Here is a 206544-nt window from a genome sequence, read left to right as displayed (position 1 = left end):
CGTGCCGCCCCGAGGCCCAGTGCCCAGACGCGGGCACAGAAGCCCTTTGTTCCTGCCTGGGCGGGGCTCCTCCCCTGCTCTGCGGCCCCGCCCCCCCAGCCTCACACCCCGGGGTGCAGCCAGGGCCGGGGTGCCCACAGTGGCCATTCCGAGGCCCCGCGGGCACAAGTGAAGCTAATTACCCTCGCCTGGCGGCCTCTGCCCTGTGAGCTGGGGTGGCCCCAGGGCCCTACCGCCTGAACTTCGCGGAGAACAAACAACTCCCGCCCAGGGAGAGGTCTCCCTGCTGAAGCGACAGCCAAGCACCGGGTGGCATGGCCCCCCCCGGCCCTGGGCAGCCCCCCCTTCTCAGCCGGGCAGCAGCAGGCGCCCCTCCCTCTCCCCCACTGTCCGGAGGGCCGGGCTGCAGCAGGGAGGGTCCCGGCGGGAACGAGGTGGGCACAGTGCGGGTCTGTGTGGGGCCAGCGGTCCAGGTGCCGACAGAGGGACCGTGTTCCTGCTCGCAGGAAAACAGCCTCCCTGTGTCTGTCAGCACAGACCCGGCCTCAGAGCAGAGCCTGGAGCCAGCAAGTCTGCCCGCGGCAGCCGCACGGAGCTGACCACCGGCCCGCTGTGGCCTGGGCAGCCCTGCCCGGGGGGCTGTCCTAGGAGTCCTGCCAACGGGTGGGGGCCCCGAGGACCGAAGAAGCCAGTGCCTTGGCTTGGGTGCCACCCCCCAGGACCACAGCAGGGCCCTGCCACCCCTCCTGCTGTACCCAGAACCCCTGCCCGGTGGCTCCTCCCTGGGCCCTCAGGCCAGCTGTGCCCCCCAGGCCCCCCACGACCCTTGAGAGCCACACAATGCTCAGGCCTTGGGGCACATGGGGACACTTCAGGGGACCCCAGGTCCAGGCACTGGGCCCTCTGACCAAAGACCCCCTCCCAGATCTACTCCCACAGCCTCCACCCGCGAGTCCGCAGACAGCTTCAGAGCCAACCCCGAGGCCCGCGGCCTCCTGAGACTGCATCCCTCCTCCACCCAAAGCCCTCCGTGGCTCCCCTGCCTCACCGAGCACACGCTGGGGTCACCATGTCCCCCCTCCAGCACCTGCTGCGCCGACACCCACAAGCCCGCACCCCCTCAGGGCCCGCAGCACCAACACAGGCCTGCATGAAACGCCTGAAGAAGGGCCCGAACTCCGCATCTGCCCTGCCCGCCACTGCCCTCTCTCGGCACCTGCCGTTTCCTGCTTGACACGGGAGACACTTCAGGATCTGGGGATGCAGGGACACAGGACGTCAGCCTCCCTCCCGCGGCCCTCTGGGGCTGGGGACGCTGCACGGCTGTGTCCAGGCGGCCGGGGCCATTCGCCCCTCCTCGCTCTGCCCCACCGAGTCCTCTCCCTGGGGAGCAGGGGCTGCTGGGTGAGGTCCTCCCAGGCGGCCAGAAACCTGCGGCAGAAGCCAGGCGGGTCAGGCTTAAGTCGACATGCTGGCAATGCTGCCCTCAGCTCCTGAACCCAATGGCGGGGGCACAGCCCACATGCGCCAGCCTTGGCTGGACCGTGGGGCATGGGCATCTTCTCGTTTGCTGAGAGGGTCCTCACTCAGATCAGAGACCCGCAGGGCAGCTGCTGTGCCCCCCTCCCCCTGGGGCTCCCGGGACGGCCCTGTGCCCCGTAGTCCCAGGCTGCTGCGGGGTGAATTCAAGAATGTTACAGGTTGCTACAAGTGGCGCAGGTGGGACTACTCCCGCCCTCCACCGCATGTTCCTGTAACTTCCAGAACTCTCCCCGTCTCTGGGGCGATGGCTCTTTCCATTCCTGATGCTTACTCTGGGCTTTTCTTTCTTCTCTCCTCGTCAATCTCAAAGCACCGACACTGGGTTTTCTAGGCAGCTTTCCTGTTCGCAGCTCACAGATGCACATGCTTCCTTCACAGTCCAGGTGGAGCTCTTTACCATCTTGGCCTGAAAACTTCCATTTCTTTCTCTTCCTCCTCCTGATCTCTAAGGAATGCAGCTGAAGAGCTCCAGTTGCGCCTACACTCTGCCAGATGCTGTGATCCTTGCCTGTGAATTCTAGAAATGTTGATTTCCCCTTTAGCTCATCAAAACAGAGGTGGGGATTTTAATTTCCAGATGAATGGATTTGGGCCTACCTTTCGTTTATCTTCAGTTTTATTGCATGCTTTGCCACCCCCATGTGCCCTGAGGATTGACGTCCCTTTTAGAAGCAAACAGTCTCCTGGGAAGGACAGCCTCTCCAGCCCTGAGGCAGCTGCTTGTCCTTCTCTGCTGAGAAGTTCCCTGGGTCCATTCCCCATGCTGACCTCTCTGCCCTGTATCCACACAGTATAAAGATGCTTTCACTCTCAGGGATGCGGTTTCAAAGCCACTGAGTAAAGTGGAGCTGACATATCAGCAATCAACCTTTAAACTCCTGACGTAATTGATGAAACTAACAAGCCTCCATCTAGCTTGACTGACAGAGAAAGAAAATGCAAATAACTAAAGTCAAAATAAAGTGGAGGCATTACTTTTTATGGAAATAAAAAGGATTACAATAGTACTATGAGCAATAGCATGCCAAAAAATTAGATCACATCAAAGAAATGGACAAAATCCTAGAAACATATAAACTGCCAAAAGTGACACACAAAGAAATAGAAAATTGTAAAAGATCTGTAACAGGTAAAGAGACTGCATCAGTAATCAAAAACCTCCCAATTAAAAAAAAAAAATGCTGGACAAGATGGCTTCACTCGGTCAAGAGTTTAAAAGAGAATTAACACCAATCCTTCCCAAACTTTCAAAAAATTAGAAAAGAGAACAATTCTAACTCATTTCGAGGCCAGCTTTACACTAATAACAAAGTCAAAGACCCCAATATCCCTTATGAATTTTGCATCCATAAGCAAAAATCCTCAACAAAATACCAGCAAAATAACTGCATGATATGAGAATTATATGCCATGATTTAATGGAACTGCTTTAAAAAAAATCAGTCATTGCAGTATATCACATCAACAGAATACTACAGGCAGGGGGAGGGTGGAGTATCAGGGACAGCACATAGTCCTCTCAACTATACGGGAAAAGCATTTAACAAAGTCCAACAACCTTTCATGAGAAGAGCCACTCAGAAAACTTCCTTAACATAAAAAGGTAGTTAGCAAAAACCCACAGCCAACATCACACTCGATAGTGAAAGAGTGAAAACCTTCCCCCGAAGATCTGAAATAAGTGGAGGATGCCCATTGTCATCAATACCACTTACTGAAGTTCCAACCCAGAGGAATTAGTCAAAAAAATAAAAGGCTTTAAATTAGAAGACCTCTACTGAGAAGTGATGTGATCCTATAGATAGACAATTCCAATGATCCAACAAAACAAAATGAAAAACACCCACTAGAGCTAATAAATGAACTCACCAAAGTTTCAGGGTACAGAATCAACACAAAAAAATCAGATATGCTTCTATACACCAGCAATGAGCAATCTGAAAAAGAAACTAAGGAAACAATTTCATTTACAATGGCATCCAAAAAAAAATATCTACTAAAATACTTAACCAAGGAGGTGAAAGACCTATACACTAAAAACTATGTAACACCGCTGGGAAAATTCTAAAGGAGACCTCTATCAGTGGAAAGGCAGATATCCACATCTGTAAACTGGGTGACAACAGTCTTAAGATGACAGTACTACCCAAAGCAGTCTACGGAGCCAATGAAATCTCTATCAAAATTCCAATAGCCTTAGCCTATAGAAATTGAAAAGCCAACACTCAAATTCACATGGAATTGCAAAGCACCCCAAACAACAATCTTATAAAAGAAAGGATAGGGGCACCTGGATGACTTAGCCAGTTGAGCGTCTGCCTTCAGCTTAGGTCATGATCCTGGGGTCCTGGGATCGAGCCCCACGTTGGGCTCCCTATTCAGTGGGGAGACTGCTGCTCTCTCTCCCTCTGCTTCTCCCCCTGGCTTGTACTCTCTCTCCGTCAAATAAATAAATAAAATCTTAAAAAAAAAAGAGAGAGAGAGAGAGAGAGGATTCACATCTTCTGATTTGAAAACTTACTACAAAGCTATAGTCATCAAAACAGTGTGGTCCTGGCATAATAACATAACATGGACCAGAGGAATAGAATGGAAACCTAATAAACCCTCACAGATAAGGTCAAAAGATTGACAAGGATGCCAAGACCATTCAGTGGCAAAATGGTGATGGGAAAGCAGGATCTAAGCACTAAAGAATGGAGATGGCCCCTTGCCTCACACCATATTCAAAAATTAATTCAAAATGGATGAAAGAGCTGAAACTATTAAAAGTCCCAGAAACATGGATCTAACAAATGGATTCTTAGGACACCAGCAGCAGGAGCAACAAAAGGAAAACCAGATAAATTGGACACAACATGGGCAGCCCTGGTGGCGCAGCGATTTGGTGCCACCTGCAGCCCGGGGTGTGATCCTGGAGACCCGGGATCGAGTCCCACGTCGGGCTCCCTGCATGGAGCCTGCTTCTCCCTCTGCCTGTGTCTCTGCCTCTCTCTCTCTCTCTCCCTCTGACTATCATAAATAAATAAATTTAAAAAAAATAAATTGGACACAACAAAACTTAAAAGTCTTGTGCGTCTAAGGCCATTATCAGTAAAGTAAAAAGTCCACAGAGTGGGAGAAAATGTAGGTTATATAACTGGTAAGAGACTAGTAACCAAGATATGCAGGGAACTCTTACAGCTGAGCAGCAAAAAAGACCAACCCCAATTCAAAAGAGCTCATCAGCCATTTCTCCAAAGACAACATAGAAGTAGCCAAAAAGTACAAGAAAGGGGACTCAACATCCTTAGTCACTATAAAATGCATGTGAAAACCACAATGAGATACTACTTCACACAGGATGGCTGTGATTTTTAATAAACAACCAGCATTGGCAAGGATGTGGACAGACTGGAGCCTCTGTCCATTACAGATGGGAATGTAAATGGTACAGCTGCTGTGGAAACAGTCTGGCAGCTCCTCAGAAAGTTAAATGGAACAATAACCAAAGACCCAGCAACTCCTGGGTCGGGTACACATACGCAGCAGAAATGAAAATGGACTCAAACAGATACTTGTACATGAATGTTTGTGGCAGCACGATTTACAACAGCCAAAAGGTAAAAATGACTCAAATGCCCACCAACAGATGAGTACATAAACAAAATATGGTCTCTCCATACAATGGAATAGTTTTCAACAGTAAAAAGAAAATACTGACACCTGCTACAACGTGGATAAACTTTCGAAGTATTACACTTACGCTCCGTGAAATAAACCAGACACAAAAGATCACCTATCATATGGTTCTATTTGTATGAAATATCTAGGGCAGCCCAGGTGGCTCAGTGGTTTAGCGCCACCTTCAACCCAGGGCCTGATTCTGGAGACCCAGGATCGAGTCCCACATCAGGCTCCCTGCATGGAGCCTGCTTCTGTCTCTGCCTCTCTGTCTCTGTCTCTCTCATGAATAAATAAAATCTTTTAAAAATATACCTATAACAGGTAAGTCTGTAGAGACCGAAAGAACTGGGATTGATAGAGGCTGGGGTGAAGGAGAAGAGGGACAGAATCATGGGTAGTGTGGTTCCTTTTGAGGGGATGAAACTAGAACTAGACAGAGATGGTGATTACACAACACTGATACACTAAGTGCCACCAACTGTTCCCTTTACGACAGTTAGCTCTGTGGTAATGTCTTTTAAAATAAGACAAAAACCAGGGCCCCTGGGTGGCTCAGGGATTGAGCATCTGCCTTTGGCTCAGGGTGTGACCCCAGGGTCCTGGGATCGAGTCCCGCATCGGGCTCCCTGCATGGAGCCTGCTTCTCCCTCTGCCTGTGTCTCTACCTCTCTCTATGTGTCTCTCATGGATAAATAAAATCTTAAAAATAATATAAATAAAACAAAAACCAATAAAAGCCTTTTAAGTGTCCCAAGACCTGGACCTCCCTGTCTCGAAGCCAGGAGACTTCACACTGCTAAGACCTACTGGGACTGCGGGGGAAGCCAAGCAGATAAAGCACTCATCCCTTTTGTGTTAAGTGCATAGGGCTAGATTCTCTTAAGGCCAATACATAAAGCGATGCTTAGCCAGTGGGATAGAAAGTATCCAGAGGCAGCATATGACCATACATGAACTCTCTTAACTGATGATCTAGGAAAGACAGTTACAGATATGCAGCTACCAATTAGTCACAGAAAATCTGAGTAAATAAAGGCAGCCATGGTTACACAATACATAAAACTTTTGCCATCTAGGTGGCTTTCTGCCAAGGCTGTCTTCCCCGCCTTTACCTGGGATCAGCTCAATACCTAGCATAGATGGGGTGTGTGGGCACACTGGGACTCCACTGGGACTGACCTGGCTGGGTGGGTAGCAGGCTGCAGGAAAGCAGCACCTTGTCCTGATGACATGGGGACTCCCAACAAAGATCTTTGTATAAAACCAGAACCCTTTCAGAGCCAGAACATTTTAGAACAAAACCTGTGAAACCCTACCTGGTTTTTTGAAAATACCAGTGAAATGGATAAACCTCTAGCTACAACAGTCAAGGATAAAGAAGAGAAAACGCAGATTATGAATATCAAGAATGAAAGCAGAGTCATCACTACAGATCCTACAGACTGTGAAAGGGAAATAATATTATCAACTGTATTCTAATGAATTTGGCATCATAGAGGAAATGAAAACAATTCTATGGAACATATAAATTACTAAAACTGACTCACGTAGAAAGAGAAAACCCAAGTAGCCCCATAACAATGAAAGAAATTGAATTCATGATTTAAAACCTCACAAAGAAAATTTCAGGCTAAAAAGACTTCACTGGTGTGTTCTAGCCAACATTTAATGGAGAAATATTATCCTAAACAAACATTCATATGCTGCTGGTCAGAATATAAAAAAGTACAACTGCTCTGGATAAGTTTGGCAATTCTGAAAACACTAAACACATTTACAACCCAGCCAAGGATCTACCCAAAAGAAATGAGAAAACAGACCTGTGAGCAATGCTTTTAGCAGATTCATTCAGACTGGCCAAAAATGAGGAAATAGCCCAGGGGCCCGGCAGCAGTAGGAATCCATGGTGTTGTATCCACACAACAAATAATCCTTGGCAATAGATGTTAATGATACACATAACAACACACCTGAACCTCAAAAACATGCTAAGCTAATGAATCCAGACACAAAAGAATATACACCAAATGATGCCATTTATACGGAACTCTAAAGAGCAAAAGAAGTCTCAACTGCAGTGACAGAAAATAGGTCAGTGGTTACATTACCTGGGGCCGTGTTGGGGAGGGGTTGACTGGGACGTAGAACAAGGGAATATTTGGAGGGCCGGAAACACTCTATATCTCAATTGCATGGTAGGTACCCTGGTGTACACACTTGTCAAAAAACCATCAAGATACACACTTAAAGTAGCTGCATTCTATTTTATATAAATTGCAACGGACTCTCCAAATAAAGCTCTGTTTTGTAGGTTTTTTTTAACTTCCATGATCTAAATACTCCCACTGCATCTTATTTTTAAAGCGGCCAACATATCATCACTCAGCAGAGTTGAAAAGGGAGGGATACACATGGTCAGCTCTTGCATGCTAGCATTAAGCCACCACCTGCATGCTACCACCTGTACCTCAATTGAGTTGATTTTGAAAACCAAAGATGACAAGGAAACCCTGAACTCTGCCTAGAACGGGCTAAGATAAAGAACGCGGGCAATGCCAGTGCTGAAGGCGTACAGCAACCAAAATGCTGGCACATCTGGGACCCAGCAGCCCCTCCCTCGGTGTGTACACAACAGACACACGGACAGACAGCCTCCAAGAGACCTACAGTTAAGGTAGGTCTGCTTGTAAGAGACAAAAATTGCCAAAACTCATCACCAAGAGTAAAACGGACAGGATACTTTACAGCAAAAAGAATTGACGATTTACAACCATGACAGATGGAGTGAATGTCACAGGTGTGCTGCTGAGCAAGAGGGGCACATGCGCTGGGGCACAGACTGCGTGGCTAACTCTCACAGACGTGCAGGACAACACTGGGGGCTACGCTGGGCCAGGCTTATGATGCGGATGGACACCAGGAGCCACAAGGGTCTGGCAACGTTCCAGTTCTTGGCTTAATGGTCATTACACTGATAATCAGTTTGTGAAAAGTGTTTTGAGAGGACATATTTTGTGGACTTTTTTGTATAAGTTCCAATTCATGATTAAAATATTTCCAACAGAAAAATACATTTTCATGGTCAAGCATGAGAGCCCACTTTGTTTCTGGTACGTTTATCATAAAGAGCACTGAGCTGCTTGTACTGCCACAGACACAGAAGTGTAAGCAAAACGGATGTCTGCATCCACCGTGCGTCCTGAGGTACTTATGTCCCCCCATCCTCATGTGTGTCTTTAAAAAAAATTTTTTTTAAGATTTTATTTATTCATGAGAGACACACAGAGAGAGGGAGAGAGAGGCAGAGACACAGGCAGAGGAAGAAGCAGGCTCCCTGCAGGGAGCCCGACGTGGGACTCGGGACTCGATCCCAGGACCCCGGGATCACAACCTGAGCTGAAGGCAGACGCTCAAACACTGAGCCACCTAGGTGTCCCTTCTTGTGGGTCTTGACTATGCTTTTCCTTTGCTTATCACCATCTCTCTCCACCCTCCGTTTTCTACTCTTTACAAGTGTTTTGTCTTTTTTTTTTTTTTTTTTGTCTTCTTTTTAAGCTGTCATGGGACCTATCGCAGCCCAGGGAGGGACTGGGAAAGCCCCACAGGCCCCCTCTCTCCACACAGGGTACCCGGTTGGTGCCCTGGTTCTCCTGTGAGGGTGAACCTAAAGTCAGCCTGAAACCAGAGGGACACGTGCAAACTTGACAAAGGCTCACGCAACAGAGAAGACGGCAGGCGGCCCCATTCCCGCCTACGTCTACCTGTGAGGACACCTTGGTTTAGGGCTAAAAGCCAGGAAAGCTGTGATGGGCAAAGCCAATGAAACAAGATGATGCCTCCTGTCTAGAGGCAAATGATGCCTTTATCCTCAGGGAGGGTCACTGGCTCTGGCAGGCGCTGCACCTGGGCCGTGGAGGGCACTCGGCGCCAGCCCTGCAGCTGCAGGCCTTTCTGTGGCGGGCACACATTTGCATCTCAATAACCCCTGATTAATATTTAAGGAGCCAGCTGTCTGTGCCACATGGAAAAGGGGGGAAAAAAACCGCCTTGTTCCTTTAAGGGGTGGGCTCAAGGCTCTTCATCAAGTGGCCTTCATCTCCCTACTGGGTCTTCACACTCACACAATTCTTCTCCATGAAAAAATATGAAGCGCCATTAGCGAGTTATCAGGGGCCGACTGTGTCCCCATCAATGCCCCTCAGTCCATTGTGGCCGTCGTGCAGCTGCAGGGCTGGCGCGGAGCAAGCTGCCAAGCTGGGCTCTGTCCCTCTGTCTGTCCGTTGTCCCTGGGCACCATGTCCAGCGTGGCCTATCACTACCCCATCGAACGGAAGTGGACAGCATGTTCAGAGCTCAGGCACTGACCGGGGGGTCGAGCCAGCCAACCCAGGGGCCCGCAGGCCCGACTGCTGTCCCCCGATGCCTGCAGTCACGGTGCAGAGTCCTCCTCTTGCTGGCTACCGCCCCAAGTAGGGTCTTGGCTCACAAGTCCGCCCCAGAGGCCTCTGCTGTGGGTCTCTGGGCAGGTGTCAGCTGTAGTAAGTTGATCAGGGTCCCCCAAAACACATGTCCACCCAGAACCTCAGAGTCTGCAGACGTAATTAGCTAAGAGGAGGTCATGCTGGAGGAGGGTGAGCCCTGAATCCAATGTCTGGTGTCCTTGTAGTAAGAGGAACTAGAGGCACACGGAGACCACGGGACTCCAGGCCCCCAGAAACCTACACACAGCAGTGGAGGCAGCGACTCGGTGCAGGAGCCCCACGTACCCAGAATGGCCCTCACAGCCACACTCCCCTTCCAACCTATGGGGCAGGGGCCAGTTGCCTCCTGGGACAGCAGCCCCACCAAGGCCAGTGAGGCCAACAGTTGTCCTAAGACTGCCTCCCCAAGCCTCATCTGGCGCCTTGACCCCACCTGCCCCTGGGAGTCCTGGGTCCCCTCCAAGCCCTTAGCACCCAGCCAAGAACCACCTAAGACTCTTCACCCCCACCCTCAAAACACACAAATGCCAGGGGATCCGTGGGGGGCTCAGCGGTTTAACACCAACTTCAGCCCAGGGCATGACCTGGGGGTCCTGGGATTGAGTCCCGCATCGGGCTCCCTGCACGGAGCCTGCTTCTCCCTCTGCCTGTGTCTCTCATGAATAAATAAATAAAATCTAAAAAAAAAAATGCCTGGATCACTGAGTTCCTGGGGGCCTCAGCTGGGCATTCATAAGGCCTCCCCTGGGGAGGGCGAGGATCCCAGGCCCTCCACTCCCACTGCTTCCCCCACCTGGGAGCAGGTCTAGACAGAGTCCCTCTTCCTCAGAGTTCTTCCACAGATTCCTCCCCAGACAGCATGGCTAGGTCCCCCAGACCCACACACAGCCCCAGGGGGGCCCACCTGGCACAAAGAGGAGGGGCCGTGGGCAGCACCCACATCCCTCATGGCAGGTCCAGGCTAAGGGGCACTGAGACTGTCCGACTCGCTCTGCCCTGGCCAGAAGAAAGCATGCCCCAGGTCTGGCACTGCACACCCACCTGCCTGAGAGGGGACCTGCCCACCCCACCCCCAACACTGTTCCTGCCCCTTGATTCCTATAGGGTCCCTGACTTTCTGAAACTCCCCAGCTTCCACCTTTCACCTGCAAGGAGCAGAAGAGTTCACCTCATCTGGTCCCTTCCTTGCCACTGGGGTTCAGAGGCAGGGCCTGGGCAGCCCCACTGTCACCAGCACTCGGGGTTTCCACAGGGCAAAGACACAGGATAGGCTACACTGGCCGTGGATTCTTCCCAAACCTCCAAGAAAGCCTCTGGTTTCCAAGTGTGGGATTTGGCAGTGCTGATCAGAGCGGTGGACTGACCTATTCATGGATTTTCCTGAGGACAGACACCCCACTCCCTAGGGACAGAAAGTGAGGAACAAGGGATCCCTGGGTGGCTCAGCAGTTTAGCAACTGCCTTTGGCCCAGGGCATGATCCTGGGGTCCCGGGGTCGAGTCCCACATCGAGCTCCCTGCATGGAGCTTCTCCCTCTGCCTGTGTCTCTGCCTCTCTCTCTCTCTCTCTCTCTCTCTCTCTCTCTGTCTCTCATGAGTGAATGAATGAGTGAATGAATGAATAAATGAATAAATAAATAAAGTCTCTAAAAAAAAAAGAAAAAGTGAAGAACACTCAGAGAGGGCAAAGGCACTAACGAGGGCCCACACGCACACAGTGCACAGTCGTAGATGTGACACAACCACACACCCCCATGTGCATAGAAACACAAGTATGCAGCAGCACATACGACAGCACATGCCAGCATCACAATTTTATAAATTACGTGAATGGCTAGATATTCCAGAACTAGCAGTGACCACCCAGACTGACCTTCCGCTCTGTGGGCCTGCCGGGGGTGGCCGTGCCCTGGCCTGCACAGAGCACCCAGGCCCAAGGGCATTTGTCCCAACAGACAGCCTCGAAGCAGGAGCCGCGTGCCCAAGGCATCAGCTCCCCTTTCCTCCTACAGGAAGGAACATAAGCCCCCCACAAGCTTAGAATGTCAAGGGAGGAGCTCTCTCTGAGCTCAGATGCCCCTTCCAACATCCCAGGGGTGGGGTATCCACAGCCAGCCCACGGCCCCCACTGCACCCAGCCTACTGGCTCATTCCACATTCACTGGTGTCACAGGATCTTGGCTGATGGGATACAAAGCAGAACACCCCGTATCGCCCCTGAGTGCTGGGGTGGGCAGCAGCTCTGGGGGCCTCCAGGCAGCTCTGCCCTCTGACCCCACAGAGCACCACACGGTAGGATTCCTTTCCTTTGCTGCTAGGCCCAGTGGAGGGCCCCTGGGGGGGCTCCATGCCTTCCTGGCACTGGCTCTTCCCCAACCCAGCCATCCCCTAAGGGCCAGGGCAAGAGCACTGCCAGAGAGGGACAGCCCAGTGGAACACAGGAAGAGGAGGACACCCGGGGGGCTCAGTGGTTTAGCACCGCCTTCGGCCCAGGGCATGACCCCGGGGTCCCGGGACTGAGTCCCACGTCGGACTCCCTGCGTGGAGCCTACTTCTCCCTCTGCCTGTGTCTCTGCCTCTCTCTCTCTCTGTCTCTTATGAATAAATAAATAAAACCTTTAAAAAAAATGACATAGGAAGATACCAGGTCCCTGGACTCAGGGGGACCCACCTTTCTGGGGAGAGGGTCAGTGGCTCAGGTTCCAAGAGCAGCTTCTCTCAGGAGTAAGACCTAATTGGGAGTGGTCTCCCAGGAACAAGCTGGCAGGGAGGCAGGGCAGTGAGGAAACCCAGGACACAGCGGCCACTCCAGCTGTGAGGGGACAAGCCTAGGGGACAAGAGGAAAACCCCACGTAGAGGAGTGAGGCCCCAGAGCCTATTGGAGAGCAGGCACCCCGCTGGGCTGGCCACACGAGGCTGGACTCTGATCCCAGACAACAAAGTGCCCATGTCTGCTCTGTGGCTACCGGGAGGACGTGAGCTGGGCCCCCAGGGCAGCATCCACCCCAGGCCCAGACCTGGACACCAGGGTGCTCAGGAGTCCCCAAACAAGGTGGGAGCTCTGAGTTTGGGTCCCTCCCTGAGAGGCTCCCGGGGACCCCACCACCAAACCAGGCACAGCCCCTGTCACTCCCACAAGAATAAGAAAAGAGCCCTGAAGATGAGAGCTTGGCTGACACACATGCGCACACACGTGGTCCTCGCCTGCCTATGGGGCTGCGACACCCCTCCACACACGGTGAGGGTGGGAGCTGAGAAGACTACAGGAGTCTCCTGACTCGATGATCTGAAGGACGGGTGGGTCCAAGGATGGGTGATCCAAGGACGGGTGGGTCACTCTGTGGGCTTGGAGGCCTGCGTGCCCCACCTCCTCAGGGCCCATGGGTCCAGATCAGGGCCAGGGAGATGTACCCCTGCCCTGATGTCAGGGGCTGTGCCAGGGAGCAGCCCGCGCTGCCAGTGACGCACCCTGGTAGGCTGAGTAGCAGACTCCAAAATGATGCATCCACACCTAAGCCCCAGAACCTAGGGATGTGACCTTACTTGGACTGCTCTGATGACATCTTCGTCTCAGACTTCCGGCCTCCAAAACTGTGAGAAAATAAGTTTCCATCGTTTCCAGCCACCAGTTTGTGGTAAATTGTTATGGAAGCCACAGGACAATGACACAGCCATGAGGTGGGTGTAACGGAGGCAGCCCCATCACCCCACACCTCCTGTGACTTCTCTGGTCAGCCCTGGGAGTACAGCTGCCCCTCAGCCTCATCAGGACTCACCCTTGACCTCAGGCTACACAAGATACACCCAAAGTAAGAAGCAGAAATGCCTCCCTTTGATTAATTTAGATGAAAGAGACCAATTCCTCAAATCCATAGAACACCAAACTCACTTAACGGATATTGGATGGTCCCATATCTATTAAAGACACTCAATTTGCAGTTAAAGTATGAAGGAGAAACGTCCAGGCCCAGATAGTTTAACTGGTGAAGTCTGCCTAACATTTAAAGAAGTAACACCGTGATCCCTGGGTGGCTCAGCGGTTGAGTGTCTGCCTTCAGCCCAGGGCATGATCATGGGGTCCCAGGATCGAGTCCTGCATCGGGCCCCCCGCATGGAGCCTGCTTCTCCCTCTGTGTCTCTCATGAATAAATAGATAAAATATTTTTAAAAAAATAAAATAGGGGATCCCTGGGTGGCTCAGCGGTTGAGCATCTGCCTTCAGCCCAGGGTGTGATCCTAGAGTCCCGGGATCGAGTCCTACATGGCACTCCCTGCATGGAGCCTGCTTCTCCCTCTGCCTGTGTCTCTGCCTCTCTCTTTCTCTGTGCCTCTCGTGAAAAATAAATAAATTAAATAAATAAATAAATAAATAAATAAATAAATAAATAAATAAAAAAATAAAGAAGTAACATCCATTCTAACTAACAGCTTCTAAAAAATACAAAAGGAGAGAACATTTCCCAATTCATTTTATCAAGTCAGCATTACTCTGAGATCCAAACCAGGAAAGACAACACAAGTAAACTACAGACTAACATCCCTCATGAACACAGAAACATCCTTAGCAACATACTAGCAAGTGCACCAGCCGTGTACACAGGTACACAGAATCGGACACTGTGGGGCGCCTGGGTGGCACCATCCGTGTCTGAATTTTGGGTTCGGCTCAGGTCTGATCTCTGGGTCATGATACTGTGCCCTATGTCAGGCTCCACGCTCAGCTGGGCATCTGCCTGAGATCCTCTCTCCTTGCTGCCTCTCCCTATGCCCCTCCCCACCCCACACTCATCCACACTTTCTTTCTCTAAAATAAATAATCTAAAAAAAAAAAAAAAAAAAAAAAAAGATCACACACTGTTACCAATGACCAAGAGGGGTTCATCACTGAAACACAAGGCTGGTTTGAAATTAGAAAATCAACTAAGAGACTAAGGAAGAAAAAATATATGATCCTATCAACAGATGCAAAAAAACACTAGACAAATTCAGTACCTATTCACACTAAAAAATTTTTTAATTCTCATCATATTAAGAGAAGTGAACCTGCAGCGCACAGGAGGAAGAGATGGTGCTTCCCAGGGGTCTGGCCCAAGGCAAGGATGCCTGCCTGCCACTGCCCTCTAGGCGCGAGCGGGCAGGGAGGGGACAAAGGGGGCATTACAGTGAGTGAAAGAAACCAGATCAATGAGGCCGTGTACTGACTGATGCCACTTGTGCAGTTTCAGGACAGGTGGGACCCCTCTGGATGGACAGACTGGCAAAAGCATGAGGGGCTTGCAGGGCGATGGGGTGGGGCACAGGTTACTGATAGGCCCTTCGTCAGAACCCACAAATTGTAGTAAGATGTGTGCATCTTGTGATCACAATTTGATGGTTTCACCACCAGAAGAGTTGGGGACCTCAGCGTGTCTGTGGCTTCAGTCTCCCCATCAGTACGTAAGCCACGGCCCAGGTACCTCTAAGCCCCTGAGGATCCGACACAGCCCAGCCCCTCACCCACGACTTAACTACATCTGCAAAAATCCCATTCCCAAACAAGGTTGTGCTCAGAGGTTCTGGGGACACATCTCTGGCCCACAACGACCTGTGAACCCAGCCTGCCGCAGCAAGGCACCACCAGCCTCGGCACATTCACGCAGCCCGATATGCACCTCCCAGGCCAGTCCCTGGCAACCCCGCTCCCACACCCCAGCATTCTTGACAGCCCACGCGGGGTGCTCACACAGGATTGGAGGGGAAGAGCCTCTGACCTCTGTTTCTGCACTCAAAGATCCCCTGGCGGGCCTCCCCACCCCGAGTTTGCTAACACCCTGGTCCAGTGTCAGCCCGGCTGAGGCATGCCCACCTCTGCCCTCCTGGCAGCTCTCAGCCTGAGGGGCCCCAGAGGGATGACTCCACATCAGCAGGACTTGTAGGGACCATCAGTGACGGCTGGAGGGGCGGGAGGCTGCTGCCTGCCTTGCTGCTTTGTGGCTGAAAGGGTCTAGGCCAAGCTGCCTCCCCATGAGTCCACCGACACACACTGTGATGCCTTGTGGTAACTCTCGTCTCTGGGAAAAACGAGAATTTACCAGGCTTTGCCCCTCCCTCATAGGACTGACAGGCTCCGGGCGTGGCCTCACCAGGGACTGGCACCCAGGCCTGCAGGCAGCACAGAAGTCAGAGCCGGGGCCTGCGCTGGGTCCTCCTGCTGCTCCCAGCTCAGGCTGACAGCCTTAAACACTCAGCAGGATCACAGTGGAGCCACCTGGGCCTGGGCTTTCCTCTGTGGGAAGTTGTTAAAGTATGAGTTTAGTCTCTGTGTTTCTTACAAATGTATTCAGAGTGTCTATTTCTTCTGGAAGCAGTTCTGGTGGTTTATGTCTTTCTAGGGATTAATTTATGCATCTCGCCAAGTAACATGTTGGTATATGGTTTTAACTTATCCCCTTGTGACCTTCTTCATGTTGACAGTGACGCAGCCTCCAGGACTCACAGAGACTCACAGGAGCTGCTGCTTCGTAACTTTATAGCAGAAAGATCAGGATGTCCTCCCCGACATGTTACGTGGGCATTTCTGCTACATGCTCTCAAGTTAGACATGACATGCCATTCCTAATTCTTGAATGCTTTTTATCATGAAGTGTTGAAAGTTAAATACTTTTTCAGCATTAACTCATAAATAAATTGAACGGATTTTCAGATATGAAATTACATTATTGAATCCCTGAAATAACAACCTAATAACAACATGTGTACTCATAAATACCTATTTCTAAATTATAAATATTCAGGGATCCCTGAGTGGCGCAGCGGTTTGGCGCCTGCCTTTGGCCCAGGGCGCGATCCTGGAGACCCGGGATCGAATCCCATGTCAGGCTCCCGGTGCATGGAGCCTGCTTCTCCCTCTGCCTGTGTCTCTGCCTCTCTCTCTGTGTGACTATCATAAATAAATAAAAATTGAAAAAAAATTATAAATATTCATAAATGCAAGTAAAATTCACTTTATTACCAACAATATTCTAATTTTCTGTAGCTTTGCTTACCTTTGCTCTACTTGTTCAGTGTCTTGGAGGATCGTGTTCAAGTCCCCACAGACATCCCCACCTCTGCCCCCAAAGTAACCTGTCACCTCTGGGGCCAGGTCGTACAACCAGAGCCAGCAGTGACAGCTGTTAGCATCTTGTCCGAGAGTCTCCAGACACTGCTTCAAATACCAGGGTGCTTGCCACTGGTGGCATCTCCCCTTGGGGCTGCCGCTTCAAGAAAGCTGGCAACATGCTTTAAACCTACAAACTCGGATGGAACTGGAGGGGATTATGCTGAGTGAAGTCAGTCAGAGAAGGACCATCATCACATGGTGTCACTCATACGGGGAATACAAGAAATAGCGAAAGGGGTTATAAGGGAAGGAGGGGAACTGAGTGGGAAAAATTAGAGAGGGAGACAAACCACAGGAGACTCTGAACTCTAGGAAACGAACAAGGGGTCGTGGAAGGGGAGGTGGGTGGGGGTGGGGTGACTGGGTCACGGGCTGAGGGCACCTGATGGGATGAGCACCGACTATTAGACTATATGTTGGCAAATCGAACTCCAATTTTTAAAAATGGAAAGAAAAAAAAACACCCTACCAACTCTAAGTCATCTCCACAGGCTTTGCTTTGAACATATTTATTCATTTCCTTATTTGTAGTCGGCTTGTTTGGTTCAGGTTTTTTTGGTGTGGGGTCCTCCTTTGTTTTTAATCATCAAAATAGTCTGTGTTAGGGTGAGAATTTTGGGAAGCCCGGGAAAGGCAGAGGAATTACATCTGACTCTAAGCAAAAGCCACGGACATATCGTGTCCAGTTAGTGGGGCCAGAGCAGCCCCGGTCCTCAAACCGCAACCGCAGCATTCTGGGCGGGGACAACCTGGCCCTCGGTCCCCACACAAGTGCATTTTCAAGGTGCCACTTAGCTTTTGATGCTGAGAAAAGACAAAGCGCAAAAACATGGAAAACCACACAGCTTGTCTTCCTGCTGCATCTCCTGGTGGGCTCAGCGGGCGGAGGAACCTGCCGGGTCGCGCCTCTGTTTCCAACCATGACTCACACATCGTCGGCCCTGAAGCCGGGGCGCGCCCTCCCGGGGTGCGGGAGGCGGTGCACGCAGCCAGGACCCAGGGCCCACCCAGGGCCGTACCACTCACGGCAACAGGGACCCTGGTGCCCGGGGTCTGTGCCCGTCGAGCGGCTCCAAGACGGGAAGAGGACGAGGCCCAGCGCAACCACCGCCCTGCGGCCCCCACGGGGTCCCTGGGGACCGCCGCACCCACCTGGGCCGCCCGGCTCACCCCGCCCAGCCTCCGCACCCGGCCCGGCCCCCAGCACACCCACCCGGCCCGGCCAGCCCCCGGGCGCGCCCCCCCCGCCCGCCCCCAGCCCTCGGGGCGGACCGAACCCGCGCGGCACGTCCCCCCCCCTCCCCGCCTGTCCCGGTCCGACCCGGGGCGGCCGCGCCTGCGCACCAGCGCCTCCCCCGGCTCCGCCGTGGCCCCCGCTCCCCCCGCCGCACACGCGGCGCCCAGCCCACAGCCAGCGAGCCCCGCGCTGGGCTCCCGCGGCCGCCAAGGCAGGACAGCCCTGCAGGCGGCGGTGGGCGCGGCCCCTCCGGGAGCCGACGGGCAGGGCGAGGCAGGGCTCCGGTCGTCGTGCCGCCTTCCGAGGATGTTGTCAGTGTGAACGCCCAGGTGACGTGGCCGAACCGACGGCTGCACGGGAGAAGGAGGCCGCCCCCCAGGAGCCGCGTCCCCGGAGACACCCGCCCCAGGAGACACCCCCCGGAGACGCCCCACCAGGAGCCGCCCCCACAAGCGGCCGAGGCCCCGGGGAGCCGCAGAGCCTCCCGACGGGACGCGCTGGACAGCGAGCGGGGCAGGGCCGCCCACCTCCGGCCACCCCCGGGAGGCCCGCAGACGGAGCCCATGCACGGGAGGAGGGCACCGGACCCCGCGGACCAGCTCCCAGGCACCCCGGCTACTTCTCCACTGGGAAACCCAGGGATGCTACAGTGACCTTCCAGGAGAGACGGCGGCTTCTCCCCAGAGGTGCACAGGGACCTCGGGCAGAATGACGCCCACTCCTGATGAACACGGAAACAGTGGGACGCCTGGCGGTCCAGCGGTCGTGGCTGACTTCAGCCCAGGGCATGACCCCAGGGTCCCGGGATCGAGTCCCTCATCGGGCTCCCTGCGTGGAACCTGCGTCTCCCTCCTGTGTCTCTGCCTCACTCTCTGGGTCTCTCAGGAAACAATCAATAAATAAATCTTAACAAATAATAATAAAACGGAAAGAGTAAAGACAGTAGGAATTGATTGCTGCTTTCTTGGCACAGTGACATGGATATGCCTTTTGGTACACCTATGCCTAACTGAAGAAGCAGATGTGGGCGTCCTCGGGGGCAGGATGGCAGCCATGCCTGCTCCCCCCACTGCCCATGAAACCGGCACCAGAGGCCTCAACCACTGCGGTCCAACTGGGGAGCGCATTGGGGCTACAAGAATGGAGCCCACAGGGGCTGACTCCATTTGCAAAGGTACACTTTTGTACCTGGAAATCCCGTGGAGACTTTTCGTGATGATGGGATGTTCCACATCCTCAGCATCCGCAACCAGCCCAGCACCTGTGGCCACTAAGCACTGGAAATGGGGTACACATGGCTGAGGAGTGAGCATTTCATTTCATCTTCTCTACACTCAAACCCAGCCTCACGTCGTGCCTCCCAAACAGGCAGCACGCACAGCCCCAGACCATCGACAGGGAGATCACAGACTCAAATAATAAAGGACCTCGGTAAGGCTAAATACAACGCACAGAAGCCAAGAGTCCTCATATCCGCACAAAATCCCCAGTGGGAGGATGGAATAGCCGAGAAACCCCATCAATGGACACCGAGATGGTAAAATGCCCGGCAGTGACCCGAGGGAGCAGTGTGCAGGGTCATTATCGGGCCAGGTAACAGATTGCAGAGTAGAGGCGGTACCTCACTGTGTCAGCACTAACAGCCCCCCACAGGTGCAGCACAAGACCCTGGTTTTCGAGAACACGCCCTGAAAGAGTCCGCTCTGCAGCTTTAGGTCTGAAGCAAACATGGTAAAATGTTCACGGTTGGGCAACCTGGCAGAAAAGAACACAGGGAATCGTATTGTTTCTGCAACTTTTCTCTAAACATGAGATTATTTCAAAATAAAAAGAATTTAATTACAAATGCCCACCCTGGGACCAGGTGCTTCCCTGGCAGGAACTGATGTCATGCTTGGTCTGTGAGAGTGACTTCTGTGACAACAAGCTTTGCTCTTTCTGGCCTTGGTGATCACGTCCTGAAAGTCACCTGACCGCTGAGAAGCGACGCCCACGACGGAGAGCCAGGCAGCTCCAGACACAACAGATGCTGAGCGATCCCCAAGGGGTGAAAGAGGGGAGCAGATGGTGCATGTGGAGAGCAAACCTGTGTGCACAGGCCTCTGCACGCACAGTGTCCTGGGGATGCCCAGCCTCGTGAGCCCTGAGGTTAGGAAAAGCCATGTTTCTGTGCATGTCTCTAAAAATTATTATTTAAATTTTTAAAATTTTTATTTATTTATGATAGTCACACAGAGAGAGAGAGAGGCAGAGACACAGGAGAGGGAGAAGCAGGCTCTATGCACCGGGAGCCCGACATGGGACTCGATCTCGGGTCCCCAGGATTGCACCCCGGGCCAAAGGCAGGCGCTAAACCGCTGTACCACCCAGGGTTTCCCCTCTAAAAATTATTCTTAAAACTATAAATGGTTTTCAATACTGTCAAATACAAGAGGGTACAGCTGGGACCCTGCAGTAGATTGAACTGTCCCACAAACTGATATGCCTCAGTCCTGAACCCCAGGATCAGAGAATGAGGCCTTATCTGGAAATAGGGCCATTGCAGGTGTGATTGATAAGAGGGAGGTCAGTTACCTGGAGTCAGTGAGTCTGACCCCAACAAGAGTGTCCTTACCAGAGGAGAGATGCCATGTGACCCCGGAGTCAGAGATGGGGTGATGCATCCACCATCCAAGGGACGCCAAGGAATGCCAGTACCACCAGAGGCTGGGAGAGGCTGTGCCCAGAAGTAGCACGGCCCTGTGACACCTCAGTTTGAGCCCTGAGTTGGTGGCTTTGTTAAGGAAGCCCTAGGAAAGTAATAAGACCATGAAAACAAACAGAAGTGCCTGAGTCCAAGGTGGGCCCAGCATCCAGAACATGCCACGGGCCGGGGACACCCCTCCTCCATCCTCTGTCCCCATCCCTGTTACAGGATGCTGAATGGCTCCCACCTGCTGTAGCTAGAAACCACCTCTGGCTCATTCGGTGCAAATGTGGATTCTTCCCCATGCTAATCAGAACATGCGGGAGGCCCTGGAAAGCTCAGAGACGCTACAGATGTGGATCTGCCACCTGCAGCAGCACTGGGGGCCGGGAGGAGGTCTGGTGACCTCCAGAGAGGACAGGGACAAGCACAGTGGCAGGCATTCCCGTGGCCGCACTGGAGCTGGAGGAGCCGTGTCAGCCTGAGGATCTCACAGGTGCCCAGCAGACCGCTGCTTCTGCTCCCTACACGTGCACACGTGCCACACCCGTGAGCACACGCACACGCGTGCCCCAGCTGCAAGGCTCACCAGGCACCACTGCACCTTCACACGCATGACCTGACTCCAAGAGGACAGTCAGTGTCCCCAGCATCCACCCTGAGGGGACATGGGGTGGATGCGCCCGTACCTAGAGGTGGTGGTGGAGCTGGGGTCCCTTCCGTCTCCCTGCTGGCCCTGAGCAGAGGCCAGGTGGCTCGTTGTGCCCTGCCCAGAATGAGCCCTGCCCAGAGCAGGGAGGGATGGGATGAGGCAGGCTCCTCCCTGGGGACTAGCACCCCCACAGGCACGGCGTGTGGATTCGTGCGGGGGAGACAGGAACCACAGGCTCAGACAAAAAACCCGAAGGAGCCCAGGGACACGGTGGATCTGGCGCATCAGCAAACTCACGGCTCCGATGCGAGTGGTGGTACGGACGCGCCCGCGTGCGGGTGTGCGCCCAGTCATTCTCAATCCTGCATCCGCCAGAGACACCAGGACAGAGGGCAGGGGCAGAGGGTCTCAGCACCTGTGTCCCCGAAGGCAAGGAAGGACACCGAGCACCGGCCCCATACAGGCTCCCACCGGTCGCGGCCCCAGCAGCGGAACCGTGAAAACAAGAGGAAATCACATGAATCAATGAAGAGTTTGACAAGAAACAGGGCACTGACAGTTCCCGGGCTGCGAGGGAGACGGGCCTGGAGGACTGCCTGCTGACAGCCGCACATGGGAAGCAGGCCCTCCTCAGGGGACGTGCCCCTGCCACCTATAGCGAGGTGCTGTCGGACAGACTCAAGCTGGGGGACCCACCAGGCAGTCCAGCTCATGCACGCGTGTCGACCTGTTCCCTGAGAGCCCACCCCATGCTGCACCCCAGCTCGCACAGGCCCCCGCCCCGTGGTGGCTCGTGGGTGTTCAATAGCTAATCCCCTTCCCAAAAGGCCTGGACTGATGACCTGAGGTTCCAGGTGAGGGTCCTGACCCAGAGGAAAGGCCCCCCAGTGACTTCCCTGCTCCGGGCAACAGCCTTGCCCTCGGAGAGATCTGCATGTGGCAGCAGGTGCGCCAGCCTGCGCGGCTCTGGCGGGTAACCCGCCCAGGGTGCTCGGCCGCGGGGGGCTCCGGACGGACACTGCCGCTCCCCCTCGCCCGCAGCACACCCTCCACTCCACCAGCTAAGATGGGCACCGGGCACAGCGTGTGTCCGACGGCACCCGACAGGAGCCCCGAGCCCCGGCCCCTCCCTGCAGCCCGAGGGGTGGACAAGGAAGCCGGCCGCCACGAGGGGAGGCCTCCCCAAAGCCCGTCCTCCGGCACTGTGGCCCAAGCTGATGAGGGAACGTGGCTCTGGGGCCCACATGTGCGGGCGCAGCCAGGCCGCCGCTCTGAGGGGACGTGCCCCAGCCCCATCCTGCCCTCACCCCAGAGCCGCCTGGCGAGATCCACACTCGCTTCTTTTCTTTGTGTGTATTTTCTCTGGAGCCCAACCGACCGGGGACTTTTCTGCATTCTCTTTGAGATAAAAATCAAAAGCAAATCTTTAAAGGCCATCTCCAAAAACCACAGAATGGCTGGAATTAAATAAACATAAAGCTTGTAGTTTTCCTCTCAGGAATTTCCTGCTTATCTGAAACGCAGAGTCAGCAGCGCTGGGAGCCCAGGCGGAGGCTCCCGGGGCCCCTCAGCCCGGGGGCCGGGGCCAGGCCTGCAGGTGACGCCCTGCCCTCGCGTGCACGGGGTGGGGGCACAGCCAGACCTGCGGGCCTAGCACAGGTGCATGCGTGTAACTTCCCACTTGAGCCCAAGTTCGCCAAGGCGGGCCTGCCACCCACACGGTACGGGCTGCACAGCGTCCCCCACAAGCTCCCGTCCACGGGTGAGAGGCCCTTACACCCGCAGGCGGAGACTGGGCCCCACGCACAGGGCACAGGAGGCAACAGGGCGGCCGGGCCACAGGCTTGGGCACAGGGACGTCCAGCACCGTCAGGCCCCTGGTGACACGGGGATGAGAGGCGGATCAGGAGCGGTGAGGCCGTGCACTCAGGACCGGCCCGTTGCACAAGAGGCCCCACACCTCCTCCTCCTCCCACCCAAGAATGCCCCCACGTCAGAAAGGCGGCCGCGACACTTCCCACGCGGCTTTTTCCTGACATTGACGGACTCTCCGGCTCTCTGGACGCCCCGCCTCGGGTCCTGCAAGTGAACTCAGTTCAGACACTCACCGCTGGCTGCGGGGACCCAGAGACATCCTCCACTTCAGGAGCCACAGTACCGGGTCCGCAGGTTACCCACACTGGGGCCCCAACTGGCTTCAAAGTTTGGGGTATGCTTGTAAAGGATATGACTCAGGAACAGCGGATGGGGGCAGCCCGGGTGGCTCAGCGGTTTGGCGCCACCTGCAGCCTGGGGTGTGATCCTGGAGACCTGGATCGAGTCCCACATCGGGCTCCCTGCATGGAGCCTGCTTCTCCCTCTGCTTGTGTCTCTGCTTCTCTCTCTCTCTCTCTACGAATAAATAAAATCTTTAAAAAAAAAAAAAAAAAAGGAACAGCAGATGGAAGAGACCCACAGGGTGAGGGGTGGGGAAGGGGCACAAGCTTCCAGGCCCTGCAGAGTAGCGCCCCCTCCTGCCCAGTAGCCTCCCAGGAACTCACCCCCCCGCCCCCGCACCTCTATGTGTTCACCTGCCTGGAGGCTCCCAAACCCAGGACTTGAGGGGTTTTTATGGCATCTTGCTACAGAAGCGGATTGATTAAGTCGATGGCGGTTGGAGATTAATCCTCATCGCTTTGCTCCTCCACTGAAGTCAGGGGTTGGGACCAAAAGGTCCAGCCCTCTGATCAGTAGCGCCCACCTCAGCAGCACACAGAAGACACTCACCCTCCACGGGTGCCAGCGTTGGGGGCACGAAGACCAGCAGTCTACTCTTTATTATCCCACGGACACCTTCTGACAAACCTCATGCTGTTTTGAAAGCCGAGTACACGAACACCTCTTTTAATCTGTAAGTGGAGGGCTGCGCCCCCACGAGCCTGTGCACAGACATGCGTTCTGGCAGCTCGTGGACAGCAGGCGCCGGCTCCCCCGCAGCCTCCTGGCCTCCTGGAGGGCAGACCACCCTTGTCCTACAGAGGGGCTCCCAGGACAAGACCCTGGGAACCACACACCCCCCACAGGCCCTCACCCTCACTAAAGTGCCCCGTGGCCGGCAGTCCCACCCTTGGGCGGGCGCCCGGGCACAGCATCCACTCCTGTCCACGTGACAACTTGTGCACAAATGTCCACCCACAGAGGACGGGTGAACAGGACGTGGACCATCCACAGGATGGAATACCACCCAGCCTCAAAAAGGAAGGAAATTCTGACATGAGCTCCAACGTGGAGGTCCTGCTTGGGGCAAGAAGCCATCACGGGAAAATACTGTGGCTCCTCTCAGGGAGGTCCCTGGACGAGTCAAATCCACAGACACAGGAGGTGGACAGTGCGCGCCACGGGCGCGGGACGCAGTGCCAAGCAATACAGAGTTCCATTTGGGGATGGCGACGTGTTGTGGGCCTACAGAGGTGGTGTGGGTGGTGAACACCCCAAAAGCCACTAAGCTATTCCCCTTAGAGCCGTCATTTTGTGCCACGTGAATGTTAGCTGGATGAAGACGCCGGTGGCCCCTCTGCAAGGCTGAGCGGCCCTGTCCCCGGCGGCCAGGCAGCGCGCTGTCCCTGCCCTCCTCCACCTGATTCCACGAAGCCCTCCCGCACTTCCTCGACTCAGACCACACTGCACGGCTGTGTGGCCTCCGGCCTTCCCTCCCCCCCAACGGCACACCCATTCAACCCCCAACATGATCACCACCCACGTAAGGGGCCAAGAGGATGAGCCCAAGGTGGCCCAACACAGATGTGCCCACAGGCCCCCACTTACACCTGCCTCAGGTGAGCCCGGGGGACGGGGGGTGGGGGTTGGGAGTCACCAGCCACTTCAGGTGGAAACAGGCCTCAGGGGCCTCAGGGGTCCAAGTCCCGACAAGCCCCCCGCCCCCCTGCAGGGGCCTGAGAAATGAGTTCTGGACCCATCTTACCATAAAAATCTTGGTGTTTAAATACACTCGTATGCAAGCCTCTTTCAGCCAAGACTCGAGCAAATGATCAGCCTCCATTCCCTGATGCCTGTCGTGTGCATCTCAGCACAATGAACCAAACTGGCTGCTCCAGGGCCCGAAGCCTGGGGGCAGCTCCGAGAGGCTAGCTGGACATGGGGGCGAGCGGGGGACTGCCAGCACCGCAAGGACCTCAGGTGGGATGCAGCACACTCGGGTCTGGAAACAACACAGGGATTTTTCCAAGCGACCGAAGGGGCTGTGCCAGAGGACTCAGAGTCCTTCCTGAAGGGTGGCCTCACCTCACCCTTGGCACAGACCCTGCAAAAGTAGAGGTGGGTGCTCAGACTCAGCCCCGCATCACAGCAGCATGACCACAAAAGGCGGAGGCCAGCCACGCGTCCACCCACAGTGGAGTGAATACAGCACACCACCCGCACACAGGACTCCGCTCACGTGAGACACCCAGAGCACACAAGTCCACAGACACACAGAAACCACTGCTGGGTTCGGAGTCTCTTGTGGGGCGGGTGATGGGAAGGTTCTGGAGCTAGATGGAGGTGGTGGTTGCACGACACTGCCAATGTGCTAAATGCCACTGAATTGCTGAATTTTAAGTGGTTAATTTTATGTGCATTTCATCTCATTTTTAAAAAAAGAAAAGAAACTGTAAAGAAGCAATTCATCTTGAATCCTGGAAAAGTGGCAGCAGGGACAGTTGGGGGTGGAGAGGGGCTGGTATGTCTGACATCCATTCTGCAGGCACTGTCCGAAGCTCCCACAGAGATTTCACACCCTGTGGGAACAGCATTCTCAGGACATGTGACTGATACAGACGTCAGGACAGGGAACATCACTTCCCTGCCCCTCCAGCAGCCAACAGGGCCCCACTGCCCAGGGGTCAGCTGGAAACCAGCCTGTCCTGAGAGGATGTGTGTGTGCGTGCATACACCGTGCACTGTTCCATTCCTGTCTGCATGCACATACAGATATGTGTGTGTGCGTGTCTGCAGGTGTGTCTGTGTGATGGTGTGTGTGTATGCATGTACACCTGTCCCAAGAAGGTGGCCTGTGGCCTGGCTTCCTCCAAAAGAAGTATCATGTGAGCTACAGATTCAACTTTTTTTTTTAAAGATTTTATTTAAGTAATCTCTATGCCGGGGATGCCTAGGTGGCTCAGTGGTTAAGTCTGCCTTTGGCTCAGGTCATCATCTCAGGGTCCTGGGATCGAGTCCCACATCGAGTTCCCTGCAGGGAGCCTGCTTCTCCCTCTGCCTGTGTCTCTGCCTCTCTCTCTGTCTCTCGTGAATAAATAAATAAAATCTTAAAAAAAAAAAGTAATCTCTATGCCCAACAAGCAGCTGGCCCTCAGAACCCCTCAAGAGCCACATACTCCTCCAACTGAGCTAAACCAGTACCTTTCAATTTTAAGTTTCCTAGTAACTGCCCATATTTGAAAAGTAAAAGGAAACAAAATTAATGATAGATTTAACCAGACCTATCTAAACCATTGCCACTTCACCAGTAATGAGGATAGGAAGTTACTAATCCGCTGTCTCGTTACCTGTGCTAAGTCTTCCTGTTAGCAGTGTTTCACACTCAAAGGACCTCACTCCAGGCCAGCCACACTCCCGGGGCACAGTGGCCACGGTGTCCAGCAGCACCACAGTGTGCAGTCCAGCTCCTTGTCACCCAGTGACAAACAATGAACAAAACCACTGTGGCCACCCCCAGCCCAGTGGGCAGCAGAATGGCTGCTAGAATGGCCACCGTAACTGGACGTTGGCTCTCGGCTCTGGTCCAGAGCCCAAGACGCAGTAAGAGGGCCATATCTCACCTGCCGAGTTCCCTGTTCCAGGCCCCTCTCCCCCTGGGTCTCCTCCAGGTCCTCTGAATCCACAGTCCCAAAAATGTTCCAAGGGATTTAGGTAATGTCGTCTTGAGATGGCATCAGGAAACCAATAAAACTGTCCATTGAACTGCTTTCAGCTGCCCAGGGAGACCGTTGGGGCAGCAGTAAAAATCAGGGGAGGAGTGGAAGGAAATCCCTTCCAGGGAGTTGTAATGTGTGTCTGTAAGGCCGAGCTGGCACCACAGAAAGAAGAGGCCCAGAGAGACGGAGGAGGGTTTCATCCCTGGGAAAGCCACTTTGTGGATGACTGGCCCTCTGACCACGGCGTGACCCTGACCACAGGCTCCCGCCACACTCGCGGGGACCGACTGCGTCAGGCACCCGGGGGAAGGCGACTGTCGCCAGCTGCATTCGGTGCCCAGGCTGTTCTGCCACAGGCGGCTCCCCGCCCCCACGCCCTGTAATGCCCTCTCCCACGTGCTCAATTTAAGTCTGGGGACGTGTAGGCTGAGGCTGTCCAAAATGCACTCAAGGCCTCTGCTGAATTCCACAAAGAATTTAATAAGAAACCAACCCCCGGGGGCCAGCGCATCTGCAACCCGTGACCACCTCAGTGGTCTATCCCCGGATGTTTTCCGACCATGAGCTATCAGCTCCGCTGGACGGCGCGACATCCTAGTTTCCGTGCAGAATAATCTTTCCTTTCCTGCAGGCAAGAAACAATCGCTGTTCTTAAAATTCGCTGTCCACGCATGGTAACAGATGATAGCAGACTATCAGAACCTGGTTTTGCTAAAAAGTGGCTGTTGGGAGACAAACCCAGTTCTATTTAGGTGGATGAGACAGCAGGTTAGCTTTGCCAAGAGCAAGGACTTGGAGAGAAGACACAAGACGTGAGGAACCAGATGAACTTCTTTGTGAGGAGAATACTCTCATCAGTTTGCAGCTATAAACTTCTAGCAAGCTTTACTGACGAGAAGAGAGAAACCACACACACGCACACCCAACGCAGAGCCCAAGGACCAAGCTGTTCCGGATCGGATGGAGCAGATGCAGAATCGCATTTGAAACTAAAGCAGGGAGGCTCGATGGGACGCCTGTGGGGCTCAGGGCCTGACCCTGGACACCCGGAATCAAGTCCACATCGGGCTCCCTGTAGGGAGCCTGCTTCTCCCTCGGCCTGTGTCTCTGCCTCTCTCTCTCTGTGTCTCTCATGAATAAATAAATAAAATATTTTTAAAAATAAATAAATAAAATAAATAAAAATGTTTTAAACAGGGAACCTCGGGATCCCTGGGTGGCGCAGCGGTTTGGCGCCTGCCTTTGGCCCAGGGCGCGATCCTGGAGACCTGGGATCGAATCCCACGTCGGGCTCCCGGTGCATGGAGCCTGCTTCTCCTTCTGCCTATGTCTCTGCCTCTCTCTCTCTCTCTCTGTGTGACTATCATAAATAAATAAAAATTAAAAAAAAATAAACAGGGAACCTCGAGGAAGCCACAGTGCATCCCTGTCTTCGTGAATCTACCCCTGGGCACCTACCACCCAGGAACCAAGAGATAACAGTAAAGATCTCAGATAAGAACAGACGGGTGAGGGGTGGGTGGTGGGGAACCAAGACGCATCTAATTTTACCTGGCATCTTTCCAACAATAAAATCTAATCCATCATTTTCTCCAGTTGAAAGCTCTTAATGAAAATGTAATGTGACTAAAATTTGGAATTCTCCAGGGACTCTGCTGGGATGGGCTCTGACACCACGTGAAGCTCCCTCCAGCACAGCCCCCCCTGGGACAGGCCGTGTGCGAAGCCTCTGGGCCATGATGTGGCTCCTGACCACTGCGTCCCTGAAAATGAAGCCAGGCTCATGTTCCCGCCTCCCAGCCTACTCTTGTCCCGGGGAGAGGGGGTGGTTCCTCCGAGCCTTTCTGAGACCCTGAGAAGGAGCAGGAAGGGCGAAAAGAGAAAGGCTGTCCTGGGATCCCTGGGTGGCGCAGTGGTTTAGCGCCTGCCTTTGGCCCAGGGCGTGATCCTGGAGACCCGGGATCGAATCCCACATCGGGCTCCTGGTGCATGGAGCCTGCTTCTCCCTCTGCCTATGTCTCTGCCTCTCTCTCTGTGTGACTATCATAAATAAATAAAAATTAAAAAAAAAAAAAAAAGAAAGGCTGTCCTCAACCCTGCCCCTCAGCCCCTCCCCCCCCGCACCCCCCCCCTCCCCGACACACAGCCAGGTAGTTTTGCTCTTTCCTGCCATGCAACCATCACAGTATCTAGGGTCAGACTTCCCCGTCACCCCAAAATGAAACCACCTGCGTTCAGTGGTCTCTCCTGACCCCCTCCCCAGACCCTGGCAGTCACTGATCTTTCCTCTCCACAGATTTGCCTGTTCTGAGTGTCTCCCATCAGTGCACAACTACGATACGTGGCCCTCTGTGTTTGGATCATCTCATTGGGCATAATGTTCTCAAGGTTCCCCACGTTGTGGTGTGGACCAGCGCATCATCTCTTTCTACAGGCAAATAATATTCCACCAGTGGACAGACCACACTTTGCTTATCCATCTACCTGTAGACATTGTTGTTTCCACCTTTTGGCTACTATGAATAGACCAAACCCGATGTACAAGGATCTGTTCGAGCCCCTGTTCTCATTTCCCTGGGGTGTATACCCAGGAGTGTGTGCTGAGCACTCCAGTCCATCTACCTCCTTACCGACACTTGTTATTTTGCATTTCGTTTTGTTATAATCACCGTGGTGGGTGTGAGGTGGTGCCTCAGGGTAGTACTGATCTACAGCTGGCTAGGCATCCTTTCACCGGCCTGCTGGCCATCTGTGTAACTTATTTGAGGAAATGTCTGTTAAGCCCTTGGTGCATTTGTTAAAATGGGTGGTAGTTGTTTCTGCTCATCTTTATCGAGCCCCTGAATGTACAGGGTTCTGGGCAGGGCCTGGGTGCAGGTGGGTCCCCCAACACTTGGGGTAAGGCTCGCAGAACCCTCTAGAACAGCCTGCCCTGGAGAATGACAGGCTGTGCCAGGCACAGCAGCCTTTGGTCAATCCTGGAAACAGGCAGGAGGGGCCGCCTCAGTCTTCTGATGTTCTCCTGGGTGTTCCTTTGTTAAGGATCTTCCATCAAAGGACTTTATCATCAGTATATTTTATTTTCTCCAGGAAGAAATAAATCTCAATTATCATAGAACTTGTATAAGCAACAACCCAGAGGCTAGGCTGACATCCTGAACCAGAGTAATGTCACTAACCAAACCATCCAAACAGAAGCCTACTGTAACCTGAAATCCTTGGAAAGTGTTTAAGAACCTAACTTCGGGGCTCCTAGATGGCTTAGCTGGTTAAGTATCTGCCTTCGGATCGGGTCATGATCTTAGGGTCCTGGGATTGATTCCTGCATCCAGCTCCCTGCTCAGCAAGAAGTCTGCTTCTCCCTCTCTCTCTGCCCCTCCCCTGCTTATGCTCTCTCTATCTCACTCATTCTCTCTCTCAAATAAATAAAATCTAAAAAAAATAAAAACACTTCACCCTCATGCAAAGGGAAAAATGCTTTATGCTTCAGACAGACAGTACGTAGCGATACCAGATGTCACCATTATGCTTAAAATAGCGACAAATACCAAACACAAAAGATGCCTTCTACCACTTGAAGGCTGTGCCACCAGCTCTACTCCCTGCACAGTGGGCTCTACGTTTTTTCAGTTCTCTGCCTATGATAAATACACAGTTTGGACTCATTTCCACAAAAGCAGGGTGCACATAACCCTCAACAGACATGCTCTCAGCACACGAGACTCGAAGAGCCACATTACAGCACTTTGCATTTTAAATTTCTGACATTCTAAAGTGTCTCTCCCTGAAACACCAGCATAACTTAAAAGGAGCTACCCAAAATAGAGAAACCACATTTTTCTGTATCTCCGTGAAAATATGGGCATGACTATGCATACCTGTGAGTTCCAAATGATAAACATCCCAGCCATGTGAGCACACCTCTGCCCAGGCAGGTAGGAGAGCAGGGGTGAGGCTTCCCAAGGTACAAATGGCTGCTCCTACACAGCACTGTCCCACTCCCAGTCCTCCTGCTGCTGGAAGCTCGCTGGAGCTGGTGAGCCCCTGGAGTCTCTACTGGCCCAGGCAATGAGGGGCTCCCAATATTCTCTGAGCACCAAGGAGTTGACAAGCGTGGGGTAGAGTAGTGACATGTGTCAAATCTCCCTTTCATTTCTTACACAGGACATCTTGAATTTAAATTAAAACCGATTTAAACCAAACACAAGGGCAGCCCTGGTGGCGCAGTGGTTTAGCGCCGCCTGCAGCCTGAGGTGTGATCCTGGAGATCCGGGATCGAGTCCCAGGTCGGGTTCCCTGCATGGAGCCTGCTTCTCCCTCTGCCTGTGTCTCTGCCTCTCTCTCTCTCTTTGTGTGTCTCTATGAATAAATAGATAAAATCTTAAAAAAAAAAAAAAAAGGTAGTAAACCAAACACAAGAAAAAACTAAAAAAATTTTTTTTTAGTTTTCCAATAGCCAATAGCCACTCAAGGCCATGAAGAGCTGCCCACTCTGTGGAAGTGCACAACCTGGCCTGCTGCCCAGGCCTCCACCTGCCTTCAACTGGGGCCCCTTTTCTTATCTCCCCAACAGGGTGATGTCTGACTAGGAGATGATGAGCAATCTTGATTTTTTTCACTCATTCTGCTGAGTTTTGTGAGCACAATGTCCCACATAAGGGGAAAACAGGCTGATGGAGGGTGGAGGGGTCCTTGGTCCCAGCACCAACCCCCACATCCCTTTCACCCCCATTCCCTCACCCCACCTGTATGTCTGGCCAAGTTAGGGAGCCTCTGTGAAGAAGGCTGCAAGAGTGCCTCTTATGTTCTGTGAGTGGGGCCTGTCAATTCACCTGACAAACAAATTAACAGAAGAAAAAAGTTTAGTTATGTGTATGTGGCCGCCAAGAAAAGTAGTTGGCCCAGCAGTTTCAATTAGATATTTATATACATAACTTAGTAGGGAAAAGGATGAGGAAAGAAAGATCTTTTTTTTAAGGTTTATTTATTTGAAAAAAATTATTTATTTGAGATGGGGCAGAGGAAGAGGGAGAGGGACAAGCAGACCCCCTGCTAAGCATGGAGCCGGACATAGGGTCCAATCAGGACATGACCTGTGCCAAAATCAAGAGTCGCATGCTTAACCAACTGAGCCACTCAGGTGTCCTGAGAAAAATCCATTTTAAAAGAAAGACAAATCGCCTTCTTTAGGAAAGACAAATGTGTTCCAGGAAAATAACTGAGATATAAGGAAGTATGTGATAATATTTGTCTACACAGGTAAAAGTGGCCTCTGTCTCTTTCAGGGCCATAAAGCCACCCCGGAGAAGGGATTTAGGATAGGTGTTATCCGTGCTACTCCCTTTGAGAGTAGACCCACCCTAAAGAAGGAATCTAAGGCAGCCTTACTTCCCAGAAGTTGCTTCCTGTATTCAGACAAGGAAACTCCAACAAGAATTCCTTCTACATCTGCTGATTCTCAATTGTTTTCAGCTCAGAATAATCATCATGCCAAACCGGTATATTCTGGAGTGGCGCGTCCTGCTCACCTTAACCACGATGCAATCACCTCAGCGCCCAGCTGTAACCAAGCCCTCCTGAGCCAATGGGAGTCACCATCGTGTGAGCTCCCTCTGTTTTTTCCTCTAAGACCAGGCCCAGCAGATCTTTTAAGAGCCACTTGATCTCCCAAGTGAGGGTGTTTAGAACACCCAGTGAAGGAGGAACTAGAAGAGTGTGGCCCCCAGGGCAGCAGACAAGAGGGACTATATTGGGTTCTTACCCCAGGAAGCCACTGACAGAGCTTGGGAAGGGCGTGGGCTGTATATGTCAAAGCCTCCCTGTTCTCCTGGCCAGGACACAGACTCACTGTCCTGGCTGTGTAAGGAAGTGAAGGTCAGAACACCTTTGGGGGAGCCTGGGAGGCTCAATCGTTTAAGCATCTGTCTTTGGCTCAGGTCTTGATATCGATACTCGGTTGGGCTCCCTGCTCAGTATCTGCTTCTCCCTCTGCCTCTGCCCCTCCACCCTGCTCCTTCTCTCTCTCTCTCTCTCAAATAAATCACTAAAAGTCTTAAAAAAGAAGCCGAATATCCTCTGATGGAAACCATTCAGCCAATTGCTTCCTGGAGCCCTGGTTACACAATGATCCCGAACGGCTTACATAAGCAGCTGCTTATGCCTGCGGCCCTTCCCCTTCACCTGCAGCACCCACCTCTCCACAGTTTACCCTTTCAGCAAAACCATGGTTGTGTTCAGGGCGCCTAATAAATTACTATGACAATAACAAAAGTCAAAGTGCCCGTCCCAACACATCAGAGTTTCTTCCACTTGGAGTAAGAGGAATTCTTCTTCCCTTCCAAAAATAAAAACAAAAACAGGCACAAGTGTTCTTAACTGCCTTCAAGAGACATGTGCTTGGAAATATCTGCAACCTAAAGGTTTTGTCAATTCATAGAAAAATGCACTGGGGCACCAAAAAGGACCAAGCAGTGAGCCTTTTTATAATTTGCATCATCATTTAATTTACTTAAGTGTGCACACATCTTGTTGGTTTGTAAGTGAAGCCCACTACTGTATTCCTGATATGTGTTCCTTCTGTAATTTGAGAAAAATGACTCTAAGGAGATGAAATTCAAGGTTATTACACTACAGTCTGACGTGTGTTTCACAGCCAAAGTCAGGTGGTTGTAAAGAATGGAGCTAGAGGGCACCCCTAGTTTAGCGCCGCCTGCAGCCCGGGGTGTCATCCTGGAGACGTGGGATCAAGTCCCATGTCGGGCTCCCTGCATGGAGCCTGCTTCTCCCTCTGCCTGTGTCTCTGCTCCCCTCCCCGCCTCTATGAATAAATAAATTTTTAAAATCTTTTAAAAAGGGGGGCGGGGCAGCCCCAGTGGCATAGCGGTTTAGGGCCGCCTACAGCCCAGGGCTGGGCGTGGGGCCTGCAGGGCACACGCGACTGTCACGGGACTGCTCACACCACTCTTCACACCCTTCTGCAGAACGGGCACAGGACGTGTCCCAGAGGCCAACCGATGCGACACTGGGAGGAAGCAGAAGCAGGGACTAGGCGGCTCTCCCCTCAAGGGGTTGGTATGAGGGCCCCCCCACCCCCCGGGGTGGAGAGGGCTCAGCGGGTGAGCCTGGGCCTCCGGCCTGCGTGTGACAGCGGGGTTCCAGGATCGAGTCCCACGTCGGGCCCCGTCCATGGAGCCTGCTTCTCCCTCCTCCTGTGTCTCTGCCTCTCTCTCTCTCTCTATCATAAATAAGTAACAAACAAATACATAAATAAATCTTTTAAAAAGTATATTAAAAAGGGGCGGGGGGACCGTATAAGCGAAAGACGACGCATCCGGGGTTGTTTGAACACAGCGCCACGTTTCCGTGAGAGGGTAAGAGGGACTGGTTAGGGCGGCGGGCCTGTCTTGTTGGGCTTAAGGGAAAACCTCCGGGGGCACATACGTGTGTTTCCACTTCCGACACGGAAAATACCCTTCACCTCGGGCGCGACAGGAGGTCGAAGCCCGGGGAGCCGAGCCTGGGCCCGGGCGTCCTCACGTGCGCATGGGGCTCCACCTAGCGGCGAGCAGGGCAAGGCACACGGGGGGGGGCCTCCGGGGCTTTCCCCTCAGGTCCCCAATGTCTCCCCTTCAGCGTCTCCCCCTCAGCGTCTCCCCCTCAGGGCCCCCGGTCTCCTCAGTGACTCTCCCGTCAGCCCCCCCGCCCCCCCAGCGCCGTGTCCCCCCTGCGTTCCCTGGGCCTGCACGCTCGGGCCTCCCCACACCCGCCGTGGAGACTGCGTCCCTACTAGAGGCCTGTTCCGCGTATCTCAGCAGGCCGCACGCCTGCTGGGGAGTGTTTGAGGTCTCGGCCCCGAGGTGAGCCAGCGTTCCAGGGGGGACCGAGGGGTAACAGGCGGCCGGCTTGTTTTCCAGCGTGACTCGGTGCAAGGACCCCAGGCGACGTCCCAGTGGCCAGGAGCTCTGGGCCGTGGTGGGGGAGCGCGTGGTGGCGGGAGCGCAGGTGAGTGAGCAGGTGTGGCTTGAAGACCGAATGGGGCCTGGGGGGGCAGGGAAGCAGCTGCGCTGTGCCCCCCGAAGCCTGGCGCCCCTGGTGAGCCCCGGGCGCCTCCAGCCTCCACCGTGCTAGCCCGCCGAGGCCCCACCTCTCGTGCCCTGACCCTGTTCTCGTGCATTCCTTCCTTGCGCGGCCCGGGAGGGCTGCGGGTGTGCAGGTGGCAGTCCGCGTGCCCTCGTGATCCTGGAGACCCGGGATCGAGTCCCGCATCGGGCTCCCTGCATGGAGCCTGCTTCCCCCTCTGCCTGTGTCTCTGCCTCTGTGTGTGTGTGTGTGTGTGTGTGTGTGTGTGCCTCTATGAATAAAAAAAAAAGAATGGAGCTAGAACTAGTTCTGAGAGATGGGCATCAGAATCCTCAGGCTGTGTCCTAGCAGCAGCAGCTTCAGGACAAGGAATTCGCGTTAGGGAGGCAGCGCCGGGCGGCCACGCGACACCCCAGCTCCCTCTGCCCGCGCTACCCGCGGACCCGCCGCGCCGACGCCACCGCCCGGCTCCGGGACTGCAACGCCACCGCGACCTACCGCGAGACCCCGCCCAGTCGCTGCGGACACCCCGCCCCTTCCGGCGCTCACCCGGAAGTGGCCTCCCAAGACGGAAGTGCGCGAGTGGAGGGAGAGTCGGCGCCCGGGCGGGTCCCGTGCCCCGCGTCCCTCAGCGCCCTCGGGTGAGAGCGGGGGCCGCCGGGGCGTGTGCGGCCGCCGCGGCGACAGCCTCCAGCCCGCGGGACGTGCGCTCAGGTTCGTGGCCGGCGGTCCGAGCTGGGGCAGGTGAGGGTCGCGGGGAGCGACGCAGGGGGCGGGGGGGACGGACAGACAGACGCGGACGCGAGCCCGGCTCTCGGCCCCGCTGTAGCGAGCGTTTGCCTCCTGTGAAGGGCCGTGCTGACCGCGCGGCGACTCGCGGGGACGGCAGCGTCCCGGGGGCTCCGCGCGGCCTCACCCGGGACGAGAAGCTGCGGAGCTGGACGGGCCGGAGGCTCCTGCTCCGGACACAGCGCCCGGGATGCTGGCGGCGCCCCGCGGCCCGGCCCGGCCCGTACTCCGAGACCAGGAGACCGCCCGCACCACGTCCCCCAGCCCTGGGCCCGAGGGGGAGCGGCCTCCGCGGGGGCCTCGCAGGCCATGGCGGGAATCTACGGGCACCCTGGACGCGTCGCAGAGCACCAGGCGCCTGTGCCCCTTCCCCGCCCTGGGAACTGCGCACACGGCCAGCCCCTGCACGTCTGAGGGGCTGGCCTGAGCTGCCCCCACGCGCCCCGGGACTCCCACGTGTGACCGCTCCTCTCCGCACACACCCCCCGCACCAGCCTGTCCGGGCTCTAGCCCCATCGCCATCCCCGACACGTGGCGGCCTCGGCGCCTCAGGTGTGCGCAGCCCAACGTCCCGCGGGAGCACAAGAAAAGGCCTCGCTGCCCCCAGGCCCCCCTCCAGCGTGGACAGCTGCGTGGGGCGCTCCCCACCGCCCCCCCCCCCCATGGACATCATTTCTGCCCCGTCTCTGTGTCCGGCCGCTCTCCACGTGCTGCTCAGGGAGCTGCCCTGGCCCTCACACATCCTCCTGGGGGAACACTCAGTGCCGTCCCCCAGCAGAGGATGAGCTGTCCACCGGGTCAGGGGCCACACACAACACAGGGGCCTTCCTACCACCCCAACGCGGTGTGCATGTCCTGCATCCACATGCCAGTGGTGCCGCCACCCCTGCCGAGTGGAACCAGGGTCAGCTCAGCAGGCACTGCAGGATGCCAAGCCCTCAGAGCAGCCTGTGCCCCTACGAGCCCGATGCCCAGACGGCCTCGTGGTCCAATGCTTACATCACCTCCCTTTGTGGTGCGTGTGCCTTGGGGTGTGGTCCCGTAGACTCCCTACTGACGTGCTGGGACCCCCAAGTGGCATGAGGCTCATGAAGCAGTGACCCCACGCGGCCTGAGGGTGTAGCCAGACCAGAATTGGCTGTGTGCTGAAGTGTCCTGAGCTTGCACAGGTGGCAGACCTAGGCCCGACTATGTGCAGGCTGTGGTGCCCGTCTCCGCACTTGGGGACCACACGGACAGGCCACTGGCACCATCCAGTCCTGTCTGGTAGCAGGAAGCCTAAGGCAATAAAGCACAGTTGTGCCTCACCAGAGATGAGACATTCAGCGCAGGATGACCCCTTCCAAGGACTTGTCCCGCTGGACTGGCCATGGCCACTGGCCCTGGGAGGGGGAAATGGGGGGGGTGAGGGAGGCCAGCACTGAGCTACCCCTTCTTCACAGGTGACCAGGCAAAGTTGCTCTACCTTTTTTTTTTTTTTTTTTTTTTTTTAAATTTATTCCTGAGAGAGACAAAGTGGCAGAGACACAGGCAGAGGGAGAAGCAGGCTCCATGCAGGAGCCCGATGCGGGACTCGATCCCAGGTCTCCAGGATCACACCCTGGGCTGAGCCACCCAGGGATCCCTGCTCTACCTTTCTTGTCTCAAGGTAAGCATCTGCCCGAGGGAGGCAGCTCTGCCAGCCAGGGGGCTGCTGGGAAAGGGGACAGTAGGCAGCCTGCAAACAGGAGTCAGAAAGCCCATGACACGACCGGCCTCACCTGCACCTTCCATGCATCACAGGCTCCCTCCACAGACCTTCATGAGATGGGGCCCCTGTAACTTCGAAGGTTCATATGTTTTAGAAACCTCAAGTCCCTCTGGCTGGTGTTGGGAGCTGCTTTATGGGTCTCACCTTCCCTGAGACCTCAAGCCCCCGGGCCAGGTGCCCAGAGGGGCCTGGCATTGTTCACTGGCCACAGAGCTGGGACAAGGAGCTGAGTGGCCCAGCGCGGCCTCCCTGACATTGCCTTAAGAGGTCTTGCAGGCCGGAGCTGCCCTCCCGCCCAGGCTGCCCTAGAATCGCGTCTTACGTTAATTGCACACGTCAGCCTAAGAGCGCTTGGGTTATTTTTGAGTCGTTTTCAACCTCCCAAAGATTATGGAAAAACACTCTCATTTTTTTTATGAGCTCTGATTAACAAGAGAAATAAAAGATTTCTTTTCTGGTTTTCCAGGCCTGGTATTTGCCCGCCAGACCATGCAGGGGCAGGAAACGAGTCAGTGTGTTCCCGTGGGGCTACCTGGCTGTGGTCACCATACCTGTTGAGAGCCCTCGGGCTGTGTCTGTGGCCTGGGGGTGCAGTGGGTCTGACCCCCCAGCAGTCACGCAGAGCTGCAGTCTTGCCTCCGGCCTCTCTGGGCTGTGTCCTGCTCTCAGGTGGCCCTGGGTGGCCAGCGTGCCATTCAGAAGCCTTTGCCAGCTCAGAGTGGTGGGGGGGGCAGTGTGCTGGGGCCTTCCCCCCTCCTCCTGAGCCCTCTTCATGGCCCCCCACACACACTGGGTGTTTATTCTCTTGAGCACTGAAATCAGCACTACTGGGGGAGGTCCTGCCACGGTCCCATTGTGCCCACCACGGCCCCCAGAGGCCTAGCCCGCACTGCCCGCCTGCCCACTTGGCAGGAGCCCAGCAGCGGGGCCCGGAGCGGCTGTTTCTAGGCCACGATGAGCATGTTGGGTCCCACCAGCAGCCCAGATAGTGGAGCTAATTTCAGCACGGCATCTAGTCTCTGTGGACTGGCTCTGGGCATCTGTAAGGTGGCATCCCCTGGAGGATATGCTGTCACTGCCCCCCACCCCATCCAGCGTCCCAGGAAGGTGAGAAACCTGGGTCCTCAGGCCCTGGACAACAGTTGTGCACCAGCAGGGGTGCCACACAGCCTTGTGGCCTCCATCACGGGGGGATGTGATCAGCTCAGGGCCACTTCTGAGCCTGGAGAGGCCACGCAGTGGCAGGTGTGGCCGGCGCCCAGAGACCAGAGAGCACACAGCCACAGGAGACACGCAGGACCCCGCACCCCACGCAGCCACCACTGTCCTGACAGTGCGCCCTACCGCCCAGCTGCCTTCAGGTGTCCCCGCGGTGCACGTCTACACTGGCCTCCCTGTGACAGTGGTGCAGCATTCAAACCACTTGCAGGGCAGGGCCTGGGAGCAGACCCTAGTCACACCTGATGGGTGACCCAGGTCATGCCAGGGCCTCTTCCGGGGGGCCCTCCAGATGCTGTCGGACCAAAGCCTGGTCCCGGGGCCCAGTTCTGCCTGTGTGGTCTGAAGAGAAGGCCGCCGGGTCGGGCTGGCCCGGGTCTCAGCCCAAACCTTGGCCAGTCCCAAGGGCCAACGTGCGCCCTGCCCTAGGCTGCCGCCCCGTGTGCACAGCAGCCCCGGCGGCTAGAGCGACAGTGTTCCAGGCTGGAGTGAGGCCAGCACCGCTGGCCATCTGCCCTGGGGATGACGGCAGTGCCCTGGGCTCTAAGCCCCCTGCCCCCATAAATCCATAATAAAAATAATCCCTCACTTTCCTGATGTGCCCCAGTTCCAGAAGTGCCTCCTGATGCGTCATCGTGTCAACGCGTGAGATGGGCCAGGGAGGCACAGCTGACCCCATTTCACAGAATCGCATCAGGGAGGGCTCAGGGGCCCAAAGGGGCAGGGGGCACCCCGTCCTGCCTCCCAGATGAAGACAGGATGACTGTTCGCAGGCCCCCAGCCCAGAGGAGGTGGCCAGAGCTCCTGCCAAAGGCCTGGTCCGGACCTCTACCGGGATCGAGGTTGAGTAGCTGGGCGCTGCTGCCCCCTGCGGCCGCCGTTGCTGCCCAGGGCCCCCCTGCCCAGGATGCAGCCTGGTGCCTGCGTCACCTGATGGCCCCAAGGGCACAGTTCCCCCGAGAGTTGGGCAGTGGGGCCTGCCACACACACCCAGGGCATCGTGTCTGAGGACAAGGGGATGTGGCCCCATCGCTGATGGCACCTACCCTAAGGGCTGCGAGGGCAGAGCGAGTGTCCCACGCTAGGTCCCATCACGGGCCGGCTGAGGAGCCAGGCAGATATGTGACAGGTGCACACTGAGGGAGGACACCCCCCTCCCCAGAGCCCCCGGAGTTGCTCACCCTGGGCTTGGGCACCCCTGAGCACCCCCTGGGCCTGCACAGGTCAAGTCTGTTCCCTCGGGGTGAACGGAAACGTGGATGTGCCCCCAGGGCAGCTTCCCGGTCGGCCTGCCGCTGGCCTGCGAGTGGGGGGCAGGGCCAGGTCACCTGGGGGCGACTCAGCTCCGGGGGAGGGCCGCCCGAGGCCGTCAGTGGGCACTGCCCATCCGTGGGCACTGCCGAGGCTCGTGCCTGCCGTCCACCGGCCGACGACCCCAGCCTGCCGGGGCCTGGAAGCCTTTGGTGCCCGGCCACGGACTCCGCACTGTCCACCTGGCGTGTGGCCCCCACAGGCGCCGGCAGGTCCGGGATAGGCCCGGGGGTGGGGGTGGGGGAGGGGGCGGTGCCGGCGGCCCCAGGTGGCAGGAGTGGGCGGGGCCCCGCCGGGCTGTGCGGGGCACGGCCGCTCCCGCTCACTTGGCCCGGCCGCGCTCCCCATCATCGGCCCTCGGCCCTCGGCGGCACCCTCCGAGGTAGGTCTGAGCGGGGCCCCTGCGCGGAGCGGGGCGGAGCAGGGCGCAGCAGGACGGCGGCGCCTCCCGGGGCCGGCCGGTGCCGCCGCACTGAGCCGCCCGAGCGCCCCCGCCCGTCGGTCCTGCGGCCCCGAGCCCCGGCAGCCCCTCGCGCTGCGGGCGGGCGGAGGGAAGCCGCGTCCTGCCGTGCGCGCCGCCCGCAGTGCCGCCGAGCGCCGTGGCGTGGCCGGGGGCGTCGCGGGGCGCGCGGGACGGGCGGCCGGCTCGGCGGCGCGGCGCGCAGGTAGGGCGGGCAGGGCGGGCGCCCCGGGAGAGACCGCCCCGAGGCCGCCGGCTGGGAGGGGGGCGCCAGCCCCGGGGGCTGCGGGTGGGGACCACCGCCCGGCCCCTCCGGCTGCCCCTCCAGAGGCCGACTCTGTGCCCCCGCGGCTCCCCCGCCCGACTCAGTGTGGCTGCTCGTCCCCAGCCGGCCAGGGCCGACCCCCATCGCCCCCAACACGGAGATCTTCCAGCCTGGAGGCCCCTCCGCAGGCTGATGCAGGCAGGGCCACCGCCGTGACCCCCGCCCACCCTCCCACCCTCCCAAGGGCCAGGAAGCCAATCCCCTGGCTCTCAGCCCCCAGAGATGGGAGCAGGGTCCCGGGGCCAGAGAGGGACCATCCCCTGGGCCCCTGGCGGGGGGGGGGGGGGGGGGGGGGGGGGGTCCCGCTCTGCCGGGTTGGTACACAGTAGAAAGCGGAGCAGGCAGCGTGTGTAAGGTGCCGGCGGTGACAGCAGGCAGGATGCTGCAGCCACTGAGTCCCAGACCCGCTGTGCAGCCTGTGACCCCAAGACCCTCAGCACCGACTCCCCCCCAGCTCCTTGGGTCAAGATGCAAATCGCAGCCAAATCCTCCCAGACCCAAAATGAACTTCCTTCGGGGAGGCTTCCCCTTGCAAAGCAGGGAAGGCAGGCGGAGACCTGCTCCACCCCTCACGTGAGGGTCTGGGTTGCTCCCTCTGCAACCCGGAGCGGGAAGTGGGCCTGGCAGTTGGAGGGTGGGCTCTGGGACCCCATCTGTGCTGGGTGCCTGGTCCCACTATCGCCGAAACGCTGCCCCTTCTCTCCAAGAGACCAGGCGGAGGTAAGGGGGGCTGGGAGGTGAGGATGCTCAGCGAATAGAGGCGTGCTCAGAGTAGAAAGTTTTCTCTGCAGTTAATGAGCCCCATGGGGGTCCAGGAGCAGGCACATGAGGCCTCATTACCGTGGCCTCAGCTTCAGGCCCTGCACCCTGTGGACAATGTGGTTGCCTACATGGAGCCTGGGAAAGGGCTGGTACAGCCGTGGGGACCTCCCAAGCACTACACTGGGAGTCAGCGTGCAAGGGTGGGCTCCTTCCCTTCCTGGTGGGGAGGGAGCACCGAGGGGATGACGGCAGGCTGGCAGCCCCCTGGCTGTTGCTCGCTCCTGTATCCTGCAGCCCCAGGCTGGCCACTTCCGAAGCTCCCGACGCCATGGAGGAGTGGGACGTGCCCCAGATGAAAAAAGAGGTGGAGAGCCTCAAATACCAGCTGGCCTTCAAGAGGGAGATGTCGTCGAAGACCATCCCTGAGTAAGTCCCCAGGACCCCACCCGGCCCAGCACCCGCTGATCCTGATCTGCACTTCATTTCCCTGCCCCATATGTATTTATTTGCATGCGTCAGCCCACACCCCTGCATCCACCTGCTCACCTCAGCATCCCCAACCACAGGCTTCTCAAGTGGATAGAGGATGGGATCCCCAAGGACCCGTTCCTGAACCCCGACCTGATGAAGAACAACCCATGGGTAGAGAAGGGCAAGTGCGCCATCCTGTGAGGCCCCCACACCCCGCCCCCAGATTCTCGTTTCTGTAGGGAGGACAACTCTGTAAACGTGTGACTTTTATAAAGACTTTTTGAGAGTGTTTGTGATTTTGTACATCTTCTGATGGAGAAAAAGCAACACAGCATCGGGTGTGGGCCCTGGGGCATCTCATATGGATCTGCAGCCCCCTGCACGGGCTAAGGTGTCCAGCGTGGGCCCCCGGCTGTCCAGCAGGCGTCACGGAGCTGGGTGTAGACCCGGGCTGTGCAGCAGGCTTCCCGGAGCCGGGCGTAGACCCGGGCTGTCCAGCAGGCCTCACGGAGCCGGGTGTAGACCCGGGCTGTCCAGCAGGCGTCACAGAGCTGGGTGTAGACCCGGGCCGTCCAGCAGACCTTAAGGAGCTGGGTGCAGCCCCGGCTACAGCAGGTCCCTGATGGGCACTCTGCGCCGCACAGCATTGGAGACGCCTTCCTTGAAGCGAAACCAGACGTCGCTCCTGCCCACTGCTCTGCCTATGCGCCACTCAGCCACGTCTGTCTCGGGGGCCACAGCTCCTGCGGAAGCCACATCATTGCTCCTCCACCTCGCCCTGGCCCCTCCAGCCCTTCCCGCCCCCACGCACCTGCACTCAGGGGGGCCGCTCTCTTCGTGACCACACGACCGAAGAAATCCCTCTCGGGCTAAAGGAGGCAGGTGGGTCAGGCTCTCAGGGACAGACCCCTGGCGGACACTTCCACTATGGCAGGAGGGCTGAGAGGCCACAACCCAGGGAGGAGCCAATGGCCCCAGGCCGTGGGAGCAGATGCCCACCTCCCCTTCCCGGGGGCCAGGATCCCTTTGATCCCCCACCACCCACAGCAGCATCTTCCTACCATAGCCGGGCCCAGGGTGGAAGGTAGGAGCAGGCCCCCTTTTGACCAGATGAGAAATGGGCCCAGTGGGACCCCCACCCCTGGCTGAGCAGCAGGCACGTGGCAGGCCCCCAGGGCTGAGAACCAGCCCTGCCCCTCACACCTGTTCCTCCAGAGCTGCTTTCTTCAGGATGCGCTCCAGCCGCTGCTCCAGCCACTGCTCCTCTTGGCTGTGTGAGGTGGGTGGCTGTGCCTCTTTCTCCCCAGCACCGCCCAGTGGAGCCGTGGCCCCTGGGGGCCCCTGTCCACCTGCAGAAGCAAGGTGTGGTGAGAACATCCCAGGCAGGGTCACTCCAGGGACAACAGCCCTGCCCTTCTAAGCCTGGCTCTGGCCCAGAGCCCAGGGGTAGGCTTACCTGCGGCCATCCCCAACCCGGGGCAAGGCCTCTGCCCGCCGCATTTTCTCCATTTCAATCTCGTGGGCAATGAGCTGCTTAGCCTGGTAGGTGAGGGGTTTGCGGGCGGGCAGCTCAGGAAAGCGACAGACCTCCTCCCACGTTCCTGGTCTCAGAGTAGAGACGTGTCCGGTCAACAGGCACAGGCAGGGGCTACCTCCCACACCAGTCCCAGATGCCAAAAACTAAGAGCTGCAGCGTGGGGCTCGTCCTGGCAATATGATGCCTCAGCCCCAGAACAGCAGGGTATCACCCACCCCAAGCCTCAGTTTCCCCAACTGCCTACAGGCATTAGAAGGGAACCGCCCCAGGGCTGCAAGATAAAGAAATGAGACAATATGGCAAGATCTAGGCTCAAGGCTGGAGTACCTGGAACTGTCACCGTTACTGCCTCCTTGCAAATGGCCCAAGGGGGCTGAGCACTGGCCCTCTTGTTGGTTGGGCAGCATGGCCCCAGGGAACATCTCAGAATGGGCCAGCAGAGCCCTGAGGGCAGCTCCCGGAGAGACATGGAAGCAGTGAGAGCCATGCCACAATTGTATTGGGGCAAGAGCGGAGCTGGAACTGAGCAGAGTTGGAACCGCCCCCTACCACTGCCCCACAGACAGGAAAAGTGAGACTCACACCTCGCTGAGACTGCACCTTGAGATTCCTGCCCCAGTGACCGCCATAGCACCTGGCACCCAGCCCCTGGCACCCACCCCAGGTGCTGCGGACTCACGGCTCGAGCCTGTAGATGTACTGCCCATCGGGCCGGCGCTCCTGGCGGTAGGTTAGGCTGTAGGCAAGCATGGTGCCCACGAGGCTGGCCAGCTGCTGCTTCTCACGAGTGCTGTACAGCTGCGTGCTCACCTATGGGCAGGGGGCAGTGGGCAGGGACGCTGAGCGTGGTCAGGGCCCAGCCCCACCAGCAGCCACACCCCCCACTCTGGACAAAGCACTCACAGGGCGCAGCTTGGGTGCAAGGATGTCCAGAATCAGGCAGAGGGCATCCAGGATGAGAGCCTGAGGCGTGGCCCGGCTGCGGGTGGCAGGTGCAATGCCCGCCACAAGTGTGTGGATGAGGTTCTGTGTCCGGCTCGTCCGGCTCTGGGCCTAGGATGCAGGGTGGATTGGGCCTCGGTAACCCAGGGTCCCTGGGCCAGACTCTAGGCCCCAGGCAGGGGGCAGGGGCACACCTCCTGCTGGCTGCTGGGGAACGCAATCCTCGGCACGTGGCTAGAGGCAAAGAGCAGGTGGAAGGCTGCCGGCAGGAAGGGCAGGTAGCGCAGCAGCTGGAAGCTCTGGCCGTGGTGGGCGGTGCAGGTCAGCAGGTCATCAAAGGCCAGCCAGTCGAGGGCCGTGCACACGGTCCCCAGGCTGGAATCCCGCAGCCGCAGGCGCAGGAAGTTGTCAAAAAGGCCCTGGGGGTAAGCAGGTGGGTGGGCCTCTGAACCCCCGGCCTCAGTGCAGCCCACTGTATAAGCACCCCCCATGGGACCCTCCACCTCCCACCTGCCCTGCCAAGTCCAGGGTCTGGGGCAGCAGCGAACAGCAGCACGGGACCCTGAGGCCCCAAAAGAGGAGCCAGGAAGGCCCAGCCTGCTGCCCCCACTGTTGGCCACAACCCAGATGCAGGAAACACCCTCACGCCGCCCCCACCACCTCAAGGAGCCCACAGGCTCCAGTACCCACCCCCTCCCCGAAGGAAGTCCTGTGGGCCAGAGCTGAGGCCAGAGCCCCTGCTCCTGTGCCACGTGAGGTTCCCTTGCCCTCGGGGCACAGCACACCCCTCCCCGTAGAGCTTTCCGGATTTATGCAGATCTCCAACCACTAATCCAAAGCTGCTTAGTCAGGGACATGGCTTAGACCAGGCTTCCCGGGCGTGGGGGCATCTCTGCCACCTGCTCAAGCCAAAACCTCACCCTGCCAGCTCCACCCCACGTTCCCGTTCCCACAGCTCACGTCCAGAACGGGAACGCTCCCGAGCTCTGACTCGGGCCGTGCCACCCACCCCCCATCGCTGCCAGCTCACCCCGGCCATCCCACCAGGCACCAGCTACTTCCTGTCCCCGGCCCGTCCCGGCTTGCCGTCACCTCTGACAGGTCTCCCTGACGCACCGTGTCCGCCACCCTCGCTCATCCCTCTCCTTGACATCACTGCAAGCGCCTCCTATTCTCTGGGACACACACACGGCCAGATGCTAGCCTACCAACACCCCCAAAAATGTCTCATTGGGGATGCAACGAGATTACCTGCACCACCTTCTCGTGCTCGCCTGCGGACGCAGCCACGTGCAGGATGCGGTGGAGGCGCTGCGCAGCCGTGGTCAGAGGCGCCTCGGCAGCACGGGGCCCTGGGCCCAAGTGCCCATCGCCGAGCAGGAGCATGTGTGGGGCAGAGGAGGGGTCTTGGGCCCAGCGCTGCCTGCAGAGGGGTGCCAAGGCTGCAAGGGCACCCCGCCTCTTCATCGCCCTCGCTCCCCAGAGCGGCCCAGGTGTTTGTACACCGATGAAGCTCTGTGGGTCCCCAGAAGGGGATGGAGGGGGAGGCCGAGCACCCCCAGGCCCGCGTGCTTACCTCTGGGCCCGGGGCAGCTGGAAAATCTCCTGCCACACGGAGAAAAGCCCCTTGCGCTGGTCCTTGAGCCCGACCCGCGTAGTCTGCACGGCCCGCACACTCAGCTCCCGCCGGCCCCGCCCGTGAAGGAACTGGACACAGGGTGGTGGGAGCTGGTGAGAGGAGGCCTCCCCCGCCTCACCCGGCCGCGGCCCCCCGCCCACTGGCCCACCTGCAGCGTGTTGATGCAGGCACGGATATCGTTGTCGGTCTTCTCACACAGAGCTGCCAGCGCACCTGGGTCAGCCTGCATGCCCTGCCGTAGGGAAATCTGCAGGGAGGGGCAGGGGGGTGGGCAGATGCTCCCCGGGAAACCTACCCCGAGGCCCCCTCTTCCTAGAACACGGGAGAACCGCAGCTACAGATCCCCGCGGACCCGCCTGGGTCCCTGCTGGAACCTCCTACTGCCAAAGAGCAAACCGGTGCAGTCATGTCCCAGGGCCGGCTGGAGGCTGGGGGAGGCAGAGGGGGCCAGGGCCGGGACAGGGGGCGCGTCCCCCCAGCCTGTAGTCGGCCACGCAGCCCCTCATCGTGTCCACCCCCAGCCCTCACCAACCTCCTGCAGCCGTTGCGTGAGTCTCGAGGACAGTATGGGTGGGAAGTGGAGCAGGAAGGCCTGCTGTCTCAGCTGTCTCAGGGACGGCACAAACCTGCAGGAGTATGGGCGCGCACCAGGGTGGGTGCCACAGCCCAGCGGGCGGAGGTGGCCAGGCAGAGCTGGCGGTACACCCTCCCAGGGCCCTCCACCCTCCTGGGGAGCCCCCCCGCACTCCGCCCTGTGCAAAGCCCTGCTCCACCCCACTCACTGGTCATTGCAGATGCAGATGATGGGCCTCATCAGGAGCCCCCCGTCGGCCCGGTGCCGCCGTCCCCCACTAGTGGGAACGCCCGGACCCCCTGACTCTGCATCCTGTGGGCCCTTGCGGTCCAGGACGTTCAGAAGAACGTTGATGGCAGCCTAGGGAATGCCAGGAGGATGCAGTAAGCCCTAGCCAGTTGCCCACCCACCTGCCCACCCACTGGGGCATCCAGGAGGCCCACCACGGGCGCTCCGTCGATCTCATCGATGACCAAACAGTTGGGCTTCCCGCCAGCACCCAGCACCGACTCCATCTGCGTGGCCGCCTCGATGCACGTGCGGAAAGCCTCAGGGCTGCGGTCATCACTGGAAGCAGTGGGGGGGCGGGGGGGAGCCGTCAAGGCAGCGTGGCCTTGGCCACAGCTGCAACCAGGGTCCCCGATGAGAGCCTCCCAGGGCAAAGCCGCTACGCCTACACCTCAAGGCTGCCCTGAGACACAGCGGCAACCCCAGCCGTGAGAAAGCAACTCCGTTCCAACCACTGGGGTCTTAGGGTGCAGTCAGGACAGATGGGGGCCCTGGAGACTGGCCTCCTCGCCCCTCACCTTGCGTTCATCTCCACCACGCTGTACCCAGCGTGCCGTGCAATCACGTGAGCCAGGGTGGTCTTGCCAAGCCCCGGGGGCCCACACAGCAGCGCCACCTGAAGCCACAACAAAGGAGATGCGGATACGCTACCCCCTGTGCCCAGGGGAGCCCCCCCAACGCCCAACCGCCAGGCTGAAGCCTGCTACTTGGGGGGGGGGGGGGGGGGAACGTACGCCCACCCCCTGCGGTGACCGCACAAGAACAGACTCCAGCAGGCTCGCGCTCCACCGCCGATGCAACAGAGCGAGAGGAAGTCCCACAGGGGACAAGCAACTCGGCCATCACTGGGACAACAGAGCCCAAGAGACCACCGTCACCATGAGCATTCAAAGGAGAACCAGGGTCCTCTAGACAGCACAGGCTTCACATAAGCCATTAAACAGACTCAGATTCCAACTCGCGTCACCGACAGTCCACGCCAACACCCTGATGCTACAACGCCCGTGGGGGGGGGGGGGATAAACATGCCTCGTGGCCCCAGGAAGCTGCAAAGGTGCCGACGGCCGAGAGAGCATCGCCCCTGGGCTCACACGTGTGGGGAGCAGCCAAGCAGGACTCACCTTCTGTCGGGGCCGCCGGCTCGGGTCCAGGTCAGCCTCTAGCATGTCCTCCAGCACCTGCTCGTGGCTCTTCCATTTGCTGGAGGTTGTGGCCTCCTTGCCACCTCGGGCCAGGTCCATGCTGGGCCTTGGCTTCCTAGCAGGCCTCTCTCGGCCGAACACCACTGGGTCCCACAGTTTTAGCCACTTGAGGAGGCAGCGGTTAGTGAACTACAGAAAGGGAAGCACAGCCTGGAGGAACCGCCAGCACCAGGGACACCCTGCCCTTCACATCCACCCATCAGGAGCCCCAAAAACACACAAAGACGCTGAAACTAAGTGACAGGTGACCAGTGCCTGGCCACCCAACCCGTGACCGACAGAGTGAGGCTCATAGCAGACCTCCACCCCTACAACTCTGACCCCCTCAGGAGCCCCCAGCACCCCCAGGGGCATCCCTGCACCAGCTTCTATGACAGCAGGAAAGGACAGAGAAGCTCCAGGCACGGGTGGGGGATCCCCAGTCCATGTCCCCGGCCACGCAGTGCTGACCTCAGCTTCCCCACCCATTCCTCTAACGGGCAAATCAAAACCATCTCCCCCCACCCCAAGGCCTGTGAGCTGACGACACAAGGATTAGCTGAATTCCACACTGTTCATCTTTGGAAACAAAAAAGCCAGTCACATTTGAACGACAAGGTCTCACGTCGTCACTGAGCAGCTCCGTGTAGTACTGGGGTGCGAACTCGTCCACCCAGAGGCAGTGCTGGGAGCCATCCGGGCTGTTGGCCAGCTCTTCCTCAGGGGCCCCCAGGGGCTGGACCTCTTCCTCCACCTCCTCCGACCTGAGGCTGGAGAACATCATGCCTGAGCCGCCGGGCCTCTGGAGGGACTGCACAGCCCCCCGATACAGGCCACAGAAGGGGAAGGGGTCACCGTCTCACCTGCGAAGTGTATCCGAGAGCTGATGGGCCTCCTGCAGCAGCTGCTGCCTCCGCTGTGCAAAACCAGAGGGTGGCATCAGGAAGGCTCCAGCGTGCAGGCACCCTAGAGCCACCCTCCCACTCCCAGCAAGCCCCACCTCGCTGTCGACCTGCTCCTTCAGGGAGGCAAAGGACACACCCAACAGATCCAGCCGGCCCTGGCCTCGCCACCAGGTGTCACGGAAAGGTGTCTGCCGAGAAGGGAGTGCAGCAATCATCACCTGCCAGAACGTAACCCCCCACTGACCCCCTCCGGACAGCGCTGCAGGACCCAGAAGGGCATCCTCCAGCACAAACACACCAGCCGCAAGACGGGCCTGTCCCTAAGCAAGCATTCCAAGGAGAAAAGCCTTCTGGGTGGGAGCATCTGGAAGGAAGAAAGAAAAGCAATAGAACGAAAGAGAAGAAGCCAGGGAGGAGGTGAGAGGGGGACGGGCTGGTGAGTGTCCGGAGGGTCCGCAGGGTCCAGGCCCGTCAGGACAGCACGCGCCCACCTGCACCCCTGTGCCCACGGGGTCCGCGCGCAGGACCAGAAAGGCCCGGGAGCCCGCCGTGGAGGTCACGCTGACGTAGTCCTCCAGGACAGGGGGCCGCCTCAGGACAGGATTTCGGGCCGCCCCGGGGGCCCGCAGGAGGCCGCCGTCAGCAGCAGCGTCCGAGGGCCTGGGAAGGGACAGGAGGGGTCGTCTTGAGGGCCCAGACGCCTCCCAGGGCCCCGGCCCCGGCCCCATCCGGAACCCGGCAAGCCACACACCCCTCGGGCCACAGCTCAGGGGGGACCTCGGGGCTCGGCGGGGGGGTGATGTCCCCAGCGGGGGAGTCAGGACCCGGCGGCTCCTCCGGCTCCTCCGGCCTGAAGTTCAGCTCCCTGACGACCTGCAGCCGTGGCCGCTTGACCCTGGGGGCTGGGGAGGCAGACGTCAGGCGCCCAGGCCGAATGTCCCCACCCCGGTCGTGGTGGGTGGCCCTCCTCCGCAGCCGCGCCCCGCCCGCGCCCCGGGCCCTGCGCACGTACTGGGGGGCAGAGCCGCGTCCCCCGGCGAGGGCGCCGCCAGCCGCCTCACCCCCGCGCCGCCGCGGCTCCCCGGGCATCCACCTGCGGGGGGGCGGGCGGCGGCCCCTCCGGCCTCGGCGTCCTCGGGCGTCAGCCCGGCCCGGCCCGCCGCGGCCCAGCGCTCCCTGCGGGGTGACCCGGCCGCCAACCCTGCCAGGACAGACAACCGCGGCTCAGCGCGCCCCGCGCACGGGGCCCCGCTCGCCCCCTCCCCCGGGCAGCCCCCCGGCCTGCGCCCACCTTCCAGCTCGGCCAGCACCTCCAGCTCGGCCGCGAACCGGTCGTGGAAGTCGTCCTCCGCCCCGCCCGGCCCCAGCTCGCGCTCTCCCATGGCGCCAGCTCCCGCCGCACTCGCAGTGCGCTCCGAACCTCCCGCGCCGCCGTCGCCGCGCCCGCCCCCGGCGTCCCGGCGCCGCCAACCCCCGGCCGGCGTCCCGGCGCCACTCGCCATTGGCCCACGAGAGAGCGCGGCGGAGGCGGGGCTGCGCGCGCAGCTGGGGCGGGCCCGGGCCGGGCGCCGCGGACGCTCGCCATTGGCCCGCTCGGCCGTCCGTCCGCGGCGGGGGCGGGGCGGGGGCGGGGCTGCGCGCGCAGCTGGGGCGGGCCCGAGCCGTGCGGCGCCGCGGACGTTCGCCATTGGCCCGCTCGGCCGTCCGTCCGCGGCGGGGGGCGTGGCGTGGGCGGGGCTGCGCGCTCTGGCCGGGCCCAGCGAGGCGCGGCTCCGGGGTCGCGGGGGGCGCGGGGGTGCGGGGGTGGGTGCTGGAGCCAGGGCCGGGGGCTGCCTGGAGGGGCCCGGGCAGCACTGCCCAGCTGCAGGTCGGTCCCGGCGTGGGCCGGGCGCGGGGCCGCGTGTCCCGGATCCAGGGCGTGGGTGGGACGGCCACTCGGGATGGGGGTGCAGCGGGGCGCGGGCCGTGCGCCTGGCTGGCTTCCCACCAGCGCCCCGGGGACCCCCGTGCACACACGCGCTCCGCGTTGCAGGCCCCCGCCATGGAGCCGGGCCGGGTAGAGAACCTGTCCGTGGTGTACCAGAGCCGGGACTTCCTGGTGGTGAACAAGCACTGGGACCTGCGCATCGACAGCAGGATGTGGCGCGAGACTCCCACCCTCCAGAAGCAGCTGCGCCACCACTTCCCGGAGTTAGCGGATCCTGACACCTACTACGGCTTCAGGTACTGGGAGCTTACGTGGGGGGCAGTGGACACCCCCAGGCGCTCCAGCCCTGATCGCCCGCCCCGTGCCAGGTTCTGCCACCAGCTGGACTTCTCCACCAGCGGGGCGCTCTGTGTGGCCTTGAACAAGGCGGCAGCGGGCAGCGCGTACAAGTGCTTCAAGGAGCGGCGTGTCACCAAGGCCTATCTGGCTCTGGTAAGGCCTGACCAGGCCCCGAGGCGGGGGATTCCGACTCTCAGCCACCACGGCAGGCCGAATGTCCCCACCCCGGTCGTGGTGGGTGGCCCTGAGAGCAGCCTGTGACTCTGCCCAGCAGGTGCGGGGACACGTGCAGGAGAGCCGGATGACCATCAACTATGCCATCGGCAGGAACAGCACAGAGGGTCGGGCTCACACCATGTGCATTGAGGGCACAGAGGGTACGGAGGGCAGAAAGGTGGGATCGCCGGGCACATGGCACCCAGAGAGGACCCTGAGTGAGCTGGGCTGGGGAGGATTGGGCCTGGCGCTGGTCCAGCCGCGCTCACGCTTTGTCTTCTGCTCGCAGGCTGTGAGAACCCCAAACCGAGCCTGACAGAGCTGGTAGTCCTGGAACACGGGCTGTATGCAGGCGATCCCGTCTCCAAAGTGCTGCTGCAGCCACTCACAGGTGCGCCAGGGACAGGGCGGGAAGCTTTCCAGGCCCCCTGCCGTCTGCTAATGGTGCCCCCCCACATGGTGAACACCTTGCGCCGGCATCTCTTCACTCCGGGTACAGTGGCATCTTTGTCACACACGAGAGGAAGTGGTGGCACAGGGGCACAGCAGCCTGCTTGGGGCCACTCCGCTGTTTGCACCCCACGTCCTGCAGCCTCTTGCCCCACACACGGCCTTGCTATCTTTGATGTGAGGGTAGCGGGACAGCTCGCAAGGCTTCTGCAGCATTCCCGGCTCTGCCTCTCCTGGCAGTGACCTTGGAGTTGACTCCTCTTTGCATCTCTGGCGTTCTTGTTTGTAACAGGGAACAGGAGATCTGCTCTTTCTAAGGGTTTTGTGGGGCTTTGAGAGGGCAACAGGGAGTAGGGTTATGGGGTGATGTGAGCGGGTGAGGGTGGGCATGGGATGGCACTCCCACCCTACTGGTCCCATCTCCCCCACAGGCCGGACGCACCAGCTGCGTGTGCATTGCAGTGCCCTCAGCCATCCTGTCGTGGGGGACCTGACCTATGGGCAGGCGTCGGACCAAGAAGACCAGCCCTTCCGCATGATGTTGCACGCCTTTTATCTGCGTATCCCCACCCACAGCGAGTGTGTGGAAGCCTGCACACCAGATCCCTTCGTGCCAGCACTCGATGCCTGCTGGAGCCCCCACACCCTGGTGCAGTCACTGGACCAGCTCGTCCAGGTCCTGAGGGCTGCTCCTGATCCTGATCCCACAGAAGGGTGCCCTGTGCCTTGCAGCACTCCCACACCCCCCAGCAAGCCCCCTGAGACAGAGGCGCAACAGGCCTCCTGCCTGCAGTGGCTGTCAGAGTGGACACTGGAGCCTGACCACTGAGGGCAGCAGGCTGAGTGGGAGTGGCAGACTGGGACCCCTATGGGGATGGGGGCTGCAGGGGAGAACCCTAGGCCCATCCTGAGGCGGGGGTGTCCCTGCGTATGTGACCTCCTGGTGGATGGGGCCTGAGGACCCAGCTACGGCAACCAGGCCTGGAGAGAGGCGGACGAGGCCAGCAGGGGGAGCCAGGCCACCATGATTGTAGAGGATGGAACCTCTCTCTAAGCACACCTGCTTCCCCCTCTGGGGGAAACAGAGACCTGCCTTCCTGACTCCAAAGCTTCATCCCTAGGGGCTTGTTTTGTAGATTTGCCCAGGGTCACCCTGTAACAGACAGAGCCGACACTTGGGCCAGCATCAGGTTGGGGTCCTCTTGGCTCCTGGCTGGGCCTCAGAGCACCCTGCTCCTCATTGCTCTTCTTGGACCTTCTGTGTTGGTCAGCCTGCCCTGGCTGGGTCGTCTCCACCTGCGGACCCTGACTGATCCTGCCCAGCCGGTACTGCCTCGTGCCTTTGCTTTACCCGGCTCCACTGTGGGCTTCCTCTCCATCCACACGCAACTGGGGGGGGCGGGTCTGAGCCACACTCCTTGGTCTTCTCACGGTGCCTGGGCAGCCACGGCCTCAGACTTCAGCTTGGGAGCTAGGCTGGCCAGCCCCCATTTCTTCCATCCCCAAACCACACCCACATCAGCCTAGGTGTAGCTGAGCTCTGAGGACCCCGAATAAATACTCAGTGACTGACGTTTTGAGTGACTATGAATCCGTCTGATACGAAGCTTTGGGGGGCCCCAGAACCCTGCCTTTTCCCTGCACCGGGCAGATCTCCACCCTAGGTCCCCCAGCAGGACCCAGGATGGACTCTGTGGTCCTGGCTGCTGACCTGTCCTTGCCCTGCCACGCAGCGAGCACCCTGCGGCCCTATGTGGATGTGGGGCTCTGGGTGAAGGACTGGCACTGGATCAGCCTCTTCCTAGATCCCTAGTTCTCCTAGCCAGAGCCTTGCAACACCCATCTGCTCTCAGCAGGGCCCTTCCCTAGGGGAGCTGACACCATATTCTCCTTAGGGCTCTCCAGCATGAGAACACCGGCTGCCCTGCAGAGTGGGCCCTCCTGGCTCGGGTGGGCACTGGGGGAGAGCAGAGGGCAGGTGTGGCCAGCCGTAGAACACTGGTCTGGACCCTTTGGCCCGGTGGGGCCCATGGGCTGGGCCAGTAGAGCACGCAACGTAGGAGCTGGAGGGCTGGACAGACACACCGGTAGCTCTCAAGGCAGGGAGACAGGATGGGGAGGTGCACAAGGACGGGTACCCCCTGGGGAATGTGTGTTGCCCCTCCCCCAGCCCTGCTGCTTCCCCCTCTTAGGTATCCTTGGCCCCTTGAGGCACCCAGGACCCAGAGAGTCACCCACAGGCCAGATCCAGGCCTTGCTCCTACGGGTTGGCTATTTCCCACGTGGGGGCCCTCAGGCTGAGGCTGCAGAGCCAGGACACAGCTATACAGACTGTCTGTCCCCCAGCTGTGGGTGGGCCAGGTTTGGAGTGGGAATCAGGGCCTCCTGGACAGGGACAGCAAGGAGAGTTTCCTCAGGTGAGGGTGGCCAGACAGGTGCTGTGGGCAGGGGAAAGTGTGGGGCAGCCCCGCGACAGGCAAGTTCCTGGGGCCCGTGTGCTGCTGGAAGGCCAGGAGCACGTGGAGCCCCACGCAGTGCAGCCAAACTTCCGTGGGGCTGTCCAGTCCCCAGCTGGTCCCTCCGGCTCAGCGCGTCTGCTTGGCCCTGAGGCGGGCTCTTTGGGGCACGTGCAGACCTCCTGGCGGTGCTGGTGGCGGTTGTCCGGTAGCTAAGCCAGTATCATGGGGTTCCACAGCCCAGGCCCCCCCAGCCCTGCGGAGCGGGAGTTGCATCCCCTCCAGGAGGGGATGAGTCCCGGGTCCCCCTCGGCACCCTGCCCCGCCTACCCCAGCTGGGGCACCTCCCACCAGGCCTCAGAGGCCCCACCTGGTGGAGCTGCCCCGCCCTGGCCCCAGGGCATGTGTGGCAGGGCTCTTTGTCACTGAGGTCACTTGCTTGGGGCCAGCGTGTCCCCCCACACGGTACACACGTGTACAGACACACGTGCTCACAGGGCAAAAAACGCCACACGTGTCACTGCACCCAGGTCCCAGGTCCCACACTGGATCCCCGTGCGCTGAACGTCCCTGCTGCAGGGAACGCATGCACCAGACGTGCACATAGCCGTGGGTGCTCCTGGACACACACGTGTGCACAAGAACACCAGCACGCATGCAAAGGCACATACAGTCCTCGGGGTGCAGACTCGCTCCCCGGTGGGAAGGGGTGTGCGCTGGGCAGCTGCCAACCGTGAGCTCAGCCTCCCGCTCCCCCAGGGCCGGAGAGCAGGTGTGCTCTCTGCTGTGCTTGGGGCCCCCAGGGGTGCACATGGCAGCCTCACCTGACGCAGCCCTGGGCCCTCCCCTACACATCTGCCTAGCAGGCATCACTGCGGGATCGGGTGCCCGGGCAGTCTGGGTGTTGGGTGAGGCATGGAGGTGAGCAGGAACCTAGGTGGCACCCCCCGGCACCACCACTGTGCCCCAGTGCTCAGCTGTAGGGGCTGACAGTCAGACTGGGGTCACTGATGTCTGAAGCACCTGGTACCTGGCCTACACCCCCTGCATTCGACAGCCACCTCGGGGCACAGGGGCACAGGGGCAGCCCTCCTACAGCAGATGGTCTCCACACTCAGGTGAGAAGCGACGGCTGGGGCAGGGCCTCGGCTCTGTGGCGGTCTCCCGGTGGCCCTGGGTGGGTAACTGAGCTTCTCCAAGCTTCCGCTTCGTCCCCCGCATAGGACTGATGGTAACTGCCCGGGGCCAGGCAGCATCTAGAGACCCCAGGACCCCACAGGACACCCTTCAGGTCACAGTTAAGGCCGCCAGTTGGAGACGGGCAGGGCTGCTTGCTACAGGGGAGGGGCTGTGGTGCAGCTTGTGGCTGAGGGCACTGTCTGGATGGGTGTCCGAGGCCCCAGGAGGGAAAGAGAGCTTTGGGGACAGGTTTGAGAGCCCCCAAGCCTCTACTCGTACCCACCTGCAGAGACTTACTGAGACCCCCGCCCTCCCCTGTAGCTGTCAACAGATCTGTTTATTGGAGACACCTAAGCCTGCAGGTCCCAGGAGCCCGGCCTGTGATAAGATAGGCCCCTCCTCGTGCCACTCCCTCCAGTTCCAGAGACGCACTCTTTGTGGGGTTTGCACCCCTCCCCAAAGACACAGACACGCGGTGGTAGGGCACCCATCCTATACGACCCTGGACTGCACCTCCCTGTCTGCGCCCCATGCCAAAGAGGGCAGGGGAAGGTGAGGGGGTGGGTCTCATCACCTTCTCTTCTCCAGCTTGTCCTGGACCCACGGCCCGTGACCCCACACCTTCGTGCCAGGACAAGCAGTGCTCACCGCACAGCCATGGGCCCCAGAGCAGGTGAGACGGCCCTCACAAGGGGGTACCTCGGACGCTCCGGGGTATGGTTCCCACGGCTAGACTCCCCTAGGGTGGCAGGACCATCTGTGGTGGTAGGCCTACCCTAGGACACAGGGGACCCCGGGCAGATCTTGAGGGATGGGCCTGGGGGGCCGGCAGCTGCTCACGGCCTGTTCCGTTGCAGGTGCCCAGGTGAGCCCAGGCCTCGCCGTCCTCGTGTGGCTCACCGCGCATTGCTGTTGTCCCCAGGCCCAGGGCCTCTCCGAGGGAGGGCTGGATGCCAGCAGGGCCGACCCCTGGGCCATGTGAGTGCCAGCCCGTCCTGCCACTCCAACAACCAGGTCACGTTTCCGCAGCTGATCCTCTGGCAGGCAGGGGTAGGGGGTACATCTCCAGGTTCTGCACTCCATGGCCCGGGCATAGTGGAGGCGGGGCTGCATGCCCGAGATGGCCCAGGGCAACCAGTGTCCTGCATCAGAGTCACAGCCAGGGGGCCAGGAGCGGGTCCCCCAGGCCATCGCAGCCCCTCACCACGTGCACTGCTCCTGGCCTGGCAGGCAATTACTCGGCGTCCTGGGTCCTCTGGGCCTCCTTCCTCTGCCCGGGGCTTGGCTGTTCTCCCGGCCCCGACACTCAGGCATCTCCAAGCACCGTTCAGGTCCTGAATGTGGGCTCAGCCCCCCTTCCCTTCCCGGGGTTAGAGAGAGCTGCCGAGCCGTCAATCTGTGGGCGATGGGTGTGGGCTGGGGATAGCAGGGGCCCAGGCCGGCGCACACAGGACGCCCTCCCCGTGCACACTGTGAGGAGCCCCCGGCTGGAAGCCAGTGCGGCTGTGGTGGCCCAGCAGGTGCCCAGGCCATGTCGCCTACAAGCCCTCGGCCGTCGCTGGGACAGTGGAGCCTGCCCGAGCTCAGAGCCCGCCAGGACTAGGCCAGGGCCATGGTGAAGCGTGCCCGCAGCTTGGGGCTGCACCTGCCGCATGAGGGCCCAGGCTGCCGTGGGCCGAGGCGCCGCTGGCCAGGCTTCCTGGGTCTCGCTCCCTCCGCGCTGGGGGTGCTGACGTCCCTACTGCATGCCTCACTCTGCCGCCCCTCACCACCTGCCTCCTTCCTGCTAGCGCCAACACCTCCTCCCTCTTGCACAACTTCTGGTGCCAGCCGGCCAGCCAGCTGCCCCGGGACCAGCTTTCCGATCTCATCAGGGGGATGGCAACACAGCAGGCACTTCTCAGAGCCTGGCAGGTGTGTGGCTGTGGCTGTGGCTGGTGGGGGCAGGGGGTGCTGAGGGCAGGGGCAGACAGGCAGGGGAAGAGACAGGTCGGAAGGAAGGGCGTCCCCAGCTACGGGCAGAGGGTCAGCCGGGGGCCCACGGGGCCAGGATGGGGAGCGAGCCCACCGGAGTGCCGGGGCCATGCCCGAGACCCTGGCAACCTCGCAAGCACCTGAGATGCGTCTCTTCGGGGAACCCCGACGTGCCAGGAGGTCTAGCCATCTTACATTGAGTTTTCCTTCCCACGGGTGACTCTCTGGTGCTGCCTACATGGGGCCGTTTCCAGGACCTCTCAGCCAATTACCCACCTTCTGTCTGGTTCTAGTGAGGGCTTGTCCACCAGGCCTGCGCTGGGCACTTCCTGCCTCCCTGGGGCGGGCCCTCTGGGCTGTGTGTGGATCTTCCAGCCCACTGGCCTCTCCCTTGCCACCTGAGTCCACTCGACCCTCAGCAGACCCAAGCACTGCCTGCCCCTGAGCTTAAAGCTGCAAAAACAAAAAAGCTACTATTTTGTCTCATTATAAAGTTAGTATGAAATTAGTAATAAATCTGGAACGACCCCAAAGTCAATCAAGTGAGACAAGAAGTCCAGGCGGGAGGTGGCATCAGGATAAAGGACTCTGAAAAAAAAAAAAAGGATAAAGGACTCTTAGCCGCTGTAGTGCAGTGGGGGCCGGGGTGGGGGCAGAAGGCCTGGAGACCTAGCGGGGGGTGTCAGGCTGCCCTTGACGCTCCCTGAGACTAGTTCTGATGCGGAAGTTGACAGGGAGAGGACACGTCGGGCGGGTGACAGAGCCCAGGCGGCGGGAAGGGCCCCACACGGGGTGCAAGGGGAACGGGGCAGAAAGGAGGGCCCGGAAGCCCCAGGTGGGCAAGCGAGCGACACGCCTCTGCCCTGCCCAGCTCAGCTGCCTGGCCAACCTGGTCACTCTGCGCGGCCTCCAGGACGACTTTGAGCTCCACCCCCCGGACCTGCTGCTCTTCTATGAGTGAGTGCCTGCCCCCCACCCCACCTCGAATTCAGGCAGCAGAGGCTGAGCTCCCCAGGGACACGTGGGCCATCCCAGAGGACCCTCGGGTGGCCTCCACCCTCCCACCCACCAACCTGCCTGCAGCCTGACTCAGGTGAGGGAAGCCAGGTGCCGGGCCTTCATCCACCGCGCCGTCCAGGGGGACACGGAGCTGCTAGTCAACCTGCCAGACCAGAGGGCCGCCCTGCGACACATGGCCTTGGCCTGCCTGGTAGGCACTGTGGGCACACCGGGACAGGACAGGCGGACAGGTGGTGGGGCCAGGCCGGTGCTGACCCGCTGTCTGGCAGGGGGGGCCCCGGCTGCGGCTCAGCGCCTCTGACCTGCTGCTCCTCGGGGTCCTGGTGTGTGACATGGACGCGTCCAGCATCGAGGCTGCAGACCCCCGTGTGCTGGAGAACTTGCAGCGCTGCCGCGGGCTCACTACCACCCAGCAAGCCGCCCTCAACACGCTGCTAGCCAGTGGCACGACCGTGCTTGGGTAGGCCAGGCCCAGTACCCTCCGCCCAGACACCTGGGGTGGGAGGGCCTCGGCTGAGCAGGAGGTGTCCCCCGCAGGGCAGGCGCTGGAAACCGGGTGCTCAGGGAGGGGCGGGCAGCCTCCAGAGGCTGGGCTCTGCTCCTGACCCCGTCACGGTGCTCCCTTACCACACACCAGGCCTCCTGGTTCCTGGGACCTAGAGGGGCTGCAGGCTCTGGGACCCCTGGCCACCTACATCAGCCCCAGCCTGTGGATGCAGGTGCAGGAGGTAGGACAGTCTCCCGTGGGGGATGGTCGAGCTGGCTGTGGACAAGGGCAGGGGCATCCACCGACCCTCCACCAGCCTGTCCAGGCCTGGGGGTAGGACGTACCAGCGTCCCTGGGTTTCTGTCTGTGGGACAGGAGGAGGAACCAGGTGGTCCCTGGCAGCCCCTCCCCAGGGTATGGAGTCTCCATGCCTGCCTCGCCAGGCTGTGGGCCTGGACTTCTTCAGGGGCATGGTGGCCACGTACCGAGCTGGGCAGCTCAGCCAGCGCGATGCCAGGCGCTTCGTCACTGGCTTCCTCGAGGCCAAGGCCGAGTCGGTGTCCTCTCGGCCCAAGAGGGGCACAGGTGAGTGTGGCCACTGTGGCCTGGGGATGCTGTCCCTCCCCTTGATCTGGGCTCCCAACCCAACACACAGTCCCACTGCTGCTGGACCTCCTGGGTATAGCCCAGGGCTTCGCATCCAGCCTGGGGTTGGGGGCGTGGTTGGAGGCCACCGAGCTGAACCACAGGTCAAGGTCAGGTTTGACTCTATATGGTCTAGGCCAAGTTCTTGGCTAGAGGTCAAGTTCAGAGAGAGTCAAAGGTAGGTTAAGGTTGGGGGGGGCAAAGTCAGCAAAGGTCAGCTCAAACCCCCAACCCCCCCCACCACAGGGAGACCCTGCCTCCGTGGAGACATCACGGCGGCCACGCTGCATGACAACCTGTTTCTAGTGCGCTATGACTGCTTGCAGCTGGATTCCTGCCTGGGCAGCCGCGTGCTCACAGCCAACCTGGATCCCCTGCTGCAGCACCCCCTGCCAGCCGAGTGCCAGCGCGTCGTCAAGGCCAAGCTGGCTCGGGTGCGCTGCTGACCAGCTACGGGAGGAGGTGGGGGGCATGGGCAGCATGGCCTGACCCTCACACCCCCCAGGTCTACCCACACGGTGTCCCCGAGGAGCAGCTGCGACTCATCACCTCGCTGGTCTACCTCTACTCCCGCTCAGAGATTGGCCAGTGGAACATCACATCCAGGGACACGGTTGTGGCCCTGCTGGCCTCGGACGTGGCCCTGGAGAACCAGACTGAGGTGAGGGCCACGCGCGGGGCGGGTGCGGGGGGAAGGGGAAGGGAGGTGCTGCCCCAGCCCCGCCGACCTGCGCCCTGCCTCCAGGCTGTCCTACAGAAGTACCTGGACCACAACGGCACCATCACCGGCGCCCTGCTCGTGGCCATCGGGGGCTGGCGCCTCTGCTGGATGAGTCCCCGGCAGATCCAGGCCATCAGGCCCTCGGAGTTCCGGTGAGCCTACCGGGGAGGGGGCACTCAGCCTCCGGTGGCTGCACAAGCGAGGACCACCAACCAGGTGGTTTACAATGAGAGAAACTTCCCTTGTGATCTGGAGGTCCTAGGGCCAACTCCCCCTGGAGCCTGAGGGGGGTGTCCATCCTGCACGTGCCGCTGCTGAGCCCCTTGGCCTTCCTGGGCAGGTGGGCGCATCCCCTCAGCCTCTGCCTGCCTCTCAGCGCCTGCGTGCTGGTTTCCTTGTCACATGGCCTTTGACTGGGATGGTTTGACTGGGAGGCTAATTCAGCGTGAGGCCGTTAGATCCCGTCCACAAGTAGTGTGGCTCTGTTCTCCATCGAGGTTACGTTCTGAGGTCTTGGGGGACACTGTTCAGCACAGCAGACGGAGCCAGAGGAAAGCTGTGATGGGGAAGGGGGGCACGGGGTCCCAGCCCGAGCAGCAGCCTCTCTGTCCCACAGGCAGGCTGGGGCCTTGGACATCTCCTCCTGCCCTCAGAGCCGCAAAGACGTGCTCTACACCAAGGCCCGCGAGGCCTTTGGCGGCGCCAGGAGCACAGCGGCCTACTACCGCCTCATGCGTCCCTACCTGGGTGAGTCCCCGGCCTGGCCCAGCCCCGAGTGAGGGCGCTATGACCCCGAGAGCCCCGGCCCCGAGTGAGGGTGCTGTGACCCCGGGAGCCCCCGGACCCAAGTGAGAGTGCTGTGACCCTGGGACCCCCCAGCCCCGAGTGAGGGCACTGTGACCCCGGGAGCCCTGGCCCAGCTCCTGCAAGGGCGCTGTGACCCCGAGAGCCCCTCCCCGAGTGAGGGCGCTATGACCACGGGAGCCCCCGGCCCCGAGTGAGAGCACTGTGACCCCAATAGCCCTGGCTCAGCTCCTGCGAGGGCGCTGTGACCCCGGGAGCCCCCGGCCCTGAGTGAGGGTGCTGTGACCCCAGGAGCCCCCGCCCCTCTCGGCTCACCACGGCTGGCCCCCAGGCGGCGCCCCTGTGGAGGAGCTCCGGCACCTGGTCCAGGCCAACGTCTCCATGGACATCGACACCTTCACCACGCTGAACCCCCGAGTGCTGCAGGTGGGCCCCGCAGCTGCCCGGTCGGGGATGGGGCAGAGGAGGCCTCTGGCACAGTCTGCCCGCCCCGTGCACCCCCAGGGCGGAGGTGTGCAGACTGCAAGAACCCCAGATCCCATCTGCCAGGCTTCGCCCCTGCGCCCATTCCTGAGTTAAGTACCACCCTGCGGGGTCTGCCCTTGATCCCAGAGCTGGCCTCTGCAGGCCCCTCTGGACCTGCCCCCATGGCCCCCTGCCTCTTCTCACAGAACCTGAGTGTGGGCAATGTGACAACACTGCTGGGCCAGAACGTGGGGGACCTGCGGAAGGCGCGCAGCCACCCGACCATCAGCTCCTGGCTCCGCAGCTTGAACACGTCGGCCCTAGGAGAGCTGGGCCTGGACACGGATCCCGCCAGCCCCCCCGGCCCCGCCCGCCCCACCACCGGGACCCCCAGCACCACACCTGGGGTGCCCTACCCAGCCCCCACCTCGGGCCAGCCCTGGAATGACGCCCCTGCCTCCGGTATGCCCCGCCCCAGCCCCTCCCTCCACTCTGGTGGGCCTGCCCCGTCTGCCCAGGGCCACGGAGGACCCCGGTTTCTCATCGCACAACCTCATACTTTTGCCTCCTTGGGTGACGTCTGGGGGACATTGGCCTCACTCTTCCCTGGTTGTTGAGTTAATGAAGGACAAAATCACCTCCCCCAATACCTGCTGAGCACCAGGGAGGGCGGGGAGCTGTGAGATCCGTGTCAGGGCCCAGAGGAGCAGCCTCCATGGTGGCCCCACTGGCCTTCCCCACCCATGGGATGACGAGGGCGTGGAGCCCAGAGTGAGGGGCTGTGCAGGCCCCGGAGGCTGCCAGCTGGGACTGACCGGCACTCCATCCGTGTTCCACCTGCAGGCAGCCCACCAGCCCACCGGGTGTACCTGCCACTCGCCGTGGCCCTGCCCTTGGGCCTCCTGTGGCTGCTGCACTTGGGCTCCCCAGGCCCCAGCCAGGATTCCTTGTGGGGCTCCTGCACCAAGGCCTCCGAAGATGGCACTGCCCCAGCACCGCATGCAGGGAAACTGAGGCTGAGGCTGAGGGTGGAGCTGGACACCCATCCAGTCCGAGCTGCAGGCTCCGGGCCCAGAGGACCTGGCCACGGCCCACATCCTAGGGACTTGTGGGGCTGGTCCCTACTCACACCCAGCTCCCAGGACACGGAGTTGGAATGAGGACCTGCCCATGCACTCCCCAGCCCTGAACAGTTGACAGCGATGCTGCCCAGCCCCTGGCCTCCCTCAGGATAAAGAACTGGCATGGGGGGGGGGGGGAGTGGGCCTTGCTGATTGATTTGAATAAAAGATGAGGTGATCTTCCAGCCTGGGTCCCTTTGCCCTGAGCCCAAGGAGGGGCAGAGACCCTCTTAGTGGGGAATAGGACTTCTGTCTGCCATCTCCTGGGGTCTGTCACCAGAAGCCACCCTGAGTGCTGGCTTGGCCTCGGAGGGAAGGCCCTGGGAATGGAAACAGTGGTAAGAGGGCCCCGAGGGCCACCCCCCTGCCTGGAGTCAGGCCCCTGGACCCTCATCTCCACGTGAGGATAGGAGGGGCCACCGCTCAGGAAGCACATCCACCAGGTGACACAGTCGGGCCTTCCCACCCGCCCTCAGAACACCACAGGGCATCTCTGCGGGGAAGGATGGTGGCCTTTTATTGAACTCCAGTCCCCTTGGGGTGGCCAGGGAGCCTCGCAGCAGGAGAGGTCCAGCGTCCAGAGCAGTGGGCTCACTTCGGGATCAAACCCAGGAGCAGAGCCAGGATGGCGGTGAACACTGGTCCGGGTCGGAGGAGGCGGGCGCCCCCTGAGAGGGCCTCTGTGCAGAGACAGTGACTCAGGCGCCATGCCTGGCTCTGCCCCAGCTCCACCCAGCCAGCCACCCAGCCCACCTCGGAAGCTGAGGTCCATGACCAGATAGCCGTTGGGGATGCCACCGCGGAGCCCCAGGCCCAGACGGTCCAGGTCATCCTGCCGCTGCCGTAAGATCCAGTCCCGCACGGGGCTGTTCCCCTGCTCCGCCTTCAGGCCCGCCAGGTTTGCACCCAAAAGGTTTTGCACCTCGGCAACAGTCAGCGGCTGCCGGAGTCCCCACGTGGCCGTCAGGGCCGCCCATCCTCCCCCAGAAGGTCTGCCGTGTCCACACCTCCCGGGGCTTCCCGGGCCCAAGCACCCTGCCTGAGCCCCCCAGACTTTGTAGCAGACCCTGGCCGGGGCAGCCCCGTGTGGCCCCGCCCCTTTACGACCGCACCGTCCTGCGGCCCCGCCCCTCTGCGTGGCCCCACCCCTATGGCCCCGCCCCATTACATGTGGCCCCGCCCCTTACGGCCGCGCTGTCTTGCGGCCCCACCCCTTACGGTTGGGCTGTCCTGCGGCCCCCGCCTCTGGCCCCGCCCCCCTCTGTGTGGCCCCGCCCCTCTCGGTGTGGTCCCGTCCTGTTCTCTGTGGCCCCGCCCCTCTCCGTGTGGCCCCGCCCCGCAGCCGTACCAGCACCGCCTCCCTCTGCAGGGTCTTGAACGTGGCTGTGTCCATGCTTACGTTCTGCTGACTGAGAGCCCGCAGGTCCTCGGTGCGGGCCCCACCTGCCCGCGGGGAGAGGGGCACCAAGCGTGACACCTCACAACAGGCCCCAGTCTAACCCTCTGAGCACAGGCTGCTGCAAGAAGCCCACTTCTTCGGAATTCCTGGGCCCGGGAACCCGGGTGACCGCCTGACCCTCTGGGTGGGTGGAGAGGTGTGGGTGGCCGAGGAAGCACCTGAGTGGGACTCAGAACTCATCGGGTGTCAACCTACACACACTTGTAAGGGCAGAGGCCGTGTGGAGCCCCTGTCATGGCGACAGCAGCTGCCGGGTGGGGTAAGAGCCAGGCCCGGCCATCCTGCCCCCAGGTGTTCTCCCTGGCTCACCCAGGTAGGGCTTGATCCTCTCAAAGTATTCAGACCCGCTCAGGTTCTGGAAGGCAGTGCGGGCCTTGGGGTAGAGGACATCCATCTGTGGTGGGCGGCATGCATCCAGGTCCTGGGCCCTGGCCACCCTGGAGGGCCAGCATGGGGCCGGGCAGTGAGCTTGGGTGGGCCACAGCACACCCACCATGCCCGGCAGGCCCCTGGGACTCACCAAATAACACTGTGCTGCACAGAGCCCAGCTGCTCAGGACTGAGGACACACAGGTACGTGGGACTGAAGGTGGCCAGTACGTCCAGGGTGGCCTTGTCCAGTTGGCCCCCTCCCGCCACGTAGCAGGCAATCAGGGCAGCCACCTGTGGAAGGAGGCCACGGAGGCGTCCTGGGCCAGGGAGAAATGCATCCCCTGGGGTCTGCACAACCCCACACCACCTGCTCCCTCCAGGTAGGTTGTCACCTGAGCATCCACTTTGTGCCCTTTGCTGACTTTAAGAAGAGATTTCACTGTTTCCAGGGATGTCACGTTCCACTTGTGGATGTCCTCAGGGGTGATCTCGAAGAAGAAGTACCCCAGGTGCTGGATCAGGGACTCAGGGTACCCCTGTGGGTAGAGCTGCCCCGGGAGGTGACTGTGAGGGCCGCAGCCACTCCTTGGGAACCTGGCGAAACTGTGGCCCAGCGGGCAGACATGAGCCCATCACCAACTACCTGGTCCAGTTTTCGCTTAAAAACATCAAGCTGCTGGTAGGTGAAGGGCACCATGTTCACCCGGTCCATCTGAGCCTCCAGCAGGGCCCCGTCCACACAAGCCTCCAGCTCCCACTCCTCATAGAAGACAAGGTTTTCATCCACCACGTGGGCCTTCTGCCCTGGGGGGCAGACCTTCTCTGCAGGAGCAGGCGGGGGGTTGTGGACTGGCCTTCTCTTGTCTCCTCCTCCCAAACCTTGCCGAGACCCTGGATAATGCATGACTCCCTCCAGCCCTCAGTTCACACATCAGCAAAACGGGGTGATTCTGTGTACTCTCCGAGGTTGTCATGCAGCCAGGAAGGGCCAGAGATGTACGAGCAGGTGGGAGCCCATGCCACAATCCCCACGCCCAGGTGTCCTGACAGCCCAGGGGGCAGGGTGTCCTGCTTACTCTGTGTGTCCCGCCGGTCCCTCGAGAGGATGACAGTGAGCTCAGGCCACTGCCAGGTCAGGTCCCGGGAGGTGCCTTGCAGCCATGGGGTCATGACACCCTGAGGGCAGAGTGGCGCTGTGGCTGAGCCATGCATGCATGAGCCATGCATGCATGACCCCTCACCCAGGGTCAGACACCTTCCTCTGTCCCCAGAGGGACCTTACCAGTCTTGAGTCTGCAGCCTGGGCCCTGGAAGGTAACACCCACCCTGCAGGGGAAGGTGCACAGGCTTGAGGGGATGGCCAAGGACTCCTGGGTGTACCTGCCACAGGCCTCCACTCTGGGTAGGAAGGAGGCACAGCTGCCCCCCCCACCCCACCTCAACACCTTACAACCTACCCCAGGGAGCCCAAGCCGCCTCCTAAGACCTCGCTGCTCAGGGCAATGGAAGCTCATTCCATGGACACTGTCCCTTGGGCCTGAGCCCCCGTCACTGCCCTGGCTCAGCTTCCAGTACCACAGGGTATGGCGGCCCAGCAGGGGCACAGGACACAGGCAGCTCTGGGGGCAGAGACACGGCTGACAGCCTACCGGGACTCAGGGCACCTGCCAGGGGCGGGGGTATGAGGCAGGCAGTCTTTCTGAAGAACCTCAGCTGCCCTCTGATGCTCTCTGAACCCCAGCACTTTGCGACAGCCCACCCCGTCACTCACCAAGGCTGAGGAGCAGGAGCAGGAGGCTGCCACGTGTGGAGGTCCAACGGGACCCCAGGGGAGGCTGAGCAGTCTGCAGGGCCATTGTCTGCGGGAAAGAGCCACTCTGATACTGCCACCACTGGGGCAGGACCCCCACCCTGGCCCCCCACCCCCCTTGCCCTGGGCCAGTGCAGGGCCTTATGGGTCTGGAGGGGTCTCAGAGCCCCAGATCAAACCTCCTCAGGCCCCTGCGGGTGGCGTCTGTGCGGCCTCCAGCCCTGCTCCCAGGGCCAGGGCCAACAAGTCTGCCTGGCTGGCCTTCCCCCTCCAGGTCTGAGTCAGCCGGCCCCCAGCTGTGAGAGGCCAACTGGTGGCTCGTATCCCTCCCCTCTGGCCGCAGGGCAGGGCAGGGCAGGGTGAGGTGAGAGAATTTGGGCCGAGAAGGCAGGGCCACCTCTGGCTCACGCTGACCTCAGTTCCCCCATTTACACCAGGGCTGGGGACAGGGCTGGGTGACCCGCCTGCTCCACTGCCTAGGGTGTGGCCGATCTCTCCTTCCCGTCCTGCCCCACCCATGGCCCAGGTGGACTAGGCCGGCGGGACCCACCTGGCTCCCGGCCTCCCGGAACAGAGGCCTCAGCAGGTGCAACACCCTTTCCTACCTGCCAGGCCCTTGAGTGCGGCAGCGGGTGGGCAGGGTTCCGGGAAGACCCTCCCACCGTGCCTTTCTGGAGTGGAGCTGGGGAGGCCTTGCGGCCCCTGTTGGGTGGAGAAGTGGGTGGGGAGCCACTCGCGGGGAACACTGATCGGGGCCTGCGGGAGACCAAGCCACCTCTCCACTCACCCCTCCCAGGGAGGCTGCCCTGGGCTGGGCAGAGCCCACGCACCCCCTAAGCCTCCGCCCAAGGTTGCGTCAGCCTCACCCAGGCTCAGAAATGGAGGGGGGGCGCGTTCATGCTTCAACAGCCCTTTTCAGCCTGGCTAAGAGCCTAGCCCCAGGGAGTGCCCAGGGAGCGGCCCTCCCCCTGCAGGCTCCAGAACAGGTGGGAGAAAACCCGACCCCCAGATCAGGAAATGGGCAGCGGAGCAAGGCCCCCAGCCCTTGGATGGATGAGGGTGGTGCCCCCACCACCGTTCACCTCAGGTGGGGGCGTCCTGGGAGCCTCTGCAGGCCACCACGGCCCCGGGATCTGCACCCTTCGCACCCCCACCCCCCAGGAAGGCCGGGTTGGGGCCACAGAGGCAGGTCAGCCATCAGGGCACAGCCCCCACAGTGACCTGCACTTGCCCTGCACTTTCAAGCCCGTTCCCGCCAGCCTGGAGCGCGCATGTTTGCGTATGAAATGCAAACAGTCCAAACCCGCGCTGTCTCCTGGGTCAAGCTGCGGTCATACTTCCTTTTCGGCTTCGTTTCTTAAGTGCCGGTTTAGTGGGTCCCAGCAGGGGCAGAGTGGGGGCGGTGTCCGGGACCCCACCCGCTCCCCAAGTCGTCCACGACCGACCGGCATCCTCCTGGTCACCTGCTATTCAGGGACCGCCTGCACACGGGCTGAGCTCCTGCTGCGTGCTGGTCACTGCTCAGATACCGGCACACGCTGGGCAGGGAAGATTCAGGCCCTGTCCAGGGCCCTGGGGGTGCGGCCTGGCCACAGAGACGCCGGCCTTGCCCTGCCCTTCGGTCCCTGTCCTGCTACCACCTGGGGTCTCGGCATGCAGTAGGAGGCAGAGGTGGCTGCGTCTACAACAAAGCAATGGCAGGTCCTTTCCACAGCCTGAGGGTCCTGAGCTCATCACATCTGGCCAGCGGTGACCACGTGCTGCCCCATCCGTCCCTCCCCCCTGCAATTCTCCCACCCCAGCCCAACCTCCCAAGGTCTGGTCCTCAAGTGTTGGAAAATGAAGTCAGACCACATTCACAAGCTCAGGCCTCTCCGAGAGAGTGGGCAGGGGAGCCGATTCCAGGCTTGGGGTCTTGGCTACACGGTCACTTAGCCTCAAGCACAGACGTGCTCTGCAGCCGGCCCAGAGCTGACCTCGAGGGCACTGCTGTCTGAGCAGAGCCGGGGTGACAGTGCGGGGCTGTCTCCACACTCCCCAGGTGCAGTGAGGACCTGGGTAGGGGGAATCTCAGGGGGTAGGGGTGGGGGTTTCTGGGGTGGCCAGGGTCCCTCCCAGGTGGCTCCCACTACCAGCCTTGGCTAATCCCTGCTCCCACTGAGACCCTGGCTAGGAGTGCTAGGAGTGAAGATGGACGTGACCCCACCCTCACCCCCCCAGGCATGCCCACACAGGTGATGCAGACTCCTTGTCCCCAACCCACGCAGAGGTGGCAACCCAGGTGGCTCAGCAGTTTGGCGCTGCCTTCAACCCAGGGTGTGATCCTGGAGACCGCGATCGAGTCCCGCATCGGGCTCCCTGCATGGGGCCTGCTTCTCCCTCTGCCTGTGTCTCTGCCTCTCTCTCTCTGTGTCTCTCATGAATAAACAAATAAAATTATTTATTTATTTATTTATTTATTTATTTATTTATTTATTTATTTATTTTAGTCACCCAGAGAGAGAGAGAGAGAGAGGCAGAGACACAGGCAGAGGGAGAAGCAGGCTCCATGCAGCGAGCCTGACGTGGGATTCGACCCCGGGTCTCCAGGATCGTGCCCTGGGCCAAAGGCAGGTGCCAAACCGCTGCGCCACCCAGGGATCCCAACAAATAAAATTCTTAAAAAAAAAAAAAACCCATGCAGAGGAGACCGTGGTCAGTCCCTTGTGACCTGGACACTGGACTGGGTCCCAGGAGATGCCTGGGAATCTCCCCTGGTGGCCCTGGCCTGGTGCCTGTTGATCCACCAAACCTGAGCCCATGTGCTTGGTTTCCTCAGCTTAGTGGGGAGGTGGCCCCGAGGCCAGCAGCCCTCAGGTGGGCCAAGGGACACATACGGGCCTCGGCAGGCTGCAAGAATGTGCGGGCGGCGGCTGTGCTCGGAGCCACCAGGAGGAGGGCCCTGGCGGAGGGCTGCTGCAGCCTGGCCTTCCCCGGGGCACAGGAGCAGGTGCGTCCGAGCTGGGGCCTGGCTCCACAGGGTCTCCCTCCCCGTTTCCCAGGCCATGGCTCGGTGGGGGGCGCAGCCAGTCCCGCAGAGTGGGGTGAAGTGTCCCAGCGAGGCGGGGCAGGCTCTCTGCAGGCCGCCCAGCAGCCTGGGGTCAGTGGTCAGCGGGCGGGGGGCGCTCAGCCGGGGCTCCTGGAGCGCGGGCCAGGCTCAGGGCACCGCGGTCCCAGCCTCGCAGCCCAGGGCAGGGTTTGCCGCAAGCCCGCGCTTGGCAGGAGGCAAATGCAGGCGAGAGCCAGCTCCGCGAGCTCGGGCACTGCCTGCCGATGTGGGGCCCGCGGGGACCTGGCCGGCCACTGACAGGAGGCGGAGGCCACTCTGCCTGGGCTGTGGCCGGGGGCCCGGAGGTCAGACGACGCGCGCCTCTGGCCTGGCCGGCTACCAGCGCCCGCACACCAACACCGGCCTCGGCCCGCAGCGCTCATGGTCCAGCCAGAAGCCAGCATCCCCGGTGGCCCCCGCGTTCCCACCAACCAGCCCCTCCAATAATTTCGTGAACCCGAATTCCCTGTGGAGAGTCTGTGTTGTCGTCACATCCCTGCCAAGGCCCATTTGCTGATTTGTGGGTACACGGCTGCCTGTGTCCAATCCTCTTCTACGAGCTGGGCTTTCCGGTATATGCAGCCAAACCCAATGCCGATTAAAACAGAACTCAGGAGACCCCCGGGGGCTCAATCGGTTAAGCACCTACCTTTGGCTCAGGTCATGATCCTGAGGTCCTAGGATTGAGCCTCACGTCGGGCTCCCTGTTCCGCAGGGCGTCTGCTTCTCCCTCTCCCTCTGCTGATCCCTCTACTTGTGCTCTCTCTCTCTCTCTCTGTCAAACAAATAAATAATATTTAAAAAAATAAAAATAAATAAAAATAAAAAAAAATAAAACAATTCAGCAAGGCTCCCCAGTACAAGAAATCAACTTCCAGAAGTCAGTAGAGGAGTAAGTGCTTTAAAAAAAAGAAAAGAAGAGAAAGAAAAGAAAAGAAAAGAAAAGAAAAGAAAAGAAAAGAAAAGAAAAGCCAACCTACAGATAGCAACCAAAACAAAATGAAAAAATCCCCTGCAGGTTCTGAAGAACAAACGAAAATGGGCAGATTTTCATGGGGAATTGACCCTCAGGGAGGAGGGCAGCAGGGAGATTTCCCTGTGTGTGTGGTGCAGCTTTCCCCTGAAGACACGAGGCTGGCGAGGCTGCGGCGGTGCGTGTGCTGAGGCTCCAGCAGAGATCCCAGCTCCTCTCTGGCTGAAGGACGAAGGAGCCCAGGATAAGCAGACACCAGAGAATGAATAGACAATTCTGGAAGGGAGAGACCAGAGGAGGGGACCGCAAATTCTGTCTAAACTCTACCCAAGGCTCTTCAGACTCCTGAATCGTGCATGTGTGGGGCATCCTGGAAACAGCTCGGCTGAAGAGGAAGTATGGGCTGAGACTGGCGTCTGCCCACCTCAGGCTTTGCGGGGCCCCAGCTCCAGCCTGACCAGGTTCACTGGCACCAAAATGAAAGCACTCACAGTCTTCATAGGAATATAACAGAATGTAGAGTCCCTACAACCTGATGGTCATGCGTTCACGATAAAATCCAAGATGGTGTCATCTATACTTCACTTAAGAAAAAAATCCAAACTACTTGTCAGAGAGAGAGCCAGGAAATGGTGACCCAACCTCACAGGAGAAGAATCCCCTGAAGCCAATGTCAAGATGAGTCAGTTATTAGAATTATCAGACAAGGTTTTTTCCTAAGATTTTAAGTACTGTCCACACCCAGTGTGGGCCTTGAACTCACAACCCAAGATCAAGAGTCACAACAGCCTACCACCACCGACTGAAGCTACCTGGTGCTCCACAAGGGTTTTTTTTAAGATTTATTCATGAGAGACACAGAGAGAGAGAGAGAGAGACAGAGAGAGAGAGAGAGAGAGATACAGGCAGAGGGAGAAGCAGGCTCCATGCAGGGAGCATGACGCGGGACTCAATCCCGGGTCCCCAGGATCATGCCCTGGGCTGAAGGCAGGCGCTAAACCACTGAGCCACCCAGGGATCCCCCCCAGACAAGGGTTTTAAAATGATGATTATAGCTGTACTCAACTGGGTAATGGAAAGTAGGCTCTCATGAATGGAGATGTAGGAAATACATGACCAAATTAGAAGTTTTATTTTTTTTTTTAAATTATTTTTATTTATTTATGATAGTCACAGAGAGAGAGAGAGAGAGGCAGAGACACAGGCAGAGGGAGAAGCAGGCTCCATACACCGGGAGCCCGACGTGGGATTCGATTCCGGGTCTCCAGGATCGCTCCCTGGGCCAAAGGCAGCCGCTAAACCGCTGCGCCACCCATGAATCCCCAAATTAGAAGTTTTAGAAATGAAAAGCACACATTCTGGAATTTTAAAGTCCACAGGATGGGCTTAATAACAAGATTCATGGGCAGCCCGGGTGATGCAGCCGTTTAGTGCCGCCTGCAGCTCAGGGTATGATACTCGATACCCAGGATCGAAGCCCACGTCAGGCTCCCTGCATGGAGCCTGCTTTTCCCTCTGCCTGTGTCTCTGCCTCTCTCTCTCTCTCTCTCTCTCTCTCTCTGTGTGTATGTCTCTCATGAATAAATAAATAAAATCTTTAAAAAAAATAACAGGATTCATTACTTCCAATTGAGAGTCAGGTGGGAGCTCCTCAACTTCATAGTTCAATGGATTCTGAGGTATGGAAATTTCTTTTGTGAGTGCATTGAGGAGCTGTGGTCTGAGCTCAAAGCATACACCCGTTGCAGATGTGCACGGGGAGCCCACGTCTTGCTTCGGCTCTGACAGCACAGGAGGGTATAAATCACGTCACTTGCAGGTCAGGTAACAATTGTTGCTGAAATGATGGTGACACCTTATAGGTCTTAAATATAAGTGCTTCTCTCCCTTGTAATGTTTGGGTTGAAATCATTAGGAGACATCAAGTCTGAAGGAAAAGTAAAATCCTAGAGCAATTGGGTGTGTGAGCATCAAGGTGATAGGAGGAGCTTCACAGTGAGTATACCAGCAGATACGGAACCGTACGCCTCAGACAGGTACGCTGTGTGCTGTGGGCAGTACAGCTCAGGAAAGCTGGGTTTAAGACATAGGCCCAAGGCAAGAATATGCAATGGGAAGAGGACGTGCTCTCCCGCCAATGGTGTCGGGAAAACTGGGCAGCCACATGCAGAAGAATGAAACTGGAGCACTTTCTTACACCATATGCAAAAATAAACTCAAAGTGGATGAAAGACCTAAATGTGAGACCTGAAACCATAAAAATCCTAGAGGCAGCAACTTACCTGGCATCAGCTGTAGCAGCATGTTTCTAGATATGTCTCCTAATGGAAAGAAAACAAAAGCAAAACTAAACTATTGGGACTACATCAGAATAAAAAGCTTCTGCACAGTGAAGGAAACAATCAACAAAACTAAAATACAGCCCATGGGGATGAGAGAAGATATTCGCAAATTACATATTTGATAAAGGGTTACTATCCAAAATAGATAAATAACTTACCAAACTCAGTACCCCCAAAATGAATAATCCAATTAAAAAGTAGGCAGGCGGCACCTAGGCGGCTCAGTTGGTTAAGCACCTGCCTTCAGCCCAGGTCATGATCCTGGGGTCCTGGTATCAAACTATCAAACCCCATGTCGGGATTTCTGCTCAGGGGGGAGCCAGCTTCTCCCTCTCCTTTTCCTTATGCTCCCCTCTGCTTGTATTTTCTCTGTGTGTGTGTGTGTGTCAAATAAATAACAAATCTTGAAAAAACAAAACAGCAAACTAATTTCCATTTTAAAAAATGTTTAAATAAAAAGTGGGATGGAGACTCCAACAGACAATATTCCAAAGACATACAAATGGCTAACAGACACCAGAAAAGATGCTCATCATCCCTCATCATCAGGGAAATACAAATCAAAACTACAATGAGATATCACCTCACACCTGTCAGAACGGCTAAAATCAACAATACAAGAAACAACAGGTTTGACGAGGAGGAGGAGGAAAAGGAACCCTCGTGCACTGTTGGTGGGGATGCAAACTGGTGCGGCCACTCTGGGGGACAGTATGGAGGCTCCTCAAAAAGTTAAAAAAAATAACTGCCTTATGATTCAGCAAATTGCACTGCTGAGTATTCACCCAAAGAATACAAGAACACTAATTCAAAGGGATACATGCACGCCGATGTTTACTGCAGCATTATTTACAATAGTGAAACTAGGGAAGCAGCCCAAGTGTCCATCAGCAGATGAATGGGTAAGGAACAGGTGGGCTATGTCCATATACAAGGGAATATTACTGAGCCATAATAAAGAATGAGATCAGGGGATCCCTGGGTGGCTCAGCAGTTTAGTGCCCGCCTTTGGCCCAGGACGCGATCCTGGAGTCCCAGGATCGAGTCCCTTGTCGGGCTCCTGGCATGGAGCCTGCTTCTCCCTCCTCCTGTGTCTCTGCCTCTCTCTCTCTATCATCAATAAATAAATCCTAAAAAAAAAAAAGAATGAGATCTTGCTGTTTGCTACAAACGGGTGGAGCTAGAGAGTATAATGTCAAGTGAAATAAGTCAGAGAAAGACAAATACTATATGACTTCACTCCTACGCAGAATTTAAGAAACAAAGCAAATGAACAAAGGGAAAAAAGAGAGACAAGCCAAGAAACAGACTCTTGAGCAGAAGCAGATGGTCACCAGCGGGGAGGAGGGTGGGAGGAAGGGTTAGGTAGGTGATGGGGATTAAGGAGTGCACTTGTAATGAGCTCAGAGTGATGGATAGAATTGCTGACTCACTATATTGTGGAGCCCCCCCAAGTGGCTCTGTCAGTTAAGCATCTGCCTTTGGCTCAGGGCGTGATCCCAGGGTCCTGGGATTGAGCCCCACATTGGGCTCCCTGCTCAGCTCAGAGCCTGCCCCTCCCCCTGCTCATGCTCTCTTTCGCTCTGAAATAAAAAATAAGTAATTCTTTAAAAACTTAATTATTTATTTTATATGTTTTATTATAAATAATAATTTAATTATTTATTTAACAAACCATAAGTAATTCCTTTAAGATTTTAAAGAAAGATAAAACAAAGGGACTGACAACGTCAAATGTTGGCAGAGACAACTGGAACTCTCGTACATCACTGGTACCTGTTAATACGGTCACTCTTGTTTGGCATTTTCTTAAGAATTTAAACATACACCTGACTATGCAACTTAGTCATTTTTCCTCTTCCTCCTCCTCCCTCTCTCCTCTCTCTCTTGAAAAAAAATAAATAAATAAACAGCATAACCACTGTTGACAAGGATATGGAGAAATGGTTACCTGTGCATCGCCGGTGAGAACATTCAATGGAGCAGCCACTGTGGAAACCAGCCTGGCAGCTCCTGAAAAACTTAAACACAGACTTACTACGTGACCCAGCAACTTAAGATACACCCATAAGATTTAAAAATGGACCTCAAGGGGATCCCTGGGTGGCTCAGCAGTTGAGCGTCTGCCTTTTGACTTGAGGCGTGATCCTGGAGTCCCGGGATCGAGTCCCACATCGGGCTCCCTGCATGGAGCCTGCTTCTCCCTCTGCCTGTGTCTCTGCCTCTCTCTGTGTGTGTCTCTCATGAATAAATAAATAAAATCTTAAAAAAAAATGGGACCTCGAGCAGATCCTTGTGCTCCCCACAGCACATTAGCCGCAGGAGCCAAACAGTGGACACAACTCAAGGGCCTGCTGACAGAGGACTAGACCAACAAAAAAATGGGGTGTGTCCGTGCCACAGAATGGGAGTCAGGCATGAAGGGAATGGGGCTACAGGCCACGACGTGGGCGAGCCTCGGGAACATGATGCTCAGCAGAAGCAGCCAGACGTGGGAGGATGCATTTTCCATGTTTTCCACGTCCAGTGACACCGGGTGACTTGGTCTCTTCAACATCTAACACCTGATTTGGGCTCAGGTCATGATCCGTGGGTCATGGGATCAAGCCCCACGTCGGGCCCTGCCCTGAGTGGAGAGTCTGCGTGTCTCTCTCCTCTGTCTCCCCACCCAGCTTGTGTACGTATTCATATCCATGCAGTGTCCAGGTTAGGGAAACCCACAGGCAGGAAGCATAATGGAAGCTACCGGGGGCTGCAGGTGGAAAGGGGAATTACTGTTTAAAGAGGGCAGAGTCGGGGCCCCCAGGGAGGCTCGGTGGCTGAGGTCTGCCCTCGGCTCAGGGTGTGATCCCGGGGTCCTGGGATCGAAGCCCACGTCAGGCTCCCTGCAGGGAGCCTGCTTCTCCCTCTGCCTGTGTCTCTGCCTCTGTGTGTCTCAAGAATAAATAAAATCTTTGAAAAAAATTTCAAGAAAGGAAGAAAGAGAGAGAGAAAGAGAAGGGGTGTCTGGCTGGCTCAGTCAGAAGAACATGGGACTCTTGATTTTGGGATCCCGAGTCTGAGCCCCGTGTTGGGCATAGAGATTACTTAAATAAATAATAAAGAAAGAGAATAAATAAACCCATGACCTGAGAAGAGGAGGCAAGCGCCTAGACACTAAGAGCCGCAGCGCCTAAGTCAGGCAGAAAGACTGGGGCAGGTGCAGACTTCACAGGTGCACGGCGCTGGGGAACGAGGCGCATGCGTGAGGAAGAAAGGGGGAGGGGCCCCTGGGTGGCTCAGCCTCAGGCAGTTAAGCGTGTGCCTTACCAGGCTGATTTCTGGAGACTCTGGGGAGGCGGCCTTCCTTGCCTGGCCACAGCCCCCCCCCCCCTCGCGCCATCACTGAATGCTAGGCCACTAACCCCCCTCCTGGCCTCTGTGACTCCGGCCCCACCTCACTAACTGCCCCCAGCTGGAGCCCAAGTGCACCCCCCAAACACACAGCCCAACAGGGCCAGGGATGGGGCTGCTTCATTCAGGGGTGAGAAACACAGGCCAGTTCTGGGGGGGCCAGTGGCGTGGGCCAGGTCAGGGGGTGTGGTGGACCAGGTGCCGGGGTGGGGGTGGGGGGTGGGGCATGGTGGGTCAAGCCCCAAGGTGGGGGGATAGTCAGGTCCCGGGGTCAGGATCAAGTTTGACCTGAGTGTACACCTGCCACTGCCACCCCAAGCCCTGGGCTCTGAGACCCAGTGGAGCCTGTGTGTCCCCCCATCAGCCCGCTGCTGCTGGGGTGGCCTGCTGGGCACCAGACCCTCCCTTTGATCATCATTGCTCCCCCAGCAGGACTATCCAGGATGCTGCCTTCATGCCCTCTCAGAGGAGCAGAGGCAGCTCATGCACAGCTAGATGGGGGACCCAGCACACCCCCGACACGGCACAGATGCACCCTGGCTTGTTTCCCAGATGCCTTGGTGTCTGTGAGCTGCTGTCCTGAGTCGGGGGCTGAAGGGGAGATGGCACTGCTGATCAGTGACCCCTACTCCTCAAGCCTGGCTGCCGAGTGTTGCCCCAGCCACCTCCTGTGCCACCTGGGACCTGGCCTCCAGGGACAGCGCAGCCAGGACCTCACATTCTCATCCAGGCCCACCTGCCAGCCGTGGCAAGTGCCATCCTAGCCCAGATCCCAGCGGGTGTCTCCTGCAACGCCTTCCAGCCACTACAGGAAGAGGTGGGAGTGGGCAGCCCTATGGCTGGACTGGGGAGGGGAGCCTGGCCGGTGACCCCACCCGCGTGGCCGACCCGGAGCGAAGGGCTGCAGCAGTGCCTCCCAGCTGCTCCTGGAGGCGGCACCCTACAGCCACCGCAGCATCTGCAGACCCCACATGATGTGCAAGGCATGCAGGAGGGAGATCGAACATGTGGGGCCGCCCTCACTGACTCCCCCCCCCAGCATAGGTTGGGGTCCTGGGGCAGCAGCCAAGAGCCGTGGCTGGGCCTGCTGGCCTCCTCCACACGGATCTGAATCACCCCAGGCACCCTCTGCTCCTACATGTCCCACGTGCCCCAGGACAAACTCCAGCTGTGGCTGGATGCGCACCTGGGAAATGTCTTTCCAACTCCGCACCTGCTGTGTGGGGGCTTGAGACAGTGGCATGAGCTCGAGGACAGTGCAGCACAGCCAGGCAGGGTGCTTTGGGGTGGGACAGGTGGCTCACTGAGGGCCAGGCTGACGGGCAGTGCCCAGGCCCGGGTCCGGGTCCTAGATAGGCTCTGGTTAGAGCGCCCAGCTAGCCGCCTTCTTCATGGCCTCAGGCACCACCACCCAGGAGTAGGACGTGGACTGGATCCTGGACCAGCTCTCCCGTGGAGCCCCCTTGGTGAGCTCAGGACTGGCCGGTGGCCCCCATGTGGCAGGTGTTCTGCGCATGGTCTGAAGCCTGCGCAGCCAGGGCCCCTGGGGTGACTTGCCCCTCCCTCCCACCCTCAGACTTGACCTGTGCCCTGCTTGGCACCACAACCCTTCATGGCTGGTCACTTCTCAAGAACCTGCCATACCTACAAGGACCTCACTGCACTTCAGGATAGCTTCCAGGGCTGGGTGACAAACCTTTGGTAGGGCTGGCCCACGTGGCCATCAGAGGGTGACACTGCTTCCTCACTGTTCCCTGGCTCTTAGCACACGCCCGCCTCCCAGCACCCCTGCAGTCAGGATGGCCTCTGGGAGCAGTGGCCCAGATTGGGGTCCCAAAGGTCCCAGGGCGCGTGGGCAGTCAGGGCTGCCCAGGGTGGAGGTGGCCCCAGGTCAGAAGGGGAACCGACGCAGAGATGGAGAGACCAGCCTGGACCTCCGGGAATTGCGGACTGCAGCTCTCCCGGGTCAGAGCCAGGGAGGCATGTCATCCCAGACGCGGGTGGAGTGAACCCCCGTGGGGTCTTCTGTTTTGCAGAGTGGCTCCCTGCCCCACGTCTCTACCAAGGCAGCTGGCTCCTTCCTCCCAGGCCCCCAGCATGAGGAAGACCTCATGTCCTACAGAGCGTGGGGCACCCTGTCCCCTCACCTACTCCTGACTCTACAGCCCAAGGGAGGGGAATTGGAGGCTGTCCTCCAAGGAGACTGTGGGGGCAGGAGGGAAGGGGGCCCGGTGGGAGGTGTCTTCTGAAGAGGGCCCATGACCTCACCAGCTGGAACCTCTCCAGGCTCGGCTCTGGGGCCCAGTGCTCAGGGTGACCCTCCCACAGGCAGCAGGCCAGGCTGGGTTCCGGGTCTTGTCTTGGGTGCTGCCCTGGGCGATCCCCGCCCCAGCTCCGTGGAGCACCTTGCAGGGTCCTTCCGGGGCTGCGGGCGCTGGCTGACAGGTGGCAGCATCAGAGGGGCCACACCCAGGGCCTCGGGGGTCCAGGGAGCCTGGGAGGCAGGAGGCAGCTCAGACACGGCAGCAGGGCAGGGATGACACCGTGTCCCCAGAAAGGATTTGGGACATGGGCAGAGGATCACATGCTGCTGGGCGTCAGTGGGCCAGACACGCACGTGGACACGTGGTGACCCTCAACCCCAGGGAGGTCTGGGGGAGCGGCCCTTTCGGCGTCCTCGCAGGGCAGGGGTGGGGGGCAGCATCGGGGCCCCGCGAGCCCCCAGGGGATCCTGGCCTGCCCTGCCTGCTGCGCGCCCTCCCCGGAACCCCCCCCCCCGCCCCGGTCCCCCAGGAGCAGGTTGCAGGCCTCTCATTAGCGGCTAATTGCTGCCCGTAGCCTCCCGAGGCTGCCACCGGCTCACACCTGTTGACAAGCCGTGGGGCCGCGGCGGGAGGCGCTAATGATGCGCTCATTGCCCTTGGTGGTTTCCTGCAGCAAATACAGGGTGGCCCGGCTCAGCCCAGGGAGCGCTCGGCTTTCCGGGGAGCCAGGCTGCACCTGCACTGGCCGGGGGACTCAGACGGGGCACCCGGATCCCACACCAGAACCTGCTTGTTCTCCCTGGATGCTGAGAACAAGGGGCACGGGGGGCACCGCGCGTGGGCCCCTCCCCACCGTCCCTCCAGAGCCGCAGCCTCACAGGGTGGAAGGGGTGAGCGGCTGTGCCCACACTCCCCCAGACAGGGGAGGACCCCCATGACCCACAGGGACCTAGGCTGATTTACCCAGAAACTCCCGAGCGTGCAGACCCTCACCTGGCAGGGACACCCCCAGCTGGCCACCCACACTTTACGAAAAGCACGGGAGCACATTCAGGAGGCTGGACATTCTTGTTGGGGCGTGAGGCCGGCCTTGCCCTTCACAACTCACCCTGAACGGCCAACTAGTGACCTTCCTCCCAGGCAGGGGTCCTGCTGCAGCCGGAAGCCCCTCCCGTGCCCGTCCCTGGTCTGATAGTGGGCCCCCGGGCCGCTCCTGCACACATCCTTCCTCCTACACCCGGCGGGGCAGGGGGAGCAAGCCCCACTTCTACTTCCCAACGTTTTGCAGATGCCTTGATATACCACACAGCAACACTGGACGATGTAGTAAATGTTTTGAAATCACATGTTTAAGATTTTTTTTTTAATTTTTTATTGATTTAAGCAATTTCCACACCCAGCACGGGCTCGAACTCATGACTCCAAGATCAAGAATTGCAGGCTCTTCCACCGGAACCAGAACAGGAGCCCCTGAGCATTTTTTTGAAGGACAAAACGCCTTTTACTTTTCCCGACCCTGGATCCTTGCTGCCTGCCTGCAAGACACCTGCTGGCCCAAGCCTGGCTGTCGGACAGGCTAGCCCGTGTGGTCCTTCCCAGCCCCGCACCTGGGCCAGCGCAGTCCACACAGTCCACAGACCTGGGGAGACGTATCCCATACGCAGCTGACCCTGAGGGTCCCACAAAAACTTGGACATGAGGGGGACGCCGGGATGGCTCAGCAGCTGAGCGTCTGCCTTCGGCTCATGGCGTGATCCCGGGGTCCTGCGATCGAGTCCCCCAGCAGGCTCCCTGCAGGGAGCCTGCCTCCCCCTCTGTGTCTCCCATGAATAAAAAAATCTTAAAAAAAACATCTTGGACATGAGGGCTGTGGTGGGTTGAATGGTGCCCTCCAAATAATGTGTCCCCCAACCCTGTAAATGAAACCTCATGTGGAAATAGGGTCCTTGCAGATGTCATCAAGGACGTCAGGACGAGATCATGCTGGTAGGAGTCTGGGCCCTGAATCCAGTGACAGGAAAGAGGAGGAGACACGCGGGAGCCCTGCGACGGAGCAGCAGAGGGCTGCCCGGGACCACCAGCAGCCGCACCAGGCAGGAAGGGGCCCCGGAAGGGCCTGCCGACACCGTGGCCTCGGCCTTGTGGCCTCAGCAGCTCTGAGAGGATAAACCTCTATGGTCGTAAACCCCAGCTGCCATCCCCCGTTGCAGCAGCACTGGACACGGACACAGGGCCGGCCCCTCCCACGGCAACACTGACGGCCGCCTGCATGCGGGGGCAGCTGCGTGCACCTTGGTGGAACCGTGCCCGCGCCCACCCGGAGCTCCGGTGGCCAGCCTTGGGCAAAGGGGGTCCTGTGGGCACACCCGGAGCGGACACCCAGGTCCACGTCTGTCCCAGTGCAAGGAGCAGGGCGCCCACGCCCCATCGCGGCATCCTGGCGGTGGCCCAGGCTGGCCACGGGCCCCGTTTCCCCCCGCGTGTAAACCCTGGCATTGCACACGGGAAACGTACGGTAAATACTCACTAATGATGATGATGAAACAACCTGCAGGTGTGAGAGCAGGTGCGTAGAGGAGGCAGGTACGGGGTTGTCTCCAGGGCCCTCGTGTGTACGTGTGTGATGCCAGGACCTCCAGTCAGAGTTCCTGACCCAGACACTGTCTCCGGGGACGGAGGCCCTGAGGCTTCGAAACTGGGTGGACCTGGGCGCACGCACTGTCCCCACTCTTGGGGTCACCTTGGGGCAGCGGATTTATGGAGATTCAGACTCATGTACCATACCATCCACCCACTAAAAGGTGCAATTCAGTAGTTTTTGATACACAATTTATACGTTACATTATTATATACACAAAAGAATGCGCCATAGGACCTGTGTAAGCGCACGACTCGCAGGCATTCGTTGCCTTCAGTGTGGCGCAACCACTCCTGCTATTTCCAACACTTTCCATCGTGGCACAGTGAAGCTTCCTGCACCGCCCCTGGCAACCTTGAAGCTACTTAGCATCTCCGTGGAGTTCCAGGTTCTGCGCACGGCCTAGGAACGGAACCCTACAACATGTGGCTTCTCTCACTGAGCATCAGGTCCTCAGGGGTCAGCCCCATGGCAGCAGGTGTCAGTGCCTCGGCCTGCTCTGCAGCTGCGCGACGATCGTTGTATGCCTGGACCACAACTGGCCTACCCACCCAGCTGCTGACGACACTTGGGCTGTTCCCACCTGTCATCCACCTGGTTTGCTTCTACAGACTTGGGTTCCAGGGGAAGGAGAGTGAAGCCCGCCCTGCAGGGACGCGGCCCCGCACGGCCCTGCCAGCCTCCGCCAGAGCCCCTCCCGGGGAAATCATCGCTGTCATTCCCATCCGAACGGCCCTCATCCTGCCCCCATCTCCATGGCACCTGCTACTCTTCTCACTTTTATTTTGTAAACTGCTCGGGGGCATTTCAGTGAAGCGGGTTGTTTCGTGCTCGCCTACTTCTAAGAACCGCTTGTGCTCGTTCAGACCTCGGGCATCCTGTCTGAGACCTCGGTCAAGCATTGTGAGGACTGGGATGGCTGGGGCCGGGAAGCCCCCACCCCAGGGCCGCTGCTGATCAGGCAAGGCCTGCGGGGCCGCACACCTGGCCGGCAGGTGAGCCCCGGGGCAGGACGCGTCACGGGTCCGCGCGGCGCCGGGAAGGTGGCCGGCTCGTCCGCGGGGCTGCACCCGCCGGCAGGGGGCGCGCGCCCTGCTCCAGGAGCCCGGCCGAGGGGCCAGGCGCGCATGCGCTGCGCGGGGCGCTTTCCGGCAGCGTGGCGGAACAAGCCGGCCGTTTCGCGGCCTTTGACGACCTCCGCGCCCCGCGCCCGGCGGCAGGCTTGGCGCCATGGCGTCGCCCTTCAGCGGGGCGCTGCAGCTGACGGACCTGGATGACTTCATCGGGCCGTCTCAGGTGCGCCGGGAGGGGGACCCAGAGAGCCCCGCCGCGTACCCGGCGCTCCTGGGGGAGAGGGGGGCCGAGGCCGCCGGGGGGTCGGGCTCGTGACGCTGCCCGCGCGGGGGACGTGGGGGGGCTGTGCGGGCGGGGGGAGGGCGGAGGGGTCGAGGAGGGGGGAGGCGGGAGGGTAGGGGGGTGGGGACAAGGGGAGGGGGGTCGGGAGGAGGGGGGAGGCAAGGGGGGCTCAGGTCCCGGCGCGGGCAGGCGCCGACCTCCAGCCAGAGATGCGCACGCAGCCCCTGGGCGTCCTGAGAACGATGAGGTCCAGGTGAGGTCAGAGCCCGGGGCGCGCGGGTGGCTGCTGTCCCCGCTGTCCCCGTCCCCGTGCGACTGAGCCGCGGTGAGCGCCCCGGTGCCCCCAGCGCCCCGACTGCTGTCTCCTCCCGGAGCAGGACTGCATCAAGCCCGTGAAGGTGGACAGGCGGCCCGGAAGCGGGGTGGCCAAGATCCACATCGAGGACGACGGGAGTTACTTCCAGGTCAGTCCGGTAAGTTCCAGCCCAGGTGACGAAAAGCGCGATTTTGCTGCTCTTTCCAGTGATGAGCACGAGGATCGTGGGGCCTTCCGCAGTGGTCGGATTCCCTGAAGGCCAGGAGGATGTTGCTCGTAGTGACGCTGCTCCTTAGGTGGTTACAGCGTAACTAGATCCTGGCCTAGTCGGCTATGAGGACTCCCAAGAATGGCCGTGCCATCCTGGGGACCACAGGCATGGGTGCACCTGGCACGGGAACTCCTCCAGGCAGGGGAGGAGCCTCCAGTGGCACATGGCAGGGCTGGGGGGACGGGGATCAGGCATTCACAGGGAGTGAGCAGGCCCCCTGCTCAGGCCAGGAGAGTGACCCTGCAGCACACCGCAGCTCCTGCCCAAGCTAGCACAGCCCAGGGGAATGCCACCTTGGTGTGGGGTGGGGTCCACCTATGAAGGGGTCCAGGAGAGGTGCGGCCGTGCTGTCCCAAGCAGCAGTGGTTGATTTGGAAAGAAGTTGGGAAGCTTATTCTCTTGGCACGAGATCAAAGCCTGAGTCTTTAGGCTCATCTAACTCGAAAGTTAGGGTACTTTCAGTCCTGAGCTCAAATTGGGGTTTTGGTGTGAAGCGTAGCCCTGATGAGCTGGGCTGGAAGGGAGACCCCGTCTCCTCAGCCCCTGGGTCCCATTCTGGGCCCCTGCAGCTCGCCTGGCCCTGGCTCACACTCTTCTGAGCGTATAGGGAAGTACAGGGGCTCAGCTGGGTCGCTGGCACCTGGGGAAGTGGCAGGGGGTCAGCCAGGACGCCGACGCCCACACCAGGTTCTGCATCTGTTTGCCATCTGGCTGTTGCCGCCCGTGTGTCTGTCCCCCCTGGGGCTACTGCTCTTCACTGAGCAGAGCGCCACCTCTCTCTGCCCTCTCTGCCTTCATCTCAGCCTTGCCTTTCTCATCCTGCTGTTGGCCTCCGGCCTTTGACGTTTTCCCGTCTTCACAGCTGCACGAGTGCAGACTAGGAACCTCTGTGCGTGAGTGCAGACAAGTCACCTGCTTCTTTGCAGGTTTAACACCCACGTTCCACCCCTGACAGGCTACAGGCCTCATTAATATGATTCTGATGTGCCAGCTGATCCTGTACCAAAGATAGAATTTGATGGAGCTAATTAAGTCTAGAATATGTATAGAACGTACATATTTCTGTAACAGATATTTAATCTTTAAAAATCCCGTAGCGGGATCCCTGGGTGGCGCAGCGGTTTGGCGCCTGCCTTTGGCCCGGGGCGTGATCCTGGAGACCCGGGATCGAATCCCACGTCGGGCTCCCGGTGCATGGAGCCTGCTTCTCCCTCTGCCTGTGTCTCTGCCTCTCTCTCTCTCTCTCTCTCTCTGTGACTATCATGAATAAATAAATAAAATCTTAAAAAAAAAAATAAAAATAAAAATCCCGTAGCTTTCAAAGCCAGCCAACTTCCATGTTGGTTGTCGGAGTTGTGAGCCAGAGAATAAAGGTTTCCTGTAGGTTCTGTCATTGTGAGAGCTCATGTCCTTGTGGCTGCAGGATGGAGGTACCCAGAGGCTGGAGAAGGCAAAGATCTCGCTGGATGACTGCCTGGCGTGCAGTGGCTGTGTCACCTCGGCGGAGACCGTGCTCATCACTCAGCAAAGCCACGAGGAGCTGCGGAAGGTCCTAGATGCCAACAAGGTAAGTGGTGGGCAGTCTCGGAGACTTCTTTAACTTGACATCAACCCCTGTATCCTTAGCTGTTGCCTTCAAGGGCAGCTAATCTCCAGGTGACTCCCACATTTTTAAAGTGTCATCAACGGTATCTCAGTACTTCAGTGCTACACTAAAGTGTTGGGCCCTCCACGTGCCTAAACATGACACGTCCTGACGGAGGTAGGGCACGCTGTCTCCAGCACCAGATCATGGGGACTCCGTGTGAAACACACCAAGTGAGCACGTGCCCCTTGCTTTGCAGACGGCAGCCCCGGGGCAGCAGAGGCTGGTTGTGGTTTCTGTCTCGCCCCAATCCAGAGCTTCGCTGGCTGCAAGATTTCAGCTGAGCCCTACGGACACTGCCAGGAAGCTGACCGCATTCTTCAAGAAGATTGGTAGGCACCAAACGTCGTGTGAGTGCTGTAGCTCAGCGTGGGGGGGTCCCGTGAGGGGGCTCCTCAGGCCTCCGAGTCCCTGAATCCAGACACTCCAGACTGTTCGGAGTTGACTTCAGCCCGAAGTTTCGGTTTGACAAACGGGAGCTGTGCCTTAGCGGGGAGCCCCCTGAGTCCTCTCTGTGCTCTCCCAACCTGGAACTCACCCACTCCTCTCATTGGTTTTACATGATCATCATCGAGGCCCGTTTCCCAGGTCCCCGTCAGGTTGTAGCTCAGATCCACTTTGGGTGACTTCTGTGCGTCAGAAGCTGGGCTGGGAGGTCGTGGGCTGGGCAGTCGTGGGCTGGGCACTGCAAAGGGTGTGGCTTGGTCCTGGGCTGTCACCGTGGGCGCAGCTGGGGCCATCCCACCGTCCTTCGTGGGGGTGAGGTGGTGCTTGCCTTGCAGGGGTGCACTATGTGTTTGATACCGCCTTTTCGAGGAACTTCAGTCTCCTGGAGAGCCAGCGCGAGTTTGTGCAGCGGTTCCGAGAACAGACCAACTCCACGCAGGCCTTGCCTGTGCTCACGTCCGCCTGCCCAGGTGTGTCCACGCTGCAGGCCGTGGGTAACAGGAATGCTCGATGCGGCAGCGTAGGCTTCTGGTCTCCTCGGCAGGGGGAGCCACCTTGAGAGTCCCTAGCTCCCCAGACCGTGATCTCACAGATGCCAGCGGCCAGTGAGTGACAGCAGAGCAGGGGCGGTCTGGGACCGTAGCCCCTTGTACGAGTAGCTCCACCCCAAGAGCATCATGTCACTCACTGGCTGGTGAGACGGCCCTTTTGTTCCCTGTGTCGACCGCAGGCTGGATCTGCTATGCTGAGAAGACACACGGGAACTTCCTCATCCCTTACCTCAGCACTGCCCGGTCCCCACAGCAGGTCATGGGCTCCCTGGTCAAGGACTTCTTTGCCCAGCAGCAGGTAACAGGAATGTTCCATCTGTGAACCATTCACTGCCATTGTCCTGAAAGATGAGCCAAGATCTACAATGTCCACAGGCCCCTACAAAGAAGCTCACTCACGTCCTGGCCGCTGGCCGGCTGTGTCACCCCCACCTCACCTGATGGGGGCCCCCTTTTACTGCTGGGTCAGGCAGCGATTCCACATTTCCACATTTCTCGGCAGCATTTGACCCCCGACAGGATCTACCATGTGACGGTAATGCCGTGCTATGACAAAAAGCTGGAAGCTTCCAGACCAGACTTTTTCAACCAGGAGCACCAGACGCGTGACGTGGATTGTGTCGTCACCACAGGTGTGGGTCCTGCTGCCCTGAGTCCAGGGCATGGATGGCGTTGCCTGGGTTCTGCCCACAGGCCCCGGCTGAAGCTGCCATCCCCTGTGCACGAGGCACCCCCCGCCCTCTCCTCGGAGCCAGGTCCTACTTCACAGCTTCACAGCTTTACAGCTGTTCCATGATCTTGGCGACCTGTGATCAATGGGCTCCCCTCACCCCCCGCACTACCTGAGTGTTTGCCCTAAAACAGTCTGCGTGGGAGGTGTGCCAAGATTCTTGTCAACTGCTCTGACTCACGTGGGTCTCCCCATTTCTGAGTTGAGCAGCCTCAGAGAGTCTCCCAGGTACTTAAAATACAGAGAAATAAACGCTCAGGAGCCCGGACAGCAGTGGGGAAAGGTTTCCTGCATGAATGTGGCCCTGTCCACCTGTGGGGAGCCGTGACCACACTGCCACGGGCACACCTCGGGGATGGGCCTGCCCACCCCCCACCGTGCTACCGTGAGGGTGGGCTGCAGGTCTGGGGAGCAGGCTGGCTCTTCTGAGAGTCTTCAGAAGTAGAGTCCTTCCTCGCCTCTGTGGCCAGGCTCGTCCTCCACCCTTAGGCCAGGAGGTGGGCGTTTGGGTGTCCAGAGCCAAAGCACAGGTTGCAGACGATGTGAGTTTCCTCAGTGTTTTTTTGGTGGAGATCTCAGCTGAAGAGCGTCTGTGCTGGGGTCTTGTTGTAGGAGAAGTGTTCAAGTTGCTGGAGGAAGAAGGGGTGTCACTCTCAGAACTGGAGCCAGCCCCCCTGGACAGCCTGTAAGTCAGCATCTCCTGCGGCAGAGGGGAGCATGTAGTCTGGCGTCAAGGTGCTCGTGACGTTGGTGGGGGGTTGCAGGTGTCCTGGAAAGCAGCAGAAGTGAGAACATGGGGTAGGCCCCGTCCCCTTCCTCTCCCCTGCCATGGCTTCCTTCTGGGTGATTCCATGTCTGCCCTGTGACTTGTCCACAGAGGTGGTCAAGTTCACGAGATGGCCAGTGGCCACCTAACTGATGGTCATCGAGCTAACCCCAACTTGACATAGGTCTGAGCTCCTCAAACAGGTTACTTGACAGCAGGACAGTCATCCTCCCACCTGAGCTACCTCCTGACACCCAGAAACCCCCAGGTCCTGGACTCTTTTCCCTCAAGTGTGAGAGACAAAGGTTATCCGAAACCTCCATGGACAGTAGCCCTGCTGCCACCTGAGGCCGTGCCTTGCTCCCCAGGTGTAGCAGCATGTCTGCCCAAGAACCCAGCAGCCATCGGGGTGGGGGCTCCGGGGGTTACCTGGAGCACGTGTTCCAGCATGCAGCCCGGGAGCTCTTTGGAATCCACGTGGATGAGGTCACCTACAGACCCCTGAGGTCAGTGGGAAGGGCTGGCACTTGGGGACAGGGCAGCCCATCAGGTTCCCTCGCTGAGCTGGGCTTGGAGGACAGCAGGTTGGGTTTGATGAAGACCCAGGGCACCAGGTAGGAGCTGAGCCCTCCTGTCTGGCGAGAACTCTCCAGAGCTCTGCCTCCCCATCACAGAGGTCAGTGTCCCTTTGCACCCCCCAGTGGTCTATGGGCTGTGGTGGCAAGGTGGTGCGCCTGGCACAGGGGATGTCCCGACACAACACCCCGCCCCGGGGCCATCCTCGGGAGGCAGGGGGCTCCCATCCTAAAGATGAGGAAATTTAGCAGAAGTGAGCTTTCCACCCTCTCCTTCCTCACTATCCACCGAAGAGCCGGGTAGCTCGACCAATGTGCCTGCAGGGGTGGGAATGGGAGGGAGCCCAAGCTGTGCTTCCCTCAGGAACAAGGACTTCCAGGAGGTGACCCTGGAGAAGGAGGGCCGCGTCCTGCTGCACTTTGCCGCAGCCTACGGCTTCCGCAACATCCAGAACCTGGTGCAGAAGCTCAAGCGAGGGCGCTGCCCGTACCATTACGTGGAGGTCATGGCCTGCCCCGCAGGTAGCTGTGGTGTGGCCTGCTCCTCAAAGACCGCGCGGGGCCCTTACCAGTACCAGGGCCGGGGCAGCGTCCCGCCAGGGCAGGAGGGGTGGAGGAAGCCTGGTCTTCTCCCCCACCTGGGTGGTCGGGGGGCGCAGGACAGCCGGCGTTGGGAAGCGGCGTGCCATGCCCCCGAATGCAGGTGTCCTCCTATAACTGCTCTCACCTGTCTTGTCTCCTCCAGGCTGCTTGAACGGCGGAGGCCAGCTCAAGGCCCCCGACATGCCCAGCAAGGAGCTTCTCCAGCAGGTTGAGATGCTGTACGGCATGGTTAGGACGGAAGTACCGGAGAACGTGCCTGGCGTCCAGGAACTGTATAGGAGCTGGCTGCAGGGTGAAGGCTCAGAGCAGGCTGGCCGCCTGCTGCACACAAGCTACCATGCGGTGGAGAAGGCCAGCTCCGGCCTCAGCATCAGGTGGTAGGAGGCCTCCTCACAGGTCTGCTGGGCCTACCACAGCCAGTCTTGGGACCCCAGGGATCACCCCCAAAACATCGAGCGGCAGGGATGTGTTGGAACCCACACAGAAACAGGACTCGGACCCATAGCCAGTGAAGGTGACCTCAAGCCTGCACTCACCCAGACTCCCCATGGCAGGAGGCCAGAGGTTCCCTAAGGTCCCAGAACCTCCCCGTGGGCCCAGGTCTGTGAGCAGTGTCCTCGTGAGGGCCGGTCTTGTGAGCAGCTTAAGGCAGAGCTGGGACCCCTCCCCATGTCTGGAGTCACCCCCCTGAAGCAGGGTCGGCCAGGCTAGTCAAGCTCCTCGCCCAGGGTGAGGAGCCCTCCTGCACTGGTCAGCAGTGGACGCTGGCAGGAGAGGAGCACCCAGCCCACAGCACGTGTGCTGGGGATGGAGTACCTGTCCCACCTGGAACTGGGTGTTGAGGACGCCGTGGCTTCTGGGACCTGAGAACTTGCGTTTCTGGGCAAGTTCCAGGTGGGAAGCAGGTTCTGTTGATCAGGCAGGAAGTCCCATCCCACAGCTGGGCCACCCCAACTGGGTGGGGGAGAGGACAGATTGCGCTGAGCCCGCCAGGCCTGTCACCACAGAGCTCCAAATCTAATAAAGGGATCTCTGAAAACGGTTCCAAGTCCAAGAGCATCCGGCAGCATCGAGAAAGAGGCCTTTCACAGCTTTATTCATAGTGCACCCTAGCACACCGCTTCCCAAACAACCAGGCCTCAGGGGTCACATGCACCCCAGAGAGGGCCTCACGTGTGCAGTGCCCACCCTCCAAGGCTGGGCAGCCAGCTGGGCAGGGCCATGGAAGCTTACAGAGGCAATCCTCCTCAGCTCTGTCCGCTGAGGGTTGAAGGAGGAGAGCTGTGATGCTTGGCTCCACGGCGGGTCCTCCTGGGGCTCACTTCTGTTGGGGTGTGCCCAGGAGCCCCCACTGCAGTGCCAGGAGGGCCCGGGCCTGCGGCTGCAGCGGCTCAGCTGCCCGCTGGAAGCTTGCCCGCTCCTTGCAGAGTGCCTCCAGGACCTCGGCTGGGGCCGCCTTCCCCGTGAACTTGCGCACAGGCTCTTCTCTGTGGGGAGAGGGGGCGCCATGGGGACCCTGTTGGGGACTGCTGGTGGGTATTGGCAGGGGACGCTTGAAGACCAGCATCTCCCTGCTGCAAGCCAGCCCGGTAGCCAGTCCCCTGACACCTCCTGCAGAGCCCAGGTGACAGCCAAGGAGGACCTGAGGACAGCAAGCCAGCCACGAGGCAGCCTGCTCTCTAGCACAGCCCCTGGGGTGAGCACAGGGTCCCCACAAGAAGGCCTGGGATGCCGACCAGTACTCACGCCACCCTTAGGAAGGGATTGTAGAGGAGCTCCTCGCTCAGGGTGGACGGCACTGTGGGCATATCGTCCTCATCCCTCTTCTGGAATGACCACAGGCCCTTGTTACAGCTTTATCTTAAGAGCCCCCAGGCAACATGGTTCCACTCAGCCCCACCGCTTCCCGGGGACTGGAGCAGAAGGGCTGCCTTGCCCGGTGTGGCCCTTGAGGGCGGCCACCCCTGGACCAGGGTTACCGGCTGCCCAGCCCCTGACCAGGAGGATACCCTGAGCTAAGGCAGGAGTGGTCCTGACTCCCCCTGCGGTGCCCCTCCTCCTGCCTAGCCGTCACCCACCCTCCAGACCTCGGGGAGGACAGGGAGGAGTGGCCGCACCTTGGCCCAGGACAGCTTAGCTCTCACGTGGTCGTTGCCCGGCTCCACTTTCTGCGCAAACTCCAGGTTGCCCAGCGTGTGCTCGTGGCCACAGAACACCTTCTGGAGAAAGGAGGCACTCGGGGGGTGCACAGTGCTGCCACCGGCAGATGGGGGGTGCTCACCCGGGCCGGCCTGGTCCCCCCCGGCCCGGGACCCCAGCACCACCGGGACCCGGTAGGCCTCGGCTGGGGCTGATGAACCTTGGTTCTGCACGAGGGGCACGGGCACAAGTCAGCCACAGCGTGTGCCGCGGCCAGAGCCCGGCGGAGGGGAGAGGAGCGGTGGGGAGGAGGCGGCCCTCACCGTCTCGGGGGGCAGCGTGCCCAGGATCTGCGTCAGGCTCTCGTACATCTGCTGGGCTGTGCTCTCCAGGCGCAGGCCACAGCCGGCCACCGACAGCGCATCCCCTGGGGGGCACGGCAGGTCAGAGGCGGAGGAGCGGGGCCGGAGGGGGCGGGGCAGCGGGGCGGGGCAGCCGGTACCAGAGAACACCGCGGGCGGGTCCGGACACTCCTCTTCCCACAGGAAGTAGCTCATGTGGCCGGAGGTGTGGCCCGGCGTCAGGAGGCAGCGCGCGTGGATGGCCCCGAACTGCGGCAGAGGGGCGGGCGGCGGTGAGGCAGGGGGTGGGGGGTCCGGGCCGGCTCCCCGCCCTCCCGGGCGCGCGCTCACCCGCAGCTCCTCGCCGTGCACCAGCCTGCGGGTCAGCGCGCAGATGCGCTCGTCGGCGCCCAGCACCGCCAGCCCCGGCCGCAGCCGCGCCAGCTCCGCGTTGCCCCGCGCGTGGTCCCTGCGGACGGCCGGGCCGGGGTCACACCGGGGTCGCGGCGGGGCAGGGGCGATGCCCTCGCGCCTCGGCCCGCCCCGACCGCGCTCACCAGTGGTGGTGGGTGGTCAGCACGGTCGTCAGTGATACCCCCTCCCGGCCCACGATCTCCAGCAGCTGAAAGGCACGGGAGTTAGGGAGATTCGGAAGGGCGAGGTGGCCGCCCCCTGCCGGCCCCGTGCCGGGGCGCCAGCGGCGAAGCAGGGGGAATGCGGTGGGGAGACCCAGGGGGCGAACGACCACGGGCACCGGGGAGGGGACACAAGTCAGAGGCGGCAGCCCCGAGATACGTGGCGAGCCGTGCGCGCCAAGTGCCCAGGAAGCAGGGAGCGGGGCGCGGAGGTGGGGGGCCCAGCGCTCCCCGCCGCCCTCAGGTTGCCCTCACCCTCTTGGGCACGGCCACGTCCACGGCCACAGCCTCCCGCGTGCGCTCATCGATGACAAGGTACATGTAGTTATCCTCGAGCACGGGGATGACCTTGACCTTCATGGTCGCGGAGCTCAGGCACCCCGCGTCTTCCAGAGACGCTCCGCGCCCCTTCCTCCGGGCGGGGGCTTCCCACTCCAGGCCCCGGCAGGGCTGCGCGAGGGAGGGGTCAGAAAGGGAGCCCGCTCGCCGCTCCGCCGACTTCCCGGAGCACCGGTGCGGGAGCGCACGCCCCAGGCTCCAGCCCGGCCGGCCGGTGCGGACGCCAGCCCCCCCGCGCCGCCGCCGCCGCCGCCGCCCCTGCGGCCACACCGCCCGCTCCGCGCTCCGGCCACGCCCCCGCGACGACGCAACGGCCCGGGGCCGCCTCTCCCGCTAACCACGCCTTCCCAGAGCCCCGCCCCCGCCCCTCCGCGCGTTCTGCCTAGGCCACGCCCCCCGCGGCGACGCAACCGCCCGGGCCCGCCCCTCCCGCGCCGCTAGCTCCGCACCTCCGCACCTCCCCCTAGGCCACGCCCCTCCAGGCCCGCCCCGCCCCGCCCCCCTCCTGTCCCCGCCGCGCCGCCGGGGCCCCGAGCTGCAACCTTCCCCGCGGAGGCTGCGCCTGCCCACTGCGCGGACCGCCTCACCGACGGCCGGACGGAGGCGGGCCTCGGCGCTGGCCACGGGCCTGAACGGAGCGCGGCCCTCGGATGGCCGCCGCCAACGGCCCGGGCCCCGGCGCAGGGAGCTGGCGTGCGCGGCTTGGGGCGCGCGCGTGCCCGGCGGGGGCCGCACGCACGCCCGGTCCCCCAGCGCCTCCTCCGCGAAGCCCTCCCGTCGCCGGGGCTGAGCCGGGCCTCCTGAAGCTCCCAGCCCCTACCCTCCGGCTGGGGGCGGGGGAGTCCGTCCGCCGGCACAACCGGAAAGGTCGGCGCCTACTGTGTGAAGCCCCGCGCAGCGCAGGGCCCCGCTGCTTCTGTGCTCGCTGCCTCGCCTGGGACTTATGCGCTCCCGGGTCCGCCCAGCGGTACCCGGGATAAGGGCGGAGGTGCCGGCGTGCACCTCCCGGATGAGAAAACGAACCCGGACAGGATGGGGCTGCACAGGGAATGAGCCGAGAGGCCGCCTCCCTGGCCACCCAACTGCCCCGGCTGCCCTCGCGGGTGGGGGAGACCAACAGAGGCCTTGGCAACGCAAGCCAGTGTGGCGGCAACGGGCCCGGAGGCGAGGCGGCCCGCCCTTGGGGTGGCCACAGTTCCTTCTGCCCATGGAGCGCGCTGCAGCCACCAGGCCGGGGCCCTCACCCGGGGCCGCTGAGAATGTGAGTCCCTCCGGCGCACCTGTGCTGCTGCCGTGGGGTCAGGCTGTGCCCTCAGAGACCAGGAGACACGGCCCTAGCTCCGGTGGCCTGTGGGGAGGGGGGCGGGGGGCGGAGGCCACGCCCAAGCCTGACACCCACCTAGGGCATGGGGGTGCCTCCCCAGGTTCTGCCCCAAGCCGAGGACTGGACAGCCAGCCTCAAGACAGAGCTTCCCTCAGATCTAGAGCTGAGTGAGGAACAGCGACTGCAGGTGGGTGTGGGGGCCCTAGGGTGCTAGCAGGAGGGAGGGACCCACAGGCACCCCCTCACCATGGACACCCGCAGATCTCCAAGGAGTTGGTCGACCTGCAGATCACAACTCTTCAGCTGCGGGAGCAGCATGAAGCCGAAGTCTTTGAGCTGAAGAATGAGGTGGGTGCTGATACGTGCCCACACGTGCCAGCCAGAGCACATGGGGAGCTGGCGCATCCTGGGGACCAGTGCTGTGGGGGGTCCCGGTGCACTCATGTGACTGTCCACACTGGTGGTGCCTGCGAGTCCCATCTGCCACCTGTGCTGTGTGTCCCTGTATGTACCCAGATGACGTGGACCTACCTCAGGTGGTCTGGCAGGCAGGTGCAGCCACTCACCCGCTCACCTGCAGGTCCTACGGCTGGAGAGCCGGGTGCTGGAGCTGGAGCTGCAGCTGCATGGAGCTCGTACTGACCTGGGGCACTGCCAGGAGCTGGCACCGGGGATGCAGCACAAGGCCCCAGAGCAGGGACACTCCACTCACCACAGGCCCCAGGTCGCCTTGAGTGCATGGAGGGGCCGGCTGGGTGGGAGCCCAGCAGGGGCCCAGCAGAGGCACAGCGAGGTCGGGACTGGCATTCTCATACAGGCACAGCCTGAGGACTTCCCAGCCCCCGAGCATCAACAGCAGAAGCTGGGGGACGGTGTGGGTGCGCAGCCTCGTGGCTTGGGGCTCTGTCCAGATCTCCCCCAGCCCATGGTGGTGTTGGGCAGTGCCAGGATCCCAGAGCCTGGGGTCTCCGCCAGCCAGCCCTGGCGCACCCCGCAGCTGCAGGGAGAATGGAAGCGAGTGCTGGAGCAGCACAAGGCCCAGAAGCAGGTGCTGGAGGCCCGTGTGTGAGTGGCTGCTTCCCTTGGCATGGGGAGGGTCCAGCCTGACCCCAGGCTCAGAGCGGCTCTTCCCAAGAGCAGAGGGAGTCCCGCCCACCCCACCCTGGGCCCAGCTGAGCCTCACACCCGTGTTCTCAGAGCGGACCTGGGCTGGCGGCTGCAGGGGGCGCGAGCAGAGGCCAGGACAGCTGGGCAGCGACTAGCTGCACAAGCCATGGTGAGGCCCTGCCCTGCCCATTTTGACACCTAGTAGGGCATCCTACAGTCATGGAGTGTGGGTTCAGGGCTACCCCCGCCCCCCCCAGGTGTTGTCTGCCTGCCAAGGTCAGCTCCGCCAGGCCGAGGTGGAGAACGCCCAGCTGCAGCTGCAGCTCAAGAAGCTGAACGAGGAGTATGCCTTCCAGCTGCAGCGATGTGCCCAAGCTGTGGCCGTGAGCACTGGGGGCGGCCCCGTGCTGGGGGGGGTGGCCCCGTGCTGAGTGAGCAGCCTCAGGTCCCGGGGAGCCAGCCTAACCTGGCTGTGTGCACAGCCCAGTCCACTTCACAGAGGGGACTGCGGGCAGTGTCCGCGCGGCAAGCCCACCCAGCCCACCCCTCCAGGAGTACACCAACCGGGCGGGCCGGGTGCCCGCAGCCGCAGCCCTTCGCACGTTCCTGGAGACCACTCTGGAGGACATCCGGGCAGCGCACCGCAGCCGTGAGCAGCAGTTGGCCCAGGCTGCTCGTGCCTACCGCAAGCGCCTGGCAGATCTAAGCCGTAGGCACCAGGAGCTGCTGGCTGCCCACAGGTGGGCCCCTCCCTGAGACGGGCACCTTGGCGGGGGTGACTCTATGTGACTTGGCATGTGGTTTAGTGTGCAGCAGGTGCTGGCAGGCCCCAGTGGGGCACACGGGACCCCCAAAGCTACCTTTGAGGCAGCCACCTCCGACCTGGAGTCTCTGCACCTGGCTTCCGCACTTGGTCACCCAGGAGAAGCCCAGGCCAGGCTGCAGACCGAGCTCCAGAAGCTCCAGGCCCAGGTGAGCTCTCCCTGCTGCCCCCCACCGGCCGTGTAGCATGGCAGCCCAAACACACCCCGGACCCATCAAGGCTCGGCCAAGATCCAATCCCTAAGCAGCCTGCCCCGTTCAGCCAACACAGGATCCCTATCACAGCCCACCAGGCTCACAACGCTGCTCTTGTTCCCACAGAAGGGGCCCAGGGAAGCCTCCCAGGGGGGCACGCTAGAGCCACAGTGAGTACCCAGGGGTGGGGCTGGGGACCTGCAGGAGCATCAGTCATCCGCGCCCTCAACTCTGACTGCTGGGTGGGGTTTGGTTGCTGTGGTGAACAAGCTGCCCATCTGTGCTGTGGGGTTTGGGTCTGTATGGGAGGCAGCCATAATCACAGAAGGCCGAGTGCCTGGGGTGAATGGGGCCCTGACAGGAGAGATCTGATCTTTTTTTTTTTTTTTTTTTACTTTTTTTTTTTTTTTTTTTTTATGACAGTCACACAGAGAGAGAGAGAGAGAGAGAGAGGCAGAGACACAGGCAGAGGGAGAAGCAGGCTCCATGCACCGGGAGCCTGACATGGGATTCGATCCCAGGTCTCCAGGATCACACCCTGAGCCAAAGGCAGGCGCCAAACCGCTGAGCCACCCAGGGATCCCAGGAGAGATCTAATCTTGAATGGAGGGTCACGGAGATCCCCTGAGGAGGGGCCATCTCAGAGAGACCTGGGTGACCTACGGATGACGAGGCGTGGTAGACGGCCAGCAGAGGCCCTGGCCTTGGGACAGGACGGGAGCAGGCTGCCCGGTGATTTCAGTCCTTGCCTCTGGGCCTCCATGTTTTTAACTGTGCAATGGGGAGGATTTGTATCAGCCCCTACTGCCAGAGTTCTGAGAAATAAACCCCTAGGATGGGGGTAGGCCCCTTATCAACATCTATACAGCACCGGGGTCATTGTCTGGCTTCATGGCTTAGCCCTCCATGAGTGGGCCTGGGCTGCCCTGCCCCCACATGCCGATAGCTCAGAGGCCTGAGCAGGCCCATAGTGGACAGGTGGGCACATGCTGTCCTGAGTCTGGTGCTCCAACTTGAGCAAGACCATTGGTCAGCACCTGGCCTGACGCTGGCCCTCATACCTGCCCTTTCCTGTCTCCCCACAGGGCCCAGGAAGCTGCTTCCTGGGCCCAGATCCACCAGAAGCTCCAGGACTTCTCCCGTGGTACCCAGGTAATCGGCAAAGCCTGGCTGGGAGCCCCTCCTCACACTATCCCATCTCATAGCTGACACCTTCCCCCATGCCAGGCAGAGCTGGAACGCGAGCGGGCACAGCTACTAGTACGGGCCACGATGGCTGAGGAGCAACTTTCTGAGCTACAGGAGTACGTGGACCAGCACCTAGGCAGGTGGGCTGGCTGTGACCTGAGGACCCCAATCCCAGGCACCGAGACAGGGCTTGTGCACAGCCCAGCAGGTGACTAATGCTGACTCCTCTGTGCAGGTACAAACAGGAGATCCTGAGGCTGAGGAAGCTGACGGGTACGGAGGACGCCTGGAAAGTGGGGGCCACACCTTCAGTGAAGCCCCAGCACCTGAAGACCCAAAGCCGCTAGCCAGTTGTCAAACCACAGCAGAACTCTTCACAGCCAGCGTGGAGGCCTCCCCACTGCACCTCCTTGGGGTGGGGGTCATTCCTCTCAGCCCTCCACCTAACAAGAGTCAGGACGTAGTCCGCTGAGTCTTTATTGTGTCCAAATAGTCAGCCAGCCAGAGAAGTGGGGGCCCCAGGGACTGAGGCAGAACTGGGTCCTGGGGGGACCTGACCAGCTGGGCTACCACTATGGACGTCATAGGCCCAGACGCGGTCCAGACCCTCACCCAACACGGCCACAGGCTGCCAAGTGGGGAGAGGAAAGCGCCCCGACACCACTCGGGCCCCTTCGGGCAGCTCCGCCTGCAACTTGTCTTCCAGCAGCGGGAGCTGTGGGAAAGAGCAGGGGGTAGGGTGACCGCCCTACCCACCCATGTCCTCCCGGTGCTCCGAGGCTGGCCTGGGCCTCCCCTGGGGCGGGCTGCCGCCCCCGGCCCCCCGACCTACCACGCTAGGCGCCAGGAACACAGACACGTTGTGGCAGTCCCTCAGGTTCACCTGCAAGAAGACGTCACCCCAGGAGAGTCAGCCGCCCGGGCAGGTGGCCAACCCAGGACGGGAAACGTGGAAGTCAGACGTGGGGCATGAGGGGCTCCGGGACTCCCTGGGTTACCTTCCAGAGATCCTGGCTGCAGAAGCGGACGCTGCCCGCGCAGCCCGCCCTCCAGGCATGCAGCCGAGCCAGCCCCACTAGCCACGGGTTCAGCTCGTAGCCCAGCGCCGGGCGAAGGCCGCACCTGTGGGCCGCCAGCACCTGCGGGCACAGGACACCGTGGGGACCGAGCGGTGGCGCGGTGCGCGGGCCACGGCCGCCCCCTGCGCCAGGTGCTTACAATTCTGCCGTCGCCGGAGCCCAGGTCCACCGTCTTCCCGGGACGGCCTCGCAGCAGCGTCAGCACGTGCTCCACCTGCCTGGCGCTCGCCCCCACATAGGGCACCTGGGCAAGGAGCAAGGGCGGGGTCCCCTGACCTGAGCCACGCGGCGGCTGGGCCAGCGCCCCGTCTGCGCCCCGGCCCCGCCCCTGCAGCCGCAGCGGCACTGCGCGGGCCCCCGGCCCCAGCCCCGCCCCGCCCCCGCCCCCGCCCCCGCCCCGCAGCCGCTCGGCCCTGCCCCCGGTCGGTCCCGCCCCCCAGCCCTGCCCCTGCAGCCGCCCAGGCCCCGCCCCCCAGTCGGCCCCGCCCCGCACCTGCAGCCGCAGCGGCACGGCCCGGAAGCCCGGCTGCAGCAGCAGCGCCCACACGGCGTAGGCGGCCAGCCCCGAGCCCGCCGCCGCCTGCAGCAGCCCCAGCGCCCCCAGCCGCCGCTCGCGCAGCTCCGTCAGCGCCTCGCCCGGCTCGTCCGGCTCCATGGCCCCCCGCCCCAGCGTCCTCCCGGGCTCCGGGAGAGCGTCCCCGCCGCGGCGCCGGAAGGGGCGGGCGGAGGCCGCGGCTGGGCGCCGGAAGCGCCTCCGCTCGCGTCCGACCGGGGGCCCGGGCCCTTCCCGCGCGTTCCGCCCCGTGCAGGCCCGCTGGGGGCCTGGGCCCGGGAGCCGGTGGCGGCCCGCCCCCGCGCAGGGACGACACGGCCGCCGACCTGGGGGGGGAGGAGGGAGGAGAGGGCGGCGGCGGGGGGGCGGGGCGCTCGCGGCCCCCGGGTCCCCGCAGCGCCCGCCGAGCCCGCGGCAGGTGCCCCGCTGACGAAGGCAGGGCAGGGGGCGCCGCGGCGGGAGAGGCGGAGACCCAGAGGGCAGGGGCGCCCAAGGCCGGTGCGCTTCAGCCTCCCGCTCCAAGGAACGCCCAGAACGCGGGGGTGCAGCGGGGCCTGGCGCGGCCAGGGCGTGGGGAGGCGAGCGGGCCGCGGGGCCCCGGGTCGGGCGCAGAGCCCGGCGCCCTCCTCAGCCCGGCGCCTGCACCCACACGCGGCCCTGCGCGAGAGCCCAAGGCCGCCGCCCCCGGTCCTGAGAGCCAGGTGTGCAGGGAGGCAGGAGACCCCGCCCGGAGCCGGCCCGCAGCAGCCCCTGTCCCTTGGGGCTGTCAGCCCCCCCCAGCCCCCCAGAAAGGTGGTGCCCCGGGCTCTAGAAGACAATAAAAGCTTGTTGCGAGAATGCCCCCAAGCACACTCCTCGGGGTCACCTCCGGGCACAGGCGCCGGTGTGTGCCCAAGAGCGCATATGCTCCAGGGCCCCCGGGCCAGCTCCAGCAGCCCCACGGCCGTGCCCACCCGCAGCCTCTCCCCTTGACACTTCCCCCAGGGCAGGTGTGCAGCCTCTGGCCTGGCTTTGAGGCCCGCCCGGGAGCACTGGGGGCTCCTGTGACCCGTTAGCCGCACCCACTGCTGCTGCCTCTGCACTTTATGGAACGAGCACTGGTTGCAAGTTAGCATGTTGTCAAGGCTGGGGCGGGAGGCTCAGGCACTTCCTGGGGCGGGGTGCAGGTACCGGGACCCAACCAAGAGCGCCCCCCAGGGCAGCTGCCCCACGTGTTTTTGGACACTGGTCCCAGACGCACCGTACAGTGACCCCAGGTGTGGCCAGACCTCCTTCCTAGGAAAGGCGGTGGAGAGACCAGAAAGTCAGGACAGATGCCAAGGCTGAGGATGCTGCTTAGCCCTAAAGAAGAAGCCGTCCTTGGGGCCGTCTGGACACTGCAAAGCCTCCCGACGGGAAGAGGAGGATCACCTCATCTCCTCCTCCTCCTCTGGGCTGTGCTAAGATACTCCTGGGGACGGGGCCCAACGGGGACAGCCACCTGCAGTCTAGGGAGGGGTCCAAGCCGCAGCTCACTCTGTACGCTCGTCAGCGTGTTGATGGTTTTCAAAGCCACGGGCTGGTTCTGCTCTCGGGTGAGGGGATATCAGCAGAGAGAAGGAGAGGCCTCAGGCCCGAGCCCCCAGCCCTGAGCACGAGCTTGGAAGAAGAGCAGCAGTGAACCTCAGGAGGGCGGGTGGAGCGCACCTCCCCTCCCTGAGATTGTCAGCGGGACCCGGAGGAAGTGGCCCTGTGTCTGGGCCCTGCACAGACCAGTCCCTCTCCAAGACTCAGTTCCCGCCTAAAAAATGACACGGCCTCTGGCCTCTAAGCTCACCATCAGCCCCTTCCCTGGTGTAGACTGGCAGGTAAGGATGGGATGCTGCTTCCAGGGCTCAGCCCATCAGCCCACACATCCCCCCACCGCACCTGAGCTTTGGCTTTCTCAAGGATTGTGGGGCTGGGGTGAGCTGAGTCAGGTCATCCCCAGTTTAGGCACCTCTGCCTGCACCCCCACCCCAGGGGCACTCAGCCTAAGGGCCCCAGGCTTTGTCCCAAACTGCACTGGCCTTTTGTGTGGCTGAGGCTGAGGAGGAATGTGGAGGCAGCAACAATGGGCCCGGTGGCGGGAAACGGTCCTCAGAGACACCATTGTGTGCCCCTGCCCTCCAGAAACGGGCAGCATGCCCGGCCCTACAGGAGACACCCCACTCCCACAAGGCTTCAAGCCATGTCAGGATGCTCTGCATGTCGCAAGACCCTCAAGACAGCAGGGCCCATTCTTCCCGAGGGTAGGATGGGGCCAGGATGGGTCTGCTGGGTCCCGGCAGGCTGCAGAGGGAAGTCCGGCACCCCACCCGATTACAGCCCCTCACTGTCAGGCGATGAGTGGTGTCTGCCTACCTGCCCCCCCAAAAGGACCCCACCCAGCCAGGACTTTGGGAGTTCCAGCCCTCCCCTACCCCCACCCTGAGCTACAGAGGCACCTGTCGTGCAAGGAAGGAGCCGCGGGGCTGAGGCGCACAGGGAGGTAGAGTCCCTGCTCCCCGCCAACCCGCACAGCAGCTCCTCCCCGAGGGCCTGGGCCGCTGTCCCCCTCACTGGCCGGGTGGCCTGGACGAGACACCGCTGCCCCAGCCTGTGTGTGAGGCAGAAATGCACGGTCCCCAGGGCAGAGCGACTCGGCCGAAGGAGCACCAGCGTGGCACGGGACGCTCGTCTCCACCGGCTAAGGGAGGCAGCGCTCTTATCCGTTACCGTTACCGCCACCAGCTCAGAGGCGGTGGCCCGGTGGAAGCCCCCCAGCCCCCGTGCCTGGCTCCCAGGTCCCTCAGTCCAGGGCCACCTCGCAGAGGTGGAGGCGGCTGGTGTGGGCAGCTGCGTAGGCTCGGCTGAACTCCTGGAAGTGAGGTGCACAGCCCAGCCAGGCCTCCCCAGAGTGGCTCCAGCCCATGAAGAGGAAGGTGCCAGGGCCCCCCCCAGACGCCGCGGTGCAGCGGGGTGTGGATGGAGGCCCGGTCCCCGACTCCCCAGCCAGAAGAGCGGCAGCATCTGCTGGAGGACATGGGCAGTGGCCTCTGTGAGAACAGACTCCTGCAGCTCCTTGTCGTGGGCAGCCCCATGGATAGTTCCATTGATCACTGTGGGGAGACACGCTGGCCAGTGGCGTGCAGGGGATGGCAGCCCCCGGGCTCTGTCACCGCGGAGACACCAAGTCGCTGGTGCACGCAGCCGGCAGGAGCTCAGTGTGGCTGCAGGGCCTGCGGGCACCTGGCACCAGGGGAGATGGTGAGTGCAGGTCCTGCCCTCCCCTGCATGCCCCCCACCCCAGCTGGAGGCAGGAGGGAAAGGGCGGGCCTCCAGACCCTCCCCTTGGGGCCTGATGACAACTGAGGCCCCGGGGCCCAGAGGGAGCCTGTGGGCACACGCCCCAAAGACACCCTGTCTTCATAGTGACCCTTGCTGTGCCCAGCATGCAGGCACGTGGAGCGGGGGTCTGGGGCACATGCTCACATCCGCCTTACATGCGCATACTAGTGTGTGGCCACCCAGGCCACCCCGCTGGCTCCCCAGAGGCTTCCCTGGCCCAAAGACCAGCCCAACCCGAGCAGGTGGCAGGACATGACCGTGAGCTTTGGGGTCTCCGGCCTGGGGCCAGGGAGCAGAGCAGAAGGATTGCCTCCGCTGTGGGGTCAGGCTCCAAGCTCCAGGAAAGTAAAGAGCAGGGCCTGGTGCCCTGCAGGGAGGCAAGGCCGTATCTCCATGGTGACCAGGCACACACTGGACTTTTGCTGCACTGGACTGGGGGAAGGGGGACGGTCACACTGGGCCAGGGAGCCCTGGACAACTTTGCCAGGGGCCTCGATTGTGTCCCCCCGCAGGCCCTCCCCCAGCCCCTCAAGGACCGAGAGTTGGGCCACCTGGTTCCCTAAGTCGAACCCTGAGGGATCGCCCAGCCCTTTCCGACCCTCCCACCCATCCTCACTGGCTGTGCGCTCCTTAACAACCCACTTCCATCTCAAGCCTCAGTCTCTCCCTCCTACAGTGCGGAGGACAGGCGCGTCCCCACCCAGCGCCCAGCCCCGGGGCCTGTGGCCGCAGCTCTGGATGCCTGTCCCCGCGCATTTTGAAGCAGAAGGAGGCCACCCGGCAGCTGATGTCAGGGTGCGGGGTGGCCTGCAGGAAGAGGGCCGGGCGCTCACGGGGCCCCAGCCCTCGGCTAGCAGCAGCTCAGACCCCCAGCTGCCCGCTCCGCGAACACCTGCGCGCTGGCCAAGGGCTGCGCATGGGGTCCGGGGCGGGTACAGCCAGCGGACCCCGCCCCCGCACACGCCGCCCGGCTCCTGGGTCAGGCTGCTGCGGACGGGACCGACCGGCAGGCGCTCAGGCTGGGCGCCCGCACCCCCTGCGCCCGCACCCGCCCGGTTGCTCGTACCTGCCGCTCCAGCTGCAGCGATGCTCGGAGCAGCCGGGCGGGCGGCGAGGGCAGGAGGCCGGAGCAGAGCGCGCACAGCAGCGCGAGGGGTCCCGTGGTCCCCTGGCGCCCCACGCACCCCTGCGCCCGCCGCACCTCTCCTCTGCGGGGCAGCCCGTGGGGGCCGGGCCCAGGAACTTTCCACCAATCGCGGCGGTGCGCATGGGGCAGGAGGCCGAGCCTCCGCGCTGCGGGGTGGGTGTCGCCCCCACGACCCCACAACCCCCGCACCTCCGCCTGCGCCCTGTCCGCCAGCCCTTGACTGGGGTCGGGGTGGGAGTACCCCTCACTGGAGCCCCTGTGGGGGAGGTGGCCCCTTCAGAGACTGGATGGGGGCTTCCAGTCCCCATCCTGCCCTAGAGGTGGCACGGTCCCCGGAGATGAGGGGCCCGATGCTGGCCCCCAGGGTCAGACCCCCAGGAGGTGCAGACCAGCTGAAATGAGGCCAACCCTGGGCGGGTGTGGAGGCTGAGGGAGAGATCTCCTGGTGGCAGGGACATCCCCTGAGGGCGGTGGGGGGTGGGGCTGCAATTCCAGGCCCGGCACAGGAGCAGACTGCCCTGGCAGGGGCCCAGAACAGGGTCAAACCCCGGGTCAGATCACAGAGGCCTTAGCAGGAAACAGCATAGATTGCCACCCGCGGTGTGAACCCTCCACCCCACTACCCCGTACCCCAGGCCTCTAGCTACACTCGGCCTGAAGGGCACAACGGACAGATGGGGACGTGGCCCCAAGGGGAAGGGGTACAGGACACCCCTTGCTCTGGGCAAGGAGCATGAGTAGCAGCCAGGACAACAGCCAGAGGTAGGTCAACTTCAGTGTCTATCGGCGGATGACTGGGTGAATGAAATGTGGCCCGTCCACCCGTGGACTATGATTCCATTGTTTCTTCGTTAAAATATTTTTTTATGATTCCATCATAACAAGGAAGGAGATCCAGGAGCTCCTAGCTCCGCCAGTGGAACACACCACTCCTGGTCTCCAGGTTGTGGGCTCAAGCCCCACGGTGGGTACAGAGATTACTTACAAATAAATCTTGGGGGGCAGCCCCGCTGGCGCATCGGTTTGGCGCCGCCTGCAGCCCAGGGCGTGATCCTGAGGCCCCAGGATCGGGTCCCGCGTCGGGCTCCCTGCGTGGAGCCTGGTTCTCCCTCTGCCTGTGTCTCTGCCTCTCTCTCTCTGTGTCTCTCATGAATAAATAAATATAATTTTTAAAAATAAATAAATAAATAAATAAATAAATAAATAAATAAATAAATAAATCTTGAGGGGCAGCCCTGGTGGCGCAGCGGTTTGGTGCTGCCTGCAGCCCGGGGCGTGATCCTGGAGACCCTGGATCGGGTCCCGTGTCGGGCTCTCTGCATGGGGCCTGCTTCTTCCTCTACCTGTGTCTCTGCCTCTCTCTCTCTCTCTCTCTCTCTGGGTCTCTATGAATGAATAAATAAAATCTTTAAAAAATAATTAAAAAAATAAATCTTGGGATCCCTGGGTGGCGCAGCGGTTTAGCGCCTGCCTTTGGCCCAGGGCGCAATCCTGGAGACCCGGGATCGAATCCCACGTCAGGCTCCCGGTGCATGGAGCCTGCTTCTCCCTCTGCCTGTGTCTCTGCCTGTCTCTCTCACTGTGTGCCTATCATAAATAAATTAATTAATTAAAAAAAAATAAAATAAATCTTGGGGGCAGCCCCAGTGGCGCAGTGGTTTAGTGCTGCCTGCAGCCCAGGGCATGATCCTGGAGACCCCGGATTGAATCCCACGTCAGGCTCCCTGCATGGAGCCTGCTTCTCCCTCTGCCTGTGTCTCTGTCTCTCTCTCTGTGTGTCTCTCATGAATAAATAAATAAAATCTTTTAAAAAAATAAATAAATCTTAAAAAAAAAAAGCAGGGGGTGGGGAGTGGAGATTTGGACACCTGCTCCAGCACAGATGACCCTTGAGGGCGTTATGCTTGGTGCAATCAGCCAGACACAAAAGGACAAACACCATCTGATTGCATGTCTGTGAGGGCCTGGAGTTGGGCGAGCGCACAGAGGCAGAAGGTGGGTCGTGGGGGGCAGGGGCCGGGGCAGGGTGTGTAACGAGGACAGAGCTCCAGCTGGGAAGACGAAAGACGGACCAGCTGCACAGCGATGGGAACGTGCCAGACACTTGACTGTGCAATTGAACATGGTGAGGACGCAGATTTTACTCCACTAAAAGTGAAAGAGGCGGACAGGGCCGTGCTGGGCACTAGAAGGCAAAAGAGGCACCGGCAGGAGGGGAGAGGGCGCTGGGGTTAGCAGCACCGTCCCGCCCAGGGGTGCCCATCCCCTTCCCCGCCTTCCAGCTAGTCCCTGTGGCCTGCGCCCCAGCAGGTCTCCAAGCCAGCCAGTGGGCTCCGGGCGCCCTCTGCTGGCGGTGTGGGGTCTCACCCCTGCCAGCCTAGGACCCCCCCCGGCTGCCCAGGATGAGTGGGTGCCTGTGGGTGCATGCGGGAAGGGTTCCTCACCAGTGCCTGGTCCAGAAGGGACACACACATGGCCTGAGCCATCTTCTCATCACCAGGCTTCCTCTGCCCAGGCCTGCTACCCAGAGCCGGGTAGTAACGCCAAATGTCACCCACAGAAAACCTGGACGGGGGGACGCCTGGGTGGCTCAGCGGTTGAGCATTTGCCTTCGGCTCAGGTCCTGATCCTGGAGACCTGGGATCGAGTCCTGCATCGGGCTCCTTGCGGGGAGCCTGCTTCTCCCTCTGCCTGTGTTTCTGCCTCTCTGTGTCTCTCATAAATAAAATCTTAAAAAAAAGAAAAAGAAAAAGAAAACCTGGGCAGGGGCTACCTCTCTTCGTACGTGCTGCTGCTCACCAGCAAAGCACCTGGGTGGTGTTAACCATCACCTATTGCTGCCCATGGGACGGGGAGCCCAGAAGGCCATGCCTGCCCGGGATAGTTACGAGAGCAGTGACCAGACACGCTGCAGGTGCTCAATCAACACACAGGCAAGGAGTATGTGCACCATTGAGCAAATGGGTGCGCGAATGACATCCCAAACCTCAGGCAACTCCTCCAAGTCTATGCTCAGCATGGGGGCTCCTTCACATGCCCCCAGCTCCAGACCCTTCAGGGTCCTGACCCTCCACAAGGGCCCTCCGTCCATTCCCACCCAAAACCCAGATCTTGGCAGGAGCCACACCTGATGCTGGGGGAGGGTCCCAGCTGAGCCATACTACAGCAGGAGGGTGACCCCAGAGGGCAAAGGGCAGCTGACAGGAAGCCCACAGTACTTGGGGCATAAGCAAGGAGCACTCATGATCAGGGGAGGTGCTGGGCTCCTGAAGGACCTGGCCAAGCGACAGGAAGGCAGGGCAGATCCCATGGGTGATGGGGGCAGGAAGAGGACCCGTCTGCTTGCCCCTAAGCAGCTAACCCAGGGTGCCCAGCGACCCCGTTAGGCCGGGTCTACTAGCTCCTCTGCCCCCCCCTTCAGCGGCACCTCGTTCCCCTGACCTTCACCCCCAGCAGAATCTGGCTCTGCCCACCTATGGATGCTGTATCTGGAGACACGTGGCAGCAAGGTTCCTGTCGTGGGGATGTTTTCTTCCCTTTGACAAGAAATCCGCCCCCAATACACCTTGCATCTTCTGGAGGAGCCAAAAATGCAGCTGCAGATTGATTTGCAGCTGAGCTAAAAATAACTGCTAGGCTCCAGCCAGGGCCCAGGAAAATATCCCATTGCTAGGAGACAGCCGTTCCTGGGAGACAGCCATTGCTAGGCGACGGGGTTGCCGTGGTGACAGCTGGGCCCTGAGTCATGCTCAACCCTGGCTGCTCCGCCCCTCTGCCCCTGGCAGGTTGGGCCTGGGTACCGGGAGGAGGAGAGGCGGGGAGCAGGGGTTGCAAGGCAGTAAAGGGGCCCGCCCTCTGATGCCCACAACCACCGTGGCCGCCCGGGCTTCCAGGTTCCCACTCCTGTGGGTGCCCGCTCTAGCTGCTGAGTGGCCAGGACAGCTGACACTGCCCCCTCCCCCCGCATGCCTTGCAGGCCCCCCCACCAGGCGCTGGGCACTGGGGCAGAGGCAGGGAGGTTTGCAGTGTCTATCTGGCCCTGTGCCTGCACAGCAGAGGCTTCATACTGGGCCATTTACAATCAGGCACGGGGCTCTCGCCACCTGTGCTGTGCTAGGTGCCGGGCTGACCTTCCGGGCACCCCCTTGGACCCCACACCTATTTGGCAGGAGAGGAAGTACTTAGCTGAACCCCCTCCCCCGGGGAAGGGAGGATCCGAGCCAGGCAGGTGGCTGCAGGGCACATGTACCCAGAGCCCCGCAAGGAGTGGCTGGAGGACCCTCCCGTGAGGAGCCTCAGGAAGCCCAGAGCTGCTGCCCCAGGCCTCAAGGGCCTCGAGGGTTGACAAGCCCCCATGTGACAGTGGCTCCCTGTCTCAGAGAGGGGTTTCAGGGTGGGATTTGCCAGCAGCCTTTGCTCTTCACCCTCCCATGACTAAAGAACTGGAAATCTCCAGCAGTCTGGAGTGGGGAGACCCCCGTATCCAGGTGTCAGGGCAAGGAGTGCTCCAGGTGAGGGAGTGCTCCAGGTGACGTGATGCTCCAGGTGAGGGAGCGTTCCAGGTGAGGGAGCACCCAGGTGACGTGATGCTCCGGGTGAGGGAGCACTCCAGGTGAGCGGTGCTCTGGTGATGGCGTGATGCCGAAGGTGAGGAATGTGGCCCCGAAGGGCAGCCATCCCCCGGGAGGATGGAGGCGGCCCGCCCTGTAAAGTGATGCCCATGTGCTGTGGGGATGGCAGTAAGTGCCCGGGAGCCGTGGAGGACAGAAGCCAGCTGGCCACTGCGTGCAGAGGGGAGCGGAGCCTGCAGGGATTTGGGGGGCAGACCCGCGGCACTGGTGCACACTCCTCTGAAGAGAGGTTTCTGTCGCTCAGATTCTTCCGGCCCCTGAGGGCACAACTGGCGGCCCCTGAGGGCACAACTGGTGCCTGCGGAGAACAGGAGCCCACACACATGAGACGAAGCCTTGCCCTCGGGTCACGCATTGTCCATGCTGTGGCCACCGGAAGGCCAGCCTGCCAGCCCACACACCGGAGGGGACTGGGCGAGGTGGACAACACTGCCCCCTTCACCCCAAAGTCTGCAGGCGGCCTGCTCCGCCAGCCCAGCCGAGCTCCCTGCTTTGACCAGAGTGGGCACAAGGACGAAACCGCGCTCCCACGGCCCCCGGCCCCCGGAGCGCCTTCACCCCAGCAGGAGCGGCCCTGCACCCCCCAGCGGTCGGCGTGGCTCCCCCTCAGCTGCCCCACCTCCCAGCAGCCCCACTGGGTCCTGTTTCCCATCAAAACACGGCGAACGCCAGCTGTCCTCATTTCTCCCAGACCCTCTCTCAGGGGCTTCCTTAAGGCTCTTTCCCTCATGTGAAGACCCGCCTCTGCTCTCCGACACCTGATTCCTCCCAGGAGACCCCAGGATGGGAACCATTAGCCCCGCGTTCCCCACTCTGAGCTCTTTAGCCAGGAGGGAGCCACACCACTGTCCCCGCCGCACCCCACCCAGGCCAGCCCGGGCCTGGTCTCTGCAAAGGGGCCTCTGCCACCTGCCTCCAGTGGCTTCAGACAGAACTCGCCACCCTCAAGACCTCAAAACCCAAACACTGGTGCGCACTACTTCCCCAAAGGCCTGGCCCGTTGTCGGGTCCTCGGGGTCTCCTGGCAAGTGTCCTGACCTCAGGAGCCACACCACCACCACCCTCCCCAGGTCACCGTCGTGTGGCCCTCTTGAACTTTCATGGTACTGGCCACTCTCTGAAATGATCTGGTGGTCACTTGTTTCTCGACTCTGCGTGGTGTGGGGGTGTCCCCACTGAGGGGTGGGGTCAGGGCCCGGCACCCAGCAGGTGCGCTGGAGATGCAAGGGCCCGGAGGGTGACGAGCAGGGGCCTGGAGGGGGACGGTTGGGCCGTCCTGTCCCCCGCAGGTGGCACCCAAGGGTCGGGACGCGCGGGAGCCAGGCCCCGGTCCCACCGGACCGCGCGCCCCGGGCCGGTCGCGGGCGCCAAAGAGCTGGCGGGGCATGCGCCGCGGCACCCAGGGCCCCGCTGGGCGCGCGCCCGGCCCTCCCGCCCCCCCTCCCGTCCCCCTCCCGCCCCCCCGGCCGCGCGCCCTCCGCCGCGCCCCGCCGCGCCGCGCGCGGTGGTGGTTGCGCGGGCGCCCGCGGCGCAGGGGCGGGAGCGCGCCGTGCGCGCGGCGGGGCGCGGCGGGCGGGGCGGGGCTGGGCATCCTCGGCGCCCCCGCCCGGGCTGGCCACGCCGATTGGCTCCCGGCGCCGGGAGCGCGCGAGGGCGCGGCGCGTCGAGCCGGGCGGGGGGCGCGCGCGGCGCCGCCGGCGGCCGCGGAGGAGCGCGGGGAGGAGGGCGAGGGGAGGGAGGAGGTGCCCGCCCGGCTCCCTGCAAAGCGACCTTATTTATCGGGGCACTGCCTCGGCCTCCCCGGTGGGGGGCTCGGGGCGGCCGAATCTCTCCCACCGGGGAGCTCCTCTCCGGGCTCGGCCGCGGGGGCCGGCCAGGCCGGGGCGCGGGGCGCGGGAGGGCCCTGCCGGCCCGGCCAGCACCCCGCCGCCGCCCCGCTCCGCCAGCGCCCATGCCGGGCTCCCCATGACGAGAAGACGCCCGGCGGACGGCGTGGCATGAGCCAGGTGCCCGGGCCGAGGTAAGGCGTGCGCACCGGACCAGGCTGCGCTGGGACGGGGCCAGGCCACGCCATCGCGGCGGCCACAATGAAGACGGGGAGGGTGCTTGGGGAGGGCAGGCAGCAGCCCCGGGGGCTCCCGCCGGCGCAGCCCCTTCCCAGCCGAGGCCCCGGGCCCCTGGCCGAGACAGGCCCTCCCACGGACCCGGATCGAAGCGCCGCCCGGTTGCAGCGCGCTCCCCGCAGCAGCTGGACCAGGGCTGACCAGCCCTGGGGAGGTGGACTCGCAGGCCCCCAGCTCACCAGGCCGGGGGGAGGGGCGGGGGGGGCGGGCCGGGCTTCTTTGCAGCTCGGAGCTCCCCTCCGCAGCAACGCCAGCAGGCCCTGGGCCTATGAGACAGGTGTTAGATGCGGTTCCCCCCAGGGAGGAGCCAGGTGGACGTGTGGCTGGGGGCTGCTCTGACCTGGACACCTGGGTCTGTGTGGAGAGGCCACAGCAGGACAAGAAGAGGAAAGGGGGAGCCTGGCCATGTGCCTGGCTCTGGAGGAGGGGCCGGCACCGGCCAAGGTTGGAGGGCCTCAGAAGGGGAAATGGGCACCATGAGGCTTGCTGGGGAGGGGTCTGGCCTCCCGGGATTCCGGGGGAAGACAGCCCCCACCCGTCACCCCAAAAGGAAAGAAGGCCTAGCTGTTGCAGCCTCAGGGAGCCCATGGCCCAGTGGCCACTCCTCTAGCCCCTCCCGGCCTCTGCACAGGAAGCCTTCTCTCCAAAGAGAGAGCAGATGGCGATGCTGCTTCACCTGCCCACTCGGCCAGTCCCCTCCCGCTCCCCGCCACCTCCCAGGCCCCTTCCCTCAGCCAACCCCTTTGAGCAGAGGCCTGATGGACACTTGCTGGCCTGGTAGGAAGCGGCCACGGGGCTGGACCAGGAACTGTGGGGAGCAGAGGGAGATCCAAACCCGAGTCGTAAACGTGGGCAGTGCAGGGTGGCCTGTTCGGGTCTCAGGGGACCCCGGGACTCAGCTGCCCTCCGTCTCCACAACTCGGCCCCCTGTTTCCTCGGCCACCTCTCACTTGGGCCAGGCAGGTCTCTAAGTGCCTGCAATGCCGGGCAGGCTCACTGGACAGGTGCTACCTTCCAGTGCACGCTCACCTCCAGGGCACTTCAGGGAGTCCTATCTCCTAAAGGAATGAGAAAACAAGTAGCCCTGGGGGAGGGGGGACCTGGGGCCATCAAGACTGCTGGCCACGGGCCCAGGAAGCCTGTGCTGCCAAGAGCCAGGGACACCTCTCACCCCAAGGTGGGACACAGCTCCGCTGCAGTCTTGTCACATGTGGGTGCTCGCTGCTGTGTCTCAGAGGGGAAGAGTGGAGGGAGAGTGGAGGTGGCAGTGAAGGAAGGCTCTGTGGGGTAAGTGGGTGGTTCAGCACCTTCCCCACCACAGATGAGGAGCCTTAGCCAGGCCAGCTCAGAGGGTGGGCTTGGGCCACACCGCCTCACTTGGCAGGGAAGGAGGGCGGTTGAGGCAGCCACCCAAAGAAGCAGGCACTAGATGCACCCAGTCTAGGCACTGGGGTGGGGGGGGGGCTCAGATCCTTCAAAGTAGAAGAGCCCAAACCCATTCCCCAAACCACCCAGCCCCGCATGGCCGAGCTGCCCCGTGCTTGACCTCAGGACTTGATCTGATGAAGCACCAATTCTGGTCTCTTCCAAGGCCACGTGCTCACTTCCTGGAGCCCCTGGTGCACGGGTGGGGCAGCCTGCACCCCAGAAACATCTCTGAGCTGGGGGCGGGAAGGGATATGAATGTGCCTGAGTCACAGGGCTTGTCATGGAGTTTGTCAGCCCGCACTCTGTCCTCAATCCAGGCTACCCTGGTTGTCACCCCAGTCCCTGGGGCTGTCACTGCAGATCAACCTGGTGCGAATTTTTCTGACTACCCACGCCCTGCCCAGCTCCACGGCCCTCAGTGGGCAGAGAGATGCAGTCAGTGCAGGTTCTACTGGGGCCAGACCCATCCAGCGTTCAGGGTGGGCTGTGCCAGACAGAGCATCAGAGATGAAGAGATGTCTGGCTTGGGAGCCGTGAGGAGTGGGGGTTTCCTAGGCATGAGCAGTCCAAAAAAAGAGTGTCCTGGTGGTGGACATGCAGCTTGCAGCCCTGGAGTGGAAGAAGGAGTCTGACAGGAACAAGGCTGGGACAGACCACCAACCCAAGGAGGACACAGGGCGCTGAAGAAGCAGAACAGGGCACAGAAGGGAGGCCACAGGAAGCGCACCTGGCCAGTGACAGGCTGGCTGGAGGCCCAGGGTGGCCCTCTGGACCTCAGTGCTTAGTCTGGTCTTTGGGAGTCAGACAGACTGGGCGTCCTGGGGTCAAATCCCAACTCTGTGCAACTTCTGAAAATTTAGTCTCTGACCCTCACTTTCCCCACCTGTGGTCAGGAAGTGTGGGAAGGGCTTGGCCCAGGAGTAGGGGAGTGGTTCTGGGAAGAGCAGGGCAGGACCAGCTCCCCCCTGGTGGCTGGTGGCTCCTGTCCCCTCCTTGGATGTGGCCAGATTAGGGGGGGAATGGGCAGCCAGCCTCCTTAACCCTGCAACTCCTGAAGTGGGGACTCAGCTAACGAGGAGGTGTAAGCCATCCTCTTCCCAAGAGTCTGAATAATTGCAAGGCCTACCCCAAGCCCCAGGTTTTTGGGAGCCTTCCCAGGGACAGTGGCACCAACCCAACCCCAGTGGCCATCTCCGCCTCCACTGTGGGCCGTGACCTCTGTCACAACCAAAATCACCAAACTGAGCTATACTTCCCCTACCATCCACCTGCCCTCTTCTTTTTTTTTTTTTAAATTTTTTTTTTTATTTATTTATGATAGTCACACAGAGAGAAAGAGAGAGAGGCAGAGACACAGGCAGAGGGAGAAGCAGGCTCCCTGCACCAGGAGCCCGATGTGGGATTCGATCCCGGGTCTCCAGGATCGCGCCCCGGGCCAAAGGCAGGCGCCAAACCGCTGCGCCACCCAGGGATCCCTACCTGCCCTCTTCTTAACCTGGCCTGTCCTCTGCCAAGCCTCCTGGGCATCTGGCAGCCACACTCCTTTCCGCATGACCCTGCTGACTGCCAGTCCTCATTCATTCATTCATTCGTTCATTCAGCAAGCACACAGAGGCCACTCAGCCATGGTTCTGCCTGTCTTCCAGAACTCCCCAGCCAGCCAAGGGAGGAGATAGAGGGGTGGGCAGTAATGACTGCGACCCTGGAGATGCTTTTCTCAGGGCTGGGGAGCCCCACAGTGGGAGACAGGGCTGGTGCTGAAGGGCGGAGAAGGAGCTGGCAGGGGCAAGCAGCAGGAAGGCCTCTTGAGCCAGCAGGGGACAGGGAGGAGGACTACAGAACGGGGGGCCTGGCTGGACTGTAGGCCCAAGGCTGGGGAGGAGCCAGAGGTGAGGCTGTAAGGTGGACGTGCCAGGTGTCAGGACTCGGTGACTTGACGGCCAAAGAGGCAGCTCCTTTCAAAGCCCCAGCATGGACATCTGCAGACTGTCAGCCTGGAAGCCACCAAGTTCTGGAGTCCCCCCAGGAGACTTGAGCCCCCGCAGCCTATCCCAGGAGGACCTCCTCCAGAATTCCGCTCCACACGGAGGCACAACACACCAGGGCTGAGGCTGAGAATAGTGCAAGTTTGGCCATCTTTTTAAAACGCCTCTTTCCCTCGCATTAGCTCCTGGAGCTGATTCCTGAAGGAGGAGGCAGTCCACATCGGGTTGGCAGCTGCCCCTGCCCTGCCCTAGCGAGAAACTTCAGGCAGGTTTTCTGAGCCCTGCTGGGGACAGTGGGGCAGTAGCAAGCACAGGAGGGTTGGGGGCTCAGAGCCCTTCTGGTTGGGTGGGTGGGTCTAGGCGGAGGGGCACTTGCCCGGCACCCCAAGAGACCTCTTGCCTAACTGACAGGAAGACCCATCCCTGGGCCAAGGGTGTGGCTGTTTTCGGGTTCTGAGCCGAGGAGCAGGGGATTGCCAGGCTGGGGCTGGAGTGGGCCGTGGGAGCCCAGCAGGACCATGGACAAGGCCAGAGAGCAGCGCAGCTCGGCTGCACAGCAGAAGGGCCGCGGGCCAGGGGTGTGGGTGCCGGATCAAGGGCAGCCAGGCCCCCTCACGCTCCCCCGGCGGAGGCCCTGGTCCGCCCGGCCCCTCCTCCCACGGGCTCTCGCCACCCGCTGGCTTGTTTCCACCAGCTCCACCCTGAGGCCCAAGAGTGGGGCTGGGACTGTGGGCGTGTGCAAATGTGAGCTCTGCAGGGGTGGGGGTAGCGAGCCCCGCAGATGCCCGGGGCATCCACGTGCACCCCCCCCACCCCCAGCGCAGGCTCTCCACGTGCACACCCGTGGCTGGGAGCGTCTTTAACCTAAATCGGCACAGCTCTTGAGTTATTTCTCCCCTGCTGCCACCTCCGCAGCCTCCTCCGGATCTTGGCGGGGAGGGCGGCTTCTCGCCCCGCCCCGTCGCCTGCAGGGCCTGTCCCCGCCGAGCCGGTTCGCGGGGGCCCCACCCCACCCCCCCGCCGTGTCCCGGTGCAGCTGCGGGCCGCCCTGAGCTCGCGCACGGGGCCGAGGGGCGCTGTCCATGGTGCTGCGCTCCGGGCCGAGGCGGATTCGGGCTGGGGCTGCCTCTCCCCTGCTCCCGGAAGTCGGGGCCAGTCGTGGCTTCCTCCTGTCCCTCCAGGCGGCACTGCTGGTCCACGATGGTCTCCTTCCCACCTACTAGTTTTAAAAGATCTGGGGCAGCACTTGTGTCAGGCTGCCCACCGCCCCCCATCCGCCACTGTGGGTGAACTCTAACTCCTTCGAGCCTCAGGCTGCTAATCTGAAAGTGGGGTTCACAGTGGTGCCCACGCTGCCAGCACACTTGGGGCTGACGCGAGCCCGAAGCGCATGACTGTCCCAGCGGGCATTCGGCAAACGTTGTTACGAATGTCGTGCTTCAGCCAGCGTGAGGCTGCTACTATCTGGTCATGAGCTGCTTTAAAGGGACAGCCGAAGTGGGGGCGGTGTCCTCTGAGGGCCGCCCCACATGGAGTGCCAGTGTGAGGCTCACTGCTGCCAGAGCAGGAAGGCCTCTGGACCCAAAGCTGGGTTGGCAGCCACGAGGGTCACGTGCTCCAGCAGACCCCCTCCGCCGGTGTGGAGTGCCAGCCTGGTCCAGGGCGTGGAAGTCGGTGGGGGGCATGGTGCTGGGTAGAGCAGGGCAGGGCAGCCCGCCTCCCTCCTCCCAGTGGCCCCGACCTTCACCTAAGGCGGGCCATGGGGCTCAGAAGCAACCTCCATGCCACTTTCCAAATGCTCATGTGAGCCAGGCACCGTGCTTAGTCCCTTCCCAGGTTGTCCTGTGGGGGTGTATCGTCCCTTCTCAGGCTTCAGAGTCAGGAAAAATGAGGCTCACAGAAAGGAGGTGGATCGCGGAGGCCACAGAGCCAGGGCGTGTGACCCTGGGGCCTGTGTGACTGAGCCACTGGGTGCACTGCCTTTCCGCTGGCTGTCTGGAGTGAGGGTTGACAGGAGAAGATGTGAATGTGGAGCAGATGGTGGCACTGTGAGGGTCCCGCTCCCCCCTCCAGGGCTGTCTATACTCAAAGCCGTCTGCCATCCATTCACAGCCTCAGAGGCCCGACCAGGGGTGCGCAGGGTGGGCTCAGTCCCACCTTGTGAGGAACCCCCTACAAATAGGCCTCCATAGCTAGCTCTGGTTCAAGTCTCAGCTCCACCACTTCCTGTGCTCTTGGGCAAACAGTTCATGCTGCTTTGTCTTCCTCACCTGTACAATGGGCACAGTCATCACAGCATCATCGTCCACAGATGGGTTGGACGGAGGATTAAAGAGACAGTACATGTCCAGGACTCACTGTGCCGGCATCATAGTAAACTCTGCCCTTTCTTCGGGCAGATTGTGAACCATGGAATGTCTAGTAGCCACTGGGATTCTCAGGGCTGGTATGTGAGCTCAGACAGGGTACTGGAACCACTGCAGAGAGCCAGGATGGCATCCCGTAGTGGAGGGGCCGGAGACCACCCCAAACCATCTCCCTCAGCTTTCCAGTCCCTGCTTAGGAGGGGTAGGCCTGGCAGGCACTGATGGTGGACAGTGGGGTCGTAAAGGTGAGGGGAGCACTCACAAGCGAGTGTCTGTCTCTGCCTGCCTCTCCTCTCTCATCTCTAAAATGGGAACCGTAGGACCCAGGTGTCGAAATGATCTGTGGGGACAGGCTGAGCCCAGTGCACACAGCTCAGGCAGTGTCATGGGCATGAACAGCCCTGGTCTCCTGTTGCTCACTCAGGGAAGGAGTGGCATGGACTTGTGTCCTTTCTGTTGGGTGGCTCTGGGAGTGCCACGGGAGGAGATGCCCTGGGGTGGGAAGGAGCCCAGCTCTGTTCCTGCAGCAGACTCATTACTCCCTCCTGGACCCTGTCTGCAGATCGAGCGAGGAAGATGTCGAGCCCGGGTGTGGACGGCGACCCCAAGCCTCCATGCTTGCCTCGCAATGGCCTGGTAAAGCTGCCGGGCCAGCCCAACGGCCTGGGTGCAGCCAGTATCACCAAGGGCACGCCAGCTGCCAAGAACCGCCCCTGCCAGCCACCTCCCCCGCCCACCCTCCCACCACCCAGCCTGGCTGCCCCACTGCCACGGGCTGCCCTGGCTGGGGGCCTGTGCCCCCCAGCAGGGCTCCCCCTTGGTGGACCAGCCTCAGCCCCAGTTCCCGGGCCCCCGGTGGAGCGGCCACCACTGGCCACAGATGAAAAGATTCTCAATGGCCTCTTCTGGTACTTCTCAGCCTGTGAGAAGTGTGTGCTGGCCCAGGTGTGCAAGGCCTGGCGGCGTGTGCTGTACCAGCCCAAGTTCTGGGCGGGCCTCACACCTGTGCTGCATGCCAAGGAGCTCTACAATGTGCTGCCCGGTGGCGAGAAGGAGTTTGTGAACCTGCAGGGCTTCGCTGCGCGCGGCTTTGAGGGCTTCTGCCTGGTTGGCGTCTCCGACCTGGACATCTGTGAGTTCATCGACAACTACGCCCTCTCTAAGAAGGGGGTCAAGGCCATGAGCCTCAAGCGCTCCACCATCACTGATGCCGGCCTGGAGGTGCGCCCCACCGTTGGCCTGGAAGGGATGGGGGCGGGGCGGGGGGCAGGGCCAAGCAGCTGCAACTGAGCTGGTTGGGGGGGGTGAGGCTCGGAGGGAACCTGGGCAGATGAGGCGCAAAGTAGCTGAGGGAAGCACTGGTGCCCTGAGGATCATGGCTCTGGGGTGAGGGGAAGCAGGGCCGCTCAGGTAATTTGGGGGACCCAGTCCAAAGTGAAAGTTCATGTCCCTTGTTCAAAGATGATTAAGAATTTCAAGACAGCAACATCAAAGCCATCAATCAAATGGGAGGCTCTTCCAAGCTCAGGGCCCTACCTGCCCATGAGGCCAGCCTTGGTTGGGGAGGGTGCCGCAGGGGCAGGTGCACAGGTCAGAGGAGCAGCGGTGCGGGCACCCCCCTCCCCAGGGCGAGGACTCTAACCATCAGTCATTACCGCCAACTGCTCCCAAGCACCTGCTGGTGGGGAGGCCCCAAGCTCCCAGGTCCCCTGTGGTCTCCTTTTAGAACGTCGCTGCAATGTGACGAACCCGTTGTCAAGTGCACTTGTCACAGGGCAGCCTGATGCGTGTTTTACACACGTCTACATTCGAGAACACTGCTTCCTGCCCCTCAGTGGGCTCCTTCCACCCTCTATCCTGCCATCCTCACCACGCCCTGCCGCCTGCCCACCTGCAGGTGATGCTGGAGCAGATGCAGGGCGTCGTGCGCCTCGAGCTGTCGGGCTGCAATGACTTCACCGAGGCAGGGCTATGGTCCAGCCTGAGCGCGCGCATCACTTCGCTGAGCGTCAGCGACTGCATCAACGTGGCCGACGATGCCATTGCGGCCATCTCGCAGCTGCTGCCCAACCTGGCCGAGCTGAGCTTGCAGGCATACCACGTGACGGACACGGCGCTGGCCTACTTCACAGCCCGCCAGGGCCACAGCACGCACACGCTGCGCCTGCTCTCCTGCTGGGAGATCACCAACCACGGCGTGGTCAATGTGGTGCACAGCCTGCCCAACCTCACCGCGCTCAGCCTCTCTGGCTGCTCCAAGGTCACGGACGACGGCGTCGAGCTCGTGGCCGAAAACCTGCGCAAGCTGCGCAGCCTCGACCTCTCGTGGTGCCCGCGCATCACTGACATGGCGCTGGAGTACGTGGCCTGCGACCTGCACCGCCTGGAGGAGCTGGTGCTGGACAGGTGCGCGCGCCCCCCGCACATGGGGCAGTGGAGGGCAGGACCCGGGGAGCGAGGCAGGCGAGACCTTCTAGAGGAGTGTACAGATCCGCAGCCAGAGTGGCGTGGCGGCGCCGTGGTGGGAAGGTGGCCCCGTACACACGGGATGGGCTGGGACAGGGGCGGTGGGGCTGTCGTGAGAGCGCAGGAGGGGGGTTCGGGCTGCGCCGCCGGGGGAGGAGCAGCTGTGGGGTGAGGACGGGTGCGAGCTAGTGGGGCAGGCCTTCTGACAGTGGGCAGCGCCCCTCTGTTGTCCCCAGCAGGTGTGTGCGCATCACGGACACTGGCCTCAGCTATTTGTCCACCATGTCGTCCCTCCGCAGCCTCTACCTGCGATGGTGCTGCCAGGTACTGGCCCCGCCCACCTCCGAAGCCCGCGTGTAGGCCAGGGGAGGCGGGGACCTCGGGGAGGGGCCCGGGCCTACCTGGCCACCTCAGGCCAGGTGAGGAAGCCCAGGATCCGTGCACACCCAGCGGGCGACTCCCCGCGGCTGGCCGGCTCCTCGGGAGGCCGAGAACCCCTGCTCCTCCGGCAGCTCCAGGCCGCCGGCCCCAGCAGCAGCTCCCCAGGGTCGTTAACCCCCCACCTCCCGCAGGTGCAAGACTTCGGGCTGAAGCACCTCCTGGCCATGAGGAGTTTGCGCCTCTTGTCTCTGGCAGGTGAGACCCCCGCGCCCCCTCCGGCGCCGCCGCCCTGGGGCCGAGTCCCCCGCGGCGCCCTCGGGTGGGGTTGCCCGCGCTCAGCCACCGCCCGCCTGACCCCGTTGCAGGCTGCCCGCTGCTGACCACCACGGGGCTGTCGGGCCTGGTGCAGCTGCAGGAGCTGGAGGAGCTGGAGCTGACCAACTGCCCTGGGGCCACTCCGGAGCTCTTCAAATACTTCTCGCAGCACCTGCCCCGCTGCCTCGTCATCGAGTAGCGCGGCCCCCGCTCCCCCCAGGAAGCCGCTGCGGCGGGCTCGCCTTCTCCCGGCCCTGCCCTCAGGGGGCCCTCCGCCCGCAGCCCCGCCAGGCCGGCGACCCAGCACGAGCCCGCCCCGTGCCCCTCCTGGCCCCGCCGCGTGGGGGACGGCGGGCGGGCCCAGCCCCACGCACGCTGCACACTCGGGGACTCCGTGCATGCCCCTCGTGCCCGCACTGCACGCCCGCCCTCCACCGCACCACAGCCGCCTCCATCTGTCGTCCACCCGCCGGGAGCTAGGGGGCCCGGCTCGGCCCCGGGGGGTGCTCTGAGCTCTCCGGTGGCCTCCCCACTGCCTTCTCCGCCGCACCGCGCTCTGTGTCTCCTCGCTGTCCCCCCATCTCGGGCAGGGCCCAGAGGGACCGAGGGGAGCTGGGCCCCCCAGGACACAGGGGCCCGAAGAGCCCCAAGGGCTTCCCGCATTTTCCATGCCTGCTGCCCTCGGAGGAGTGAGAGGGGGAACAGGCCTCGCCAAAGCCATGGCCCGCCAAGGAGCCCAAGTCCCACCCACCCCTGCCCCACCTCATGGCAGCCTGACCCCATGGCCCTCCCCTTGTCCCGGCAGCTGTAGGAGGCGGTCCCCGCTCTCCTCGCCCCCAGCTGCAGGCCCACAGGCCCTCGGCCATGCCAGGGGACAACCGCGTTGGCGGGAGGGACACACTGGCTGACCGGTTTGGGTACACCCGACACGGCCGAGCGGGCTGTGGCGTGGGGCCACCCTGGTGGGGGCGCCGGGGGTACCACTGCCTCCAGAGACCCCAAGCTGGAGCAACCCAGGCCCTGTAGGCAGTCCCGAGGGGACCCCGCAGCACAGCCCCGCAGCCGGCTGGGCCAGCCTGCCGAGTGCCACACGGTACCCGGGTAGGCCTGTCGGGGGCAGCCGGGAAGGTGGGCCCCGGCCGGGGCTCAGGACCTGTGCCCCCCCCAGCAACTCCAGCACCCCGAGGAGAGAGCGCCCACCCCCTCCCCAGCTCCCCAGCCCTCTGCCTGTCCAAGTGGGCTCTGGCCGTGTTCCGTCCAATCCCAAGACATACGGAGGTCCTGGGGGATGCTGGCACAGCTTGGCAACTGCTGAGGAGGGGGCTGGGACCCCTTTCCATCTCCACCTTGAGCCCCAGGAAGTACAGTGCCCACACCCAATCTTGGGACACCCCCCCCCATATGGTTGGAAGAAAGTAACCAGTTTCCAGAGAGCCAGAGAGTGAGAGAGCGAGCGAGAGAGTGAGAGCGCGAGTGAGCGAGCGAGAGATGCTGTTGAAGCGGACGCGGTTCAGCAGCCCAAAGATTTCCCCGCCCCGGCATGCCCCGCGGGGGCTGCGGGGCTGAGGGTCGGAGCCAGTTTCTTCAGCGCCTCCTCCTCACGCCTCCCTAGTGGGAGGAGGCAGCTGTCCATTTGTCCAAAGTATTAATGCAACTGAAGCTGTGATATTTCGAACGACTGTAGGAGGAAAAATTAAGGGGAGAGAGGAAAACAAACAAAACCAACCAACCCCTAAAATCATTTTCTTATTGTACATAACGACCTCATTCTCCTGTATATGCGGAAGATATAACCTTATATTTGGTAAGTGTTTCTTGTGCTATTTTATCACGTGACCTGTTTATAAAAATATATATTAAAAAAGTTGTAAAAACACGCGTCTGAGTTGGTTTTAGGTCATCACACCATGGCGGGTGGGGAATCCCTGCCCTGAGAGGCTTGTGCACCTCGGAGCTCAGCAGACCTACTGGTTCCTTCCGCCACAGAGGCAGGGGCCGCCTACCCGACTGGAACCAGCAGTGACCGACACCGAAGGTCCCTGACCCTCTACTGCTTATGGGGGATGCAGATGATACTAAAGTCATCCATGTAACATTAACCTCCAGAGCCTGGGGAACCCAGTCAGTGAAGCGTGTGCCTCTGGCTCAGGCCATGGTCCCGAAGTCCTGGGCTCCAGCTGGTAGCCTGCTTCCCCCCCCCGGCCCCCGCTTGTGCGCACCTGCTCTCTCTCAAGTAAATCAAGTCTTTAAAAACAAAAGTCTTCGAGCAACGCTATCTAGGATCTAGCTGACCCTCCAGAAGGGCAAGGATGGGTGCTGTCGGTGCGACGGGGACAGCCTAGGCGAGCAGCAGGGACGCCCTAACCTCCTAACGCACAGCAAGGACAGGAGGAGGACGGACAGGCGGAGGACACAGGCGGAGGACGGACAGGCGGAGGACAGACAGGCGGAGGACGGAGTGAGGACAGGTAGAGGACAGACAGGCGGAGGACGTACAGGCGGAGGACAGACAGGTGGAGGACGGACAGGCCGGGGACGGACAGGCTGGTGATGGACAGGTCGGGGATGGACAGGCGGGTGACGGACAGGCCGGTGACGGACAGGCTGGTGACAGACAGGCGGGGGACAGACAGGCGGAGGACGGATAGGCCGGTGATGGACAGGCGGGGGACGGACAGGCGGAGGACGCACAGGCGGAGGACGGACAGGCAGGGGACGGACAGGCCGGTGATGGACAGGCAGGGGACGGACAGGCGGAGGATGGACAGTCCGAGGACGGACAGAGTGAGGACAGGTGGAGGATGGACAGGTGGAGGACGGACAGGCCGGGGATGGACAGGCGGAGGACACACAGGCGGAGGACGGACAGGCAGGGGACGGACAGGCCGGTGATGGACAGGCAGGGGACGGACAGGCGGAGGATGGACAGTCCGAGGACGGACAGAGTGAGGACAGGTGGAGGATGGACAGGCGGAGGACGGACAGGCGGAGAACAGACAGGCCGGGGGCGGACAGGCGGGGGACGGACAAGCGGGGGACGGACAGGCGGGGGACAGACAGAGTGAGGACAGGCGGATGACGGACAGGTGGAGGATGGACAGGCAGGGGACGGACAGGCCGAGGACGGACAGGCGGGGATGGACAGTCGGAGGACACACAGGCGGAGGACCGACAGAGTGAGGACAGGTGGAGGACAGACAGGTGGGGGACAGACAGGTGGAGGACGGACAGGCCGGGGACAGACAGGCGGAGGACGCACAGGCGGGGGACGGACAGGCGGGGGACGGACAGGTGGAGGACGGACAGGTGGAGGACGGACAGAGTGAGGACAGGCGGAGGACGGACAGGCGGGGGACGGGCAGGCGGGGGACGGACAGGCCGGAAACCGACAGGCGGAGGACGGACAGGCCGACCGAGGACAAGCTGCCACCCAGGCCGGGAGGCAGGCGCAGCCCTACGGGGGCTGTGACCCGGCGGCTCCCCGTCAGCTCGGTGACGACGGGCGCGCTTTGACAACCCGGCGGCGGGCCGGGGGGGCTGGTTCGCCGAGCGGCGGGAACCGGGTACCGGGGGCCGGGGGCGGGGGCCCGCGGCGGCGACTGCAGGGGCGGGGCCTGCCGGGGGACACGCGGGCACCGGCGGTGGGACTGTGCGGCGGGAGGGGCCGCCTTGCCTCGCCTCGCCGGGACCGCCCCGCCCCTCCCCCAGCGCCGCTCCCGGCCCGGAACCTTCGTGCCGCGGGCCCCGCTTCTGCCGGGAGGCCGGCGGGGGGGCCACTTCCGGCTCGCGGAGCTGTTTCCGGCGCGGCGCTTCCGGTCGGGCGGCCCGGCACTTTTGGGAAATGGTTGTGGAGCCGGCGGCGGCAGGGGCTCGTCCGACCGGCTGGCCTGGCGCCCGCGACCTCCGCTCCCCGCGTGCGGCCCCCTGGCTCTCCCCGCAGGCCCCGGCGCGCCCTGTGCGGGCGCCATGTCGCGTCCTCGAGGGGCGTGAGCGGCCGGGGGACCCCTGAGCACCGGGCCGCGGGGCCCATGCCCCCCCCCCGACTGAGCTGCCGGGGAGCTCGGGGCGCACAGGCCTCGGCCGAGCAGCCATGGAGAAGATGTCCCGGGTGAGCACGGCCCTGGGCGGCGGCGCGCTGACCGGCCGCACCATGCACTGCCACCTGGACGCTCCGGCCAACGCCATCAGCGTGTGCAGAGACGCGGCCCAGGTGGTGGTGGCCGGCCGCAGCATCTTCAAGATCTACGCCATCGAGGACGAGCAGTTCGTGGAGAAGCTGAACCTGCGTGTGGGCCGCAAGCCCTCGCTCAACCTGAGCTGCGCGGACGTCGTCTGGCACCAGATGGATGAGAACCTGCTGGCCACGGCGGCCACCAACGGCGTGGTGGTCACCTGGAACCTGGGCCGGCCGTCGCGCAACAAGCAGGACCAGCTGTTCACAGAGCACAAGCGCACGGTGAACAAAGTCTGCTTCCACCCCACCGAGGCACACGTGCTGCTCAGCGGTTCCCAGGATGGCTTCATGAAGTGTTTCGACCTCCGCAGGAAGGACTCCGTGAGCACCTTCTCGGGTGAGCCCTGCAGGCGACCTCGTGTGCCCCAGACGGCCTGGGACGAGCCCGGGAGCGGCGCGGGGCGTGCGCGCGGGTCAGCAGGGCGGGCGGGCGGGCACCAGCGGCAGGACCACCCGGCCGCAGGAAGCGCACCAGGAAGGCTGGGGGTTTGGGGGGGGGGTGCCTGTCCTCACACTTCTTTTCCCAGCAGCCCAAGCTCCTCCACAGCTGGGCTCGAGCCCCTGATCCCTTGCCCACCTTGAAGAGACCAAACGGAGCATAGCCTGGAAGCCTCAGACCTGGGGGCCTCCTGAGGCTGGCGCTGAGCTACTTGTGCTGTGGGAAAGATGGAGGCCTCGAGGGTGCTCGGTGTGCTGGTCCCGGGGCTGGGGGTGGGGGACACGGACCTTTAAGGTGTGCGGTCCCGTGGGGCTGACCCAGCAGCGCCAGTGCAAGCTGGAGGGTTGGAGCAGAAGCCGGGGCAGCCTCACCCGGACCTCCCTGGGCCTCCCTCAGAGGAGTGCGTACAGCTGAGCGCAGCCAGCTTCCTGTGTGCTCAGTGCCCCGAAGCCCCGCCGCAGCTCTGCAAGGACCAACATCAGATGCGTGATCCAGGGGAAACCGAGGTCCACATTACAGGTTCACAAACCACGCGATGCCTGGCATCCTGCCCCTGGCCTATCGACCACATCTCTGTGAGGCCTCTCCCCACCACCCCGCCAGGCAGGCTCAGGGGTGTCCACGCCACCTTGGAGGCCTCCCCGTCTGGACCACGGGCAGGCATGTGACATTAGTCCACAGTCATTGCAAGGCTCCACCCTTGGCTGCTCTCTCTGCTGGAGCCCCCTCACCCTCTCCCTCCATCGACGTCCTCTCCACAGGCCAGTCTGAGAGCGTGCGTGATGTCCAGTTCAGCATCCGGGACTACTTCACCTTCGCCTCCACCTTCGAGAATGGCAACGTGCAGCTCTGGGACATTCGCCGGCCTGACCGCTGTGAGAGGATGTTCACGGCCCACAACGGGCCTGTCTTCTGCTGCGACTGGCACCCTGAGGACAGGTGTGGCGTGGGGTGGGGGCACAGGCAGCAGGGTGGGATGGGTGGGCTCGTGGGGCGGCTGCCTCCAGACCTGTGAGGCAGAGTGGGGAGGCCTCCCACCCCCGGAGAGGATACTGAGGGTTTCACTGACTTATTGTAGGGGCTGGCTGGCCACAGGTGGGCGTGACAAGATGGTGAAGGTCTGGGACATGACCACGCACCGTGCCAAGGAGGTGCACTGTGTGCAAACCATTGCCTCAGTGGCCCGCGTAAAGTGGCGGCCTGAGTGCCGCCACCACCTGGCCACCTGCTCCATGATGGTGGACCATAACATCTACGTGTGGGACGTGCGCCGGCCTTTCGTCCCAGCTGCCATGTTTGAGGAGCACCGAGATGTCACAACAGGCATTGCTTGGCGTCACCCACACGACCCCTCCTTCCTGCTCTCTGGCTCTAAGGACAGCACGCTGTGCCAGCACCTGTTCCGTGACGCCAGCCAGCCTGTTGAGCGCGCCAACCCCGAGGGCCTCTGCTATGGTCTCTTTGGGGACCTGGCCTTTGCTGCCAAGGAGAGCCTAGTGGCCACCGAGTCTGGGCGCAAGCCCTATGCCGGTGATCGGCGCCACCCCATCTTCTTCAAGCGTAAACTGGACCCTTCCGAGCCTTTCGTGGGCCTCGCGTCCAGTGCCCTCAGTGTCTTTGAGATAGAGCCTGGCAGTGGCAGCATGAGCTGGTTCGTGGACACCGCCGAACGTTATGCCCTGGCTGGCCGGCCTCTGGCTGAGCTCTGTGACCACAATGCGAAAGTGGCTCGGGAGCTTGGCCGCAACCAGGTAGGCAGTGTGGCCTGAGAGGGTCCCAGGGCCTGTGACCTTGGGGGCTCCCCCAACTGCTATACCCGGACCCTGCCCTGTGTTTATCGCTCAGCATGGTGGCTGCCACCACCAGCCACCACCCTGGTAACCGAGGATACCCGCTGGCCTGGAGCGGACCCGATGGCGGTGCATCCTTAGGGTGCAGGTCTGGGGGGTTAGTGTTCCAGCCCCGCTTGTGGCTCATTTTTGCTTTTGGATTTTTCAAGATGTCTGATCCTGCAGAGGTCGACATGGCTTTTCTCATTGTTTTCCTGGGACCACAGACCGATTTGCATGTTGACTGCCTCCAGTTTCTGCTTCTGCTTATCCCCTCGTAGGATCGAGACTAGGATTTTTGTCTTTGGCACAGGCTTCAGTTCCCCAGCTGGAGTGGGCCAGTACATTGGGTGCTTGGGGCAGCAGAACCTGACAGTTTGTGGTTCCATCCAGGTGGGAGTGGAGGGTGCTAGATGGGGTGCCAGGGACCCAGGCCCCCGGTGAGTGCCTGGCATCCTCCCCTAGGTAGCACAGACCTGGACCATGCTGCGGATCATCTACTGTAGCCCTGGCCTGGCGTCTGCCACCAACCTCAACCACAGCGTGGGCAAGGGCAGCTCTTGCGGCTTGCCACTCATGAACAGGTAGCCATCTGGGGTGGCTCCGCCCTAAGGGTGGGCTGTTGGAGCCCATCTACCCACTGGCCTTCCCTGCCCCCAGTTTCAACCTGAAGGATATGGCGCCAGGGTTGGGCAGTGAGACCAGACTGGACCGTAGCAAGGGTGACACACGGAGCGACACAGTGCTGCTGGACTCCTCAGCCACACTCCTCACCAATGAGGGTAGGCTGCGGGGGTGGACAGGGCACTGGTGGGAGTAGGGCTGGGGCCTCCCAGAATCAGCTCCTCTGGAACACCCTTTCCCCTATGGGCAGATAACGAAGAGACAGAGGGCAGCGACGTGCCTGCGGATTATCTGCTGGGTGACGTGGAGGGCGAAGAGGACGAGCTGTACCTGTTGGAGCCAGAACATGCACATGGTGAGTGGGCGCTGGGGAAGTGGGGTTGGGAGGTGGGGCGGGAGGCTCAGACCCTGCCTTCCCTGACCCTGCCTTCAGCGGAGGAGCCCGAGTACGTGCTGCCGCAGGAGGCCTTCCCGCTACGCCATGAGATTGTGGACACTCCGCCGGGGCCCGAGCACCTGCAGGACAAGGCTGACTCGCCCCACGTCAGCGGCAGTGAGGCTGATGCAGCCTCCATGGTGCCCGTGGACTCCTCCTTCTCGCTCATCTCCATCTCGCACGCGCTCTACGACAGCCGCCTGCCGCCCGACTTCTTCAGCGCCCTGGTGTGTGACATGCTGCGCTTCTATGCAGAGCAGGGTGACGTGCAGATGGCCGTGTCCGTGCTCATCGTGCTGGGCGAACGAGTGCGCAAGGACATCGACGAGCAGACCCAGGTGGGTGAGTGGGTCTGGGGAGGGCGTCCCTGCCACCCCAGGGCCGCCGGCGCACTGACCTCCGGCCTCCTTCCCTCCCGCCGCCCCAGGAGCACTGGTACACGTCCTACATCGACTTGCTGCAGCGCTTCTGCCTCTGGAACGTGTCCAACCAGGTGGTGAAGCTCAGCACCAGCCGCGCCATCAGCTGCCTCAACCAGGCGTCCACCACCCTGCATGTCAACTGCAGCCACTGCAAGCGGCCCATGAGCAGCCGCGGCTGGGTCTGTGACCGCTGCCACCGCTGCGCCAGTATGTGCGCCGTGTGCCACCACGTGGTCAAGGGGCTGTTCGTGTGGTGCCAGGGCTGCAGTCACGGCGGCCACCTGCAGCACATCATGAAGTGGCTGGAGGGCAGCTCGCACTGCCCGGCGGGCTGCGGCCACCTGTGCGAGTACTCCTGACCGCCGCGGGCGGGAGGCGCTGGGCGTGGGGACCAAATAAAGGAAGCAGGAGCCGCAGTGTGAGGCCGCCCGTCACCCGCGCGTGCGCTCGTGCCGCCAGCTCGATGCTGGGCGGCTCTGCTGGGTGGGCGGCGTCGTCGCCATGGGAACCCGCGGCGGCCGCTCCGCCTTCCGGGGCGGGTCAAAGGAGCTGCTTCCGGGGCGGGCCGGGCGCTGTTGCCACGACAACGAAGCTCCCGGCAGGCTTTGCGGCGGCGGGCTCATGGCGCCGGGGGCGCGGCCACTGCTGCTGTTGGCGGTCTGGACGCTGGCGGCGCCGGTGCTGCGCGGCGCCGGGGACACGGGCGACGGAGGGTGGTGAGCGGCGCGGGCGGGCGGCCGGGACCCGCGGGCGGCCGGCCGGGTTGGGGGGGCGGCGGGGCGCTGACGGCCGTGCCCGTAGGCAGAGGCGCGGGCCCGGGGCCCCGGCCGCCGTGGCGGAGGAAGAGCGCTGCGCCGTGGAGCGCCGGGCGGACCTCAGCTACGCCGAGTTCGTGCAGCAGTACGTGCAGCCCCCACACCCGCCTCCCGCCCCGGCCCCTCCGCCCGGCCCCCGCGCCCCTCCCCCGAGCCGGTGCGACCCGCTGCGGCCCCGCCCCTCCAGGTACGCCTTCTCCAGGCCCGTCATCCTGCAGCGGCTCACGGACAACTCGGTGAGTGCAGCGCCCCGCCCGGCCTCTCCACCCGCGCCGGCCCGCCCTTGAATCTTCTCCCCACCCCACCCCACCCCAGCGCTTCCGGGCCCTGTGCTCCCGAGAACGGCTGCTGGCCTCGTTCGGGGACACCGTGGTCCGGCTGAGCACCGCCAATACCTATTCCTACCGGAAAGGTGAGCTGCCGCGCGCCGCCGCCCCACCTGCTTGCCGGCACTTGCAGGCGGTCTCGGCCAGTCCTGACCAGGCCCTTTCCTACAGTGGACCTGCCCTTCCAGGACTACGTGGAGCACCTACTGCATCCCCAGGACCCTAGCTCCCTGGGCAACGGTGAGTAACACCTGGTTGGCCGTGGGCTGGGCTGGGGGCATGTGGACAAGCACAGGTGCTGAGACCCGGGCGCCTCCTATGTTCTGTGTTGGCAGACACCTTGTACTTCTTCGGGGACAATGATTTCAGCGAATGGGCCTCACTCTTCCAGCACTACTCCCCGCCTCCGTTTAGTCTGCTAGGTACCACTGCTGCCTACAGCTTTGGAATCGCAGGTGGGTACCCTGCACGTGGCATGCCGGAGGAAGGGGATGCGTCAGGTGGGGTTGCGTCAGCAAGTGCTCCTAACTGACCCCACAGGAGCTGGTTCTGGGGTGCCCTTCCACTGGCACGGGCCCGGGTTCTCAGAGGTGATCTACGGCCGCAAGGTCAGCACGGGCCGGGGCTGCGGCTAGGGGCTTACTGCCTGCCAACATGGAGTGACGGGCTGATCTCACCCTCAGCGCTGGTTCCTGTATCCCCCTGAGAAGACACCTGAGTTCCACCCCAACAAAACCACACTGGCCTGGCTTCAGGACGTGTACCCAACCCTGGCACCATCTGAGAGGCCCCTGGAGTGCACCGTCCAGGCTGGTGAGGTCAGTAGGTGGCAGGAAGTGGTCAGGCTGGATCACACGCCACCAGCTAATCCTTGTGCCCCACCCTCCACCAGGTGCTGTATTTCCCTGACCGGTGGTGGCATGCTACGCTCAACCTGGACACCAGTGTTTTTATCTCTACTTTCCTCGGCTAGGTAGAGTGGGCGGCTGGTGAGCCCAGCACACACCAGCACACACCCCTATAGTGCTCACAGGTTTTATTACAGGACAGTGGTGGCAGCAGCCCACCCTCACCTGCTGTTTCTGGCCCAGAAGGGGGTGGAGGTGGGGCTCATGGTCCAGCAGCAGAACTGATGAGGGTGGGATAAGGGACACCAGGGCAGGGATCTAGGAACACAAACTATGTACAGGGACTGGGAGCTACTGCCCCAAGGCCCACCTGGGCCAGGGTACTAGGCAAGGCAGGCAGCTCTGGCACTCGCCTGGCCTCAGTAGTCCTCCACCCAGCCGTTCTCGGAGATGAATGCATCAATGACCTCTTTCATGGCCAGGTTGGGGATGAGCTGTTCCTGGGTCAGGGGGCTCCGGGTGACAGGGTCAAAGTGGCCCACACGCTGCAGTGTGCAGTGACAGCAGATCAGAAAGTGCTCAGTGGTTACGGGCCCTGCTCCCCACTCTTGTTGGCTCTCACCTGCAGGTGTTCCTCAATGTCCTTGCGGTCGTAGGTGATGCCACTAGGCGTGATGCACGGCTCCCGCATAAGCTCGAAGCTGATCTTGCCACACAGGTAGTCCGGGATGTCTCGCTTCTGTAGCACATGGAGTCAGGTCAGGCACCAGAATGGGGACCCGGCTCCGATTCCTGCTACCCAGAGGACAGACAGCTTACCTTTCTCTTCTCGTCCACCTGGGAGAAAAGCTCATCCATGTCTGCTAAGTACTTGTCCTGCGGAGAACCAAGCAGCTACGCGTGGGCCAAATGCCCCTTCCCCCTCCCCCGGGCACCCTCCAGTCACAGGCACGCAAACACGCACACATCCACACGTGGGCTGGGGCACCCTCACGTGCTTGGCCTCGATGCAGGCCTGCTGGGCCCGGACGTGGCCATCATCCTCATCACCCTCGTGGTTCCGCTGGCATTCTTCTAGCTCCCTGGGGGTCGACCAGGAGCTAGTCAGGAATGGGTCTGGCCAGAAGAGATCACACTCCACCCCAACCTCAGGCTTGTTCAGGTCTCTCTTCCCTCCAACTGCTCGCCAGTGCTGGCCTTCAATAAACACTTGTGTTCTTGACTCAGTTAACCCCAGAGTGCTGCCTTGGGGGTGGGTGGGGCCCTGGAGCCTGCCGCTACCACAGCCCACCTCTCCCGCTCGGCCACAATAAGCCGAGTGAGGTAGGAGTGCAGCTCATTCTCCTGGTGGATGCGCCGCTCCTCGATGCTGTTCCAACGCTTCTTCTTGGCGATGCGCAGAGCACTAGGGATATCATCCCCGAAGTTGAGCCGCTGCTCCTTGGCAAGGTTGTAGGCTGGGGGAACAGGGGCTTCAGGTCACCTTCTGGCCAGTCCATCCACCTGGTCCCAGGCGCCCCCGCCGTCCCCTGACAACCTGTAGGCCCACCTCGCTGCAGGTTGGCGATGGCCTCATCATAGCTCTCCATCTCTAGCTGGCACTGCCCCAGGAAGAAGTGTGCCTTCACAGACTGCCCGTCCAGTTCCAGAGCCCGCCGGCAGTCAGCCAGGGCCTGCTCATGCTGCTGCATCTTCAGATAGCACAACGCCCGGTTGGTGTAGTACACGGCCACCAGAGGATTCCGGGTCTGGGGACCAAGGCCAGGCCAGCCAGCATGAGGGAAAAAGCTCCGTGGGCCCTGTCCTAGGCCCTGTCCTGGTCTGGGAGCCCGTGGCTAAAATCCAGACACTAGAAATTTCTCAGCTTGGAAGCCTCTGCTCAGCTAGGGCTGTAGAGTGAACTCCCGGTCCTCAGGCCTGCGCTAGCCCACCCTCTCGGGGCTCCCAGGAGGTTTTGTAAAGGTGAGGTTCCCGGACCTGAGGAGAGCCCCAGCTTCGGGCCTGGGCTTCTCAAGGGACAGGAACCCTGGTCCCGGCCTGGGGCCTCGAGCACCCCTCAAGCTCCCACCCGCCCCTCCAGCAACCAGCACTGGCTCGAGAACCGCGCGGCCTTGGCTCGACTGGAACATGATCAGCACCGAGTTCTCGGGGCCCAAACGCCCCCGCGGGCGAACCAAGACCGCCCCGAGGGTCCGGCGGGAGCGGCGGGGCAGGGGCTCCGGGGAGGACGCGGGGCCGCGAGCCGGGCCCCGCCCACTCCCCCGCCCGGACGCCGGCCCCCTCCCCCGGCGCGGGCGCACTCACGATGGCGCGGCCGTAGCAGGCCGCCGCCTCCGGGTACTTGCGGCCCACGAAGAGCCGGTTGCCCTGCTCCTTGAGCTCCTGCGCGCTCGGGCTCTTTTCGGGGCTTCCGCCGCCGGCGCCCAGCCGCGCGCCGCCCTCTTTCTCCTCCTTGCCCTTCATAGCGCCGCGCGGCACAGCCCGGGCTTCGCTCCCAGGCTCCGCGTCTGGCCCGCCCTGCGCCCGCAGCCCGAGCCCGCAGCCCGAGCCCGCGATCCGCTCGGGCCCGGTCCAGCGATCCGCCACCGGAACTTCCGGCCGCGCGGGGCGGGGCCAGCGGCACGGGCGGGGGCGCGCCTGCGTCCGACGGGCCGCGGAGGCAAGGGGGGGCGGGACCGACTGGGCGCATGCGCTCGAGGGAACGCGACCCGCGACGTCGGACGTCCGGGACAGCGACAAGCGCGGCCCCGCCCCGCCGAGGCCCCGCCCCGCCGAGGCCCCGCCCCGCCGAGGCCCCGCCCCGCGCGGACTAGGCGGCCGCCGGCTGGCTGCGCGGCCGTGGGGCCTTGAGGGCCGCGGGGCTGCGGTCCTGGCGCCGCACGGGGAGGTGCCGCGGCCGCCAGGGACGGCTGGAAGCTCTGGATTGGTGGCAGGACGGCCGAACCCCGCTGCCCGAGGCTCCGTCGCCGCCCTCCCCAGGCCCCAGAGGGCTCCCCGCGGCCACCGGGGGCGGAGCGGAGGAGCACGTGGCCGCCGGCGTGGAAGCGGGGGCGGGGCTTCCGGGCGGGGCTCCGGGTGAGGTTCCCCCACCCATCCCGCCCAGCCCACCTCGGCCCGGCTGGTGAGTGTCGTCGCCTGCCGGGGGGCCCGTGGCCGTGACCCCGGGGGTGCGCGGGAGCCGCCTGCCCAGACGCTGGCGAGGCTCGAGCCCCGGCTGCAGGAGCTCCGAGGCCGCCGCGCGCCCGCCGCCCGCGGCCCTGGGGAGGCGGGGTGCATGCGGCAGGCAGAGCCGGCCCGAGCGCCGCATGGCCTGGGCCCGGGCCCCCGCCCCCCTCTGTCCCCGCCCGGGCGGGACCTCAGGCCCGGGACCCCTCCCCGCGTGGGACCCGCCCCAGCCTGGCCACCCGCAAGGACACCGCGCCGGCCCAGAAGCGCAGAGAAGCCAGGCTGGCTGAACCCTGCTGGGCCCGGGCCACAGGGTTCTCGGAGGGCGGGCGACCGGCTGGGCTGCAGTCTCCGCTGCCTGTGAGGACCCCAGCTCCTCGCACACCCGCCACACGCGCACGCCTGGTTTGGGTGCAGGGAGCACCGGGAGAGCTTGGGCCGCCGTGCGAGGGCCGGGCGGGCCCCTGGGGCCAGCCCCCAGAGCCCACTGCAGCCACCTCCTGCTGTGTAAAATATTTATTCATTCTCCAAAAAGGCTCAGACCGCAAGTTGTGGGGGAGAGGCAGGGGCAGGGTCTCCCTAGGGCCACACTTGGGGACCTCCACTGCCTGGCCAGGCAGTCCTATGTCCCCAGGCCTGGGAGGGGGTGGCCAGGGCTGATGTAAGGCTTGGCCTGGACTCAGTGGGCTGCGAGGGCCACCTGCCCCTACGGAGGAGAAGCAGTCTCAAGGTGTACATTCACAGAGGACAGATGTGCAGGCTCGCCTGGCAGCCAGCCCACACACACCAGTGCCCTGACCCATGGGGCCCTGGGGAGCCCATCAGGGTGGTGGAGGGATGTGGGCGCCTAGCAGGTCGTAGGCGAAGACGTTCCAGAAGATGGCAAAGAGCAGGAAGGTGCCATATGCGAGCAGCACCACCCACCAGCCACACTGGTCCCGCAGGCGTTCCTCATAGCTGCGCAGGATTGTCAGGCCCATGCTGACTCCTACCACTGCACCTGCCAGGTGTGCCATGAAGCTGGGCTGGGGGCCGGAGGCAGGCAGTGGCGGGGAAAAACGGAGCCACACGGCCCGGCCCACTTCAGAACTCACTGCAGAGAAAGGTGGCAGGTGGGCAGGTGGGAGGCACTCTGGCCTGAGGCTGAGGCCCCTCTCAGCCCCCTGACCCCGTACTTACTGCACACCAAGGCCAGCACCATCCTCAGCAGCTTGTAGGGACACCTCATCCCAGCCCAGTTCTGATGGGGCGCGAGACACAGGCTGTGAGGCAGGCCTTATGGGCCCCTCCCCACACCCGCCCCGCTGTCTGCCCTATTACCATGACGACGTTGGCCAGGTGTGCGGAGCACAGGGCGTAGACCCCACCAGAGCCCCCCACCACAGGGGCCCGCATGTCGGTAATGGAGACAGTCAGGGAGCCTGTGTGAGCAAAAGGAGAGCCGTGAGCAGGAGGCTCGCCGGTGCAGTGGCCGGGGGGCGTGTGCCTGCCTTACCTGCCAGCACCCCGGCCAGGTAGAGCAGGCTGATGCGGAGCAGGCCGTGCACCATCTCCAGGGGCACCCCGATCATCAGCTGCAGGAGCGCGTTGAAGCCCAGCTGCTCCAGGCTGGCCATGTGGGTGTAAACAGATGTGAGGTCGGTGGCGGCGGACCACCAGCCCTACCGACGGGGACACCAGAGGCGGGCCCCCGCTCACCCAACGTGCATGAACATGTAGGTGAGGAAGCGCCAGGCTCGAGCGCGGTGGCCGGGGTGGTACACCAGGGGGCTCTTCATGTACTCGGGGTGGTAGGTCTGCAGCACCCACTTGTTGAGACGAGCCCCATAGCACAGGAACACGATGATCTGGGGGAGAGGGGCGTTAGGGCTGGGCTGGGCCGGGCGCGGGGAGGCTCCGGGGTGGCGGGCAGGTAGGCACACCTGGGCAAGGGTGACTGAGGCCATGAACACGGGGGGCGGGCAGCTGCGGTGCCGGTAGAAGTACCAGTGGCGGTCCACTTCTCGGGGCAGGATCTCGTAGGCAACGTAGCGCACGAACCGCTTGTAGACACCCAGGCCCGGCTGGTCCAGCAGCCCGGCCCGGGGCAGCGCCCTCTGTCCGTTGGCGATGGCCCGCTTAAAGCTGCTCGAGCGTTTACTGCTGATCTGGGGGGGCGCTAAGCATGGGCCACCGTGCTCCCTGCGCCCCGAGCCACCCTGCCCCCTTGCTACCCCCCCCTGCTCCTGGTGGAGGCTGAGTCCCCGCCCCCATCCACACCCCTCCCAGGTGGGAAGGGCAGGCGTGGGGGCTGCCTGCCCACCCGCTCGGCCGGGCCCCTACCCTGCCGTCCACCCACTGTGGCACTGACCAGGTCCACCAGCTCCTGGTAGCAGACCTGGCCCCGCTCGTTACTCTGGGCCAAGGCCACCAGCATGTCCAGCTTGGCCGGGTCCAGGGGCAGCTCATGGCTGTGCACCAGGCCGGTGAAGGTGTCCGCACCGATGAAACCTGTGTGCTCAGGGTCCAGCTGCTGGGGTCGGGGGGCGGCCATCGGCCAAGGCTTGAGGTGGGGCGGCCTCGGGGCCGGGCCAGCAGAGGGGCGGGCTCCCAGCTCCCTGGGCCAGGCCTCCGTACCCGCGGGTCCCGGGCTCCCGCTCCACCGCTCCTCGGCCTCCCCACCTCCTTCCCGCCCTGCGCATCCTCCGGGCGGGCAGGCTCCCTCCCTCCTCTGCGTCCCCAGCCGCGGCCGCCCTCTCCCGGAGCGTCAGGCAGGGGAGCAGGGGCCCCAGGTCTCCCGGCGGTGCCCCCCGCCCCCCACGCACCTGCTCCTGGATAAGCTGCAGCAGCGAGCTCCTGTCCATAGAGCCAGGCTGGGCCGGGCCGGGCCGGGGTCGGCGGCGGCCGGAAGGGGCTGCTCTGCGGACGACGCCGCTCCGCCCCGGCCCGCCCGCTCCGCCGGCGCGCGTCACGGAGCCACAGCCGCCCGCCCCCGCGCGCTCGCCGCCGCCGCCGCCCCCCCCCACGCGCGGCCGGGACACGCGCGCGCTCTGCCTGCGGACGCGCCCCGGGAGGGAACAGCTCAGTCCTCGCCTACCGTTTGGGGCTGAGGCTGCTCGGTCGCGCGGCTGGGGAAACTGAGTCACGGGGCAGCCCCCCCCCCATCCCTCCCCGCCCCTCACCCTGGGGCTTCAAAGCCGCCTCCCTGGGGTGACCTTCTGGCCACCGCGCCGCCTGCGACCCTGCTCTGCCCAGCATTCCCTGAAGGTGCCAGCTTGCCCGTGGGGCTCGCGTGTCTGGCCGTGGCAGGAAAGCCCCACGGTCCCACCACGGGGACAAGGCCAGCCAACAGGGCCGATCACAGGGGGCGGGGAGTCCCTTGGTGCAGCTGACCCTGCTCAGTCCACAGCACCCCACACCCAGGCTGCAGACCCCCACTCCCAAGCCAGTGCTGCACGGTGGGACTTGCAGCCATGGACGCCCCCGTGTGGGTGCAGACCCTAAGGCCCAGGCCACGGCTGGGATGTGCCATCCTAGCGGTCCCTCCAAATCCTGATGCCATGGGCAACCCTCCCGCGACTGAGCGGGCGGTCTCCCCAAAGCAGGTGAGAACCGCACCTGTGCGGCAAGGGCCAGCAGGGCTGGTAGGGACAGTGGGGGAGACGCCAGAGTCCCCCAGGCCCTCTGCCTTGGCCCAGCATCCCCAGCCTCCTGCCAAGAGCATGTTGGGGCCTGGGAGAGACCTGGGGGACACCGGCTGATCCATGGCAGGGAGGGGGCACCCAGCCACACGGCAGGCTGTCTGCTCCAGCCCCCGGACACCCACCAAGTAGACACCCGGGCGCCAAGTGAAGGGACGTGGGGACAGGAAGGGCTGCGGCTCTGGTCAGGCTGTGAGGGAGAGCCAGGGCATGTTTCTCAGGCCGTGGCCAACCCTGCACAGCAGCAGCAGCCCCACACAAGTCCCAGATGCTCGAGTCCCAGACTCCCCCTCCTCCCCACCTCAGGCCGGCTACTGGGATGCTGAGGTCTGGGGTGGGAGGGGGCGGGGGGGAGGGGGTGCAGAGGCAGGGCAGCCATCGGGAGGGTCTCCATCAGAGCCCCTCAGGCCAGCATGAGGCCTGATGGGTACAGAGGCTTCCAGACGGCTGCTGGCCCACGAGGGACATCTCAGAAGGGGACTCAGGCCTACAGGACACACATGGGGCTCAGGAGCGGGCGTCTCAGCCCGTGTCAGTGGACTCAAGAAAAGTCGTCTTCAGAAAACAGGATCCCAGGTGTGAAAGACAAGTTTAATGAGGAGACCCGACCTCAGGTCTTCGTGACGGGAACCCATGTCCAAACCAGGGAGGATGGAGGCCACCCCCACCTTTGGCCCAGAGTCCTATCCTGAGTCCCCGAGTCCCCCTGGCTATTGGGACCAGAGAAGTGGAGCCCTGAGAATACCTGGGCCTAGGGTCACCGGCTTCCTCGCCGTGACCCCAGTCCCTCCAACACGTGATCCCCGAAGCGGGTAACGCCTGGCATGTGCAGCTGGGTAGGACGCGCGCTGCGGAGACCTGGGGGACTGCACTTGGGGCTCGGGCAGGGCGGTGGGCAGTATCCCCAGAAGGAAGTTCCGACACAAGGAAGGCCCCCTCGAGCAGGTGCCCCAATACCAGCACCCGGGGGCCTGAGGCCTCATCGGCTCTTCACCAGGGCCCTGTAGAGCGAGATGCTGAGGACGGCAGTAACCGCAAACCCAACGGCCCCCAGGGTCACCCGCAGCCAGAAGGAGGTGGCGTGTAGCTCCCCATGAGCCAGGTGTCTGCAGGAGAGAGCGGCGGCTGGACGACCCGGGGATGCCGCCACAGCGCCCACCCACTGTCTGCGAAGCCCCAGAGCCCGGGGCCACGGGGGACCAGGCCCGCCCGATACCTGCGGGACCCCAGTCCCAACACCACAGTTGTCCCGCCCTCCCCGTGACAAGGACTAGGGTTCCCTGGGAGGGGGCCGCGCCGGTACCCACGGGAAGGCAGCCATGGTGGCGAGCCGGGTGAAGACGGCAGCGCTGAGCCCGGCTGGGCCCACCCGGGAGAAGGTGGCAGGGGCGGGCAGCCGGTGTCTGCGGCAGAACTCAGCGGGCGCCAGGCCGGGGGGCGTGCTGCCCGCGGGCAGGTCCGCCTTGGAGGAGACGATGAGGCAGGGGGTCTGTCCGTCCATGTAGTGGCGCTGCAGCGGGGCGGGCGTGTGAGGGCGGGAGGGGGGGGTGCGGGGGGGGGGGGGTGGTGGTGGCTGGGGGTGTGTACTGCCCCGGGGCCCGGGTGGGGCAGGCTTGCCTTATAGACGCGGGCGCAGAGTGCGAAGGAGCCGGGGTCGCTGCTATCGAACATCAAGCAGGCCACGTCACAGGCGGCATCGGGCACGGGCGCCAGCAGGCTGTCTGCACTCACCTCGCACAGCTAGACAGAGGCTGGCCTCAGGGCAGGCTCGGGGCCGCCCCCGCATGACCAGGGCTGCCCCCGGGGACCCCAGCACTCACGATGAGATACTTCTCCTGTCCGTTGACCTGTACCGTGTTGATGGCGTAGATGGGGCGTTCCTCCGCAAGCTCTCTGCCGTCCTGCGGCGGGGGATGCAGCTGCCTGACCCTTGCACACCGATGCTGCCCACAGCTCCCACCCTCCGCAGATGCTCACCCCTAGGCCGCAGCCGAGGAAGGCCTGCAGGAAGGCGGACTTGCCCACTCCGCGGGCTCCCACCACCTTGCACAGGAGAACGTTCCTCTGCGTCTGCCCCTTCTCCTGGTCCAGCCTCTTCTCTCGAGTGACTGTGGACGGCAGCCGGGGCAAGCGTGACTGACCCAGGGCGCTGCTGGCAGGGGTGGGCTCAGGGCGAGGGCGGGCGCGCACCTGTGATGGCGTGGGCCTGGGAGTCTTGCTCGCAGAGGGTGGGGTAGCCCAGGTAACCCAGGTGCTCGAGGCAGCGCCGGACGTCCAAGTAGGTCACCAAGCTGGGGGCAGGAGGGGCGCGGGGTCACCATGCGGCCGCCACAGGCAGCGTCCCTGCGGGCACGCACCGAACTCACGTCCACTGGCAGAGGTATCCATGCAGAGACAGCCTGCCGGCCTCGGTGCAGACCTCCCGGGGCAGCCGGGGGCCCCAGGGGGCAGCGGGGAACACGCTGAACAGGCTCTCCAGCTCCGCAGGCGAGAGGCTGCCGTCACGGTCCTGCGGGCACAGGGGCTGCTGTGACGTGTGCCCGGGGGCTGGCAGGACTGCAGCGGTGCCCAGTGGTGCTCACGACCCCCTTACCCGGTCGTGCTTCTCAAACACCCTCTGCACAAACTGGTAGCCAAAGTGGTTGAGCTCGGTGCTGCAGCCGGGGGGCACGTGGAGCCTGTGGGGACACAGGGTGTCCCGGGCCCGCCAGGTGCGCCCGCCCCCCGCACAGCCCCGCAGCCGAGCAGCCCCGCAGGGGGCCCACAGGAAGGCGCTGGGCCAGGGAGCCGTCTGCTCAGCCACCGCCCCACCCTGACCTCCCTACACAATGAGGCCCCAAGGGGAGAGGCTGAGCCCGGGGTGCCCCCCCCCACTCACGGCGGGACCAGGTAGTCAGGGGTGAGCTCCAGTGTGTCTCCATAGCCGAAGCGCCGCAGGATGGTCCACGTGGTCTCATGGCGACCACGCTGGATGAACAGCGTGTTCAAGAAAAGAAAGCCTGTGGCGAGAGAGGCGGGAAGGCGGGTAGCACTGGGCACGGTGACCCCCTCCCAGGGCACCGGCAGGGCACCAGCACGCACCGTCCAGGGTCAGCCGGTTGTCGTGCACCCCTCCAGCCACGTTCTTGCGCACCACCATCTTCACGTCCTCCAGGGCCTGCGGGGCCAGGGGGTGCCCGAAGCAGGATTTCTGCCCCCGAGGGAAAGTGGCCATCAGCCAGCCCCTCAGTGACCACTCGGTGTCACCAGGGCACCCGAGACCGTGTCCCCGAGGGATGGGGGCCGCACCTGGAAAGTGTTGAGCTCCTCGTCACTGAGCGCCTGGTCTAGATCCCGGTCCGAGAGCCTGAAGATGCGTGTGAGGGCTTGGGCACATGCGGGCCTCAGCTGCAGGGACAGCCGGCTCAGCACGTCCCCGCTGCACCACCCCCGCCAGCCCGGCTGCCTCGCCGGCGCCTGCTGCCCACCTGCTTGGCCTCGGGGTCGTAGAGCGGGGCCGTGGGGTGCAGCACCGCCTTCTGTGCATAGTAGAACAGCTCCGAGATGTTCCTCAGGTTCTTGGCGGAGCACTGGTGGCCGTGGAGACAGACCCACAGGTGTGCCCGGTACCACAGATGTCAAAGGGGCCTCCCCAGAAGATGCAGGCCCTCCGAGATGGCACCTGCCACGCAGCCCCGCCCACCCACTCACCTCCACGCAGGTCTCGATCTCTGGGAACTGGCTCATGATGGGCAGCACAGCCTCCATCGAGCTCCCGGGCCGCAGGTCTGACTTGTTGCCCACCAAGATGATGGGGACTCTGGGGGGAGAGGTCCATGGTCACCGTGGCTGGAGGGGCTGGCAGGGGGCACCCACCTGGGCCCAGCCTGTTACCTGGGGCCCCTGTCAGTCTCCCCATTCACCAGGGGGATCCATTTGGTTCGGATCTGAAAAGCAAGGGTCAGCCTGCTGTCCCCCAGGTCGTCCTGGAACTCACACCTGGACACGGGGAGGCCTGGGCCCCAAGCAACAAAATCACAGATGCTGGGAACGGGGCCACACGGAACGAACAGTCAGCAGGGCACGGCATGTGACTGAGACCTGAGGGCTTCAGACTTCTAAGCGTCCGCGCCCGGGGCTGGCTCAGCCTGGGTCAGCGAAGGCCCGTCCACAGTTCGCAAAGGACGACACGGAGCTGCGTGCCAGCACCGAGGACCCAGGCGCCTCACCTTCTCAATGGTAGCCTCCTCAGATACGTCATACACCACGCAGACCACGTTTGCCTGTGGGAATGGGAGAAGCTTGACGTGACCACAGGTTCCTGCTCCATGGCGGCCTTGACTGGGCTGGGATCCTGACCCCCGAACCCGGCAGTGCTGCGGAGTCCCCTGGGAGGCTGAGGACAGACCGCCCCCACCCCGAGCCTGACACCCCGGCCCCAGCTCTGGGTCCCCGGGCTGCTTCGGGTACGGTGACAACTTGGGCAGCGACGAGGACATCCCCACGAGGCACGACGGTGTGCAGAAGGCCGCCCTGGGTAGTGGTGGCCTCGACCCGCCCATTCCTCCAGGGAACAGGTGCAAAGGGGACCCGCAGGCCTGGTCAGGGCGGCGCGGGAGGACTGGGTGCAGAGCCCATTAGCGGCCAAGGTGATGCGCACCCAGACTGCTCCCCAAGGTGTAGAGAGGGGCAGCAGGCGCGCGGGGCCAAGGGGGGGGCCGCGGCAGGGCAGGGGCGCAGCCTCACCTTGAGGATCTCTGCCCGGAGCTCCTCGGCTGTCTGCTCCGCTTCTGCGGAGGGAGGAACAGCTGACCGCGGCTGCCGCCACCTCACCCTCCCTACCCGCGCGGCGCCGCTCTACCTGAGTAATCCACGATGTGCGTAGGCACCTTCTCCGGGGTGACGTCCGCGGGAATGGTGATCTCCTCCGCGCGGGGCGGGACCTGCGGGGACCCGCGTCAGGGCGGCCGCGCGCCCCGGCACTGACCCCGACGGCCGCCCGCGCTGCGCTCTCACCTCCGCCGGGAACTCCTCGCCCACCAGCGACAGGATCAACGACGTCTTCCCCACCTGGGCTGCGCGGGGCGGCGCGGTCAGCGGCGGACACCGGCGCCCGCACCCCCCCCCGCTCTCAGGCCCGCGACCCCGGACCCCGAACCTCGACCCCGGACCTCGATCCCCCCACCGGACCCCGACCCCGGACCTTGACCCCCCCCCACCGGACCCCGGATCCCGCCCCCAGACCCCGACCTCGACCCGGGATCCCGACGCCCCCGCCCCGCCCCGGCGCCTACCCTCGCCCAGGAGCAAAATGCGAACGTCCCGCTTCATAGCGGCCGCACGGACCCCCGCCCCGGTCCCGACCCCGGTCCCGACCCCGACCCAGCTCCGACAATTGCCCTCCCACTCGCCCGCGCTTCCGGCCTCCGATCGCACTTCCGGCCCCGGCTTGCGAAGCCACACTGACGAGCCGGGCGGGCCAGAGCGTCCCCGCTGTGCGGTGGCGCCCCCGGGCGGGCACTCTGGGCACTGTAGGCCTGCGCCGGGGAGGGCGCTCGGGGCTGGGCGCTCCGGGCTGGGTACTCCGGGCACGTGCTCTGGCCTGGGTGCTCCGGGCTGGGTGCTCCGGGCACGCTCTCTGGGCTGGGTGCTCCGGGCACACGCTCTGGCCTGGGTGCTCTGGGCTGGATGCTCTGGGCACGCTCTTTGGGCTGGGTGCACCACGCTGGGTGCTCTGGGCACGCGCTCTGGGCCCACACTGTGGGCTTAGTGCTCTGCAGAGCTGGTGCCAGGGGTTTGGTGGAAGCTGAGCTAGGCCCAGGCAAACAGGAGCCTGGAGGGACCAGCTGACAAGGCCAGGATGCAAGGGTCACGTTTATTTGAACTTCACGAGGCAGACACAGAAGAGCTCTCAGGTAAAGAACAAACAGCACCCCCCTAAGTTCAGGGTCTTGACCCACACAGGCCCCTGCACCGTGGAGAGACCCAAGCCTTCCTGGCTCCACAGGAGGCCCTCGGCCATGCCAGCTCCTCAGCCAAGCAGGGGCCCTGAGCCTGAGGCCCCACCTGCGGCCCAGGGCCCTGCGACTTCCCACACCAGGATCTCACTGTGGGCGGCGGAGAAGAGCAGCCGGGCGGACGGGGCAAACCTGCAGAGCTGCACCAAGTCATCGTGGCCAGCAAAGTCCTGCATGGTCCCCGACTCACAGTCCACCAGCCTCAGCACACGCTCTGTGGGCAGATGGCACGGGGCTGCGTCCAGGCAGGCAGAGGGCCTGGGGTCCCCCACACCAGCACCCCCGCCTGTGATAGCAAAGGCAATGGGAGGCCTCTCAGCACCCAGGTGCCGTCAAGGCCCCAAGCTAGGCCGCTGAGTCCCTCTGTTGAGGCCCTGGCACCCCACACTCCTCATCGCCTGACCCTGTGAGTTCCCTGGGGCGTGTCCTTACCCTACTTCCAGGATGAGGACCTTGGGGCACTGAGGGGAGAGGGAAGTCTCAGGTGGAGATACGAGAGAGCCCACTTGGCTCCACTCAAGACAGGCTGGAGTCCCGCTCCACCAAGACTCACCAGCAAAGCCAACGGCCACAAGGCGGGCTCCGGGGGACAGGCTCAGGGACATGGCAAAGAAAGGCAACGGGATCCTCTCCACCACCTGTGGACGGTGAGCGTGAGCCTCATCTCCCCAGCCCTGGTCCCTCGGGCTCCCAGCACCACCTGGGGTGGGGGGTACACGTGCCTGCTTCTGGTGCAGGCTATAGAAGACCACCTCTGGACGCACGCCGAGGCCCGCACACACCAGCAGGGCCCCGTCCCAGGGGCAGAAGGCAACAAGAGATGACGGTGGTTGGCTGGGACCCTGTGAAGGGATGCAGCACGCTGTGGTCCGGGGGACAGGCACTGCCCCTGCCCCTGCTGCCCCCAGAACCTACCTCCATGAGGGTGGGTGACGGGGAACTCAGCCAGTCCACGAGCTCACAGTGGCCCTGCGGCCAGTTGGCGGCCCAGACACTGATGCGCTGGTCTGAACTGGCCGCCAGCCACAGGTCGGCCCACTGCGCCCCAAAGTCTCCATGCTGGAGGTGGGTAAGGCCGGTGGATGCCCCCTGCCCTGCTCCACCCAATTTCCTCCCCTGCCCGCGTCCCCTAGGCCAGGCCCTGCCGGCTCATGAGGCCACCTCACCTCTTTGCTCCTGCTCTGGACAGTGGAGATCAGAGCACCACGGTGGTCACTCAGTACACGGAACGTCATCCCCGTGCGGGGGCGGCTCACAGCCACAAGCCCATCCTTGTCTCCGGAGAGGATGGTCTGACCTGTGCCAGGCAAGGCCAGTTACCTCGTGAGCCCCCGGGCCCCGGCCCCAACGTGCAATTACTGTCGGCCTGTGGGCCCCCGCCGCTCACCGTCAGCGGAGTAGGCGATGGCCGTCAGTGCAGCCCGGTGGGGGTGCATCTTGAGTTCCATTGCAATTCGGGAGATGCTGAAGACTCGCAGCGTGCCATCACTGTAGCCCGCTGCCACCTGCTGCTGCTCCGGGCGTGCACAGGAGGCAGGGCTCCAAGCCAGACAGAGGCAGCTCTGGGGAGCCCCAGGAGGGAGACATGAGCACTCTCCCGGGGGTGGGGGACAGGGGCTGAGCCCCACGGCTGGGACAGGCACTCGGGGAGGGTGTGGCGGCCAGGCAGGGTCGGGACAGGGTCTGGCTCAGCCCTGGTGCCCCCAGTACCTGGTTCAGCACCTGAAACTGGATCAGAAGCTCCATGCTGGCCAGGGACCACACACGCACACTCCCGTCATCGCTGCACGTGGCCCAGTGGGACGCGCTGGGGCTGAAGACCACCTCGTTCACCTGCAAGGAGCCAGCCCCCCGAGGCCACGCGGCCCTCAGGCACAGGGGAGACCCAGCGCAGCCAAAGCTGTCTGTTTTATGTTTTTAATTTTTATTTATTTATGATAGTCAGAGAGAGAGAGAGTCAGAGACATAGGCAGAGGGAGAAGCAGGCTCCATGCACTGGGAGCCCGATGTGGGACTTGATCCCGGGTCTCCAGGATCGTGCCCTGGGCCAAAGGCAGGCGCCAAACCGCTGCGCCACCCAGGGATCCCGTTTTGTTTTTAAAGATTTCATTTTTTGAAGTGATCTCTTCACCCAGCACGGGGCTCAAACTCACAACCCCAAGATCAAGAGTCGCACACACTTCCCATTGAGCCACCTCTGCACAGCCCTGTCGGGCCCCAGCCACCTCCGTGGGCCATAAAGAAACCATCCTGGCCTGCCTCCCACGTGTCCTCACGAAGACCTGGGTGGAATGAAGTCACAGGAAGTCCACCGGCCAGACCCGATGGCTCACTTGCTAAGACCATGAGCAAGTGACGGTGGCAGCTTGACACCATGGGATGCTGTGTCCCCAGAGGGCTGCAGACTGAAGGTTAGGGAGACAGCCCGGGCAGGAGCGCAGGCGAGAGGAGCCAGACGCCACACGCCCCACGGGAAAACAGAGTGGTCTAATCTCGAACGTGAATTGCGAGGGGAAGCGTGAGCCCGTAATGTATCTTATTTAAAAAATAACAATTCAGGTCTTTGGCCGGGCAGAGACTGGCCTCCTGGGACTCAGCCACGACCCCCGAGTCCGTTTCCCACAGGAGCCCCCGGGCTTGAGAAGCAGCAGCCACGTGTGGTCCTGGGCAGAGGGGAGCTCAGACCCTTGTCCTTCCAGACGAGGCGGGCATCGTGGGCGACCAGCAGCTCCGGCCAAGGCCCTGAACCCGAGTGTGCGCCAGCCAGGGGACGAACCACCCGATGTACTCTATCTGTGCCGGGACGGCACTTGGCCTTGACACGCACTGCGCTGCACAGGAACGCGCGAGGCATCGCACGGGGGCAGACAGAGGAACGTGCGCGGCACAGGCAGCCAGCGAGCCCCCGGGGCTGGGCAGGGCAACGGGCAGAGTGGTCACAGGGCTTCCTCGTGGGGACATGAAACGCCCTAAAACCTGCTGTGGTGATGGCTGTCCGAGTCTGTGACGACCACGCCACCTCAGGCTCAAGCGGGCAGAGCGTGTGGCGCATCCTCGCCCCTTAACTTAGACCCGCCAAGCACAGGAAGCACCTACTGCTCGCCCACCTCAAGTTCAAGTTTCTTTGATGGCAACCGTTCTATCTGAACAACTGAACACGTTAAAGGAACAAAAGACTCGGGAGCCACCTGCAAGAACCCACCCCTGGGGAGAGATGGCGCTGGAGAGATGTGACGGGGGACAGCAACCCGGAGGAGGATGGACCCACGTGCCCACCGGCAGCTCACACAGATCCTCGCAAAGCCTGGGCCGCGCTGCTGGATGCCCATGGCCTGTGCCAGCGCTCAGGGACCTGGCCCGGGAGGGAGAGGGCCCGCCCTGCGGCGCCTGCCCCGGTCTCCCCTGGAGAAGCCCAGCTCGTGAGGCTGCCTCCCGCTCAGGATCAGGCCGGCAGTGCCTGCGACTCCCGCCCAAACACAGGGTCACTGTCCCAGGGCCAGCCGACAGGCCAGCAGCCCCACGCACTTCCCACGGACAGACTGCCCCCGACCAGACGCTGCTCTGGCCTCTAGGGAACACAGAGCCGAGGGGCAGGTCCAACCCAGGTGGTGGGAGGTTCCAGCACAAGGAGCCTGGTTTTTTCCAACAAACAAATTGCAAGAAAAAAGTACCAACAGAAAAAGGACAGACGGAAAGGCCACACCGAAACCCCTGGGGGACACATGCGGGTCCTGCGTGGACCAGGAGACCAGAGAGCACGCAGCTCTCGGTGGCCCCGTCTCGGCCCTCCCGGACCACAGACACCCACAGCCACCTGACGGCTGCGGGGCCCGGGCTGGAGCACACGTGGCCTTCCGCCCTCTGTCCAGGCTGGAAATGCCCTCACCTTGCTCCTGTGGCCACTGATGAGGCGCGTGCTGCTGCCCTCCACCCAGCTGACGTACCAGAGCGTGCCTGCTGTGGTGCCCACCACGCCTATGTCCATGGTGTCGTGGAAGACCGCGCTCACGACGGCCCCGTCCAAGGTCAGCTCGCGCTCCATGAACACAGAGCTAGACCTGGGGTGGGGGCGGGGGCAGCGGGCTGAACGGGCAGCGGCGGCCCAGGGAACCCGGGGCCATGCCCCCACCCACAGCCCCCAGGCCCCTGTCCAGGACCCGGGGACCCCAGCACACAGGCACGCACACACGGCCGCTCACCTGGCCCAGGAGTCCTTGCACCTCAGCTCAGGCACAGCGCCCACGGCCCACAGGCGCAGCCGCCTCGTGTTGCTGCCGCTGACCAGCCGCGTGCCCGAGCACAGCAGCACTCCTGGAGGCGGGAGGCGGCATGAGCCGCTGTCCCTGCATCCCCAGCTCGAGCCGAGCCTCCCAGGAGAGGCCAAGCCCGGGCCGTCGGGCCGCGGGGGCCCTGCCAGGCACCCACCGATCTCGCCGTCGTCTGCCTCCCAGGCCAGGAAGCAGCGGCTGGCGCTGGTGTCCCACACGCAGACCTGGCCAGCATTGGAGCCACAGTAGAGCAGAGGGGCAGCCCCGTAGCAGAGCGATGTCAGCTCGCCCGCCCCCAGCTCCTCAGGGAGGGGCTCTCGGCGGCCCTGGGGGACACAAGGGCGGCACGGGTCAGCAACGTCCAGGGCCCCAGCCAGACCCCACCCTCGAGGACACGCCCCGCATCCTGGCACCTGGAGGCTGGCGTTGGGGCCACGCAGGAGCCACAAGGTGACAGCACATTGGCCCACGCAGGCCAGCTCGCCAGCATCCCATGGGTTAAACGCCACTCCATGCACTGGCTCCGGGAGGCAGGTAGCCGACAGCAGCTCACAGGTGGCCATGCTCCACAGGGCCAGAGTGCGGTCACCGTAGTCCCCTGGCGAAGACGCATGGGATCAGCAACCCCCGGGTCCCGGGACGGGCAGGGCCGTCCAGGGGCCACCGTCCCTCCACAACCCACTGACCCAGTGTGACAAGCAGCTCGTCGTCTGGCGAAAAAGCCAGGGCTTGCACAGCAGTGCTGTGGTAAGAAATGAGTTGCCGGCAGGAGCCCCCCGGCACGTTCCAGATGCGGATCTGGCAGCAGGAGGCGGTGCTGCCGCAGCCTGAGGCAGAGGCCAGGACCTGGTGGGCAGGAGGGTGGGCGGTCAGCGGGGGGCCGGGGCCCGCAGGCCCATCGGGTGCTGGTGGGAGGGGAGGCCGGGACAACGTCCCTGTTCTGCTGTGGAGCCGAGAGCCAGCCCCGGTTCTCGGGCATCTAGGCTGAGGCGAGCACGTCCACCCTGGGTGTGCTGCGGGGGCGCCGGCCAGCACCTGGGCATCGTGGCTGAGGGCCAGCGTGGAGATCTCCTCGGGGTGGCCAAGCCAGTGCTGCTGCGCGCCAGAGTGCAGGTCCTCCACCACCACCAAGCAGCCACTCGTGTAGGCAAAGAAGCCTGTGCAGGGAGGGTACCCGTGAGCCACTGCACCGGGCCCACGTGCGTCCGAGGCCACAACACAGCATGCCACGAGGAGGGCACGGCTCGCTCGGGGACTCCTCCCTGCGCCGGCCCCCACACGCACAGCTCCCGTGCTCTCCCTGAGCTAACGCAGCGCGTGGCCCCACCTGTGTCTGGCTTCCACACCACGTTGGCCCGCCCATTCCCGTTGTAGCCCATGACCGCCTTCAAGAGCAGACGCTCAGCACTGCCACGGGAGACGGAGGCACTCTGCAAGGACACGCGCAGGACGCTGGGGCGCCACGATGGTGCCTGCCCTCCCCGTCAGCCTGGGCCCTGGGATAAACCCTCGGCAGATGCAGGCTCCCGGGAGGAGACAAGCGGTAGGAACACGGGCCCCACAACCCACACAAGAGGCCAGCGGAGCTGGGGGGCGGGAGGCAGCTGGAGCGCAGGGCAGCCAGGGGAGGGCAAGGTGGCCCGGGGCGGTCTTGGGAGGGCACAGGGCCAAAGGGGAGGGCTCGACAGAATACCACCTGGGGCCGCTCTGGGGGCAGCAGGACAATGAGAGCCTTGGCCAGCCAAGCCAGAGTGCAGCACACATGGACGTGTGGCCTTCATGGGGACGGCCACCAAGATCTACGTCAAAGCACTGTCACCGAAGCTGTGAGCTTTGGGAGCCGCCCCTGGGACATCCCAGGAAACCGAGTTCCCTCAGGGAGAAAGAACACACCCAGAAACAACGGGGCCATGACCCCCACTCTGGGCCTGTGAGGACCCGCCCCGACTGACCTTGGGCAGCGAGGAGGTCTTGTAGCGTGCCACGAAGTGCTTGTAGCAGTCTGGGCGAGCAGAGGGACACACCTGGGCTTTTCTGGTGCCCTGAGCACCTGATGGGAAAAGAAAGAGGCCTCGAAACATCAAAGCACCCGTGACTGCTCAGAGACCCCTCCCCACACGCGGTCACCGGGCACCACCGGGTGGGACACGTGTCTGCCCCACAGCAGACACGGCAGCTCAGAGGGCCCAGGTGCCACGCCCCACCCCTGGCCTGGCCCCGCTGCGGCCTCAGGCTGGCCGCCTTGCCCTGCAGTGAACACAGCTCAGCTCAGGGCAAACCTCAGCCCACAGGGCAGCTGGGCCTCCCTTAGACCCCTGGAGCCCACGAAACACCATGGTCGGTCATGAGTGTCCCTGCCACAACCTGCTGCCCCTCTTCTGCTTACTGGGCCAGCCATGGGGGTGGGGATACATGCTGAGGCCCCGGGGGTCCCCTGGAGACCCCCAGACCCCGTCTCCAGCCCCGCTGGCCTCCTTCACCAGCACGGGCAGGCTCGAGCCCTGACGGAGCCCCTCGGGGATGTGGCTCTCCTCCGAGGGTCCTTCTTCATCTGACCAGGAGAAAGCACCTGGGGAGATGGAGGAGAGGAGCAGTGAGAGGAAGGAGCAGAGCTCCACGGCCCCTGCCCCCCCACAGGCCTGAAGGAAGCACGCGGACTCCGGGGCCAGGCCCCACCCTTACCGTCATCATCCCTGAGGAGTCCCGCACAGACGCCCAGCTGCAGTGGGGACGCCTGCGATGGCTTAGGCACCTGCTGCCGGGGGAGCCCGTGGGCCCCGGACACCACGTCCTCCAGCTGCCTTGCATCTGGGCCTGAAGACAGAAGCAGCCAGCCTGTGCCATGCACCCCAGGTGTGCACGAGGGCCCCCAGAAAGGAAGGGGTGCTACGCCACCCGCAGACAAGGCCAGCACCGGAGACCGTCACAAAGCCCACTCACAAGGTGGGGCCACTCACTAGCCTCGCAGGTCGGGGGTGCCCCAGGTGAGTCTCCAGCACTGCAGAGGCAACGAGAGATCAGGTGGGAAGGGTGCAGCAGAAGGCCGACGGGAGCAGGCCAAGGGCAGGCACTTGCCTTCCTGGAGGCGACCTCTCCAGGGGGCCCAGAATGTCCCACAGGAAGATGGCATCCCCCACACTGAGGAGCCGCTGCTGGTCAGGGGCGAAGGCCACAGCTCGTACGGGCTCTGAATGGCCGATATACACCTGGGGGCAACGGGAGTCACGCACAGGGGCCGCTGAGGCGCAGCAGGGACACCATGGTCCTTCCAGCGCTGGCACATGCTTCAACCTGGCGGACGTAGCCCGCAGACCCGGCTGTGGGCCCCCCGACCCGCCAGACCGGGGCGTGAGGAAGAGGCTCTCAGGGCTGCCAGGCCGCAGCAGGCACAGGGACGTCGGGGTGGTCCGTGCCCGCCTGCCGTGCCCCAGCCTGCGGCACCCACCTGGCAGCCTGGGCAGGCCTGCGTCGGGTAGTCCCACAACTTGATGGCGCGGTCCGCGGCCGTCAGCAGGAAGCGGGCATCCCTGCTGAGAGCCAGGGAGGGGCAGGCCCCAGAGTGGACAGCTGGCAGCTGCAAGAAGCGTTCTCGTCAATGAAGGAAGATCAGAAACCACAGACCTGCAGACAGAGTCTCCCTTCTGAGAAATGCCACCTCTCAGGAGCAGCAGGTGCCCAGGGCCTCCCCATCCTCGAGGCACCGCAGGCACTAACGCTAGAGCCCAAAGGAAAGAGGTGAAGCTGCAGACCGCGGCCCTGGGCTCACCTCCCGAACCACGCGGCCCGATGTGCTGTCCAGCACAACGACCGTGCTCGACGAGGTGGACACCAACAGGTGGCCAGGGGGTCCAGGGCCAAAGCAGAGGGCCACTGCCGAGGCCAGACGAGCGCTGGCCAGGTCCAGGGCACTGACATCCACTCGCAGCAGCTGGGGGAGAGCCGTGAGTGGCTGCCGGGCACAACCTGCAGGCTGAGCGGGGGCCCCAGAGCCAGAGCACAGGTGGGCAGCTTTGGGCGCCCCGTGGCACCCCTGCCTGCCTGTGGCTTACACGTTCTGTGGGAGTCGCGACCCCGAGGCTCAGATCCTCTCTGGGGTGAGCACGGCCTCCCACCCGCCCCTAGCTCCCTCCCTCTCCATGCGGGGCCCTCCCTGACTCCCTCTGCCCTGCTGGGACCCAGGGCAGCGTGGGACGGCGCGGCAGGGCTGTCTAGATCTGCCGGCCAAGCCAGCGTGACAGACAGAAGGCTCTGGCCGACTCACCTCCTCTAGCGAGACCGCGTTCATAACAGTCACAACGTACTTGGAAGGGCCCACGAAGGCCAGCAGGTGGCTGTCCCCGCTAAGCACCAGGGCATTGGGGGTGGGGTGGGCGTCCCGGCACACCACGTTAGCTGCCGGCAGCGCGGGGGCACACGGTCAGCTGGGTGGAGGGGGCGCCCACGGGCGACACAGGTCCGGCCCGAGCCCGCCCCCAGCTGTGGGGAACTCCACACAAGAACCGTGCACAGCCCACAGAGCCCGGGCACAAAGCGGCGCGACACCAGCGAGCACAGCTACTGCTGGGGCAGGTGGCTCCCCTGGATTGGGCTGGCCCAAGTTACAGCGGCCTCGAGGGGAAACAGATGCCCCGGGTGACCCGACCCCCACCGACTGCTCAGGCCGGTCACTGCCTCCGAGGGCACGGACCTTCCGTCCTGGGGGCGGTAAGCCCTAAAACCACACTCCAGCTACAGGCGAGCCCCACCCCGTGGGGACCCGACAAGGACACGGTCGGGAGACTGGATGGGCAGCACAGGGTTCTGACCTGCTACACGCAGCACGCGACACTGGGTGGCGGCGCAGTGGTACTGGGCCAGGGTGCCCGAAGAGCAAGAGCTGAAGAGGAGGCTGCCGTCGGGGCTGGCGGCCAGGCCGGTGACAGGGCCTTGGTGACACCTGCACCACAGGAGGAGAGCGTCACCCCGGCCGTCAGCTGCACCGTCCCAGACCTCTCACGGCCCAGCCCACCCTGGCGGAGTTGCCCCGGGCAGCAGACGGCGGGGGCCCTGTGGACGGCCCTCCCTGCCCTGCCCAGCCGCCCACGCACCACCTCAGCTTCCAGCACTGGCGTCTGTGGGGCTGCAGACAACCGGGCACCCACCTGTGTGCTGCCAGGACCTCGGCAGACTCCAGGCTGAAGGAACGGACGGCCCCGCTGCTGAAGCCACAGAATAAGGCTGGCCGCGTGGGGTGGAAGGCGACGGTGCACGGGGCCTCCTCGGGGGACCTCAAGTCATGAAGCTGGAGGACGGATCCGTGAGGGCGCGCAGAGATGGGGCCAGCAGCTGGCCTCCAGAGCCTGGGAGCCGGTCGCTCCGGGGCGCCCCCATGGACCCTCCCGTGCTCCACGTCTGCCTCCCCCCCCACACCACGGGCACTCATACCCTCCCCCTGCCACGGCGCCCTCTGGCCATGCCCCACCTGCTGCAGGGTCGCCAGGTCCCAGACGCGCACAGTGTGGTCCTGGGACACGGTGGCCAGCTGCCCATGGCTGCACTCGGTGGCCAGGGCCAGCACCGGAGCAGTGTGCGAGCGAACCAGCACGCGGTACTCCCGGGATGGCACATCCAGGAAGCCTAGGTGGCCCAGAGACGTGGCGGACAGCACACGCAGACCATCTGGGCTGATGCGCACCCAGGTGACTGGCCCCTCATGCTCTGCGGACAGGGCAGCTCCGTGACCTCCCGGGCTCCCCCAAGACACAGACGAGCCCGCAGCCTGCCACTCCGTGTCTGTGCGCTAGGGGAGGCAGCTCCCTGCTAACCACCGCTCCTGGGTTAGGGCTCCACCCCCGGAGCCCGGGACTGACCCCTAGCCAGGGGATGGCCCAGGGACACGGCCCTCCCACAGCAACGCACGGCAAGATGGCACAACAGGCCCACCTGCCTCCAGGAGCACAGAAGAGAAGTCCAGCGGCCAGAGGCGCAGATAGCCGTCCTCGGAGCCGACGGCGCACGTAGCCTGGGATGTGCTGAGGCTGCTGATGGAAATGCCGGGGCCTAGGGAATTGAGTAGGGTGAGCCCACCGCACCCGGGCTACTGCCCGCCACGCAGCAGGGGACCCACATACCCGAGCCGAAGGTCTGCTTCTGTGACACAGGGCTGCCAGGCGTCCACACGGGCAGGAGACGGCGAGCGTGCCGCACGGCCATGTGCTGGTGGTCGATCTCCAAGATGTGGCCACTGCGGCCGCACACGTAGCTGCTCAGGGAGGCAACGAGTGAGGGCCGAAGAGGCGGGTGGGAGCAGGACGCAGGTGTTACGGGAGCGAGGGCAGGACTCACAGCATATGGCCATCGTGGGCCGGCCCGAAGGCCAGGTCGGTCAACTCCAGAACACGGTGCTCCCCCAAGTCCACCGGGCAGGACCGCAGCTGCCTCCCTCGCAGCCGCCACAGCCGCACGCTGCCCTGCCCGCACGACGCCATCCTACAAGGCACAAACGTGATGCTATGGGTGGTCCCCGAGCCAGGGAGGGGCAGGCTCGGCCCCCATCTGGGCCCACGAGCTGCCAAGGCCTCATCCCCACAGGCTCACCTGGTTTCATCAAAAAAGGCCACCTCGAACGCCTGGATGTCAACCCCGGTGTGCGTCTTCGCGAGAAGAACTGGCTCACCTCCTCGCCCCACCTGGGCCGTGCCCCAGGCCACCACCACCTGCAACAAGCCCGTACTGGGTGCCCGCAGTCCCCCCAATCCGCCTGGCCTCCGCCCACCAAAACCCACAGGTGTACCCCTGGGCTTGCACGTTCCAAGGTGGACGCGTCTGAGGAAAGACGAACAGATGCCCCCAGTACCCCTGACTTCAGAAAGGCTGACACGTCGCCGCGGTCAGCAAAGACGGCAAGGGGTAGCCTCAGCACCGACTCTACCCGCCAGGCCGGAGAACGTGAGGCACCACGTGCTGCACTCAGGGCAGGGGCTCCGGCAGGGGAGCGCCGCTTCCTAGGCCTTCTGGCTGCCACCCGCACCCTGGCACCAGCTGCCCCGCCTCCCCGAGAGGCCCCGTTACCGTCCTTCCCTGCCGGTCCTTGCCGACCCCACAGAGCAGCGCCCCGCCGCGGGAGAAGCTGCGGATGGACAGAAAGCGGTCAGCATGGCTGCGGCCGGCCCCCTGGCCCCGTCAGAGGCCCCACGCCCACCTGAGGGAGCAGAGCGTGTGGGCCGGGCTCCGGAACAGGGACAGGCAAGCCCCGGTCCCGAAATCCCAGAGGCGCAGCATGCTTGAGGGCCGGGCCTGGGCCGAGGCCAGCAGCACGTCGTCCCCATCCAGCGCCAGGGCAGAAACCTACAGGAGGCGGCAGTGTGACGGGACGGCCTGGGCCAGTGGGCACAAGCCTCCCGCTGCAGGGCCGGTGGCACCTCACCTTGTCAGTGTGGCCGAGCAGGCAGCGCTGCTCCCGGGTGTCGGTGCGCAAAACGACGACGACCGCGTGGCAGGGATACACCACAGCAGACCCGTCCTTGGTCCACAGGGCCTGCGTGCGGGGCCCAGAGGCTGACGTCACAGGCTCAGGCCTCCGGCCTCCCCCAGCCCAGCACACCCCACCCTGTGCCGGGGGCACACACACGAGGACCTCCTGCAAACCCCGTCTGCACGACCACAGACGCTGGGGCTGAGGTGATGGACGGCAAGACCCACAGACACTGGTCTGCGTCCAGAAGGACCCGGCAAGCACAGAGCCATAGACCTGACATCGGTGCCACGCCAGCTCCACACGCCGGACAGGCATCAGAGGCTCACAGGACACGGGACAGCTCCAGCTCCCGGGCCCCCGCCAAAGCCGCCTGCACTCGCGACACAACAAACAGGCCCAGCCCCAAGTCGCGCGCAGACCCGAGCAGGCGGCCATCCCTGGCTTGAGAAACTCGGGCCTGAGGAAGCCTAGACGTGCAGACGTGCCTAGCCACCTAGGGGAGACACAGGGCTCTCCCTGCCCCCCTCCACGGAACTGACACACACAAGCCAGCGGCAGCTCTGCACCCCTCACCCATTTGGTGCTGTGGCCCCCGAAGCCAACGACGCCCTTGAGCCTCAGGATTGGATCTGGGAGGAAGCTCTGAAACAGGCAAACCCGGGGAGACCGCAGGAGGTGAGGCCGCCTGCCACAGGGACCGGCCAGCCCACACTAGCTGCTCCCCCCAACACAGCAGAGTAGCCCAGGGGGCTTCTGCCAACTGCACTGGGCGGGAAGCCGCGTGGCCACTGTGCCAGCCCCCGAGGACCCCGGCTCCTGCCCCCGCCTGCAGCGCAAGGCCTCCAGGGGTCAGCGGCTCGTCCTTACTCTTTTTTGGAAGGGATGCTTGGCCAGGGCCACCTCCTGCTTGCTCTGCTTTCCGCCGAAAGGCTGGAGGATGACAGGTGATCAGAGGCCCAGCAGCTCTTGCACACCCTCGTCAAGGCCCCACCCGCCTCCCTAGGAGTAGGCACTAACCTTATGCACGGCCACATCCCCCCGGACCGCGGGCTCCACGGTCGGCTTAGGGGCAGACACATCATCACCGTTGCCAGCTGCGTGCTTGTGCCTGGCGTGTGCGGGGGCCGAGGGCTCGCTCCCCGTGGGAACCTCTGAGGGCTCACAGAACAAGCTGACCTCTGGAAGGGGCCTGGACACCGAGGGGGCCTGGCAAGGCTGCAGGAGCACAGAGGCCGTCAGCACCCTGAGGCCACCACCCTCCGGGCCTGTGTGCAAGGGCGCAGGAGCACTCACGGCTATGGGGCCCGCGGAGGGCGCCCCGTCCTGGGCGGCACTGCTGGAAGCCCCGGGGTGAGGGAGAAGCCGCGGCACACGCCCCAGGAAATCTGGAAGGGAGCAAATGGCCACAGAAGCCACTGGGCACAGTACCCACCGGCCTGCAGAGAGCGTGGCCGCAGGGCCTCACCCACCGCGCCCCCAGGTCCCAGCTGGCACCACAGCTGCAAAGGCTGAGAACACCAGGCCCCCCGCGCAGCCTCCTGCGTGTCTGGCACCTCAGGACGGCCCGAGGCTAGCCAGCCGCAGCCTCACACGGCGTCACCACCCCCTCCGAGAGCCTCCGTGCCCCTTGTGACCCCCAGGCCCACCTGCCTCAGGAGGAGAGCGGCTCTCCTGAACCGGCCCGGGAGATGCTTCTGAGCTGTCGCTTGGAAACCTGGCCAGGCAGAGACGGTCCGGGTCCAGGGGCCGCCCTGACCTCCCTCCGCCGGCCCCCTGGGGACGGGCAGAGCCGCTCACCGGATGTGGACGTAGTGGTCGTACCAGCTCTCGTCCTTGGGCACCGGGAAGGCCATCTCTCGAGGCACAGGTGTGACACGGAGCCTCGCCCGCTGGGCCTCAGCGACTGTAAGAGCTACGGAGAGCAGAGCTGGTCCAGGAGGGAAGGCCACCCAGCTCCCTCTTCCACCCGAGGTGAGTCCCGAGGGCAGGGCCACCCGCCCAGCCACCGAGGCTCCGGCGCCCCCACGAGCCCTCGGGAGGACGGCAGACAGCGGGCAGGCAGGCTGTAGCTCACCGGGGTCAAAGCACAGGTCGCTGGTGTAGAGGCTCTTCACGAGCAGGCTGGCGCACAGCTTGACGCTCTTGAGGTGGCCGTAGCGACGGTTTACGTAGACCAGCAGAATGTTGCGCAGGTCGAGCTGCAGGCACGTCCAGCGGGCATCAGAGGCGCCGACCCTGGTCCCCCCTGCAGAGCGCAGCCGCCGTCAGGCCTTGGGTGTCCGCGCTCCACCCGGCCGGCTGCAGTCGCCTGGGCCCGCCCCTCCCTGACCCGGTGGCCTGTCCGTGCCCCGTCCGCATGTCACCTTTCGTGGCTGCCCCAGCCCCACAGATGAGGGGGAACTGAAGCCACGTGGCCGTAGACTTGAATTCCTTGAACAGGTTGGAGAAGGACATGCGGACGACCTGGCCGTCCTGCAGGGCAGCGAGCGTGAGGACATGCGGGGACAGGGATGGGGAGGCCGCGCCTGGTGCCCACTCCCGCTCAGCACCTTGGTGGCCACATCCAGCTGGATGATGAAATGCTTGCCGGGCAGGGGCCTGAAGAGCACGTACAGGTAGCGGCCCGTGAGCCCCAGAGACTGCATGCTGGTCCCGGGGAGCTGGATGTAGCCGCCGGCGGACGGGGCGTCCCGGATGCGGTACACGGCGCAGCGCAGGCTCTTGTCCTAGGAGACAGAGAGGGGGCGGGAGGGGGGGGCCACGCGGCCTCGCCAAGCCCAGGTCGCGGGCAGGGCCCCACTCACGGTCACGGCGGCCACGTCGCCTTCCCTGCTGCACCGCCTCCACTCCCCCACCCTGCAGTGTCGGAAGACGTTCACGAACGGGCGCTGCCACGCTGCGGGGCAGGGACGGGAGGGTCAAGGAGGGTCAGGGCGGGTCAGGGCCTGGGGGGCCTCCTGGAGGGCAGAGCTGGGCCTTCGCCCCACCGCCTGGACACTGGACTCCGGTCCCCGCCCCGCCCCCCCGCCCCCCCCCGTTCCCTCCAGCTCCCCGCCCCCCGGGGCCCCCCAGCTCCCCGCCGCCTGCCCCCAGCCCCCCTGCCCCCCAGCCCCCCGGGTCCCAGGCCCCGCGCGCCGCTACCCTTCGCCATGGCGCCGCCGCTCGCACTTCCCGCCTCGGCCGCGGCGCTCACGCAGGGCACGCAGCGCGCTTGGCAACGGCCGCCTGGCAACGGCGCCCCTGCCGCGAGCCCGCGGCGGCGTCACGTGACCCGGGGACGGGGCCACGGCCACGTGACGGCGCGGGGGCGGGCCGGTGCGCGGAGCGGCGCGGGTGCCCCTGCGAGGCCGCCGCGGGAGCTGGGGGGAGCGCGCCCCGTCAGCCCGGCTTGGCCCCCCGTGTCCCCTGGGGCACCGGCAGCGCAGCCCGCCGGCCTGGGCGGCGGGGAGGCCCGAACCCCGATTCTGCGCCCCGGGGCCCTCCCCGCGCTGGCGGATGCGGAGCCGGGGACCAGGCTGGGCGCACCGGGCAGCCCGAGGAGAGGCCGCGGCCGGCGGGCCCCGGGAGGCCGGAGCTGGGCGGAGCGGCAGCCCCGAGGCAAGGAGGCGCGGCCTAGCTCACGCGGACCTTAACCCCCACGCGCCAAGGAAAGGCCACTCACAAGGGCAGTTTTTCAACTTTATTAGCCTACAGCTCCTCCCTGCCGGCCGCAGGGGCTGGTCCCTGGGCACAGTGAGCAGAATTGAGGTCAGATTCGGCCCCCGGCAGCGTGGCACAGCTCGTCCAGGGGCTCAGCAGGTGCAAAAGTCCGAATGCTGGCACTTCAGGTGTGGCCGGCTCCTGGCCAGACTTGGGGTGAAGCGCGGCCTGCCTCGGCGGCAATACGGGGCGCCACGGTCTTCTCCTGGCGAGGGGTCTGCCCCTGGGCAGGGCTGAGCCCTGCACGGCAGCATTCCTCACAAGGCAGCTAGGAGCAGTTCGTGATCCTGGCCAGGAACTGCTGCGCCCACCACTCGTCCAGGTCAATGGGCACAAAGTCTGTGGGCAGAGTAGAGGGCTGGGCAGTGATGCCGCCTCCCGCATCACTCAGCATCTCCCCCTTGGAGCTGACCACAGGCCCCTCACCCAGACCCTGAGGTAGCAAGCAGTAGGAAAGAGCAGGTCAAGTTCAAGGGCCCTCCCCAACCCCCTAGGGCTAGAACCCAGCGGTCTGGTCAGGGTTGGAGGGAGTGGAGGGGACTCCCTGAGAGCAGGGGAGGGCTCACTCTGCAGCCGGGGGTTGGGGGTCTTCTCCACGTACTGCACAGGCCTGGGCCCACTATGGCCAGTGGGGCCACTGCCCAGCTGCTGCTCCACTTGCTGCCAAGCTGTGGGGAGAGGGCAGTCGGGCTGAGCCAGGCCCCCAGTATCCTGTCTCCCGCCCAGGGCTGGGTGGCCACCCTGGACCCCAGCCAGGAAGTGGGAGTAGGAAGCCCACCGGACCGTCATGGGACACACAGGGGGATGGCTTAGGAAGAGCCAAGACCTCCAGTTACTTTGAATCAGGTCACAGTGGGGAAGAGGAACAGGCCCCAGGCCCCAGCCTCAGGCCTCGACACTACCTTCGGACACAAACCGGACGTTTTCCTCATGGGCCAGTGTGTAGGTCTCTTGGGCTCCCTCAAGGGACGGAGACGTGGCAGGGGGCCGCCGGCCGTTCACCCGGTTAAACACAAGCCTTGGCCCCGAACTGCGGAGGACGAGCTGGTCAGCAACTGTCCTACGCCCTGGTGATGCCTGGCAAAGCTCCAAGAGCAGCTTCAGCCCCCACCCCCCCCCACCCCCGCCCACCATGCCAGGCCAGGCCCAGCCTGGGCACTTCCTTGAACTTCAAGGCAGCTGCTGCTGCAGTGGTGGCCGAGGCCTCTCTCCTGCAGGCCCAAGCCCTGGGCAGCTTGATTCACACCGGCCCTGTGTCCAGACCCCCAGCAGGGCTCCATGCTCAAGGCACACAGGCGCTCCTCCACGGGTCTCTCGGGCACCCCTACTGCACCTGCACCCCACCTCCTCAGGACCAGCCAGGCCTCCAGCAACCCATGTTCTGGTATGAGCTACAACCGGACCACTCCGACCCAACCACAATTGGCCAAGCACAATTCGAGGCCATCTTCTCCCCCCACAGAAGCTTCTCCATCTCACCAACGTCCCCAGTGTGGAAGGACCCAAACAAGAAACAGGCCATCTGTACCCTTCCCGCTTCCTGGCTGCCTCAGGCTCCATGGGGACGAGCCCTAGGTGATGGTCTGACCAGACAGCACTTCGCCACTGAGTGGGGAAGCTGTGACTTCAACCCCAGCCCATCCCTGCAGGTCCCAGACGAGGCCACACTCTTGCCCAGGGGGTGGGAATGCCGAGTGAGGAGATGGGATGTCCAGGGAGCCGCTGGGCCTGTGTCAAGGATCAGAGGGCAGTGGGGGGAGTGGGGGGTCCCAGGGCAGCGATGGGCTGTCCCTGCTGGCGGCAGCAGCCTAGCCCTGCACACACAAAGCCCAGGATGGGGCCGTGGAGGGAACGGGGCCCACACCTACAGCAGGAGGTGGGAGCCGGGAGTCCTGGGCTGCACGTGCCACTCCGCCAGGCACTCGCGGTCCCGCCGGCCTGCTCGCCTTCCTGGGCTCAGGTGCCCCACCGCCGCTCGGGGGTCCTCCTTGGCTGAGAGGGGCACTAAAATAAAGAGGAGTGTCTTGAGGGGCACCTCCCGCCAGCTCCAGGCCAGCGGAGAAAATGGGGAGGGCGGGGCTCCGCTCAGGCTGCACCCACCGGAGGGTGGGCAGCTTTGTCCTCAGCTCGGACAGCCCTTGCCTGCCCCCCGCCCCCCAGCCGGCAGACTCCACCAAAGTGCAGGCTGGACATCAAAAAGGGTGAACAAAAGGGAATTGCAGCCATGGGCTGTGCATCACGGGGACCAAGGTGGCGGCCTGACCCGGCTGAGCAGGGGCCCCAGCAGGCAGGCACCCCCTAACCCATAAAGGATCCTCCAGGGCCCTCTGGATTCAAGGGCACTGGCTCAAGTGTGCACCTGTGGCTGAAGGCCACACTGTGCCCGCTCAGGGAGGCTGCCTGGAGGCAGGCTTGGTGTCCCTGGTCAGCACCCATTTGGGCATCCTCGCACTCGGCCTCCTCTCTGACCCCTAAGGTAAACGGCCCACCCATTCCCAGCCCAGGGCCCTGAGCTCAGCAGGGAAGTGACCCGCCCAAAGTCACATGCTGTAAATGGGCAGTAGTCCCAGAACTGAACTGCACACCTGCCCGACCTCAAGGCCCATGACTAGAGCTCCCAGGCCACCTCCCAGACCTGCTCTCCTGACCGTGGGGCGGGGGGGGGGGGGGGGTGTCACACGGCGCCATTTTATCTTCTTCCCAGCAATGGACATGACCTCCACTATCCTCTGCTGTCCCACGCTGGGAGCAAGAGCCGCTGAGCCACAACCCCAGCCTGCGTAATTAGCAGGTCAGCTGCTTGGCCGGAGCACCTAAAAGTGCACCAGGCACCAGGTGTGGGGGATGCAGCGGGGGCCCAGACACCCCCTCTCATGAGCAAGTCAGGGTGAGGGGTGCTGGGTAGTAAAAAACCACTACCGAGGAAAAACTAGAGAAGGTGGATAGGAAAGCGGGTGGAGCCCTTTTGGAGGGTGGCCCCCTGGGAAGGCTCAGGGGGGAGGGAGGACCCACTGGCCGCTTTGGCCTCCCAGCAGGGTCTTTTCAAGGCCACTGGGGCTGGGAGGGGGCAGCCCCGGAGGAGGGTGTGACCTCAGAGGGAAGGGGTGTCTGTTCACGCCCCAGGGAGGCGCAGAAGGCCCCCGGGCGCACAGCACTGCGGCAGGCTGGGCCTTGCACTCCCGTAGGCCGGGCTTGTGGGCACCCTCCCGACCTGGCAGGCTGCAGTGTGTCCAACTGGCTAAGGGCCAGCGGAGAGGGCAGGCGAGGCTCCTGGGGGCCTTAGGAGCTCTACGCACGTGCTTCCCTGGCACTCCCCAACCCTGCCACGGATGCACCCTGATTTCATCAGCAACGGGACTCTGTAGAGGGAGGTGCTGTGCTTCTCCAGGTGAGAGGGTGGGGGGCACCCTGGACCACTCTGCTCCCGGGTTCTCTGCCCGGGTGAGCCGTGGTGGCTCTACACCTAAGTGTGCTTTGCTCTGCTGGGCAGTGGGGCAGCCGTGAGCACCAAAGCCGAAATCACAAGACAATATTTTAGCACAGCCTGGGTCTCGGGAGCTGCCCCGGAGGCCCTGCTCACCTGTCTCCCCAGGGCACACCTGTGATTGGCCTAGAACGTTCCCATCACTAGGATGCAGCCTCAAAATGTCCACATGCCCCCAGCAGAAGGTCCCGGGGTAAGGGCCTCAGCCCAGAAAGATCCCCACAGGCTGCCCCCACCCACCCCCGCAGGCCCCATCACCCGCGCCCTCCTCAGCGCTGAGTCAGGGGCCCTGAGCCGGCAGCCCTATCTGCTCCCCCGCCCACAGCCTAGCCCGGGAGGCCTCAGGCCTTGTGGGCCTGGAAGAAAGCCCCGGGTCCAGGAGATGCGGAAAGTGAAACCAAAGGTCCAGAACTGAAACAAAAAAGGAACCGGCTCAGCTCCGGGGGATGGGGGCCGTTGACCTCCCCGTCAAGGTCACGTGGAGGCCAAATTGGCCAGGACTGAGACTCCTAAGGCCGGAGGCTGCATGTTCCCGCGAGGCCCCAGCATCCGTGGGAGGCCTCCCGTGGCAGCCAGGGTGCTCTGGGTGAAGGGCACAGGAGGGCGGCGCCTGGGCGGGGGTGGGGGGGGCGGGAGGGGGGAGCCACGTGCACTTGCTCCCCCCGCAGGCTGGGCAAGGCAGGCTGGACAAGGCCGGGGCTGGCAGCCTCCCGCGGGGCGGGAGCCAGGCGGCCTTCGGGCCAGCACCCTGGGAGGTTTTGCTCCCGCCTTCCCGGGCAGCTCGCCTCCAGCCGTGGCCTCGCCGCCCAAGGTCGCCCGGGGCACGGGAGTCGGCCGCGTGGAGTCCTCCGGTCCGGGAGCCGCTCCGCCGCCTCCGCGCTCGGGCTCCGCCGTCCCAGGGGCCAGAGTGGAGCGGGGCCTCGCGGTCCGCCGCCCGCCGGGAGGCCAGGTACCAGGTGCGACGGGGCCCGCGGCCCGCGGCCCGCAGCCCCGAGCCGCCCTCGCAGGCGGGGTCACACGCCCCGCCCCGCGCCCGCCCCGCGCATGTGGCCGGTCTCCGCGAACCTTCCCCAAGGTCAACCGCTCAGTCCCCGGCGGCCGCCCGCGCGTCTCACCTCGACAGGGGCCAGGGTCCCGGCGGCTGCGCCCGCGGGGCCGGGGGGGTCGGTGGCGCGGGCTGCCGGCATTTCAGGAGCTCGCCGAGCCGGCTGTCCACCTGCTGCTGCGGGGGACCTGCGGGCACCGGGCGCGTCAGCCGCCGCCGCGCTCCCCGCGCCCCCCGCGCCCCCCGCGCCCCGCCCGCGCACCTGTGCGGCGCTGCGCCACCAGCTTGCTGGGCCCTTTGCTGATGGTGTACATGGTGCGGAGGGGCCGCCGCCCGCGCTCGCCGCCGCGCGCCCTGCCCTGCCCTCCGCCCGCGCTCCGCTCTGCGGGGCCCGGGGCGCGGCCCCTTTAACGGGCGGCCGGCGCGGCGGGAGGGGCGGGCCCGCTACACGCCCCCGGCCCTTAAAGGGCCCGCGGCTCGGGCGGCGCTGGGGCCGCGCTCCCGGCGCCCCACGCGCAGGGCCCGCACCGGGGGCGGGGCCAGGGAGCCGGGGGCGGGCCCTGCGGTGGGCGGGGCCGGGCGGGGGGCGCCGCGCTCGCCGCAGGTCCGGGAGCTGAGCGCCCACCCGGCGGCCCCGGAGGCGGTGCCCTCCCGAGCGGCGCCCCCGGGGCCTGTGGGCCCGATACCCCCTTGGGCTCCACGGAGGCCGCTCCTCGTCCAGCATCTGGTCGCGTCCGGTCCTTACCATGCCCACCGGCGCCCCAGGAAGCGGCCCACCCACAGTGGGGCTCTGCGATCCGCTCCCGCGCCGCCGCGTCCACGGGGCCCGGCCCCGTCTGCGAGCTGTGCCCCAGGGCGCCGTGGGGTCCCGGGGCCCAAGCAGCCCGGCTCCCCCCACGCCGCGAGCAGATTGCGCAGGGGAGCGGGGCGTGACGGCAGGAAGAACTCCCTCCCCACCGCCCGGGGCAGTGTCCCTCCCCAGCGCTCCCCAGGCACCGAGTGGGGGCGGTCCCCAGGCCTGCTCAGCTCCTCCTCCGCGGGCTTGCAGTGGGGCTGGGCTGGGGCAGGCCTTCCAGCCTGAGGGGAGTGAGGGCTGCCCCCCAGGCAAAAGCACGTACGGCGAGTGCTGGCCTGAGCAGGCCCCCCGGCAGGGCGCAGCACTGCCTCGGCTCACCTGTGCTGGCCCTTGGCCTTGAGCGCGGCTCCAGCTCCCACGCCCCCAGGAGGAGAGGCGCAGACGGAAGGGCCCCCAAGGTGACAAAAGCTCTGAGAGCACCTGCTCCCTCGGGCACAGCCCCGGGCCTGCAGGGGCCTCCAGGACAAGACTAGGGCCCGGGATGGGCGAACAGGCCCTGCCTGCAGGCCAGGCGTAAGGTCAAAGGTTGGATCCAAGGACGCCTGGGTGGGTCTACCTTCGGGTCAGGGTCTGGTCCCAGAGTCCTGGGTTCAAGTCCCATATCAGGTTCCCTGCAGGAAGCCTGCTTCCCCTGTGTCTGCCTCTCTCTGTGTCTCTCATGAGTAAAATCCTCATAAGAAAAAAAAGGTTGGGTCCAGAGCCCTGAGCTCAGGGGAGAAGCAACTGAGCACCAGTGATGCTGGCAAGTGGGAGGAATGTGGGGGTGCGCACATGCCCAGGGGTCCGCGGGATAGCTGATGGAGGAGGAAGGGGGGTGCAGACAGTGACGGCCCTCTCCCCCAGAAGGGCCTTCCCGCAGCACGCCTCCTGGGTCACACCCTGGCCTGGGGGTCTGACCTTCCCCACACTACAGAGCCCTGGAAGGCAGGTTGGTCATGAAGCCCCTGCAGGAGCCAGTAACCTTCCCCACGGCTGGCTGGAGAGATTGGGAAGATTGGGAACCTAACCCCGAGCTGGAGCAGGGACCTGGGGGTGGGGCCTCCCCCTCCCCCGCCCCAGGCAAGCAGGAAGAGAGGCAGGCAGGGTGAGAAAAGGCCTTGGTGTCCCAGACCCCAATTATCATAATAAAAATAGTGTTTTCCTGTCTTTCTGAATACGACACTAAAACCCTATCTGAGAGAGAAGAAAGTGGTTTCATTCTAAGTTTCTCCTTCTGAAATCCACGCCCTCAGCAACCCAGACTGGAGGACCGGCCTCTGCCAGTGGAGGGGGGGCCAGCGGACCCCCAGGAAAGGTGCGGCTGCGGGCTCCCGCTGCCGTCTTCAGGGATTGCTTCGCCATTCCCAAACCCAAGTGCGCTAGGTTGAGTGGTGGCTCCAAAAATACGTCTACTGGGGACCTCAGAATGTGACCTTATTCAGAATAAAGGTCTTTGCAGATGTAACTCAGGCAAAGTTTCATGATAAGGCCATCCTGGACCAGCATGGGCCCTAACTCCAGTAACGTGTCTTTGAAGGAGAAATGAGGGGGATGTTTGGACACAGGTACAGAGAAGAATAGGTGATAGTGGACGCAGAGGTGGCCACAGGCTGGACAGTGCCTGCAGCCTCCAGCAGCTGCACACGGTGACAGAGCGTCTTCCTGGAGGACCTTGGGAGGGAGCAGACCACTTTATCTTGCACTTCTGGTCTCCAGAAGTATGGGGAAATAAACTTCTGTTGTTTCAAACCACTAGGTTTGGGGCGCTTTGTCACGGCAGCTGTAGGAAGCCAGCGAATGAGGCGCAGTGGCCGTGGGCAGCCGGGCAGGGGAGCTCCTGTGTGCTCACGGTGCGGGTGGACACTCACTGGAGGTGGCCCGGCCAGTACCCTGCACACAGGGCTGGAGGAGGCTCCGGAGGGCTGCATGGGAGCTGGGCTTCCCCTCAGGAGAAAAACTCCAGGAGGCCATGCAGCACAGGCCGTGGGGGGGGGGGGGGAGACATTCCCAGGCGCCCACTGTCGCAAGTTCACTGCGAGTCCCTGGCCCTCCCAGAGTCCGACAGACATCTGGAAAATGTGTGTACAAGTAGTCACACGCGTGTGCAAGTACTCACACACTGCAGACACCGAGGGCCAGGCTTCTCTGGCTGAGCTTGGGGGGGCGTGTTGTGCGTGGGTAGCTCGCACAGCGTCCAGCCCACAGTGACCAAAATGTGGCAAGTGCTGGGGGGGGGGCGGAGCAGGGGAGGAGACCTGCTGAGTATGTAGGTCTCGCCCGAGGCAGGGCCATAGGACCCGGGAGCAGGAGACCGGCCCATTGGGTTTGAGCCTGAGGTAAAGTAGAGCAACACTGTGCACACAACACGGGCACCGACGCGTGGGGTGTCCGCAGCCAGCGATCCTCCTCCTCCGCGGGCACCCAGCGGGCATCCTACGATTTCACTCAGTCCTGACACTGCTCAAGGGCAGGCCCCGGGACTGAGGGCCCTGTCCCACGAGCCCACCCCCACCTCAGAGGCCACCCACAGGTCCAGGCTGTCAGCCTGCTGCTGGCCCCCCAGCTGTAAGTCGGGGTTCTCACGACCCCCTTCTCCGGCCGTAATTTGCTGGGACGGCTCACAGACGTCGGGGGAACACCTCACTTAGGTTTCCTGGTTCATCGACTTGGCAACAGCAGATGAAAGACATCCATGGGGGGGCTGGGGGGTGGGAAAGGGGCGTCGAGCTTCCAGACCCGCCCCTCCCGGCACCTCCACGTGTTCCCACCCAAGGCTCCCAAACCCCTGCACCTCGGGCTTCTGCAAAGGCCCCATGGTTGACCAAGGCGCTGGTGCTGGGCGGGGTGTGCACCCTTCTGATCACCAGCCCACAAGCTCCGAGAGTCATGTGGTCGGTGTGAACCCAGGTAAGGGGGCAAGGGGCTTGTTCGGAACCACCGCACAGGCTGCTCACAGCCTCCGCAGGTCGAAGGGTACAGGGAACTCCCGGCCCCGCCGACACACCAGGTGGAGGGAAGCACAACGTGATTCATGCAAGGAAGCTCTGGGCTGGGAAACGGAAAGCCCATGGTAGGGTGGTCAGGTGCACAGTGCCGGGGACCGCCTGGAGGGGGAGGCCCGTCCAGACCAGCCAAGCCTACACCACCTCCCCACCCTGCGCTGCAAGCCCGCCCCCCTCGCCCGCCCCAGCCCACACCCCGGCCCCTCCCCGGCGATCACGGCTAAGCCTGCGGCGGGCCCATCCTCTGAGCTCCGGCCAGAGGGACGTCGGGTCAGGGGGGCTCCTTGAAGGACCGCACAGGGCAGGTAAGCTAGCCCCCAGCCTGCACGGCAGGGCCTGGGACACAGGGGCCCGAGGCTGACAACAGGAAGCACCCCTGGACATCAGATAGGGTCCCGGCTTGATCCGCGGGTCACCGACCCCCTCACGACGTCCCCGAAGCCTGGGCTAGCGCCGGTCAACTCGGAGTCACGGGGAAGCCCCGAGCCCCACGGGGTCCCCGCTGCCGGCCCGCCTCCGCCCCGCCCCCAGCTAAGCCCCGCCCACCAGGTAACCGGTCGCGGCCACGCCCCCAGCGAAAAGCCCCGCCTACCAGGAACCCGGCGGTGGCCAAGCCCCACCGCCTCCGACCGCCCGGGGTTGTCATGGTTTCCAACGCGCAGGCGCGAATCCAGCCTCCCCCCCCACCTCCGCTCCGTGCTCTGTAGTGCTGGAGGCCCAACCGACACCTCTAGTCTCCCCTCCCGAACGCGGACCCGGCGCTCCCGCCCCCGCCCCGCCTCCGTCCCCGCCGGCCGACTGCCAGGCGTCCCGGCGGCCTCCCCGCGGAGCAGCGCGCATGCGCCGTGGTGCTTCTGCGCGCGGAGCGGTTGCATCACAATCCCTTAGGTCTCGGGGGCGCCCTGATTGCTAGCAGCGCCGCTGGTGTAGTGGTATCATGCAAGATTCCCATTCTTGCGACCCGGGTTCGATTCCCGGGCGGCGCATCAGTTTTCTTACTTTTTTCTTTCATTCTCCTTATCTCAACAAACTAATTTGAACTAACGACACCGATTTCAAAAGGAAAGAAAACCAGAAACGACGAAACACCCATTTCGGTGCTGAGCCAACGAAGTGGTTTCAGAGAAAGGGAGAATGACACGCGCCCTGAAGATACCGGGGCGTCCGTGGGCCCCTGGGTGCGGAGCCGACGGTCACCCGTAAGCCAGCGCCCCCAGCACACGGCCCGGCGCGCCCCCCGGGGCTGCGGGCCCTTTAAGTTCCCAGCAGGCCTCGCGGAGCCGGACTACGACTCCCGGCGGGCCGCGCGGCGCCGGACTACGACTCCCGGCGGGCCGCGCGGCGTCGGCTCACGGCTCCCGGCGGGTCTCGGGGTGTCGGACTGCGGCTACAGGCGGGCCGGCGGAGCTGCTGCGATGCTGGTGGCGGCGGCGGCCGAACGGAACAAGGAGCCCATCCTGCGCGTGCTACGGCAGTACATGGACCCGGCGCAGCGCGGCGTCCGCGTGCTCGAGGTGGCCTCGGGCTCCGGCCAGCACGCGGCCCACTTCGCGCGGGCCTTCCCCCACGCCGAGTGGCAGCCGTCCGACGTGGACCAGCGCTGCCTGGACAGGTGCGGCGGGGCGCGGGCGCGGGGGCGGGGGCGTGCGGGGGGCAGGGCCCGCCCCAACCGTGTGGCCCCTCCCGCAGCATCTCGGCCACCACCCGGGCCCAGGGGCTGTCCAACGTGAAGGCCCCGCTGTACCTGGACGTGACCTGGGACTGGGAGCACTGGGGCGGGATCCTGCCGCAGTCGCTGGACCTGCTGCTCTGCATCAACATGATCCACATCAGCCCCCTGAGCTGCACGGAGGTCCGCGGGGCGGGGGCGGGGGCGAGCCCCCCTGCTCGCGGGCACCCCCTTGGTGCAGGGGAGGGGGCGGCGGGCCCGCGGGGTCAGGTGCGAGACCGACGGCGCCTCCCTCACCCCCAGGGGCTCTTCAGAGCCGCGGGACATCTGCTCAAGCCCAAGGCGCTGCTGATCACCTATGGGGTGAGTGCTCCTGCCAGAGACTGGGGGCCTCCCCCGCGGGTGGGCCCTGACCGGGTCCTGGCCCTCCCGGCCGTCCTCCTTCCTGGACTCCCTCCGTTGGGTCTCCTTGTCTCAGTGGCCTTGTCCCCTGCCTGTCTTTAAACCGCACCCAAGGTCATGCTTCTTGAACATGGCCCTGGTCACCTGCCTGTCTCTCTGCACCCCCTTGGCTCACCAGCTGATCCTCAGCTGTCCCCCATCTTGGGGGCAGGGAGGGGTGCGTCCTTTTCGTTCTCTGGGTGCTGTGTGTGCAAAACTGCCTGTGTGTCGTCTGAGGAATGGCTGACCCCATGTCTGTGGGTGGCGGGCAGAGCCGTGTTCCCATCTCCGCAGCCCTATGCCGTCAACGGGAGAATCACTCCGCAGAGTAACGTGGATTTTGATCTAACTCTTAGATGCAGGTCAGAGCTGGGGGTGGCTGGCTGGTGTGGGGGGGGAGGCGCTGGGCGACCGCCCCCGTCCCCAACTCCACGGTCGATCTCCTCCGCCTCCTCCCCACCGCAGGAACCCTGAGTGGGGGCTGCGGGACACAGCCCTCCTGGAGGACCTGGGCCAAGCCAGTGGCCTCCTGCTGGAGAGGATGGTAGGTGGGAAGGGCTGGGGGACACCGGCGACTTCCAGGGGACCAGGTCAGCTGCTCCAGCCAAAGCCTCTCCCCTAGGTGGACATGCCGGCCAACAACAAGTGCTTGATATTCCGGAAAGAGTAACTCTCTCCTTCTCTCGCATGTTTGTGTCTCCACGGGGTCCCCCTGGAACAAACCCAGATGCCAGCCCCTGCCTCCCAGGGCTGGGCCATGAGGGGTGGCCTGGACCAGTCTGGGGGCTCTTGGCCGGAGGCCACAGGGCTGCTCAGAACCTGGGAATAAAGTGTTTTCTGCTGTTCGCTGCCAGTGTCAACCCTGCGTCCTTGTGGGACCAGTCCCCGTGGTGTTAGGCGGGCAGGCTGTCTCCGAGGGTTCTGTACCCGGGGCAGGAGAGGTGTGGCCTGTGGGGTGAGGGCTTGGGGGCCTCCTGGACCACGCTGCCCGGCTCGGGGGACAGAGGAGGGTAGAGGACTGAGGCGCGGCTGGGGCAGGGCTGAGCGGACCGCCTGGCAATCCTGCCACAAGAGGTGGTGCCTGTGTCAGATGGGTCAAGGTTTGGGTCATGGTTCGCGCTCCTGCGGGGAAACAGGAGGTCCCTAAGGAGGGGACGGCCGGTGTGTGTGGTGACCAGCTGGAGACCAGCTGGAGGGAGACCAGCTGGAGGGAAGGCAAGTGGGGTAAGGGTCCCCCGGGAGGACAGGCACCTTAGGCCACGAGGTCTGGAGAACACAGGCTTTATTCAGGGGGTGGGGTGGGGTGGGCGGGGCGGACACAAGCGAGGGGGTGGGGGTGCGGGGGTGCGGGGGGCTAGTCCTGGAAGCGATTCAGCAGCTCGCAGGCCTTCTTCTCCAGCAGCTCTGAGATCTTCTTGATGCGCTTCTCGCTCGCGGCGCGGATGTAGCTGCCTGCATCCAGCACGGCCACACCGTCTCGCACCTCCCCCATGATGACGAGCAGGCCGTCGCCGGCCGTCACGTTGGGGCAGGGGCAGGTCCAGTCCATGCCGCTGAGCGTCACCTCCAGGTACTTGGTGCCCAAGAACCTGAGGCCCATCTTGTCATCCTTGAGCACCTCGTCCAGGGCCACGCGGGCGATGCCGCCGCCCCCCATGTCGGGCTCCTCCAGCACCTCGGTGAGCCGCCCCACGATGGCGAAGTCGCTGCGGCACAGGCTCAGTGCCAGCTTGCTCCGCAGGCGGCAGGCCCGGCAGGGCGGCGTGCGCGGCACGGGGCAGGCGTCCTCGCAGCTCGCGCGGCTCTCAAAGTTGTTGCCGTTGCCCTCACAGCCGCCGTACACGAACGGGTGGCACTGCTGCAGCAGCGGGCTATAGGCCCAGCGCGCCTCCCGGCCCTGGCAGCGGCCCTGCACGGCGGGCAGCACGCAGGCGTCGCCAGGGCCCCGGGCACAGGCCTGCTGGCACGCCTCGTACGTCTCGAAGCCCCGGCCGCCGCCGTCGCAGCCGCACACAGGGAAGGTCATACAGCCCCCGCGCTGTGGGTCGAAGTGCCAGAGGACCAGGCCAGAGGGTGCGCCGGCGCAGGCCCGCGGGTCGGGCAGGCACTCGGCTGGGGCAGAGGGTGTGGGCGCCGTGTCCCGGGCTGCGTCGCGCCGCACCACGGACAGCGGGAAGTCGGCGCGCAGCAGGCCGGCGGCGTTGCGGGCGGTGCAGGTGTAGAGGCCGGCGTCCTCGGGTCGCGCGTTGTACAGCACCAGCTGCCCGATGCTCGTCACCACCACGTTGCCGTACATCTGGTCCGGCCGCATGATGAGGGTCTCCCGCTGGTCGCTCTGCTTCTCCCAGGTCACGGCGGGCGGCGGGCGGCCGCTGACGTCGCAGTGCAGGCTGGCCGTGCCGCCCTCGAACACAGCCTGCGGGGCAGGGCTGCTGTAGAGCGCTGGTGGCACGGGCGCAGCCCCGGGCGGTGGGCGGGCCGTGGTCTCAGGTGGCCCCGGGCTGCTGGGCGGCCAGCTGAGCACGTGCTTGCAGGGCACGACGCGCAGGCGGAGGCCACGCAGGCAGGCCTCGGCGTCCATGTAGCAGCGGTTGTAGTAGGTGAGGCCGTCCGAGGCACAGGTGAAGCTGGGCTCCTTTTCACAGCGGTCCCGGCAGCGGCACACGGGCTGCCCGTCCCAGATGTCGCAGTCGGAGCCCTGCTGGGGGCACGTGAAGCCCTCGCAGGAGGCGGGCGGCGCGGGCGCGGTGGGGCCACCGTCGGGGAAGCGCGCCGCCACGCAGCTCTGCAGCCCGCACACGTTGGTGCAACACTTCTCGGCAGCGGCGCAGTCCTGGGGGGGGGGGAGTGGCTCAGTGTGCGCCCCCGGGGAGCGAGGCTGCGCCCCTGCTGCCCCCCCCCCCCGCCTCCCCTACAGAGAGCTGGGCAGGTTTGCGGGAACTCCCCTCCCGTCCTCTACCGTCCAATATAGCTACTCTGCGGACCGTCAGGTGTGCGCGTCACGGAAGCTCTGAAGCATAGGGTCGTCCCCCCACAGAGCAGCTCTCATGGCACAGATGGGGACTCCAAGGCAGGGGGGGGGGGCGGGGGGCCCACGGGCCGCAGGGCAGGGCTGCAGGCTCAGGTCCAGGGGCGGCCCCCCCCCTCCACCCCACTGGTCCTGAGAACAGCTGCTGGTCCCCGGTGGGGGTCAGCACGTTGGGGAGTGACGGGGGCTCTTCATCTTCAAACCCGTGAAGGCCAAGACCGGGGGTGCCCCGGGGCCCCCCCGCAGCAGAGTGTGAGGAGCCCGAGCGGGGAGCCGACTCCCAGGCTGGGGCCCAGTGCAGCTGCTGGGGTCCCCCTCTGGGTGGGGTCTGGGCTTCCCCTGGGCTGGTCTGACCCCCCAGGGCGGGGGGCGGGGGCTGCGCTTACCTGGTCGCCAACGCACTCACGCTCACAGGTGCTCTGGGCATCCACCCACAGGTTGGGGCTGAGCTGGTTGGGGCACACACCCGGATGGCTCCTGGGTCCCGGCGGCAGGCTGGCCCCCGAGGTCGGCCCAAGCACGAGGAGCAGCAGCAGCAGGAGTGGCCTCGGGGCCAGCATGGGGACCGCCAGGCCGGGGGCTGGGGGACGTGACCACCAGGCCCTCCTCAGGCCCTGCCGAGCCTCCTCCCTGAAGGCATCTACCTTCCCGGGCCCCTGGCTGCTCCCCGGGGCTCTCCCCAGCCCCCGAGGGGGGAGCCCAGGGCAGAAGCTTGGTCGGGACACCCCAGCGCCAGGGGCTGGGTTAGGTCGGAGCCTCTCCAGCGTGGAGCCGGTCTGCATGTGGCGCCGGCCCCTCCCCTGCCGGGCCCCTCTGTGGTCAGCGCAGGGCAGGGGCAAGCGGAGGGGGCGGGGAGGGGCCAAGGCCCGGGAGCACAGAAGACACTGGCCAGAGGGTCACGGGGGCGGGGCGGGGCAGGGCAGGGCCCACTCTGGCGGGAGAGGCGTGTAACCGGAGCCCCTCCTCCCGCAGGCCTGCAGGCTGGATCAAAGCTGCCCGGGGCCTCCCCAGCTGGGCAGAGGAGGGGGCTGGGCTGGCCGGCCGGCCGGGGTCTCCCCAGGGCAGGTCCACCCCCGCCCCTGGGTCAGCACGTCCAGGGGAGGCAGGGGCTCGGGCTCTGCATCTGGCCCAGCAACCAGCAGGCATCCTGTTCCCTCAGGAAGAAAATCCAACTGTTCCCTCGATCCTCAGGGTCACGACCTGCTAGCGGGTCCCGGGGTCAGGACAACCCTTTGTGCTAGTGGGGAAGCCCCTGGTGACCCGCAGCTCACGGGGACCGACGGGGACCGGGCCGCGCACTCGCCGCCCAGTGCAGGTTCCCCCACGACTGGACAAGGGGGGTTGGCCGCCCACACAGGTGGCACAGCCCTGGCCGGGGGAGCTGGGGCCTGGGGGCTTGGGCTGACGGCTCCTGGCAGCGGTGCCCCCACCAGCCACCAGTCCCGGCAGGCCGAGGTCATCCAAGCTCCCTGGGGGCTGCTCAGGCCTCTGGGAGGAGGAGCCACCCTGGGCGGGCAGGTGGGTCTGAGGCAGCCAGGACAAGGCCATGCGCCCTGCCCTTGCAAACACCCCAGGGCCCAGGCCCCACGCGCCCCACGCGCCCCGGGGCCCTGCGTCTGGCCTTGAGCCTGACCCCGAGCCGCCAAGGCAGGGAACGCACGTGGACAGGGCTCCAGGCCCAGCACGGTCCCTCGGGGCTGCAGCCGGAGGCCCGGGTCCCACCCTTGTGCTCCCCACGGCCCCAGACGGAGCAGAGCCGCGCACCAGGCCGTCTGCAGGCAGCTGCCCCGGGCCATGCGGGTTCTCAGCAGTGGTAACCCGGGTCGTGCGCCACCCTCTCCGGCAGCACAGCAAACCTGGAAGTTAGGCCCCGTCCACACAGTCCCCCGGGGGGCAGCGGGGACTAGGGCTCCGGTCCTCCCAGCCAGGACCTGCACTGCACCCAGCGCAGCGTCACATCCACCTACCACTTGGCCAGTTACAACCAGAGGCTTTAATTTATAGAAAACGTGGCCTGGAAATCAGAGCTGAATCACATTTACTGTACAAAGAAATGAAAACCGTCCAAAGTGAGCACAGGAATGGTGCGTCCGACAGCAGCGAAGGGTAGTGTTGACAGAGCGAACACAGGGCCGTCCACTCCTTGAGACGACGTCCGGGTGCTTGGGTTCAAAGTCCGAAGAGAGGGGCTGGTCGGCAGGACGGGACAGGTGTGGCCTTCCCTGCCTGCCCCGCGACCCCCGCCCCGCTCCCAGCACCCAGCACGAGGGGTCCTGGAGCCCGGGGCGCGGCTGTGAGGAGGTAGAGCTGAGCACCAGTGGAACCGGTGGCCAAGCCGCCACGCAGGCGGCAGGAGGGGCCAGGCCTCCTGCTCAGGGCTGGCTGCCGGCCGCTCCGGGGGCTCGGCGTCCCTGCCAGGAACAGTCCAGGCAGCGTCATGGAGACCCAGGTCAGGGTGGCCCTGGGGAGTTGTGCCCCAGCGGGCTCGGTGCACGGAAGCCAGGGAGCAGAAGCCAGGTGCCCCGGAGGCCGGGGCGGGTCAGGGGCGCCCGGACAGCCCCACCCTGTGCCTCAGCTTCATGCGGCAATGGGAATATAAGTGGAAGTGACAGCGCTGGAGGCCGCTGTCCCCTCGGACGAGCACCAGCACTCTGGGGGGAGCCGGGGACGAGGCGGCCACGCCGAGCAGATCGCGGGGCAGGAAGTGTCTATGAATTCCCAGGTTGGAGCCCTAAGGGGGGGTGCTCCCCCTCCAAATGTCCCACAGCAGACGGGTCCCCCACGTGGCTGCGTCACAGGTCCCTGCCCGTCCTTTAAAAATGTACAAAAAGGTGAACAACTTCCATATAAATAAGAAAAGGGAGCCAGGCCTCCGGGTCCTCACAGACGGCCCCCGAGGCCCGGGCCAGGCACGGCTGCCTCCTGAGCGCTTCCCTGCCGCGCACCCCACCCCGTGGGGGCCCAGGCTTGCCCCCCGAGGCTCCTGCGGCTCTCTGGTCCCACAGAACTGGTCTGACAGAGACCACTGCACTTCCCGGGAGGCGCTGTGGCCAAGCCTCCCCCGCACACTGCGCCTGCCAGTGCCCAGCCAGAAGCATTCCCCGAGCATGACCTCTCCCAGAGTGCCCTGGACAGGGTGGCGCCCAGCCTGCCCCGCTAGGAGATCTTGCAGTTGCTCCTCGAGCAGTTCTGAGGCGGGCTCTGGGGGGGGCGGATGGACTTAGATCTCTTGAGGCTGTTGCCTTTGCTGCTGCTGCCGCCCGCCCCGCTGGCCAGCGAGTAGGAGCGCCCGTGCATCATGACGGCATTCATGCCGTTGGCCATGGAGAAGGACTTGAGATGGCTCTTGATGGTGACGGGCAGCGGGAGCTTGTCGATGAGGTGCACGGGGGTGCAGGAGACGATGGCCCGACAGCAGAGGTCCTGCAGGCTGAACACTACACATGGGGGAGGCAGGTCAGGGCGCCGCGAGAGGCCGGGTGTGCCAAGCCCTGGGGGCCCCTGCCCTACACCCCGGGGCTCCTCAGCCGGGACCTTCGGGCTCAGCTCCAGCAGGGAGGCCTGCAGGCCACGGCACCGCTTCCCAGCACCGAGGTGCACACGGGGGGGCGGGGCATCGTGCATGGTGCCCCCCCCATGACGCAGGACCCCACGCGGGGCAGACCCAGCCCCCCGACAAGCTGGGGTCCAGCGGGCAGCCCCTTACCCCGATTGGGCCTCCAGATCTTCTCCATGCCGTGCCGCATGAGCACGATACGGGACAGCTCGGTGAACGACTCGATGACGTTGAAGTTGCACAACGGGCTGACCTCGAAGAAGGTCATTCCGTTCTTCTCTGCGTATGCCCGCGCCTGCTCCGTGGGCACTTGCCGCTTGAAGGCCAGGTGCAGCCGGTTCCCAACCAGGATCCGGGGGACGCCAGGCGCATGCTTGGGAGGACACAGGGCTCAGCAGAGGTGCCCCGTCTTGGTGCCATGCCCCAGGCCCCAGAGCAAGAAGAGCCTTGGGGTCCATGCTGAGGCCCCTGGGAGCCAGGGTGCTCAGAGCGGAGGACCCAGGGTCGGGGGGGGGGGGCAGCAAACGGGCCCCCAAGCTTCCTGCCGGGGATGGAGACCCGAAGGTGCATGTGCGGTGCACACCTACCTCATCGATCTCCTTGATCCACCGGTCGATGCCGTCAAAGGACCAGCGGTTGGTGATGTCATAGACCAGGAGGATCCCCTGCAAGGGAGACGCGGGCGTCGAGAGGCCGGGCCACCTGGATGCTCGTTCCGGGCACAGTGCCCGGTGTGGCAGGGCACCACTCCCGCCCTCACAGGTGGGCCAGGCACACGGGCTTTCAGGCAGGTCGCATGGGTCACTAACACAGCCCCGCGGGAGACGGGCAGCTTCCAGACTCCGTCACGTCCAGAGGCACCTCTGCTCCCGGCTCTGCCTACAGTTGGGCCAGCCCCTCGCTCCGTCCCCTCCCCAAATCCCGGCCCACGTGGCCCTGGGTGCCCCGTGTGGGCTGATGGCAGTGGGGGATCCTGTGGCCTCCATGCAGCCCCCTCCCTATCTTGGGGACGTGGCTGGGACAAGGGGCATGTTTTCAACGTCTTTCTTACAAACACACCATAAGCATGAAGCTGTGATCACTTCACAATCCCTCCCGTAGGACAGGCAGCCTATGAGGGCCTCCGGGTGGGCCGGGCCCTGCGGACAAGCCTGGAGGGCCGACAGGCCACGTGTGTCCCACAGTGTCCTCTGCCCAGGCACCGGGGGCGGAGCGGAGGCGTCCTCAGCGCGCCACCCCCGTAGGCCCCCAGCAGCCGGGCGGGTCTGTCACATCCCTCAGAGACCAATTAGTGAGAGCTCAGCCGTGGGCTGGCTCCACCTGCTGGGCTCGCCTGTCGTCCCTGCCTCAGATAGCTCAGGGACCTGTCACAAGCCTCAGACTCCAGCGAACCGCGGGCCCCTGCCTGTGTCTACCCGGACGCTCCCCAGGCAGCAGCTCAGGACCCGCCCCGACCCGCTCACACACTGGGACCCTGCAGCCAAGGTCAGACCCAGGGCAGCCTCCAACTCAAAATGAGTCTTTTCCCTCAGATAAATCCTTCCAATCCTGGAAGATGCAGGGGAGCCCCCAGGTCTTCTGAGCACACAGGTCACAATCCCACTCCCTGCCCGGAAAGCCTCGAGCAGAGCAGAGCAGAGCCAACCGCCAACCAGGGAGGGGGACACTGGCCGGGGGAGAAGAGCCAGGCCCGGAGGGAAGTCCTTCGAGACAGATGGGCACTGACCTACATGGCGTCAAGGGCAAAGACACCAGTTTGGGGGGCACTAGAGGGTGAGACTGGACGGGCCCCACTGCCTGGGGCCCGGGGGCTCATGCCGCTGACCCTCCACGCCTAGGGCCCCCTTCCAGAGATACCCAAGGACGCGTCCAGTGAGCACGCTCATGTCTGCACTGTTCACAGCAGTACCGAGACGCGCGGTCCCAGAGCTGGCAGAAGACAAGCTGTGGCCACAGCGCATGGATGGCCAGTCCCAGAGAAGCACCCAAGTGCGCGGCCCCGTGAGCCCTGGCACAAGGGTCACAAACACAAACACAAACATACGGCGACTCCCATAGGCGTTTGCAGCACAACCACATGGCGGGCGGCTGGCTGGGGCCTCCTGTCCTGCTCCTGCTCTCCGCCCAGGCCCGGGCCCTGGGAAGCCCTGGCTGGGCCTGCGCTGGTGCCACCGCTGCCCTGCAGCTGCCGGGTGTAACGGAGGAGCCCCGCTCACAGCCGTCAGGTCGAAGGCCGCGGGGCGGGCCGCAGGGATGTGGCGGGGAGGGGCACGGGGGTCAAGCAGGCCGGGACGACTCAGACGCCCAAGCGTCCATGCCCAGAAGCCCCAGGGGTGCTAGTGTCCACTGTGTGTTTCAAAGAGGCGCAAACACATTCTCGCTACATCCTATTTCCTCAATCAGTGACAGGTACTCAGGCTTTGTACGCGAGGGGCAACTCTGGGGTATGAAGAGCTCCCCACCTCTCCGGGAACGGCACTCACTCTCACTCCCGACACAGACAGGGTCGAGGGGCTACGTGCCTGGCCCTCACCCCGGGCCCCGCCCCCGGCAGCCCACCCCTCACACCAGGCTCAGGAGCTGCCACTGCTGGCACTCGGGTCATTTCACCTACCTTTACCACCAACGTCTGTTACCCCCCGACCCCCCCTGCCCGGGAAGATAAAATCCCAGAAGTGGAGCTGCGCGGCCTCATTCTATCAAGGTTATTTCCACTTGTCATGTAGGAGGGCACAGACATGTGCAGGGGGCAGGCGGACAGAGAGGATCTCCAGCAGACTCTGCGCTGAGCTGGGGAGCCCAGCTCGACCTCAGGACCCCGAGATCGTGACCTACGCCGAAACCAAGTCTGATGCCTAAACGAAGGAGCCCCCGGCCCCAAGATTAGTTCTCAGCTACAGCTTGCACCTCAGAAGAGGCAGAGATTTTCAGCGTGGACAGTTTGATGAGTATGGACAAATGAACGTACCTGTGCCACCAGCACCCCGACTGAGGGACAGGGGTCCATTTTTTATGAATTTAACTTTCGGGGTGTGTGATGCATTTTGTGCAGTAAAGCTCCCAAGGAATGAACAGCTGTGGTGAAGCCCTCTGCCCACACCCCCACTAGAAGTACCGAAAACGGGGCAGTTGCCAAACAGTCCCCAGCCCATATGCCCGCCCCCCTGGGTGGAGACAGGTGGCATGCTGGTGCCTGTCAGCACCCACTCAAGGTAGATGCGAGCCCGGGGCCATTTCCCACAGGAAGCTCCCCTCCATGGGAACTAAGCAGACCGGTGCCCAGCCGGGGCCGCCCAGTGCTAATCCAGCTAACCCCAAAGCCCCCAGCTCCCTCTTTGCACAGGGCCTAGGGGACCCCAGGGAGCCCCAGCAGGAGGCACCAGCCCTCAGGGACACGAGTGGCCACCTGAGACCCCAGCAACAGCAAACATGGGCCAAGGCCCAGGACACAAAAGTGCTGGTGGCAAGCGCCCCGAGATCGTACTGTGGTAGGCAGGTGAGCAGCCCGGGTCGGCACAGGCTTCTGGGACCTGGGTCCAAATGCCCTGCAAGGTCCCTCCCTGGTCTGGACTCTCGGAGGGTAGGACAGTGACAGGAGATACAGAACTCTGGGTACCACCAGGCGGGTGCCAACCCCGCAGACCCCTTGGCACCGTTCGCTGCCCCCCGTGGGGTGGGAGTACAACGGGCGGCAGCGGTGCAGTGAGGCCGCTTCGAGGCTCCGCCCAGGCCTCAGATCTGCCACGGGCTCCTCCAGCCCCAAAATGACAAGAGCCCCCAGAGCTAGCAAAGTAAAAGCAACAGCCAGCACACAGCGGACTGGGCTGGATGCTTGCAGAGGACGCGGTAACGCTACGCGCTTTCCCAAAACGCACAAGTTGGCAAACCTGCAGGCCCGTTCCCTGCGTCCTTCGCGGCCTTGGCTGGCTGTCCAGAAAGGAGCGTCTGTGGCCTGGCCCATGTTTGCACCCAGAGCAGGCAGGGTGGCCGCGGTCAGGGGCCCAACCCTGCGCCCCCCGAGGCGGCTACCCCATGTCTTCATCACAGAAGCACTACGTGTTCATCAGAGAGAAATTAGGAAATTCTCAAACTCCAAGGATCACAAGAGAGCTCGGCAGGAACCCCACAGCGCAGAGTGAACGCTGCCCTCTGACAGCCTTCCCCCTTCGTGTGCTGAAAGCACACACACAGTCCCTTCCTCAATAAAAGGGGGCCGTGGGCCATGCTTCCATGCGCCCGAGCTCTCCCCACGCTCCCCCGGAGGGCGCTGGGAACCGCAGGCAGCTCCTGCTCTTAACCTCACCTCTGGTGCTCATGACAGATGCCCCGAAGCTGTAACCCACACCCTGAGTCGGCTCTAGGTAGGACTGCCAGTTCCACGCCTCCTCCGCAGGGTGCCCCCAACACGGGTGGGGGGGGGGACGCAGATGAGGACCAGTGACATTGCCAAGCCAGCGGCAGCAGGAGCACTGTGCACACCTCTGTGCGAGCTTGTGGCACTGGCTCCCAAGCCCAGCCTGGGGGACCCCCACCCACCCCCAGCCAAGAGCAGACCAAGGCTGCGTCCAGGGTGCTCTCCTGTCAACAAGGCCCTGGACGAAGGGCTGGGATGGGTGTTCCTGCCAACACCTGCTGGGACTCAGTTGGACTCAGTCATAGACCAAGTTCCCCTGGCTTCCCAGGTCCCACGGAACAGAGAGAGCAGCACAGGGGTAGCCGGGCATTAATCATTGCTCACAAAGCAAAAAAGATGCCTGTGGGGTCCCCACGAGCCCAAGCCAGGCAGCCCCCCGGGGCCCGCACCCCACACAGCCAGAGGCCCAGCCATGTGCCCACGGGCCCAATCCCTGTACACGCTGCCCTCCACAGAGGCCCCTCCCCGCAGCACAGGCAGGTCCGACCCCAGGTCTCTCAGCAATCCCAGAAGCCTGGGATCGCTGTCCTGTCCCCAGACCACACACTGACACAACGGTGAGCATTGAGGGCAGATCCGTTCACGGCTCCCTTCCCTTCTCCTTCTCTCCTCAAACCATAGCCAGATCCAGGCAGCGGGCAGGCATGCTGGGGGGAACCCAGAGGACGCGGACCTGCCCCTGCACACCCGACTCCTGCTCCTTGCTGCTGCCCTGCCCCTCGGAGGACCTGCGGCAGCCCTTCTGCAGTGGCTCCAAGGCTGTCTCTGGCCTCCACAGTGACCCAGGCCACCCCACCCAGAGCCCCCCACCCTGGGAGGGGCAGCCCACCCAGAGCCCCCTGACCCAGCACGTCCCGGTCCTGGGAGACAGGGAAGTCTCGTCTTCTTCCCCATGAGCTGGGTGGTTGAGTGGCACCTCCAAGGGTCTCTGCACACCTCCCATGGCGCCTCCGACAGCAGGAGCCACGGGTGTGCGTGGGCCCAGGGGGCAGCCTGGCGTTCAAATGTCAGGATGTCCTTAGAGAATCATGCAGGGGGTCTGACAGCACAGTGGCGGGAGGAGGTGGCACCCCAACAGTCGCTGGGCTTACCTGCGCACCTCTGGAGTAGGACCTGAAGATGGTGCAGAACCTGCCCTGGCCCGAGGTGTCCCTGAAACACAGGGGGTTGGGGAACACAGCCCATGGGACCCCAGTGGGGCTCCCAGCTGCCCCTCCCACTCCCAGCTGCCCCTCCCGGCCTCCGTGGGCCTCTGCGCCATGGAAGCTTGCCCTGCCCTGCCAGGCTGCAGAACCCCACCCTGCGGATGCCCGCCTCCACACTGAGGTTCCAGGAAATGCCCCTTAATGTGCAGCCCAGTGAAAAGCAAGGAGAGAGGTCACTGTAGAAACGAGTCTTTATGGGCAAGAGGGAGCCAGGCTCCACCAGATGGAACAGCCCAGACTTGCGGTTTCTGCATCACGGAGCAAAGTCCAGTCCACACTGACAGCATGTCGGTGCAAACGGCGGGCCCCGTTGAACGTGCACGGGACGCCGTCCCAGCTCCTTATCACAATGACACTGCACGGCTGGTCCCTACCCCAGGCACCTCGCCCCGCGTGGCCTGACTCACCAGAGCTCCAGCTTGACCCGCCGTCCATCCAGCAGGATGGTGGTCGTCTTATAGTCGATTCCTGTAAGGAAGCAGAGAGCGGCTGCAGTGACCCGTGGGGACAGGCCCACCAGGACTCACCCGCGGGGCCAAGGGGCGTGTGCCGCTCCCCCCTGCGGCCTTCTTGTGGCTCCACCCAGCAACCCAAGCTGGCCAGCCTGCATGGCCCCAAGAGCCCGGGCTGGGTGCTGACGGCCCCGGCGGGGAGGGAGGGTGGCTCGTCTCCCTGTTGACCTACTTCGCATGGGTCCCGGCGTCGACCTCCCGAGTTCTTGGGTTCACCGTAGCCCCCAGGTACTGACAACTAGAGCATGCTGCAAGCATTATTAAGGGTAAAGTAATTTCTAAAATGCCATTTCTCTGGAGAGCTCTCTGCAGAATCTATGCCTGCCATACCTTTAGTTTTTATTTATTTTTTTTTTTTAATTTTTATTTATTTATGATAGTCACACACACACACACAGAGAGAGAGAGAGAGAGAGAGAGAGAGAGGCAGAGACACAGGCAGAGGGAGAAGCAGGCTCCATGCACCACCGGGAGCCCGACGTGGGATTCGATCCCGGGTCTCCAGGATCGCGCCCTGGGCCAAAGGCAGGCGCCAAACCTCTGTGCCACCCAGGGATCCCAGTTTTTATTTTCCTACTCTTTTATGAGAAATAGTCCAAGACAAGTTGGTAGGAGCAGGGACACTTAGCTTACACGCAACATCTTCACGTGGTTTGTGGGCTGTCCAGAAACTTCCCACAAGCTGTCTTCCCTCCCTCTTCTTTCCTAAGCCTTACAAATCTCATCAGTCTCTTGGCTTTTCATAGGCTTTTTTTTAAAGGTTTATTTTTATGTTTTAAGATTTTATTTATGTACGTATTTACTTGAGAGTGCGCATCCACGGGGGGGAGGAGCACGATCTCCTGGCCCTGAGAGCATAACTGAGCTGAAATCAAGAGTCAGTCAAATGCCTAACCAACTGAGCCATCTGAGCACCCCGTTTTTGTTTTTGTAAGTAACCTCATACCCAACGTGGGGCTTGAACCCACAGCCCTGAGATCAATGGTCACACAGTACACCAGCAGAACCAGCCAGGCACCCCACAAATGCGCTTTTTTTTTTTAAGAGTTTGTGTATTTATTCATGAGAGACAGAGAGAGAGAGAGAGGCAGAGACACAGGCAGAGGGAGAAGCAGGCTCCATGCAGGGAGCCCGATGCGGTACTCGACCCCGGGTCTCCTGGATCACACCTGGGCCGAAGGCAGACACCAAACCGCTGAGCCACCCAGGGATCCCCCAAAACGGGCATTCTTAATGCAGGTGCTCTCCTCACTGTGCACACGGCACACCCCCTCGGGCACCGTGCCTCTACCCTCGCCGTCCTTCGGCCTGGCCAACTCCCAGCTGGCTCCCATGCATCTAAAAACATTTAACAGAATGAAATTGGAACGACAAAATAGAAGAAAATATTTGCAAATCATGTATCTGATAAGGAACCAATACGCAGAATATAGAAAGAAATGCTGCAACTCAGTAACAAAAAGCAACCTAGGGGCGCCTGGGGGGCACAGGGGTTGACCTTCAGCTCAGGGCATGATCCCGGGGTCCTGGGATCCAGTCCCGCATGGAGCTCCCTGCAGGGACCTGTTCCTCCCTCTGCCTCTGCATGTCTCATGAATAAATAAAATCGTTAAAAAACAAAAAACCTAATTTAAAAATAAGTAAAAGCCTTGAACAGATGTTTCTCCAAAGAAGACGCACCAATGGCCAATACGCACACAGAAAGGTGCTCAAGCCCACTCGTCATTAGGAAATGCAAATCAAACCACAAGTGTTTAGACGGTTATTACAGAAAAAAAAACAGACAAAGTCACCAGTGCTGGCGAGGGTGTGGAGAAGCTGGAGCCCCGTGCTCTGCGGCCCGGGTGTGGGGTGTGCAGCCACACGGCACACGGTCTGGTGGCTCCTCGTGAACTCAAACAGAATTACTATATGCTGCAGAAATGCCACTGCTGGGTTTACAGCCAGAGAAGCGAGGCCTGGGGACCCAGGATGGGCGCGCCACCCCCGCGCTCCCAGCAGCGCCGCTCCTGCGGCCAGGAGCTGGAGCAGCCCCCGTGTCCCCCGGCAGGGGAGGACAAAGCGCGGTCCATCCTGCAGTGACTCGTGCGCAGCCTGACCGGGAGCCGTCAGGTCCCTGGAGACAGGAGGGCCGCGGAGGGGCCGGGGAGCGGGGGCGCAGAGCTCCAGGTCAGGACAGTGGGGGAGCCCCGTGGACCACGGCGGTCCCGCTCCCACCCCAGTGGGATGGCGCTGATGCCCCTGAGCCGCGCACCCACACACGGGCAGGGGCAGACATCCCCCCACGCATCTTTCAGCACAACTAAAAGAAAAGGGAGAAAAGACTCTCTTACACGTATTGTCTTTATTTTTTTTTAAGATCTATTTATTCACTTGAGAGAGGGGGAGAGAGGGGGAGAGAGAGAGCACACAAGGAGGGGAGGGGCAGACACAGGAGAAGCAGAGTCCCCACTGAGCAGGGAGCCTGACACGGGGCTCAATCCCAGGACCCCAGGACGACGCCTGCCTGGCTGAGCCCCCAGGCACCCCTTGCAGATACTCTCAAGCAAACACTCCCCGGGAAGAAGCAAACTCAGGCCGGTCCCCCAGCCCATGGCCTGCACCCGCCCGCGCCCCGACTCCCGTAATGCCGTGGCACAGGAAGCAGAGCTCTGAGCGAGGCCTCGCCCCCTGGGTCCTGGCTCTGTGGTCCCTGGGAGGGTAATGCTGGCAATGGCGGGGGCCAGGGAGGCCGTGGTGTGGACTCCGTGCTCGGGCAGCACCACGTCCAGCCCAGCAGGTTAGGGCATAGTCTGAGGCTCCCCACGATGAGGCAGCTCTGCGGCAAGCACACCTCAAGGTGACTCCCCAAGGCGCAGCCGGGAGCGGCAGGGAGGAGGGGATGCCCGGGGCCGAGGCGCAGAGGGTGAATGCCTGCCCGCGTTCCAGCAGATGAGGCACGACAGCGCTTGCACGTTGGGCCGCGGCTGCGCCCTCCAGCAGCTGCACCAGGCGCCCTGCCAGCCACACAGTGGGGCGCACACAGGTGAGCCCCGAGGACCGGGAGCTGCACCCGGGACCGTGGGCCCTGCCAGCCTGGCCTGCTGCGTGGCTCACCGGCTGGCTCCGAGGCTCCCGGAGCACGGGGCTCTCAGGGAAGGCCTAGAGGACACCCAGGGCCAGCAAGCGGCCGCGCCCCACGCCCGCTCTCCCGGGAGCCCTCGAGCCCCCACGGAAGGCTGAGGGGCCCCGGGAGGGGCTGAGGATGGCGGACAGCAGGGCACTGCTGCGGATGGCCCGGCCGCCGGGGACAGCCCCAGCCCCAGCCCCAGGCTGACAGGTTCATGAGGGCGCCAAAATTTCAAATACATCCTCACACCTACCCCGCCCCTCCTCTCCACCTCCCAGACCTGCCAAGACGTGCAGCGGGATGTGTGAAGTATCAGAGAACAGAGCCCAGGAGAGACGCCGGCTGCAGACAAGCCGAATCTTGACAAACAAGGGGGCGCCCAGCGAACCACTGCTCCATCGGCTCAGGTCTCAGCCTCTCGGAGAATTTCAGTCACCCCCTCCCCGCCTCACCCCTACAGGCCACAGGTAGGGAGCATCTGTCGGAGAAAATGATACCCAGGGATTTCACTCAAAACACGGAAGGTCTCGTACAGTGGGTGTGACCACTCAGCAGAACCCACCAGTGGGAGCTGGGCTAAGTGCCCGGGTGCACCCGGGGGTGACCAGGCCTCCCGAGGGCCAGGCCCCAGCACCCCACCCCTGCACTCAGCGCACAAGGAGACAGGAGCAGCGCGCACACAGGGAGGGGTCACACTGGGTGACCAGGTCGCAGAGCCCAGGACGGTGGGCGGAGGCAGGGCCGAGGGGCCAGCAGGGGCCAGCAGCAGCTGACCAGAGGCGCCCTGGGAAGCACGTGCTGTCCTCATTCCTGATCCTTCTCACATGACCTTTTTTTCCTTTTCTCCTCTCAAAGCTTGTGAAGCATGTTGTTTGGCCAACGTTCTGGGGGGGGGGGGGTCTTTTTCCCTTTTGGTGACTCCAGGTCACCCCTGCGCCCGTCCAGCTCATCTGTCCCACATCCCGGTTAACAGCTTCATCATCCTATCCTCTCTATGCTCCTGTTCCACCTCCTGGGAGCTGTCCTCAACTGTACCGTTCCTCTCTGTTTGGTTTTTTTTTTTAAAGATCTCACTTATTTATTCATGAGAGACACACACACACACAGAGAGGCAGAGACACAGGCCGAGGGAGAAGCAGGCTCCATGGGAGCCTGATGCAGGATCGAGTCTCAGGTCTACAGGATCTTGCCCTGGGCCGAAGGCGACACTAAACCGCTGGGCCACCCAGGGATCCCCTCTTTTTTTCCCAACATTTTTTATTTACTTGAGAGAGCACCGGCAGGCACAGGGCAGGAGCGGAGGGAGCAGGAGGTGCAGACTCCCCAGCAGGGAGCCCCACAGGGACCCTATCCCAGGACTGCGATACCCTGACCCAAGCTGATGGCAGATGCTTCACCCACCGAGCCACCCAGGCGGCCCTGCTGCTCTAACTTAATCTCTAAACGCTCTTTCTGGCCCTCTGAGTGCTCTTTTCAAATAGCATTCTGTTCCTGGTTCCTGGCCGCGGTAACTCTGTATCTCATGCCACACCGATTATCATGCCGCTAGGATTCTCGGTGTCCTTCCTCCCACCAGGCAGCGCGGGGCGGTCCAGCACCCCTCAGAGGCCCCAAGAAGCTGCAGAAGGTTCAGGCAATGGCCAGGGGGGCTGAGGATGGAGCCGCCAGGCCCCTCAGGGCGGATGACGGGTGGCTCCTGGGGCAGCCCGACAACCCTACCCGTGCACCCGTTGTGCCCGGGGCCCACCTCCTGTGTCCCTGCTTGCCCCCCGCCCTCCTTTCCACCCTTCCTCCAACCCTGAGCTCCGAGGGGCCAGGGGCACAGGTTCCTGCCGGCGCCCCATGCCAGGTGCCAGCCTCTGTGCTCCATCCTGGCGGCAGTACCTGCGTCCCCAACAGCTTTGCTCACCTGATGGAGTCCCCAGTCTCTAAGAACTTTACTGACACGGCTCAAGGGGGTGGTGACTCACTTGACACAATTACTATTTACGCTTCCACCAGACATCAGGCCCCCTGCCAGCTGTCCTGCACTGCACTCCGGGAGCCGCAGAGGGTCCACAGAGGATACACCTGCTGTCACCACCTGTGGAGGCACAGGCCAGGGCCATGCACATGACCACTACTGGGCACAGTTCTGGGCCCTGCAAGCAGCTCCGCATCGGGCCAGGTGTGCATACAGGCAAGCACCTGTGCCTGTCCCACACAGCGTGCACCACCCGTCAGCATACCACATCTGTCGGGGATGCCACCACCTGGTGAATTGTGGATGTTTTATTTGTTCAGAATGTTTTTTCTAAGACTTTATTTATTTATTCATGAGACACACAGTGAGAGGCAGAGACACAGGCAGAGGGAGAAGCGGGCTCCCTACTGGGAGCCCGATGTGGGACTCGATCCTGGGACCCCAGGATCATATCCTGAGCTGAAGGTGTGACGCTCAACCGCTGAGCCACCCGGGTGCCCTGTTTTGTTCAGAATTTTACCACAAGTTCTTCATCATTTTAGAAAAACAAAAAAAAACCCACCCCCACCCCCTTGGTAACAGCAGCACCAGGTCCATTCCCACTGTCCTGGGGCTGGCGTCTTGTACAACTGTGTCCCGGCACAAATGACCAGGATGCACCACACCGCTTCCCGCCACAGGGACCCCGCCGTGCACATGTGCGTGCTCAGGACGTGCGGTCTGGGAACCGCCCTCGGGCCTTCTCGGGACAGGGAAGGGAAGGCTGCAGGTCCCCGCTCCCTGGGCTCGGCCCCGGGAGGCAGAAGCGAGCGGCCCCCAGGAAACACGGCAGAGGTGAGGGGCCAGCACACTGGGGACAGCCGGGGACGGCACGGAGGACGAAGGGTGGCGCAGGAAAGCCCAGTCAAGTCCCAACCTTCCCGAATGCCTGTTTCTGACAGCCCGCCCCTGCTGGTGGTTTGGGAGGCTCACCAAGGCACCCCTCCTGCCTCACCAGGACCTGCGAGCAGAGCCGCGGGCACGCACAGGAGGAAGGCCCCCCGGCCAGCCCATCGAGGACAACCTGGTGCAGGAGCCACTCCGCCGGCAGAAGTGCAAGCACGGTGTCCCAGACGGAACAGGCTACACGTCACACTCTCCTCCTCCGCTGCCCCCTCCACAGCCTCACTGACACACCCGTCCGCATGGACGCAGGACCGCAGACCTCCAAGGAAACCCATCAGACTGAGGAGAACACGAACAGAACCAGGTACCTTCAGCTGTCAGCCCTGCCGGCTTGATTCTGTGTGTAAACAGAGATTGTTGGTCAAGGTCCCAGTGTTCAGAATGAAGGCCACCAGTCAGACCCATGGAAGGGGGCGGGAAGGAAGGACAGCAACTGCCCAGGCAGCACGCTGTCGCCACCTGCTTTCTGTCTGAGGTTCCAGCCTTTATGGAGAAACGGCAACACCCAACGTGTAATTACCCAGCTACTTTACAGCATGATGAAAAGCCACAGGAAGACTTTTTTTTTTTAAGTAAGTTTCATGCCCAGTGTGGGGCTTGAACTCATGACCCTGAGATCAAGAGCTGTGAGCTCCACCCCTGAGCCAGCCAGGCGACCCCACAGGAGGACGTGCCTGGGTGGCTCAGTCAGCTGGGCAGCGAGCTCTCCACTGCAGCTGGGGTCACAATCACAGGGTCCTGGGATGGAGCCCCACGCACGTCAGGCTCCGCACTCACTGGGGAGGCTGCTTCTCCCTCCCCCTTGGCCCCTCCCTCACTCATGCACTAATATAAATACATAAACAAAAATCTTAAAAAAAAAAAAAAAAGAATGAAACGTGCTGATCGTGTCTGCCTTTGGAACTGGAATGCCAGCCGGAGTCCACGGGGCAGTTCCCCACAGGATCTCCCTGCTGCAGCAGCTCCCGACAGCACGGCCCACCTCACCCCCACAGGGAGCCGGGTTACCCACGCATGTCACTGCAGGCTCCCAGAGCAGCGCAACACGCGGGGCTCCCGGATCTCGCCTCCCAGAAGGCGAGAAGGAGTTCGGCGGTCTGACCCAGGCACGCTCCCCTGTGTTTCCACGGGACGTCTAAACCCAAGGGAGGCAGCTCCTGTTTCTTAAACGTTACTCCCTAAGGAGGGAAAATAAGCTCTCAATGCCCCAAAGACAGACAAGAAGCAGAATAGGAACGCCGGAGTCTTCGAGAAATCAGAGACACTCCCCCCAACACAGAAGGACACAGGGCCCTGGGCCCCCCCCCGCCCACCAACGGCAGTTCCTGACAGCCCAGGCCGGCAGGCCTCTCCCCACACATGACACCAAGGACCACCAGCGTTTTGAGGACCCAGCAGGTGGGGAGCAGCCGCAGGCAACGCGGCAGGCACTCCTGTGTGGGCACCGGGTCCCGCCTCCTGGCTCTCAGGCCCCTGGTACCAGGAGCGAGGCCGAGACGGCCCCCGTGATCGGGCTACGTGGGACAGTCCACGGCAGATTCTCCACCTTACCGCTCCACGGAGCAGGCCGCCCTCTGCAGCCCCCTCGCCTCCCCCCCCGGGGGGCTGGGAAGTAGGTGGCAGGTACCGCCAACAACCACAGCAACTTGAAACAACTTCTTCAGGGCACCTGGGTGGCTCCGCCAGCTGAGCATCCGACTCTCGACTCTGGCTCAGGTCCTGACCTGGGGTCTTGGGATTGAGGGCCACCTCGGGCTCCCTGATGAGCAGGGCGTCTGCTTCCCCCTCTGCCCCTCCCCTTCCCCCTGCTCTTTTCCGCTCGCTCTCTCTCCAATAAATAAAATCTTAAAGAAAGAAAACAAAGGATTCTGTGTGTGCCAGCCCGCAGGCACCTGCAGCCCGGGAGAGCGGGCGGCTCCGTGGGGACCCTGCTGGGGTTTCTGAGCCACAGACACAGCAGGTAAGTGGGTCCTGCCTTAAGCCCCTCTGTGTGGTGGTATCTTAGCTGGCTCGGGCTGCTGTGCCCGATTCCTATCAACTGGGTGGTTTATGATCAACGGAGGTTTATTCTCACAGCTCTGGGGGCGCCAGCCAAGTCTGCGTCTGCTTCTTGCACAGCTGAGGGGCTCATTCGCCAGGGCTCTGATCCCGCTCCCAGGGTCCACCCTCCTCCACCCCGGGGAGGTCAGCCCCAGAGGCCCTGCCCCTACCACCTGGGGGTCAGCTGCCAAGACACAAACGTTGGGGCCAAACCACTAACTAAATGCAAACACGCACTCCTCTGACCAGCACCGTACCCACAAAATCTATCCAAACCAAAACAAGGAAAAGAACTTTTCAGGATGGGGCGGTGGGCCTGGAGGTGTCCTCCCACTAGGCGAAGGGAAGGGACCCTGCAGGTGTGACTGCGGTGACGGGCCCAGAGAGGCAGAGGGTCCTGCGTTATCTGGGTGCGCCTTACAGGTGGGGACTCCTTCCTGGCTGAGTCAGAGATGAGACAGAAGGACGGGACACTCAAGGCCTGGCCGGGACGTGACGGGGCTTTGAGACAGAGGAGGAGGAAGGTGGCAAGGCCCGTGGGTGGTCTCGAGAAGCCGACCTCCTAACTACGCGGCACTGTGTTACAGCAGGACGCTGAAGGAGTCCTCGTTAACCCACTGGGCGCGGAAGTAAAGCCCGCCCACAGGGGGTGGCCAAGCAACAGAAGGGGATCCCTGGGAGGGAAGGCTGCGTGGCTGCTGTAAAGAAACAGGATGGAAGGGGAGGAATGAAATTCTCAGCCCCCACCGCGCTACGTGGGACACTTCGGAAAACTGCAGGTGCCCATGGAGGCTGGACACGCCCTACAAGCTGGCAATCCCACTCCTCGGTGTGTCCGGGACACAAACGTACACATACAGTCACCAAAATCAGGTATGAGAGTTTCGTAGGAACGCCATTCACAAAATCCCAAACACAGAACTCGGCAACCGGCCACCCGCTGGGAACACACAACAGCGCGGCCGGAGCACTACCCACAGGGCCGAGCTGTGGCCACACCGCCACGCGCTCTGTGGCGCCCAGGAGGACCGGGGCGGCAGGGAGTCCCCCCGGCGGGCACGCCTGCGGGCACCCCGGAGCCGCACCTCCGACACCCCCAGGCTCTGGGTGCAAAGTACCTGGAGAGAGCTGATGACAGGCAGGGCTGGAGCCCCGGGGCTCAGCGGCTAGGCCCCTGACCCAGCTACGCTCAGGTGCAGCTCAGGGTCCTGGGATGCGCCCCCCCCCCCCGGCTCCCCGCGGGGAGCCTCCCTCTCCCCCTGCCCCGCCCCCCACTCCTGAGCGCTCAAATAAATACGCAAACCTTAAAAAAAAGGGGCTGACAACATCAAACACTGGCTAACACGTACAGCAGCTGGGACTCACTCACTACACAGCTGGCGGGGATTCAGGACAATAGATGACATCACAACACAGTCTGGCAAATTCTTATGAATTATATGCATAGACACACATGACCCACTAACCCCACTCCCAGACACATCCATACAAAGACTTGTGGGTTACAAATATGTGTCATGCCACTTAATCGTACATGTACCAATGGTCAACAAAATATGCACATTTACCACAAAACTAAATTTTTAAGAAGTTTTATTTATTTACGTGACCTCTACAACCAACATGGGGCTTGAACTCGTGACCCAGAGATCAAGAGTCACACATTCCTCTGACTGAGCCGGCCAGGGGCCCCCCACAAAAATAAAATTTTTAAAGAACTTTAAGGATTTGTACAAGAACATTCGTAACACCATTCTCCACAACAGGCAAAATCAGGAAATAACCAGTGGCCAGAAGCATCCTGACAGGTGAACGGATGAACATACGGGTGTATGTGTGCGAAGGAATGCTCCCCGGGATGGGATGAGGGCTGTGGCCTGTGCCCCACGTGAGTCTCACACACATCCTGCCACGTGAAACAAACCAACAACACGAAAGACCGTCTTGCGTGACTCAATTTACAGGACGTCCTAGAGAGGCAAAGTCCCCTTAGAGGGACGGGAAGCAGGCCAGCGTGGGCTGGGGGCTGGACTTGCAGAGCCATGAGAGAACTTTTAGGGCGCAGTGGAAATAATCCATGTCCTGACCAAGGCGGTGCTTGTCAAATCTCACTGAACCCAACACCCGAAATGGGAACACTTAGGGAGATCCCCGGGTGGCTCAGCGGTTAAGTGTCGGCCTTCAGCCCAGGGCATGATCCAGGGGTCCCGAGGTCGAGTCCCACGTCAGGCTCCCTGCACGGAGCCTGCTTCTCCCTCTGCCTGTGTCTCTGCCTCTGTCTCTGTGTCTCATGAATAAACAAAAAAAAAGAACTCTTAAAAAGAATATGTAAATTACAACTCAACATAACGTGCTCTTGGGGATCCCTGGGTGGCGCAGCGGTTTGGCGCCTGCCTTTGGCCCAGGGTGCGATCCTGGAGACCAGGGATCGAATCCCACGTCGGGCTTCCGGTGCATGGAGCCTGCTTCTCCCTCTGCCTGTGTCTCTGCCTCTCTCTCTCTCTGTGTGACTATCATAAATAAATAAAAATTAAAAAAAAAAAAAAAAAAAAAAAAACATAACGTGCTCTAGACGAGTGATCCCACAGGATACTGCCAAGCACAGATTTCAGACTAACAGGCCTTTCAACGGCTGGGCGCTGAATCACCCTGCAGGCTGCGCCTGAGCGCAGAGGAGAGCTGGGTGCGCACACCCATCCTGAGCACACAGCGCGCACAGACGCCGTGGGCACAAGGATGCCTTCCACGGGCACACGTGGGCTACCGGTGGGCCAAGAAGGAACGGCGGCCGCCTGATGAGGGATGGGAAAGGAAGCAGAAGTTACCTAATACATTGCAAAACGCCTTTCTGCACTAGCACGCCGCGCTTCAGGAGCGGCTCTAGGGCAGCTCGGGGACTGGTTTCCTGTAAAAGAAGAACTTTTCCTTAATAAACCACACCAGAGGGCAGCCCAGGTGGCTCAGCAGTTTAGCGCCGCCTGCAGCCCAGGGCATGATCCTAGAGACCCGGGATCGAGTCCTGCATCGGGCTCCCTGCATGGAGCCTGCTCCTCCCTCTGCCCGTGTCTCTGCACCGCCCCCTCTCTCTCTGTGTCTCTCACAAACAAATGAATAAAATCTTTAAAAATAAAATAAACCACACCAGAGCCAATTCAAGGCAAAAGCTTTCATAAAGAGTTAAGCACACTTTGTGTACAAAACTTAGCAAAGCATTGAGCACTTAACAACACAAAAATTACTCGTGACCCCAAAATCTGGAGAAACCCACCATGCGTGCTCTCCTGTGCGCCACTGTCCAGCTCTCTCACTTCGTACACTGAGACTACGTAATTACACAGGCGGCGTCTACTCAACACGATGCAGACCCTTCCTCACCTCACTGAATACTCGCTATTCCCCCGAACTCCCATTTTTAAAGGCTGTATAATACCTCACCCTGCTACTAAACCATATTTCCCCTGTTGGACCCTTGGAAGTTTCAGGGTTTTCATTTTTTATTATTTAAAAGAAAAAAAAAGGGATCCCTGGGTGGCGCAGCGGTTTGGCGCCTGCCTTTGGCCCAGGGCGCGATCCTGGAGACCCGGGATCGAATCCCACGTCGGGCTCCCGGTGCATGGAGCCTGCTTCTCCCTCTGCCTGTGTCTCTGCCTCTCTCTCTCTCTCTCTGTGTATGACTATCATAAATAAATAAAATTTAAAAAAATAAAAAAATAAAAAAATAAAAGAAAAAAAAAAAAGGCGGTGGGGGGGGCCTGGGTGGCTCAGCGTGTTGGCAGACTGACCTGGTTTTGGATCGGGTGATCTCGGGCTCGCGGATCGAGCCCCGCCTCAGGTGCCGTGCCCAGCACAGCCGGCTGCCCCTCTCCCTCTGACCCTCCCTGCCATGTGCACACACACGTGCTCACTTTCTCACTGTAAAATGAGAAAAATGAATAAAGCTTCAAAATAAAAATTTAAATTAAAAAAAAAGGAAGAAAAAACTACGCCATAAGTGTCTTCAGTTGTGTCCCCTATCATTCCCAGCGAAGATTCCTAATTCCTTGGAAAAAAGGGACTACTTTTTAAGGCTCTGGACTCTACGTGCTGTGGACTCCCTCACTGCTGACACCGTTCCCCGCCAGGTACTTACAAGTGAACGCTCCAGCCCACTGCCTGGGACTTTTCATTAGAAGCCCCTCTCTGAGGACTGCGTGTGTGGCCCTGGCCAAGTGACTTAAAATAAGGGAAATCCTACCAGTGATCGACCACCAAGCTCATCTCACTGACCCGGGGCTCTGGTCACTGCCAGCCCGTGACCAAGAGAGCTGCGTGTGTGAAGGTGCAGCAGGACCTCTGCGCCCCACAGGAGCCCCGTGTCAGCCCAGGGCAGCAGCTGCTCACTCCACCTGAAATCTGCGCTCAGGGACACCCCTCCCTGTGTAGACTGCCTCCGCAAGCAAGCCAGACTCCTGCCTGACATCCTCCTGCACTGTGGGCACTGCTGGCATCAGGGCCAGGAAGGCCCAGGCCACCCTGCTGGAGACCACCACGCTCCTGCACCCTCTCAAGGCCGTGCAGTCCGGGTCATGCCACCTAACCCACGAGCCATCCTCTCAGCCAGGCATCCCACAGACCTGATTACTAGGCACCCCCCCACCTCGGCCCAGGTGACGGACACTGGTGCTCAGGAAGGTCCAGGCTGGCCATGACCCCGCTCACGACCCGAGGCCACTAGATGGAGCGCGGGCCCGCCTCGGCCACAGCACTGCCACTGATCTGGGAACCGCAGCAGTTTGTTCCGACCTGCCCAGGTGCCTCCTTAGCTCACGGACGTGGGTTTATCACCTGGCCAAGATCTCTGTCCAGGGCGGATGTTAACTCACTCGCCCAGAGATCTGGCACCTGCGCGTCTGGACTCTGGCACTTTCCAAAATCCGTAGAGTTCCTGCCTGTTTCCAGGCTTGTCTGTTCTTGCTCAGAGATGCCAGCCTCTTGACACCAGGCCCTCTGCACCCCTCCCAGGGTAGACTACTCTTGACCTTCCCTCCCTCCTCGCGACCCCGAAGCCCTATCTTTCAGAGCACCACCCACCCACCTAAGCGAATCACTTCCCCCTGACGCATTCCAGCCAAGGGCCGCACCCCTCTGCCAAACAAACGCCTAGCACCCCAAGGGCCAAAGCTCGTCTGGTCATGTCCTTGGGTCCCTGCCACGTCTGCTCCCCAGGCCTCCTCTACCCTCTGAAGGACACATGTCCACGGTCAAGGAGGCACCCAACACTCCACGGACATCAGACTCAGCCGGTCACTACTGGGCCTGCGTGGGCACAGTCGTAATGAGCAAAGCTCCGTAATGCCTAAGACTCAAAGTTCAAGTTCACTTTGTTCCCATGTATTTACTCGCATTCCCAAAGGACGAAAGGCGCCCATGTTCCCACCCTAAGGGTGACCCTACACACCCAGTCTTGGCTCAGTCGACCTCCTTCCCGGCACATCTGCACTCGCATTCCCAGCCTCCTTCCCCTGCACGCCCCGGGCACCAAACCCAGCCCAGTGGGCCACTATGCCCCAAGCCGGGGCGCCGGACATGGACCTTACCTGACTTTCTCCAAGTGGCAGGTGGCAACACCCTGACCCATGTGGCCCCAGACCCCACAAATCCCACACTAGCGGCAGCCCACTCCCCAGGCCGAGCTGTACTAACTGCAGCCTGTCCCTCCCCCTCCTCGCCCTCCTCCCTGGCCACACCAGGTACAATTCAGCTACAACAGGAGGTGAAGTGCCTGAAAGACCCTTCCCACCTACTTCCTTGGTTTCCTGCTGAGGGTTCCTTCCTGAAACAGACCTGTTTACTTCATCAGCCACGCCACGCTCCTGCTGACAGGAACAATGTGTACCCGGCGTGACACAGCAATGTCACCGTGACAGCACGGCCCCACCAGGGTCCAGCTCTGCGTGGCCACGTGCCCGAGCTCATGGAAGCCACTAACGGTTGGGGGTAAAACTTGACATTTAACATACTCTACCTACTAACTAGGAAAACTCAGGCAAGGCCGTGCCAGCTCAAACGACAAACCAGCCTCATTAGCTGAACCCGAAGCAGACCAGCCGCTCCCAGCCTGCCCGTCAGCTGGGGGTACGCTCATCTCGACACTGTGCACACCGCTGAGTGCCTCTGGCCAAGGGGAGCCAGAAATCACAGCCCCGTAAGGATAGGTGTATGCGCGGCACTCTACGGCCTTCTGGAAACTTCTCTAGAAACTGGTGGTTAGCAGCTGACCCTGGGAGCTGCGGGGCTCTGCTCCGCTGGTCACAGCTAAGAGGGAGGCAGGCAGGGCAGGAGCAGCCCAGTGAAGGAAGAACAAATGGGCCTCAGTGACTGTGCAGGCCCCAGAGCAGGGGGAGGCAGCCCCGGGACCGCGGAGCATCCGTGGTGAGCACAGGGTCACCCCTGCCAATCACACCGACAGACTCTGACCGACAAGCCTGGAGAGAAGCGCCAACCAGGAGCTCAGCGACCAGCTGAACACGACGACGGTGCTTCCGACACAGGGCGGCAGAGAGGCGGCCCTGGGCTGGCACGCAGTGGGCACACACCACACGCTGCACCAACTCCTCTTTGGAGCCTGGGAGCCAACAAAAGGAAGGCAGACCCAGTAAACGGCCCAGGAAGACGGGCAGAGACCAGCCACGAGTACCAGCCACATGCAGAGGGAGAGGACGATGAGCGGCCACCAACAGCACGGTCCTGTCAACACACGGTGCTGCCCACGGGCTGCTCGCCCAGGCAGGACGCACGCCGGGCCGTGCCCTGGGGGCCCACCTCACGCCGATGCTGGGGACGAAGCAGTGGCTAAGACACCACAGGCAGAGACACAGTCTCTCCCTGGGTTTGCACCGAGGATAGAGACCATCTCCCAGCCGGGTGACAAGTCAAGTCCAGAACCGTCCAGTGCAAGACCACGAGCTGGGGGACACGGTGAGCTCGAGCCTCGCCCGGGGCCGCGGACGTGGGCTGCAGCCTACACTTCAGGGAGCTTCCCTGTGGGCACAGCAAGCACTGTTTGGTCCCACACACATCAGCAACCAGCAGAACCCAGACACGCATGGCAGTCCTCGTGCTTGCCTGGCTTTGTGCACACCCATCACAATGCCTCGCTCCTACCTTCCCTGCCCCCGTGCCCTGGGCTCCAAGGACACCCCGCGGGGCTCCCACCCACGCCGACCCCCAGAGGTGCAGACAGGGAGACATGGGCTCACGTGCGCTCTGGAGTCCCCCAGGACGTGGGCCCATCACCCGGTACATTTTCCTGCCTGCCTCCCACCCTCAATGTGAAGATTCGTGGGAGCCGAGGCACAGAGCAGGTAACTGCCCTAAATGTTCGCTGCCCTCAGAAGAGTGGGCCCAGGCCCGCGCTCCTGCGTGTACCTGGCATGCTGCCGCAGGGCAGGCACAGACCACCACCCACCCCCCAGTGCACAGTTGGAGCTGGGGGTACACTCGGGAGTAGAAGCTGCTCACAAAACACCTGCACCTCCTTCCTGCCAGCTTTCACGATTGACACTCCCCAACACTTTCACCCTGCAGCGTCATTTCCCCTGCAGACGGCCCAGGTACAACCTTTTCGCAGTGTTGTGCTGCCTCCCCAGGAGAGCAGATGCCTCCTCTAAAACCACTGCTGTGGGGACGCCGGGGGAGCTCAGCAGTTGAACGTCTGCCTTCAGCTCAGTACAGGGTCCCAGGACCCGGGATAGAGTCCCACGTCGGGCTCCCCGCAGGGAGCCTGCTTCCCTGTCTGCCTGTGTCTCTGCCTCTCTCTGTGTCCCATGAATAAATAAAGTCTTTAAAAAATTAAAAAATAAATAAATAGAACACTGCTGTGTGCTCAGAGAGAAGTCAAATCTCCTGAGAGGAAGGTTTCCAGATCTACCGAGGTCTACACACAGGGCATGTGAGCACCACCAGAGGCCGAGGGCCTGCTGCAAGCTCCCCCGGGTGTGGGCACACTGACACATGCGGCTGTGACTGCTTCAGGTGCCAGCACCAGAAAAGACCATTTTGATGACTCACGTGTTTGCAAAGCTCTCACGGACTTGCCTGAGGAACAAGCTAAACAAGACTTCAATGCAGGTAAGTAATCAGGTTGGCCCAAGGAAAGGAGTCCGATTACACGTCCTGCACCAAGTGGGGATTTCCCTGGCGTGGGTCATCCGCTCCTCGTCAGAGGAACCAAGAGAGTTTAGTCAGAAAACAAGGCTGGAAACGTGCTGGGGGCTTCCAACAATGAAGAAGAAAAAGAAATAAATACATGTATGTGCTTTGTCAGAGAATCAGAAATTTAAAAATTCCTGAATGTCAGTAGCTCTCGCAAAGAACGAAGTCACGTGATGTGGAATCCTGAGAACCAGCTGTCCAGAGCTTCCAACACCCTCAAGCGTCTTCCTTAGGAAGCCTCCAGAGGAGAAGAAAGAAGCGCTCTTGGGCCTACCGACTCCACCCCGATGAAGAACGCTGGTCGCCGGGGTCAGCGCCCTGAAGCCCTGACCACAAACACCCAGTCCTTGTGTCGTGCATCTCTTAACCTCAAGGACCCTCGACACAGGCTGGCACTTTGCCTCTTCCGCCAACGCGGTCAGGACAGCCCCCGGACGCTTTCTAAGAGTGGGCTTTCCTCAGCACGGTGGCAGATGGCTGTCCCACTGGACCAGCTCACTGGGAGTCTCTGACTCCTCCGGGGTCTCAGGCAGCTCACTGCCAGCCCTATTCCAGTCAACGTGTCACAGGAACCGTGGCAACCACCACAACCAACGAGGGGCATACGGTGGCCCTGTGTTCCCCGAGTGCCGGCGGCCCCCACGTGGAACACCTGAGGGTGAGGCTGCGCTGACTCTCAGAAGCACGTTATCAACGTTCCAGGAAAACACTGCTGCCCCGGACAAAGCCCAGCCTTCTCACACTCTTGTAAACACGCCCCAGCAGCCACCCAGGAGTGGGGCTCTGGGAGGCGATGCCCCTACTGGAAAAACACCTCAACCACTCACTGTCTACGGCGGAAAGGACACCTCTGACAATCACTGCCAAGCATCCGCTGGCGAGGGCCTGCGAAGGCCCCAGCGGAGGCCCTCCTTCACCTTAAAACAAACCCGGGGCCCCTCCTCTCCTCCCCTTCCAGTTGTCTCCTCTAAGGTGGGGCAGAGGGCATGAGCTGCAGGAGGGGCCACGGTATAAATCCAGCAGAGCTGCCCCCTGCTGAAGCGGCTCCAGCGGGAAGGGCAGTCAGCAGGTCCAGCTCATCCAACAACCCTGACAGGTCCTAAAATGAAAGGGTCGGAGTAGCAGCGTCCACACCGTCAGCCGCCTCCAGGTGATTGAGCAAACAGCAAACACTCAGAGCAGTGCGACAAGACCGCCAAGGGTCCAAGACACAAAATAGCAAAGGGCTGGGGAACAAAGACCAGAAGAAGTAGGAGGAGATGGAGCAGGACTTCCAGGAGCACACAAGGTCCCTGCGGAGATGGCTGCCGGGCCACCAGTAGATTTCCTGGTTCCCCTCAAAGAAATCCTCCTGGGGCTGGGGCCCCCACGCCGGGAGGCACTGACCTCGCTGCCTTTCTTACGTGAGATACGTGAATTGGCCGCAGCTCTGACAGGTGCCAGGCTGTGTACCCACCCTACCCTTCACCAACACAAGCAGAAATTTCAGGAGTATGTAGTCACACCGGGAAGAGAGTGTCTCCTCCTAGCATGACATGTTGGGCCCGCACGGAGCTGCCACCATCTCAGGGTGCGGCCTGCCTGCACACCTGGGCCGTGGGGTCACAGCAGACCTGGCACACCTGGCACAGTGGCCCCCACAGAGCACGGGGCAGGGGGTGTGACTGCAGGCGGGGATGGCCAGGGTGGTGGTGTCACTGCCGTGGGGATGGCGGGGGCAGGAGTGTCACTGCGGGCGGGGATGGCCGGGGCAGGGGTGTTGCTGTGGGCGGGAATGGCCGGGGCAGGGGTGTCACTGCGGATGGGGATGGTGGGGACAGGGGTATCACTGCAGGTGGGGATGGCGGAGGCAGGGGTCTCACTGCAGGCGGGGGCGGGGATGGCCAGAGCAGCGGTGTCACTGCAGGTAGGGATGGCCAGGGCAGGGGTGTCACTGTGAGTGTGGATGGTGGGGGCAGGGGTGTCACGGTGGGCGGGGATGGTGGGGACAGGAGTGTCACTGCGGGCAGGGATGGTGGGGACAGCGGTGTCACTGTGGGTGGGGATGACCAGACAGAGGTGTCACTGCCGGGGGGGCCGGGGAATGGCCGGGCAGTGGTGTCCCTGCGGGCCGGGATGGCGGGGCAGGGGCGCCGCGGGGATCGGGGCCTGCGCGGGGCGGGGCGGCGGGGCGGCGAGGCGGGGCGCGGCCTTACCGTTGCTGTAGGCGTACGGGGACTCGGCCGCGCCGTCCTGCAGGCTCTCCAGGATCTCGCCCTTGCCCACGTCGCTGTCGCCCACCAGCAGGAACTTGAGCAGGTAGTCGTAGCTCTTGACCGGGCTGCCCTGCGTCCCCATCCTCAGGCGCGCGCGGGCCCCGCCCGCATGTCCCCCGCGCCGGCCGCGGGCGCACGGCGGCACCAGGAGGCCTCGGACCGACCTGCGGGCCCGGGCGCGGGTGAGTGGGCGCCGGCAAGGACAGGACGGGCCCGCCCCGTCGCCCCCGCCACCCGCGCCGCCGCCTCGCCTCACCTCAGCGCCGCCGCCGCCGCCCCGCCGCCCCGCCGCCCCGCCGCCCCGCCGCCCCGCCGCTCGCCGCTTCCCGCACGGCGCCGCACAGCCCCGCGCCCCGCCCCCGGCCCGAGCGCCGCCATTGGCCGCCCCGCGCCCGCCGGCCCCATTGGCCCGTGCGCACGTCCGTCACGCCGGCCCGCCCCCCGCCGTTTCCCACACCCCGCCGTTAAACCTCCGGCCGCCCCGCCTCCGCGCCGTCGCCATTGGCCGCCCGCCGCCTCCTCCCGTGCCCATTGGTCCGCACGCACGTCCGTCACGACGGCCCGCCCCCCGCCGCTCCCCCCCTCCGCTCTCGGGGCAAGATTCCAGCCGCCTGGCCTAGCCGCCGCCGCCCTTGGCCCTTCGCCTCCGGGTTCCCCGGCGCCCCTGGCTCGCCCGCACATCCACCAGCACCTTCACCGCCTCCGCCGCGCCCCGCAGAGCGGCCGGAGTCGCCAGCCACCCTGGCCCCCCGCCCCCGCCCCGGGAACGCCGCGGCCCTCGCCCGCCCCCTCCCCGCCGCCATTGGCCACCGCTGCCGAGTCTCCCACAGCCACTGGCCCGCCCGCACGTCGATCACAGCCCGCTAAGCCCGCCCCTTCGCCCCGCACTTCCCGCCCCTTTCTCTACACGCTCACCAATCGGGAGCTCGGGGCTTCGGTTGTTTGCATACGCCCCCTGCCCGCGGGCGGTGGCGGTCCCCGGCCGAGGCGGCGCGCTCGGGTCCCGGGGCACGAACGCCGCTCGCCAGCCGCGGCGCTGCTCCCGCGGAGACCCCAGCCAGGGCGGGGAGCCCCGTGCGACTGCGCCCTGGGAGCCGGCCTCCCCGCGGTGGGGCGGGGCCCGGGCGTGGCGGGACGGGGTTGGCCAATCAGCGCTCGGAGGGCCGGGGGCGGGACTTCCGCTCTCGGCGGGGCGGGGCGGGGCGGGCCGGGGCCGCTGCGGGGGGAGGGGGGCCAGAGCGGCCCAGAGGGCGAGGGCGAGGGCGAGGGCGAGGGCGAGGGCGAGGGCGGGGGCGGCCTAGTTCGCGCGCGGCCCACTGTGCTGGAGGCTCGGCAGCGCCTGCCTTCGGACCCGGGGCGGATGGCTGCCCCGGCCCTGGGTTCGCGGCGGGAGCCCCCCCGCCCCCGGGTCAGGGCGGGTCAGGCGGGGCGGGGGTCCGGGAGGAAGCGCCTCGGCGGTTGTTTACAGGCTGCACCCGCTGCTTTACTTAACGGACAGAGAAGCGTGAGGACCCCGCGAACACGCGTGACGACGCAGCTCCTCTGCAAAATGGAAAATAAAGCAGAATAATACCCTCCCCACCCCTCGGCCTGTGGGCCCGGACGTGGGGGCAGCCGGTGGGGGGGGGCGAGGGGGAGAGGAAGGGCGAAGGGGGCGAGGGGGGGTAGGGAGGGGGACCTGGAGGGGAGGGGTGGGGAGAGCCGCGGGGGGGGGGGTGCTGGGGGGGTGAGGGGGACCTGGAGGGGAGGGGTTGGGGTGAGCCAAGTGGGGGGGTGAGGGGGACCTGGAGGGGCAGGGGTGGGGGAGCCGGGTGGGGGGATGCTGTGGGGGTGAGGGGGACCTGGAGGGGCAGGGGTGGGGGGAGCCGGGTGGGGGGGTGCTGGAGGGGGTGAGGGGGACCTGGAGAGTCAGGGGTGGGGGGAGCCGGGTGGGGGGATGCTGGGGGGATGAGGGGGACCTGGAGGGGTAGGGGTGGGGGGAGCTGGGGGGGTGCTCAGGGAGAGCTGAGGGGGACCTGGAAGGGGGGGAGCCGGTCGGTGTGGGGGTGCTCCAGGAGAGCGGGGAGCTACGGAGAGCCTGCGCCAACAGTGAAGAACTCCAGTGACAGCAGAGCATCACCAGGATCATTTGAACATTTATGCTTTTAAAAAATTACCGACTCCTTTGATCCCAGGCTTTATGCATAGAGAAGCTCTGTGTGCCCAGGAAGAGGCCTGGGACTATGCCCTCCCGGGGGACAGCATGACTCCATCAGGGACCCAGAGTGATGACCTTTGTTTTAATGGAACGTATTTACATGTGACCCCTAATAATGAGTGACTCAGAAAGTTAACTATAAAATACCAGAGAGGGGGCAGACAGGGGAGCTCAGTGGTTTAGCGCCCCCTGCAGCCCAGGGTGTGATCCTGGAGTCCCAGGATCGAGTCCCGCATCGGGCTCCCTGCATGGAGCCTGCTTCTCCCTCTGCCTGTGTCTCTGCCTCTCTCTCTCTCTGTGTCTCTCATGAATAAATAAATAAAATCTTAATAAAATAAAATAAAATAAAATAAAATAAAATAAAATAAAATAAAATAAAATAAAATACCATACAAAGCAGTAGTTCAGGGATCCCTGGGTGGCGCAGCGGTTTGGCGCCTGCCTTTGGCCCAGGGCGCGATCCTGGAGATCCTGGATCGAATCCCACGTCGGGCTCCCGGTGCATGGAGCCTGCTTCTCCCTCTGCCTGTGTCTCTGCCTCTCTCTCTCTCTCTCTCTCTCTCTGTGACTATCATAAATAAATAAAAATTTAAAAAATAAAATCTTGGGATCCCTGGGTGGCGCAGCGGTTTGGCGCCTGCCTTTGGCCCAGGGCGCGATCCTGGAGACCCGGGATCGAATCCCACGTCGGGCTCCCGGTGCATGGAGCTTGCTGTCTCTGCCTCTCTCTCTCTCTCTCTCTGTGACTATCATAAATAAATTAAAAAAAAAAGATTTTAAAAAATAAAATCTTAAAAAAAAAAAACAGTAGTTCAGGGGCACCTAGGGGGCTCCATCGGTGAAGTGTCTGCCTTCAGCTCAGGTCATGACCTTGGGGTCCTGGAATCGAGTCCTGCATCAGGCTCCCTGCTCAGTGCAGAGCCTGATTCTCCCTCTCCCTCTGCTGCTCAAGCTCTGTCTATCTCTCAAATAAATAATAAAATCTTTAAAAAACAAAAATAGGGATCCCTGGGTGGCGCAGCGGTTTGGCGCCTGCCTTTGGCTCAGGGCGTGATCCTGGAGACCCGGGATCGAATCCCACATCGGGCTCCTGGTGCATGGAGCCTGCTTCTCCCTCTGCCTGTGTCTCTGCCTCTCTTTCTCTCTCTGTGACTATCATAAATAAATAAAAATTTAAAAAAAAAAAGGGTCATGTCCCCATTAAAAAAAAAAAAAACAAAAAAAACAAAAATAAAGCAGTAGTTCAGCTTCTAGAGAAATGAAAATTTACCTCCACACAGAAACTTGTAGGGAATCTTCACAGCAGCCAAAAGGTGGAAACAACCCAGACCTCTATCAACAGATCAATGGATGAACAGAACATAGCCTCACTGGCAGTCTGGGTAGCCCAGCAGTTTAGTGCTGCCTTCAGCTCAGGGTGTGATCCTGGGGTCCCGGGATCAAGTCCCACGTCGGGCTCCCTGCATGGAGCCTGCTTCTCCCTCTGCCTGTGTCTCTGCCTCTCTCTCTGTGTGTCTGTCTGTCATGTATAAATAAATATTTTTTTAATTAAAAAAAAAAGTAACCTCACCACACAATGGGTATATTCATCTATAAAAAGGAATAAAGTAGTGATATGTGCTACATTCCACTTCTACGAAATCCTCAGAACGGGCAAATCCAGAAATAAAACAGATTCATGGTCTCCAGGACTCCAGGGAAAGGGGAGATGGTGGTCACTGTCTACAGAGTAGCGGTTTCTTTTTGTGGTGATGGTTGTACTACTTGGTAAAGTGGCTAAAAATCATTGACTCGGCAGCGCTTTCTGCCCTCGGGTTCCTCTCCTCATGCTGTAATAGGAGCACCCTTTTATCACCATAAAACAATAAAAGTCGCTGAATTGTGCACATGAAACAGATGAACTTTATGATATGTCCAATATGCCTCAATAAAGCTATTAATAAATAAAGCAGAAGAATTGGTTGTGAAAGCGGAGCTGAGCGCAGGCCTTCACCTGAGCATGCAGAGGGCCACATGCGGGCGACGCCAGAGGTCAGGCCCTGACCGGCAGCTCTGCGCAGGGGGTACAGGCGGGTGCAGGGCCGTTGCCCCGAGAGCGGCACTTCTGCCGTCAGGCAAGGACCAGCTTGCAAGAACTTTCTTCCAAGGGAAGGAGTCAGTGGACCTGGGCCGCGCCTGCAGGAGCAGGTGGGCTTCCGACGGCGGCCCCAGCCTGAGTGGCCCTCCTGGGTGCCCCCTGCCCCACCCCTGCCCCACCCCACCCCCGCCGCAGGCAGCCTTCGCTGGGAAAGGTGCGTACGCACACTGCAGGTGTTTGGGGCCCGCGGCACCTGCCTGCCCTCCCTGCCTTCAGAGAGAGGCCCTTGGCCCCGGGGTCCGCCAGGAAGCTTGGGGGGCCGGGGATCCGCAGGCTTGGGCCACGTCCTCCTCCTGGGGTTGGCCACTTCCCGGGCTCGGCTGACAGCGAACACGACCTGCAACCCTCGCGGGGAGGGCACGGGGCGCGCCGGGACCAGCAGTGGGCAGGGGCTGCCTGGGACGCAGGGGCCGGGGACAGAGCAATGCACGGGGCAGCCGGCAGGGCGGGGGGGCTGCGGGGTCACTGCCCCTGTCCTGGGGCCGCCGACACCCCGGCACCGGGCGGTCAATTGTTTCCCTCTTGGTCCCGAGGTGGTCTGCGAGGGGTGACGGGTGGGAAACAACTGTCGCTGCCTTTCCAGAGAACGTAAGTCAGGACTCGGCTGCCAGGACTCCTGTGGGCCCAGCCCCGCTGCCCGCTCCCCCACGGCCCAGGACACCGAGGAATCAGGCTCCGCACGCACATTTTCTGACCGCCTTGCCCGACGCAGCTCTGTAGGCTGGGGCCCAGTGCCGGGCTGTGACCCTGGGGCAGCCGCGGCCTCTCAGCGGCTGGGCTCCTGCACGGCTCCCCTCTGGCCTCTTGCCCCCTGACTCAGGCCACAAAGGCCCCCAGGAGGCCATGGGCTGTGGGGCAGCAGGGCCCAGCCCCGGGCGGGATGGCTGGAGGATGCCACCTCCTGGTCTCCGGGAGGCCTCGTGCATGGAGGGGCTGGCCTCCCACAGACGTGCGCCCTTCTGGGGACCGAGGACGGGGTCGCAGGCTACGGTTGAAGCAGCCCAGAGCAGCCCTCCCCTGCAAGCCCTGGGTCAGCCCTGATGAGGTGCCCCGTGTCAGGTGGTCAGCGGCAACCCAGGTACCCCCTGTTCAGGAGACGCAGGAAAGTAAAGAACCGCCTGCCCGTGCCCCCTGCAGCTGCCCCACCTGCGGGCTCTGGGCAAGCATGGGGCCAGGCCTGCAGACCCAGCCCCCGGCCAGGCAGGGAGTGGGGAACAAGGGAGTGGTCTGGGATGTCCGGGACATGCACCGCCCTCTCTGCTGGACCCCAAGCCCCGCTGTCCCAGGAGACAAGCAGGCCTGGGGCCCCAAAGCTCTGTGCCCCGGCTCTCTGGGAGCACCCACGAAAGCTTCAGATACTTCAGATACTTTGGAACTCCTCAGCTCACGAGTGGACCACAGAGAGGCCCCACGGCGCAGAGACCCCAAACCTCTCTGTGCATCCTGCAAGGACGGTGGGCCCAAAGGTGGGGAGGGGCAGCACTCAACGCGGAGGTGCTCGGCCCTCCGCGTGAGTTACTCACTGAAGGGTTAGTGGCCTTGCAGAGAACCTGGTGAGCCAGTGGGACGTCACCGTGTGTCTCCCAAGGTGACACCCCAGGAAGGACACGGTGGCATTTACGTCCTCATTATGCCAAGAGCACCCGAGCAGAATCTCCTGGTGAGATCATCCGCAGAGGGACATCCTTCCACGTCCGTGTCATGGAAGGCAGGCGGGCAGGGGGGCGGGCGGCAGGCGGTGGCCAGCACGGGTCACGGGCACCCGGCAAGGGGCCCACCCACGCCAGCCTGGTTCCCCTCGCGGAGCCTGGGGCTGCTCAGTCACTTCTCTGGCCTTGAGGGACACACACTGAACATGTTGGGGTAGAACTGGGGGCAACTGATGATCAAACGATTCAGATAAAAAATAGAGCACAGATGTGAAAAAGCAAATGTGGCGAAATGTGAACAACGGGGAATGTGGGTCAGGGCGCTGAACGGGTCCGTGCGTGGCTTCTACGTCTGAGACAAGGGAAAGCAGGAAGCTTCCGAGCGCAGGCGGGGGCTGGGGTGCGCCTGGGGTGTGCCTGGGGCTGACCCGCCTGCTGAGTGGCCTTGGCCTGGTCACCGGCCCTCTCTGAGTGCCCGTCTTGTCGTGTGCGTGAGTCACCCTCTTCCCACAGCCCTGAGAACTTGAGCGGGACGTGGCTGCACCAGCTGAACGGGACACGGCCACTTGTCTCGGCTCTGCCCGGGGCGGAGGAAGAGGCGGAGGGAGACCTGGGCTGGGCATGAGTGGCCCACCCACGAAGGCCGGTGGGTGTGCTGGCGCCGGCCTCAGGAGTTGGGGAGGCCGCCCTCATCGGGCTCTGGGGGCCTCGGGCAGCCGTGGGCTCACCTGGGGGCTCTGGTCCTTGGCTGGGCTCCTGCCCTGCTCCCCACTGACCTCGCAGCTCCCCATCCAGCTCTGCTGACCCTTGAGTGGAGGCGCAGGCGGGGAGGCGCTGGCTGACCCCCCTGGATTCCAGCCCTGCCCCACAAGGCCTGGATGCCAGGCACAGAGGGGCCACGGGGGTCCCCAGAGGCTGCAGGCTGGGTCAGCAATCGGGCAGGACTGCTGCCCTGCGTGGAGTCCACAGGTTCTGGGTGAATTCATCAGATCCAGGCCCTCAGCCCTGTCCCCCACACCAGGGGGAGACCCAAACCAGGGAGCACGTGGCCCTGGATGCGGGCACCCATGCCAGGACACCCTCAAGGGGCCAGACCCACAGGGAGGTCTGCTTCAGAGGACGGAGCACCGTGCCCCTCAGCTCGGCGTCAAACATGAAACAGGTGTCACAGACACCTTACGACAAACAGTGGGGCCGGCTGCCGGGCCAGCCTAGGAGAAGGGGAACCTCACCGCATCCCCTCCCAAGGTCAGGATGAGGGTGGGGGCCTCCTGAGACCCGCTGTCCACGTGGCGACGACAGGAAGACAGGGACGCACTCCAAACAGGTGGGAGGTTTTATTGTCACAGCAGAAAAAGGCAGAGCAAGGAGCTGTCCCCGAGACGGGGCTGTGAGCTGCCCCGGGGCTGCCCACCGCGGCCAAGGAGCGCAGGCCACCGCGCAGGCGCTTCCGACTCCAACGTGACAGGACACGTGGGCCGCCAGCAGCAGGTGGGCCTCCCCACGGGATGCCGGGTTCGCCCCCAGTCAGATTCCACGCCGGCTGCTGCCTCGGGGAAGCCCGTGAGGGACAAAGACGGGCCAGGGGGCCGGTCCCCACAGGGGTGCGGATGCTCAGTGGCAGCCAGCCAGTTCCAGGCAGCCTGGGTGGCCGGGGTCCCACGGGGTCCCAAGGGCCCAGGGCAGCGATCCCTACAGCGGCATGAAGCCAACCCCGTGTGACCCCGGCTGAGGGCCCTGCTCCGCTGGGGCTGCAGGGTTGGGA

At 62.7% G+C, this 206544-nt stretch overlaps 21 protein-coding genes, 5 long non-coding RNA genes and 1 other non-coding gene across 97 annotated transcripts; 11 read left to right on the top strand and 16 right to left on the bottom strand.

The window, feature by feature from the left end:
- Nucleotides 1–18593: 18593 nt before the first annotated feature.
- Nucleotides 18594–21035, bottom strand: LOC144318759 (uncharacterized). The gene is made up of 3 exons (XR_013384790.1): nt 20682–21035; nt 19921–20210; nt 18594–19822 (listed from the first exon to the last, which is right to left on the bottom strand). It is a non-coding gene; the product is annotated as an uncharacterized LOC144318759 (long non-coding RNA).
- A 14945-nt stretch (nt 21036–35980) lies between these two features.
- On the top strand, nt 35981–42773 carry GNG13 (G protein subunit gamma 13). 6 transcript variants are annotated; one of them, XM_077906022.1, is made up of 3 exons: nt 35981–36110; nt 42306–42437; nt 42578–42773. In XM_077906022.1, exons 2-3 carry the CDS (start codon nt 42340–42342, stop codon nt 42681–42683), a joined length of 204 nt encoding a protein of 67 aa, XP_077762148.1. In that variant the 5' UTR covers nt 35981–36110; nt 42306–42339; the 3' UTR covers nt 42684–42773. The 6 variants fall into 6 exon arrangements, with proteins under 6 accessions (XP_077762148.1, XP_077762147.1, XP_077762145.1 ...); XM_077906021.1 differs by having other exon boundaries at nt 36012–36140; XM_077906019.1 differs by lacking the exon at nt 35981–36110 and adding an exon at nt 40734–40846.
- On the bottom strand, nt 42736–51591 carry CHTF18 (chromosome transmission fidelity factor 18). Its single transcript, XM_077907035.1, has 24 exons — nt 51536–51591; nt 50840–51381; nt 50561–50749; nt 50300–50450; nt 50040–50208; nt 49644–49736; nt 49507–49559; nt 49269–49413; nt 48584–48793; nt 47981–48078; nt 47618–47741; nt 47383–47534; nt 47133–47226; nt 46749–46847; nt 46538–46668; nt 46213–46384; nt 45156–45380; nt 44923–45072; nt 44699–44829; nt 44620–44629; nt 43939–44072; nt 43686–43890; nt 43294–43351; nt 42736–43225 (listed from the first exon to the last, which is right to left on the bottom strand). The coding sequence occupies exons 1-24, from the start codon at nt 51589–51591 to the stop codon at nt 43089–43091; spliced, it is 3528 nt and encodes a 1175-aa protein (XP_077763161.1). The 3' UTR covers nt 42736–43088.
- RPUSD1 (RNA pseudouridine synthase domain containing 1) lies at nt 51311–54053 on the top strand. Of its 2 annotated transcripts, none has more exons than XM_077906017.1 (6): nt 51311–51415; nt 51581–51771; nt 51844–51967; nt 52089–52191; nt 52320–52421; nt 52912–54053. In XM_077906017.1, exons 2-6 carry the CDS (start codon nt 51590–51592, stop codon nt 53307–53309), a joined length of 909 nt encoding a protein of 302 aa, XP_077762143.1. In that variant the 5' UTR covers nt 51311–51415; nt 51581–51589; the 3' UTR covers nt 53310–54053. The 2 variants fall into 2 exon arrangements, with proteins under 2 accessions (XP_077762143.1, XP_077762142.1); XM_077906016.1 differs by having other exon boundaries at nt 52086–52191.
- A 2594-nt stretch (nt 54054–56647) lies between these two features.
- Nucleotides 56648–63530, top strand: LOC144318754 (mesothelin-like protein). The gene is made up of 15 exons (XM_077906002.1): nt 56648–56788; nt 56973–57093; nt 57906–58029; nt 58961–59046; nt 59173–59299; nt 59379–59569; nt 59747–59837; nt 60040–60181; nt 60488–60675; nt 60747–60902; nt 60987–61114; nt 61579–61709; nt 62098–62192; nt 62438–62693; nt 63075–63530. The coding sequence occupies exons 1-15, from the start codon at nt 56773–56775 to the stop codon at nt 63389–63391; spliced, it is 2169 nt and encodes a 722-aa protein (XP_077762128.1). The 5' UTR covers nt 56648–56772; the 3' UTR covers nt 63392–63530.
- LOC144318757 (uncharacterized) lies at nt 58566–61729 on the bottom strand. Its single transcript, XR_013384789.1, has 3 exons — nt 61005–61729; nt 59163–60884; nt 58566–58677 (listed from the first exon to the last, which is right to left on the bottom strand). It is a non-coding gene; the product is annotated as an uncharacterized LOC144318757 (long non-coding RNA).
- Nucleotides 63531–63846: 316 nt separating the features above from the next.
- MSLN (mesothelin) lies at nt 63847–75606 on the bottom strand. 10 transcript variants are annotated; one of them, XM_077906013.1, is made up of 13 exons: nt 75348–75606; nt 73337–73375; nt 70731–70854; nt 66955–67042; nt 66466–66509; nt 66260–66359; nt 65824–66074; nt 65576–65731; nt 65332–65474; nt 65121–65248; nt 64701–64795; nt 64106–64292; nt 63847–64032 (listed from the first exon to the last, which is right to left on the bottom strand). In XM_077906013.1, exons 4-13 carry the CDS (start codon nt 67037–67039, stop codon nt 63944–63946), a joined length of 1278 nt encoding a protein of 425 aa, XP_077762139.1. In that variant the 5' UTR covers nt 67040–67042; nt 70731–70854; nt 73337–73375; nt 75348–75606; the 3' UTR covers nt 63847–63943. The 10 variants fall into 10 exon arrangements, with proteins under 10 accessions (XP_077762139.1, XP_077762141.1, XP_077762130.1 ...); XM_077906015.1 differs by lacking the exons at nt 70731–70854; nt 73337–73375; nt 75348–75606 and adding an exon at nt 67544–67808; XM_077906004.1 differs by lacking the exons at nt 70731–70854; nt 73337–73375; nt 75348–75606 and adding an exon at nt 67408–67539.
- A 6259-nt stretch (nt 75607–81865) lies between these two features.
- Nucleotides 81866–89068, bottom strand: LOC144318752 (uncharacterized). The gene is made up of 2 exons (XR_013384787.1): nt 88203–89068; nt 81866–87776 (listed from the first exon to the last, which is right to left on the bottom strand). It is a non-coding gene; the product is annotated as an uncharacterized LOC144318752 (long non-coding RNA).
- CIAO3 (cytosolic iron-sulfur assembly component 3) lies at nt 82830–89994 on the top strand. Of its 2 annotated transcripts, none has more exons than XM_077905990.1 (11): nt 82830–82987; nt 83425–83511; nt 85058–85201; nt 85479–85611; nt 86062–86196; nt 86457–86575; nt 86780–86909; nt 87620–87692; nt 88142–88279; nt 88713–88870; nt 89094–89994. In XM_077905990.1, exons 1-11 carry the CDS (start codon nt 82922–82924, stop codon nt 89330–89332), a joined length of 1422 nt encoding a protein of 473 aa, XP_077762116.1. In that variant the 5' UTR covers nt 82830–82921; the 3' UTR covers nt 89333–89994. The 2 variants fall into 2 exon arrangements, with proteins under 2 accessions (XP_077762116.1, XP_077762115.1); XM_077905989.1 differs by having other exon boundaries at nt 83425–83520.
- Nucleotides 89995–90020: 26 nt separating this feature from the next.
- Nucleotides 90021–93132, bottom strand: HAGHL (hydroxyacylglutathione hydrolase like). 7 transcript variants are annotated; one of them, XM_077905991.1, is made up of 8 exons: nt 92993–93132; nt 92322–92516; nt 91989–92053; nt 91783–91900; nt 91414–91701; nt 91069–91170; nt 90698–90777; nt 90021–90438 (listed from the first exon to the last, which is right to left on the bottom strand). In XM_077905991.1, exons 2-8 carry the CDS (start codon nt 92424–92426, stop codon nt 90270–90272), a joined length of 927 nt encoding a protein of 308 aa, XP_077762117.1. In that variant the 5' UTR covers nt 92427–92516; nt 92993–93132; the 3' UTR covers nt 90021–90269. The 7 variants fall into 7 exon arrangements, with proteins under 7 accessions (XP_077762117.1, XP_077762118.1, XP_077762120.1 ...); XM_077905992.1 differs by having other exon boundaries at nt 92948–93071; XM_077905994.1 differs by lacking the exon at nt 92993–93132 and having other exon boundaries at nt 91069–91167; nt 91414–91517; nt 91593–91701; nt 92322–92651.
- Nucleotides 93013–97504, top strand: CCDC78 (coiled-coil domain containing 78). 6 transcript variants are annotated; one of them, XR_013384786.1, is made up of 12 exons: nt 93013–93666; nt 93809–93916; nt 93991–94077; nt 94310–94794; nt 94927–95005; nt 95073–95219; nt 95389–95576; nt 95643–95808; nt 95980–96023; nt 96939–97005; nt 97085–97181; nt 97277–97504. XR_013384786.1 is itself a non-coding variant. In XM_077905988.1 (12 exons), the coding sequence occupies exons 1-11, from the start codon at nt 93349–93351 to the stop codon at nt 97131–97133; spliced, it is 1764 nt and encodes a 587-aa protein (XP_077762114.1). In that variant the 5' UTR covers nt 93015–93348; the 3' UTR covers nt 97134–97181; nt 97277–97504. The 6 variants fall into 6 exon arrangements, 5 of the variants coding, with proteins under 5 accessions (XP_077762114.1, XP_077762109.1, XP_077762113.1 ...); XM_077905988.1 differs by having other exon boundaries at nt 93015–93666; nt 97059–97181; XM_077905983.1 differs by having other exon boundaries at nt 93045–93666; nt 97081–97181.
- On the bottom strand, nt 97503–106783 carry ANTKMT (adenine nucleotide translocase lysine methyltransferase). Of its 3 annotated transcripts, XM_077905999.1 has the most exons (6): nt 106642–106783; nt 105613–105897; nt 98260–98364; nt 98040–98180; nt 97874–97924; nt 97503–97756 (listed from the first exon to the last, which is right to left on the bottom strand). In XM_077905999.1, exons 2-6 carry the CDS (start codon nt 105886–105888, stop codon nt 97535–97537), a joined length of 795 nt encoding a protein of 264 aa, XP_077762125.1. In that variant the 5' UTR covers nt 105889–105897; nt 106642–106783; the 3' UTR covers nt 97503–97534. The 3 variants fall into 3 exon arrangements, with proteins under 3 accessions (XP_077762125.1, XP_077762127.1, XP_077762126.1); XM_077906001.1 differs by lacking the exon at nt 106642–106783 and having other exon boundaries at nt 105613–105748; XM_077906000.1 differs by lacking the exons at nt 105613–105897; nt 106642–106783 and adding an exon at nt 98614–98837.
- METRN (meteorin, glial cell differentiation regulator) lies at nt 101139–103626 on the bottom strand. The gene is given in 8 exon segments (XM_077904964.1): nt 101139–101628; nt 101631–101786; nt 101857–101930; nt 102728–102863; nt 102866–102886; nt 102889–102931; nt 103088–103424; nt 103577–103626. Coding segments are annotated over 8 exon segments (963 nt in total). The 3' UTR covers nt 101139–101482.
- Nucleotides 106784–106883: 100 nt separating the features above from the next.
- Nucleotides 106884–108922, top strand: LOC144318753 (uncharacterized). The gene is made up of 2 exons (XR_013384788.1): nt 106884–106953; nt 108044–108922. It is a non-coding gene; the product is annotated as an uncharacterized LOC144318753 (long non-coding RNA).
- Nucleotides 108923–109493: 571 nt separating this feature from the next.
- On the top strand, nt 109494–120739 carry FBXL16 (F-box and leucine rich repeat protein 16). 2 transcript variants are annotated; one of them, XM_077905970.1, is made up of 6 exons: nt 109494–109819; nt 116264–116922; nt 117599–118107; nt 118404–118491; nt 118740–118803; nt 118914–120739. In XM_077905970.1, the coding sequence occupies exons 2-6, from the start codon at nt 116278–116280 to the stop codon at nt 119060–119062; spliced, it is 1455 nt and encodes a 484-aa protein (XP_077762096.1). In that variant the 5' UTR covers nt 109494–109819; nt 116264–116277; the 3' UTR covers nt 119063–120739. The 2 variants fall into 2 exon arrangements, with proteins under 2 accessions (XP_077762096.1, XP_077762097.1); XM_077905971.1 differs by having other exon boundaries at nt 109495–109819; nt 118407–118491.
- Nucleotides 120740–122673: 1934 nt separating this feature from the next.
- WDR24 (WD repeat domain 24) lies at nt 122674–127263 on the top strand. 5 transcript variants are annotated; one of them, XM_077905969.1, is made up of 9 exons: nt 122674–123434; nt 123933–124196; nt 124298–124475; nt 124615–125287; nt 125831–125949; nt 126026–126147; nt 126240–126344; nt 126681–126767; nt 126853–127263. In XM_077905969.1, the coding sequence occupies exons 1-9, from the start codon at nt 122954–122956 to the stop codon at nt 127032–127034; spliced, it is 2211 nt and encodes a 736-aa protein (XP_077762095.1). In that variant the 5' UTR covers nt 122674–122953; the 3' UTR covers nt 127035–127263. The 5 variants fall into 5 exon arrangements, with proteins under 5 accessions (XP_077762095.1, XP_077762093.1, XP_077762092.1 ...); XM_077905967.1 differs by having other exon boundaries at nt 122675–123434; nt 126681–126763; XM_077905966.1 differs by having other exon boundaries at nt 122676–123434; nt 126423–126767.
- A 32-nt stretch (nt 127264–127295) lies between these two features.
- JMJD8 (jumonji domain containing 8) lies at nt 127296–130058 on the top strand. Of its 9 annotated transcripts, none has more exons than XM_077905973.1 (10): nt 127423–127563; nt 127649–127747; nt 127850–127898; nt 127978–128074; nt 128160–128228; nt 128324–128443; nt 128529–128596; nt 128672–128806; nt 128881–128961; nt 129555–130058. In XM_077905973.1, exons 1-9 carry the CDS (start codon nt 127469–127471, stop codon nt 128959–128961), a joined length of 813 nt encoding a protein of 270 aa, XP_077762099.1. In that variant the 5' UTR covers nt 127423–127468; the 3' UTR covers nt 129555–130058. The 9 variants fall into 9 exon arrangements, with proteins under 9 accessions (XP_077762104.1, XP_077762107.1, XP_077762103.1 ...); XM_077905976.1 differs by having other exon boundaries at nt 128881–128977; XM_077905974.1 differs by having other exon boundaries at nt 128881–128977; nt 129493–130058.
- On the bottom strand, nt 129010–131430 carry STUB1 (STIP1 homology and U-box containing protein 1). The gene is made up of 7 exons (XM_077905982.1): nt 131141–131430; nt 130386–130584; nt 130128–130293; nt 129831–129918; nt 129656–129712; nt 129459–129575; nt 129010–129381 (listed from the first exon to the last, which is right to left on the bottom strand). Exons 1-7 carry the CDS (start codon nt 131297–131299, stop codon nt 129256–129258), a joined length of 912 nt encoding a protein of 303 aa, XP_077762108.1. The 5' UTR covers nt 131300–131430; the 3' UTR covers nt 129010–129255.
- A 1072-nt stretch (nt 131431–132502) lies between these two features.
- On the bottom strand, nt 132503–134963 carry RHBDL1 (rhomboid like 1). Of its 3 annotated transcripts, none has more exons than XM_077905951.1 (8): nt 134806–134963; nt 134352–134513; nt 133924–134148; nt 133700–133848; nt 133497–133609; nt 133322–133422; nt 133181–133241; nt 132503–133094 (listed from the first exon to the last, which is right to left on the bottom strand). In XM_077905951.1, the coding sequence occupies exons 1-8, from the start codon at nt 134842–134844 to the stop codon at nt 132823–132825; spliced, it is 1122 nt and encodes a 373-aa protein (XP_077762077.1). In that variant the 5' UTR covers nt 134845–134963; the 3' UTR covers nt 132503–132822. The 3 variants fall into 3 exon arrangements, with proteins under 3 accessions (XP_077762077.1, XP_077762078.1, XP_077762079.1); XM_077905952.1 differs by having other exon boundaries at nt 134352–134510; nt 134806–134959; XM_077905953.1 differs by lacking the exon at nt 134352–134513 and having other exon boundaries at nt 134806–134947.
- Nucleotides 134964–136253: 1290 nt separating this feature from the next.
- On the bottom strand, nt 136254–141102 carry RHOT2 (ras homolog family member T2). 9 transcript variants are annotated; one of them, XM_077905941.1, is made up of 19 exons: nt 140955–141101; nt 140677–140735; nt 140522–140603; nt 140407–140450; nt 139890–139943; nt 139555–139607; nt 139373–139480; nt 139149–139284; nt 138970–139068; nt 138763–138871; nt 138560–138680; nt 138275–138359; nt 138048–138190; nt 137872–137972; nt 137659–137789; nt 137502–137582; nt 137299–137421; nt 136989–137191; nt 136254–136787 (listed from the first exon to the last, which is right to left on the bottom strand). In XM_077905941.1, exons 1-19 carry the CDS (start codon nt 140989–140991, stop codon nt 136661–136663), a joined length of 1896 nt encoding a protein of 631 aa, XP_077762067.1. In that variant the 5' UTR covers nt 140992–141101; the 3' UTR covers nt 136254–136660. The 9 variants fall into 9 exon arrangements, with proteins under 9 accessions (XP_077762067.1, XP_077762068.1, XP_077762071.1 ...); XM_077905942.1 differs by having other exon boundaries at nt 139149–139250; nt 139372–139480; nt 140955–141100; XM_077905945.1 differs by having other exon boundaries at nt 139555–139704; nt 140677–140730; nt 140955–141047.
- A 414-nt stretch (nt 141103–141516) lies between these two features.
- On the bottom strand, nt 141517–156649 carry WDR90 (WD repeat domain 90). Of its 11 annotated transcripts, none has more exons than XM_077905930.1 (43): nt 156543–156648; nt 156206–156297; nt 155951–156127; nt 155765–155873; nt 155476–155646; nt 155199–155313; nt 155048–155115; nt 154695–154786; nt 154419–154616; nt 154269–154331; nt 153975–154043; nt 153351–153461; nt 153126–153271; nt 152996–153053; nt 152522–152640; nt 152270–152413; nt 152056–152186; nt 151868–151984; nt 151407–151642; nt 151087–151226; nt 150751–150881; nt 150207–150337; nt 149712–149915; nt 149391–149519; nt 149021–149151; nt 148903–148943; nt 148628–148759; nt 148332–148514; nt 147898–147995; nt 147273–147375; nt 146981–147102; nt 146632–146791; nt 146359–146543; nt 146103–146271; nt 145877–145988; nt 145564–145735; nt 143388–143510; nt 143065–143239; nt 142844–142974; nt 142593–142736; nt 142400–142519; nt 142231–142315; nt 141517–141963 (listed from the first exon to the last, which is right to left on the bottom strand). In XM_077905930.1, exons 1-43 carry the CDS (start codon nt 156550–156552, stop codon nt 141692–141694), a joined length of 5619 nt encoding a protein of 1872 aa, XP_077762056.1. In that variant the 5' UTR covers nt 156553–156648; the 3' UTR covers nt 141517–141691. The 11 variants fall into 11 exon arrangements, with proteins under 11 accessions (XP_077762056.1, XP_077762057.1, XP_077762058.1 ...); XM_077905931.1 differs by having other exon boundaries at nt 143400–143510; XM_077905932.1 differs by having other exon boundaries at nt 155223–155313.
- Nucleotides 156650–157065: 416 nt separating this feature from the next.
- MCRIP2 (MAPK regulated corepressor interacting protein 2) lies at nt 157066–166356 on the bottom strand. Of its 8 annotated transcripts, none has more exons than XM_077905955.1 (5): nt 166059–166356; nt 158969–159104; nt 158003–158130; nt 157667–157768; nt 157066–157439 (listed from the first exon to the last, which is right to left on the bottom strand). In XM_077905955.1, exons 1-5 carry the CDS (start codon nt 166339–166341, stop codon nt 157369–157371), a joined length of 720 nt encoding a protein of 239 aa, XP_077762081.1. In that variant the 5' UTR covers nt 166342–166356; the 3' UTR covers nt 157066–157368. The 8 variants fall into 8 exon arrangements, with proteins under 8 accessions (XP_077762081.1, XP_077762083.1, XP_077762087.1 ...); XM_077905957.1 differs by having other exon boundaries at nt 157702–157768; XM_077905961.1 differs by lacking the exons at nt 158969–159104; nt 166059–166356 and adding exons at nt 161700–161817; nt 161892–162048.
- A 25-nt stretch (nt 166357–166381) lies between these two features.
- TRNAG-CCC (transfer RNA glycine (anticodon CCC)) lies at nt 166382–166452 on the top strand. Its single transcript has one exon. It is a non-coding gene; the product is annotated as a tRNA-Gly (tRNA).
- A 337-nt stretch (nt 166453–166789) lies between these two features.
- METTL26 (methyltransferase like 26) lies at nt 166790–168424 on the top strand. The gene is made up of 6 exons (XM_077905954.1): nt 166790–167078; nt 167156–167318; nt 167439–167498; nt 167871–167938; nt 168042–168120; nt 168199–168424. The coding sequence occupies exons 1-6, from the start codon at nt 166882–166884 to the stop codon at nt 168244–168246; spliced, it is 615 nt and encodes a 204-aa protein (XP_077762080.1). The 5' UTR covers nt 166790–166881; the 3' UTR covers nt 168247–168424.
- A 439-nt stretch (nt 168425–168863) lies between these two features.
- Nucleotides 168864–172436, bottom strand: WFIKKN1 (WAP, follistatin/kazal, immunoglobulin, kunitz and netrin domain containing 1). Its single transcript, XM_077905950.1, has 2 exons — nt 170991–172436; nt 168864–170409 (listed from the first exon to the last, which is right to left on the bottom strand). The coding sequence occupies exons 1-2, from the start codon at nt 171384–171386 to the stop codon at nt 168931–168933; spliced, it is 1875 nt and encodes a 624-aa protein (XP_077762076.1). The 5' UTR covers nt 171387–172436; the 3' UTR covers nt 168864–168930.
- Nucleotides 172437–172625: 189 nt separating this feature from the next.
- RAB40C (RAB40C, member RAS oncogene family) lies at nt 172626–199865 on the bottom strand. 2 transcript variants are annotated; one of them, XM_077905964.1, is made up of 7 exons: nt 199712–199865; nt 198737–198960; nt 180187–180247; nt 179666–179726; nt 174748–174825; nt 174311–174533; nt 172626–174041 (listed from the first exon to the last, which is right to left on the bottom strand). In XM_077905964.1, exons 2-7 carry the CDS (start codon nt 198876–198878, stop codon nt 173761–173763), a joined length of 846 nt encoding a protein of 281 aa, XP_077762090.1. In that variant the 5' UTR covers nt 198879–198960; nt 199712–199865; the 3' UTR covers nt 172626–173760. The 2 variants fall into 2 exon arrangements, with proteins under 2 accessions (XP_077762090.1, XP_077762089.1); XM_077905963.1 differs by lacking the exons at nt 198737–198960; nt 199712–199865 and adding an exon at nt 180464–180531.
- Nucleotides 184421–194124, bottom strand: LOC144318742 (uncharacterized). The gene is made up of 2 exons (XR_013384784.1): nt 193925–194124; nt 184421–186645 (listed from the first exon to the last, which is right to left on the bottom strand). It is a non-coding gene; the product is annotated as an uncharacterized LOC144318742 (long non-coding RNA).
- Nucleotides 199866–206544: the final 6679 nt, after the last annotated feature.

The sequence above is a fragment of the Canis aureus genome, chromosome 8, assembly GCF_053574225.1.
Source record: "Canis aureus isolate CA01 chromosome 8, VMU_Caureus_v.1.0, whole genome shotgun sequence".
In the NCBI taxonomy this organism is placed as follows: Eukaryota; Metazoa; Chordata; class Mammalia; order Carnivora; family Canidae; genus Canis; species Canis aureus.
Note: the sequence above shows the minus strand (reverse complement) of the source record. Positions and strands in the feature narration are given on the sequence as shown.

What these genes read in the sequence shown, in the direction of transcription:
- STUB1 (XM_077905982.1), bottom strand. Translation starts at nt 131,299, where the DNA reads ATGAAGGGCAAGGAGGAGAAAGAGGGCGGCGCGCGGCTGGGCGCCGGC. An exon ending in CCTGCTACGGCCGCGCCATC is followed by an intron (nt 130,585 to 131,140) that starts GTGAGTGCGCCC and finishes CTTGGTCCCCAG; the next exon opens with ACCCGGAATCCTCTGGTGGC. An exon ending in CATCGCCAACCTGCAGCGAG is followed by an intron (nt 130,294 to 130,385) that starts GTGGGCCTACAG and finishes CTGTTCCCCCAG; the next exon opens with CCTACAACCTTGCCAAGGAG.
- CHTF18 (XM_077907035.1), bottom strand. Translation starts at nt 51,591, where the DNA reads ATGGCGGGGGCCTGCAACGCGGAGCGCGTGTGTGCACGGGGGTCCCCG. An exon ending in GGACGCGGCTCTGCCCCCCA is followed by an intron (nt 50,451 to 50,560) that starts GTACGTGCGCAG and finishes CTGCCTCCCCAG; the next exon opens with CCCCCAGGGTCAAGCGGCCA. An exon ending in CCGTGGGCACAGGGGTGCAG is followed by an intron (nt 49,737 to 50,039) that starts GTGGGCGCGTGC and finishes CCTTCTCGGCAG; the next exon opens with ACACCTTTCCGTGACACCTG.
- RHOT2 (XM_077905941.1), bottom strand. Translation starts at nt 140,991, where the DNA reads ATGAAGCGGGACGTTCGCATTTTGCTCCTGGGCGAGG. An exon ending in GAGATCGAGACCTGCGTGGA is followed by an intron (nt 139,285 to 139,372) that starts GGTGAGTGGGTG and finishes TCTGTGGTACCG; the next exon opens with GGCACACCTGTGGGTCTGTC. An exon ending in GACAGGAGAAGTATCTCATC is followed by an intron (nt 137,422 to 137,501) that starts GTGAGTGCTGGG and finishes GCCTCTGTCTAG; the next exon opens with CTGTGCGAGGTGAGTGCAGA.
- LOC144318754 (XM_077906002.1), top strand. An exon ending in AGTGGCACGACCGTGCTTGG is followed by an intron (nt 59,570 to 59,746) that starts GTAGGCCAGGCC and finishes ACCACACACCAG; the next exon opens with GCCTCCTGGTTCCTGGGACC. An exon ending in ATCAGGCCCTCGGAGTTCCG is followed by an intron (nt 61,115 to 61,578) that starts GTGAGCCTACCG and finishes TCTGTCCCACAG; the next exon opens with GCAGGCTGGGGCCTTGGACA.
- METTL26 (XM_077905954.1), top strand. Translation starts at nt 166,882, where the DNA reads ATGCTGGTGGCGGCGGCGGCCGAACGGAACAAGGAGCCCATCCTGCGC. An exon ending in GCCCCCTGAGCTGCACGGAG is followed by an intron (nt 167,319 to 167,438) that starts GTCCGCGGGGCG and finishes CCTCACCCCCAG; the next exon opens with GGGCTCTTCAGAGCCGCGGG. An exon ending in GATCTAACTCTTAGATGCAG is followed by an intron (nt 167,939 to 168,041) that starts GTCAGAGCTGGG and finishes TCCCCACCGCAG; the next exon opens with GAACCCTGAGTGGGGGCTGC.
- WDR90 (XM_077905930.1), bottom strand. An exon ending in AGCATCCCTTCCAAAAAAGA is followed by an intron (nt 154,044 to 154,268) that starts GTAAGGACGAGC and finishes TGCCTGTTTCAG; the next exon opens with AGCTTCCTCCCAGATCCAAT. An exon ending in TTCTGTGCTCCTGGAGGCAG is followed by an intron (nt 151,643 to 151,867) that starts GTGGGCCTGTTG and finishes CCCTGTCCGCAG; the next exon opens with AGCATGAGGGGCCAGTCACC.
- ANTKMT (XM_077905999.1), bottom strand. Translation starts at nt 105,888, where the DNA reads ATGAGAGACACAGAGAGGCAGAAACACAGGCAGAGGGAGAAGCAGGCT. An exon ending in CCCTTCTGGACCAGGCACTG is followed by an intron (nt 98,365 to 105,612) that starts GTGAGGAACCCT and finishes CTCCTTGCCCAG; the next exon opens with GTGCCCTATGTGGGGGCGAG. An exon ending in GCAGCCAGGATCTCTGGAAG is followed by an intron (nt 97,925 to 98,039) that starts GTAACCCAGGGA and finishes GTCTTCTTGCAG; the next exon opens with GTGAACCTGAGGGACTGCCA.
- CIAO3 (XM_077905989.1), top strand. Translation starts at nt 82,922, where the DNA reads ATGGCGTCGCCCTTCAGCGGGGCGCTGCAGCTGACGGACCTGGATGAC. An exon ending in GGATTGTGTCGTCACCACAG is followed by an intron (nt 86,910 to 87,619) that starts GTGTGGGTCCTG and finishes GTCTTGTTGTAG; the next exon opens with GAGAAGTGTTCAAGTTGCTG. An exon ending in GGTCATGGCCTGCCCCGCAG is followed by an intron (nt 88,871 to 89,093) that starts GTAGCTGTGGTG and finishes TGTCTCCTCCAG; the next exon opens with GCTGCTTGAACGGCGGAGGC.
- RPUSD1 (XM_077906016.1), top strand. Translation starts at nt 51,590, where the DNA reads ATGGAGCCGGGCCGGGTAGAGAACCTGTCCGTGGTGTACCAGAGCCGG. An exon ending in GACACCTACTACGGCTTCAG is followed by an intron (nt 51,772 to 51,843) that starts GTACTGGGAGCT and finishes GCCCCGTGCCAG; the next exon opens with GTTCTGCCACCAGCTGGACT. An exon ending in CCAAGGCCTATCTGGCTCTG is followed by an intron (nt 51,968 to 52,085) that starts GTAAGGCCTGAC and finishes GACTCTGCCCAG; the next exon opens with CAGGTGCGGGGACACGTGCA.
- GNG13 (XM_077906018.1), top strand. Translation starts at nt 42,075, where the DNA reads ATGAGGCCTCATTACCGTGGCCTCAGCTTCAGGCCCTGCACCCTGTGG. An exon ending in CTGGGAGTCAGCGTGCAAGG is followed by an intron (nt 42,212 to 42,305) that starts GTGGGCTCCTTC and finishes TGTATCCTGCAG; the next exon opens with CCCCAGGCTGGCCACTTCCG. An exon ending in TCGTCGAAGACCATCCCTGA is followed by an intron (nt 42,438 to 42,577) that starts GTAAGTCCCCAG and finishes CCCCAACCACAG; the next exon opens with GCTTCTCAAGTGGATAGAGG.
- JMJD8 (XM_077905978.1), top strand. Translation starts at nt 127,311, where the DNA reads ATGCTGGGCGGCTCTGCTGGGTGGGCGGCGTCGTCGCCATGGGAACCC. An exon ending in GACACGGGCGACGGAGGGTG is followed by an intron (nt 127,564 to 127,648) that starts GTGAGCGGCGCG and finishes CCGTGCCCGTAG; the next exon opens with GCAGAGGCGCGGGCCCGGGG. An exon ending in AGGTGATCTACGGCCGCAAG is followed by an intron (nt 128,597 to 128,671) that starts GTCAGCACGGGC and finishes TCTCACCCTCAG; the next exon opens with CGCTGGTTCCTGTATCCCCC.
- HAGHL (XM_077905991.1), bottom strand. Translation starts at nt 92,426, where the DNA reads ATGAAGGTCAAGGTCATCCCCGTGCTCGAGGATAACTACATGTACCTT. An exon ending in TGCACGGCGAGGAGCTGCGG is followed by an intron (nt 91,702 to 91,782) that starts GTGAGCGCGCGC and finishes CCTCTGCCGCAG; the next exon opens with TTCGGGGCCATCCACGCGCG. An exon ending in AATCCCTTCCTAAGGGTGGC is followed by an intron (nt 90,439 to 90,697) that starts GTGAGTACTGGT and finishes CTCTCCCCACAG; the next exon opens with AGAAGAGCCTGTGCGCAAGT.
- WDR24 (XM_077905965.1), top strand. Translation starts at nt 122,954, where the DNA reads ATGGAGAAGATGTCCCGGGTGAGCACGGCCCTGGGCGGCGGCGCGCTG. An exon ending in CCCGTCTGGACCACGGGCAG is followed by an intron (nt 124,197 to 124,297) that starts GCATGTGACATT and finishes TCCTCTCCACAG; the next exon opens with GCCAGTCTGAGAGCGTGCGT. An exon ending in GACTGGCACCCTGAGGACAG is followed by an intron (nt 124,476 to 124,614) that starts GTGTGGCGTGGG and finishes GACTTATTGTAG; the next exon opens with GGGCTGGCTGGCCACAGGTG.
- MCRIP2 (XM_077905955.1), bottom strand. Translation starts at nt 166,341, where the DNA reads ATGCAACCGCTCCGCGCGCAGAAGCACCACGGCGCATGCGCGCTGCTC. An exon ending in CCCGGCTCCCACCTCCTGCT is followed by an intron (nt 158,131 to 158,968) that starts GTAGGTGTGGGC and finishes CGTCCTCCGCAG; the next exon opens with TTCGGGGCCAAGGCTTGTGT. An exon ending in CGTCCGGTTTGTGTCCGAAG is followed by an intron (nt 157,769 to 158,002) that starts GTAGTGTCGAGG and finishes CTCTCCCCACAG; the next exon opens with CTTGGCAGCAAGTGGAGCAG.
- FBXL16 (XM_077905970.1), top strand. Translation starts at nt 116,278, where the DNA reads ATGTCGAGCCCGGGTGTGGACGGCGACCCCAAGCCTCCATGCTTGCCT. An exon ending in GAGGAGCTGGTGCTGGACAG is followed by an intron (nt 118,108 to 118,403) that starts GTGCGCGCGCCC and finishes TGTTGTCCCCAG; the next exon opens with CAGGTGTGTGCGCATCACGG. An exon ending in ACCTGCGATGGTGCTGCCAG is followed by an intron (nt 118,492 to 118,739) that starts GTACTGGCCCCG and finishes CACCTCCCGCAG; the next exon opens with GTGCAAGACTTCGGGCTGAA.
- WFIKKN1 (XM_077905950.1), bottom strand. Translation starts at nt 171,386, where the DNA reads ATGCAGACCGGCTCCACGCTGGAGAGGCTCCGACCTAACCCAGCCCCT. An exon ending in GTGAGTGCGTTGGCGACCAG is followed by an intron (nt 170,410 to 170,990) that starts GTAAGCGCAGCC and finishes CCCCCCCCCCAG; the next exon opens with GACTGCGCCGCTGCCGAGAA.
- RAB40C (XM_077905964.1), bottom strand. Translation starts at nt 198,878, where the DNA reads ATGGGGACGCAGGGCAGCCCGGTCAAGAGCTACGACTACCTGCTCAAG. An exon ending in CCTACTCCAGAGGTGCGCAG is followed by an intron (nt 174,826 to 179,665) that starts GTAAGCCCAGCG and finishes TCTCCCTTGCAG; the next exon opens with GGGATCCTCCTGGTCTATGA. An exon ending in GGATCAAGGAGATCGATGAG is followed by an intron (nt 174,534 to 174,747) that starts GTAGGTGTGCAC and finishes TGTCCTCCCAAG; the next exon opens with CATGCGCCTGGCGTCCCCCG.
- RHBDL1 (XM_077905951.1), bottom strand. Translation starts at nt 134,844, where the DNA reads ATGGACAGGAGCTCGCTGCTGCAGCTTATCCAGGAGCAG. An exon ending in TACATGTTCATGCACGTTGG is followed by an intron (nt 133,610 to 133,699) that starts GTGAGCGGGGGC and finishes CCACATGGCCAG; the next exon opens with CCTGGAGCAGCTGGGCTTCA. An exon ending in ACCTGGCCAACGTCGTCATG is followed by an intron (nt 133,242 to 133,321) that starts GTAATAGGGCAG and finishes GCGCCCCATCAG; the next exon opens with AACTGGGCTGGGATGAGGTG.
- CCDC78 (XM_077905983.1), top strand. Translation starts at nt 93,349, where the DNA reads ATGCGCTCCCGGGTCCGCCCAGCGGTACCCGGGATAAGGGCGGAGGTG. An exon ending in ACTTCTCCCGTGGTACCCAG is followed by an intron (nt 97,006 to 97,080) that starts GTAATCGGCAAA and finishes CCCCCATGCCAG; the next exon opens with GCAGAGCTGGAACGCGAGCG. An exon ending in GTGGACCAGCACCTAGGCAG is followed by an intron (nt 97,182 to 97,276) that starts GTGGGCTGGCTG and finishes TCCTCTGTGCAG; the next exon opens with GTACAAACAGGAGATCCTGA.
- MSLN (XM_077906004.1), bottom strand. Translation starts at nt 67,512, where the DNA reads ATGGGTGGGGCAGGACGGGAAGGAGAGATCGGCCACACCCTAGGCAGT. An exon ending in GAGGATCAAGCCCTACCTGG is followed by an intron (nt 64,796 to 65,120) that starts GTGAGCCAGGGA and finishes CCCCGCGGGCAG; the next exon opens with GTGGGGCCCGCACCGAGGAC. An exon ending in TGCAGAGGGAGGCGGTGCTG is followed by an intron (nt 64,293 to 64,700) that starts GTACGGCTGCGG and finishes GGACTCCGGCAG; the next exon opens with CCGCTGACTGTTGCCGAGGT.